This window comes from Magnolia sinica, chromosome 5, assembly GCF_029962835.1.
Source record: "Magnolia sinica isolate HGM2019 chromosome 5, MsV1, whole genome shotgun sequence".
In the NCBI taxonomy this organism is placed as follows: Eukaryota; Viridiplantae; Streptophyta; class Magnoliopsida; order Magnoliales; family Magnoliaceae; genus Magnolia; species Magnolia sinica.
Genome location: NC_080577.1, coordinates 92,418,892 through 92,707,249, shown reverse-complemented (window position 1 = coordinate 92,707,249; position 288,358 = coordinate 92,418,892). Strand labels below are relative to the sequence as shown.

General features: G+C 39.8%; 4 protein-coding genes across 5 annotated transcripts; 2 read left to right on the top strand and 2 right to left on the bottom strand.

Annotated features, from left to right (window-relative positions):
• Positions 1-82,921: 82,921 nt before the first annotated feature.
• LOC131246309 (uncharacterized) lies at positions 82,922-92,018 on the top strand. The gene is made up of 4 exons (XM_058246280.1): positions 82,922-83,353; positions 87,597-87,872; positions 89,086-89,223; positions 90,251-92,018. Exons 1-4 carry the CDS (start codon positions 83,030-83,032, stop codon positions 91,796-91,798), a joined length of 2,286 nt encoding a protein of 761 aa, XP_058102263.1. The 5' UTR covers positions 82,922-83,029; the 3' UTR covers positions 91,799-92,018.
• Positions 92,019-108,091: 16,073 nt separating this feature from the next.
• LOC131246308 (uncharacterized) lies at positions 108,092-131,284 on the bottom strand. Its single transcript, XM_058246279.1, has 8 exons — positions 130,910-131,284; positions 118,251-118,388; positions 118,048-118,163; positions 109,651-109,742; positions 109,140-109,161; positions 108,875-108,943; positions 108,518-108,586; positions 108,092-108,390 (listed from the first exon to the last, which is right to left on the bottom strand). The coding sequence occupies exons 1-8, from the start codon at positions 131,226-131,228 to the stop codon at positions 108,310-108,312; spliced, it is 906 nt and encodes a 301-aa protein (XP_058102262.1). The 5' UTR covers positions 131,229-131,284; the 3' UTR covers positions 108,092-108,309.
• A 24,516-nt stretch (positions 131,285-155,800) lies between these two features.
• Positions 155,801-276,344, top strand: LOC131246305 (probable pre-mRNA-splicing factor ATP-dependent RNA helicase DEAH4). Of its 2 annotated transcripts, XM_058246276.1 has the most exons (16): positions 155,806-156,148; positions 162,974-163,066; positions 163,182-163,286; positions 191,680-191,897; positions 196,581-196,633; positions 196,761-196,877; positions 199,040-199,131; positions 232,625-232,711; positions 234,755-234,969; positions 235,170-235,262; positions 247,346-247,469; positions 253,343-253,490; positions 258,700-258,769; positions 266,312-266,472; positions 275,075-275,250; positions 275,882-276,344. In XM_058246276.1, exons 1-16 carry the CDS (start codon positions 155,949-155,951, stop codon positions 276,036-276,038), a joined length of 2,109 nt encoding a protein of 702 aa, XP_058102259.1. In that variant the 5' UTR covers positions 155,806-155,948; the 3' UTR covers positions 276,039-276,344. The 2 variants fall into 2 exon arrangements, with proteins under 2 accessions (XP_058102260.1, XP_058102259.1); XM_058246277.1 differs by lacking the exons at positions 266,312-266,472; positions 275,882-276,344 and having other exon boundaries at positions 155,801-156,148; positions 275,075-275,239.
• LOC131246307 (uncharacterized) lies at positions 166,656-167,379 on the bottom strand. Its single transcript, XM_058246278.1, has 2 exons — positions 167,281-167,379; positions 166,656-167,164 (listed from the first exon to the last, which is right to left on the bottom strand). The coding sequence occupies exons 1-2, from the start codon at positions 167,344-167,346 to the stop codon at positions 166,757-166,759; spliced, it is 474 nt and encodes a 157-aa protein (XP_058102261.1). The 5' UTR covers positions 167,347-167,379; the 3' UTR covers positions 166,656-166,756.
• Positions 276,345-288,358: the final 12,014 nt, after the last annotated feature.

Sequence of the window (288,358 nt, the reverse complement as noted above, 5' to 3'; positions counted from 1 at the left end):
ACACTACACACTATATTCTCTATTTAAAACATTGGTGTATACCAACCAACCGTGCATCAGGTGCATCTTACGATCAGCCCAATCCAATGGTCTGGTGGGCCCCACCATTTGTAGGTTTTTGGCCCATTTTTGATTGTTTTCCATGGTGCAGCTGAAATTGGATTGCATACTGAGTAACTCGGTGTGCTTTTATGCTACTGAGTAAACTATGTTGGGCCCATTTTAGGGGTTGAACCCAAAATTGAGGCATATCTAAAGCTGTTGAATAATGATTTCTAAAGTGGGCCACGCCACAGGAAACAGTAGGAATAATGATTTCTACTTTTGAAACCTTCCTAGTGCCCACAATGATATTTATTTGTCATCCAACCTGTTTATAAGATCACATAGACATGGATGAAGGGAAAACAAAAATATCAGCTTAATCCAAAACTTCTGAGGCTCCCAAGAATTTTTCAACCGTAGACGTTCATTCAATTCACATAGTTTCCTGTGTTGTGGTCCACTTGAGCTTTGTATATGCTTCCAGTTTTCTATGGTGTGGTCCAGTTGAGCTTTGTATATGTTTTGTTGTTTTTGGGTTCAAGCCATGAAATGATCTGTTAAAATGGATGGACGGAGTGGATAAAATACATAGATTACGGTGGGCCTCAAGAGTTTAGCATGCATCCAATCCGCTTCTGGTGCAGCCCACTTGATAGCATTGACTAATACACAGGGTGTATGCATGAGAAGTAAATGTAATAGCCCCACCACTGGCGACAAAGAGAATAATATATTATTGAGTTGGTTGATTGGACCAGTTTTTATATGTTAATGATATTGACAGATCATTTTATAGGTGGTTGATATGATGTTTAGAATAATCCTATTGTTGTGAATTTTGCATTGTAGGCCCATGAAACGTATGCTAGACTAAATGGAAGGTCTGGATCAATCCGTTGGATGGTTCACCGAAATCCTCCAAATCTATCCGTCTGCTGTTTCTCCTCTTGTTGTCCGTCTATTTGGAGGTCACAAATTGGAAGGGTTTGTGATTATACTGTTGAGGAGATTTCTTGGACATTGTCCATAGACAGATGAATGGTCCATGTTTGCTGAAACGCGGACCCCACCAACTCTTTTTTTTTTTTTTTAAAAGAAAACTAATTAGACTACTCCCTCAGTTGAGAGAGGATCACGTAATTTCTTTTTTATGGCTTTGAGACTGCTATCTTCTTAGTTCCGTCCAGAAAGGATTGAAAAACACAAACACAAGTACTCAAGTTATGGGCCCATCTGGGGTTGACGTTCGAGTCCCTGACAGCAAATGGATATTGGTTTCCCACCATTGTAAGATCAAAGCCGTCCATCAGGTGGCGCCACCTTGCTAAAATAAAAATCAACCATTCCTGTTGATCAGGCGGGCCTTGGTTTATTGAAATTTATGCACAGCTGAGAAAAAATAAGGCCCAGCTTTCCCTAAGTCCTTCATCTGTTTCCAACGCTGTAGATCAGGTGACAAGTGGGCTAGGGACACAGATTGCCTGCAACCAGAAGCTAGGTGGGGTCCACTGTGATGTTTGTGGCATCCATTTTTCTGAGATCATGCTAGGACATGGGCCCAAAAATGAGGCAGATCCAGAACTCAAATGGGCCGCACGACAGGAAACATTGAAGATTGAACATCCACCGTTGAAACATTCATGGGGCCACAGAAGTTTTGGATAGGGTAATATTTTGTGTGTTTTCAGTCCATCCCCGTCTGAATGACCTTATGAACAGTATGGATGGCTGAACAGTATGGATGGCATATAAACATCACGGTGGGCCCAGGAAAGGCTTTTTTCTCAGGCAATCCACGTCCGTAGGCAAGCATGTTGTGTGGGCCAGCGATCTGCACGGACAGCTTGGGTCTTACACACATGTGAAGTTGGCACGTGCAGAGAAATGCCTAAGAATGCCCTAGATATTCCTGATCTTGTTTTAATGATGCCACATCAAATTGCTTGTGGTTGAGACTTGAAAGGACAGGACAGGAGTGTAGAAGAAATTTGGAATCATGGTCCCTTTTGAGAAAGCTAAAATGTGGATGTTTGATTTTGTTTTGCCTTCAAATCTCTACTTAGATGGGACCCATCAATGCATTCTTCATTTGCCCATCAGGTGAGAAATGGATGCCCTGACCCAACAAAAAATTAAAAATAAAAAAAATCAGGATGGTCCATTTATCAGGTGGACCATGTGAAATAAGCAAATGGAAGGATAAAATAGACTTGCCCAAGTTCTTTCAAGTAGTCCATTATTTAATAATTTGTGGCCCACCTGATATGATATTTGGGCCATGGCATTTATGCATTGGATGCTTTCCACAGGGGCAATTACCTAAATGTCATCATTTTAATTTTTTAATTTTTAATTTTTATTTTTCAAGAAGTGAAGTTGAGAATTGTGGGGCCCACTAGGTATATGCATGTAGTATCCAAACCGTCCAACGGATGCACCTCATCATAATAATCAAACCACCCAAAAATCTGAAGGATCCAATAATAAAGTGGGCAAACCACATAATAGATTAATATGGACGAACCCAATGTAGCCTATCTGATGATTTGATATCAAATCCAGATTCACATAAAACATGTTCATGCCACATGGGTCCCACAATTTCAACTTTTAAAAGGACATTTTGGTAATATCCCTCTTCATTAAGTACCTCACTGAATTGATTCCTCGAGGCAGAATTTGATAAAATTGAATTCCCAAAGGAGTTTTGTGGTAAAAATCCTTCCTTGAAAATATAAAGAAAAAAAAAAAAAACTAATCAAAACAGGAAAAATGGGCCCCACATGATGAAATGTACAGTTCTTCCTATCTGCAATATGCAGGAAGGAATGGGGCCATTCATTTGTCCGGTCTTGATGGATGTGTACGGTTTCTCTATTTGTATTTTGGGCCCCAATTCTCCTGTGAAAGCTGTTGTGACTAAGGGTTACAACAGGCATGACTGATTCAATTGTGACAAATATCACCAAAATCTCACAATATTTTCATGGAAATTTGATTAAATGGTTTTTAGAGATTTTTACTGCATGATTCTTTGGAAGTTTTCATTTTACTCTATGGTGTCTTATGGGAAGGAAATTACAAAAATACCCTTGATTAGCTTCCTTTTTTTGTCCTTTTAAAAAGTGTGGTCCGGAATTGTATGATTCACATGCCATGTGTTTGATGTCTAATCTGTCGAATGTATATACCTCACCATAATTATCGAATAAGGCAAAAATCTTGCTAGTTGAATCATTTGATCGTCAAAACATTAAATTGAGATAAATTTTAGGGGCCTACCTTGATTTATGTTTTGACCCATCTTACAACTAGATTGTCCAGATTTTTTGTTCATTTGATCATCATGCTCATTTGCACTTGAGGGATGGATTGGATGTTATACACATACCATGTGAGCCGGCCCACAATTCTTGACTTTGTCACTTTTTAAAGAAAAAAAAATTATAAAAAGTATTTTGATCATTTTACCTCCATAAATGTTGAATTAGTTAAGGCAATATTTAGCAAAATAATTCTACAGTAAAAATATATTTAATTTAATAATATAAATAAGTCATTTTCCATATACTGAGTTGATATAGAATATGTCATAGATATACTCTTAGCATGGTTAGACCAAAAGAAGGTAGACCGTAAATTGATCGTAACTTTTTATCCGGATTTCATTATGATGCACTTGACTGAGTATCAAGAACTGAAGCAGGATGAGTTCTTTTGAAGTGTAAGGGACTGATGTTGAACGGATCATAGACACTTTCATGTCTAACATGGATCAAAGAAGGCTTGATCGGAGGTAGAAGTCATCAAGACCGTTATAACCTTAAAACAGGCATATCTTGTAAACCGGAATGAGTTACTCGACGTACCATATATGATTTTGGGGTAGGACGAACTACTTTAGCCAACCTACCCAGAAATGCCGGGTTATCCATGCTGAATTTGTGAGATTCCATTAGATCGATGGTCAAAAATCAATTTTATTTCCATTTTTACTATTTATAGTAAGTTTTAATTTGATTATAACTCTTCATCCGTTGGGCTTTAGGAGTTGTGTCCAACTTGTGTTTAGAAATATTAAGAGAATAACATGGTTAAGTCACATAGGACCCTTACTATAAATAGTAAATTTACTATTTATAGTAAGTTATGAATTTTAAAGAGTTTTAGTTGTAGTTTAATTCCGAAACTTCTTCTAAAGCTTGATATGCTTATTTAAAGGATTGTAAATTCGTTGTTATTATCTATCAATCTATCAATTATCAACATATTTATTTGTAAAAGTATTTTTAGTTTTTATCTTTCCTCGTATATTGGAGAAGTCTTTATAAGGAATCCAAAGAAGCGTTGTGGATTTGAAGCAGTTATTCTTGAGGTAGATAGTGATCGACCTAATCAGCATCATGCGTCCTCTCAATTATTATTTTTCTTTTAATGGTGCTAGAGTCTATGCATTATGGGCCCACATGGTTTGCATTACATCCAACCTTTCCAAATAGTGCATCTGACAATTACAATCGGACAATAAAAAATAAAGACAATCCAATTATAAGGTGGGCCACATTATAAAGAACAATGTACACCACCCAAAACCTCCAAATTTATAAGCGGCTTGCCTGGTCATTACATAAGTCTGATTATTGGTTTATATTGTGCATCATGGTAGGATGAATTTCAATATCATTAGTTTTTCAAAATATCAGCCATATTATTAATAATATCGTTGATATTATATCACAGATATATCAGTATGTCGACCATATCACTAGTATAAATCTTCCGTGTCGGCACATATGGTCTACCCAAGACATTAAAATTCACATGTAGACCATCTCTAGATTTGATAGGTTAGATTCATGTAAACACGTTCATGTCACATATACTACATTAACCTCACAATTTGAAAATTTGTCACTTTTAAAAGGAAATTTCAATAATTTCCTTTAGAATAGCTCCCCATTCGGTTCCTAGAGGCAGAATTTGATAAAATTGAATTCCCAAGGCATTCTACAGTGAAAATCCTTCCTTGAAAATGTAGAGAGAAAAAGACGAACTCAAATAGGAAAGATGGCCCCAAAATAATGGAATGTATAGTTCCTCCTATCTGCATAATGTAGAAATGGGACCATTTATTTGTCCAGTCTTCATGTATGCATAGTGTTTCTCTATCTGCTTTGGACCCCAACTCTCCCCTAAGAGTTGTTGTGCCTTGAAATTACAACACGTATGGGTGACCCATCATGGTTGATTTCATTGTGACAAATAGAGCTGAACATGAACCGAGCTAGCTCAGTTAACTCGGTTTGACTCAGGTAAGCTTGACTCGAAGATGGGTTCAGGCCCAGCCGAGCTGGTTTATTTATTTATTTATTTATTTTTATTTTTTATCTTGAAAGGATTTTGAGCTGAGCTGGCCTAAGTTTGACTTGACTTGGCTCGGCTCAAGTTATAACTTAATTATATAATATTATATTTATATATATAACTTAATTAATATTTTATATTTTATATTATATATAATATATAAAAAATGGTAAGTTGGAAAGAGAATGCTCGACTCGAAAGCTCAAACTCGAATTCAGCTTGAAAGCTCAAGCTCGAACTTGGCTTGAACTCGAATTGAGCTGACCCGAGTTGTTAACCGAACCAAGTCAAGCCGAACTTAAGCTAGAATAGGCTGCTGGCTGAACCGAGCCGAGATGTGCCAAGCTCAACTCAGTTGGGCTCGTGTACAACTCTAATGACAAATATCACCGAGATCTTTAAAAGCTCATAATATTTTCCTGAAATTTTGATTAAATGGCATTTAGGGCTTGTTTGAATTTGTAGAAAGCATAGAAAAGGAAATAGTATTTCTTAAAAAACCTTATTTCTAGAAAATTATAGGAAAAGAGAGTGTTTTTGTTGTTGGTCTTTCAACAAGTTCTTAAAAAAATTTAGAATTTATTTTTAAATTTGTTGTTTAGTGAAATAAATAAATAAATATCTTAAGAAAAAAATTCTATGCAGTCACTAGCATGTGCTAAATTAGCACGTAGCACATGTGGGCACTCGAAGCTAAATTGTGGCACACGCGGTACACATGAGGTGCTTGAAGTTATACAGTGGCACATGTAGCACAAGTTACACATTCTAACATTGGACATATGAGCCTTGAAGTTAGAAGGCAATACTTGCACACGTTGGCACCATTAGCACACATGGCATATTTGGAACAAGATGGATGATGGCATAGTAGCACGTATGGAGGGATTTTCATATGTGGGACACAAGAGAAGATGAACGGTAGTACATGCGGCACATTATCATATGTGGGATGCTTTACACATGTAGGGTGAAGATGGATAATGGCTCATTTGGCATATTGACTCGTGTGGCACATGTGATGGATGATAGCACATTTGGGCTTAACCCTGAGAAACTCATTTTCCTTTCACCATAGAAAAATATGTTTTTTAAGGATGGAAGTGGGAATATAATTTATTTATTTTCCAACAAAAATAAAAAGTACTAAATGGTATTTTCCATGAATTCTTACAAAGAAAGAATTAACAAACAACAAAAAATGAGTTTCACATGAAAAAATATGTTTCCTTTCCTCTCCATGAATCCAAATAGGCCCTTGGGAATTTTTACTGTCAGACCCGTGTTCTAGTGTCTATTCCATTCCGTAGGATCTCGCGGTCCTCCCAGTTGAATTCCGATGACCCACGACCCATAGATTACATTTGTGCCCGACCCTAAGTCATATCCTGTAAACCCAAGTCGACTCAGCCCGAGACCTGCACCATTGCGACCGCGCCGTGGTCGGAGTTCCGACGCCGCGTCTCATGCGCCAATCCGATGTCTAGATCATGAGATGTGGGCCGCACATGATCATGGCAGTGGCCCGCATATTGTGGGACCCACCTAACCCATAACACATTCCCCTAGGTCATTATGAGGATGATATCACCCCTATGCCTAGCCACCCTACTACCATACTTCATAACCACCCTACCTATAGTCTATTTCTTACAACTAATAATTACGCTAGCCAACTGTCTTCCCTAAACCAATCATACCTACCTATGAGAGAGAACCTACCTAGCTCTCTCTCTCTCTCTCTCTCTCTCTCTCTGTAACGTCCCGAAAAAATCCGTACAAAGACCCGAGTACTACTTCAGGCAGAAATCATCAAGGGTCAAATTATATAGAAATTAGACAAAAATTAATTAAGTACTAAACTAAATAATCAGTAAAATTAGCTTGAACTACTTTCTATACGAACTGCAAGACCCAAAACCATTAGAATCGCTAACTCTACATTAACTAAAAACCTAGGAGAAATCTCAAAACCCAGTTGCTCTCAGGAGCACATTGAAACTCCGTATCAGACCTGGATCGCGCGTCGAAAGTCCGATAACCGCGAAACTATACGGTTATGACCACTTTACTGGGCTTGACGACCATCACAGGAATCGAGCCTAAATGGTATCCAGAAACGCACAACTAGAGTCCTGAGTAAAGTGTGTGAGAAACGCGAATATCTTTAGAAAATAAACTCAAACTTAAGTGATTTGGGCCGTTCGCTTGCAGGCCAAAATTAAGGTTTCAGACCGTCAGATTCTGACTCAACTATACCCTCGGATCAGGGAGATTTCCCAACACATGTCAGTGCACTTGTGGCCCTAATCGAGTACCGGTGACCGTTGAATTGAAATTGGTCCTCTGCGGTCAATCCGTAAATTCGATCGGACCGAAAACTTAACCTGAGCTAAATCCAATGTCAAGGAATTTTCTCTGGACCGTATGCAGAAAATGGGCCTCCAGATGAGCTCCTTTGGACCGAAACAGCTGCCTTTGGCTATAACCTAAGTATACCATGGCCCTAGGGCCATTGAGACCAGTTCTGGGCCTATATAAGGACCTAACCCACCCCTCTCTCATTCCATACGAATTTCAAACCCTAGGAGAGAGAAGAGAGGAAAGAGAAGGAGAAAGTGAGGAGAAGTGTGAGAGATCCTTGGAGTTTGCTGCAGCGATTCTTCCATGTTACTCCACACATCGAATCATCCATAAACCTATCTACACAAGCGATTCTGATTCCGTTCTTGGGTAAGAAATCATAACCCTAATCTGTTTTAGGTATCCAAGTAGGTGAATTGACGAAATAGCTAACCTATTTCGTGATTCAGGTAGCAGGTGTGCCGTAGATGAAGGCATAGTGTTCGTACTGAGTTCAATACGAGTCTACCAGCGAAAGGTGTGGACTATAAATATTTAGGTTATGGTTTTCAAGGCTTTCAATGTCAGTAATGGTTTATAATTGACTTGCTTGCTATCACATGTGCCTAGATACGACGTTTTCAGCGTCTTACACATTAATATGAATTATGTAGAATATAATGCTTTCCATATGTTTGTTAAAATGTCTGAATGAATATGGAATTATGATTTGTGCTTGTCATGCTTGTTATTCAAAAATACATGATCGTTGTATGTGTGGCAACTCTTTTGTGAAAGGATCCGCCATAATATAGGTTATAACCAATATATTACATGTATGTTGTAGTGTGTAGTCTAGGTGTTTGATAAAATGCCTGAATGAGTAATTGTTCGATGAAATGTATTTATTAAATGTGTTGGGATGAGATCCTCAATTACCTTAGTGATTCGAATAGATTTTTCCATGTAATTTACATTAGGCTTAATGATTTATGTATGAAATGTACATGTGTGATATCATGCTCACTATGTGTTTATAGAATGCTCAAATGATTGAAATGCATGAGTTGGTTGCTAAATCCTGTTATGACTACTACATGCGAATTTATTACTTGGAGTATGATTAGGACTACTACGTAGTCCAGGCAATCAGTAACAATTCCTGTTTTGTGGCCGAATTAGTCTCGCCACATTTGATGTGTTCAATGAATCCGAGTCGTACGATAATTGTCGACAGTGGTACCATGTCGATTAATTTAGCGTACGCTCGTACCAGTTGAACCTGTCTAATAAACCGATTGGCATATTATGTGTTTATCATGTATGGCGCTACTGCTTGAATATAAAGTACCACTTACCAATGTAAAACCCGCTTCAACTATAGTACGATGATCCGCTAAGACTCATGAGTCGGGCATAATGGTATGAGACACCGTAGTCGAGCTGTCGGCCTACTCTGGGGCGACGAGCCTCCCTGTAGTGACCAATGAGCAACCCAAACTCGTGAGCCGAATACGGTGGTATGGGACACTGTATTCGAGCTATCGGCCTCCATTGGCGTAGCTTGGTTGTGGTCCCCAGTCGGGTTGATGACAAGCCTTCGAAAATAGACTGTCAGTTGGTAGGGCATTGGTAGAGTAATCTTGAGTACAAAATAGGCCTACCCCAGCGCAGCCTGGCTGTGGTCCCTAGTCGAATTGGTGACAAGCTTTCGAAAATATACCGTCAGTTGGTAAGGCGTTGGTGGTAGTGACCTCGAGTGTGAATTAAGCCTACATTGAGGTGACGAACCTCCCGTAACAACCTATAGTATAAACTTACAAATTTGCCTATCGTATGTGATTAACTAGGACTGACGACCCTAGATGGATAATTGTTTGGGTAAACGATATAAAAGGAGGTACCTTAGCTTTCCAAACCTGCTGTATGAATAAGTCCATTTAAAAACTTGACTAATCACGTACATGCACCACATTTGCATGTGCCTTTGGCGTTGGAGTTGAGCTCAGAGGAAGGGGTGCATGCCGCGATCGTGAGATGATGTTGCAGAGGGAGTGCAGGCGAGGGCATGCATCATTAATACATATCATCCCTGCATTAATAAGAATAGATAGGATTGTTTGATGTATTGTTTATCATTACTGTTTGACTGAATTAATAACATGTTAACATTTGCTTTATAGTTCCAATGAATTAGCTACTCATTCCCACCTGAGACGGTGTTTTAAAACACCACCCAAACTCTTGTTTAGATGCAGGTAATGGTGGAATCTATGCAGCTGAAATGGACTTCATAGGTGAGGAGGAAGAGTTCTCCTACATTCAGCTCTCAAGCGGGCCTATGTAGACCCCGTGCTGATTCGACGGGTTTACAGGGACTTATTATCACGCCCCAAAATTCGGATACAGAGTGTGCACCCTTAGACCCGAGTTTCAGTTTATAACTTGTACACAAAATGTACTAATTTAATTCCTTAATCGGTTTAATCAGAGATGATAACTATATTCAATATAAGGTCCACCATAATCTCAATCACACATACATAATACTTAGCACCAATCAACTTAATATATATAAATCTTGGCGACCCTTAAAATAAAATGAACCTTAAAATCATTCACTTATTATACCATTATACTATAATGATATTTATTCTTTGCTAACATTATTTCAAAGAAATAAATCTAAACAATTGCTTAAAATCTTAAAATAAATACTAGTATGCATTATCAAACTATGCCAACAAAATAAAACATATAATCAAAAATTGTCTAATGCCACCACTTCATCTTCAGATAAGTATGCCCAGGTTTCAGGTGGGTCGTGTTCAGGTACAGTAGATCCTTCCGGTTCTTACATCACATCATCTGCTAATAGCTCCTCTGTACGGTTTTTCCATCAATAAAAATGTAAGCTGTCCAGGCTTAGTGATATAACCCAGCATGGTTCATAATCATAGTAATTAAAATAATACATAAATATATGTACAATGATATGAATGTAAAATGATGTATGATCAATGCATCAAATGGGATGATCGTCCATCTACTTGGGTTAGAGGTCGTCAACCCACATCCACCCGTTGGGTAGGCTTCCACCTTTCGGTAGGCTTGGGCATAGCCCGCATCTGGTAACGCTCTACCAGGATCGACACTTCTTCCAGGAAGGGCCCCTAGGATCGACCATACATTATGCAATGTAATGAATGAGGGATGATATGTAAATGCATATTTTTCATATTTGGCATAGTTGTTTCGATTAAAATATTCACATATAAATTTATCGTACAATTATCATATCAAAATATTCAAATCAGTAAATCAGTCAAACAATCACAATGATTTATTTTAATTTTAATGAATTATGAGACAAGTTGGGTTACTCACCTGAGTTTGGTAGTATTGACTCTGCAATGTAATTAGATTGATTTGAATTCCGGAGTCCTATCAATATATTAACGATATTATTATTCATTTATTTGTATTACATGGTAGGGTCCACCTTTGATTAACATTCTAAGTGGCCAAATCTAAAATAATCAAATAATTAAAATTATATGTTTATGTAAATTTAATTATTAAGATTTAAATTTTCTTTTTAAGATCCTGAAATTGAATGTCAAATAATTAATCGGGATGGCCCACTGGATGATTGGATCATCCAGATTCTTGAGGTATTATCATGCTTTGCCTCTACACATTAAATGGATGGTGTGGATCTAACTACACATACACCGATGACCCATCTCGACCTTCTACGCCAAGTGATACCAACACTTGCGCAAAAATATAAGATTCCTTTATTAAACACTTTTAGATCTGACTAATGTGGCCTCTCTGATTGTTAGATTGATCTAAAAATTATGACCCTTGTATATTTTGGCCTTAAGGATCATATGATCCGTACAGATCTATCTTAGCACAATCAGATTCCATCCATTTAATTTATTCCTAAAATATTACCAATTAGACCAAAATCATAAAAACATCACTTTATTAAAATTGACTCTACACACCTATACAATGATGGTGTGGATGATCTACGCCATCCATTGTATAGATCAAGAAGAAATTAACAACATAATAAAAAGTTAAAAAGATCTAATGATAAGAACTTATCTGATCGAGCCTTCTTAGAATTCCTCTTCCTTTTTACTTTAGGGCTTCTTATCTCCTTTTTTTTAATGCAAAAACCTTTCGTATCCCTTTTTAAAGAAAATTCTCATAAAATAGGATGAGCATATCCTTCCTTAACCTGAATTTGAATTTTTTTATGATATTTAATAAAAAAAATTTATTATTACTACTTTAAGAATCGATCCCTAAACCTCTCTCTCAATTAAGAATTTCACTACCAACTCAACTATTGACTTGTTTTTATTTTTTATTTAAAAATAAAATCTTTAAATATTTAATTTAGTTTTTTAATAATGTACCAAAATTTAGGGTTGTTACACTTATGATTTAGTCAAACACCTTACATTTGATAATTTCTCTATTTTGAACCAATATATATTCAGCCCGGTAACATACTCATACTCTGGAGATTATGAAACACTTATATACTTTATATATCTATCTCAGTCTTCTGCTTGCCAAATTACATTAACTCTGGAGTATGACATGCTGTTTTAGTATAATCTCACTCATGATTAAATGCATTAATATGGACAATATTCAAACATCATTATCTATGTTGCATAAGTGATGTTCTGAACCTCGGGAGTTGAGATTTGCTCGACCCCCGATTTTCAAGACGTAACACTCTCTCTCTCTCTCTCTCTCTCTCTCTCTCTCTCTCTCTCTCTCTCTCTTATCTCTCCCTTTCTCTTTCTCATTCTTCATTTTCTCCATTAGGAACCTCTAACCGTCCCAAGTTCCCCAAAAATTTCAGCCCTTTGCAAACTCTCCACCCCCAAATCTAACCCTCAAAAATCAATCTCAACCCTTTAATCTCACCCCTTAGAGCATTGAAAGCCATTGGTGGAAGAAGGACAAGAAGATTTGAAGGTGGGTGCTTTTTTAGGATTGGATTTGTGTTTTCTTGCATGGATTTTCTAATTTTTCTAGCATGAGGCAACTAGGACCTACCAATCAATGGTGAGGATCTACCTTGACCTCTAGGTGTGGCCAATGGCCCACCTTAGCTTGCATGCATGAATCCATGGTGGGGTCATTTTCCATGGACCCCACCATGATGTTTGATTTGATTTTCTAGTGCATGAAGGCCACCTGGACCTGATTTATGTGGTGGGAATAAGATTTCCCCCACCAGATTTTTTTGATGTATGTCCCACCTATTTTGAGCCCCTCCATCACACCTCTCTCTCTCTCTCTCTCTCTCTCTCTCTCTCTCTCTCTCTCTCTCTCTCTCTTCTTCTTCTTCTTCTTCTTCTTCTTCTTCTTATGTTGATAATGATATGTGTGTGTGGCCCACTTAATATGATCTGCAAATCTGGACTGTCCCGATTTTTTTTTGACATCCAACAAATGAGGCCCACTTGTTGTCTATTTCGAGTCAGCTCGGATTGAGGGAAAATTACAAATATCAAACTGATCAAAGCCTTGGTGGGCCACTCACGTGGGACCCACCTTGTAGTACGTCACCCAGGCCATCCATACAGGGCAAGGAGTGGACCCGCCTTGATGATGTGTTCCATCCAAGTCATCCATCCACTGGACGTCCAAGACGCCTGGATGGGAGAAGGGACAACATAAATATCAGCTTTATTCAAAGATGAGGTGGGCGACACGTGTCGACCCACCTCTGATGTATGCACCCATCCATGTGGGGCCTATGTGATGTGTGGGTTTTATCGTAGCTGTTCATCCAGTAAAGCTGGGATGGTGGGCTCCACTATAATTGACATCAGCAAGTTCCATGAGACCCACCTTGATGTATTCATTCTATATCCACACCGTCCATCTATCCAGGACGATGGGACCCCCTTGAAAGTATGTATTTTATACACACCGTCCAACCATTTTGGATGTGGGTCCACCCCACATGTGTGGCATGTGTGGGGGTGGGACCCACCTTGATGTAAGTGTTTTGTATCCACACCGTCCGTACATGGACGGTGCTGTAGGGACCCACCATGATTTATCTATTATATCAATGCCGTTTATCTGCTGATGTGTGTGGCCAGCCATGATATATGTGTTTTATTCCAAGCCGTCCATCCATTTCTCTTTTTGGACGTGGCCTACCATGATCTAGAGGGTGGGTCCTATCATGATGCATGTGTTCATCCATGTTGTCCACCGTCCAGATATGGAGGGACCCATGCGATGTATATGTTATATTCTTGTCGTCTAGCCCTTTTGACGATAGGGCCCACCTTGAGGTATACGTTATATCCAAACCGTCTAGCCATCTGGGATAGCCAGACCGTCTAGATCATGGGGCCTACCTTGTGTGTGTGTGTGTGTGTGTGTGTGTGACCCTTGTTTGAGGCCCAATGAGATGTAAGTGAGGCCCTTATGTGAGGCCCAATATGATGTATTTAAGGCCCATTGGGTAAGGCCCATTACGATGTTGAGGCCTAGGTATGAGGCCCATTGTGATGAATTTGAGGCCCATGAGATGTGGCCCATTGTGATGTATTAGTGGCCCATTTGATGAGGCCCGATGTGATGTAATTGGGGCCTAGGCATGAGTCCTAATGAGATGTATTTGAGGCTCAGGTGAGAGGCCCATTGTGATGTATTTGAGGCCTAGATATCAGGCCCCAATGTGATGTATATGCGGCCCATTTGATGAGACCCATTACGATGTGTATATGGCCCATGAGTGAGGCCCGATATGGTGTATGTGTGGCCCAATGGGATGCGTATTGAGCCCTTATGTGAGGTCATGGGCCCACTATATGTTAGGTTCTATGTAGGTCACTCCTTGGGAGCAATGTTGGTTAAATGTCCACATTGATGGGCAACGATGGTTAAATGTTCACATTGTGACTTTTTCTTAGGCCTCATTAGGCTCGTTCTCATCGTTCTCTAGTGGGTTAACCCAAATCATTGGTCTCTATTGTTGTTGCATGGTCCATCATCGTCACAGACAGATGGATCCGTGCTATCGGATTTGGTATATCCACAGTCGAGGGTTGATCGGCTGCTCACCTATGGACCCTGCCTTGCATATAGGTTGATTATCGATGCCGATTATGAGTATGCGATAGCTTAGCATCATGATTCATGCCCATACGCATCATTTGTATGACTGTTATGAGATGCGATTAACTATTACATATGCCATGGGGTAGGTTGTTTATGGGACTCCTTGATAAGCGAAGTCGTCCCACATGAGCGCACGATATGCGTAGGATTGATGTATGATTGGACTGTGTGACTCATGCATCTTACATTATGTGTTGTGATTGTTGTATGCCCTAGCGACATCAAGGCCATAGCCTCCACAGGCATATCGTGGATGGCAGGTTTGTACACTGAAAATCTTCTCTTTACATGGGGAGCAAAGGATGTCCCTAAGTGAAAGTCCCTAAACTTGACGGTACTGGAAGATGCTCCAACATCGAGACCGAGTGGATGTATGAGCGCACAAGTGTCGTATATCAGTAGGCCGCGTCTCCCACTGTATCGTGGTCGGTTGGAAAGGGGTGTTGCCTTATTCGCTCGAGTGAGGGGCTTTAAGCTAGGCCAAGTCTGACCAACTCACAAATGGGTCTGCTATTGATGAGCCAAGCCGATATTAGTAGGTAGGTAGTGAGGTCTCCTTCACCTACTTAGTTGCGCGGCTAGGGAGGAACCAATGTGAAGTGCACCATACCCCGGTGATATTTCAGAGATGAGTCGTACTGATATGTGGTCCCTAAGGCGGACTGGTATGCTAGAGTTGCATCTCGCATATGACCTTGGTCATGTAGGTCTTGCATCGCATAGCCTTAGTATGAACGATAACATTTATACCTTGCATCGCATGGCCTTGGTATGGCTGATAGCATTCATGTTTTGTATCGCATAGCCTTGGTATGACTGATTGCATTCATGGACTTATCAGCATGTTTCCGTACTACTCTGATACTATATTCTTACATTGCTACCTTGCGCACACACTTTCACCACCCTCTAAGCTTTCTATAAGCTTATGCACGATTGATGCGTGCAAGTGACACCAGGACGCAGCTGTAGCTTTGCAGGAGCAGGAGCGTGCAGTCGAGCTTCTGGAGAGTTGTTATTATTATCATTGCATTTTCCTTTATGCACATTGTACTTTAAAGTTTTTTATCATAGTGGATTTTGTGATGGAGTTCTGGTTATTTATTCGTGGGTTATGCTTATGGTTATGCTAATTATGAAACCAGTTTATGATCTAAATCCTCCTTGTAGGGTCCCAGAATCGGAATCCAGTGTATGGGTGTTGGGAGCTGAGAATGGGGCACTACGGGGGTTGTCGGCGCTGGGAGCCGAGAATGGGCACTACGGAGGTTGTCGGCGCCGGACTCAGCAATCGGGTTGTGAGCCCGGTTTTCGAGTTTGGGGCGTGACAGCTACATACTTCTTTCTTCGAGAGTTTTCATTTTATCAAGTATTGCCTCATAATTATTTCGCAATGCTTCAAGTCGAAAGAAATGATCAAAATACACTTGATTAGTTTTTTCCTTTAAAAAAAAGTGTAATCCAAAATTATAGGATCAACATGCCATGTGTTTTGATGTCTAACCCGTCCAACATATGCACCTTACCATGATGATCAAATAAGCCAAACATTTAGCTGATCAAATCATCCGATGGGCAAAACATTTAATGGATATTTTTGGGGAGTTCATCTTATGAATAGATTGTACATATTTTTGAAAAATCTGATTATCATGGTAGTTTGCATCTGGGGGTTGGGTAGATGTTATACACATATCATATGAGCCTCACAATTCACGACTTCGCCACTTCTTAAATGCATTTTGATTATTTTATCCCTAGAAAAGCCCCTTTTTCATAAATTTCATATAAGTCAAGGCACTGTTTGGTAAAATTCAAAATTTTTAGGAATTTTGTAGTAAAAATCTCATTAACTTAATCATATAAATAGGTCATCTTACATCTAGAATTTATAAATGAATTTTTACTGAAGTATTCTTCACAAACTATGATTTACCAAATGACACCTCCACTTTCAAAATTAAGAGCACTCTAGTGAGTAGAAATGACTAGAGTGCTCTCAATTATTATTTTTCTTTGAAAGGTGCTAGTGTCTATGCATTATGGGCCCTGTTGTTGCAAGAATCTGGATCACCTTCCATTGCACCCTGGTCCTGCACAAAGTGGTTAACAAAGGAGACCCTAGCTCAACCAGGGGACCCTCCGAGGCCCTACTGATCAATTCGGTTTGCTTGAGTCGGTCCTTATCAAGTCTGCTCACATTTTCCCATAACAGTTCCCATTATATAGAACAATATACACCAGTCCCCTCCAAATTTACGTGTGAGTTACCTGATGATTAAACTACCCTTATTATTAATTAATTTGTATGTGCATCATGGTGCGATGAACCTATTGGATGAGTTAAATATCGTCATTATTCAAAATATCGACAATAATATTAATAATAATGCCGATATTATTGGTATCTCTAGGATGGCGATGCAAAAAATGGGGAAAATGCGAGAATTTTCTTATATTGGCAATATTATTGTTTGTGTCGTTGATATATCGATAAATCAATATTATTAACCACATCACCAGCATAAATCTTTCATATGTCGACTGTTGGAAAAATTCGGGATATGAACTTGAATAAACAAAAAAAATAAAAATAAAAAATCTCGCACCTTAATATTAAAACTTAAGGAAGAAGAATTATTGAAATTTCTTGTTGAGGCGATGCATGGATTAGTCTTTTTCTTTTCTTTTTTTTCTTTTTTTTTGAAATAATTCACACCTCTCAGTTAGTGCGATTAGTGCAATAGGCTCAACGAAGCAGACATACTTAGTTAAAGGTATTCAGGCTAGATTTCCCCATCAGGCCAAGACTGAGCATGCATACGAGCCTGAACATAACTTAGCACATTCATAATGGCTATGGAGATTAGACACAAAAACCCTACAAGCCAAAATTATAAAAGGCAAAGGTTTCTTTTTTTACTATTTTTATTTGAAATATTTTAACATCATTGATACATATGATACTATCACTAACACTAAGAATGTTTAAGAAAAAAGTGAGAAATTAGGAAAAAATAGAAAAAGATTTTTTTATATATAAATATACCTATTTTTTAGAGTTCTTTTTTATAAATTAAAAGTATGAATTTTTACTACAAAATTCCTCGGTACATAACATATTACCACATAATGCCCTGGCAATTAAAAATTCTAAAGATATGCATTTTTAGGAAGGAATTTACAAAAAATGCAAAAGTCGAGACTTATGGGATGCACATGGAATGTGCATAACATCCAAGCCATCTAACACATGCACCCCACCATGGTGATCACATAAACTAAAAAAACAGGCCAATTAAATAATCAAATGGGCCGCACTTAAATTTCGATATTTTAAGTGGTGTATATTATTTTTTATAGATTGGCCCACCTTGTGATTGGATCTTCAATTCTTCTAGTTCACCTAATAATCATGTTGGTGTGCACTTGTTGTATGGGATAAATGTCAGACATATAACACATGGGCTAAAAAAATTCGGATTCTGCACTTTTTAAAGCAAATAAAAAAGAGAGCAATAATGTAATTTCACCTTTGAAAAAGCATTACCGGTGAATATAGGCTCCCGAAGGCACTATTTGGTAAAGTTTGGATCATGAAGGCATTTTATAGTCAAATCCCTTAGAAGTAAGGTAGATATGAGCTTTTGAGTTCTTTTTTAAACTTGGATCGGGAGAAATTTTGATATAACAAGCGCAAAAGTAGGTCAAAACCTCAAAAGTGAGAAATTTTGTTTAAATACTCATTTTTTCTTCAAAATTTACCATAGATTTCAACTCAATTCATATCAATGCATGACTCTCATATATTGACATAAATTTGAGTTTAAAACATCAACATTTGGTTGTATAAATAGAAAAAAATATATTAAAAAGCTATATTATTCCATTTTTTTTTCTAAAATTAGTAATTGAATATTGAAATTTTAATATATTGATGAGAGTTAGCCGATTTATTTCTTCAATCAAATTTTTTGGTTCTTCAGAAAAATATAATTTTTAAAAATAATGAAAATAAATTAAAAATATATATTTTATTTCAATACAAATTACTTATTAACTATTTTTATTTATAGATGGACATTGGTGACTGATATCTTTCATTTTTTAAAGAAAAATATGACTTTTTCAATCATATAGAAATTATAAAAAATTGTTATTCATACATACAAAATTTTGATGTATAAATGGATGTATATTTAGATCATTGGTTTATATATATATATATATATATATATATATATATATATATATATATATATATATATATATATATAATAGATTTGTTTTTGAAATGGAGAAGAAGGCAACCCTTGATTTTCGGTGGGCACCATCATAATATGCCTCATAGTTGCGAGATGGGTTTAAGGTATAGTTGGATACGTATATTTGCGTTTCATTCCGGTGATGCAACACCCCTTGAAACTTTATGGGCTCAATTTTTAGGTTAATCCAAAACTCTAGTGGGCCATAGCAATGAAAAATGCATATCAAGGGAGGAAATTGTTTCCTTTTGCCATCGCCAACTAGAGTTTTGTATTGAGCTGAAAGTCAAGCTTGTGAGGTAACAAGGGGTGTCACATCACCTGAATTGTTCAAATTCTGTGCCTAAGACACTCATGTGAGCATGCCTCTCTCTCTCTCTCTCTCTATATATATAAAAGAATGCGCACCTACGTACACATGTCATGGGCGTCTAATCCGAACAATCCATGTGATGCGGCATCCCATGAAACCCAAAGAGACCAACTTTCACCGTGATCTAAAACTCTTATGGGCCATAGTAAAGAGAGATCCAAATCAAGGGAGGAAATTGTTTTCTGTTTTCATGGCCCACCAAAGTTTTGAATCGAAGCAAAAAATTCCGCTTTGGGGTTTCACGGGGTGTTACATCTCATGGACTGACATCACTGATGATGAGTCTTTCTTGCATGGCTGTCTAATTTTCCTGTTATTGGTGCATATATATATATATATATATATATATATATATATATATATATATATATATATATATATATATATATATATATATGATTCCTTGATAGGTATAAACATGTCTCTTTTAACATCCGTGAAGTTTTATCAATGATATTTCTCCGTGCAGTGATATCAATGCATGTTCATGCATTCCCGCATCAATACATGTAAGGTTACAGATGCAATGAACAATACTAGATGTCATAAATACATCAAGCCATCTTCATCACTTTTTAATAAATTAGGGCATTTTGTTGTTTTTTTCACACACCCAAAAGTACACTTGGGTACTTTAAAAGGACAAAGGACTTCTTCAGTAAAGTTAAAAAGAAAAGAGGGACTTTGTAGTAAAAATCCTGTTATATTTTTTAAATTATTTATTAATTTATAATAAGTATTTTTCAAGTATTTTATTTCCGAAAAGATTTTCCGCATGGTTTTTAGACTTAATACTCCAATTAGAGCTGTACACGAGAACTCCGGCTCAAACTCGACTTGGCTCGGTCCTCGAGCCTATCTTGCTAACTTGGATTGGTTCGGTCAATAGCTCGGACAGTTCGAGTCAAGTTCGAGCTTGTTTGGCATTTTCTGAAACAGGTAGAATGCATCTTTAATTTTTCACAAAATGTAAAACAATAATAATATTTTACAGGTATTTTATCAAACACCTTGAGAGCAGCATCAAAATTAAACACCCAGGCGAGTAGCATTAAAATCAAATAACCAACTTATCCATTCCCTCCTCACCAACACTTGATTGATTCATTTCATCGAGCAATCGGCGAGCATCATTCATATCAAAATAACCAAGTTACTGGGCTGATTCGATCCAAGTTGATTCGAGTTCAGGTTCAATTCAAGTTGAGTCGAGCTCGGGCAAGCCCAAACTCGGCTTGTAATTTTTTCGAGCTCCAAAGATCAGCTCGACTTGGTCCAATATTTTTCCGAGTTGATCGAGATAACTCAACTTGTGTACAGCTTTGACTCCAAACCACTCATTCGGTCTTGAGTTGACTCGTAACTCAGCTGAGTCAGGGTGCACCAGCATGACTCACCCGAGTTGGCGGTGACTCACGGTCGACTCATGGTATCCAACCGGATCAGGTAGTGCCAAATCTGAGTCGAGTCGTCCGGGTCACACCCAACTCGGTTGAGTCTTAAAACCATGTATTGGGCTCGGGCCCCCCCCGTTTAATACAAATGTTACTATTTATGTGTCAACCGGGCCCATTTACTCTTGGCCCCAGATCAGGCCCGAACCAGACCCAAAGGCAGCACCGGATTTCCGTGCCTCCATATCATGTACCACACATGTGGAGGATGATCCGAACCGTATATCCAGTGGACCCCACCATTGATTGACCACTGACAAAGAAATCCCTTGATTAGGCTACTCTAACCCAATCCGTAAATGGATCCTTTTTACTAATGATGAGCTGTTGCTGGGTTTTTTCCCTTTAGTGTATATTTCTATGCCTAGGAATGCCGGCCCGTGGGTACCTTTGCACACGTGTCATGGGAACAAAATCTGAACGGTCCACGTGATGTGGAACCCCTTGAAAATATATTTAACCAATTTTCATCCTGATCCAAGACTCTAGTGGGCCATAAAAAAGATAAATGAAAATCAAGGGAGGAAAATGTTTCCTTTTCTATGGCCTATAGGAGTCTTGTATTGGGCTGAAAGTTGGAGTATTGAGGTTTCATGGGGTTCTACATCACGTGGACGGTTCAGATTTTTAGCCTAAGACACGTATGAAAAGGTGCACACGGGTTCTTACGTAAGAAGGTACGCATGTGAGAATTCCTCTTTCTATGTCACCTATTAACGGGTTAGGATCATCCAAAACAGTGCAATTTTTGGACCGTGGGCCATTCACCACTGGACCTATGAATGAACAGTTCTGATGTGGACCACGTATGCCACACGTGTGACAATAGCATACTCCGGCAGTGTAAGACGGTCCACACGGACGTCACAGCCGTTCCTTTTCTTTGTAACATTTATTTGATACTCCGGCAGTTCATGATGATTCATACACCTAAGTTGCACACAAATTGAACCCTCCAAATCATGGGATCTGTTATGATAGGTCATAATCGAACGGCTCTAACGTCTGATTAGTGGACCGTTGTCCATCAATGTACTAATTAAGGATATCAGAGTAGGTCCCACGATTTGGACGGTTGAGTTATCCATACACGTGTGAGCTTAGCAAACCTCATGCATGCATGCGAATGTTTCCTTCAATAATCCCATTCCACAATAATATATGTGTCTGTAAATAAACAAACACACCAAACCTGCTTCAAATCCAGATTTTCATTCTCTAGTAATCTTCGTGTCTTCATGTTTTCTTGCAGGTTTGGTCAATTTTGAAGGATAAGATGCATCTATTTGCACACGTAGGCACCGTATTCAATGATCCAGACCGTTCATATCATTAGACCCACCATGGATGGATCATGCCCAAAAAACTACCAGATTGATAATCCCATCCATCCTCGCTAAGGGTATCATTTCAAACAGTTATTTTCCTTTTGCACTAATGCAAGTGTCATAATAATCTAATCTGGGATATCTATTGGACACTAGCCATCCACCGTGGGCTCCTTCAAATCAACGGTTTGGATCGATGAACTATGGATCCTATAATGTACAATCTAATTCATCATGTTATGATAAATGAGGACCGTACATTTCCTCTTCTTTAGAAAGAAAAAAAAAAATAGTGGCCCACTTTCCCTCATTTAAGGAAATAATGGTACCAGTTTGGGCCATCCATTCAACACATTGCTTTCAGTAGCTTCAAAAGGGAGAGGCAAGGAGGTCCACTAATCTCAAAAAGATGGAGGCAATAAAGGGCTGGTTTTGTTTGAAATGATGGACCATGTTAGACTAAGGGCAGTAGCTTACTTGGAATGATATTTGCTTGATCTGAGGAACTCTTGAAACACAAGCAACATAAGTGGGGTAGTTGCTGTCCATCATTCAAATGCCCATGGCCCACCTCTACCTAGCCCTCTTTTGAATTTTAAAAGGAGAAGAAAAAACTTTGATACTCTGTCAGAGTGAGATGGATTATACACAGGAACTTAGAAATTGCACACGTGGCATAAGTGAGTTGAATTAAACTGTCCAAATCATGTTTTCTTATTTAGATGCATTATGTACCAAACATTAAGCTTATTTGATTATCTGATAATTAGATTGGTGAACTTTTATTGGACGGTTAAAAATGAAGAATATCTAATGGTCTTATTTCTACAAACAAATATATGCGAATCAGCGGTTAGGATCTTTTAAAGAATCTTGCTTTCGGGTTGTGACTTCAAAACGTAGATTTTTACAATTTAGTCGGTTTAATTTGAGTTAATATATGCCACGTTTATCATTTTTGAGTGCCTGTGTATCAAGTGACATACTTTACCTGAGTATCATATGTAACAACTACCATATTTCCAAGTCGAAGATTCGGGAGTTATTACATTTCCCATGACCAGAGGACTTGCACACTATCCTTGGCTCTTTAGTTTCTACAAGTGGAGGACATATCTCATTCATCCAGACCGTTGATCTCGTTATCCAGATTTACCACTAACGATGCTCAAAATCTTATATATATTCACCATTTATAAAAACCAAGATCGGAGGATAACATGCATGTCGTCCTCGGGTTGAGGATCATATAACACCTGGAGGACGGAGTAAGGTAATTACGAAGGCAAGGCTCCAAACGTGTCATTTTCAAGCGTGTGCACGGGTATGTAACCAAACAAGACAATACAAGTAGGTGTATGCTCTTGCTGAGAGGGATCGAAAGGTACAAATGGCGGCAGCCAGATTTAAAATGAGGCTAACGTCGCCATTTGGATTGATGAGATTTGTGCCGACAATGATTCTGATTTGTCCACTAACAATTTCCGTGATTGGAAGTGGGCCCCGAGAGTGGGGCCCACTGGTTGGTGTCGGGTCTGTTTGTGGGAAACGGATCGGCTACTCCAGTGGTCAGTGCTATGTGGGCCCCACCATGATGTATGTGTTTCATCCATGCCGTTCATCCATTTTTACAGATCATTTTAGGTGTGGATTCCAAAACTTAGAGGGATATAAATGTCAGGTGGAACACACCACAGGAAAACAATAGTGATTGGATATCCACCATTAAAATCCTCCCAAGGCCCATTGTACTGTTTATTTGACATCCAATCTGTTGATTAGCTCATACAAACTCATATGAAGGGAAAAAAAAATATATCAGATTGATCCAAAACTTTTATGGGCCTCAAAAAGTTTTTAACGATGTTCATTCAACACTGTTTCCTGTAATGTGGTCCACTTGAGATTAGGATATATCTAATTTTTGGCCTCATACACTAAAATGATATAGAAATATAGATGGACGGAATGGATGAAAAACATACATCATGGTAGGGCCCACAGAGTGCCGACCATCAGCCATTGGCTGGTGGCAGGGGAAGTATCCAATCCGTTTCCCTGTTTGTGGGGGGTCTTGTGTCGCTGGAAATAATGGATACACTGTAATGGTGGTGGCCCACTTGTGGGAAGAATAATGGAATCCTTGAACTGATGATGAGGAGAGTTTACTCGGGTTTTCAGTAGGTGGGTGTGGGGCCCATGGTCTGGTGAACCCTGACCCATTCTTCCGGACCATGAGTTGACCAGGCCCCAAATATCTTATAGATTGGAATCTCCTAAACAATTATCTGGGGGGTGAATCTGGGTCGTTGCTGCATTCTCGTTTTAACCGTCCATTTGCAGGATAGAAATGGAAAGGTTGAGATTGTACTATTGTGAAGATTTTGCAGATGTGGCCCATCTACAGTGGGGTCCAACGAACTAAAGAAGTGGATCTCTGAATCTATGCTGCTTCATCCTCATTTCAAGGATCATATAATGCTCTGCTGAATGTTTGTACATTACAGGTAAGGCTTTATTTTGTAGTAGATGGGGCCATGGTTCATTAATCCTACCGATTGATATGATGGGTTTTACCATGCATGGTGCATTCAGGAGTGAAAATCCTAATCAATCAATAGCTGGCCCAATGATAGACAGTTAAGAACACATAAAAGTTAAGAAATTATATATATAAACCTAAAAACACTGAACATTATACTGCCAGGATCTATTAACCAGTCCGTTATATCACCAGTCACTGAACCATGGCCCCACTTATCCACTGAAAACCCAACTGAACTAATTAACATCATGAAATAAAATATGAAAAACGTCATTGCACTTACAAAATCTTGAGAGTTGCTTAAAGATACATACTATTGTATAGTCATTGAAGATAATCAAAGTTTCCAAATGTGAAAGGGATTCAGCCACATTGCGTCCACTACCCAATGAGCTTGTACTACTCGGTGTAGACATAATAAGTGACTTCTAATCTTGATGTCCAAAATATGTGGATAAGAAATAAATAAAAGTTGAAGTGGTTCCTACACTCGTCTCTATATTATTTTATAGAAGTATTGGCTTCAATTCGGACACACGGCGGTTGCCCATATAGTATTTGGCCTAGATTCGATCGCACGTGCTGCTTATATTTATATGTCAAAAGTGTTAGAGTTGAATATGACTCAAATTAAACCAAACACCTTTTAACCCTAGGCATCAAAATAGGCCGATTAGGACGGGATATAAGAGGATAGGTGGTCTATCCATTCACGAATTATAAGGAATGATGCAATTTGCAAAAGAAGATGGGGTATTAATATCTTTTTGCCTTAGAAGTAAGGAATTTTTATTGCAACAATGATACCTTATATTGTTTAACAACTACACAATACTCGAAAGCAAAAAATAACGCCAAGTGCCGATTTTATTAAATTGATGAGAAATATGGTACAATCGGCATGTAAAATAAATAAAGAAGAGAAGAAAAATTACCAACAACAATCCAAGTGGGTGAAGTGGCTGTGAATGATTGATGGTTGTCCGAACCTTAACAATTGTGACACAATCATAGTTTTGCCAACAGATCGTGCCTTTGTGAAATTGTTAAATAAGAACTTAGAAATTTGAGATCCGATGACACGGTTGTCAATGAAGAGTTAAACTAATTCAAACTTCCTACAACGATGCACTAGACAAGTTGATGAAAACTAACTAAAACTATAATAATTAATCCAGACTTGCTACAACATCATGCTAGATAGAAGTGGAGAGGAGAAACTAAGTTAGACTAAAGTAAGTGTCCATGTGAGACAAACTAAGTTAGACTAAGGTAAGATTGAAAGTGTTGTGTTGAATAAGAGATTTGTGTATTTAGATTGATGAGGGCCTTGAGCTCTTCATTCTTCTCTCAATTTATAGTCTTGAGAAGCAGTTGTTGGAGAGCTATCTTTGACATCACGAGAGATTGAATTAGTTGGCCGTGTGATCTCATGTAAATCTTCATGGGCCTCCATATAGTTATAATCTTTCACATTAAGCCACAACTACAAGAAAGAATAATCTTCAGTTACAAAGATTATGCATACTATTTCAAGCTACAAAGAATGTATTTTCTAACAAGTAATTGTGCACTCTCCTAGATCATTATTTTAATTATGGCTATTCACAATTTGCCATGTGTGGATAGTAATCTCTTTGCCCTTAATGGTTTGCTCGACTTGCTTTTAGGGCTTGTTTGATTATTATTTTTTTAATTATCTGTAAATGCAATGTAAATGGGTCATTTTTACATTTTACTGTCGTTTGTTTTTTGAGAAATTATTTCCTTAAAATTGTGATAATTTAAATTAAATTTATGTATTTGTAAATGTGGGGCCCACCGTGATGAATATGTTATATCCACATCATTCAACGCTCCACAAGCCCATTTTGGAGCATGTGTTAAAACATGAGACACATCTACAACTCAAATGAACCACAACACATGAAACATTGGTTATAACAGACCTCAACCGTTGAAATTTAATGCCTTCCTAGGGCCCACACTAATGTTTATTTGTCATCCAACTTGTTGATAAAATTATATAAACATGGATAAAGGGAAAACGGAAAGGTCAGCTAGATCCAAAATTTCTGTACCCCCAACAATTATTAATGATAAGAGTTCAATTTCCACTTTTTAGTCTGGTGTGGTTCACTTGAGCTTTAGATTTGCCTCATTTTTGGGCTTATGCCCTAAAATGAGCTAGCAGAATAGATGGATAACATGGATATGATCTATATATCATGGTGGCCCATACTTTTTGCGCCAAAAATTTTCCTGCCTTTGTTTTGCATCAAAACTTTTAACTAGTCATTGTCAACTTTAGGATAAGAGAAGGAAATAGTAGTGTAAATAATGATGACTATTTACAATGCATTTACATAGTAAAATAGAAATCAAACAGGCCCTTAATGCATCCTAATATGGATACGTCTCTGGCTTCTTTTTCGAGGGACGATCGAAGCACACAGAGATGAATCTAAAGAAGTAATCCAATCGCACCAAGCAAGCAGAAAGAGAACATAGTGATTTAACGTGGAAAAACCCTTTTAGGAAAAAAACCACGGTATAAAGCAACAGATGATCCCTATGAAAAACAAAAATTACAAGAGACGAGATCTTATCCGATTCGAATATCCTCGAATCAAACCTTTGTTACACCCTTGAAACCCCTTGGACGAATTTGAAACCCTAGTAATTACCTCCCAATCCCGTTTACACCCACATATATAACCCTGGGAAGAATCTCAAATGAAATCAGAAACAAATTCCATAGATTTGGCGGATCTGCGTAATTCTACGCGAAACCATTCGATGTCATCGAACACCCCTCGATGTCATCGATACTTGACCTTTGATGACATCGAAGCCACTTCAATGGCATCAAACTAATGCCAAAATATTCTAGAGAGAACAAATGGAATTATGAAATCCTTCGATTGCATCGACCCAACTTCAATGGCATCGAACTTGACTTCAATGTCATCGAACACTCCTCGATGTCATCGAAAAATGACACCAATATGTTCAGCAACCAACAAAGGTAATCAAAAAATTCTCGATGGGATCGAGCACTGTTCAATGTCATTGAACAGTTTGTCGATGTCATCGACAGGCCCTGTTTCTCAATGATTTAAGACGTAAAAAAATAATAATCTCCACCATGTCTTCAATCATCAAACGCATAGCTTCTTGTCCTCTTCTCTTATCTCTGCATTGCATCATGGCTCCATCAATGCTTCTCATGCCCACTCCGTCTTGCTTTTATGTCATCGCCAAGCCTAAAGAAGTCACATAGAACTTAAACTTCACTATAAGAACTACCTTGGTCAGCATGTCCACCGGATTCATGCTGGTGTGAATCTTCTTAAGATTTATACCTCCTTCCTTAAGCACCTATCGGATAAAATGGTGACGAACATCAATCTGTTTTGTACATGAACGATGAACAGAGTTTTTAGCTAAATTAATAGCGCTCTCATTGTCACAATTAACCGACACGACTTCCTGTTGAAGCCCCAACTGATTTATTATGCCTCTCTACCAAACACCTTCTTTTAAAGCTTCTGTCAGTGCCATATACTCATCTTCGGTTGTGGAAAGAGCTACCATAGACTGAAGCTTAGACATCCAACTGATTGCTCCACCAGCTAACACAAATGATTAACCTGAAGTTGACTTTCTGGAATCATCAATGCCCGCGTAGTCTGAATCCACATACCCTACCAATTTTGTCCATGTCTTTTTAAAAGTTAAGACATAGTCTTTTGCACCTCGAATGTATCGAAGTCACCATTTCACCTTCTTAATGTTGCTTGTCAGGGTTTGACATGTATCTACTCATAACACCAACTACATGTGAAATATCTGGTCTCGTACAGACCATGGCATACATTAAACTGTCCTCTAGGTTCGAATAAGGCACACGAGACATATCTTGCTTCCCTCATTAGATTTAGAACATTGCTCTCAGGAAAGCTTGAAGTGAGCTGCTTGAGAAACTCTAACCAGCTTTGCTTTGTCTATCATATGCTTAATCAGCACTTCTTAAGGTACTCTACCCGAGATAACCAAAGCTTACTCCTCTTCCTGTCTCTGTGTATATCTGTGCCGAGAACCCTCTTTACAGGCCCCAGATCTTTCATTTCGAATGTCCCTAATAACTGAATCTTCAGCATGTCAATTTTAGACATATCATGACTGACGATTAACATGTCATCAACATATAATACTAGGATAATGAACTTGACATCACTCAGTGTCTTGTAATAAATACGGTAATCGTATTCACTCATAGTAAATTTTTTATTCAGCATGAAAGAATTAAATTTTTTATACCACTGCCTAGGTGACTGTTTTATGCCATACAATGACCTCATTAACCTGCAAACCTTGTTCTCTGCCCCCTTAATTTCATATCCATCTGGTTGCTTCATATAGATCTTCTCTTCCAACTCCCCATGCAGGAATGCAGTCTTCACGTCCATATGTTCCAGCTCGAGATCGTATTGGGCAATCAGTGGCAACATGAATCTGATAGACACATGCTTAACCACCGGAGCGAATATCTCTGTGAAGTCAATTCATTCTCTCTCAGCGTAACCCTTCGCTACCAGCCTCGCTTTGTATCTATCATGTTTCCGTTTGAATAACCACTTGCATATGATAGCTTTTCAGCCCAGTGGAAGCTCCACCAGCTCCCATGCGTTGTTCTTGTACAAAGAGTCTATCTCATCGTCCATTGTCGCCTTCCACTTTTCAGCATCAGGCTCTTCAAGAGCCTTCTGAATAGTATATGGGTCCCCCTCATCTGTAATAAGGGCATATGCGATATTAGAGTTGTCCCTGTACCTTGTCAATAACCTACGATCTCGCAGTAGATTTTTTTCTCACAGGTGGTTGTTCCACCTGCTCCCGTACCTCTGTCTACGGATCTGTCACAGCGTAAGTAACATCTGTGTCAACCTGAACATCTACAATCAACTTTTCTAGTTCCTCCTGCTCATTCTGCTCATTCTTGCTGAATAAGGACCCTTTGTCGAATTTAACGTCCATGCTAATGATGATCTTCCATGCGACCCGGTAATATAGCCTGTATCCCTTCACACCGCCACCATAACCAACAAAGATATACTTTTTGGATCTTTGGTCTAGCTTATCTCTCTCAACTGACATTACACAAGAGTAAGCCTTACAAGTAAATATACGCAAATATGAGTAGTCAACCTTATGGCTACTCTATACTTCCTCTGGAATCTTGCAGTCAATTGTTGTAAAAGGAGAACAATTCACCAAATAGTAGGTCATGTTAACGGCCTCAGTCCATAGGTCTTTGCCTAATGCGGCATTATTAATCATGCATCGGGCCCTCTCTAGAAGATTTTAATTTATTCGCTCAGCCACACTGTTTTGCTCGGGTGTGTGGTGCACCGTGTTGTGCTTAATGATCTTTTCATCTTTGCAATACTCATTAAATTCATTGAAAGTAAATTCACAATCATTATCAGTCCTTAAAACTTTCACATTTCGCCCTATCTGTTTTTCAATCATGGCCTTCCATTGTTTGAAATTGGTGAAAACCTCATATTTATGTTTCATTAAATAAACCCAAACTTTCTGGGAGTAGTCTTCAATGAATGTGACAAACCATGACGACTCTCCAGCAAAAACCATGAGCAATGGCCCCCATACAACAGAATGCACATAGTCAAGCACAGCCTTACATACATGTTTTTCAGATTTAAAAGATAACTTAGATTGTTTACCATATATACAATGCTCACATATATTTAAATCATAACTTTTAAATTTTAAAATTAAATAACGATCAGAGAGTACCTTCATGCCCCTCTCACTCATGTGGCCCAGACATAGACGTCACATACGTGCAAACATGGAATACACTATAACTCATGCAGCTCCACCTATTGAAGTGCTCCCAATCAACATGTAAAGATTATCATGCCTCTGCGCTCTCATAACCACGAGTGCCCCCTTTAAAACTTTAAGGACAATTAAAACAGGTGAACTTGCACCCTATTGCTTCGAGTGCACCGAGAAAAATCAAACTCTTCTTTATATAAAAAAATGTGCCTAACCTCAGTTAAGGTACTCTCCATCCCATCAAACATCTTAATGTGCATCGTACCAACAACCACAACATTATAGGCATTGTCATTGCCCATAAATACTTATCCACCATCACACTTTATGTAACTGGCAAACCAACTCCGATGAGGAGTCATGTGATATGAAGCCCCTGTGTCAAGGATCCACTCGTCTCTGCGATCTTCGTACAAGTGTTTGATCATAGACATTGACAACACATCACCTCCACTTGTCTCTTCATCAGACGTGGCAGTGTTGACCTCCCTGTAAGAAGCCTCTGAGTTTTCTTTCTTCAATTTAAAATTTGTACAATCCTTCTTCATGTGTCGAGTCATCCCATAGTTCTAACACTCTAACTTGTCATTGCCCTTAGATTTGGATGTCGACCGAGTGGATCTTGCATCTCGCTCAGTATTCCTGCCCCTTGTAAGAAGTGCATCAGCAGGTGCCCCCCATGCTACCTTTTTTTTTCTCATGGTCTTTCCTTGAAGGGATGAGATAACGGTATCCACACTCAGGGATATATTACTGGTGCACAAAGAATCCCTGAAAGACTCATACGATGCCGGAAGAGAATTAAGCAAAATACATTCCTGATCTTTATCTTTGACCACCTCCTTCATGTTCAACAACTTGCAAATCAACTTGTTAAAATTACTGATATTGGCCCCCACATCTCTACCCTCTGTCATCCTGAAGTTGAATGACTGCAACTTCAAGTGGAGGCAACTTTTAAGAGACTTTTTCGCATAAACATCCTTTAATTTTCTCCACAACTTTACTGCAGTTTTCTCCCTCATGACATTGTAAAGAACCTCATCCATTAGACACAATCGGATTGAGGATTTGACTTTCTTATTTAGAATCGTTCATTCATCGTCATCCATAGATGCACGTCGCTCCTCAAAAGCCTCATCTAACCCTTGCTGAGTTAATTGACTAATCATCTTAACCTTCCATAACTCAAAGTTTTTTTTGCCTGAGTACTTCTCAATATCATACTTAGGATTTCTATTCATTGTTACTCACTCTTATATCTAAGCCTGTGCCCCAACGTTAGCTCTAATACCACTTGTTGGAAGACCACGGAAGCACACAAAAATGAATCTAAAGAAGTAATCCAATCGCACCAAGCAAACACAAAGAGAACACAACGATTTAACGTGGAAAAACCCCTTTGAAAAAAAACCATGGCAAAAAGTGATAAATGATCGTTATGAAAAATAAAAATTACAAGAGATGAGAGCTTACCCGATTCGAACAACCTAGAATCAAACCTTTGCTATACCCTTGAAACCCCTTGGACGAATTTGAAACCCTAGTAATTACCACCCAATCTTGTTTACACCCATATATATAGCCCTGGGAAGAATCTCAAACGAAATCGGAAACAAATTCCACAAATCCAACAAATCTGCGTAATTCTGTGTGAAATCGTTCGATGTCATCGACACTTAACCTTCGATGACATCAAAGTCACTTCAATGGTATCGAACGAATGCCAAAACTGTTCAGAGACAACACATGGAATTTCGGATTCCTTTGATTGCATCAACCCAGATTCGATGGCATCGAACTTAACTTCTATGTCATCGAACACTCCTCCATGTCATCGAAAAATGACACCAATATGTCCAGCAACCAACAGAGGAGATTCAAAAATTCTCGATGGGATCAAGCACTGTTCGATGTCATTGACAATGGCATCGAATAGTCTGTCGATGTCATCAAACAGTCTATCGATATCATCGACAGGCCCTATTTCTGAATGATTTAAGACTTCAAAAAACAACATTCTTGGCCCAGAGTTTTATCTTCATCACATGCAGTATATTATTGTGACGTGGTGTCTTTTAAGCCGTTTGGCCTATTTGTGTCAGGCCCAATATAAACAAGAAGGATATTAACTCTAAAGTTAATGAAATGCAAAGTTTACTATGATATAAATGTCACACCCCGAAATACAGGTACACAAGTAGAGTGACTCGAGACCTGAATTCCAAGCTGGTGAACTAAAGTAATCAGATATTAACTCAATAAACACAATTATCCCAATCCAAAAGCAAATAAGAATAAAATAAAGAGAACTTCTAATGAATTAAATCACAATCCAAAATAATATTCGCTAATCAAGTATCATGATTTCTAATACATTAAGAGTTGAAAATTAAACTATCATAATACACTGGATGGATTAATAACTTTTCTATTACATTGGTAACTGAAAATTAAACTAGGCCTGATGCATCCAAAGTGTCAATGGAAGATATCTACACGCTCAAAGTGCACTAACTCGACACCTGAAACTTAGAATATATATATATATATATATATATCATGCATGTAGTGCTCAATATATTTTTTATACAAAAAAAAAGTGTATCGTGGCTTATAAGGAATCCATAGTAGCGTACCATATTCATTTTTGGATCCTCCAAGGTAGAGCACTCATGCATATACTTTTAAAAAGTCTAAGGTAGAGCACCATGTTTATTTTTTTATCCTAGGGTAGCACAACACATGCTATTTCCAATTGTCATGAATGATCAATTCAACTAAAATAAACTTTCTTCCTTTTCAACACAACGTAATCACGTAACTAATTCATCATCTTATCTAATTCATCATTTTACCCAATTCATCATCAATCCACACTTAAACCATAAACATTTGAAATTTAAAAAAGTACAAAAGATTCATATGGGATATCCATTACTAATATATAATTCGTAAACCATTCATATTAACATTACATATAATGGAAAATAAATTCAACTTAATAATGTAAACAAAAAATAACAAGTATAGGGATGATTACCTACCTGAATATGTACGAGATGGTACATGCATGAAATCATGTTTCAAATCTACTTAAACTCAATTGAACTCAATTATACTTAATGTGATCCAGTGTGACTCAGTAGGTTTGAAAGTGAATCGGCGAGGTTTCTATGTGAAATCACATCCATAAATTCATTAAATCTTATTCTAGGGTTTTTCATCTCTTGGACCCAAAATCTTAACTAATTAACACCTTAACTCAGTGAATCGACTTAGTGAGTTGTAATGTAAAAAATGGCAACTAGGGTTCTATTTTATATTAAAAGTGTTGGAAGGAAGACTTGATTAATAATGAATGCAGGGGCTTGACTCAAGCCCGAAATCACTTCGGATTTCTAACACTTAATGGATTGACTCAGTCAATGATTCCTTCTCTTCTTCTCTTCTTCTTTCTCCTCCCTCTTTCTTCTTCTTCTTCTTCTTCTTCTTCTTCTTCTTCTCTCTCTCTCTCTCTCTCTCTCTCTCTCCCCTCTTATTTCTTCCCTTCAAGAACGTCTAATAATGGACGCTAGACCTGACCACTTACAATGTACTCGACAAGCCACGATTCGCACTCTCTCTCTTGATCTCTTTCAATTTCTTCCTCTTCTTTTCTCACTTCTAATCTCTCTCTCTCTCTCTCTCTCTCTCTCTCTCTCTCTCTCTCTCTCTCTCGTTAAAGGCACTCAGGGTTGGTTCTCGAGCATCAAAGGATTCTTATAACTCTTATAATATCACTCTCTCACTATCACATAGTTTCGAATTTCAAAACTCTGTTTGTGGAAGGCTTACGATTGAAAAGGGCAATGAGATTGTTTATCTTGTGAACTGATTATTGGTTAAAGTTTTACTAATGATGGCATTTAATCATAGTCATAAATAATACTTCGGTGCTATTAGATGGCCTTTCATTGACAATTTTGTTGGAGGGTTCCTGGCAAGAATGAAGGAGGTGAGAATGGCGGAATTACATCCATTGAGTCCTTTCACCATTCACAAGGCTTTAAATGATCTAGATTAATTCTATATGGCTTAGTGTCATAAAGATTCGAAGTTCTGAGGAACTTAACTTGGTGGGTTCACGTTTGTAAGATTTTGGCCGCCGCTTATGATATTCTAAGAATTCAGAAAAACAACACACTCAAACTAGTTCTTTAGGTCGAGGTTTCATGTGCAAGGATGATAATGGGTTTCACAGATCTCAACAGTCTGGATTGAAGGTTGCAGTGAGTGTTCTCTTGTTGTTTTAAAAGGAAATGGAAGGATGCTTCGTGGAGAAGATTATGAAAGGATTTTCTTGGCCAGAGAATGATGAGGAGCTCTCAGGCATTCAAGGATGGACGACTGAGATTACTACGATGAAGAGTTCAAATCACATAAGAAGACCCCATGGATCATGCTTGCATGGATTTTACTTGTAGAAGAAATGGACATGTTTATGTTCAGTGGTGGTTACAAAATGTGCATGGTTTTCAAGCCTTAACATGCACCACATGTGGTGTAATTCGGGGATACTTCCCACATGTAGAAAGCTTGGAACTAGTTAGAAAATCGATCTCGAGTCAAGGTGCCTAATAGGCCACCCGATGTGCGGTTTAAATCATTAAAAACAATTATAATCAGTTGTTTTTCAATCAGACGATGATACAGGGTTGATTTCAAAAGTAATGGTTATATCTCTTCTAAAATCTCAGTTCAAGGTTGCCACAATGTCCTTTGAAGTCTCAAGACATATATTTATGCTTAGTTTTTACCAATTGGTTGTTGGATTGAGAATTACAAAAGGAAGGTGCGCAATATTAAGGGTATGTACAATTATCATGTCTTTTGTGTGTTGGGAATTGTAGATTATGGGGGATTCTTTTCGAAGGATCTGAGAATTCTAAATCTGGCTCTATACATGATCAGCTATGAAATGTAAGTTGATAGATTTTTTGGGGATCGATTGTAGATTAAGATTATAGTCTTTACCTAATTTTCGGGAGGGTCATCCAGCAGATATGATGTAAATTCCGATGGACGGTAGATGACGTGAATTGGATGTCAAGATTGATGATGTATTGTTCAATTGGATTGATCAATCATTAGTTAAATTTTCATGACAGTTGGACTTAAATAAATGGGATTTCTAATGAAAGGTGCAGGGTAGGATCATGTTCACCAATAGAAAACTTTAGATGATCATAAATGTATTTGCAACCATTGAAATTAAATTTTGACGGTGTAGAATGTTCGTCGATGTATTAGGATCATGATAAAAGGTTTAGACTCGAAAATTATCATATATATATATATATATATATAGTTCAGATGAGTTTTTATGATGACGTGATAATTCAGATTGAAATTAAACATTTGGATAGCCTACTTGAGCCATGAAAAGTAATCTCATTTATTTAGATTGATAAAAGATCAAGTGTGTTATGAATGGTAGGCTCGAGAAGCATAGAAGGGTGGATGTGTTTGTGTACTTGTAAGTGAGATCATTAGATCGTGATCTCAATGGTAGGTTAAGCTTAAACTTGAGTAACAGATAAGATGAATGGGTCATAATCTTGGTTGAGTATGTACATGAATGGATGTGATGGTCCTGAAGTTGATTTATAATGATCGGGCGATCCAAACGCAAGGTGGATGGGCGGATGACTTTCCCTAGTAATGAGTAACTATTTTAATGGTTGGTTAATTGACTGATCGACTATACGAAGGTACATTAGGTTTCAAAGATCATCACGAGTTGTACGAGGGTCTAAATGTGTGTACATGAGTACAAGCCTAAGTGCATTTTCTTAAATGTATGGATTCAAGTTGGGATGCAAATTACGATAAGTACTTGTATACCGATATAAGTGCAAACAAATTCAGGGTGTTACAATAGGAATTGCAGGATGCTTCGAAGTCAAGAGACCTTTTAGCTCTCTAAGTGGACTTTGAAACTTTATGACCTATCATCCACATTGTTAGGCTTAAGGCTCAAAGGATATGTGACATCCCGAATTTCGAGGGTCGAGCAAAGCTCGACTCCCGAGATTCCGGACATCTCTTATGCTTTGCAGAAGCTAGTTTCTCGGTTACTTCTACATTAAGCAATTAAGCATGTATAGGATTATACTAAACAATGTATCATACTCCGGAATAAGCACGATTAAAGTAGAAGATTAAATTGAAATGCATGTAATATGATTATCTAGAGTATAGGTCCAATTGAGTCCAATATACAATTCCAAAATCAACAAAAATATGGAAAGGTGCCGTTTAGCTAAGTTCAATCGCTCGACTCTCCCCGTCGAGAAGTGCGCAGCCTACGTCAGCCCATCAGAAAGCTGAAAGTAAGAGAACTCCTCCTCATCCATGCCCGCTTGGTCCAATGTATCAGTCTTAGTGATCCTTGCATCTATATCAGCGTCTGGTTGGTGTTTTAAAATACTGTCCCAGAGTGGGAGTGAGTGATCAACTCAGTGGTTCCATAAAGCATGGGTTACATATGTTATCAAGTCTATCAGCACAAGAATGATAAAGCAATGTATAATAATCACTTCCTAATTATTCTTATTAATGCAAATAATGGGGTTTATGAAATGATGCATGCCCTCACCATACAACACTCTCTCAATACGCGACTCCAACCACCTAGTTCACAAATGACAACATTTCCTCAACACGCGACTCCAACGCCTGTTTTGTCATATTCTAAGCTAATGCAATGCGACGAATGATTATGTTAGCCGAGTGATTAATTATACTTATTCATTCAGCAGTTTAGGGATGCTAGGATACCTCCCTTTTAGTCATTAGTCTCAACTGAATTACTAGACGTGGGATGACCACAACGGTCCTACGCCTAAATCCCTGATCCGTCTGGGTTCGTCACTCCCAGCTGAATACATACGAAAGGTAAGTTGTAAAAGTAATGCTCGCTGTCACTACGGGGAGGCTCGTCACCCCAGCATAGGCCAACAGCACGGACACGGTGTCCCATACCACCATGCCCGGCTAACGAGTCTTAAGGATCGCGATGGTAATAGTTAATAGTAGACCTTTGCAATTGGTAAGGGGGGTGTCCCAAATTCAAACAGTTGTTATCATACATAGTGAACATACATAGGGTTAGTCAATTCTTTAGACAATTTCGGTTGATACGAGCAAACATCGATATAACCGGCATGGAGTGTGTAAGTACCCTGCGTGGCCCAGCTGGATCAATCGAACATGTTTGGGGTGGCCAACCTAATTTGGTCAACCCATATCCAGAAATTTTTTGACTAACCAGACTACTTTTGTAGTCCTCACTACCAAAAAAAGAGGTAAAGGCTACGGATAAAATCCGTAGCCATAGACCTATGGCTACGGTTTTAGTCCATAGCTAGTCTGTATCACGACCGTCGTCGTAGGTGCTGTAACAATAGGTCTGGAACCTATGGCTACGAATTTAATCCGTAGTTATAGGTTAAACAGCTACAGATATAATCCATAGCAATTATATCTGTAGCGAAAACTTCAAACAGCTACGGATATTATTTGTAGCTAAAAGTCCGTAGCAATATGCCAAAATTGAAAAGGCTACACCTGTCTGATTAGTGGTTACGGTCAATATCCGTAGCTATATTGTACACTGAAAAATTAAATCCTTTGTTCATTCAATTACCACCTAGACAATCATTAATTCATTCAATTACAATCATTCATTCATTCAATTACAATCCTTCATTCAATCAATTACATCATTCATTCATTCAATTACAATCCTTCATTCAATCAATTACAATTACAATCAATTACAGTTACAATTACAATAATGCTAAAAATACAAATCTTTGGCTTCATTAGAGAAATGTGCTCGACTTCACCCTTAAATTTCAACAGCTTCGTATATTCCATCATCTTACAAACAGTCATGTCATTCATAAATTAGAATGCCCATTGGGAAAAAGAAAGACAGTGAAAGAAGTGCATCACGTATAACCACTTTTTTTTCTTAATGAATTAAAAAAAAAAACTCAAAGAGGAATGAAATTGACACAAAAGAAATGGTCTCACCATATGATTATAGGTTTTGGTTTAGGTTTAGGTTATAGGTTTAGGTTATAGGTTATAATTAAGTTTAGGTTATAGGTTAAGGTTTAGGTTATAGGTTTTGGTTTAGGTTTAGGTTAAGGTTTAGGCTTAGGTTATAGGTTTAGGTTTAGGTTATAGGTTATAGTTTTTGGAAACTTAATTATAGGTTAAGGTTTAAGTTTAGGAAATCCGGTTCGGGTTCGAGATCGGGTTTAGGTTTGTGTTTTCAAGTTTAGGTTTAGGTTAAGGAGTTGAGATTAGGATTAGGTGTAGGTTTGGGTTTAAGGATTTGAGAATACATTTAGGTTTTAAGTTTAAGTTTAAGTTAAAGGTTTAGGGAAAGGTTATAAGTTTAGATTAGGTTTAGGTTTAGGTTTAAGTTTATGTTATAGGTTATAGCTTTAGGGAATTGAGAATGGGTTATGGTTTAGGTTTAGGAAATCGGGTTCAGGTTCAGGATTGGGTTTAAGTTTGGGTTTTCAAGTTTAGGTTTAGGTTTAGGTTAGGGAGTTGAGATTAGGATTAGGTGTAAGTTTAGGTTTAGGGAATTGAGTTTAGGTTATAGGTTTAGGGAGAGGTTAGGTTTAGGTTATAGGTTTTGGGATTTGGGAATAGTTTTAGGTTATAAGTATAGGTTTAGGTTAGGTTATAGGTTAAGGCTTATGGATTTGAGTTTAGGTTATAGGATTAGGTTATGGTTTAGGTTTAGGTTATAGGTTTTGGGATTTGAGAATGGGTTCGAGTTTAGATTATAGGTTTTGGTTTTGGTTTTGGTTATAGGTTTTGGTTTAAGTTATAGGTTTTTGGATTTGAGAATGGGTTCGGGTTTAGGTTATAGGTTTTGGTTTTGGCTTAGGTTATGGGTTTTGATTTAGGTTATAGATTATAGGTTTATATTAAGGTTTAGGTTTAGGTTATTGGTTTTGAGATTTGAGAATGAGTTCAAGTTTAGGTTATAGGTTTTGGTTTTGGTTTAGGTTATAAGTTTTAGTTTAGGTTATAGGTTTTGGGATTTGAGAATGGGTTCGGGCTTAGGTTATAGGTTTTGGTTTTGGTTTAGGTTATAGGTTTTGATTTAGGTGATAGGTTATAGGTTTAGGTTAAGGTTTAGGTTTAGGTTATAGTTTTTGGGATTTGAAAATGGGTTCAGGTTTAGGTTATAGGTTTTGGTTTTGGTTTTGGTTATAGGTTTTGGGATTTGAGAATGGGTTTGGGTTTAGGTTATAAGTTTTGATTTTGTTTTAGGTTTAGGTTATAGGTTTTTGGATTTGAGAATGGGTTATGGTTTAGGTTTAGAAAATCGGGTTCAGGTTCGGGATTGGGTTTAAGTTTGAGTTTTCAAGTTTAGGTTTATGTTTAGGTTAAGGAGTTGAGATTAGGATTAGGTGTAGGTTTAGCTTTAGGGAATTAAGTTTAGCTTATAGGTTTAGGGAAAGGTTAGGTTTAGGTTATAGGTTTTGGGATTTGAAAATAGTTTTAGGTTATAAGTATAGGTTTAGGTTAGGTTATAGGTTAAGGTTTAGGGATTTGAGTTTAGGCTATAGGTTTAGGTTTAGGTCTAGGTTTAGGTTTAGGGAATTAAGTTTAAGTTTTAGGTTTAGAGAAAGGTTAGGTTTAAGTTATAGGTTTTGGGATTTGGGAATAGTTTTAGGTTATAAGTATAGGTTTAGGTTAGGTTATAGGTTAAGGTTTAGGGATGTGAGTTTAGGCTATAGGTTTAGGTTTAGGTCTAGGTTTAGGGATTTGAGTTTAGGTTATAAGTTTAGGTTTAGGTTTTAGGTTTAGGTTTAGGTTTGGGTTTTAGGATTTGAGAATGGGTTCGTGTTTAGATTATAGGTTTTGGTTTCGGTTTAGGTTATAGGTTTTGGGATTTGATAATGGGTTCAGTTTATGTTATAGGTTATAGGTTTTGGTTTTAGTTTAGGTTATAAGTTTTGATTTAGGTTATAGGTTAACGGTTTAGGTTAAGGTTTAAGTTTAGGTTATAGATTTTTTGGATTTGAGAATGGATTCGGGTTTAGGCTATAAGTTTTGGTTTAGGTTATAGGTTTTAGGTTTAGGTTATAGGTTATAGGATTTGAGACTGTGTTCGGGTTTAGGATATAGATTTTGGTTTTGGTTTTGGTTATATATTTTGATTTAGGTTATAGGTTATAAGTTTAGGTTTTAGGTTTTGGTTTTGGTTTTGATTTAGGTTATAGGTTATAAGTTTAGGTTAAGGTTTAGGGAAAGGTAATAGGTTTTGATTTATGCTATAGGTTTAGGTTTAGGTTTTAGTTTTGATTTAGGTTATAGGTTATAGGTTTAGGTTAATGTTTAGGTTATAGGTTTTGGGATTTGAGAATGGGTTCGGGTTTAGGTTATAGGTTTTGGTTATAGGTTATAGGTTTAGGTTTAGGTTATAGGTTTTGGGATTTGAGATTGGGTTCGGGTTTAGGTTATAGGTTTTGGTTTTGGATTAGCTTATAGGTTTTGGGATTTGAGAATGGGTTTGGGTTTAGGTTATAAGTTTTGGTTTTGGTTTAGGTTTAGGTTATAGGTTTTTGGATTTGAGAATGGGTTATGGTTTAGGTTTAGGAAATCGGGTTCAGGTTCAAGATTGGATTTAAGTTTGGGTTTTTAAGTTTATGTTTAGGTTTAAGTTAGGGAGTTGAGATTAGGATTAGGTGTAGGTTTAGCTTTAGGAAATTGAGTTTAGCTTATAAGTTTAGGAAAATGTTAGGTTTAGGTTATAGGTTTTGAGATTTGAGAATAGTTTTAGGTTATAAGTATGGGTTTAGGTTAGGTTATAGGTTAAGGTTTAGGGATTTGAGTTTAGGCTATAAGTTTAGGTTTAGGTCTAGGTTTAGGTTTAGGGAATTGAGTTTAGGTTATAGGTTTAGGGAAAGGTTAGGTTTAGGTTATAGGTTTTGGGATTTGAGAATAGTTTTAGGTTATAAGTATAGGTTTAGGTTAGGTTATAAGTTAAGGTTTAGGGATTTGAGTTTAGGTTATAGGATTAGGTTTAGGTTTAGGTTTAGGGATTTGAGTTTAGGTTATAGGTTTAGGTTTAGGTTTTAGGTTTAGGGACTTGTGAATGGGTTCGGGTTTAGGTTATAGGTTTTGGTTTTGGTTTTGGTTATAGGTTTTGGGATTTGATAATGGGTTCGGGTTTAGGTTATAGGTTTTGGTTTTGGTTTAGGTTATAGGTTTTGATTTAGGTTATAGGTTAACGGTTTAGGTTAAGGTTTAGGTTTAGGTTATAGGTTTTTGGATTTGAGAATGGATTCGGGTTTAGGCTATAGGTTTTGGCTTTGGTTTAGGTTATAGGTTTTGGTTAAGGTTATAGGTTTTAGGTTTAGGTTTAAGTTTAGGTTTAGGTTATAGGATTTGAGAATGGGTTCGGGTTTAGGATATAGGTTTTGGTTTTGGTTTAGGTTATATGTTTTAATTTAGGTTATAGGTTATAGGTTTAGGTTTTAGGTTTTGGTTTTGGTTTTGATATAGGTTATAGGTTATAGGTTTAGGTTAAGGTTTAGGGAAAGGTAATAGGTTTTGATTTTGGTTTTAGGCTATAGGTTTAGGTTTTAGGTTTTGGTTTTGGTTTTGATTTAGGTTATAGGTTATAGGTTTAGGTTTAAGTTTAGGTTTAGGTTATAGGTTTTGGGATTTGAGAATGGGTTCGGGTTTAGGTTATAGGTTTTGGTTATAGGTTATAGGTTATAGGTTTTAGTGATAGGTTATAGGTTTAGGTTAAGGTTTAGGTTTAGGTTATAGGTTTTGGGATTTGAGAATGGGTTCGAGTTTAGGTTATAGGTTTTGGTTTTGGTTTTGGTTATAGGTTTTAGGATTTGAGAATGGGTTTGGGTTTAGGTTATAAGTTTTGGTTTTGGTTTTGGTTTAGGTTATAGGTTTTTGGATTTGAGAATGGGTTATAGTTTAGGTTTAGGAAATCGAGTTCAGGTTCGGGATTGGGTTTAAGTTTGGGTTTTCAAGTTTAGGTTTAGGTTTAGGTTAGGGAGTTGAGATTAGGATTAGGTGTAGGTTTATCTTTAGGGAATTGAGTTTAGCTTATAGGTTTAGGGAAAGGTTAGGTTTAGGTTATAGGTTTTGGGATTTGGGAATAGTTTTAGGTTATAAGTATAGGTTTAGATTAGGTTATAGGTTAAGGTTTAGGGATTTGAGTTTAGGCTATAGGTTTAGGTTTAGGTCTATGGTTTAGGTTTAGGGAATTGAGTTTAGATTATAGGTTTAGGGTAAGGTTAGGTTTAGATTATAGGTTATAGGATTTGAGAATGTGTTGGGGTTTAGGATATAGGTTTTGGTTTTAGTTTTGGTTATATGTTTTGATTTAGGTTATAGGTTATCGGTTTAGATTTTAGGTTTTGGTTTTGGTTTTGATTTAGGTTATAGGTTCTAAGTTTAGGTTTTAGGTTTAGGTTTTGGTTTTGACTTAGGTTATAGGTTATAGGTTTAGGTTAAGGTTTAGGTTTAGGTTTAGGTTTAGGTTAAAGGTTTTGGGATTTTAGAATGGGTTCGGGTTTAGGTTATAGGTTTTGGTTATGGTTTAGGTTATAGGTTTTGGGATTTGAGAATGGGTTCGGGTTTAGGTTATAAGTTTTGGTTTTATTTTAGGTTTAGGTTATAGGTTTTTGGATTTGAGAATGGGTTATGGTTTAGGTTTAGGAAATCGGGTTCAGGTTCGGGATTGGATTTAAGTTTGGGTTTTTAAGTTTATGTTTAGGTTTAGGTTAGGGAGTTGAGATTAGGATTAGGTGTAGGTTTAGCTTTAGGGAATTGAGTTTAGCTTATAGGTTTAGGGAAAGGTTAGGTTTAGGTTATAGGTTTTGGGATTTGGGAATAGTTTTAGGTTATAAGTATAAGTTTAGGTTAGGTTATAGGTTAAGGTTTAGGGATTTGAGAAAGGGTTCAGGTTTAGGTTATAGGTTTTGGTTTTGGTTTTGGTTATAGGTTTTGGGATTTGATAATGGGTTCGAGTTTAGGTTATAGGTTTTGGTTTTGGTTTTGGTTTAGGTTATAGGTTAACGGTTTAGGTTAAGGTTTAGGTTTAGGTTTTAGGTTTTTGGATTTGAGAATGGGTTCAGGTTTAGGCTATAGGTTTTGGTTTTGGTTTAGGTTATAGGTTTTGGTTTAGGTTATAGGTTTTACGTTTAGGTTATAGGTTATAGGATTTGAGAATGTGTTCGGGTTTAGGATTTAAGATATAGGTTTTGGTTTAGGTTAAGGGTATGGTCCCTGCAAATACAGATATAAACACGGCCATCCGGCATAAATGGTCAGGCCCTTCCAATGATGTCCATAAAAAATGGATAGCTTCATCATGGTCATAACAACAGTTCCCTCCTTCCAGGGACCCCTGCTCATCCAAATAGCTCCGACGCAGATCCGGGTCTGCTCCATTGATTTCGAGCAAATACATAAACTCGACCTGTCCAAATGGTCAGGCCCCTCCAATGCTGTCCATAGGAAATGGACAGCTTCATCATGGTCATAACAGTGGTTCCCACCTTCCAGGGACCCCCGCTTATCCGGATAGCTCCGACGGACATCCGGGTCTGCTTCATTAATTTTGAGCAAATTTAATAGAGCAAATACATAACCACTTGGCCCCAAATACTTACTTTATAAAAGAAAATTTCTCTTATTTTCTCAAATTTTTCATTTTGATCTTTTTTTGCCCAAATCCATGTCAATGCATGAGAATCATGCATAAACATGGATTTTAAGCAAAATACATGAGGGAAATTACAATATAAATATCATGCACACGATATCATATAATGTATTGTTTGATGAACCACACATGTGCATTCTTGACAAGAGACGTACCAGATGCTTGAATCTGAAATATGCAGCTCCAACCCTCCCACATGCAACATCCACCTGAAAGAATGCACATAACCGTCATGCTTGAGTAATCAATACAGGAATGTACAAGTAAAACCATAAAACTAAAGATATTCACTGCATTTTCAGAATCTCCTCCATAGTTGACGATTTATTCTAAAGCCCTTCTCCCTCCTCCTTTACCCGGGCTTGGGACCGGCAATGCAAAGAGTTGCATTGGCGAAGTTAAAAAATGGCTTAAGCTCCATTTAGTTTTTTAAAAAAAATATATATTTTCATAAATACTAATATGATGACCAAATGAAGCCTAAGACTATAAATATGTTCAAATATAGAGTACAAAATTCATTCAATATTAAAAAAATAAAAAAATAAGTGTCAAATTAGTTCAAAATTAGTTCAAAATGCACGCAACAAGTTCAAAATTAGTTCAAAATGCACACAACACATGTTCAATTAACATTATAACGACAACTACATTAGCTTTAGCTACCCAGATACAGATTATGGGCAAGTAGAAACCTAGTTATCCTTTAGCTAATGACAACCAACCTGAATTCACACGTTCACTGCAAGGCCCACCTGATGGACAAGACCTATATTTAAAACAAGTATAAATCAACTACATAGCACGAGAAGACTTGTTTCCGCAAGCACAGGGTATTTTCCTCCTATTATTGTAAGCCTAAAACAAGTGGAGAAATTTTCAAAAGCAAATAACAAAAGCAACATTTCATAAGCAGGATTTATAAAAACAACATTCCTTCCTAAAAAGCATAAATCCCATAAAAAGTTTGTTCAAAACAAAACAGAATCACAAATTTTAAAAAAAAAAGTTAAGTAAAACAGAGTATATATCCTCATCCCCTTAGAACATGTAGACATATGAAACTCTGGATAAAAAACAGCCACTTAGCCAACAGAGACTGGCAGCATCTAAACCAAACAAGAACATATATCATGTACCTCATCATCATCACCTTTGAATTCTCCTGTTATTGTTCTTTGGGAGTTAGTAGTGAAGAGTCATCATCATCATCACAACCACCACCTTGTCCCAACAATTTTTGTTGGCTTTTGGAGTCCTATTTCACCAATCATTCCTATCTAAGGCCCAGATCAAAAACAGGAACTCTCATGATTGCTTGGTGAAATTTTGAAACAGTACAGGATGATATGAATTGGATAAAGTCTTCAGAAACTAGCTGTTCAGACCATATGGAGATGAATACCTATACTTTAAAGCAAATAACACCCTGCCAAATTAAATGCTTCTTGGAAGTTGAAGTTATTAGAGATCCATATACTTTAAAGGTATTAATAGATAACACTAAATCTGGCCACTGTTGACATTTTTAGAAGAATTAGATTCATTAAGCACCTCAAGAATCGAAACTACAAACTGAACCTGAACTGAACTGAACCATGACTATGAAAACTATGTGACATGACATCCTAGCCATCTTTCATATGGGCTCACCACATAGATGACTTGGTCCTAGAGTCAGGTCATTCTACTCATCGAAAGATTAATTCATCCAGTGGCATCAAATTGATAAGATAATTGGAATAGTCCAATCGTAGTCAACTACTAAACAGAGGCAGGTGAATGCCAGTTAATTATCATATAATTGAATGATACATGTGCCAATGCTTACATGTTAAGGCAATGTAACTGTCTCCCTTTCACCAGGAAGCACCAACAAGCATGCATGTATTTTATCCATATGTTCACAAATTTCAACTAACTGATTTAATCCTTTCTCACTTTTCTTTTCCTTTTTTCCCAGAAGAACAAGGAAAAGATCAAAGGCAATCTCAAATAGCTGGTGGAAAGTTATGACAATGGCAATGATGGTGGCCAACAAGGAAAATGCTTGGGCCAAGAGCTTGTCTAGTGAGCTTGGGTTTTCAGCATGAATAGGTGAGGCCCATGCATTGGTGATCCAATTATACAATGTTGGGTCTCAACATGGATGGTCCATGCGCTGAAAATCCTGAATGTGCAGCTGCCCATGCATATACTCAGGTGGGCCCCACATTTTCAACATATTGGTTGGCTCCACTATGAGCATGACTTGGGCCAAAGCTTAGGCCAGATGTGCCTGAGAGAAATGGATGATAGGACAAATATGACCAATGTTCTGCAGTCAACATACATGAAGAACAAGGGGTGAACCTCATAATTATCATGCTGAAGCTGATTTACTAGTTTATATAACATCATTTCCACTTATAATAGAAAAATAACAAAGTACATTATTTTGAAGTATTTTATTTATTCATTGATCCACAAAAGCATAACTTATCAATAAAAATATAGTTACCATTCAAATATGTACTGAAAAATTAAGTATTGCACAAACAGTCTTTAATAGAATAGTACATGTACCTTCTTTTGGATCCTCATGTCTGTTGTATCAACATCAACATAATAACCCGCTTGATGAATCTAATCCCATACCTGTGGAAATGTAGGAATAACATCAAAATCCATTCAACTTCTACATCATGCAGATAGAAAGAGGTAAAACTCTTAGTTGATATTAAAGTTCTCAAAAGCATTGTGTCCTAGATCCTTGACTCTTTTTTTTAAAAAAGAAATTACTATCTCAACTCCAAGGAGCATTTTCTGGAAGGCTGCTCAACTTATATTATTATTATTTTTTGAAAGATCTCATATTAAAGAAAAAGAAGAAGAAGAATAGAAGATGATGAGAAGGCCTCCATTGCAAGTACAAGAAAAAATCCAAAACATGACCAAAAAGCCAGGCAAAAAGGAAGGGGGGAAAAAAGATCAACCTGCATAAAAGGACTCCAAGGTGGAATAGATTCAAGGAAAGAGACATCCTAGAAGTAAGGGAAGACATTGCCCATCCTGTAGCCATGAAAAGGATTCTCCAACACAGCATGTCAATCTGCCAAGACTTGCTTGCAAAGATTCTACAACATCTTTCATTCCAGATTCACCAAAATACAATAAAAGAAAGCATCTTCCAAGACCACATCTCCATGATAATAAAAAAAAAAAGCGCTGCACGTCCATACCACATGCAATTCAGCAATCAAGTGACAAGAGAACCAAACAAAATAGAAGAGCCTTAAAAAAGAAATTTCCACACACCTTCAAATGCCACACAATGGATATTTGTCAATTCTTCTGCCTCCCATAAAGCACATGTCAATTCTTTTGCCTCTCATAATTGAAAATTTTTAATATACATATTAGGTTGGGCCCCTCCGTGATGCATGCCAAAGCTCAGCGTATAGATCATCATTTTCATATGAAATCAGAGAACTATAATAATTTCATACATCTATAAATCTTGTGAAATATAAGAAGATGAAATTGGTGTTGAAAAAAGAGGCCCCTCCAAAAGAAGATCCATGATTCTTCAGACTGATCTAAATTAAGGGCAACCCTCTGTGAAAGAGCATACAAAATGCCTTTCCCAAGGTAGAAATAACCCAAAAATATTCTAGATTAGAACACCATTGTATGAAAAAGCAAAAGATACCAATACAAACATACATACATACAGGTTGGCTAAATGCATTTACTTCAGTCATTCAAGGGAGAAATAACCCAAAATATCCTACATTAGGACATCACTATATGAAAAGGAAAAAGAATACAATGCCACAACAATACATGCATACATGACACATGCATGCATGTATGCAACAAAAAGGGATTGTTTGAGTCTTTGAAGGGAGAAATAACCCAAATGTGTCTAACACCACCTAAAGTGCCAAATCCACATATTCATACATACATACATTCATGCAATGGATGTAAGCAAATGGATATTTTAGTTCAGTCTTTGAAGAGGAAAATAACCCAAATGTGTCCTACATTAAGACACCATTTCATGAAAAAACAAGGAGGAAAATGGGTATTCTTGTTTATTTTTCAAAGAAATGAAAAATCCCATTATATATATATATATATATATATATATATATATTTAAAAAAAGCCAAAAATGTCTAATCCCCAATTGATCTTTTAATGTGGTAGATAAAATTCCATAAATTTCAAAAAAAAAAAAATCATATATAAATGTAACCTTCCTTACTAAACAAATAGAGGAAAATAAAAATTCATAAAAAAGCAAACAGAACTCAAAATATAAAATAATAAAAAAGCCCCTATGACCACAAACACTAGTTTTTTTTTTAAGAGAGAGATAACTCAAAAACCAAATGGTATAGTTCATAACTAGCAATAACAAAATCCCAGTAAACGCACTAATCATATATAATAATAATAAAAAGGGCAAAATGGGAAACAGCAATGGGCAATCCAATATTTTCAAGCATGAAGGAAACTGAATACAACTCACACTGTCAAAGACAAAAATTCAACTAAAAGCACGAATCATGCATTCAAGTAGCAAAATTAAATCACTAACCCACTTGTCATCACGATCTCAGCTAAATTTTTTTATTTTTTTATTTTTTAAAAGGTTGAAAGTGGAGATGATACCTCGTTTCTGCAGTGGAGCTGGATACGTAATAGGAAAGGAGGGATGGGGAAACTCCTCGTATATTGGCCGGAACAACCTCTGTAGTGGTTGATGCATCAGAGATCGACGCCGAGAGGGATGGCTGGAAAAATCTGGCGACCGTCTGCGTATTCCAGCGAGAGACAGATATGGAGGGATGACCCGTCTGTGTATTCCGGTGAGAGACAGATACGGAGGGATGACTGGAAAATCCTAACGGCGACATGAGAGAGAGAGAGAGGGAGAGGGTTTGGGTTTGGGTTTTGGGAGAGGGGCGGGCGCGCGAGAGAGATTTGAGAGGGATTTGGGGATTGTGTTTTGGGGGCGGTGACGGACGGCACTTTTAAGTGCTTAGTTTTAGGTCATGTGGGGCCCACCATGATGTATGTTATTTATCTAATCCGTCCATTCATTTTAAAAAATCATTTTAAGGGTTGATCCAAAAAATGAGTTATATCGAAGCTGTAAGCAGACCACATAAAAAATTAACAATAGAAATTTATTTATTTTTTATTTCTTATGATGTGGTCCAATTAGACCTTCAATCTACCTACTTTTTGGGCTCATCCACTGAAATTATATATTAAAATTTATGAGCGGCTTAGATAAAATACATATATTCCAATGAGCCCCTTAAGCACCATCCATCTCTAATAATATCCCAGTGGTAGCTAGGCTTTAGCTACAGAATAAGGAGGTTTTAGCTACGGATTAAATTCGTAGCATTTTAGCTACGGTTTTTATCCGTAGTTAAAAACTTCCAAAGTTCATAGCCTTTACTCGATTTTTTAGTAGTGCCTACTTCTTAATCTAATCAAGTTAACAAGTGTTGAGGGTCAAATATGGCATATTATCCCCCATTTATATCTTGATTTTATGAACATAATAATGCTTAATGTTCTATTTTACTCATGTTTGTGTTGCAAGGTGAATTTTTAAGAGCTCGATTTAAAAAAGGTGTTAAAAGCATAGATTTGATGCTCAAGAATCACCAAGGCAAGGGATGAATCTTAGGAGACCAAGATTGAAAAATTTACATGCCAAAGATCTAAGAAAATCAAGCAATGAAGAGAATTAAAGATTTGAAGTAAAGAAAATGAATCCTAAAATCATCCTGAAAAAGCATATTCTGAAACTCTGGGTCATTCTGTGAAATTGCGCAGAGTGAAGTTTATTTTGGAAAACTACGCAAAGCGAAGTTTATTTTAGCAAACTGCATAAATTTGAAGCGTTTCTAGAGTTTTCTAACTAGGTGTGAAAGTTGGAGTTCCACAACTATAAATAGGACTACCTAGGATGTTCCTAGGCATCTTCTAAGGTTTAATGAGTGGAGCAAAGGGGTGGAGAAGCTGTCGCCAAGAGTTTTTCTTCTTCTTCCTTAGTTGTTTTTATGTTTTTCTTAAGATACTTTGGTCCAATCATGTTTTTGATTGGCTAAACCTCTTAGATAGGGCTAAGAGGTGAAGCTTGTAGTGTGATGGGATGTTTTTATTGTTTTAATTCATGTTTATGTTGAACTTACTTTGATTCTAATTTGATATTTAAGGAATACTTTCAGTTTTTAATGATTTATTGTGACTTAAATTACAGTAAATCTACAATAGCTTTGAGTATCTTCTTTTCTTGTTTTGAGATTATGGTATTAGTAAATCCCATTGTTTGTCATCGTCTCACGGGCATGGTTTAGTCTCTTTTGAGAATTAGGTCAAAGGAAGTTCAAATTTAATCTTAATTGTTATATATTCTAATTGGATAGGATAGGACTCCAATTCCAATTATGTTATTTGAATCAAGTAAGGAATCACCCTAATTGCTACAAGTGGATGCTTGGAAACCTTAGTTCCCACCTTTGAATTCTTAAGTTTTTAATTACACACTTCACAATTACTCTCTTTAATTTCAGATTTAGATTCATATCAATTTCTAATTCTAGTTCTAGTTGCTTTCAGAATATACATGAGATTAGTCCTTATAGATTTGACCTCGATCTCACCGAGATTATTACTGCATCGCGGCTCTACACTTGGGGTTGTGAACAACGAGCATTAAAGATGATTGGATTCACATTCAATCATCAAAATTAATAATCAACTCATTCAGGCATTTCATCGAACACGTAGGTGTCACTATCTTAAGATTTGTAAATCATGGACTAAAATGAAAATACACATAGGTTATCATGCAAATTCCAAGTAGGTAATCATAAATCATTCACTGAATAGTAGAATTAATAAACGGTAACCTAAACATTTATGGTCCGCATCTTCTGATGTTTCGCCTAATTCACGGCTCTCCTAGGGTTAGAGTTTTGAGAAAATTATTGAAAGACCTAAACAAGCATACAAGCTTGTAAGATTAGGGACAAATAACTATTGAAACCCTAGATTACAAGTGGGATTCAACACTTACCCCCAATCGTTAGCAGGAAAGCTCCGACAATGGCTCCGGTTACGATGAGGCGACTAGAGAGAGGATGAGAGGGTGGATGTTCACCGACACTCCTGCAGCGAAAGAGTTAAATAGAGGGTTGCAAGAGGCTTCTGTGGGCCACCTTCTCCTCTTGGAAGCTCAATCTGAACCGTCCATTTGAATGGACAAAGGGTTCGATCAAGACCCATGCAAGCTTGGTCAGGGATGCGCCAGAGATCACCCTCTACCTTGCTGGACTCCTGAACCATCACCGTGTGATCAACCAGGTGGGCTGCACCGACTGTAAACCAAAATATCCCATCCCAAACCTAGATCTCGCCACAAAGCTGATGGAAGGAGTGCATTCCTTAAGCACCAGAGAATACAGACCCCACTGATAACGCAAAACTGGATTGTCCGCATCAATACGCAAGAAACGGTAGTTCGAGTAACCCAGACACTCCAGCATGATGGACGAACCACCCATGGATCAAAATACTGATCAAGACCATCCAAACCCTTGCAAAGTAAAATTTAACCATTCCCAATAAGTCAGATTGGTGGGACTGAACAGTCATCCACTCCAAACCTAGATCGAACGCAAGCTTTCTCCGCACTTTCACCGCCCAAGAACAGGGCTGCGTAAAAGAAATCAAGCCTGGGAAAGACGGTCTGGAAGATGCACATCACCCTACTGTAAGACCCGTATCCTAGCCCATACTATTCCGTCAACTCCCGCGAATCCTTCCCGGCGAATTCTGGCAATCCGCGACCGGTAATCGACATTTACACACGACCCTAAGTCGTATCCTATAAAATTGAGTTGGCTTAATCCGAGACTTGTACTATCGCGACCGCACCGTCGCCACATCTTACGCACTGATCCGATACCCTAATAGGAAGATGTGCGCCGACGTTTATTTTGAAGAAACACCACACGTTTGCAATCCCAAGAGAATCTCTACAACATGTCCCATCAATCAATCAATCAATGCTTTCTTTCTCCTCAAGTGAAGCAACCCTAAAGTCAACTCTTTCTCACCCTATCCCTTACACACCCATACATGTCAAGTACAACATCACCTCACCCATCACTCACATCCATCACTCTCTCTCCTTACAACCTCTTCTCTCTCTTTCTCAACACTCTATCCCAAGCAAGCAAGAGAACTCACGTCCAAGCATTCCATGTGAAGGAGAAAGTGACTTCGTATGGCCCACCTTTCCCACCCCAAAAACCATCATCTTAGCCATTCGAACCTCATCACCCTCCATCAAAGTGAAGCATAAGGAGATTGCCTTTCCAATGGACCGAGAAGACCAAACGGTGGGTGCTTCCATAGGTTAGATTTCATTATTTTGATGATGGGCCAAGTGAGGCCTACCGATTGATGGTATGGATCTCACTTTAGACCCTAGATGTGGCCGATGGCTCACTTTAAATTCCATAATCATTCTATGATGGGGCCATCCTCCATGGACCCCATCATGATGTTTATTTTTCTTACAAAAATAGGGTCATCTAGACCTTTCATTTTGGTGGAGAAGTGATCTTCACCGTTGATCCTTGATTTGGTGGGCCCATATGTATTAGGACCCACTTGATGTATGTTTTAAATTATGCAAGGGAGGGCCCATAGTGCCGAGGTCCCTCCATCACACGTGTCCCTCTCTCCTTCTCTCTCTCTCTCTCTTTCCCTCTCTTTCTTTTATTCTTATATGTAATGATGTAGTGGTGTGGCCCACTTGGATAGATCCCACCTTAATGTATGTTTTACCCATACCATTCATCCATTTGGTGGCCCACCGGAGCAAGGCCCACCTTATGCATGTGTTACACCAAGACCGTCCAGCGTTCAGGGACACTGGATGTGGAAATAAAATACAAATATTAGCTTGGTTCAACAAGCCTTTGGGGCGAACCACTTGTGTAGGCCCCACCTTGATGTATCAATCTCATCCAAGCCGTCCATCCCCTTTCCTACCTCATTTTAGGCGTTGAACCGGAAAATGGAGTCAATCCGAGGTTCTGGCGGGCCATAGCATAGCAAATGGTGGTTTTCACCGTTGAAATCTTCCCTGATATTTCTATACATCAAAAAATACTCAATATTGGGCTCGTTGGATCTGTTATGAGCTGTAGAACCAATGGCTGGAGTGGATTCACTTGGAGCGGGCCCCATGTACAAAAAACCTCAAAAAATGAATTTCAAAAAAAAAACTTACTAGTAGCAGTTGACGCTGCTGCTGTCAAAGGCGCAGGCAGCACTAGTGTTGGCGGGCGAGCAGACAACAGGAACCCACGGTCCCAGCCGTGGGCCCCACCATGATGTTTGTTGTATATCCACTCCGTCCATTCTATGGGACCTTTAAGGCTGTGGGCCATCCCCAAAAATTAGCCCTATCTGAGGCTCAGGTGGCCCACATCATAGGAAACAGTGAGATTGAATGGCTACCTTTGAAACCCTTTTCTGGGCCACAAAAGTTTTGGATCAAGATGAAATTTATTTTTCCCTTTCAGCCAGGTACGTGTGACCTTATCAACGGATTGGATGGCATATAGACATGATGGTGGGCCCCACCTGGGACCCACAATGATGTATGTGTTTCATTCACACCGTCCACTGACCGTGGACGGTGGCACCCACCCTAATTTATGTGTTCTATCTGCACCGTCCACACTGGACGATGGGACCCACCCCACGGGTGGGACTGCAGTGTGTGCGCGGGCGCGCGCGTGTGTGTGTGTGTGTATTATATAATATTGTATATATTATATATAGATTATATATTATATTATATATAATATATTCATGATGGTGGGCCTTTATGTGGACCCCCACCCTAATGCATGTGTTGCCTCCAATCTGTTCAACCATTTTGAAAACTTGTTTTAGGGCTTGAGGCTAAAAATAAGACAGATCTATAGTTCAAGTGGACCCTACCTTGGTATATATATAAGGCCCAAGTGATCAGGCCCATCTTGTCATATTTATGGCCCGTTGTTGAGGCCCACCTTAATGTGTATGAGGCCGTTGTTGAGGCCCACCTTAATATGAATGTAAGGCCCATGTTATAAGGCTCATTGTGATATATTCAAGGCCCATGGGTTATGGCCCATTGCAATGTATATATGGCCCATTGGTGCAGCCCATTGATGTGGCCCACTTGATGAATATAAGGCCCATGTGATATGGCCCATTTTATGTATTTAAGGCCCGATGGGATGTCCTTAAGGTCCATTGCAATGTGTGATTCCTCCATGGTTTGTGTAATGATGTTTTATGGCAGGCCATGCCTTGGGAGCAATGTCGGTTTGACGTCCACATTATAATAATGTTGGTTAAATGTCTGCATTATGACTCTCCCTTGGGCCCATTAATAGGCCTATACTGGTTATGTGTAGGCCATCTAGGTCCATCTTCGGTGTAAGGATAGTTCATTACTTTATAACATGCTTAGTAAACTCCCATGATTCATGCGCATACACATCATATGTATGCTTGATATGAGGAATGTTTGATCATAGCATTAGCCGTTAGGCTGAGACATTTACGAGCTCCTTATGAGACGGAGTGCCCCATATGAGCGCGTGGTACGCGCGAGATTGCTGCATGACTGACGCTTTGACTCATGCATTTTGCATTGTGTGTCATGATTCACTGTACACCCTAGCAACATCAAGTCGTGGCCTCCACAGGCACATCGTGGATGGTTGTCTTGGATACCGAAAATATTGGCTCTAGCATTGTGGGCACTTAGGATGTCCTTGGGTGAAAATCTCAGAACCTTTTTGGTACCAGGAGTTGCTCCAACGTCTAAACCGAGTGGATACACGAGCACCCGGGTGCCGAATACCTGTAAGCCGTGTCTCCCACTGTGTCATGGTAGGTTGGAAGAGGGTGTGGCCTTATCTGCCCGAGTGAGGGGGCTATAAACTAAGTTGAGTTTGACCAGCTCGTAAATGAGTCCGCTATCGATGAGCCGGGTATGTATTGCAGACTATTGGTCAGGCGGATAGTGTGGTCTCTTCCACTTGCTTGGCTGTGCAGTTAGGGAGGAGGTGGTCAGTGTGAGTGTACTAGACCCCGGTGATATCCAGAGAGGAACTATACTGATATGTGTACTTGATGAGTACTGACACGCTTGCTTTGCATCTCGCATATGACATTTGGCTACATAGGCCTCGCATCGCATGGCCTTAGTATGGCCGATAGCATTCATGCCTTGCATTACATAGTTTTAGTATAGCTGATGGCATTCATGGACTTACCCGCATATTTTCGTATTACTCTGATACTGTATATTTGGCACTCACCTTACACACACTTTCACCACCCTCTAAGCTTTCTATAAGCCTATGCACGATAGATGCATGCAGGTGGCGTTAGGTTGCAGCAGCGTTGAGCTTGGAGCGTGCGGCCGAGCTTCTGGAGTTTCTTTTACTTTCATTATATTGTATTTCTCTTTCATACGCATTGTACTTAAAGTTTTTGATATAGTGGATATGTGGTGATGTTGTTTTGTGACTTGGTTATGCTTGTGGTTATGCTCCATTATATATATATTTTTTTAAATCATACTGAAAATCCTCCTTGTAGGATCCCAAGATCAGAACCTGGCGTATGAGCACTAGGAGCCGAGAATGGGGTACTACGGAGGCTGTCGGCACTGGATTCGGCGATCGGGGATTTTGTAAGCCCGGTTTCCGAGTTTGGGGCGTGACACCCTATAAATAGGCGCTCTGTTCAGCGTCTAGAGGAGATACTGCAAGAAGAAAGGAGAGAGAGAGAGAGAGAGAGAGAGAGAGAGAGAGAAAGAAGGAATGAGAGAAAGATCCGTAAAGTAGGGGAAGAACGGTCGGCCCTGCTGAAGTTCTGCTGAATCCAGGTTCAGCGATTCCAGCTGCCACCGACAACAAGGAAGAAGGAGGTTCACGTCAGGTTCAAATCCAATCTTCCCTTCGAAACTTTCTGATTTTTGTTTTATTTCCTTGCAATGGTGATGAAGATTTTCCACAAAGACAACAAGGCCGAGTCAAGTATAACACAAGTCAAACCTCAACCAAGAATTCCACTCGATTTAATTAGGAATAATATTAGTATGAGTAGGAACTTAGCCTAACACTGACGACGTTATAAATAATGGAATTAGGATAAGGTGGTGTTGGGTTCAACACTATTGACAGACAAAACAGAATAACAACACTTAAGGTGAGGGTTTTATCCTTTAAGCTTACACTAATTTAAATTGTTATATTTATCCTGCCTTTTTATATGCCTTCCTGTTATTTCATCTTGCCTTTTTCCTGTCTTCGTGATTATTTTAACTTGCCCTTTTACATGTCTCCATATTACTTTGAATTCCTTCTGCAATTACATGTTTTGCTATCAATTATTTGCCTTGAGATTATAATATAATATTGCTTACAAGTGATCTTTCTGAATTTATGTGGGGCCATAGATGCATGCCTTGCCCTTGCCTCTCCTTATTAAAGAATCGACTGTTGCCGCTCTTCTATTTAATGAGTTGGCCATTGCCACTCTCCTTATTATGGAATCGGCCGTTGCCGCTCTCCTATTTGTTATGTTGGTCATTGCCACTATTTGAGTTAACTGTTGTCACTCTCCTCTATGTTGGCCTTGTGTTATCTATCTTTAAAGAGCTTGGACATGTGTCTTAATACTCCAGAACCTCCATGATTTAGTTTTTATCCTCTATAAGTGTAAGGGAATCCCTCTTCTAGTGATCGAATATATATTGTGGACATATTGCGTTTTCGCTAGCAGCCCCTGGGGCGACTCGTAATTCCATGTTTCATGGGTAGTGGTGTACAAATCAATGTAAGTAATTCACAATGCGTGTTACAGTACTTCCAGGATTGGATGTCACAAATAGTTGCTCCATGAACAAATCATGTCACGTAATTCATCCAGTCATGTGTTGTGTTTGTCTTGGGGTAACTGCATAAAATCATGTTAAACGTAGGACAAGCTGGCAAATTTCCATAGTATGAGATGCAGGGCAAGTCGGATAACTCTAATCATATTTCACATTGTGGCGATCATTAAGTGTGATAAACCACGTATACTTTGCTAGGCATGCATCTCATGTAGATTGTTTGTGTATATTGACACCTTTTGTAATTGTGGAGTATGGGATGTATCAGAACCCTTACCTTGCTTTTATGAATCTCTTTAATTACTGTTAATCTTAAAAGATAATCATCACTATGAGTAGGACATTGACCCTCTCCAACCGTATAGATGATGTAGGTGATGAACAGAGTGAAGACCCAGAGAATCACCCTTCTGAGGAAGACTATGCCGAATAAAAGAATATGATTTAGTTCCATCTATGCTTCCGCTGCAACTAGATTTTGTTATAAGCTCCCATTGTGTGAGCATTGACTATTTATTTAATTTATGGAAGAAGAAAGACAAGTTAATTTTATTCTTGTGAATGGATGCCATTGCGTGTGTAATTGGATATGATTTAGATGGGAGGAAACCCCAGGGTAGTCCTCGTGACGCCCACTTCCTATGTTGATAACACCCGATTCCCTTAAGCATGAGTACGAACTCGGGCTGTGGAAATCTGGGATGTTACACCCCAAGCTCTTTCTCTTCTCCTTTCTCCTCTTTCTCTTATCCCTTTTTCCATTTTTCTCTTGTTTTAGGGCATAAAATTCGTATGGGAGGAGGGGGTGCCCAAACGAAGGCTTTATATAGTGCCAGATTTGGTGTAAATGGCCCTAAGGGCTGGGTTTTTACTATACTAGCCCTAGGGGAGTGTTTTTCTACCCTTTAGGGGCCACTATGGGGTGTAGGAGTCGACACCCACTGTTGGATAGTTGGCCCTAATGTTAATCTACCCATAAACACAATCAACCTGCCATTTGGATGCGTCGATCAATGGGTATGATCAGAAGTCTGTTCGATGGTCACCGACTATCGATCGAGCCCTCGACTATACGGATCTGTGTAGGACATTACTCTAGGTTGTTACCCCAAATTTGGTCGTGATCTAAAGGGCCGAATGTCACAACTTGGGCAAAGACCGAACACAGATAAGTGACTAAAGTTCTTGGTTAATTTTAAGAATATTTGCACAACTCATGCACCGACCTTGTAAGTTCAAGTTGAGCGATTCGAGTCACGATCTCGACTGGATGACTTGCGATGGACGTCAAGCCCACTAAGACGAACGTATTTCTATAGCATCAAGTTTAGTGGATCACTAACGAGCGGTCTAAAGCTTGTTTGGATAATCAAGGCATTTTTGGAATGAATTGGGTATCTAGATTTTTTATGCTCAATGATTAGGGTTTGGATATGCTAAGTTTATAATGTAGCTTATTCGCAATTAACAAAATGGTGATTCGATTAAAGTCAATCTAAGCAGTTGATTCTGAGGCTAAAAGTGTAACTGGATTGATTTGGTTTGTTAATTAATATCTGAGTTGTAGTTGTCTCAACTTTTGGCATGTCTTTATTTAGCTATGATTGTCTCGATTAGTCAATAATAAGTCGGCTAGATTTGGGCCCTACATGAACAAATTACGAGATTATACTCGATGCTTAAGTGATCAGACAAATTCGTTGGCTTTCTACAGTTGATTAATCAAATTTGTGTGGTTTTTTATTGGTACCATTTGCGTATAAGCTCATTTCGAGCGTCAAGGGTCAATAAGCGATAACGTAGGCTAGTCATATTGAAGGTTTTCAAGGATTTTTTTGAAAATCCAAAACAGTGAAAATCCGAGACGTTACAGGATAGGTCCATGTAATAATAATAATAATAATAATAATAATTTGAAAAAAAAAAGTCGAGTCACGATAGAGGCCGAGTAGCCTGGCCCATCCCACCACGTCGTGCACCACAATGGTTCCAAGCAACACTGCCCACACTACTTCACTTCCAATGTAGGACTAAAACAAATTTCAAAAAAAAAAAAAAAACGTTAAAAAAATTAATTAAGAAATAACTTAACACATACTTTAGCGGATTGCGAAGGTGGCAAGATTCCAAACATATGGGGGCCATGATCCATGGATCCATATTGTAGATCTAATCCGCCCACCATAAAAAGGAAATGCCCCCAATATCATCCAAATTGTGATATCCTAATCCTAGATCTGGCCCACCATTAGGATCCAGACCTTTGAACTAATCAATGAATGTAATTCTCTACTCACCCGTTGTAAAAAGAGCATGCATCATGTGAGCTTTGTGGGCCTGTTGTGATGTCTATATGACAACCACTCCATTCATCTATTGTGAAACCTCATCTTAGTAATGGAGTTAAAAAAAAAAAAAAAAATCAGGCTTGTCTAAAGATCATATAGGCCACACCACATGGAACAATGTGGATGGGATGCCCACCATTGAAAACTTCCACAGGCCACCATCATTTTGTTATATGACATCCAACCCATTCATCAGGCGAGTCTCACCAGAGTAAAGACACAACCCAAAAATCAGCCCGATCCAAAACGGGCTGCACCAAGTGAACTCAAAGGATTAAGTCATGATTTTACATTGTTACTATATATGGCATACCTGAGTTTTAGCTCGAGCAAATCAATTTTTATTTATAGCAAACATGTGGTGGTTTAACAGATGGATGTAATGGATTTCACACACATGAAGGAGGGCCTCACAACTCTTGGGTATTAGACACTCCCTCGTACAACAAATGTCATAGCTAATTATGGTCCCCATATCTACCATTAGCCATAGTCATCACAAGTACAAACTTGGTCTTGAGATTGGGTACTGCCCCGCTTGGACTGACCTTCCCCCACCCTCACGTGGAGGGATTTGATTAGATGGCAGGCCGTTGTTAGAAATGGCTAGGTCAAGTAGCATGTTTGAAATGTGAGTAGATTTGGAGAATCCCTAACATGGCCAAATTTGATTGGTCTTGTCATGTGACATAACCACTTTCATACATATTTTGTGTTGCCCAATCTTTGATTGTGTCTTGTGTCCCAATCAAATCTCATCATATCAGTTCAACAAGGGGGGCTCATGAATCCACTCTAATTTCAAACATGTTTTGTGTTGCCCTCATCTTTGATCATGGCTCGTGGCTCAATCAAATCTTGTCAAATCAACTCAATGAGGGGGTTCGTGAATCTACTCTAATTTCAAACATGCTTTGGATGACCTTCTCTCAAGTAGCTATCTATCATCCAATCACATTATGCCATGTTAGGGACTTGGGAGCAGGAAATGCTACCACTAGTGTGAAATTAGTGATCCCTCATCTCACCTTAATGTTGAAAAGCTTCATGGCCCCACCAAGATGTATATGTTTTATCTAGGGATGTACATCAAGTCAAACTGAGTCGAGCTGGCCTCAGCTTGACTTGGCTCGGCCACTAGCTGACCTCAACTTGAACTCGGCTCGGCTCGGTCCTCGAGCCTGACTGGCTAGCTCGGCTCGATTTGGTTAGTAGCTCGGTCCAATTCAAGCTGAGTGCAACATTTCCACAAACACTTGGACTGCACCTTCAAAATCCCACTATTTGTAAAACAGCAGTAATGAGTTTATAGGTATTTTATCAAACACCTTCTGAACAACATAAAAATCAAGAAAAATGGGTATTTGTTTGATGTACATACCTTCCTTGCCACCAGCCACACTTCATTGGGTCATTTCATCAAACACTTGGTGAGCAACGTCAATATCAAAGGGAGGAAGACCGAGGTGAACGCCTGAGAGAGGAGGGAGTGACTAGAGAGAGGGAGGGAGGAAGATCGGAAGAGGGGAGCTCGAGCTCGGGTTAGGGTTTACGGGGGCCCAATAAGGGAAAGGGCCAAAGGGGTTAGGGTTCGTGCGGCCCGGTGAGGAAAAATGAGTAAAGGTAAGTAGGTTTTTTTTTTCTTTTTTTTTTAAGGGTATATATACCCCTGCACCGAATTGAGCCGAGTCAAACCGAGTCAAGCCGAGTTCGAGCTGGATTCGATCCAAGTCGAGTCGAGCAGGGGTAAGCTCAAACTCTGCCTCGAACTCGTTTTCAAGCTCCAAAAACCAGCTCGACTCGGTTCGAACTCAGCTTTGAACCAAGTCGAGTTGAGCTTTTTCGAGTCGAGTCGTGCGAGCCAACCGAGGTAGCTCGGTTCGTGTACACCCCTAGTTTTATCTGCATAGTTTATCAATTTTATTAGAATATTTTAGAACATGAGGTAAAAAATACGGCAAATTGAAGACACGGGTGGACCACACCACAGGAAGCTGTGGGGATAATTGTGCTCAAACACAAGTAGACCACACTACAGGAAGCTGTGATGATAATGATGCCCACCATCGAGACCTCGGGGCTACCACGATGTTTATTTCTATCTAATCAAACACAAATATCAGCTGGCCCAAAACTTTTGCATCTTTCAAGAAGTTTTCAAGGGTGAGCATCCTATCCTAACCCTGTGCTTCACTTGAGATTTAGATGTCTGAATTATAGGCTATCATACCTCCAAGATAATATGCCAAAATAAATAAACTGCAAACATCATCTTGGTGGGCCTCTAGCACGGACGTTGGTACTGAAATGATCATTGCCGAATCCGAGCAGGCTCGGTCAACGCAGGTGCAGCACCCAATCCGCGTCCTGCAAACATAGGCTCACGTGCCATAACACATGGCAGCACTCAAAGGACGGAGACCACCAATGGCACGTGGCACGAGTGGACCACCAATGGCACTTGGCACCAACTGAAGGAGTACAAGGGATGCGGATTTCAGCCTTCTGTGCTCAGAAGCTACGTGGCCCACTGTATGTTTATGAGAAACCAATCCTGTCCATCCATTTTAATAGCTCATTTTAAGACAGGACAAGCATAGAAAAGGATTCAAAACTCAAGTAGGTCATCCAAACGGTTTATAAGTTCATTCCCACTTGGATGAACTGAAAACACAGAAAGCTTGGCTGTGATACAAAACCCTCGTGGCTCCATATGAATATTTCAACGGTGGTAGTAGTTCAATTCATTTTTTTTCACTCACGTGACATACTTGAGTTTTTTATCCTCTTCATTTTAAAGGACCATGCAAAATGGATACGTGGTCAGATGTGTATGGGTGGGCCGTGCACATGCAAACATACTGCCACCTGTCAGAGGACAACCCCCACCAAGATCGTCCATTTAAAGGCCACATCTTGAAATAGGCCCCACCAAGATGAAGAACCTGGGCAGGGTAGGGCCCTATAAAGGCCAAGTCAACCACAGATTCAGAGGTTTTGGGTGGGCCCCACAACAGGAAGGAGTAGATCCCTAAGTAAGAAGAGGGGATGTACTTTCTTTCGAGGTGGAGATTTTAGATAAGAATTAAGAAGCAACAAGGAAGAGGGAATGGGAGGAATGGGGTCACGTGACTGGTGCCGCATGCTTCTATCGGATTTTTATTCTAATCAATGGTCAATTGTAGGATCCTCGACTCGACGATGGGCGGTGTGTTTTGCTCGGGTGTTGAGTTTCTACAGGTGGGGTCCATGATTTTGTGATCGAGACCGTTGATCTGATGCCATCCACCATGGATGGGCCACTCGAGTTTTTATAACTGGCGCCCATGTCAGACAGTTGAAGTGATAGGCAATAACCCGGACGCGTCGATGGGCCATGCACTAAAATCTTAACCTTCCAATATTTGGCCTTTCCTTCAGTTGAATGAAGGCATTACCGTACTTCTTACCTTAACCGTGTATTTGTGGGCCTCCCAATCAAACGACCAAGATGGTCCCATTGAGGAGATTTTCTTCGCACTAGCCATCCACTAGTTGGTCCATCAGATCAACCGTTTGGATCACCCAACCGTGGGTCCCTCTTTTACAAATTGAGGGGACTAGAATTCCCATGCAAATGAGAAAATCGATGGGCCACGCATTAATCTCAACGCCCTACCCTCTTCAGGAGTTGTACACCGATTGAGTTAACTCGGCCAGCTTGCTTTGACTCGACTTGGAAAAGCTCGACCCACCTTGGCTTGAAACTGAATTCGATCTATGCCGAGCTGATTTTTGGAGTTTGAGAATATTTCAAGTAGAATTCGAACTTTGCTCAAGATCAATTCAAGTGGAATAGGACTTCAACGCAAGTTGACTTAAGATCGAATCAATTCAGTACTCCGTTATGTTAATATTGATGTTGCTCATTGAGTATTTTTTGAAATGACTCGACGATGTATGATTGCCCTTGTATCTTTATTATTATACTGCTTGATGAGAATTTAATGAAATATCTGTAAAGTATTATTATCATTTTGCATTTTATGAAAAATTAAAAATGTATTTTACATGTTCGATGAAATGCTGTGAAAACTCAAACATGACTCAAATTAGCCCAAGTTGAATTGAGCTGAGGAGCCAAGCTAAGTTGTGTTCGAACTGGGGTTAGCCACTGGCCGAGACAAGCCGGGTTGTGCCATGTTCGGCCAGATTCGACTCATGTACCGCTCTACCTACTTCTTTCTTGACCATGTATTTGTGGGCCACCCAATCAAAGGGCTAAAGTGGTCTCATTGAGGAGATTTTTGTCGCAATAGCTATATACTAGTTGGTCCATCAAATCAACAGTTTGGATCACCCAAACGTGGGTCCCACTTGGACAAATCGAGGAGTGTAGAATTCCAGTGCAAACGAGAAACCTACACGGAGGATCACGTGCGGGGCACATCCCACCTGGGCTCGGGATGTGCGTATCGCACTCCCTCAATTAATGTCTTCCTACTTGATATATAATAATCATCTATGAGAAATGGTCCAGTGAGCTAACGGTACAAAATCCTTCCCATCCACCTAGTTGCATTTGGACTTCTTGGCATCCATATTACCAATCTAGACCGTCCATCATGTTCAGACCACCTTCCTCCGCTATCATGCAAAAATGCACGAAACTGATGGTCCTGAATGTCCATAGCTGGACATATCATCCAATTTTCAATTCCAATGTATAGACGGTTTAGATCACCCAATCAATATGATTTTTTAGATGCAGCCTGTGGCAAGTGAACTAGACATAATACACGGTCCAGATCAAAGATGCGGACACTGATAAGTCCAAAATGCAACTAGGTGGATGGAAAGGTTTCCATGTACTTTAGTTCAATGGATCATTTCTCACCGTCTATTATTATAAGATTGTAAGACATGAAATGGGCCTTAAAATCATAAGTTAATGATCTACGTGCCGACCCAGTCGTAGCACACGTGCAAGTCTACATGTGTCAGGACTCGGTCGTTAGGATGCAACGGTTACAATGCCGAGGTTGTGGTCTCAACTAGCCTGCCTGGCATCATAGCATGTAATATGGAAAACAAAATAATTACATGGAATTCAAGTAATGTTTCTTCTTGTCGAACATGATATGGTTTGCATTTCAGTGCCATGGCCAAATGTCTAATATGTTGTCTCTTTCGCGAAGCATGTGGAAAGGTAATTTATCATTTTGTGACCGTCCATCTTATTGCCTTTTTTGGATGGAAAATGATGCAAAATACATATTGATCGGATAATCTTATCCGTTTGACCAGTGGCCTTTAAAGTTAGGAAAAAAAAAAAGGAAAAAAGAAGAAAGAAGTGTTTTTTTTTAGTCATAGGTAGTAGGATAAATTAAAAAGGAAAAGGAAAAGCTTTGTGGACCCCACCATGATATATGCATTTTATCCCATCCATTTATCCTTTTTTCTTTCAGCTCATTTTTGGGAATGAACCCAAACCTAACGTAGATTCAAATCTTAGGTGGACTACATCACAGGAAACATTGGGGATTGAATGCTTCTTGTTGAAAACTTTTTTAGGGCTATAAAAGTTGTATTTGTGTTTTCGTTTTATTTAGGTTTGTAAGCTAGTTAATAAGAAGTTGGATGGCAAATAAACATTACACTGAGCAGTAGGAAGTTTTTAATGCTGGACATTCAATTCTCCCTATTATTTTTTTTATAGGGTGGTCCACTTAGGATCCGGATCTTCCTCCTTTTCTTTTTGGCTCATTCCCTGCAATGAGGATAGAAAATGGATGAGCGCCAGATAAAACACATACATCTTGGCAGGCAGATAAAACACATACATCATGGCAGGCTGCAGAGCTTGACGATAGCTGGCTGACCGGCTGGTGGTCACTAGTTAACTGTCCAAATGGCGTGCTTCTTGATGGTTAAAATTATCAAAATGCTCTCCCCTTTTTAAAATAAAAATAAAAATTGAGTGAGACGGGGAGTTCATCTTGATGATGTGTTGTATATCCACACCGTCCAAATGTTTTTCCAGACCATTTTAGGACTCAATGAAAAATTTTAAGTAGATCCAAACCACAGGTGGATCACACCATAGGAAACAATAGTTATTGAGCGCCTCACCAATGAATATTCCAATGGGCCCATCATAATATTTTCGTAATGTTTATTTTCCATCCACGATAAGAAGACTTATACGAAGCAAAAATACTAAGATCATTCTAATGGTATGATCCACGTGAGATTGGAATCTTCTTAAGGTTTGAGATGGCATTTTAAAATAAGATGAAAAAACAGATGATCTACCTCTATATATATATACATCTCAACGTGGGCCCCACATGGCCAGGGTAACACCGGCTAACAGGTAATCGGCTCCGTGTATGACATCCAACCCGTCTAATGTGGTGTGTTTTACTATAATGATCAGATCAATACGGTCAGTTGTGTGGTGAATATAAAAGGTGGGCCACACCATAGAGATCTAGTGGGGCGAAAATTGGACTGGGTGGATCAGCAAGACCATGCATTTTAGTTAAACTATTGGGTTGATGCAACTTGCCTGATGTGGCCAAATGAAAGTACGTCTTGTGCATGTGTCGCGGGCCCGCAAATCACTTTGCAGATTCCCTACGTGATTGGACGATTTTTCCCATTTCCCTCCTGAGTTCTGCATGTGGAATTTTCAGTGGGCCACGTCAGGGCGAAGGGCATCCTATGCGAACGGGATTTTGTGAGGGCGAGGGAAATTTTATAGTCCCACGCAGATGTATCCCTGACCGTGTGGCCCACCGTAATGTATTTGTCTTAAATCCATGCCATTCATCTATTTACCCATATCGTTTTAGGGCTGACCCGAGAATGAAGCCTATCCAAATTTCAGATGGGACACATCACAAGAAACAGTGGTGTTTGAACGCCCACCATCAAAAACTTCCTAGGGCCGACAGTAATAAGGTCACACAGAAAGGAAAACAGTATCAGCCTAATCCAAAACTTTTTTAACGGTGATTATTCAGTCACCACTGTTCCTCTGGTGTGGTCCACTTGAGATTTGGATTAGCTTCCTTTTTTTGACCCATATCCTAAAATGAGCTGGAAAAACGGATGAACCGGGTGGATATACAACACATGCATCAAGGTGGGCCACACAGTCACAGCCTCACCAAATCCGTTCATCCTATATTCCATTCACGATCAATTTCAATGGTGCAGCCTACGTGATGAGTGGACCAATCTGGCCTCCTTCTCAAGTGATATCATTTTCACTAATCAGACTCTCTTCACGTGACACGTCGTTGGAAATAAAGTAGCATTGTATGTGACTCGATCTCACTCTCACACACCAAACCTCAACTTGTAAACAGTCTCGACCGTCCAACAGTGATCAGCCATGGCTTTAAAAAATGCACGATTTGGATGTGCCCAAAACCCAATATCATCTTATTGGTGGGCCATAGGCACCTATTGAACGATCATGACCCTTGATTATTATCATAATAATAACACAATATTACTAATTGGACTGGCAAATCTCCGCGTTTGTTTGTGAGGGACGGGTTTGTCTTTTTATTACGGTATATCCTTTCATTATTTTTATTAAATAAAAAAATCAATGGTTGAGATCTTTGGAAGTATGTGTGGATGGATCTCTTTGTCTCAAGGCAATTAAAATAATAAAGAAGGCTGGCGAGCGAAGTCTCCGATGCCTTTTCTTTGGGTTTTCTCCTTTTATGCTTTGTTGAATGGGGGATCTACGATAAGTTGACGGACACGTCGGATATTTGCTATTTTTTATTAAATATAAAAGATGGATATTTACACCCATTATTCTTGATAGTGCACCCTTTTTTCTACTTTTGGTAATGCCTGAATACAAATTGGTACTATCTTACTATCAAAAGTAGTCCCTGTTTTTGCTTTGTGCGGACTTAGACCTACGAGCGTATGTGGCGCGCACATGGGTCCCAAGAACAGAGATACGGTGAGATGGTCAGAACTGGAGTGGACCACGATTGGATAATCGTGCAGCAAAAGTCATCTGAGCCACTGATTTGTGAAGTCGAACATGATTTTTTTCTCGGTGATAATGTAGATGAGCCGCAATCGGATAATCAGGAAGAAAGGCTTATCTCAGCGTTACGATCAGAACATCCCATAGAAACAATGATCTCGGCCGTCAATATGGGATATCTATTGAGTGCTACCAATATTTAGAAACAATGATCTCGGCCGTCAATATGAGATATCTATTCAGTGCTAACAATATGGACGGTTCGGTTCATCCGTCCACCTCTGCTTGTGGACCACATTGAGCGACGAATGCTGGATGAGATTGACCGCGGAAAACGAAACATGGGGAAGTAGACACTAGACAGCGAGGGGCGCGGATTAGGTGTTACCCGTGCCTGTTCCGAGCTCGGGACAGGCTGGGCTCCGAGGGTCCGGCCTGATGTATGGATTTCATCCACACCGTCCATCCATTTTTCCAAATGACTATAGAATATTATACGGCAAAAAAAAAAAACATCTAACGATCCAGGTGGACCACACATAAGGGATTAAATTTCTACCGTTGAAAAATTATTAAGGACCACAAAAGTTTCGAATTAAGATGATAATTGTTTTTTTGACTTCATTCATGTGTACAAGACTACTTCAACATGCTGGATGGAAAATATATAACATGGTGGGCCCTGAGAAGTTTTCAATGGTAGGCGTCCTTAGAACCGCTTCTTCCTGTAGTGTGGTCCACTTGAACAATAGATATCCCTTAATATTTTGGGTATTGATATAAATTGATATGGAAGAATGGATGGACAGTGTAGATAAAATTCAAACTTCATTGGGATTAAATTTCTACCGTTGAAAAATTATTAAGGACTCCAAAAGTTTTGAATTAAGATGATATTTGTTTTTTGACTTCATTCATGTGTATAAGACTACTTCAACATGTTGGATGGCAAATATATAACATGGTGGGCCCTGAGAAGTTTTCAATGGTAGGCATCCTTAGAACTGCTTCTTCCTGTGGTGTGGTCCACTTGAACATTAGATATCCCTTATTTTTTGCGTATTGATCTAAATTGATATGAAAAAATGGATGGACAGTGTAGATGAAATTCAAACTTCATGGTGGAACCTCGGTGGCCCCTCGAACCCTATACCTGTCCGGGAAGGCGGGGTTAGTACTTAGTACTTAATGCGCGCCCGACAGGGAGGACGCGGCTTAGGTGGATCCGCCAACCTCAGTGGTGGATCCGGGCCCACCTTAATATATTTTTATTATATCCAGGCCGTCCATCCATTTCGGCAGATCACTTTAGTTCATGATCCCAAAATTGAACAAGGTACAAGTCTCAGGTGGACCACACTAAAGGAAAAAATGATGATTAAATGCCCATCATTTTAAAAACTTCTTGGAGGCCACAAAAGCTTTGAATCATGCGGGACCTTAATTCCGATAGGTTTGACTTTCTCAACAGGTTGGATGGCAAACAAGCATTATGGTGGTCCCGAGATGTTTTTAATGGTGGGATTCAATCACCACTCTTTCTGTGGTGTGGTCCACATGATATCTTCTTCATTTTTTGGATCATGCCTTGAAATGAGCTTTCAAAACGGATGGACGGCATGGATATAAGTAACATAAATCACAGTGGCCCCATCCCTAACCCGGATACCGCGGAGCTGCATCCCCTGGCCACTCGGAAGTTCATGCAGGCGGAAGCCATGTTGGGATCGCAATGCCTATGGTAAATCATTCCGTCCTTCATTTTTCCAAGCTCACATTGATATAGGATTCCAAGAATTAGGTAGATCCAAAAGTCAAAGTGGGCCATGCCACTCAAACGGTGGGAATTGAATGCCCACCACTGGAAACTTCACTGGAGCCATAGAAGTTTTGGATCAGGATAGGATTTTTACGAGCAGTTCATCCCGGTAGGAATAACCTTATGAACGGTTTGGATTGCATATAAACATCTCAGAAGGTTTCAGCGGTGAGTATTTCCATTCTTACTCTTTCCTTTCGCGTTGCCTGCATGAGTTTTGGATATACCTCATTTTGGGAGTCCTTTATTATTGTGAGCTTTTGGAACTGATGAACCGAGTAGATTTCTCACGGACACCTTGATGGATCCCACATAGCTTCTGCCTGTAGGTGGGCATAGCCAATTCACGTCCAGCGTCTATTGACTACGGTAAATCCCACCTTTTACCCACCGTCTTTTTCCACACGCTTCCAACCTTTACTTCTTCAAACTAAACCAGTTTGTACGGACATATATCTGCGGACGAAAATACCTCGCAGCGTAGGGGCAGCGTCCGTAGCTATTGGAAAATATGAAATTCAACGAAGCGAATCCGTTGAATATCATGTTTATCTAATCCGTAGCCACTGGTGTATTTTACTCTAAAAAATAATGCGTCCGTACTGAATGGTTAGTCTGGAAAAAAAAAGTTTGGGAGCGATTAGAATAGACGGTGGGTAAAAGGTAGGGTTTACAGTCGTAAATTTCTGGGTGGAAGAGGAAAACTTCGATACTCTGGCAGAATGGTATTGATGATGCGCAGGCACTAAGAAGTCCTACATTTGGCGCACAAGATATTCAAATTGAACTGGTCCAAGTTTAGTTTCGTAGAAACCAAAAGTTACACTTGTTCGATTATAGAAATATGTGAGTGATGGACATTAATTGGACGGTTGAAACGAAGAATATCTAACGGACATATTTCAGCAAACAAGTTTCCACGAATCAGAATTCATAGGTTAGGTTTTTCAGCCATTATATTTGTTTATAACGACTTCTATAATTTAAACGGTTTATTTTGACTTAAGATATGCAGGACATCTAAAATATCTGAGTGCATGTGCATCAAATATCATTTGCTGCTAGAGTATCAAATAGCTCCCTTAAAAATAATTGCATTTCCTTCTTTACTTTTCGAGAAATGCTTACATCCAACCGGTTGGAAGATAAGTTGTTGTCCAACCTGTGGACAGATTATCATAATGAAATCCAACCCGTCCAATGGGTTGGGCCCACTATTTTGATTAGAATATATAATAAAAATTATCATCCAATTATCAAGTGGACCATGGAAGATGAAATAACATACAGTCGCTTATAAGTAATAAAATTCAAGTGGGCTCCTTCAGATGAACGGATGATACTGATTCTCTTAAAATTAATCCTCATAGTCGGGCCAATCTATTGGACGGAGTGGATTTTGCATCAACGTAACAAGTTAGAAGTTATTCACTGGGTGAATTGCGATTTTAGACACGTCTTTTACTTGGGAAGTCTGCGGGCGCAAACCGGCAGTTATCGGTGGCATCGATTACACGTGGCAGTACGGCAGATGCACTCGTGCGATGAGGATAGCTGCTGGTTGTCGGCCACGTGTATATCTGACGTGGCGATGAGTTTGTCGCCGTCGGCTGGACGCGAATTTACTGTCCTTTCGCAGGAAGTTCCTGCGCAAGGATGCTGGTGGGAGCCACTGCCATGTTTGTAGAAAAATCTACCCCGTTCATCCGTTTGGAGAGATCATTTTAGTACAATCGAGCAAAAATCAGTTGGATCCAAGAATAAAGTCGGCCACACGTGAGGGAAAATTGGGGAAAGAAATATCTACCGTTGAAACTTTTCTGGGATCCACCTGGATGTTTATATGCCATCCAAACCGTTTATAAGGTCATTAGCATCAGGATGAATTGAAAATACAAAAAATTTAGCCTGAAACAAAGCTTTTATATCCACCAGAATGTTTCCTCTCGTGTGGTTCAATTGAGTTTTTTATCACATGACTTTTGGTCTAATGTCCTAAAATTACCTCTAAAAATGGATGAACGGGTTAGATTCGCCACGTAGATAGAGATGGCCCCCACCCAGCATCCCTGCCAGGAACTTCCTGCAATCCGCGTCCCCATCGGCTCGGCTATAGCAGCCGTCCCTTGGTCGCGGACAGCGATCGACAGTGGATATCGTCATCCGGATCGCCGATCCCTTGGGCCCCACCACGGACGGATCACAGCTAACGTATCCGGGTGATGGGGAGGCGATCCAAACAAACCCAAGTTGTAACCCGTACAAGAAGTCTTTGGCAGTTTTCAGGCCATCAATCTGACAGTTAAGATTGCCTCGCCTTTCTAGGTTGTTTGGTGATATATGGCAGGTTAAGTGTCACAAAATGAACGGCGTAGATCGTAGCACAGCTTGCACTGTCATCGTGTCAGTGATCGACGTGACACGACATGGATAGGCCAACTAAGCGGTGATCGGAAGATCTTAACCGTCTGATCAGTGTAACTTTTGCCTTCTAAATTATAGGCCTCTCCCCAAGGAACGGATTGGCTACTCCCCCTGCCACTAGCCCGGTGGCTGGTGGTAGTGCTCGGTGGGCCCCACCATGATGTATGTGTTTCATCCATGCACGTTCATCCATTTTTACAGATCATTTTAGGGCTTGATCCCAAAAATAAGAGGGATATAAATCTCAGGTGGACCACACCACAGGAAAACAATAGTGATTGGATATCCACCATTAAAATCCTACTTAAGGCCCACTGTACTGTTTATTTGACATCCAATCTGTTGATTAGGTCCTAAAAACCCAGATGAAAGGAAAAAGCAAAGATCAGCTTGATCCAAAACTTTTATGGCCCCCAAAAAGTTTTTAATGGTCGACGTTCATTCAACACTGTTTCCTGTAATGTGGTCCATTGATATTGGGATATAATGCATTTTTGGTCTCATATACTAAAATGATGTAGAAAAATAGATGCACGGCATGGATGAAACACATACATCATGGTGGGGCCCACAGAGCAGAGACCATCAGCCATTGGCTGGTGGCAGCCTGCCAGGTGAGTAGCCAATCCGTCTCTCTCTCTCTCTCTCTCTCTCTCTCTCCAATCAGCAGGTGTGGGGTCCTTTGTCTTGCTCTGTGGGGTGCTTTGTTGTTCACGTGAATCTACTCCAAGCATCAGGTGTGGGGTCCATGTCTTGCTTTGTGGGGTCCTTTGTTGTTCACGTGAATCTACACCAATCATCAGGTGTGGGAATGCTTCTTTGAATCCTACGTACAAAATATCAGCGTGAGAAAATATTTACATGAACCACACCAATGGAAAAAATATATATATAGAGAAAATAAGAACATATAATCAGTCATAATTGGTGTGAATGGATATTAATTGGTTAGGTCCAAATCATATCAGATACACTAATGCATGTTTGATTTGCAATAATTATAGGAACTTGGTTTGACCAAGTAATAATTATTTATTTTGCTAATTTTTGTGACATGACATGATGTTGATAGGTAAGCTGGGGTGATAATGGTATGGTCTCTACATTGCAAAAATGTATGGGTACCACTATGATATTTGTGACATTGTCACCGTCCATTCAACTTGTTAGATCATTTTAAGTAAAGAGCCCAAAAATAAAGTAGATCCAAAGTTTTAAGCAGACTGCATCAAAATAATACGAGAAAATGAATAGATAATGTGAATATAATACACATATTATGTGGAGCTAATAGAGTAATGACTCCAAAATGAAGAGAAAAATCTCAAATTTTTAGACGAAATATATCACCTTTTTCAATGAATGTAATATATATGATCTTAATTGATTGTTAAAGTTTTGGATCACACTAATTTTGTATCTTTACTTCGTTCTAATAAGTCACGCCTAATAAATAGTTTTCATTAGGGAGACCAATAATTTTGTATCTTCACTTCATTCTAATGAATCATACCTAATAAATAGTTTTCATTAGGGAAATACATGATGATGACCGCACGTGCAAGCCTATGTTTGGTATCTTATATCATTTTTCTTATTAATATGAACATGAAAACAAAGGTATATCCCACCTAAGGTTTTAATCTAGCTGAATTTTATTCCCCACCCTATAATCATGTATGAAAGTTAATGAATGGAGTGAAATTTATACACAACTTGTCAACCTCATGCATTTTACATACTTGTGCCTGACATGTGTTGGGGAGGATGCCAGTCCTCTATTAAACATCTACTTGCAAGCCACTAATTTGAAATGGCCCACTACTCTTGCATTGGACGATATTGGGTACTACCCCACCGAGACCTAGCTATAAATGGACAATCTTAATAAGGGCTTTGTGATGACTAATCTGATCTATGTGTTTTATCTAAACTGTCCATCCATTTTGACTAATCATTTTAGCATATGAGCTTAAAAAAGAAATAAATCTAAGGCTCAAAAAACAATGGGGGTGGAATGCCTACTATTGAAAACCCGGTGATGGTTTATAACTAGTTTATAGTGATGGTTTAAAGTTTAATTTTTTTTAACTGGACTCTCCGTAACCAATGAGAGAAACAACCTACATACTTATTAACGTGATAAGATTAGGTCACTGTAATTCGTCTTTCTCTTTTACAGACGTGCCTCTAAGTTTTTTTAATTACCGTTTCAAAGCTGAATTGAGTTAATACGATATCGACGATCTTTCAGTAATAATAAGCACTATTATCATTCAAGCCATTAGCGGAAGATGATTAACGTTATCAACCGTACATTTACCATCAAAATAAATTGTACCCTGCTTCAAAATGACGACTTGAAATTCAAAGACACGGATGGTAGAAAAGAAAGAAAAAATCCAAATATATTTAATTATAAATTCATCAATCTATAATCCACCTAACACCTAATAAACACATTTTATATAATTTAAAATTATTATAATCCACTATTTTTTCCTTTTTCAAATAAAATAAAATATAATATAATTAAATAATATCAAAGTTATGATAGATTCTTTTTCTTCCAATGACTTACTGATGTAGAGCGGGTCACGGACAGTTACATGGCCAAGATGGATCAGAAAAGGCCCGGTCGACGACAGAAGTGATCCAGACCATCGAACCTTAAATCGGGCGTATCTTGCAATCCGGAATGAGTTATCTGACGTAAAATATATGATTTTGGGGTAGAACGAGCTACTGAAGCCAACCAACCCCGCTATGCCGGGTTGCGCAGCCTGAAATTGGGAAAAACCCCTAGATCGACGGTCGCTTCCCTATTTTAATTTTGTTTTTACTATAAATAGTAAGTTTTAGTTTGATTATAACTCTTCATCCGTCGGGCTTCAAGAGTTGCGCCCAACGTGAAAAGAGCTTAGAATAATTAGGAGAACGGTTTGGTGAAGCCAAATAGGACACTTACTATTTTTGGCCGAAAACCTTGCGCACTAGTAGACATCACAACCGTTTATAAATAGTAAGTTTACTATTTATAGTAAGTCACGGATTCTAAGAGTTTGAGTTGTAGTTTGATTCTAATTTCTTTCTCATTGCTTGGTACCCCTATTTAAAGGGTTGTAAATTCATTTTTATGAAACAATTAATCAATTTCGAATTTATTAGAATTTATTTCTATTTTCTGCTTTCTTTCCTCGTGGATTCGAGAAGTCTCTGTGAGGAGTCCAGAGAAGCTCCGTGGATTCGGAGTAGTTATCCTCATCACGTTCATCCCTGCGTCACTTACAGGCAGTACATGTGCATGGTATTTTTTCGTAACCATCTTCAGTTCATCTATATGGATCAATATTCATTTGTTAAGGTCCAGCGAACTTGAAGATGCCATACATCAATCTTTCAGCGACTAATTGAGTGAAACCAGTTGCAAATGATATACATTGTATTTCGATCTTCTCAACCCTAACAATAAACAACCATATTATGTTGTTAGTGATTTGAATCATCGTAACATGAACCACAAATAAATATAATTTTATGTAAGAAAATTTTAATAAAGTACAAGTGAACAGAAGATAAGGATATTGACTTCTTTGAATTTTTTTTCTTCAACGATACCCTTGCCAAATAATTGTTTGAAACAAAACAAAAATTGTTAGAATCATTTTATGTGGAGGCAATAAGGGAAAGTAGATAAAACAGGTATTCACAACAATAATACTTGAATTAATCCAATCATTCAAGTAGTAATGGTTTATATATATATATATATATATATATATATATATATATATATATATATATATATATATATACTATATATATAATGCATATATGTATGCGTGGGTGTGTGAGTTACCTATGTATTTATCACTGTGATAGGATCAGGTTACTGTAACTCATTTCTATATTTGTATTTATCTTTTGTTTAAATCCTATAACTCATTTAACACAATATATTACATTTCATCATTATTTTTTGTGACATCTTCTCGTAATGATGATGTTAAAGGGTCTTCATTCAACCTTACAGCAAAAATTAACAAATCTTCGTAAGCATCAACATTCCAGTTCAATCTTTTTTGAGCTTTTAAGACCACATACCAACTAGTTATAGACTTACTATGATCCTTGCAGTTAGTCGGTTGTTAAATGAAATTCAATTAACTCGATCAAACATCGGCACAACCGGCATTTGGGTACAAGCATCTCTCGTAGCCTAGCTAATGTCGGTCATCCGTATTTGGCCTGGATCAATTGAAAGAAATTAGGGTGGCCAACTAAACCTGGGCCACCCTCATGTTCTGCGATTTGACGACTAACCTGACTACTCAAGTAGTCCTAATCATTCGATAGAACTAGTTAACCCACAATAGTAATTTACAAGAATGAAACATGAGCAATAAATCTATCAATTTACTCATTCGGGCATTTCATTGAACATGCAAGCCTCACCATATTGACAATAGCAATTTATGAAAAAGAAATCAAAATATACATATACAATCACAAGCATAAATCATTAACTGAAGCATAAGACTCGATAAAACGCAATCTAGAGATAATGATCCGCACCTCTAAGAAGGAATCTCTAATTTTAAGCTTCTAGGGTTAGGGATTTAGGGAAAAATCATCAGTTCCTAAATCAAAATAAAAAAAACACCATTAATTATTAGAAATCTATACTGCGTTGCTTAATTGAAGGGTAATATATAATTCTTACCTCTGATCCTTGGCATGAGTGGATTTGGTAAAGGTTTGGTAGTAGCTAAAGGTTTGGTTGAAGAAATATCAACTTTACAAGCACCAAGATTTTTCTCACACACAAACACTCCCTTCTCTTTTTCTTTCTCTTCTCTTTCACCCAAGCTAAGGCATGAAATTCGTCTAAGAGAAGGGGTGCCCAAATGAAGGTCTCATCTAGTTCCAGAAGTTTTGCAAATGGCCCTAAGGGCTAGGTTTTTATTATACTAGCCCTATAGGAGAGTTTTTTAACCTTTGAGGCCCACTATGGGGTGTAGGAGTTGATATATATCATAGGATAATTAGCCCTAATAATCATCTACGTATGGATATGATCGGCCCGCCATTTGAATGCACCGATCGACGAGTATGATCGAAAGTTTGTTTGACAGTCACCGATGGTCAATCGAGGCCACGGCTATACGGATATGTGTGAGAAAATATCTTTAGTCGGTACTCTGACTTTGGCCATGAATCGACAGTCCGAAAGGTACAACTTATTGAAAGAACAAAGTGACTAGTTTTACTTAAGTTTCATATTTCAGTCCGGTGGATTTGCGCATTTCAAGCACTTAGCTTTTGGCCAAAGTTGAGCAATTCTGAACACTTTCTTGGTTTTTCACCCGTGATGGGCGTCAAGCCCAGTGAGACGAATATTATTCTATAGCTTTGGAACTAGTGGCCCACTAACGAATGATCTAGAGATCATTTAGATAATCAAGGCATTTCTGTAATGAATTAGGCATTAAGATTTCTTGTGCGCAATTATTAATGTTTGGATTAACTATGTTCATAGTGTGGCATATTCACAATTAGCAAAAATAGCAATTTAGTCATGATCGCTCTAGACCATTAGTTCTTAGGTTAAATGAGTAACTGAGTTGATTTGGTTTATTAATTAAGATCTAACCCACAGTTGTCTCGGCTTTAGGTAAGTCTTTATTTAGTTATGATTGTCTCAATTGGTCAGTGATAGGTTGGCTAGATTTGTGCCCTACATGAATAAATCACGAGGCTAGACTTGATATTTAAGTGATTGGGTGAATTCGTTGGCTTCCTATGGTTGATTAATCGAATTCGTGCAGTTCTTTATTGGTATCACCTACGTATAGGTTCACCTCAAGCGTCAAGGGTCAGTAATGACGATGTAAGCTAGTTTATATATATATATATATATATATATATATATATAAAAGGATTTTTAGCAATCCAAAGTAACGAAAATTTAGGACGTTACATTATGTCATTATGTACGCGATCAATCGTGAAGGAAAGATTAGACGATAGATGACAGAGGAAAGCAAGTATTATTGAATTGTTATAGTAACCGTCAAAACATGAGAAGTATTTAGATAAACGGATTAAGGTTATAAATAGCAAAGGAATTCAACATAAAGAATTGATCTTATATCAACCCAATCAAACTAAACATTATCTTTCAATTATTAAGTCTTATTACATTTTCTAATGTAATTATTTAACTTTCCTGCCAAGTAAACTACATTTCTTAGTGTAATCATTTACTTTTTGCATGTTGTTTACATTACGTAGTGTAATCCGTAGCATTAATCAAGTAGCTAGTAATTATACTGTGAGTTGAGTCTATTCTTATAGAAAGATTCAGTTATTCACTCGAAAAGGTGTTTTACAGCTTTTCTTCACGACTGATTATGAGAATTCCCTTCTCATTTCACTTAATCTATACTGAAAAGTCCTTTCATACGGAAGATAAATGTGTAACCCATCATCAGAGAATAAACTATGCCCTCTAAATGTTACCTAATCCTGTTTACACATTGAGTGAGCCACTGAATAGGCGACCGGTATTATCCGATCTTGGTCATAAATTACGTGTCTACCTATTTCGACGCTTGGGGTCATAGTTATTCGTTTGAATTGAGCAGCAAATTGAATTCTGACACGCCCACATTCTAGCTGTCGAAAACCAAGCAGCAATAGTATGCAATCCACACTCCCTTTTAGCTATTGTTGGAAAGTTTTAAAATTAGAGTGGGCCATCGCAAACTTTCAGGTTCACCAAAAACCACCGTGTCTTGTAGTTCACTGAGTTGGTTAAAGTGCACTCGAGTGACTAGAACATTTACATCCGGTTCTCAAACATGTGAAGGTGGCATATGTGGAAATTGCCAAGAGACCCGAGTAGACGATGGGACCCATCATGTAGACTACATGCGTAAAAAAACAGATTGGTCTTTACATGATCCAATACATAGATGTACATCGGTTTTTCTTAATCGTTGATCTGTTGTACATGTGTGATTCATCTAATCATACCCTCAACTCAGCCAGCTTGTTGCTTGGCTCAGATCTTGCAGATGTGTTTCACATTGCCACGTGTGAAAGTTGAGTGCCAAGAAAGCGTAATAAGCTAAAGAAAAAGGAGCAGATTAGTTGGTGTACCACATACCACCAACCTAGCTGGTGTGTTTACGTGACCAAGTTATGTGGGTCCCATCACCAGGTATGTCTTATATCCAAACCATTCATCCATTTTTCGAGCTCATCATAAGTCTTGATAGGAAAAATAAGATAGATCCAAAGATCAAGTGGACCACCTTGTAAAAAGCAATTGGGGATTGAACGTCTACCATTGAAACCCTTTCGAGGGTTACAAAAGGTTTGGATCAACATGATATTTGTTTTTCATCTTCATCTAGCTCTTTGTGACCTTATGAATAGATTGAATGGAAAATAAACATTATGGTGGGTCCTATGAATCTTTTTACGGTGAGAATCATTGTCCCCGTTGCTATTTGTGGTGTGGTCCAGTTGAGATTTGGATATGACTCATTTTTAGGCTTGTCCTCTAAAATGATCCCGTCAAATGGATAAACAATCTGGATATAGTAAATACATCATTGTAGGGTTCTTGTTACTTTAATGTACTTTGAATCGTTGGTACAACTCGGTAGAGCTGTACATAAGTCGAGCTAGCACAACCAACTCGCTCGGCTCAACTTAGAAAAGCTTGACTCGCCTCATCTCGAAATTGGATTCGGATCGAGTCGAGCTGGTTTTTCGAGCTCAAAAAAATTTCGAACCGAGTACGAGCTTGCCTGAGCTCAAGTCGACTCGGATCGAACCTCAACTCAAATCAACTCATATCGAATCAACTCGGTGACTCAATGATTTTGATTTGATGTTGCTCGCCGAGTATCTAATTAAATGAATCAATGAAGTGTTGTTTTGAGGTGCGTACATTCTCCATGGGATCAATGGGTGGCGAGGAAGGAATGGTTACAAAACAAATCACTACCAATATATATAGTATAAAACCGTCCTTATATCTTGATTTTGATTTTGTTCATCAAGTGTCTGATAAAATATCTGTAAAGAGTTGTTACTATTTTATGTGTTTGAGAAAATGTCACATGCACTCAAACTCGTCTCGAATTGACCCAAGCCACTAATCCAATTGAGCGGAGCTGACTAGATAGGCTCAAGGACTGAGACGAGCCAAGTCGAGTTGAGTTTGAGCTAGGGTTAGTTATTAGCCAAGTTGATCTGAAGCTGCGCCAAGCTTGACTTAGGTTCTGCTCGTGTACGACTCTACAACTCAAAGCTTGAGGAGTGCCAACACTCATCGTCTTCGTACATGAAGTGGATTGGCTGGTGTACCACACACCACTTACTTGCTGGTGACAAGCTCTGACACTCTTAAAGCTCTGAGTCGTGGGAAGGGTTTCGAGGATATCAAAGTTAAATGGTCCCACAATAATGTATTTGTTATATCCACTTGGTTCATCCATTTTGCGAGATCATTTTAGTTCATGAGCTCAAAAATGAGTCATATCCAAACCTCGAGTGGACCACACCACAAGTAGAAATGGGAACAATAATTCTCAACATTAAAACATTCAAAGGGCCCACAATAATTTTTATTTTTCATCCAATCTGTTTTAAGGTCACAAGGACCCGGATGAGGAAGAAAAACAAATATCATATTAATCCAAAACTCCAATGACCCCTAAAAGTGTTTCAATGGTAAACCTTCAATTTGAATTGTGGTCCACTTGATCTTTGGATTTATCTTATTTCTCGGATGAGGAATTCCAGCGAGCTCGTCGGATGGAAAAGTGGTATGGACGTAACACATACCTCGTGATGGTACCCACATAACCTGGTGACGTCAACACACCCGCGAGATGGGTGGTATGCGGTGCACCAGCCAATCCACTACCCTTTTTTGAAGTGGATTGTGGGGGTGCGCCACACACTACTGTCCTTGGTGGTGTAATGACATCACCAAGTTCCGTGGACCCAACATAATATATGGGTTATATCCGCACCGTCCATTCATTTTGTGCAATCATTTTATTGTACTTGCAAAAAATAGGCAGATTCAAAGTTCAGGTGGACCGCACCAAAGAAAGTAGTAGAGAATGATCTCACCGTGAAAATCTTTCTATGGCCACCGTTATGTTTATTTGCCATCCATCCTTTCGTAAATTCACACAGACCTGGATGAAAAAAAAAAAAAAAAAAAAACAAACGTAAGATTGATTCAAAACTTCTATCATCCCAGGAAGTTTTCAACGGTAACCGCTCAATCCCTACTGGTTTATGTGGTGTGGTCCACTTGAGCCTTTGATCTGTCTCATTTTTGGCATCAAGTCCTTAAAAGATCTCACCAGATGGACGGATGGTTTGGATATAACACATACATCATGGTGGGGCCTACAGAACTTGGTGACGTCTACACACACACACGCAAGATCCGCACCGTGGGCAGTGGGACCAAGAAATCCACGCATGAGACCTCTTTGTACTACTCGGTCGGACTGCCTAGCGTGTGCAAGATCCGCACCATTCATCAGCCAATCTATGATTTATGACATGGGTAGAATTCGACCATCTTTTCAATAAAATGGCTTATATTAGGCCCAGATCAGAAGAAATGGCCTACTTACTGTATCAACGGACTCGATCGTGCGAGTGTCACGTGTGACAATCGTGTTGTATTCCTCAGATCCGGCCCAACCGTGCCGGGCCAAGCCGATTCTATCCAACCACATCAAGCCAAGCCGATTCCGCGCTCCGGCGTTAACTGCGTAGTCTTCTACAGTATAAGGGACGGCCCCCAAATTTCTAACTTGTAGTGTTTCATCCATCGTACACGTGGGACACGTGTAAGTCAATCCAGACCTTCAAATTGTACGGTCCTTATATAATAGAACATGTCCCAAAAATCAAACTGATCAAACATTCACCTCCATCCATTTTTGAATCAAGTATAATGATTACTGCCCCAAATTCAACAATAAAAATTCAGATCATTACTACCACTGGATCATCAATAATTTTGGAATATTATACATAAGACATGGTCCCAATATCTGGACGGCCGGGATATCTTTAATATGTCTCACATGCGCAGTAGATCAGACACCACAACTTAAACAAAAGTGACTGTGAACTATCACGGTAGTCCAGAAGCTGGGAGAAAGTTAAAAGGGCCGTACTCTATCCTACATTCGACCGGAAGCGTATACAACGCCTGTTTTACGCAGCGCGTGAAACACCCAAGCTCTGTGGGGTCCACCTTAATGTGTGTGTGTGTTTGTATATATATATATATATAATCCACTCCGTTCATCTGGTGAAAAAAATGATTTTTAACGTACATGAAGAATATAATCTTGATTAAACACTCATATGGGCCACACCAACGAGAAACTTTTAGAAAGTGCTCCACGAGAGATAAAGATCACATGATATGGCCCACCTTAGTTTCTTATCTAGATTATTTTTATTTTACGGTCTAAAATCTAGGAAAAAGTCTGATAGACGGATTTGATTTTAGATATACAAAATGATGGGCCCCACGGACTTCGGTTGTTGTACAGACCGCGTGAAGCAGGTGTTGTACGGAGTAGCACAGTCCTCCTCCCGGATGGACGTGGGGCCCACCTTGAACTCCCTTGACTGGAGCAGTAAACCCAGCCCCAGGTTAGTTATCTTTTTTAACCATGGTTAATTCCTTCCCTTTAAATAATACCCGCTTTCCCTCTCTCTCTCTCTGCCGCTCACTATTTTCAAGTTTCTCTCAGACAGAGAGAGAGAGGGATTCATGCGATTTTCCTCCATTTCTAGCGCTTGAGCTTGCTAAAACTCTCGCCGGAAAGCCGATCCACTTTGCCGGGAAATGACGGTCTTCGGGCACTCCGGGGGCGGATTCCTCACCGGGAAGCAAGTTTTTCCGGTGGATTACGAGTCGGATGTCTCGCACCGGCTCGTGGAAGCGTCGCATTGCGGCGATCTGAAGTCGGCTTTGGAATGCATCGCCGATCCGTTCGTGGACGTAAACTGCGTCGGCGCCGTGTGCCTTAGGTCGAGGAAGGCGGAGGTGTTGCTGCACGACGAGTCGGCCGATGAAGTCCGGGTCGTGTATGAGGAGTTCAAGACCGACGTTTCGCCGCTCTTCCTCGCTGTTCACGCCGGAAATCTGACGCTCGTACGGAAACTCCTGGTATTCCTTTCATTCTCATTCCTTCTTTTCTTCGGATCGCTTGCGCTCTCGCTTTCTCTCGATTGTTGAAATTTGCGTTTTTTTTGGGTATTTTTTGGGAGTATGATGTGTTTTTTTCCTTCGGATCGCTTGCTCTCTCTTTCGATTATTTGAAATTTGCGTATTTTTTTAAATTTTTGGGCGTTTGATGTGTTTTTTTTTCTTCTTCGGACTGTCTACTCTCTCTCTCTCTCTGGATTGTTGAAGATTGCCTTTCTTTGTTTTTTTTTGGGAGTCTGATGTATTTTTGTTTGGATTGCTTGATCTCTCCCTCGATCTCTCGATTTCTTGAATTTTACGGGGTTTTTTTTTTTTTTTTTTGGATTTTTGGAGTTTGATGCGTTTTTTTAAAAGAGAGTTTTAGTAGTTCATCGGGCTTCCGATGCCACAAAATGCAATCTGAGCTGTTCATCCAATGGTACGCACTAAGGGAGAGTCATGATGCAACGTTCGCATTGATTTGATTGGATGATCCTAACCGTCGAAGCAATGGACTTTCTGCTGATTGGTTGAACTGTTCTTTTTCCCGTTTTAACCCTCTGATTTCATAGCCATGGTCCTTATGACTGTCCAATCGGTGGGATCTTTGAGTTTGCTGCCTTGCTGGCTATCCAAAATGGGTTCCAGCAAGTCAATCGGGGTGGGTTTTTCATGCATTATGGGCCAGCCATTGCGGGGCCCACATGATTATGTCATTCATCGATAGTGGCTTGCGAACCACCATTTGCGTTACTCCCTCGAGTTACCTGCATTTTCCGTACTCATTCCTTGTCGCGCCCCCCTCTCTCTCTCTCTCTCTCTCTCTCTCTGCACACATCCCTTTTCTAAGCAGACAAGTAGCCGTGCCTGTAGCAAAACCATTTATGTAACTATCGCTAACCAAGATCCATGTGGGTGGAACGTTAATAAGATCCAGACCGTCCATCAGGGACCATGCCTCATGTTCGCCGTGGAACCCAAAAAGTATGATGATCCAACACTCGAGTGGGCCACACCATAGGAAACATTTGGGATAGTACGGTCATCTTTAGCTGTGTATGGCCCACCGTGAATGAAAGAAACAAAAAATCACAGCATTTCAAAACTCAGCTGGGCCATTCTACGTGAATTTTAGAGACTTTAGGGATTATTTTTCAGGGGTGGCCCACCTGAGTTTTGGGATCACGGCCAAACAAGGGATGTTGTGCCTGATGGACGGTGTGGATATCATGCACGTTAGAGAAAGTAGCCCTGCTTGGTACAGAGGGTTTCTGTTGTTTTATGGGGCCTCCTTTTTTATTATATTACACCCATCTATATGATAAATAATCCCTTTTCCTTTCTTGTTTTTGATAGAATAGTACAACGTTTTACTATTGTATTGCCAAAAGTAGAAAGGGTTGGGATTGTAATGAATCAAGGTGGGTTTATAATGTAAATATGGACCACCCCCTTTTTTTTTTTTTGAAATTTCCTTTTTCATGACGAGATTTTATCTGCCTGAAATCTGAAGCTGTCGCTGATAAATTGCCGAGTGAAATCATAGCTATTCCATTTACTTCCACTGTCAGTAGCCTTTAAAATGGGAAATTTGCTGATGTGTTGTGTCATACTGTCTGTCATGTGTGTGAAGATGAGAAATGCTAATAATGCACTTTGAAAGTGCACTCGCCTCACACATAGAAAGGGCTACATGTGTGACACATCGGAGCCGTTCATCAGCTGATTCCCAGTTTGTGGGAGCCCTATCACAAGAATCAAGGCGATCCGATTGTCAGGTGTGAACTACACGTTTAACATCTTCGCAGGCCGGTTTCTCTCCCACCTGATTTTATCATTGACAATGGGGATCGCCTGATGCACGTATGTGTATCGCTTACTCATGTGAGGCGAAGTGCTGCTCGGGCGAGGCCACGCATTTCTCGTGTGAAGATGATAAATGACTGACAGAAACCTGAGAAATGCAGAATGTATTCCAATGGTCCACAAAAAGATCTGTTGATCGGACGTCTTGGATCGTCTTATCAGTGAAATATGTTGGGTAACGTGCAGCAATAGGCGGGTCTAGAAGCCACGGAGTGTAGGCGTGGTTTTCAATAATATTTTATTCACCCGCGTGTGGAAGTTCTTCATCTGTCACCTGAATATATACCATTGCCTGTGTGGTCCACCACCCTATTGTGCAGATACCATCCAACCCACTCATTGAATCCCGCTGCGACTATGGGATTCCACAAAATCTGGACTGTCCAATAATTAAGTGGGTCACTCCATTAGAGAAAAAAAAAAACCCTCCAAATTCACGAAGATGATGGTTGGATTAGTCTGATTTATGTGGAATCCAATTTTCATGGCAGGGTGGGCCCTGCCAGACGGCTTGGATACCATACACACACCCTAAGGTGGGCCCCACATGCAACCCGTGTAGAATAAGGTGACTGGGAAGGATTTGTGTAATATCCGTCCTCATAATAATCATGGTAAATTAAATATGCCTTCATTTTATTTTATTTTTTCTGACTTGACAGGATTCGCTAAAGGGTCGCTGTTTCTCCTGGCCTTTGGCTGTCCTTTTTTTTTAAAAATGTTTTGTCACTATTCTCTGCGCTCTTTGTTGCGTGTTGTTGCTGATTTCTGTGTCGATGGAAGCATGGCCATGTAAAAAGTAAAATCCGTACCTCAGTATAGTTTAAAAAACCTTCTCCATTTTCCAGAAAGTGGGCATGCCCATCGTTGATCAGGACCCTCCAACTGACTAAAAATCCTATGATGCACCAATGATCAGGAGATCACTTTGCCTATGACTTTTGCTCACCGTCCAAAAGGCGGGCCACTTACTGGAGTTTGTTTCCCTTTTATAATCCAAGTATTTTGTAATATTTAATATTGAAAATAATAATATGTAAATGGGGTGAGTCTTGATGAGTGAGTTGAGTTTGTCTGGGCCTTGTCTCCGAGTCTAGGATCGAAAATCAGTTTCACGCGTGCGGCATCAGTTGCACTGAAAGCGGATCGTGTCCCCAAATCAGACCGATGTAGGAACTGCATGTATTAGATTATACTTCAGTGGTTGAAGATCAACCCTCGTTTGACTCTTAAACTAAGTGGTGAAGTCAAAGGTTTATTTTCCGTTTTTTTTTTAGTCTTGGTGAAATTTGATTGAGTGGAGTCTACTTTGCCGAGTCAAATCAAGTTTCTTCTGAATAATACTCACCATTTGGATGGTCTAGATCAGTGATCATGCAAACTGATTGTGGAATGAGGATTTAAAGAGATGTTTTGATCCTGGTTTTCATTTGGGATACTGATTGCATTGATTTATCCGTGCCCATGGGGAGCATGTGGCATGGCACACATGCGCACAAGATCCAGAGACATCAAGCGGTGGGCCATCGAAAAAATAGTCCGGCTGGGAAAATCCTAACCACATGATTTAGTATAGAAAACCATGATTTAGTATAGAAAGTATGAGCACTGCAAATTCTTGGGCCCCATTCCAATCAAGGGATTAGGATTATTTGCTTGGTTTGATTTTTCCGTGTATGGCCTAAATATTAATTGCAAGAATTATATGATGTTAACCTGAGGAAATGCAGCAATAGCATATTTTTGTCTTACAAGTGGGACCCATGGATCAGTGATCCAGAACACTGGTCTGCTCAGCCAATATTGGATGGACCATGCCGTGAAATTTCTTGAATTGAGAGATTCTAGCCACTGCACCTCATGTCTTAACCGTCCATGTGTGGGAACAAATCAAAAGATTAGTGCTGCCCCATTTAGGACATGCCCAGCTCATGGTCCTCTAGGAGGGGCCCACCAGGTCAATGTCCGACCGTTCATGTGCAGGTACCGCTTGGCCAAACAAAAGACCCAAGTGTACTTAGCATGTGCTTGGCTCCATTTCATTTACATGCGAACATACACCTCCCATTTGTCTCTTTTATTGAGCGTATCCTCATATCCTCTTTCTCACACACAAAGCATCTTCTGCCCATGCCCCATTGGTGTTACATCATTTACTATCTACCTTGTCTTTGCATGACCATATCTTATGCATCCCTGAGCATCAGTCCAAACACACCCCCTCTTCCTTGCCACATCAAAACAAAACCCCAAAAGAACAAGAAATGAAAGATGCACCATTAATGTATCTGATGTGCAATAATGTGGATGTATCCAATGCACTCTTTTGGAATGTATCTGATGTCCAATAATGTGACAGAGTGTCGGTGCAGACGTCAATCAGAAGCTTTTCAGAGGATTCGCGACGACGGCAGCGGTGAGGGAGGATCTCCTCGAGATCTTGGAGATCCTCCTCAAGGCAGGTGCATCACAGCCAGCCTGCGAAGAAGCTTTGTTGGAGGCGAGCTGTCATGGCCGTGCGAGGCTTGCCGAGCTGTTGATGGGATCTGACATGATCAGGCACCATGTTGCTGTGCACGCGCTCGTGACGGCTAGCTGTAGAGGGTTCGTCGATGTGGTCCATGCGCTCATTAAGGTAAATGCTTACTCGAAATTCTAACATGTGCATTCATGGAGACTAGTCCTGAGCGTGCCTTGTTTTGATCCTACAATGGGAAGTGGCCTGGTGTTTGGTTCTGATAGTGAAATGCCAAACAATGGGTCATGATTGGGAATGGACCCAGATGGCCCCATCTATCTGATCTCAGTCGAGTGCGACAATGTTCATTGACATTGCAGTTCTGTCATTATCGTCCAAACATATATCAATTCCCACTAACTCTCGTTTAAAGAGAGATGCTGAGGGTAGATCAGTCCTTAAGGAAGAAATATTTTTGCTTTGTTGGATCTAAACCCTTTTCCTTCTCTTTAAATCAAAATAAGGGATTTTTCAGTCATTTATCTGTAATTCAAAGCATAAGACCATGGTAGGAAGGGAAGTGAATCTTTATGCCTGCTAGATTGATACATGCACATCTTTGATCGGGATTCACTGGTTGCACCTACAGCGGAAAATCTCAAACTCGGCTCAGTGTCTGGCTGGGTTGGGTCTACGATTGGATCTTTACTCGACTTAATGAAATTAGAAATCTTTACAGTTGAAATAAATATTAGAAATGGATCTCTTTGGTTAATAAAATGAGGTGCATGTCCAACTAGTCTGACTGATAATATACCGTCCAACCAATGAATAATTTCCATCATATCATGTCCAACATCCCACCCATGATGGATGGACTCCATGAGTATCACCATATCCAAAAACTGACCTGAACATGCACCTCGACAAGTGGGCCACACCTGTATTGTCCATTATATTTGTGGATATGCATTATTTCTATCTTTTGGCCCACTGATGAGTGTAGAAATAATGTTCAATGCAAACAAAAGAGGCTGAGATTCAATCTCACTGAGTTAACCAGGTGAGTTGGATTGCAACTTATCCGCTAACTGATGAAGGCGTATAAAATATTCAACGCAAACAAAAGAGGCTGAGATTCAATCTCACTGAATTAACCAGGTGAGTGATTTGACATGAGCGAGAGCAACCTAGTTGCAATTAGGTTTCCTAGTGATTCAGCATGATCTCACCAAGTTTTAGAGCTTATGCGTTCTCTTTCTACTTGGTTATAGGCAGCGCAACGTACGTTTGTAGGTGGAATGAATCTAGGACAGGTGGTTGTGCTTAATATCAATGTCTTTTTACTTATTTCACCATTCTTCTGCTTTTGTTTTTATTTTTATTGCAGTGTGGGGTGAATGCGGATGCCACGGACCGCATGCTGCTCCGTTCATCAAAGCCGTCCCTACACACGAATACGGACTGCACGGCACTCATCTCAGCAATTGTAAGCAGGCAGGTCTCTGTGGTGCGGCAGTTATTACAGGTGCAGCATAAATGAACTGTCTCCCCCTTCTCATCACGTGATTCTTTAAATCACAATTTATAATGCCTTAAATGCATCTTATGCTCTCTCATAAGCTTCCTTTGTCCTCTGGTGGCAAAGCCTTTCTGTTTTCATAAATGTATTGAAGGAATCTCTTCTTGGCTAGAATACATTCTGACGCATTGTTATCCGACTATAGACTCTGGATTTTGGGGTCATCTTTCAATGATTCAAACCGTTCAATGATGGGCCTTAACCTTGGATGGGGGAATAGATAAGAGTAAAAACTCTTAAATTGAAATATCTCAACCCTTTGATCATTTGACACTTTTCCTGAACATGGATGAACTAGTTAAGGGCTGAATAGTTTTAAAGTCTCCGTGGCATCCTCTATCCACTGTGTGGCCCGTCATACAAACGGTTTGGGTGGCTGAAAAGGACCATATTACTCTTTGGAGTGCATTCTAGCAAACCCTTCTTGTCATTTATGGTCTCCATCAACTAACCCAATCCACATGCAAGATCCAGACTATTCATCTGGTGGGCTCCATGGGGACGAACCACGAGCCCAGAATTTTATATAAATTAGACAATTATCTCTCCCATTATATTCTTTTCACCCTTGTGGGTCATTGCTCCAAATGTTTAAATACCAACTGAAAATCACTCTGGTAGAGCCAGTCCAGTAAAAGATACTACTGTTCGGGTACTGAGCCCCACCATATATCAGCCACAGCTGAATTTTCTCAATATTGTATTACACCAAGGTTTAAAGTATAGTCTAAAACCTGTATGTTTTGCCCGATACGTACTGGTATCCTATATGGAAGATGAAAGTTGTATCAGCCCATATCGCCCAATATAGGGGCAATGTGCAGTGGTATTAGTGGTGAATGATACTGAACTCGTCCCGACCATTGTTTTTCTTTGAACTACTGGATTATTATTTTTCTCCATAGCCTTAAAACTCTAGAATCTAATCGTTTTTTGTTTTTTTTTTTGCATGTTTTCCTTCACATCTGAGAAGGCTGGTGTAAGAACGGACACCAAAGTCAGTCTGGGAGCCTGGTCATGGGACACTGCTTCAGGTGAAGAATTCCGGGTGGGTGCAGGACTTGCAGAGCCCTATAGCGTCACCTGGTGTGCAGTAGAATACTTTGAAGCCTCCGGCTATATCCTGCGCATGCTCCTGCAGCACCATTCACCCAATGCACTGCACTTCGGAAGGACCCTCATCCACCATGCCATCCTCTGTGCTAATGCTGGAGCGCTCGCCGTCCTGTTGGAATGTGGTGCTGATGCCGAGTTCCCAGTTAAGACAACTAGAAAAACTGAGTTCCGGCCGATACACATGGCTGCCCGCCTTGGATTGACCACCATCCTCCAGTCCCTGATCAGTGCTGGCTGCAACCTTGATTCTCGAACTGAATCTGGTGACACAGCCATGATGCTCTGTGCTAGATACAGGCGAGATGACTGCCTCCGTCTTCTCGCCGCAGCTGGTGCTGATTTTGGTCTGGTTAACTTGACCGGCCAGTCTGTTGGGTCGATTGCCGGATCAAACAAATGGGCTCTTGGATTCCAGCAATCGGTTCTTGATGTTGTTCGTGCTGGCAAGATCATCCATTCAAGCAATGAATCTGTCTTCTCGCCGTTGATGTTCGTGTCTCGTTCAGGAAATGTTGAGGCTCTGACAGCGCTTCTTGAGTGGCCAGGGATAAACCTTGATGAGCAAGACGAGAATGGAATCTCGCCAGTCATGGTTGCTGCGATGGAGGGCCATGTCGAAGCCTTCCGCTTGCTGGTTTTTGCAGGTGCCGACGTAAGGCTTTGCAACAGATCTGGTGAGACAGCCATCTCGCTGTCTGAAATGAACAACAACCGTGATCTCTTCGAGAAGGTGATGCTTGAATTTGCCCTTGAAAAGGGCAACCGTGGTGCTGGAGGATTCTATGCATTGCACTGCGCAGCCCGACGGGGAGATGCAGCAGCAGTGCGACTGTTGACGAGCCGGGGCTACGACGTCAACATCCCTGACGGAGATGGGTACACCCCACTCATGTTAGCAGCAAGGGAAGGCCATGGGTCCCTCTGCGAGCTGTTGATTTCATGTGGGGCCCTGTGTGAGATCAAAACTGCAAGAGGTGAGACAGCGCTCTCGCTTGCCAGGAAGAACTGCAGCATCAACAGCGATGCAGAGCGTGTGATATTGGACGAGTTAGCTCGGAAGCTGGTGTTGAGTGGTGGTCGAGTATTGAAGCACACTAAGTGCGGAAAGGGAGCACCGCACAGGAAGGAGATGAGGATGGTGGGGGCTGCAGGGGTGTTGCGGTGGGGGAAATCCAGTAGGAGGAACGTGATGTGCAGGGAGGCGGAGGTGGGACCGAGTTCGGCATTCCAGAAGAACCGATGGAAGAAAGGGGACGCGCACGAGCCGGGGGTGTTCCGGGTTGTGACGACAAAGAACAGGGAGTTTCATTTCGTTTGCGAGGGAGGGGTGGAAATGGCAGAGCTGTGGGTGAGGGGGATTAAGCTGGTCACAAGAGAGATTTTTGGGAAGGGAAAAAAATGTTAAGATATGTTATATGAGCGATGATGGATACATGGAGAAAACTTAGAATGTAAAGAGAAGTTTGGGAGAGAGAGAGAGAGAGTGTGGAGTACTTCATCTCGAAGTCTCGTGTTTTTTTTTTTTTTTTTTTTGGTTTTTATTTTTACCTGGCTATGTGGATGTAAAGCTTGACTGTAGAGAGGTGTAAAACCGTTGTTGGGAAGTGGGGGTGTAGTTTTTTGTTTTTTTCTCTGTTTTTTTTTTTTTTTGGCCTCAAGGCTTGGGTTACTTTGAGAAGCTAAATAGGCACTTGTTCGTTGAGCCACAATCTCGTCATTTGTTGGGAAAACCTCGTTTTGAAAAATTGATTGTTTGGTTCAAATGTCAAAAACGAAAACCCAACCGCGGCAGAGAGATGAGTGAGCTCCATTGGTCTCTAGATGCGGTGGGGTCCACATGGTGTATGCGCAACATCCAGACTGCCATCTGACACGTCACATCATTTTACCCTTGCGATCCAAAAATCAGACTATGGTAAGCCATAACACAACAATTTGAGAGGGGATTGATGGGTCCCTAGCTAACAGATGGATGCAGTGGAATACAATTGCTATGGACATCATTTCATATATCTTCGTTTACAGTAGCATTAAATTTTTACAATAATCTTAACAATATATAAATAATGGATATTTGTAATGCTGATCTGTCAATGTTAATCTCCTGAATCAAGGAGTCTCTCCCTAATCTATTTCAATAATGGAGAATCAAAATAGCTTAATATCCAATTATCTAGTTGGTTTACAAAAAATAAACTATATGTGTGGATGATAGAAGATAATAGAGTGGATCTTCTCTCCCAACTTTTTTTCCTTTTTCCTCACACTTGAGTGTCCCCCTAGGTGAGGGCGTTCGGGGTTGGTTCTTTTCTTCTCTAATATATGATCATGTAAATAAAGAGTTCGGACGTTTGTTCTTCTCTAATATATGATCATGTAAATAAAGAGTTCGGACGTTTGTTCTTAGCAAACATGAATTTTCTGTTCCTTGCAATGTCAGCAATGGTGATGTCATGATGATGGCATTAATGGTGATGTGGCCCAATTAAAATGTAGGGAATAAAAAATTATTGTTTGCCGGGAAGGGTGGAGGTTTGGAGTAGGGTTGTCGATGTACTGGGCTTGGGGTATGTGTTGGCCCATATTTTGAGCTATTTTGGGATGAGCCCAGCCTATTAACACCCCTAGTTTCATGAGTTCACTCAATATAGTAGTCCACCACCTTACGAATTTTAATGTAACATGCAGTGAAGACAGCTCGTCAATCCGTCTCATCCATGCATATACTTCTAATTCAATCTCTCCACTATCATAATATATTCACTAATGATCATATCATATGACAATCATAAGTGAACCATTAAATCTAAGTCATCGTGTTATTATTAAGCCTGATTAAAGCACTTTTAACGGTTAAAACAAAATTTCAACAATTAAAAACCTTTAAATTTTCAATTAAAACATTCAAAGTACATGGCCTAGCGAAAAAATCACTCAATGAGACTTGATCTATATATATTAAAGCTATAAACATGTTAAGAAAACCAATAAATCCCATATTAGCCCATGCGAGAATAAACAGCTCCTGATAGAAGTACCTAGCACATCCACTTTATTGGTCCCTACATAGACCTCGTAGGAAGAGCCAAAACCAACTAGTTAAAATTGTGACCTTTGTAGGTGCTCAGGTTCAAGGATCAAACAATCTTTCATGCATTAACAAGTCCAAGCTAATGAGCCCCTAGACTGTTGATTTAATATCAATTCATTAATGTAGGTGACTCAAGGTCTGAACCTGAATAATTTGTTCATGGAACACTCACAGTCTTGTTCCAGGTGGATGTAAGGCATAAACTGACACTAAGTCAACTTCTAATAGTGAAGACCATCCATTCTAACCCAAGTCAGTCCCCTCGCACAAGATGACTATACATCTCATGAACTGATGTCCACAAGTGTACCCCATGCACCTATGACAATCATTACACCTATGACAATCATTGTCTAACGAGATACTAAGATATATAGACCACGACTCTCTAAGGTCAATGACCATCATGTCTAATCTCAAGTTCTCAAGCACTACCAGAGGAATTACTTTTCAACTAACCCAATGAACATAACATGAGAGCAACACTAAATATTTTTTTAGGCATATCGCATGTCCAATCTAAGACATATGGTCACCATGATCAACATCTAAGATTTACCCAATCACATCCACGTAGTTGGTGGAATAGGGCACGTATGATTTTCTAGGGCACTGAATCCAACAACCATCCACTTTCCCTAAAACTAATACGTGTTTGTACTAAACAAGCATACATGATGAACAAGACTTCTTAATCAGAGGATTAAGGAGTCATACCAATCTTCAATAAAGTCCAATCGGTCTATCTAATGGTAGCTCCTATTATCTGACACTCAACCAAGTGCATCTGATTCCTATGGCTATTTTACCACCTCTTGTGTCATTTACCTTTGTGATCGAAGATTAGATTACCTGACAACCATAGTTCACTTGCGAACTTAATTGATAGTTTAATAGACGCTAGATATTATGCACATCGTACACTAGGATCATCATGGAACTATAAAAATATCACATGCCAAGTTGGCAGTGCAGTGCTACCATAAAAGTGACATAACACACGATATTTGAGATACAATCACAAGAAGCGCATCCATCCACAAGGAAATATATCAACCACCATACAAGAGTCCATCGGTGTGTTCATTTCCTCCTGCTTACTAAGACACTTATCTAAAGTCACAACATGAGCAAGATGGTTAAATAAGTGAATCTAATGAGTAGACGAGAACAACCCCAATGGTCTAGATCTCTTAATTATACGATTGATTAGAATCATTTGAGTAACATCTCAAATTCAATCACATATGCAGAAAATGCACAAGTGATATAGACTCGGGTGATACATATAACTATCTTGTCATATATTGTTCATATTCAGATGAGATAGAACATGTCATATAATTATTACACACATACATGCCAAGAAAACATAGTAACAATTTTTAAACCGAGAATAACTTTGACGTCTTGAACTCTCCAGTACTCGAGTATTGGATGTCCTCGGGCGTCATTGTAAAATTTTCGATTAACCCGTGCAGTCGCACATGCACATACATGTTTAAAACTCGAAGACTTAGGGATTATGAGTCAAAACTTAAATATGGAAACCCACAATTCAATTAAACCTTGTGCGTTAGCAGACCAAATCATGCAATGACCCTAGTGGGACCTGGATCCTCAAATCCCCGGTCTATTAGGATCCAAAGGTTTGATTAGATAGAACTCATGACAAATACCTCAAATCTAACATTCGAACTATAGGTTAACTAATAGCACACATAAATCAAACATTAGAACCCTAAAATAATGAAAAAATCAATTTATGTGAGGTGATAGTGCTCTATCGTTCCGACCGACTGTGCAACCTGAAGACCTGTGGGATTTGGCCTCTGTCAGTTCGACCAACAGCCCCCATTGGTCTAACAGGCAGACTCCAAATTGTTGTGCACTTAAAACCACTAAACCTAGAACTTGGGGCTATAAAAAGACCTTTCGCCATTTTCTCCTTATTTTCAGCCTGAGAGAGAGAGAGAGAGAGAGAGAGAGAGAGAGAGGAGGAGGAGGTGGAGGAGGAGGAGGAGAGGAAGTCGGTTTTGCCACTTCAGGATGTCCCGAGCTGAGTATTGCTAGGTTGGGAGGAGTCTAGATTTTACTATGAGTCAATGAGAAAAAAAAAAAAAAAAAGATAGTGTTAAGCGGGTTGTTGGGTTGAGACAATCAATGTGTGCATGTTGCACTTCCTCTAACTAGCGCATACATGTAGTTCTGCAAGCTCCCAACACCTCGAGGGATTATGCATGTCGGGTTTCGAAATCCTGACTGACAATTGGAGCATTCAACTGCATGCGTGAGCCATATTCGGGAGTGGCTTCATCAGACTGTTCCGATTGTGCCCAAATTTGGGGTCAAATCATCGAGACAAGGTGAGTTAGCAATTAAACCTCCTTTAAGAACCTTAATTTGGGTTGAGTTAGAGTGTTTGATCCGAATCGAAGTCATAACTCGGTTTTTTTTTTTTTTTCCAATTTTCAGCTATCGAAGCACATTCGGGTTGGAGCACTCGAAAACCTATGAATCCCAATTCGAAAAGTGAGGATCTACCCTTCAAGCTTTTCTCGACATTTTGGTTCGATTTTTGTTTCATATATGCATTGTAGTATTATCTTAAAATTTTCTATAACTCTCTAACACATGCTTACATGCGAAATTCATGTATAATCTTCTTGAATGTAAATGCTAGCATGCGTTCTTTTCTGTAACATGTGCTAGGTTATTAATATACTTAGAATCTCTAGACGCTGAAATCTCGGGTTAGAATCAACTCGAGGCCGCTTTCTCCACGAGTTACCTCTTTCGAGAGTTTTATGTTGTGATTGATTGGTTATGTTTGACCAAAGTCGTCACTAGCCAATTTCTTCATCTCTACAATCGGCTAGACCCTATAGAAATGTTAGGGTAGAGATCCAAAGATTTTATGCCCTAAGACGACTCTTTGGTTTTGTGGTCAGATATTTTAAGGGATCGCGGTTACAAAGAGGGAAGGTGTTAGGCATCCACCCTACCCGTACAGATGTATAATCTCTACTTCATAGGATCTGACTGTTTTGAGGGTTATAATTCAGTTCTCGTATATGAATGTGTGTAATACTTGTAACAAAATGTGAAATAATTAGCAGAGTTTCTGTTGGGTAGGATCTGATTAAATTAGCAAGCTTTATAGCAAACTTCTGAGCCAATTTGATGCAGAGTATATTGATTGATAATATGAATGTTGCTCTATGCAAATGTTATGGGTAGATGAAGCTTGGTTAAAAACAATTGGGTGGATGGTAGTCTCGCAAGGATCGTATCAAGTGGCTTGGATCGAACTTAGATCAGGCTCAAAGGCTAGTGTTAGGGTTGGACCTAGGCTAGGCTCTCTTCTTCACTCTCGCTCTCCTCGATGGGAAGGATGCTCGATTCTGGATGGGTAGGGATTATTGTGTATGATTATGGGATTGAGGGTTGCTTGAAATATGAAGGAAATGGGGTATTTATAGCCATCCAGCTCAGTTTTCTGGTAATTTCTGCAAAGCTTGAGGTTTATAAGGGTTTGGATGGTTGAGATTTGAGATTGTCATGTATCAAGATCTAATGTGTTGGTTTGGGTGGCATAAGGTGTAATTTTGGCTCAAAGGATATGCATTAGAGTAATTGTCAAGTTCTGCACATGCGTGAAATGGGCAGAGAGGACAACAACACACAAGTGGGCAGCTGGCCAAAGTACGGCCAGTGTCACGTGATGAGTAACACCCTAGGTGCCACTTGTCCTTTCTACTTCAACTTCGAAGGGAGGTTCCTCTTACACACATGGACAGGTTTGGTCCTTCAAGGCTGCCTTGCTGGCTCTCTTTTCCTCCGAATTGGGTTTTAGAATGGGCTTGGGCAAAATGGGTTTATAAACTTAGTTTGACAATGTGAGTTAACTGGGTAGGCTATGTCAACTGATCGTGTGAGTTAACCTAATGGGTTGACTAAAGGGCTGACTCTATAAGTTAGGCTTTTCTTGGAGTTTGGGTTTGGGACTAGGTTTAGGGTTCTGTCGGGTTATTGTGACTGGGTTAAGTAGGTTTTAGGGTTTGGTTTAGGATATGGATTGGGTTTTAGCTTAGGATTAAGGGTATGGATCAAGGTTAAGGGTATGAATTAGGGTTTCTATTCAATCAAATTATAGGCCCGAGGAGGGGTGTCTACAGATGTCCCTCTTTGGCAAAAGTTGTGTGCAACCGAATGCCAAAGCAAAAGGACACCCCACCCTCCATAGTCAGATTAAAGTACGGTCTAGACTTGTTGCCTGCCTTTGTATCTGAGTAACTTCATTATTCAAAAGTGGATGACTTACACATATCATGGGGGTTCAGGGAAAACATTGCAATTGTCCTACACTTTCTGTTAGGGGTGCACATCAAACCGGTAGAACCGTGGAACCAGATCGGAACCGACCAAACGGTCCGGTTCTAGAGTGCACCGGTTCCGGTTTCAGTTCCAAAAATCAAAGAACCCATTACATCGATTCGATTCTCGGTTTGGGGGTATGTAAAACCGAACCGAACCGTGAACCCAACCATGGATTCGAACCACATAACCGAACCGTGGATCCGAACCTGGAAACGAACTAGGAACCCTTTGATTGTTTCCATATTTGACTCATGATTTATGGTTTACAATGCACCATTTGAGTGCTTCCATAAATGAATTTTTGCACACCTTATACAATATCTAAACCATTCATCAAATGGATCACAACACAAATGTACATGGGCTAGATTATAAAATAAAACATATAATTGGGTTGGATTATAAAAAGCCCAAAACCGTGGAACCGATCCAGAACCAAACTAGTTTTAACAGTCCGGTTCCGATTCGGTTCTAGGGTGCTAATGGTCCGGTTCCGCTTCCGAATATCCTAGGACCGTTAGGAATGGTTCGGTTCCTATTTCACCCCAGAACTGGACCAAACTGACCCGTGTGCACCCTTATTTTCTGCATCTTTTGCGAGCAACCAATCACAACATTTTCGCTCCTGATCAGTACTAACATCAGAAGAACCTATTACAATAGAGCACATGCGCTTTCTACGGCCTTATGAGGATACCATCTGGAACTGGAATGTCCGTTGCTTCCTAGATCACCCCAACAGTACTTGTTTCGTTTGATCATCAAAGTTTTTAGCTTATTATGAGCTTTTTACGGCCTTATGGGGATCTCACTACGCCGACATGGACTCGATCAAGGTATGCAAATATCCAAGACTAAGTATGTGCAGGTAATCTTTTTTCATGTAGTTTGTTCATTTTGATACTTCGTTACAATTTGTCTTTTCTACCTTTTTGAATTGTTTCTTCTTATTAGGACTTAGCCTATCATCCATTTATAACATTAACATTTAGTACGACCATTCTGCCACTCTAAGTTTAGACTGACTGTACTCTATGCGCATGCGGATCCAACAGTTCCAGAAAAACCGAGAATCGTTAGATCTTATTTACTTTTACGCTAGCCTCCACCCGGAGATATAGAAGATCTCTTAATGACTTGGAAGCCTAACGCTATTTTTAAAGTTTTCTGATAAAGTCGCCCCACACTAGGGAGTGATGCTCCGTAGGGTTTTTATTGTAAACATTTTTATTGTAAATATGATCCAGCCCACGTGATTATCTCCATTAATGATGCCTATGGGATTTTCAATGAACTGGTTTTTATTGAAAACATGTAAAGGACCGATCTGTCTTCCCATGGTCAGGTGGTTGAGTTTGGAATTTAGATCTGCTGGGGATGATAAATGACAAATCAATTTACTTTCCTTTTCTCCGACCATGATATTTTATTTTTTATTTTTTTTACACACGCACACACACCCCACACACTCACGCTGGTGGAATTTCACCACCTATGGGTACTCGAACCCTTGACCGAGAGTTGAAACTCCCGAGAGTGTACCACCCGGGCAAGAGTAAGGACCCTCTCCGACCATGATATACATTCAACGACTCCTAATGGAAGTACACAGCCATGTCCACTCTGTTAGTCCTTGTATGGACCTCATAGGTGTTGAGGGTCGAATATTGCATATTAGACCCCAGTTATTACCTGATTTTACGTACATGATAATGCTTAACGTCCTATTTTAATCGTGTTTGTGATGCAAGGTATATTTAGGAGCTTGGACTAAAAAAGGGTACTAAAAGCTTGGATTTGACGCTCATAAATCACCAAGGCAAGAGACAGACTCCACGAGACTGAGATCGAAGAATTTACATGCCAAAGATCCAAGAAAATCAGGCCACGCACGTTAAACGGGCCCAAAAATCATCCAGAATGCAAGATCACAGGGTTTCCGCCATTTGTTCAGTTCGAAACTTAACATCTGGCCTAAGGACCATAAATTAACCGTACACATCGAATTTCGGCCATTGGATCCCTGTGGATATGCCCCAACGGTCATATCAGCCCATGAATCATCATCCTGGGGCCCACTAGATCTCTGGATATGCTTCAAACTTGGGCTCGACCCCTTAAATTAGCTGAAAGAACAGATGGACGGATTAGATTTCTCAAAACGTCACGGTAGGACCCACTTACATGGAGTGAGTGTGCTCAGCACACGTGCACTAGAGGTGCACTGGACGTCAGGTTGGGTCAAACCGACTTTGACCCGACCCTTTTCGCGCTGGAACCAGCGGACGGATAGCATCCGTCCGGTTTTGGCCAGTGGGCCCCACTCATTGCTCAGATCACTGATCGGGACCGTACATTGCGTCTATAGGGGGGCAAGACCTTCGCCTAGGTGTCTGTTTTGTCTCTTGCAAACATACACAGATTCCAGCCGTTCAAACGTACGACAGACGGTGATATGAAGAGTCCATAGGCCACACCAAATTCGAGCCATAACGCGTCATACCTGAACGGTTTTTCGAGGAGAGTGCAATGGACAGTGTGGATTTGTCAACCGACACTAATCATGGGCCCCATCAATGTCATAGCGTAAAGCGTTTCGCGCAGGCCCTATTTCTGCGTCCGGCGCTGACTGTTTTTGGGGTTATTGTACGACCATGGTGATGATCGAACGACCGATCTGGACCGTCCATCGTGTAGGCCTGTCCAAAACGCCCCAGGGGTCGGTGTTCTTTTGGACAGAAGCGAGGAAAAAGGGCGTTTTCTTGGACTGTCTTCTTAACTGTGTAACAGAGCTTTCGCAGGGGAGTTCTCAGCTGCATAAAGGGTGTGCGTAACATTCCACCGACTCCAGTTACGCTCTCCACCGGCCCTGGCATGTTATAAAGAGAGAAGAGAGAAGGGGGATCCATTCTTTGGACGTGAGCCCAAGAGAGGGTAGTTTTGAATTTTCTTTTTCTTTTCTTAATTTTGGAGAGTTCTAGCCTCATTATGTTGGGCTAAACCTCTTAGCTAGGGCTAAGAGGTGAAGCTTGTAGTGTGATGGGATTGGCTTTACTGCTTTGATTCATGTTACTTAAACTTTCTTTGATTATAGTTTGATTAATAGGAATGCTTTCAGTTTTTAATGATTTGTTGTGACTTAAATTATAATGGATTTGCGATAGCTTTGAGCATGTTCTTAGCATTATAGGGTTTGTTAATTTGGGAACCCTGTTGTTCACCATCATCTCCTGGGCATGGTTGGATGATGGAATCCTTACTAACATTCATACATCTGTCTGATCGGCTGTTGATTGGTTTAATTCTGTTGTTTACTTTGTCTCATGGGCATAGTTTTGTGATGGAATCAACTCTAATTCTCATACCTTTCATTTCTTTGAAAACTAAATTGAAGGAAGTTTAGATTGAGTTTTAGTGATATATCTTCCAACTGGATGAAGATGGGACTCGAAGTCCAGTTGAGTTCATGAATAAAGTGTAGATCTCCCTGGTCTCTATAAGTGGATCCTTGGCACCCTAGTTTCCTACCTTTGATTTCTACAAATTTTAGATTAAAATTTTCACCATTCTTTCCTCATATTCACTTGATTTAGATTACATCTTATTCTAGTTCTAGTTCTGGTTATTTTCAGATAACGTACATGTAAGACCCGTGTCCTAATCCGTACTGTTCCGTTAGCTTCCGCGGTCCTTCCGGTCAAATTCCGGCAACCTTCGCACCGTATTCGGTGTTTGCGCACGATCCTAAGCCAGGTCCCGCACACCGACGTCGGCTCGATCCGAAACTTATGTCTTAGTAATCGCGTCGTCGCCGCGGTTCCAACGCCGTGACTTGCGCACCAAACCGATACCCAGGTAAGAAGATGCCGATCAGCGTTTATTCCGAAGAAACACCGCGCGTTGCAGATTTCGAGGGAATCTCTACACAATTAGTCCCACTAATTAACCATAAATGCAACCATACCTCAAAGTACTTCACCCATTCCCTCTTTTTCCAAAAGTCCACCATCTTTCCACCTCACCATTCCTCTTTTTCTCATTTTCAACCTCAACCATCCCTCTTCTCCACCAATTTCAAACTAAACCATACCCCTCATCACTCCTTTCTTACAACCATCACTCCACCCATCCCTCCACCCATTATTTCTATCTCTCCCTCTCATTCTCTAGCAACTTTTCCAAATCCCATGAGAAATTTCACTCATCCAACACTCCCTCTCAACTTCAAGTGTGGCCCACCCTCTCATCTCCAATCTCAACCATTCATCTTTCATCAACCTCCATTAAAAGTGAAGGTAAGGAGCTAAGGAGTCCAAGGGAGCAAGGAGAATGAAGATAAGGTGGGTGATTTTTCCATTAATTTAAATTTTAGGGCCCACTTGTTGGTGGGACCCATTTGGATGTATGTGATTTAATCAAGAGGGCCCATAGTGGCGGGGTTCCTCTATCTCACCGTGTATCTCTCTTTCTATATCTCTCTCATTCTTTCTTTGTAATGGTGTGGATCCCACCGATATGTGTTACATCTCCCCCGTCCATCTACATCAGACGGTGTGGCCCACTTTATTATAGGTGATGATCCGCACCCTCCACTGTTGGGATGGGTCCAATGCATCCTTTTATATGTATACATATATATATGTATGTTATATTTTATATAATATATGTATATAATATATAATATAATATGTATTTATATATATATACAATATAAGATAAATATTAAATGTATATGTATATATATATATTGGTGGGCCACATCCACATGGGACCCACCACAATTTTGTGAATATATAAACCGTCCAGCGTCCCTGGACGCTGGACGTTGCAACAGTGGACTTTATAAAAAAAAAAAAAAAGGAAGGGAGATGTGGGCCACTCATGCAGGCCCCACCTTGATGTTTTTATACAATCCAAACCGTCCATTCTCTTCCTCAGGTCACTTAAGGCGTTGAACCGAAAAATGAGATTGATTTGGTTTTCTGGCGGGCCGTGATATAGGAAACAGTGTTCCTACCTTCGGTTTACTCCCTAAGGCTCCTGCATATCAAAAATAGCCCGATATTGGACTCTATGGGCTTGTATCAAGCCATAGGGACCCATGGCTGGAGTGGATCTTGCGGATGTGGGCCCCGTCTATGAAAATCTGCAGAAAATCAAATTTTCAAAAAAAAAAAAAAAAACAAAAGAGAGACAAGGGAGGCAGCAGCGCTGACGCTGCTGCTGCCATCACGCCAGCCGCGGGCGGACGGACGGACGGTCGGGCTGGGCTCACGGCCCAGCTGTGGGCCCCACTTTGACGCGTTTAGGCCATCCAAACCGTGCATTTGTTGGGTTCCCACAGTTCCGCCGTCCACCCTAAAATTTAGCTGTATATGGAACTCCGGTGGGCCACATCATTTAAAATCATGTGAAGACATGCCAAAACATATAAAATCGTTTGGCGGGGCCTACCTGAGTTTTGGATGGTTCTGAAACTTGAACTGGACCGTTAGCCAGATGGGACCCACATAATGGACGGGCTGGATTCGTGAACCACACTTCGGTGGGCCCCACATCCACCGTCCACATGGCCCTAAAAATATATATATATATATATATATATATATATATATATATATATATAAATATATATATATATATATATTACGAGTGTCCTGCCCACGTAACCTGTCAACAGGTTAGATGACAATAAACATTACGGTGGGCCCCTTCACCACGTGGCCCTGTGGATAGGTTGCATGAAAAATAAACATTTCAGTGGGCCCTTGGTCCACACGACCCCATCAACAGGTTGTATGAAAAATAAATATTACAGTGGGCCTATCCAGGCCCACGTGACCTTATGAATATATTAGATGACAAATAAAAACTACTGTGGGCTCTACCCTGGTCCACATAACCTTATGAACAGTTGGATGGAAAATAAACATTATAATGGGTTCTAAGATGGATGGAAAATAAACATTTGTTGGGCCCTAAGTTGGGTGGAAAATAAACATTATGTTGGGCCCAAAGTTGGGTAGAAAATAAACATGATATTGGGCCTTAGGTTGGGTGGAGAATAAGCGTTATGGTGAGTCCTACTTAGAACCCACCTACGTATGTATTATAAACCACGCCCTCTGTTAGTGTGAGCTCCATCATGATGTATGTGTTTCATCCAACTGTCCAACTGTGTTGGAGATAATTTAAAGCCCATTGTGGAGGCCCACGGGTCAAGGCCCATTTTATGAGGCCCATTGTGATATATGTAAGGCCCATGTGACTAGGCCCACGTGGATGCATTGGTGGCCGTCAATGAAGCCTACCTTGATATATGTTTACGAGACCCATGCATGAGGCCTATTTGATTTAGAGGCCCAATGGGATGTGCATGAGGCCCATACCATGATTTATGTGTCGACTCTTATAGCGGCAGTACCTTGGGAGCAATGATGGTTTGATGTCCACATTGTAAGGTTAATGTTGGTTAAATGTCCGCATTACGATCCTCCCTAAGGCCCATTAATAGGCCCATGTCTATAGTATATCAGCTGTTTGGGCTCATCTTCATGTTGATCAGAGCCCATCACCACATAACATGTTTAGTATAGATGCATGATTCATGATCATTCGCACCATATGTATGCCTGATGTGAGGAATGACCGATCATAGCATATACCTTTGGATAGACTGTTTATGGGCTCCCGGATAGGCGGAGTTGCCTCATATAAGTGCATGGTATATACAGGGCTGTTGCATGGTTGATGGTATGATTCATGCACTTGCATTTGTGTGATTGTAGTTCTTGTATGCCCTAGCGACATCGGGGCCATAGCCTCCACAGATACATCGTGGATGGCGGGATTGGATACCAAAAATTTAGTTCCAGCATACGGGCACCATAGATGTCTCTGGGTGAAAATCCCTAAACCCGATGGTACAGGAGGATTACTCCAACGTCGAGACAGAGTGGATATACGAGCGCATGAGGGCCGAATACCGGGAGGCCGCGTCTCCCACGTGTCGTGGTCGGTTGGAAAGGAGTGTAGCCTTACTCGCCCAGGGTAGGGGGCAATACTAGGTTGAGTTGACCGGCTCGCGAATGGGTCCGCTATCGGCGTATATCGGATAGGTATTAGCGGACTATTGGTCGGCGGATAGTGAGGTTTGTTACGCTCACTTGGACTGTGTGCTAGGAAAGCGGCAGTGCCATTTGGAGTGTATTGAACCCGGTGATTATCCAGAATAGAACTGTGCTGATACATGATGAGGATTAGCATGCTTGAGTTGCATCTCGCATCGCATGGCGTGTTATGGCCGATAAGCATTCATATCTTGCACCGCATAGCCTTGTACGGTGATTGTATTCATGTGCTCATCACCATGATTCCGCATCACTCGACCTTGCATTTTGAGCACGTTTGTATTGCGCACACACTCACACCACCTCTAAGCTTTCTATTAAGCTTATGCACGATTGATGCGTGCAGTGACGCCAAGACACAACCGTAGCTTAGTAGGAGCAGCGTGCCGTAGAGCTTCTGGAGTTTTGTTTCTTTTATTACATTGTATTTTCCCCTTTCAGCCGCATTGTACTAAAAAGTTTTTGATCATAGTGGATTTTGTGGTGGTGTTCTTGTGGTTATTGTTGTGGGTTATGCTTTTTGTTATGCTCATTATGATTCAGACTGATTATTTGAAACCCTCCTTGTAGTTTCCCAGGATCGGAACCTGGTGAATGGGTGCCGGGGTCCGAGAATGGGGTTCTATGGAGGCTGTCGGCGCCGGATTCGGCGATCGGGAATTTTGTGAGCCCGGTTCCCGAGTTCGGGGCGTGACAGTACAGGTTTCAGTCCCTGTGGATTCGACCTCGGTCTTACTGAGTTTATTACTATATCACAACCCTATACTTGGGGTGTGAACAGTAGGAAGAGACAAAATCGACCAATCAAGATCATGATCATTACTCGTCCTCAGATCTAAGGATCAAACTATCTTTCATGTATCATCAAGTCATGATCTCACGATCACAATCTGAGCTAATGAGCCCTCAAACGATTAACTTCATTTCAATCCACCAATGTGAATGACCAAAAGTCCGAACCTAGATCATTTGTTCAAGGAACACTCACACTCTTGTGCAAGGTAGGGGTAAGGCATAAACCAACACTAAGTCAGCTCCCGATGGTGGAGATTGTCCATCCTGACTCAAGCTAATTCTCTCATACAAGATGACCATACATCTCATGAATTGACGTCCACAGGTGTGCCCCATGCATCTGTGACGATCATGATCTAACAAGGTACTGAAATACATGGATCATAACTCTCCCAGGTTAACGACCGTCATGTCCAGTCTTAAGTTCTCAAAGATTATTAAAAGAATCACTCCTCAACAAATTCAACAAACATAAAATGAGAGTAACACTAAATTTGTCCAAGGTATATAGCATGTCCAATTTAGGACCCCATGGTCACCATGATTGTAAGTGAAACTATCGATGTCCTAGAGGGTGGGTGAATAAGACTTAACACAACAATCCCTTCTTTTATCAGATGAAGATAAATCAATGTATACAAAACAAAAAATGATCTAGGAATAGATAATTTTTCAAACAGAAAATCCCTATAAGCTGCAGATTTAATCATCTATTCTCATATTGAGTACATGCCGCTCTATATTTAAATTTAACAAGGCTTGAGAAGAGAATTGAATAAGCTAAAATATAATATATGAAAAACAATGCAAATAGTTTAAAAAGAAGAAGATTTTTCGTTTTTGTTTCCTATATTTTTTCTATTTTTTAAAACTATGATAAATGAGTCATATTTATAGCAAACGGATTAGAGCTCAAGTCAGCCTAAGAATCCCTTGGGCTGGCCAGAGTTTCACGATTTTGTTTCAACGGCTAGCAGATTTCACGAAATATGATTTGAATCAATCTTAGGCTAGCCGGACACAATTCAACTGGCCTGAGATTCATTCAGCTAGCCTGAGACAGGGTTTGGCTGGCCAAACACCCATGAATATTAAAACAACATATTGCTGAAAACTGGACTGAAGACCTTATGTTGTTGTCGGGCTGACCTGAGATGTTTCGGCTAGCTAAAGACAAGATTAAGCTAGCCAAACTACCCTAAAATCTAACACAATAATACAATAAGCTGCAATTTAAAAAATCCACTAAAATGTACCTTAACCTAAAGTCATTCAGTTTGGCATACAATTAATTCTTTTCTTAAAAAATTTCCAAGCCTTCTGATCTTGAGATGTTAAGCCACTCAAGTCTTGAAATGTTGAATTGAGCTGAGGTTACATATAATATATGTTTTGTCTACGAAATTTGACAATTTACTCGTATGCTTGAAACATTGGCACTTACAATGATCAACGACTGAGATCCACCAGTCATATTCACTTGGCAAGTAGATTAGCGCATTGACGGTTTTCTAAGACACCAGGTGCAACAAGAATAGCCAACATTGATTTTTGTAGGACTAGCCACGCTGTCGCGTACATAAAGAGTAGGTTTCATAGCCAATATTGATGCTTGTGGGAAGAACCCCCATCTGTACATAATGCGTAGGTTTCATGCCCATTCGTACCTTTCATTTTGCCTGGACAAAGCGTTAGACAAAAAATCAGGCATTTTCACAACTCAGGTAGGTCTCGGTGAGGTGAAAAGAAGGGTGGGCGTCCCCCTACCAACTTGCTTCCTGTGATATGGCCCACCTGATAAATTGATCGTCCTGATTTTTGGCCCATGGAGGTAAAATTGAGGTGATGCATCTGGACGGTTGGATATCATTCAGACATCAAATAGGCCTCACATCAGCCCAGTACCACCACCATAAGCTTAGGATGGTACAGCACCACGGGAGCCCAACCCGTAGATATTATCCATCCATCGGTGGGAAATCAAATCGATTCTAAATACCTACCCAAGAGAGAGGCCCAAGCGACGGGGTGGAGGCTTCAAATGAAGGTGGGTCCCACAGTGAAAATAAACCCAACTGGGAGGAGATGACGTGGTGTGGAAGCCAAAGCAAATGGTGAGGTGTGACATGGAATACATCCAAGGTAAAGAAAACCAGTCGTCCCATTAAAAATGATGCCAGACCTGCTTCTCTAAGTAACAAGCTTTATTTGAAAAAACAAAAGGATTCAAAACCGTTACCAAACTCAAGAAATTCCAGGGACGCTACCTCTTATCTTCTAGTCAATCCGTGCCATTCCAAAATGCGCCACCTAACTCTATCATGGCTTTTATATCATATACCCAACTCCCATGAAGGATTTCTAAGAAAGCTATCAAAATTCCAACCTCTGATCAAGCAAGGTGGGATCCATCAAAACTCATTCAACCATACAATGATGCAGCATCCTCACAAAAAAACTAAACAACAGCAAACCAATCGGTGGTTGCATGGTTAGAAGAAAAATACCAAAACTGCCACCTCAGCTCCCACTAATCTCCTTCTCTTTCGCCTTGCACATTTCGTCAGCTGATTTCACAAATTTCTTTGTCAGCTCATCGACCTGGAGAAAATTAAAGTAGAAAGCATTAGCTTAGTCATCAAGAATAAAAAACTTTCCAACTTTATTAGTGGCACCATGACCCACTTCCTTTCAAATAAATAAATAAGAAGGAAAAAAGATGACCTACCTCCTTTTCGAGTCTCTTGGCATCATCCTTGCCAATACTCGACGATGCCTTCTTTATCGTGTCCAGTGCCTGAGTGATCCAAATGGCAGTTTCCGTTCATACCCAAAAACAACTTACAATGCAAGGCACACAAATACTTCTTACTGGAATTAGGGCCACCAATGGGCCATGCTTGGGGTTGGCTTCAGCCAGATTTTGAACTGTTCGAGCCAGGCCCATTCAAATTTTTGATATTTCCCATTGATAGCCCTAACAGAAATGGCCCAATGATGTGTTGAGAGTTTGCTCAAGCTAGGGTTGTAAGGTTTTTATTTGAATGACAGTAAAAGGATCAAGGAGTGATTTGGTTTCCCGCACCTTCTGACGTGCTCTTCTGATGCTTTGCTTAACATCTTCGGAAGATTTTGCAACGACTTTGCACATAGCCTTGAAAAAAAGAAGGAAAAAATAAGTTGCAAGATGAACAGGTCATCGGTGCCTGGCAATGGGCCAGGCCCAGGCCTGGATTTTGAATTAATTGGGCCAGCACTATTCAACAATTTCATTCTTCTGGGCCCAGGCCTGGTCCATTCCCAGCCTTGGAGACGATTATAAAAGCCAATAAACTATAGCACAAGCTCACCTGTATATGCTCCTTTGTTAATCTGGCAAAACAGAAAACAATTTGATCAGTGAATAAATCATTCCCGTATTAATATAAGCTTAGTACCAAAGTAAATCCATAAACATATCAAACATGTTGAAGTACACATGAAAACCACGAAAATGAAAACTTTTAAACTGCTCAAAAGTAGTCTCAAAAACTAAAATGTTCACAAAGCTTCCATCACATTTGTCATAACCATTAGAGGCCCCAAATCACATGGGTACCGCCTCACACGGGCCGCCCACCCCGAGTGTCTCCGCATCCCACAGGCTACCCCACTCGAGCCCGGTGTGAAATGCGCATTAATCACCCCCAGTGAGGAGTCTCGAACACGAGACCTCCCCCATGGGCCCTACCCACCGCGATTGTGCCCCTGCATCCCATAGGCAACCCCACTCAAGCCCATTGTGAAAATGCCCCTGCATTATCTTCTCTTGATTTTCACAAATGAATAAGCTAGCAAGCTGGAAAAGTGGCTGATACGTACGGAGGTATAGCTGCAATCAGTCGTTGCCCATCCAATGTTGGATTTAAACCCAATGGTGATGATACAATGGCATGCTCCAACTCCTTCAAGCCCTGCAGGGGGAAAATCATTATTTGGCCATTTACCATTTCACATGAAATAATAATAATAATAACAATCAACCTATTGAAATTTAATAGCTGATGTATTGCAGCAGAACTCTTATGGCACCCTTTCACATAAAACGGATTACTCAGCATTTTAGATCAGGAAAAATAAAACACTTCTTTTCAAAAATTTCAGTAAGAAAATAGTTGATGGCTACCCTTACGACCCTTTTTTTTTACGCAACTAGCTGCTTTATAAAAAGAAGATCAGTTAAAAGTATTAAAGGTAACATGTGTTTATTAATGATGGACAGGAACCTCTGCAATATTGCTACCGCAAAATTGCAGTGCATGAACAGACAATCCACCATTTCTTCATTGTGAAGGCAGAGGATGCAAACAGTTGTGATGATCAGTCTTTCTCCTCAAGTGGTTAATCACAACCAATAAAAGGCAATGACCCAAGCAGGTCACAAATAATTCCATGAGTATGTACTCCCATTCCCCATCATCATGGAGGAAAAAAAAAACTTCACTGAGAAGTTCTCCTGCTCTCATACTTCCATTATCAAGCATTCATCTCCCAGGCTGCAGGTGCCAACTGCTCAAATGGTCCATGAGGCTAATAAACTCCCCAACTTTGACCTCATAGAGGTTCTCCTGAATACAACCATCCACACCACCTAATCTCCAAAAATGTTGTAACATTGGGACACCACAACCTCCTTTGCAAGCTACAAACAGTAAAACAATGGAACACATGGCATGAACTCCATCACCGCACCACATTCTCCCATAAAGGCGTACCCTCTCAATCACCTATCTGTAAACAATTGCCTTGGAGGAATTCTCTTCTACCTTGAATACTGCCTTTCAGAAGCTAGAAGCTCTTGGGGCAAGCAGCATAAACAAATAAATAAATAAAGCTAGAACCACTGTATTGGGATGTTGCTTTGGTGAACCATCGTTGCTCTCATCCGATATTCACTCCCAATCACCCATTTCCACTTGCTATCCTCTTTTGATCCTGAATCTCCAAAGCCACTTTCCTAGCAATGTCATGTTTAACAATTTTTAGCAATCTTTACCACACCCCCACAAAATTGTTCAGTCTGCATACCTCCCTAAATCGTTTATACTTGTAGTCTAACAAATCAATAGAAACTCTAGCAATTAAGGTTGATACGTGAAACCTAGGCCTCAAATGAGTCACATAGTCTTTCCAACTCATTCAAGTGTCCAGAGCTGCATCCAGATGGTAGATGAACCAATCCACAAACGCTACCTTTTGGTGGTACTAATCAGAATCGAAAAAGAAAAAAGAAATAAAAAAGGTGAAGCATGCTTCTAAAACGGTTGAAAATGTAATCATTAAACTACGATTATGTGGACTGTGGGTCACTTTGGTGCGTGGTACAGGAACGGGCACGCTACCTCCTCCAATGTGTGGTGCAGAAGAGGTAGGATATGTGTGTCATTCCAATTTGTACAGTGCACATAATATAGTTTTATATATGAAATAACAAATATTATTATTATTACAGACCTCACATGTTTGGTGTTATATTATAACTATATAAATGAAAGCATAAATATATACATTGTAAAGAAATTTGCATTAACTTAAATCAATAGTAAGAATAAAGAGCCATAATTTCAGGTCGCTCAAAAGAACGATCTGGATCGCAATGACCCATCCAGAACCGAATGTGGGGGGTTTAGGTAACATTGCATTAAACAGTCGAAACACTTAACATGGTATCTAAGCAAGCTTATTTTTGTTGGTCTTTGTCTTAAGTGCATGCTCAAATTGCTCAACAAGCTTGTGAGTTATGGATGAGGGTGGCTCCAATCGAATTGGAAAGGAAGTCCCTGTTAATTTCATTTATGTGACAAACACCCAAAACTAAAGGCTATTTGAAAATGGTACCCATTCCTTCTGTTCCCACTCCAGATATTTGGAGAAACTAGATGCTGGTGACAAACACCCAAAACTAAAGGGTATTTGAAAATGGCACCCTTTCCTTCTGTCCCCACTCTGGATATTTGGAGAAACTGGATGCCGTCCTGCCTTTTCAAATTCAAATGCTTTTGGACAACGAAATTACCTGAAGACTGAAGGTTCATCCCCATACAAACAGACCCTAAATTAGGCTTTTAATGACCAACCTCATTTAAACAGGTCTTGACTCTTGATCCAAAAATTGGGCCTGATTAATTGCCGGGTCAGGTTTGGATCCATTGGTGACCCAATTAAAATTAGATCAAGTCAGATACCCATCAGGTACCTGAGATGATAATATTATATTAGAGAGATACAGCATGGTCATCATTCCAAATTGTAATGATGCCCCCGCATGTGTCAGTAGCAGGTATTGTAGACCACCAACAAGAGGTTCTTACCTCACACTCCCAATCCAGCTGTTATAGATGATATCTGCTTCAATTTCCTGGATGAGCAAAATGTCAATTTCCTTTTTCATCACAAGATTCCAGATTACAAGCCTTTTTCAAGCAATCCCAGACCCTAATGTTCTAAGACATTATCTTCATTTGGATACTTCATGTGTTCACCCGTCTGCCTCTCTTGCTGTCATAATTGAGGAAAATAGACTTCTTACCATGTCTTCCTTTCACTTGTGTAACTTCCTTTGATCAATTTGTACCTCTGTCCTCCAATTCCCCAAATAAAGACCTTAGGGACTTCGGTGACCCTTTGTATGACAGATCCATTTTCAGCCCCAGTTCTATTGGATTGAGCACATTTGCATCCTCTTTACCTCTTTGGTCAAAGATACTTTTAGTGTGATTTCTATTCCCTATATTCTCTGTTGCACCATGTTTCAGCTCAGATTCACATGCTGGCTCTTAGCCTGGACTCAGAGCAGCATGCTCATCTCCTTTAGGGAGAACTGATGTCAAGTCCAAGTTTAGTTGATTTTAGCCTTCAGCAACCTCACCACGCAGAACTCCCAGCCTGGGAACTTAGAATTGACCATCTCTCTGGACTCAGAGCAGCATGCTCATCTACTTTAGGGAGAAATGATGTCAAGTCCAGGTTTAGTTGATTTTAGCCTTCAGCAACCTCACCACGCAGAACTCCCAGCCTGGGAACTTAGATTTGACCATCTCTCAAGCATGGTACGATCGTCAGCCATAGTTCTAGCATTCTTCGCAAACATGCTGCACACCATAAGATTGAAGACCACAGCCGGCTCTCCTAATTGTGCCACGTTGAAGAAGCATTCCAAGTCGTTGAAATTGCAGGGATGTGAATGGGGAGAGGGCTTCCCATCAGGAAAAAAAAAAAAAACTCAGGTCAAAAGGGGGTCCACTTCTTCCTGAGTAGATTCTGTTTTAAGTGTGGGATCTCATCCAGAAGTTACAAAGGAGAACTCGTGATATATTCAAGACTTTCAGGATACAATTCTCTCATATTCAAATTTGGAATCCATACCACCTATCCCATCATCACCTTCTCTTTTAGAACCCTGGCACCACATGCCCTCCTAAACCTTTAGCCCTGATGAGACCATGGTCTGTACCTAAAGCTACAAGAAGGTCCTACCTCTTTGCCATGTCATAGCCTCAACCATTTCTCATGCAACCACACAGATGGCCACCTGTCTAGCCCCTATCAAAGCCATTGCTCAATGGCTGCGAACTTGCAAGACACCCTGCAAGCAGGAATCACCATTGATTCTGACATCTTGAACCCAATCAAGAGCCAATTGATAGGTTTGTAACTCACACTGATTTGGGGGCCAAAAAAAAAAAAAGAAACCATCTTCCTTATGCACTGAAACATTCAAAATTATTTCCCAATACCTACAGGGGGGTGAGCCTCAATATATAATTAGAGCTTCTTCTTTTTTAAGATGCCAACTTTATTCGAAGCGGCAAGAGTCGAAAAGATGCAAAGAAAAGAAAGCAAAAGAAGAAACAAAATGAAAACAGAAAAGATGATTAGAGCTTTCAACAAGCGGAGACATTGAATATCAATTCCCTCAATGGATTGCAGGTCAATTTCAACAACTTGTCCTACCAGGAAAACCACCTCCAAAAGAAATTTGCCAACACCAAGCATGCGTAGGAGCACCTTCCACCCTGGTCCATGCTTCCCTGACTTGCACCTAGCCTCATCCTTCCACCATGATAGAAGAATGTTTCCTTGGCTTTTTTTCTCAATAGATGAATATTTCCTTAGCTTCATCAACAGTAGAGCAAATAAAATTGCAGTCTTACCAGCAGCCCTTTGGACTGATATCGTAGAACTGCCCTTCCATTCAACATTTGCCCATTGCTCAAGATCACTATTTTTTTTTTCAAGGGTTGCTCAAGATCACTAATGATCTTCATTGGTAAATAATCTGATTATATACCACCACCGATAAACACTAAAGCGATATTCGGTGGGCCAAGAGCACCCCCTCGAGTAAAGGCTTCTGCAGCTGATTGACCAAAATGAGGATTAATTAAACGAGCATGAAGCAAAGCAGCAATAGATTTGGGTGCAGAAGTAGGGAAAAGCCTGTTTCAAAATGTTAGCAAGCATGAACAGCTATGAAGTAGGACCATGGGTGTAAGTCAGAGTGTTATTGGAAACAGGAGTGACACCTAGATAGAAGAATCATGCAACGAAAAATGTAAAGGGTTTGTGCCCATGACTCAATCTTGCCAAGCTACATGAAACAGATTTCTAGAATTCCAGAGAACACGGTTTTAAATATCCATATCCTATCAGTAATCCAGGCAGAGAGATTTTTGCTGATTGCTTAAAGTGAGAAGCAAAAATGTTCTAGTAAAGACTGCAGTAGCATCATCATAATTGTTGAAGTCATGTGATGTAGCAATACCAGAACCAAATACAACTAGTGGGGTCCTGAGTTGAGCCTTGGCTAAACCTTCAAAATCCCTCAAAAGTCCTAGGAGAGTTAATGCAAGGCCATTTTCACACCAGGCTCGAGTGAGGTGGCCTGTGGGATGCAGGGGCAGACTCGGGGTGGGCAGCCCGTGTGAGGCAGGTGGCTCATGTGAAGCGGAACCCATTGCATCATCATAATTGTTGAAGTCATGTGATGTAGCAATACCAGAACCAAATACAACTAGTGGGATCTTGAGTTGAGCTTTGGTTAAACCTTCAAAATCCCTCGAAAGTCCTAGGAGAGTTAATGCAAGGCCATTTTCACACCGGGCTCCGAGTGGGGTGGCCTGTGGGATATAGGAATAGACTCGAGTTGAGCGGCCTGTGTAAGGCGGGTGATTTGTGTGAAGCGAAAACCATGTGAGGTGGGGCCCACGAGGTTCGGCCAAGGTCCTAACCCATGGGATGTGGAGCTTGGGCTATGAAATAAAGAGATTAATTTGCCATGCTCTGTCAGTTCAAGTTTTTAGAGCAAGTGGTTAGTTGTCTTGCATCAAAGTGGTATCATAATGGGAGGTCTCGTGTTCAAGACTCCTAACCTGGGGTAGTTAATGCTGGGGCATTTTCACACCTAGCTCGAGTGGGGTGGCCGGTGGGATGCAGGGGCACACCCGGGGTTGGCGGCCCGTGTGAGGCAGGCGAGGTGGGTAGCTCGTGTGAAGCGGAACCAATGTGAAGTGGGGCCCACGAAGGGAGTTCAGTCAAGGTCATAACGCATGGGATGTGGGGCATGGGCTATGAGATAAAGGAATTGATTCACCATGCTCTATCAGTTTGAGCTTTTAGAGCAAGTGGTTAGTTGTCCAGCATCAAGAGTCCAGAGTTAAGCCTTGGCTAAACCTTGGAAATCTCTCAAACAACCACTAATTACTTCATTGTTAGTGGGTCTCTTTATATGTCGGTCATTATTTGTTTATTGGAACCAGAATTAAAGGTGGTGGTGGATAGAGATGTCAACTTTTTTGTAATTGACCTCACACACCAAGACTTTATCCAGCCAAAGCCAATGTTCTAATGCAGCCCTAACATTCTCCCAAGGCATCATTCTATCATTTGGATCCTGAAATTTTTGGGCAAAATCTTCCAAAGCGTGTATCACCCCCATAATTTGTTCTACCACCACTAGGGTGTCCCTGAAGGACCTGGGCCAAGGCACATGCAATCCTGGGTTTAAGTGGGTAGGAGGTCAGGCAATGTTGAGTTAGCACTCCAGTTGGTGTGTCAGTTATTTTTGGCTCCATTGTCAGTTAATTTATTTTTAACATGGGTATGCTAGAGTCTAAAGAAGGGCTAGTACAGGGATAATTTGTAGTTGGGAGGAGCAGGAGAGTTTATGAAGGTAAGTTGCTCAAAATCAGTAGTGATGATGTTGGATAAACCAGAGAAGTCACATAAACAGTTCTACTTTCTACAATGACTTGCTACCATGCGTTAACTAGATCTTCTATGGGAAAAGCATAGGTGGCATGGATCAACCAAGATGTGGAGAAACTAGTTTCATAGTTGTGTTTCGAATGTATCTTAAGTTAACTTTATTGGAGTTTGGCTCATTGTTTTCGTTGACTAATTGTAGAGTACTAAACCAACAAGAAGAAAAAGATCCAACCTCAAAAAGGATTTTTTTTTTTTTTTTTTTTTAAAAGACGGAATCACCAATTGGAGGGCGTGAACAAATTCAGGCTCCACTATTTTGAAGCATCAGAATCTTTGATATGATGGCAAATGGGATGAGGAGTTCATACTTTGAGAGTTAGTAAAGAGATGCTCAAAACTATTGATTGCGGAGTGAAAACGGGTAAAAGGGAGAGGCAGCTAAGTTTGTTTATCTCTCTCTCCTCTTCCATGAATTAACACATGCGAGTTTGGTGTAGCAGGAAGATGCACTCTTCCAATTCAGGGGGCATTTGCAACCAATCAAGAACCTCTTTTCTTTCGGGGCTTTCTTTGCGCATATTATTAAGAGTTAAATGGCACCAGACTGTAGAAAAGGGGTTATGGTAGGTTAGCACTAATTCTCCTTTGCATTGAGTTTTGAATTAGACCAAGCAAGCAATCTAATGAATCAGAGTCAGTCAAGGGGTTATGGGAGGTTAGCACTCATTCTCCTTCACACTGAGTTTTCAATTAGACCAAGCAAGCAATCTAATGAATCTGATGGAGTCCTTCACCAATCACCACTGATTTCTTCTTCTTCTTCTTCTTTTGGAGACTGTGCTTCACAACTGTTGTTGGCTATTGCATTTGTCCATTCAAGGCCCTTTACTTCTTCCACTTCTTTTATTAAAACTATCAACCACAGAAAATTTAAGAGGGGAGGATGTCCCCGGGAAATGCTTTTCATTTACAGACTATAAACATAAAGCACTAATAATGCCTAGAGCAAAAATAGCTGGAAATGTGTATTCGTCCACGTGAAAACATGCATTTGTGTGTGCATCCATACCACTAAAGAAAAAATGCATCCACCTGGAAGTGAATAGAAGTTCAAAATTATGAGATATAATCATATAAGAAGCCAATTAGTTGCAGGTATATGATTCAGAATCTGCGTATCTTCATAGTATAAATAACAATTTCCAATGATGGAAAAAAATTTGAATAGATGTCCTCGCTAATACATGTGTAAAGCATCTAAAAGCAATAGGTACAAAAGAATAAAGGCTCTGACTCCTCCATTTGTATTAATAAGTTCTACGCAGGCACTCTCCATTACAGTATGTGTTTCTTACATAATCAATATATTACGAAGATCCTTTCTACATTTCCTCACATGTCAGATGATAGGCCTTTCTTGATGGCTTGAATAAGTACCCACATTTCAAGCATCAAAGGTAGCTTTCTTACTTAGGTTGCTCACATCAGACATGCCCTCTCAAAACACACCTTTACACGCAATTACTCCAACTGAGCGAGTGTGTAGGACCTTGGAGCAGTGAATAGACGGAACCTGCCATGAAGATGAGCATAACACAAAAATAGGCTGGTCTATACACCAGGTTGATCACCTCTCTATGAAAAGAATATACATTTTAACACACACAAGCCAAAACAAAAGAAAAGAAAAGAAAAGAAAAAACCAATAGTCCACATTGAATGTATGAGTGTGGCCTGCCCGTTTCTTCTGTATGGCCATTTTCACAGTAGAGGCCACCTTATGCTCCACTTGGATGACCTACACACTTGCTAGGTTGGCAGGTGTTCTGCGCATAAATGCAGAGAGGTGCACATGTGTACTAATAGATCTCTCATTTAGTGCAGTTTTAACTACCAAAAGATCTGAGTAGTACACATAGGGATCTTTTGAAAGCAATCCAGATATATTTTCCTGTCAACCTGTACACATCTTAGGCAACAAAATAACTTTAGCAAGACAAGATGTTTTATTACATTTGGATCATAAGGTGTCACGGAGAGGGTCTGTGAGTCTATGACGGAAACAACAGCAACACGACTCAAAGGCATCTTTAAACCATTTGTCTCTACAATGATATGATCAAGCATTCCTGCAGAAACATTCAAAAATGACCATGTCAATGAGTTGGATCACCAAAGTCACAACTGCTTTTATAAGAAAGTGCCCATCAGGATACCTGCCGATGCCCTTCCTGTCCGTAGCTTACTAAGCTCTCGAGATAAAGCAACGATTGCAGCATCCATCTGTGAGACAGCAGCTGCCTTCACAGTTGGACCAATATCTGGCACAACTTCTATTGTATCATTTTCATCCCCTACAAAATTGCAGCTGGAGAACCATAAGATTCAAGCCTTGATAGAGAATGTTGTAGCTATAATGTTTTAAATGGCAAAGAAGGAATCTGTGATTATGAAACATATGCATGCTCAGAAATGCAAAAACTCTAATAGAATAGAAAACAGAAACATTCATATTATAGAAATATAAAATTTCACCTCATGAAAAATTGTTCTCTCCAATTGTTTAGGAAAGATATAGTTGCCCTAACATGCAGCGTGGAGCATGACTAAATTGGCATGTAACTGGTGTTCGGCAAACATGGATTGTTGAGTTCCTAGCTATTCTCTGTAGCCAAACGCTTAAGCATGAATCTCCATATGAGTGGGGAACTTTTGCTCAGTGACATAATGCATGGAAAATACCCCTCCCTGACCCTCATATGCATGTTTGCCCCCTGGGGTGTGCATGCAATAATAGTTGGGTTGGGGGTTAGTCATGGGAGAAACCATGTTAGCATGCAAGTGTTACAAATGTGAGCCTTTGCCATGGCCACTTTGAAAGAGCCAGGGTAAAAGAGGAAGGTTGATGTAATAGTGGGCAGCCAATCGTAAAATTTTTGCCAATTTACCTTTTAAATCCAACACCTAAAGTGCTGGGAGAAGGCTACATTTATATTAAGATGATGAAGACCACAACGAAACAACAATGATAATGACTGGTGAGCAGCCAATCAGAAAACGTTTTCTTTTTCTTTTCTTCAAGAAATGGAAAATGCAACTGCATCAGTCAAAAGTTTGAACCCACATCTTCTACTTGAAAATCAAACATTCTTTTCTTTTCTTTTTGAGAAATAACTGCAATTTATTAGAAACTGAAAAGGAAACAAGGGAGGGATGCCAAGGAGGCGACCCAAAGCTAAGCAAGAAAATCAATACAACAATCGCCCACTAGATTGAAAGAGGAGACCCAATCGATGACAAGCGATCTGGCCCTAGCAGAGACCCCAACTGCCAATCTGGAAGAGTTATCAAAGCATCTAGCATTCCTTTCTTCCCATATGGCCCACCAAACCGCAATCAAAGCCATCCTCCAAATAACAGTCTTGACCTTGCCAATCCGCTCCCCATGCCAAGCCAATAATAGAGATTTGAAGGTACTTGGGAAGGGCCAAGAAATACAAAGGCGAGAAAGGTCATCCCAAATCAATCTCGCAAAAAAACAGTGGAGGAACAAATGATCCACCGTCTCCTCGTCTTGGCTACATAAGATACATACGCAAGGAAAAATATGCTTCTTTTTCGGAGGTTATCAATAGTAAGGAGTTTATTCCTCCCAACAAGCCAACCAAAGGACGCATATTTGGGAGGTGCATTGTAGTGTCATACAGCACCGGTTTGATCCGCGTCGAGAGGGGCCTCCCTGTTGCAAGTAATGTCATAGAAGGATCCCTTGTCCTTAACCAACAAGACCCCTTTCCAAAGAGCGGAAGCTCTATAAGACAGAATCCCTCGTCCACCACTCCCCCCTCCGAATAACCGTATTTGCTTTTAATCACGGTATTCCAAAGCGCATCCCCTTCCTCACCAAAGTGCCACCACCATTTGCCAAGTAAATCAAAAAATTATGCCAATCTACTTTCTTAAAGCCAACCCCAAATTAATGGAGATGGCTAAGGGGCCTGTTGGGCATTGATTTTTTTAAGCGTTCTTGGGCAATTGTAATTCAAAAGATCACTTTTATTTAAGTTAATTGTATTTGGTTAGGTTTCCAAATTAATTGCTTATTAAAAAGCAACTATGAACATAGGGTAAGACACTCCTCAAGCGAGCCCTACATGTACGCTGGATCTAGACCGTTGGACTTTTTCTGGCAGACCACCTTTCTCATACAAGTTTGATATGCTTGAAGCCTTCATCAGCGGCCAACATTATTTTTGGTTCATGCACGTTAACAGTGTACCCTGCCTAATGAATGGCACGAATGTCTAACAAGGCTGTTGTCTGCCCATTCTCTGACACGCCCCATTCCTACATAAAAATATGCCCCCATGCATATTGGTTAATCAATCCTCACCCCCGATTCATGGTCACTTGTTTGTTGAAATAGGACTACTGGATATTTTTCATTTTAAACCATCCAAAAAATGTCAATCAATCCAGTAAAATGATAATGAAATAAGCATAACTTTCAGTTCATGATACATCAAAACTAGACCATAATTTGGACAATTTAATTATGCCCCACATACAATACTATGGGCCCACAAGCTGGGGTGTTTTACCCATTGCATACAGTGGGTTTGAGAGGTTTCAAGTCAACGATGTATAGCTGTACAACACAGCTCTCTTATAACAAGTGTTTGACATCCACCACATCAATTATGCGGACCACCCTATGTTAGGCCTTGGGGCCAAAAATCAGCCTATTGCACAACTCAAGTGGGTCACACCACAAGGAACAATGAATAAGGTGTGCAAACTTTAGGTTTGTGTGCGACCCACCATGATATGTATATTCCATCCAACTGGGTAACGCCAAAAATCAACCTAATCCAAAACTCATGTGGGCCACACTACATGAACTTATAGGTGTTATGCATGATTTTACATTATCCAATTGTGGCTGGGTTATGGATCAATCTGATTCTTGATAATGGGTGAACATGCTGAGTGAAATCTCCCAATCAAGGTGAAACGTTTGCACTAGATAATGGTCAGGACGGTAGCTTGGTAATGGAAGGCATAGGCGACGGGGAAGACGATCTCCCTGGGGCCGATCCCGAGGGTGATGAAGGCATTCTAGGACCTCATCCGGGCTCCGATTCTCAGGTCCATAGCAACAATGATGGAGCTTGGGTCCGTATTCGCCCTAGGAATAGGAAAATGGCAATCGCAAAGAGGAGGAAGGAAATCGCAACTTTGCCCACACTATTTGTTAGAGGCTACCCCCCAGGATGGCTCCCCATTAACGTATCCAGGGTGTTTGGAAGAGCAGGTGCTGTAATGGAGGTTATAATGCCACGAGATCGTCTCAATGGCCACTATAGGGGCTTCGCCCTCGTGAGGATGAGTTTGGAGGAAGAACTATAGAGGGCGGTAGAGATGCTCCATGGCCAGAGTTTCGGAGGGAAGAAGATGATCGTCCAAAGAGCGAGGTTCGATCCGGATCACAAACGTAAATCTAATGCCCAATCAGGTTCCCCTTCTGCAACTGGCAGGGCCCCGTCGACCTCGCAGGCCCGACCACCCCAGAGTAAGGGACCCTCCTTCAAGGAAGTCCTTATCAATTCCAGAGGCCTCCCAGAGATGCAGGACCCTTCTCAAGCCCCTTGCACCAGCCGGAATACTGACAAGATCCGGGACGTAGTGAAGGAAGATGTCCCGGTGGAGCAGCAAGAAGCCGAAATAATTCAGGTTAAACAAGATCTTCTGGAGCGGTCTCGCAACGATTTGAAAGATTCGTTGGTGATATCAACCAGAGAAGGATCCTCTATTTCTCAGGTTCATCAATGAATCCTGGAGTGTTGTGGGATTAGTCCGGCTTTGTATAACATCAAGCCAATCGGATATAACGACCTATGGATCAAGCTAAGTCTGGGTGTTCTTCCGAACATGTTACTTATAGCAGGTGTTCTACACCTAGACGGGACAGTACTCAAAATACAGAAGTGGGAGGATTTCTCCATTTTCGGCAAGGAGAACATCTGGGTCCTTATCTGGGGCATCCCTCTTGACCTATAGTTTGATGAATTCTTCATCAACGTCACAGCAAAACTCGGATCACTAAACGAACTGGATTTAAAGACGAAATTAGGTGTAGAAATGGCTATTATCAGGGCACGAGTGCGAAGATCAAAAGGGGACCCCCTCCCCTCCCAGATCACTGTCTCGGTTGACGGCAAGTTGATCCATCTCCCAGTCCAATTGGAGCCTGCTAGAGATCCGCTCCCCAGATGGGGAGATTACTGGCGAATCAAGGAACCACACCCCTGTCCTACGGCATCGATTTCGACTCCGAATGTGGAAGAAGGTATACCAGGAATATGCTCACGCAGACCACCTTCAGTGGTCTCGCGTCAGCCTAGATCATGCCACGAGATAGACGCCACATCCAAGCCATTTAGAGAGACGCAGGTCGCTATCCCGGCTGTTACGACCCCAATCGCTATTGCCACATCAGGTTCCGCCGCTCAGAACGCAGCTCCAGAGGACACGTCGCCTTTGCTCGAGCCCCGAAATCTCATCGAGTGTTGAGACGCTTCTTGTCTCAAGGCTAGACGGCCATCCTCGACCGTTCTCGGCCCGCTGATGATATCCCTTGCAGACATGTCGACTCTCCTCGAACCCAACGCTCGTCTCGAGTGTCAGTTCTCGACGTGTGTCAACGTGAACCGATCCCTTCCGCTTTCACCCAGTGCGAATGATCCTAGAGGCACCATCTGCGATACATCGCTGCAAGCATGTGGCATGCCCCATTCTGCACGTGTTGGTTCAGACGAGCTGGGTTCGAGTCCTTACTTATCCAAGACACGTGCGGCCGATGTTGTTTTCATCTCTACTGGCGACACGTACGTTGGTTCGGATGTCTTAGGCTCGGACACTTTCACCGAACCGTCTCTTAGTATTTCCATCCCAACTCGATCTTACTGCCTCCCACTCGACAAAGAGATGGCTTCGAGACAGCTCTTTCGCTCCCCTCTCCTTCTGTAGGTTTCTCTGCCTTTGCCATGGAGGACCAGTCCTGGTCTTCGGAGAACCCTCCTTCCCCCACTTCTCCCTCTGCTTCCGTTCTTTCTAACCAGGAATGGCAAGATCTCTCGCTTGTTTCTCTATTTTAGGACGGATCGAGAGAAGAAGTCATAGTAGCAGAGCCATTGCAGATGCAAAGGGGCCATTCTTTGCCGCAGGAGGAAGTCAGCGCTACGGAAGCTAGAGACGATCTGGGCAGGGCTAAACTGATCGACTCCATTTACAATTTTTAAAAAAATGGATTCGTGATGCGCTGGGTCATGTTGGGAGATCGGTGGGCCTATCCTTTAGGGACAACCCATAAGATTTTACCACGTTGTTCCAGTGCGTCGAATCCCGCGGTCGTCTGCTCCCGTTTTCGAGGTCCCCCATCCAGCGGAAAGTCAAGTCTGCAAGCAACAGCGACATCCCCGTAAGGATACAAGATCTTCATCCAATGGTCAGACATCAGGGCAAACGGGGCAGATCGATTTCCCAATGAAGGTTCTTTCCTGAAATGTTAGAGGAGTAGGGTCAAAGCAGAAGAGGAGGATGATTAAATTCTCCTGCGGTAAATGCAACCCAAAAGTTATTTGCTTACAGGAAACCAAAGTCAGCCAATTCTCTGATGCCCTTTTGGGGACTCTATGGAAGGTTAGATATGCAAAATGGGCAGCCCTGGATGCTTTGGGAAGTTCCGGAGGAGTTCTAGTTGCCTGGAATCCGGCCAGATGGTCACTGATTAATAGCAGGGCAGGATCCTTCTCTGCATCTGTCATCCTGCAACAAGCTTCTTCCAATCTCCACTGCCTCATTGAGTCGGTCTACGTCCCCACTGTGGAAGCCAAAAAACAAGACTTCTTAGCCATGCTCAGGGAGATCAGACAGAATTTTTCAGGCCCTCTGTGTTTTGCAGGCGATTTCAATTTGATCAAATCCTGTGAGGAAAAATCTCACAGCAATTCTACAACGGCTTCAATGAAGGTTTTCTCTGCCTGGATAGATGATCAGGAACTTCTCGACCTGCCGCTCCTGGGTGCCCTTTTCACTTGGACCAACAGGAGAGCTTCCCCTTGCTTATCTAGACTAGAAAGATTTTCGTTGTCCCCGGAATGGCTCGAATCATTCCTGTTTGCGTCCCAATCGGCCCTGTCTCGCACGATTTCCGATCATTGCCCCATTCTCCTGTCTGCGGAGGAAACAAACTGGGGTCCGAAACCTTTTCGGTTTGACCTCTTGGCTAAACATTGAAGGGTTTCAGCTCATTGTTACTGAATGGTGGGCCAGCTTCAAAGTCGAAGGATTTGTCGGGTTCAGACTCGGCTCTAAACTCAGGATGCTTAAAGACAAGCTAAAGCAGTGGAAATCAGAGACCCTGAGCAAAAGACAGTTAGAGCTTGAGGGGCTAGTGTCCCAAATTTCAGACATTGACTCAGGCATTGAAGATGGGAGAATCTCTCTGGACATCCTCTCCAAGCGCATCCACCTGATCCAATCTTTATCTTACAGGGTGCTCAAAGACGAGATCTCTTGGAAGCAAAAATCTCGGACTAAATGGCTAAGGGAGGGAGATAAAAATACCAAATTCTTCCATAGCATTGCAAGTATGAATGCCAAAGCCAACAAGATCAGTAGTATAGTGGTGGAAGGAATCAAAATTGAAGACAGGGAAGCAATAGCTGGAGAAGCTGCAGCTCACTTCCAGTCTGTCCTTCAGACAGATGGCTGGATTAGACCGCAACTGGACAATCTTTCGTTTGATTCAATCTCTGAAGAAGAGGCGTTGTTGCTCGAAGCTCCGTTCTCAGTGAAGGAGGTGAAAGAAGCTGTTGCCGGCCTGGGTGGAGATAAAGCTCCCGGGCCGGACGGGTTCCCGATTCTTTTTTTCCGTTCATTCTAGTAGATGCTGTAAGAGGACGTCCTGGCTTTTATAAACGAATTCCACGCGAGGGGTCAGATCTTTAAAGGCCTAGGTTCAGGATTCCTTACCCTTATTCTCAAATTCCCGAGAGCTGCAACATTTAAAGACTTTTGGCCGATATGTCTCCTCGGGACCCCCTATAAAATTCTTGTTAAGATCCTCTCGGCCCGTCTAATCAAGGTGATGGACAAGCTCATTTCAGCCAATCAGAATGCCTTCATTCCTGGAATACAGATCATCGATTGTGCTCTAATCGCCAACTGCATTCTAGCCATCTATCTAGTATGAAACATCTTTTCTGCAAGCTAGATGCGGAAAAAGCTTATGACCATGTGGAATGGGGCTTCCTGCAGTATCTGATGAATAGAATGGGGTTCAGTGCAAAATGGAGACAATGTATATGGAATGCATAGGATCTGCGCGTCTGTCAGTCCTTCTCAATAGCTCGCCGAGGGGGTTTTTCCGTAGTTCTAGAGGGCTAAGGCAAGGGGACCCTCTGTCCCCGTTTCTATTTCTGCTGGTCGAGGAAGCCCTTTCTAGGATGCTTAATCGGGGTCAGCGCTTAGATATCGTTAAAGGCATTAACGTGAATGGCCTCCCTGATCCGATATCGCATATTCAGTACGCGATGATACTCTGGTTTTCAGCGTCACCTCTCAGGAGTATCTGCGCACGACTCTTCGTTGCTTCGAGGCAGTATCAGGCCAATCGATCAATCTATCCAAGTCAAAACTGATAGGGATTAACATCAAGCGTGAAGAATCCGATTGTTGGGCCTCCTCTCTCCAATGTGCGGCAGCTGCTCTCCCCTCCTTCGTCGGCCTCCCGTTATGTATTGGTGTCCCCCCTAAGTTTGCATGGGAGAAGGTTTTGCTCAGAATGGGGGCCTACCTGGCCAAATGGAAGTGTAGATTCCTCTCGCTGGGGGGTCGGCTCACCCTGATAAAAGCAGCCCTCTCCAATCTCCCCCTGTACATGATGTCCCTTTTCCGTTGTCCCTCCTCAATCGTCAAATCTATGGACAAGCTGAGAAGAGATTTTCTCTGGCATGGGAAATCCAAGAGTGTCAAGTTTCATCTGATGGACTGGAAGACTGTCTGCAAACAACTTCGTCACAGTGGTGCGGGGATCAAAAATCTTCACTGATGAATCAGGCGTTGTTGGGGAAATGGTCTTGGAGGTTAGGAGCAGAAGACAGAAGCTTGTGGAACTCCCTGATCAAGGGCAAATACGGCAGGGCTGTCTGCGGTTGGTGGACAAAGGAGTCCTCTCGTTATCGCTCCTCAGCCATGTGGAGAGGGATCCTCTCTATGAAGGAAAAGGTCCTTTCCGCGATCAGGTTTCAGATTGGTAAAGGTGACGAGATCAGATTTTGGGAGGACCAGTGGCTGGAGGATGCTCCCCTGAAGGTTAGTTTCCCGAATATGTTTCTGCTAGCTCCCAACAAAAACGTTCTCATTGTTGATTGTTATTCGATCGCTACTGGTCAAACTATCTGGCACATGGAGTGTAGACGCAATCTGCATGATTGAGAAATTCAGGAATATGCCAATCTCCTGGCCTGCATTCAAAGAGCAACCCCGGATCCCCTAGCCGCAAACTACTTGCTGTGGAATCTGGATAAAACGAGCGTTTTCTCGGTGAAATCCCTTTACATGGCCATGGAGACCCAAGCTCCCGCTCTCGGGTCTTCTTTTAATCACATTTGGAAGTATTCGGCTCCCCCCAAGATCAACGTCTTCGGCTGGCTGGCGGGAAACAAGAAAATTCTGACCGTTAATAATCTGTGCAAAAGAGGGATCTTCCTACCTAATATTTGCCTATGCTGCATGAGTAATGCAAAGTCTGTCGATCATCTTCTCATTCATTGCCCCTTCGTTTTCCCAATTTGTGCCGAGTTTTGTTCTCGCTTTAATGTTAGTTGGTGTTTTCCTTCTTCGGTGGACCTCCTTCTCAAGGCTTGGCATGGAGTTCAGATTGGCAAAGGCGAATCTCGTTTGTGCAGACTGGCGATCCTTGCTGTGTGGTGGGCGGTGTGGAATGAGAGGAATGGCAGATGCTTTCGGGATATTGCTCTCCCCTCCTCCATGGTGGCCTCTAAGGCTAAGGGTTTCATTGTTGACTGGGCGGCCCTGGTGCCTGCTTTGAAGGGTTTTCATTTTCTCTTTCTAGGCGTGTAATTCGATTGCCGCCTTGGCAGTCCATTTTGGCCTTCCCTCCCCCTCTCTCTCTTCCTGTTGTTTCTTCCCCCCCTTTTTTATATTATACAATCACGATTTCTCAAAAAAAAAAAAAAAAAACACCTAATGCATGTGGTGGATGGCAAACACAGCATGGTGGGCCTACAGAGCTCAGTCTTGTACCTCGTACTATACTTGTTGTAGAGCTAGGGTAGTCAGGTGTTGACCACTAATCACTCAAGTGACCGACCAACTAATCACTTACTAATCATATTTTTTTGGGAATCAATTTTACATAGGAAATGCTCAGTAGACAATTCCAGAAATCTTACCCTTGCTAGTAGCAATGCCAAACAATTTCAGGACCTATGACTAATGTTGTTATTATTGTTGCTTCTTCTACGACTTTCACCACACAAACTTCTAAAAGCCAAACCCAAATTGCTAGCAAAAGCTTCAATACTAGGATGACAATGAAGACGATGATGTTGAAGACTCGTCAATAGAACTGTCAATGGATTGGGCCGAGGTCTATTTAAGCTTGGCCTACAAAGTAAAATCTACACCTTAGCCTAATCTGGGCCCAAGACAGGCCAAAGCCATTCTCTTCTTCATGCAAGCTAAAGGTTGTTCATTAGGTGTGCCACATGGACACATGCATCGTGAAGCCGCTCATAGATCTCTTCCGACTAAGTACAACAAGAAAAAAAAAAGACAAAAAGAGCAGATATGTAATCATATTGAAATTATGATCTTGTCCTTTGATTGATGGGCATTTGTTAGTTGAATTTACACCAATGACCATTTTTTGTTATAACTTTCTAGCCGATGCCACACCCATCCATCTCAAGAGACCAAGTACCGTGGTTATAAATATAGGTTTTTGATTGAGACTCCTCCGATTCAGGAACAGTTATGACTCCTAATACAGATACAACTCATCTAATTTAGGACTCACAAGGTCACTACACAAGTTAACTTTTTATTTTTATTTTTTTAAAAAAAAAAAGGAAATTAAAGTCAAAAGATAGACAAAATAATAATACATAGTAAAAATAAAAAAGGGCCCCATCAAGACCATTGAAAATGTGGGGCTGAAAATGAAAAACAAAAAAGGCCCAAAAAATCAAAATCAACATGCCCATGAAACAGAGAGAGAGAGAGAGAGAGAGAGAGAGAGGGTTCCGTACCTCTCTTTCTCGTCCTTCTTTGTCTTCTTGTTCTTCTTCTACTTCTTCATTAGACCAAGAGAGATGAGAGAGACAAAAGAGATCAGAAAGACATGAAGGAGACCAAGAGGTCGAGAAATGTGAGAGAGATCAAGGGTTTTTCTTCACCAATGGAAAGAGAGAGTGCAAGAGGAAGGACGAGGAGAATGAAAATGTTAGGGTTTATAACTTCTATTAGGCCAAGGACATACTTGGCCCTAAACTAAGTTTTATAACTTTTTGTTAGAACCAAGTATGTATTTAGGCAACTCATTCATGAATCCATCCAACTCGTCGTAAGTCAATGTGACTCGTCTCATTATTGGATGAGTCACACTGAGTTGCATGCTTTTGGTAACAAGTTGCATGCACAGGGGGTCCAACTTGGACTGATTCTGACTAAACTGATACCACTCGGACAATAACAAGTCCTATTGGACATTTCAAACCATGCCACCGCTCGACAAGAGGGCATAGAACAAAAAATTAGCAGAGATGACATCGCCTGAAATTCCATAATTCATGGGCCGTGAAGTTACATTAAAAAAAAATGTGGCTCCCAAACCACCCTCACCCTAACATTTTGTACCACTGACTTAGCCTCTCTCAACATGACCAATGAATAATGCAATGTAGACTCCTGACTTAGCAGTCTATTATTACCACACCAGACATCTTCTTGGAAACCACGCAAGTACCATCCCTAACCTTGAAGAACACCCTTTTAAGAAATCCTCCACTCCCTTAAACGCAACTTTCCAAATACTTGAAGCTTTGTGCTACTCCCCGGTGAACCATCCTCCATCACAAACTCTACATTTCTTTCTCATGACCTGCTTCTACAAACTAGCCACACTATCAACCTCCACAACCATTTACCTAACAAAGCTTAATTTTTATGCCTTTTTTCCTCATGCACCCCCAAGCGATTAAGGTAAGAATATCTCCCACTTCCCAAGTGAAATAATACCTGACAAATGCATGATCATTTTATTTTGAGAAGGAAAAAAGGCAACTCAAAGCCTTTTGTAAAAACAATACCTGTGACCTATCTATCACAAGTATAAATTTGAGTATGAAACTAAAAAAACCAATTATCCCTACCAGTTCCAAAATGTAAAGACTAAAGAAACTTTAGAAAGTGAGTATCCTGCAAACAGTGTAGCTAGATTCATGTCTGCAGATTAAAACCTTCACTGAGCATAAGGGTGTGAAAGTTTACCAACTTGAATGGTAAACTAAGTCTTAAACTAAGGATATTACTCAATGGATCTATGATGGAAGCACCTGCACAATATTTCATGCGAGGACCAAAGTATATCCAAGTCAGCCCATGAATTGAGGACCTAAGTGCAAGCCCAGCCGGCCTAGCCTAGCCTGTTTGTTTGGCCAGCCTTTAGGCAAGATGCAACCCTGGTCCTGCAAGCCATTTGCCGCCCTTGTGGTACAACCTTTATTTCTTAGGAAAGTGCTCCACTAAGACCCAATATTGGTTAGTCCACCAAGCTGTCCCAATAACTAGTTCACATCAATCTGCATAAATCTATAAATCCATTAAGCATAACAAGATTCACGACTTTACAGAAGATTACACTGAGTGTCATCCCACAACATTTTCACTCCACTGTGTTTCCATTGAACTTAAATGGATTGAGATTTTCCATCACTTGGATGGGCTCCTGATCGCAAACAATTTATCTGTTTGAACCCCATTTCCCATACTCATCAACATCCATAACATCATCATCTTCTTTTTTTTTGCGGGGGAGGGGAAGGTAAGCAGGGCTCAAACTGGAGACCTCAATGTTGAAACGCAAGCTGATGACCATTGAGCTATAACAATATCATCATCATCATCTAAGCCTTATTTACCAACAAACTGGGCCAGCTACATGATTCCTTTCACACCTATTATAAGCTTAGGACCAGCAATGAGAGCACAGAACTCCATAAGAACTATGTTATTACTATTACATAGGATGATTGCAATCAACCGCTATCTAATGGTCTCTTACATAAGTTGATTACAGTCAACAAGTTATCACCTTCACCATCCATAACATAATAATAAAAGAAGGATTGCATGTACATACCCAAATTTCATTCAGTTTATAGATTGTCTTAGAAACCATATTACCGAATTTCTGAACGCGGGTGTCCCCGTCTGAAATTTTCATCAAATTGCAGAAGTAAAAGAGGGCCACTACTTACGCCCCACCCTTCATACTTTTGGAAATACAAGAGCATACGTTGTACCATTGTATTTCCAAGATTAGAACGAGGAGAATATTTTCCAATCAGCGCAGCTGTAGATATCAGTTCCGCATGAAAATAAATAACTAGAAATAAAAATATTCATGACGATCACACCCAAATTACAGAGAGAATATAAAAGCGAAAATTTTGATTTTCATGATTGTTTCTGAAAGAAGATCCAAAGGGAAAAATAAAAATGAAAAGACTTGAAATGTTGAAGAACTGAATAAGCAAAGAAATGTAAAAAGAGATAGGAGACTTACTTGATTTCCTTCCTTTGGCGAAACCTCTTCGAGCTTCTCTCATGAAATCGGGTCCTGGGCGACTGAAATCGTGTTGGTTTTGGGGAAATGGAGTTTCAGAGAGAGAGCTGCAGGAGCTGAGAGAAGAGAGGTAGGAGAGCTTGGTGCTGGCCTGGCTAGGGTTTCGAAGGAGGGAGAAAAGGTTTCTAGAAGAGAGTGCTCGTCTTAGAGGAATCGCCATTTTTAGGGTTTCTACTCGCTCAGTCTCTCTCACTGCGGATTTTTCATGGAGGGACTGCAAGAGAGTGAGAGTTCGCCGAAAATCCCGGCGCGCGTGCATAGCCACCCGGACGTGACTCGGATTCGGTAGTGACCCCTCCAGTGCGACGTTGGTACTGGTAGTTACTCTGTGGGCCCCACCATGATGTATGTGTTTTATCCACGCCGTCTATCCATTTTTACAGCTCATTTTATTGGATGAAATCTAAAATGATATGGATAAAAATCTCAGGTGGATGGAATACCTACCATTAAAAACTTCCTACAGCCCATTGTACTGTTTATTTGCCATCAAACCTGTTGATTAGGTTTCACGACCTGGATGAAATTAAATAATAAATGTATTTTTCAGCTTGATCGAAAACTTTTGTTGCCCCCTGAAGTTTTTAACGGTGGGGCTCAATCACCACCGTTTTGCGTGGTGTGGTCCACCTGAGATTTAGATCTGCCTTATTGTTGGGATCAAGACCTAAAATGAGCTATAAAAATGGTTGGATGGCGTGGATAAAATACATACATCATTTTGGGGCCCACAGAACACCTTCTTGGTTGCAAATGGCCATCCATGCAATTCGAGCTAGTGGGAAGTTCCGGTAGGTGGAAGCTATGTGGAGCCCAACGCGATGTCTCTTAGAAATCCAGTCCGTCCTTCAGTTTTTCAATCTCACAGTAGTACAGGAGCCCAAAAATGAGTCAGATCCAGACTCAGGTGAGCCACGGAACAGGAAACACTGAGAATGGAAACGCTCACTACTTAAACCTTTGCAGGGGTCATGAGAGATTTCGATCAGTCTAATACTTCTGTTATCAGTTCATCCCAGTGAGATAAACCTTGTGAACGGTTTAGATGACATATAAATGAACTCTGAATGACATACTTGGGTTTCAATTCTCACTGCTTCTTGTTGTGTGGCCCACCTGAGTTTTCGATTTGTCTCATTTTTGGATGGTGTCTCATTGTAATTTTTTGAAACTGATGGACGGAATGGATTTCTCATGGACACAGAAGTGGGCCCCACGTAGCTTAAAACTACAGTAACTTCCTGTTGCGGGGCACAGGACATTCGAGCCACATCTACCTGGGCGGCACGCCCAGTAAACATCAAAGCCGTGCATCAGGTTGGCCTCGTGGTGGGATTGGTATGTTGGAAATGGCGTATGTTGGCAATGGCAACAGCAATCACTACTGAACAAACTCTTCGTGATGCATATAGACGGTTTGGATTTAATTACGAAGGGCACGGTGGAGTGTATACTCAAAATCATCCGAGGCTGGCAATGGGCCAGGCCGAAATAAAATTTTGAATAGGCCTTGCCTGCAAACTCAGACCACTGTTCAAATCCAGGCCGCAGTCGGCCCATTGCGAGGCCTGAGTCCATGCCTGGCATTGGTATGGACCTTTCGTAATTCCCAATAGGAGATTTGGGCCGTTCATTTCAAAGGACAATGAGTTGAGACTACCGTTGTACAATTTCAAGTGGAAAAGGTCACGGATAATCACAGAGTGGGGCCATTCATCACCGGATGGCATGCTTCGGAGTCAAGTAGCACGACTAGAAGAAGCAAATCCAGGACAGTTAAAACGACGGAGCAAAAGAGAGAGGGTTTTTTGCCTTAGTAGTAAATAGTCCCACGGCATGCTCGTTTGGACTTTTTTTTTCATTATAATAGCTTCTTTTTTTTTTTTTTTAGTTTTTTCCTAATGTACTCCTTACTTTTAAGCCATGTACCTTATTAAGTCCTTCCAAACTTACCTTCCCTGACAACTCTCTTATTGTATGAACGCACATTTACTGAACCAAAATGCCCCTGCCTGTTGTTCCCTATGGCGACGGATTATAACCATAGCCATTGAAATTGACGGTGAAGTGAATGAATTAAATGAAATTGATCGCGAAGTGAATGGATTATGGTTGTCATGTTATATAGGTCGTGGTTGTAATGGGATAAGGGTTGTAGTTCTCATAGGTCGTACTTGTCATGTTATATCAGTTGTGGATGTCATGTTATATGGGTCATGGTTGTCATGAGTCGTAGCTATCATGTTATATAAGTAGTGGTTCTCATGTGATATAAGTTGCGGTTATTACATATTCGCTTCCTTTATTGCCAAATGAAATGATAGTCATTGGTACCATAGCCTAAGGCTTACAATTGGGTGATCTAATCCATCCACCTTGTCAGCCAACTCGCCATGAGCCTGACTTAGGCAATGTCCACTTCTAACAAACATCACAGTGAGCTTGAAAATTTTCAAGAGTGAGTGCCACTATCACCATTATTTTCTATTATGTGGCCCACACGAGCAGTAGATCAGGCTAATATTTGATCCCTAACCCTGAAATAACACAGCAAAAAAAAGATGGGCGGCATGGATTATACACATACGTCAATGTGGGCCTCGATGTATGGTCAAATTCCTAAGTCGTGGTTGTAATGCAATACGGGTCGTGGTTGTGATGTGGTAAGGGTCGTAGTTTTCATGAGTCGTGATTGTTATGTTATATGGGTTATGGTTGTCACGTTATATGGATTGTGGTTGTCATGGATTGTAGTTATCATGCTATATGGGTTGTGGTTCTCATATTACATGGGTCCGTGGTTCTCATTTTAGGCCAAGGCCTATAAAATGAAGACCACGACCCATATAGCATGACAACCACAACCCTTACCTCATAATAACCACAACCCATATATCATGACAACCATGACCCATGACAACTACGACCCTTACAACATTACAATCACGAACCTTGCTGTATTATAACCACTTGATGTGACCTATGCTACTATACAGATATCATTTGCACGACTATGACGTGATTTGCACTAACTTGGTGACTACATGGGATAAACATACATAAGTTCCTTACTGTCCATCAGATGAAGTGATCTATTTGCACCGTGGATACTACATTTCACTCAAATATAAATCTTAAGTGGACCATAACGTAGAGAATGAAGTAGAATTCTGAGTAAAATTTACAATCTCAATTGTTTCCCATAGAATAGCCCACCTGACGGTTGAATCATTCTCATATTTGGGTCTCAATCTAAATACAAGGTGGGGCATCTAACAGACGGTGTGGATCTTATCCTCATGAAGTTATATCGTACAAAGTTAGAAAAGTAACATGCCCATCCGTACCAAAGCTAGCCTACCGTTTTTCGAATATAAGATGACTATTGATAGACTACGGGAGCAAAAAATGCAAGCTATATGGTTTGTGATTGTCATGTTATATGGGTCGTGGTTGTAATGTAGTAAGAGTCGTAGTTATTATAGGTCGTGGTTGTTATGTTATATGAGTCGTGGTTGTCATGTTATATGGGTCGTGGTTGTCATGGGTCGTAGTTATCATGTTATATGGGTCATGGTTCTCATATGATATGGGTCGCAGTTTTTACATGTTCACTTAATTTATTATCAGATAAAAGGATAGTCATTGGTACAATAGCCTAAGGCCTACAATGGGGTGATCCGTTCCGTCTACCTTGTCTGCCAGCTCACCGTGGGCCCCAAAAGTCCTGACTTGGGTAGTGTCCATTTCTAACAAACATCACAGTGAGCCTTGAAAGTTTAATAGTGGGTTTCATTATCACCATTATTTTCTATTATGTGGCCCACACGAGCTCTGGATAAGGCTGATATTTGGGCCCTAGCCCTAAAATGACATGGCAAAAAGGATGGGCGGCATAGATAATACACATACATCAATGTGGGCTCCACTAGTTTGGTCCTTGCCCACGCGCCATACACATCACTTTCTTGGCATTAAATATGATGTAACTTCTTATTCCCTAAAAAACCGTACAACTACTAAAACAAGGGAAAGGGCATTTTGGTCCAAGTAATTTACGGAAGCTTGTCAGAAGGTCACCCTCAGAATGTTTGAAAGGCTGAATCTCATTAGGGAATTTGACCATACATCTAGGCTAGTACAATCAATTTCCCTTAAAAAGACGGATAAAAAGAGAAATAGGACTTTTTACCAAAATGGTCGTAAGCATGTTTATTTAGCCATCTTCTAGGCAATTTTTTTTCCCCTGTGATAGTTATTTTAAAAATAATAACAAAGAGATAAAAATGCCCCAACTTCAATCTTTGCACTCGTGCAATTGTGAAGTGTGGGAGAAGCTTCTTAGCCTCCATTCTGACGCATGATGTGGCCATCACATAATGATTGACGCACTGTAAGGTAGATCCAATCCGTTTATTGTCTTCACGCCCTACCATTTCTATGGGACAACACTAACCTCGGGCTGACACAAGCTCTCTGTCACCCACAAAAGCTAATGACCAATAATAGTGGCCATTCACCGCTAATTGTTTCCTTGTAGTGTGGTTCACTTGATTGTTGAATGTGGTTAATTTTTCGACCCATGGCCTTCCATGAAATTCTAACTTAAATAAACAGGGCAGATTCGACACATACCCCACGGTGAGCTCCACAGACGGTACCCGAAGCTCCCGTAGGTAGGGCCTAAAGCCATTTGAAGACCCCATTTTCCTTTCCTTCTTTTTCGTTTTTTTTTTATATATATAAATTCCTTTTTTTTTTCATTTCAAAGCTTCTTCAATAGGACCTACCACCATCCCCGTACGACTCCATTTTATGGCATACAACCAGCAGAACCAACTTATCCAGCGCAAAAAAATAAAATAAAATTGATTGTTATGTTTGCTTAGGACCACACTTCTAACAGATTGAAGCCACTAGTATGTCAAAGATATTTCAAATAATTTTTTTTTGGTTTTTAACAACATAACATCCAATTTGGTCGTGGGTGGAATGAAAGCCTATAATGTAAGAGCACGAATTCGTGTAGCGCAAGTATATATACTTATGGCACACAAACCTATGACTTGTGGAACATAGTATATACTTAAACACATTGTAAAATCGTATCTTTGTTCATTAGCTTAGTATGTGTGGTTAAATTTCAATTACGAAATTCTTATAAGAGTGGTAAAATACAATACATTCTCTTGCAAGGGTGGTAAAATATAATAATTCGAAAATTTGCACACATGAGTGATTTCTCACGTGTGTATATTAGTACTTCAAATTTTCTGTTAGTAAAGATGTATAGATGAACGCATATATGCACACCCTTAGACTTACATAGAAACTATTATGAATATTTAGTCCTTATATATCATAATATACTCAATCATTCTTCAAATTAATTGTTCAAACAACATAACATCTATGGGTTAAGATATCCGACCATCTACTTTAATTTCAAAGCACTCGATCGTAGTGAATCAACTCTGAGATCTTTGTATTCACTGATACACACATCTAATCAAGATTTTGATCTATTCATCTTATTCATCACTTATGCATATATTTAATCTACCGTCGAAATTACAATCTAAAGACCTTACATAATGTACAAATTACATGTACCTAATTGCGTGTAGGAATCACCCAAGCTTTACTGTCCATCACACTTGTATCTTCTAACTGCACAACTTAAACACCAAAGTAAATTACCAATTTCGAAGCTTAAGGGCTATACTTTAAATTCATTGGTTAGTTTTTACATAGGATGTACATATATATTGATTTGGACCACATACTGGTATAAACTATTAAAAATGCATTTTGATCACTGTTACAAGGCCCGAATTAAACTTGTTAGACAAAGTACAATAAATAGTGGGCCACGACAAAATCTCGTTATGAATCGATGATGTAATTAGGCATTACACAATATGGGACCTATTAGACTGGACCACACATAAATCTGAACCGTGCATTCAACATTAACTAAGTAATCACCCATCCAATCATCATTCAACAATCAAGAAATCGTCGGTACTATGGATGGAAACCAACGAAAAATCATAAGCGTCCAACAAAAACATCGTCTATAGGTGCTCTTTTGGGCGATCTAATCAGCCCATCTGTAAGATTACACAACTTACAGAGTAACATATGATGTGTTTTGATGTCTCCTCTTGAATACGCATCTGTAGATGTCGCATACATGTAAGTCCTCTATGCAAGTAATGTGTTGTAACCAAGCCATCTTTCTTCTAGCTTCTTCTATGAGGAACGATGTTTCATCAGGATTAGGAAATTCCATTCCGGGTAGCATCCTACACAACCACATCATTCATTAACCGTGCATCCGATGGACAAGATGCCCCACTCCAAGTCATGTACTTTCAATGTGTTAAGGGTGTAAAACTCATCGCCCAAACAAAATTTGTTTCGTTCAGTGGCGTGAAAGCTTCTAAAACTACTTGCAGCCAATTTGAAACGAGATTCACCCAACCGTTCAACCTTGAATGGGATTTGATTAAATATATCACGACCTTCCACACAACCCTCCATGATTCTAAACCATCCATCTGACTATCCCAACAATCCATGCGATCCAAGCCATTTAACAAATATGGATTATGGAAACCCACTCTTTATCATGTCATGTGGTCCACCTAATATTGGAATCTGCCTCATCATTGGGCCAATGCCCCAACATTATATGGAAAATTAGATGGTTGGAGTGGATTTCCTACGAGCATAAATCTCCCATCATATAGGGATTCTTGCAACTAGTTTTCACAAAAATCTTCATAAAGAGTCACGCTGTTTAACCACCAATCAATAGAGCTGGGCAATCTTGCCCAAACCGGTGGATCCGACCCTATCCGACGGCCTGGATCGGTGCAGATCAAGTAGGGAAGTCCAGATCCGAAAGCTTTTCGGGTCGAGTTCTGATCCATACCTATCCGAACTGATCCGATCCGGAATCCTATCCAATTGGATCCGATCCGATTCGATCTAACCCGATCCAGAGTGGATAAACCACATGCATTTTCACGGTGGGCCCCAGCAAAGTTTACTCGGTGCGATAAAAGAGAGTTAGAAGCAGATTTGCTGGTATACCACACACCAGTTATATAGCTGTTGTGGGCACCTGTCGTGTGCGAAGATGAGTACTGGCGCTGCTCGAGCTCCGAGTTGTACGAACGGTTCAAAGGAGATCAAAGTTATATGGGCCCCATAGTGATGTATTTATTATGTCTACACGGTTCATATATTTTTAGAGATTATTATAAAGCATTATCCAAAAAATGAATAATATCCAAAGATCATCTGGACCACACCACAAATAGCAGCAAAGAATAATTTTCACCATTAAACAATTTGTGTGGTCCACTTGATAGTTAGATCTATCTTATTTTTCGTCTCAAGCCTTAAGACGAGCTCGCCAAATGGATGGGCGGTTTGGATATAACACATACCCCATGATCAGACCCGCAGAACTTGCTAACGTCAATACAACAAGTCGGCAATGTACTGTGCACAGCTGCACTTGCGTGAAAAGCACATCACTGCACTTTGGTGCAGTGCACGTCAATACTACTCATGATGCATGTGCGATAGAAGCGCGGATACGGTAGACGGACAGTTCTTTCATAGCCATGTGAGGCCCACCTTGATGTATATGTAGCCGCTCATCCATTTTGACATCTTATTTTAGGCCTTGAGCACAAAAAGGTGGTATATTGCAGGCTGAAGTGGACCACACCACATGAAACGATTGGATTAAATTCATATATCCGAATCGTACCCAACCCAATCTGACTCGGTTTCCCTAACTAATTCGGACTCGGTTCAAGTGAGCCTAACCATGCATCGAATCGTTTTGAGTCAGGTGACCCGGACTTGGTCCCGGATCGAATCGAGTTCGGGTCAGGCCATTGAGATATTGGATCAGATCGAGTTGAACCCAATCCAATCAGATCCGGACCAATGGGCGGACCAATGCCCATCTCTACCAATCAACCAGCATGCAAAGGCATGCCACTTCATCCAATTCATATGGGTCATGTGATCGACGCACAATGACCATAGATTTAAAACATTTGAGCACTAGCCCTGATCTAATTATGAAATTAATAAACCTTCCATTAAATCCAATGATCTGCACCATGCATTAGGTAGACCCATGGCTCATGCATCTAATCAATGATTATCCCAGCCCCCATGTCAACCTCAGGTGCTTAAAATCCAACAAGAAAGGTGCTAGCATAAAGGGTCGTGAGAACCTTCCAGCTACTCTAGAAAATTCCGTTAAACAACAACGTTTTGAGGGTGGGACACCACATCCACTTTACTTGTGTGAAATACACATGCAATAAATTAGATTCGGCAATGAATTTTCATTTAAAGGGTGAAGGCTTGCGTGAATAGCATTGTAGTTGTGCAGTGGGTGTCGTGGGTAGGCCAGTAGCAATGTAATACTCAACCACACGGTGCGTGTTGATCTTATCGACAATGCTTGAGTAGTCCAGCGCCATAATTAGTAAGTGATTCATTACATGAATTTCTTTTTTGATATTCTTTTCAATTTATTTAAATTATGTAGCGTTGAATTTAGCTTGATTTACAACTTTACATATTTCAAATCCTCCTTTGTTTCGTGATCTAAAGTAAGAGATCCGTCTTCTATTTCTTCTTTAAATTGGATTAGATGTATATTATCACTATATTATATTTCTTATTTAAATTGAGTTAGATATACATTATTGGTTTCCCTTTTAGTCTCGCGTATCAAGATCCTAGGTAAGGGATTTGTCTCTTATTTATTTTTTTAATTGTAATTTAGATGTACATTAATATAGTTTCTATTTGCTCCTAACCCTTTTGTAGAAAAATTATAATTTATACATAACTCATAACTTCTCCACATCATTAAATGATTCCTCCCTTAATTGATATTAAATTTAATGATTGGTTGTTGAACTGTCCAAACTTATATATTGCATCCCTCATGTACATGATGTACTTGGATTTGAATTATAGAATGCATTGTATGCTTAGGATGTGTTTCTATCTCCATAACATTCATATTTTTATTTTATTTGAATTTACATTTATATTGGATGACTGATTGACGATGCATGATAAATTTGCTCACCGGCATACATGATTGATTCGCTGCCTCACTGTATTAGTTAGGTGAGCATCATTGATTTGCGACAGGTTCGTAATATCTAGAGGCATATGAGATTTGGTCGTTAAGCATGATTGATTAGCTCAGTTGGATTGGTGAAACATAGTTAATTTTCTCACCGACATGCATGGTGTATTTTCTCCCTTACTGTACTGATTAGGTAAGCATATTTGATTTGAGACGGATTCTTATAAGTACTATTATGTTAAGCACACATAGATTGTCAAATTTCGTAAGACAAAAATATTTCAAAGATTAGATCACAAGTATGGAATCACAACTACTCTACATGCCTTGAGATCAACTCAAGAAAAGATTATGATCGAGTCAAGATCGGCACATCTTCTCAAAGAAATCACTGCCTGTATTCAAAACAAGGTCAAGTCAATTTTCAAGGCAACGTGACTCATATATTTGCTAAAACACGGGTGATATAACCTTATAAAGACCTTAGGATTAGTTACTTTAAAAAATTCTCTATCTTGGATTTTTATAAGTATTTTTGCTATGGAATTCGGCCAGCCTAACTTCTGGTTTGGCCAGCCCAACTTCAATTCTGTTGAAAATTTGGCTAGCCTAAGCTTGAAATTTGGGTAGCCCAAGAAAGTTCACGTGAAATTCCAGCAATGTAATCTTTTGAAATTTGCGGGATTTTGACTAGTTGAATTGTAATGTTTGGCCAACTAAATTTGTCCTCAGGCCAGCCGAATTTTGGATAAACCTTATCCCACACAATCCGAGAGCCGTTGGACAGAATCCGGTGGACTCCGGCCAACCGAATCCAATCTTATGCTAGCCGAAGTTCTAACATTTTTTTCTATAAATTGAGTCTTTCTCTCATTTTAAATGACAACAAGAAATTACTATAGTTCTTCTGCAAGAGAGAGAAGTTCAAGTCCTCGCAAAGCTATTTATGTGGTATTTATAAATTTTAATTTATAACTTATTCAATTCTTTTTTTCTCAATATCATTTAAGTCTTATTATAAGAGAGCAATCTATACTCTTCTTTGAGATCTAAGAGAATTGAATCAAGTAGCAAATGGGTTTTCCATTTTCTATAATATATAGAACCCTAGACTCTTTTTGTCTGATTGAAAACTGCGCCATCTACGTTTAAGAAAGAAGTCCTTTTGCTACAAGCTTCTTTTGAATCTACATTTGAAGATAAGTATATTTACGATATTTCTTTTTAGGTTTTTCTGAGATAGCCTGTGAAAATCTTAATGGGGTTTCTATTGTGATAACCTGTAAAAATCACCAAAGGGTTTTTATTGTGATAGCCCGTGAAAATCACAAGGAACTGTATCAAGTTGTTAAGGTGACCCTGTGAAAACCTTATTATAGTGAAAGCCAAAATTACGAGGGTAGTAATTTTGGGAGTGGAGTAGGCGTAGCTGTTTTAAGCACTGAACCACTATAACTTTTTGTGTCATATGGTGAATGCTTTATTCTTTTTGGTGATTGGATATATTAATTATTTCATTCTTGTGGTGAATATTGTAATTATTTTATATTCTATTACTAGTTTAAAAGATTGATTTTAAAGACATTCATGAAATAAAGTTATCCTGCCTAATATTTTAGGTGAAGGTTGTCCTACGAATTAATTGAAATTAAGGTTTCAATACTCAAGCAATTGAAATTTTTATAATTTTTACATATTCCGCATTTATTATGATTATTTGGCATTGTCTTATTTACCCCCCTCCAGGACATCGCTAGCTCTCCATTTCAGTTATCAACGTCCAAAGGCATGCAGGTTCCTTTAATGTATATATCTTATTTGGTTCGTTAAGTGAGCATGACTGATTTGACATAGGTTCCTAGTGTCTAGAGCCATCCAAGATCGCAACACATGTGAAATTATGTACGCGCCTCGCTATACAGGCTAAGTGAACATGCTTGATTTGTCATAGATTATTAATGTCTAGAGGCATTAAGTTCATGGACATTTATTAATTTAAAGTTATCATACATTCACCATAGCATACATGATATCATAATCATCACACTTCATCCATGAACTCTTTGCAAGAAATCTAATCCATGACATTATATTTGTTAGTACATTGTCAACTATATTTAATATTAAATAGGATTGTATTGTTTTTCAACTGAAACTTCAATTATGAAGAATAGATCTCCTTGATCTTTTAGCTCACCCAAGTTAAGACAGTTCTTATGGGTTTTCGTTAGACTTTAGTGGTTACTTTATCTGAGAAATTGTAATAAATTTAAACTAAAAATATATGAGAGAGAATTAGTAGTGGTGGATCAATTGAAATTGGATTTAGAAAATTTATTTTAGAATTTCAAGTTTAGTTTATTGTGGTTTGAATGGTTTAAGTATGCTATGGTTTGGATTAATGGTAATTTAAATGCAAAAGTAACTAATGAAGGCAAAAAATAATAAAGTTTATGCCCTATAAATCAGGATCAAAGTCACTGTACTTGGGTTTTGAATTTTGAGGCATGACATGTGTGGATGCATTTTGTATTATTTATGTGGGAAGATTGAGATGTATGTGAAGGATTGATGTGGAGAGGGATAATCGTTATAGTTATGTTGAAGACAATGCTAGAGATAAAAGTGGCTTTTGATGTATTAGCTTGGCTGAACATTTGATGTTAACCTTGACCCTTAGCATATGACAACCCTGACTCTTAATCCCTTGATTAGCCTCGACCCTTAACCCCTATACCAATCTCGACCCTTGACCGCTAACACATGACAACCTCAACTTCTGTACCTCTCATCCAACCTCAACCCTTAACACATGATGACCTCGACACTTAACACATAATGATCATGACCATTACCTTTATTTATTTATTTATTTATTTTTAAATTTTACTTATCAAAATGATAGGGGCTCTCATCATTTTTCGTAAACTCATTTTTATCTGAGTTAGTGTTTTTCTTTGATTCATTTAAATTCAAATTTTTATTTATTTCTTTCTTAAAGTTTTAATTATAGGATGTTATTTGACTAATTATATTACTAGATAGTTTTATAGTTATGTTACAGGAGACCATATTAGAGTTTTACACAATCCCCTTGAATTTTAGAGTCATCCAATCATTATGCGTTAAGTTATGAGTACAATAATGCAAGAATTATTATTTTTATATACAATCGAAAATTTCAACAATATTCAGAAAGTTCTGTATAATATTGTAGACAATTATAGAAAACAAGATAGCCTTGTAGAAATTATAGAGACTAAATTATGACAACATAGTTTTTGCACTGTGTAATATATGCACTATATTGTAAAAAAAATAATTTCTTAAGGGTATTTATGTAAAAAATAATATTTATTTAATTTATTTAAATTAATTATTTTTATAGTTAATCTACTTATTTTAATTATTATTAAATATTTATAACGAAGTTCAGAGTACACACATTCTAAGGTCAACCTAGCATACTTGGCCTTAGGTAGGATGACTGGCCAATGGTTCATTGTACCCTTTAAGCGGGCAATAAATTGTTCGACCGACTCTTCTGATGCCTGCCTCATAAGAGAGAGGTCAGCTATGAAAACCTATAGCTCAACTCGATGGAATTGCATGTGAAACTTTTCTTTAATCTCAGGCCAGGCCTGAACTGAATTCATCGGTAGGGTTGATATACAATGTGAACATGGTCCCGGTTAGTGAATTTTCAAACAAACAGAATTTCAGGAAATTGTTTTGAGATGTTTCTCCATGTTATATGGTGAACCGACTTACGTGTTCGATGATGGATGTTTCATTATCTCCCGAAAATCAGGTGAACTCCGAGAATTTAAAACTTTTGAAAAAATCATAATATAAGTTGACCTAATCAACCAAAAATAAGGTGAACTCCATGAATTTAAAACTTCAGAAAAATTCATAATATAAGTTGACCTAATCAGGATATTATTTTTTATAAGTCAATTGGGGGTAATCTTCAGCTGTTTGGGTTAACACCATATTTATATGAGCCTCCATATAGTCGGGGCATGACTGAATATTGTCCTACAAACCCCTACGCCCTAGTTTGTCCTTAATAAAACACATATGTATTATGAGTTGATCTCGGGGTTGCACAATCCTTTGGGTTCCATTGTAGTATGCTAATCAATACTAAGGTTGTTCCCGAGGTGGGTCAGTCGCCAGGACATTTAACACCGATACTTTTGTTAGTGCATTGATTTATGCATCTTGTTTATATCATGTAAATCATTGTGTCATGTAGTCAGTTGAGTCTTTAAAAGTCGAAGACCGAATGCATAATGGTACAAGATCATCAAGGGGCAATGAATTGGAAAATAAGGTGTCTTTGTGCCATAACCTTTGACCCAAAACAATCTCTGAGCCTCTAGATGACATTGGATTAATAAGTAAACCTTGTTGGTTATCCATTAGCCTTAGAAATCTAATTAGAACATGATAATTAAAACTACAAGAGGTGTGGAGCTATTTGTGATAATATAGTACGAAACTGCTGCGAAAAAATATGCCCAAAACAACAGTTTTCGAGTGGTACTCGATCCCATCAAACTGACCTCGATTAGTCTTTGATGTCATCGAACATGAAGTCAAATATATCTAGTGACAATTGATCATTTGATCTGATTTTCTTGATGGCATCAAAGCTTCACTTCGATGGCATCGAATATCACTCAACAACATCAAAAAGTAATTTAGATATGTCCAGCAAAAAATATATCATATTAACTAATTTTCTTGATGACATGAGAAACTCTTCGATGACATCGAAGGTTACCTCAATGGCATCGACAGACCTGATATACGTCTGTTTTCTGACCATTATAAATCAAACTTCTTATAGAGGACATTCAGTTATTGGGCATTCTAATAGTTTTTTTGTACAATAAAAGCTTAGATGAATCCATGATCATATTCCTTATCCGAAGACTATAAACCAAAGAGTTCTAAGTCAACTTCATTGAGACTAGCACTTTAATGAGGATTACAACATCTACCTTGAAGACGTGCTTGAACTCCTCTACTTTATAGAGATTATACTAAACCTTTACATGCAAACCATTATTTAAATTTTCTAAAAGACCCATCTAGGTGGATCTAGTAGGAAATACAACTTTCTATTAATTGTAGAATATTCAACCAACCCCCCATCACATTAGTCACATCAAATGAGCACTACATGCAAAAATATTTTATCTTAGAGCCAGAGCCTTGGGAAAACATCAACATCATGATCGGGGGAACAAAGGAGAATTGATTGAAGCATAGGAGAGCATCGATCAAGCAACCCGAGATGACGCTACAAAAGGGTCTTAATCCGACAAGTTGTCACGTGTAAGAGTTTCTATATTCTCTTTCCTCGTGTAGGATTGAGGGTAAGAGTTTGTGAGCTAAATTCGACTAGGTTCTTGCGTATAGCCTAAATTTAAGTTCTTGTGTAGGGCCCAATTCCAGGTTCTTGTGTAGGACATTGACTCTTGTGCATGGCCTAAATCAAGTTATTATGTAGGTAAGTCCTTGGACTGGGACTGTGGTAGTTGGTTTGCCTACAGAAAACCAACTAAGGCTATTATGGGAGCTTCCAATAAGAGTGTATATGTCAGTGGATTCTTGTGTAGGCAAATGTTTGTGGTGAGCCTATAGAAAACTACATAAAGTCACTTGCAAATGAATTTCCATATGTATGATTGTAAATGTTAGAGGTTAACCTGATTTAAAACCTATGACAGTGAAGTCCAGTACACTCATGGGTTAGATGCGTCCATCGGGAGTAAAGTAGGGAAATCGAGTCATTACTCATGGTTGTGTTTGTGATTGTCATTTGCGTACTTGTTTGATTATACTTATCTAATTGAATGTTGAATTATTTGTATACTTGATTAGATGAATGCTAGGGATGGATAGTTAACACATGCCACACATACATATACATTGTCGTGTTTATAGACTAGTTGTTTTATTGACATATAATTTGCAGTTTATGTGATTGGACCATTTATTGGCTTTGAAACCCTAAAGTTAATTATTCTGCTTAACTTAATTTGCACATTAGCTTATGTAGGTAATTGTGATTTAAAAGGCGAAAATTTTTAATTAGTCCCAATCAACCCCCTATAGGACATAGCCTTCATTCCTTAGCTTCGTCGGGCTTCCACACGTGCAACTATGGTAATCCCATTACACCACAGGTGAATTTTCTAACATGGGCGTCTGCTCGACAAGCTTACTTGATCCAACAGGGGCGTGACTCTCATAAATGTTGTAATTTTGTTAGTTGGGGCTCTTTGGTTAATTAAGGCCATGGTCGTTTTGCTCTTCATCTACCGCCAAGGAGGGTTTTAGAGGCTAACCTTGTGGCTAATTTTGGTTGGCTTTATTTGAGAACTCAATTGGTGGTTCTAACTCGTATCCACCAGGATAGAGAATTGGAGAACGCCTTTCGAGCGCTTCAAGTCTTCAGACATGACTCTCAGCACTCCTTTCACTTCTTTCTACTCGTGACTTAACATTTCTAGTAATTTGTTACATGCACTTTGTCATTTGTTCGAGGAATGCAGCAAAGTCGCATGATAGTGTGCTGGGAAGATATTCTTGTGTCAACATCAACCACAAACTCATAATGTTAAGCGGGGTCTTATTGTTCCTCTACAATATCGACCGCAGACTTAGTATTTTTAGATTTTGGTGGCATCTCGTCTTAATTGAGAAATACTCACGCCACTAGGTCCCACTGGGTGTGTCGTAAAGGACGTGTTGCCCCCAATTCAACTAGTCAATGCCACTCATACGACCAAGGGCCTGGATTAGAAGTATGCGTGCGTGTATGATTGGGCGGGCGTGCCATAGTTTAGTCAACTCAAATGCATTGACTGAATTGGTCGGTACCCCTGTGTCGAGACGAACATATTGAAAACTAAATCAGAGCCCATAGTCCTCCTGACCACTATCTGATTTATAAGTACATGACATACTCAGCCGATCTGAGCAAGGGAATTGGTTAACCCTTACGAATGAGTTCTTTTTTCCTTGCACTATTGATTGCATAATCAACCGATTTAATGATTTTTTTTCTTTTTTTAAAAAATTTTAAAATAAATAAATTTGCTAGTGCTTTAACACAGTATTTCTCAATCAAAGTAAAAGATTCATGCATAATAGAGTAAAAAACTATCATAAACACAATCAATATTTATTAATATATTGACCATATTACAGTCATCGTGCCTCGCATTCTTAATATTAAAGTAAAAAGAAAAGAAAGATAAATACTTGACGTGCCTATCAGAACAAGCGATCGAGGTAAATGGTCAACAAGATATGACTAGGGTGTGAACAACTGGATTGGAACTTAAACGGACATAGGGATCTGACAACTTAAAGTTGCAGATATTTAATATATTCTCAAGGTAAACGTATTGCGTCAAGAGCTGCTAGGTAGTAGCAAACTAATGTAGGAAAAATAAAACATGTGTGAAAGTAAAATAGGCATGTAAATAAATATGTTTGTCGTGGGGCCTTGAGCTCTTCTTTGGACGTTTCTTTTATAGCTTTATCGAGACAATGGAAGCCCCTTATTGGGCTTTGGGATCCTTCGGGATTCTTCGCGTAGGCTATCCGGATACGCAAGCTCCCTTAGTAGATCATGATCTGCTTAGAAAAGGAAGAGCCATAAATTCGTTGGCTTCTTGGATCTTCTTTTCATACTTTTTTTTTTCCTGAGGTCTTCGTGGCCCACTAAAGATTTGCCTAGGCGCTATCAGGTTCCTATAGCAGAAACAATTAGGCCAAAATCCGAGAACCTCAAGGGCCGATCTCTATCAAACGTAGTCACTAAACACCTCTTGGTGGGCCACTTTGTCCACTTTCAGGTGTTAGACGATCCAGATCGAATCCCTCATTTATCCGATCACATAAAATGTGATGGTTTTGAGTGTTGGAGGGAATTGACCCCGATATTGATCTATCATTTGGATAGATCAGATTTTCCATTATTTTAATTCCAATCATCGTGAAAAATGAGACCCGATGCAAGTTCAGCCATCCCTCTGTGATCTTGGTTTGAAGCCGGGTCCAGGTTGGCTTGCATACCCACTCGACCTTTCGACATTCGAGATTTTTTGGATTGCCGTTGGCTTTCTGAATGTCTCTGGAAAATTTTTTCATTTTGAAAGGACTGTAAGAGACGGCTCTCTATATGATATCATATCTAGTTATGATATATGATACGTTTATTTGACGGGTCTTTTATAGCGGTGACAATCACGTCCCTCATTTAATGGGCACGCTTATCATGGCCATGTGATGTGTGGTGGTTTGTCTCTCCGTCGGTGCCTGATAGGACTTGATAGGATCGTAATGCTAATAGAATACTTAATGCCAAAGGAAAATCAGATGCAAATGTCATCGAGGTGAGAGTACTATTTTGACTGTGCCACTACGTAGCATTTTCACATTGGCTTGTGTCCGGGCGCTAAAAAATGAGTGTAAACACATTGGATGAATGTCTTGATCATTATTAGACCGTGCGACATTGTACAGTGGTGTCACTGGATGTTCCCATTTCAAGTTGAGGGCCCTAGTAGAATGGCCCATGAATCTCCGGTTCCAAATTCCCAATAGCATCATTTATCTGCCACGAAGTGTTACATGTTGGAATATTTGGTTGAATTAAATAGACTATTAAAAATCGAGAACTAAAAAAAAGGAAAATAAATTTTGAGAAAAAAGAACTTATTGAATTGAGTCGAGGCGTGACCGAGTCACTCGACTTGAAATCGAATTTGCTCCCCTTGGACAACGTCCCAAGTGCAACAGGTTTCCAGAGCAATCGACCTCCAGGATACAACGACTATGACCCGGTCCCAGCAGTGCACTCACTGTACACAGGCTCGAACCACTTGCAGTTTAATCCGAAAGTGCTGAGTTGACTCAGAGATGAACTCAATAAAATTCTTAAAATTGTATCAGAGAGAATTTTATAAGAGAGATAATAATTTCGTATATTTAAAACTGGAATCGGTAGTCTTTATATAGACTCCAAAATGGTGCATAAGCACCCTTTATAAAAGGTTAGGTCCGTTGGATTTAAACTCAACAGGTGTGACCAACCGGAAGGGACGCATCTCTCTGGTTTAAAACGAAAAAGCGCAAATGCGAGTACACTCCTACACATATAGTCCTGCCAGTACCCATACACACACCCACGCTGTCACGTTGCGTCGCGTCACGCACGCTCATGTGCACACGCACACACACACGGACACGGACTCGGACTCAGCTCGGCTCGGCTCAGCAGGGCATGGCACGGCACGGCTCGGCTCGGCGGGCGCGTGCGTGTGTGGTCAATGGCATAGATTAGAGCTATTGGCATAGCCCCCCACAGGACCAAATTCACATGCCCCCTGAAAGGGGCTCAAGCCCTATGCAAAAAGACTATCTTATATACAAGATAGTTTACTATGTCAAATCCGATATGGGATAAAACCCACAACTTAAAAGTACTACAACTTTTCAAAAATAAAGAAAAATCACCGAAATCTTGAAAATTCAAATTTAATACTATTTTAAAACAAAATACAACAATCCCCCTACATGTTTTAAAATAAAACCCTTTCGGATTAAAGCGTAATAGTTATGCAATGGTGCCGGTGTCACCATAGACTTGAACCGACATTAGAGTAAGCAAGACAAGTCTACAGGAATCAGGTGACACCATAGTCTTGAACTTGAATCCTTTTAATGTAAATCGCAAGTACATGCCACTCACACAACTCTTCCTCTGCAAGTGATTCTGCGGTTCGGTGTGTTTCGGCCATACACCATTACCTGAATTTCATGAGTGCTCTAGAGAATTCACCTAGATTCTCATAGAAAGCGGCCTCCACCTCCACACCCATATAGGTGAATTCCATCAAATGTATGCAACAACTGTATACACTACCAAATATATGGCTATGAATTCATTAAGAGTTTTAACAACTCATCCTTCTGCGTTGCTGCTCGCACTGTACACCATAGAAGGGACTCATACAACTCAGTGCAATCGTCTACCTCATGTCTTATTGTTTACCCATTGAACCTTTTTCATGGGATCTCCACTTGTATAGGTTGAGTTGTCGACACTGGCAGCTCATATATTAGGCTCAGCCCCATTCCCTTCGATGTATCATTGACTAACCTTTTAGATAGTCATTTGGTCAGAGGATCTGCTAGATTCTTTTTTGACCTCACAAAGTCAATAGATATGACTCCATCACGCAACATATGTTTCACTATATTGTGTTTGAGTCTAATATGCCCACTCTTTCCGTTATATATTTTATTTTTTGCTTTCGCTATAGCTACTTGACAGTCACAATGAATAGATACGGCTGATACAGGCTTTGGCCACAATGGTATATCAGCTACGAGATTTCTAAGCCGCTCGGCTTCTGATCCAGCCTTTTCTAAGGTAATAAACTCGGATTCCATAGTAGACCGAGCGATACATGTCCGTTTGGTAGACTTCCAAAAGACTGTTCCTCCACCTAACGTGAAGACATATCTACTCGTGGATTTTGTCTCATCTGAATCATTAATCCAGTTAGCATCACTGTATCCTTCTAATACAGCAGAAAAACCATTATAATATAAACCATAGGCTATACTGCCTTTTAGGTATCTCAAAATCTTAGACAAAGTATTCCAATGCTCTTTTTCAGGGTTATGTGTATATCTACTTAGCCTTCCGACTGCAAAAGTTATGTCTGGTCTAGTGCAGTTTGTTAGATACATAAGGCTACCAATTATTCTGAAATACTCTAATTGAGACACTATTTTCTGTATTCTTCATGAGAGTTACACTATAATCATAAGGAGTACTGACGGGTAAACAGTCAAAATGGTTAAACTTTCTCAATATCTTCGCAATGTAATGAGATTGAGATAATATAATAACACCATTTTTTTTTGTTACTTCAATACCCAAGATTACACTAACCTCTCTTAAGTCTTTCATGTCAAACTTAGATGACAAGAATTTCTTGGTTGTATTAACTAATTTAATATTAGTTTCAAAAATAAGCATGTCATCAACATAAAGACATATAATAACATATTCATTTCTTGAAATTTTAATATATACACATCTATCTACATCATTTATATGATAAACATTTGATTTTAAAACACCATTAATTTTTCATGCCATTGTTTATGAGCCTGTTTTAAATTATATAATGATTTAATTAATCTACATATTTTATTTTCTTTTCCTGATATCTTATAACCCCTAGGTTGTTCCATATATATTTCTTCTTCCAAGTCTCCATTTAGGAAAACTGTCTTAACGTCCATCTGATGTACCACCAGTTTATATATGGAGGCTATCGCTATTAAGACCCTGATAGTTCTAATTCTAGTTACAGGAGACTATGTATCAAAGTAATTTATTCCTTCTTTTTGTTTAAAGCCTTTCGCTACCAACCTAGCCTTAAACTTATCAATAGTCCCATTTGGTTTTAGTTTCTTTCTAAACACCCATTTACAACCTATTGATTTATTTTCTGGTGGTAGGTTTACAAATTTTCAAGTGTTATTAGATATAATAGATTCTAACTCATTATTTATTGCTTCCTTCCAGAAGGTTGCATCTGGAGAGTTAATTGCTTCTATATAGGTTGTAGGATTATCTTCTACTAAGAAAGTGAAAAAACCATCTCCCAGGTTAGTTTCTCTTCTAACCATAGTACTTTTTCTTAGTTGTATCTCTTCTACTACTTTCTCGTAAGCATTTTTACTAGTAGACGCAATATCTGATTTCTTGACTTCCTCTATTCCTATAGATTTAGATTTCATAGGGAATACGTTCTCAAAGAACTCTGCATCCCTAGCTTCTATAATTGTATTAAGATCTAGAATATTATCTTTAGTTTTTAAAACTAAAAACCTATAGGCCGCACTGTTTTGTGCGTAACTTATAAATACACAGTCGGTCATTTTAGGACCTAACTTTCTTTTCTTAGTTTCAGGTAATCCTACTTTAGTAAGACACCCCCAACTTTAATATATTTGTAACTAGGAACATGATTCTTCCAAAGTTCACATGGTGTTTGTTTAGAAGATTTAGAATGAATCTTATTTAGAATATAATAAGCACATAGAATTGCTTCTCCCCACATATTTGAGGGTAAGCCTGAACTATTTAACACAGTATTCACCATCTATTTTAGAGTTCTATTCTTATGTTCTGCTATTCCATTCTGTTCTGGTGTATAAGGAGCTGTAGTTTCGTGAACTATTCCATTATTTTCACATAATTCTCTAAATTGAGAAAATTCATATTCACCTCCTCTATCTGTTCTGAGTCTTTTAATTTTTGTATTTAACTGATTTTCAACTTCAATTTTGTATTTAGAAAAAATATCTAAAGCTTCATCTTTGTTCCTTAACAGATAGACTCTAGTGAACCTAGAGTGATCATATACAAAAGTTATGTAATATCTTTTTCCACCTCTAGATATATGATTTCTAAAATCACCTAAGTCACTGTGTATTAACTCTAATAGAACAGATGATCTTTCTATTTGTTTAAAGGGTTTTCTAATGAATTTTGATTCGACATATGTTTCACATTTGTCAAATTCTTCATTAGATATATTAGGTAATAAACCTAATCTTTTCATTTTCTTCAAAGATGCTATATTCACATGACCTAATCTACTATGCCATAGATAAAAAGGTTCAACGATACAAACAGAACTGAATGTCTTCTTATTATTATCATTTGATACATTTATAATGAATAAACCATCGCTACAGTACCCCTTACCAACAAAGGTTCCATTCTTAGTCATTACAAGCCTATCTGAATCAAATACTAACTTAACACCAGCCTTATTGAGGAGTGAACCAAAGACCAAGTTTCTTCTAATGTCAGGCACATGTAAGACATCATTCAACATTAGAGTCTTTCCAGAAGTGAGTTTCAGAAGTACTTTCCATTTCTCTACAACTGGAGACGTTCTAGCATTACCCATAAATACATATTTATCATCTTCTGATACTTGGTAGGAGGTAAACATGCTACGATCCTTGCACACGTGCCTAGTTGCACCAGTGTCTACCACCTACTCCAAGTTGTTTATAAGGAAGACTTCTGACACCATAGCTACTATTATGTCAGACTCATTGTCTGTTTCTGTAAGATTAGCTTACAGCTTATCTTTGTTTTTCTTGAGCCTACAGATTTTGACATGATGCCCAGGCTTTCCACAGTTGTAGCAGTTTTCTTTTTTCTTGAATTGATTGTTTGCATTCTTCTTTTTAAGCCTACATTCATTTGCATAATGTCCAGGTTTGCCACAGTTATGATAGTTGCCATTTTTCTTATTATTTGCCCAACTTGATTCCACAAGATTCGCCTTTGAATCTTTCTCATTTTTATTTTCTTTTTGGTCCCTAATTCTATTGGTCTCCTCTATTCGTATGTGTACGATAGTGGTTTTCAAAGAAACACTGTTCTTTTTATGTTTCATTCTATTTTTATATTCTTTTCAGGAGGGCGGTAACTTTTCTATTAGTGCTCCTGAAAGCAATACTTCATCCAACTTAATTCATTTTATTGATAGTTCGTGAATCATTTCATAATGAAGGGAATTAACAATTGCATGTTTCTTAGCTCCTGCATCTTCTAATATGTATTTCTTTTTCAAAGTAGTCCATATGTCTTTAACAGACATGTAAGAAGCATACACGTCATATAGTTCGTTGGATAAAGAGTTTAGAATATAATTTTTACAATTATTTTCATATGTTACTTCAGTTTGATTTGCTGGATTTATAGTAAATGATTCAGATAAAATGTATGAAACTTTCTGGGTGGTAAGAGCGAACATTAGTTTCCGTTTCCACCGTTTAAATGATTGTCCAGCGAATGGTTCGATTTTCGATAACTCAACAGAAGCATTTACTGTTACTGTAGCCATAGTCTATGTAATTCAACAATTCGATTTCAAGATTGTTGGAATATTTGGTTGAATTAAATAGACTATTAAAAATCGAGAACTAAAAAAAAGGAAAATAAATTTTGAGAAAAAAGAACTTATTGAATTGAGTCGAGGCGTGACTGAGTCACTTGGCTTGAAATCGAATTTGCTCTCCTTGAACAGCGTCTCAAGTGCAACAGGTTTCCAGAGCAATCGACCTCCAGGATAAAAACGACTATGGCCCGGTCCCAGCGGTGCACTTACTGTACATGGGCTCAAACCACTTGCTGTTTAATTCGAAAGTGTTGAGTTGACTCAACGATGAACTCAGTAAAATTCTTAAAATTGTATCAGAGAGAGTTTTATAAGAGAGATAATAATTTTGTATATTTAAAACTGGAATCGGTAGTCTTTATATAGACTTTTAAAAAGCACAAATGCGAGTACATTCCCGCACATACAGTCCTGCGAGTACTCATACACATACCCAGGCCGTCACGTCACGTCGCGTCGCGCACGCGCACACGGACTCGGCTCGGCACGGCACTGCACGGCTCGGCTCGGCGCGCGCGTGTGTGGTTAATGGTATAGATTAGAGCTATTGGCATAGCCCCCCCATAGGACCAAATTCACATGCCCCCTGAAAGGGGCTCAAGCCCTAGGCAAAAAAACTATCTTATATACAAGATAGTTTACTATGTCAAATCCTATGTGGAATAAAACCCACAACTCAAAAGTACTATAACTTTTCAAAAATGGAGGAAAATTATCGAAAATTTAAAAATTCAAATTTTAATACTATTTTAAAACAAAATATAACATTTCATGCACCCGAGCCCTAAGAATGATAGTTGCCCATCCACCCAAGATTTGGATCTGCTTCAGTTCTGCGCCCACGTCATAAAATGAGTTGGAAAACGGATGGAGGGCGTGGATATACAACACACATTAAGGTGGCCCTCACTTATCCTGGCCTGACCGAACTTGGTCAGGTCGTGACCTAGCTGAATCCGTGCGCCGATTCACTGGTGCACTAGCTGGACCAAACCGTTATATGCACCCTGGCCAAAAAATCAGGCCTGTCCATCTATTGCTGATGATTGCATGCCATGTGCATAAAGAAAGAAAAAAAAAAAAACTGACCAACCGTTCAAAAATTAGAATAAATAGATGCGCGGCCCATCCGGTGAGCAGTCCGCCTAAATATTCAGGCCTCCAAGTTTAGAGAGCAGAAGCACCGCGCAAACGGCCTTAATCTTTCACGCGTGTGCAACGTCTAACTGTATTTTTACCTGTTTCAAGTTCCATTTGGGGAGTATTTGATACTCTCATAGAGTACGACTCTTCATACACATGCACTCAGAATTGTACACGTCGCATGGGACAACTTCAATTATAGATTGTGAAGCCCATTGGCGCGTGGCATTCCAAAATTAGATTGATCGAACAATCCAACCTCCGAATTGTGGACGTTTTGTGGAAAATGTTGGATATCTTTTATTATTAGCCGTCCAATAAATGTACATAATCCGATAATCAGAAAATCAAATAAGCACAAATTTTGGTTAAACTTACACCTTCAAATGGGATCCACAAATTGGACAGTTTAACTTGAATAATTTATATGCCATGTTTGCAATTTTTAAGTGCCTGCGTATCATAATCACTATTGCAGAGTACTGGAGTGTTTCGCCATTAGGGAGGGAAGGTTTCGAAGGACCTTAAAACCCTTCATTTTCAAAAACCGAAAAAAAAAAACCAATTCAAAACCCTAAACCCATCTCTCTCCTCCTCCAAATTCCCTTGAAATTCTCACCATTTTCTTCTGTAATTCCTTTGACCGCTCCTTCGAGCATCCATGGCTGATCTCCCGATCCTCAAATTCGAAGAGAAAATCGTTGAAACCGTGGAGAAGAACCCTGTCGTCGTCGTAATCGGAGAAACCGGTTCAGGAAAGAGTACCCAGCTGTCTCAGATCCTCCACAGGAGTGGCTACACCAAATCCGGTATCATTGCTGTCACTCAACCCCGCCGAGTTGCCGCTGTCTCCGTTGCAAGGTATTTTTCGATGAAGTTCTCATTTTCTTTCCTTTTGTTTCTTAGATGTCAGATTTTGTATCTGTCATCTGCGATCACGTGTATTTTGATCCTCTCTCGCTCTCCTATAAATCCGATGAATTGAAATGAATTGAAAAACAGCACAATTAATTTCTCTCTCTCTCTCTCTCTCTCTCTCTATAAGACTGTGGTGTGAGTTTGTCACATGTTTATTAAATGATGACAATTCGCCTGTTGTACATGGCGGTACATAAACATCAATCCAGATTGTCCAAATCATGTGCCCTGTTATGGGTGGAGTATAGCTTGAAAATTGCAGTTTTTGTCCCATCTGTAAGTCCAATTTGTGGCCATTAATAAATGGTTAAAAAATTAGTGGTCTATTATTCAAATTCACCTGGTGAAACCAGTAGTCAGATTGATAAGATGTCTCATTAGTTTGATTTTTGGGCTGTGATCCGTTTGCAATGAGGCCATGATTTGAACTCTCTGGACGGAATGGCGTGCATGCCCCGTGTACGTTGGGTGATTTACTGTCATTTAATAAACAGTGACAAACTCAACACATGGTCTCGCAAATTTTTGTTTTTGTTTTGAGGAAGTAGAAGTATTCATTCTGATTCTGACATGTAATTTTGAACTTGCAAGTCGCTATAAGTTAAAAAAAGACTTATATGGATTTCGTTTTTGATGAATGATATAATCCTCAACACGAGGATATGCACAGTAAACTTGAGCTTTCAATTTTTACAAGTGGGGCCCATCAATGTTTTAAAGTCAAGACATGATCCTGACCCAATCTGTGCCCAGTTGTCCAAATTAGTACAACTTCCGGTTCAAGTGATCCACCTTCTAATTTCGACAAGGCATCATAAATTAAAAAAATATATCAAACAAAGGTTTGATCCGTTGACATGGGCTCTTGGATTAGACCACTGCCCAACCCAGGTGATTGGATTGGTTGAACTGGGCGGTTTGAATGGTTTGCTTCCCAAAAAGTGTTTCTAGTGACACAATCCATTTGGTTGGTTGGCTGGTCCAATCTGCCCAGCCTTTCATTTCAGTCCAGGTTTTTAAACACTAGCACCCATCGTTTTACGACCTGGGCTGAACTGTGGCAGGACCATGCCCCAAACATCTCCCAAATTGGAAGATCCTAGCCCTTAAAATTTCTAGTCTGTAAATAGACAAATGAGAAGAGAAATACAACAACGGTCCAATTTCAAATGAGAAAGTCCCTAGGTTGGTGGCTCGGATTAGTCATTTGGATGCCTGTAATTTTTTTTGGTTGTAAACACATTACACCTGAAAAGAATTCCAGGTGTAATCGGTTTACATGCTATTCCGTTTGACTTTTAAGTGGTATCTGTTTATAGGTAAACAGATTGTGTGTTTGGCTAGCTTGTAAAGTGTTTACAATGAATAAAGTAGGTATACATACCAGAGAGCTTGGGCGGTGAACCTTCCAAAATCTGCAAAAATCACTTAAGAAAGACTTGATTTTTTTTAAGGGTCCTAAGAGGACATTAAAGCATGCACACACTAAATGGATTGGATGTCTTCCACCCAGCACAGTGGGCCCCAAATGCAATCTAGAAGTTTTTAATGGTGGACGTCCCATCCTTCCCTTGTGTGGTCCATTTGATAATAGACGAGTTGTTTTTTTAGGGCCACATGGGAGCATCAAGGGAAGTACATGATGTATAGATTGGATGTACCATACACATTATGGTGGGCCCCACATATTCATGAGTGTATATTAACCATTGTGTTCTAACATGTATAATGCCTTTTTAGCTGTAAAGACTTTACCTGTAATCTGAAACATGGTTTTTTACTAGGTTTTAGATTACAGCTAAAAGCTGTAATCTGTTTACAGCCTGTAAAGCCTTTACAGGCAAATACATGCATCCAAACGGCCCCTGTAATCAGATTACTTGTAATCCCTTTACAACTTAAGGACTTTACAGGCATCCAAATGGAAATTTGGGGAATGGTCCATCCATGATGGATTTTATGAGACTACTATCTGGATCTCTTGAGTATGGATTTTACATGCACAAACTAAAAATTTGAGTATGTTGTGCATATCCTCGTGCTGAGGTTCATTTAAGTCTTTACATTTCAATTCACGATGGCTAAGTTTTGATTTCCTTTGACTTTCCTAATCTATGCAGTTACAATTTGTGATGCAACTAATCAAGACTTTAGCATTGGTCATTTGGTCTGATGGTCAATATACTAAAATTCGTGTTAAGGAAATGTACTACGCCAAATAGTTTGAGGAGAGCCCTCCACATCAGCTTGATACAATACCATAGAATCCATAGATCATGCTGTATGTGAACACATCTTCAGTCTTACCCGTCCTTGTCAATGTAATTGAACAAAACGGGAGAGGGAGTGGTTTGGGTGTAGGACAATGAAGCAGCATGGTCCTCATGTTATAAAGGGAGTGTCTAGAAAACAAAAGAGCAAAAACACAAGCAACTAGGAAGGGGGAGAGGATGACCTGACAACCAGCGACCCTCATATCGATCTCTCATTTGCAAGGGAATTGGTATCACATTTGCCTCGAATAGAAAGGATACAATTAGATTTAGGTGATTGGCTAGCTTTCTGACGTTAGAGTAGATATAAGCGAACTTCACAACCTTGATTCTGAAGAAGATGTGCAATTGCAAGGATCACTGGTGGTACCTTTGCTACATAAAGTGCCAAATTATGAGCTATCTAAGATTCTTGACCCCTGGCAAGAGAGAATTTCCCCAGCTATTTTGTACCAGCTTTACAAAATCTTGCGATTGCTTGGCAAGTATTCAATAACCAAGAACATTTGCCTACATGGCATGAAACCTCCTTCACCCAGTCTTGGGACCAGCTCACGCGTCATCATGAGGCAGAGTTTTGAATAATTTGAAATGTGCATTTTTTGTTCGAAGAGTATATATAATGACCTATTACTGACTATTGTTTTGTAGAAATAAAAAATCTCTCGATTTAGAATTGTGATAATTACAGATATTAAAAGGTTTGTTGAAGTATAGTTGTTCTTATTACTAGAGAGGAGCTTTTAGGTCCTAATCCAAAAGTCTCCATGTGACATCAACCCTCCTTTACCTTGTGACTAGCTGGCACATCGCCACTAGGCAGACTTTTTGAATAATTTAAAATGTATATTTGCAATTATGAGAGAAGACATTATAACCTATTTAATGTTTATTTTTTTCCTTTTTGTTTTTGTAAAAATTAAGATTGTCACGAGTTAGAATTTGTGAGTAGAGATATTAAGAGACTTGTTGAATGGAGATGGTCTTATTACTAGAGACGAACTTTTAGGTTTTGAGCCACAACACATGTATATTATGCTAAGCGTCCAAGCTCATACACGTGGGGAGTGGGGACCACGGTTGGATGATTCACACCATTTATTTGGTAGGGCGCAATGGAGATGGCCGATGCCTGAAAAATGTCACAGACCGGAAGATTGTAGCAACACAATCTTTTACCTTTTTCTACTGAATGTGGATCATCAAAAATCTCACAGACCGGAAGGTTGTAGCAATCCAATCTTTTGCCTTTTCCCACTGAATGATGATCAATCCTTTACTTTTTTGTTAACCATCCATATTTAGGAAACCTATAGAAGGGTTGGGCTTTGGACCTTCCAATTTGGGAGGTTTTAAGTTATTCCTCCATCCATGGTGGGATCATCAGATCAATGGTCTAGATATTAGCATGGTCCAAACATACTCCACTTTGGTGTCAAGAGAGAAGTAGCCACAACATCACAACATCCATCCAATTCATTTATAACTAAAACGATTGTACATTTGGGTGGTCCTAAACTTCAAGAAGAGTGCCTCTAATCATGTTTCTAGGTTCCAATGCATTTAGTTCAGAAAAGATTCCATGCCCTTTCTCTTTAAGACCTTCATTTTTTTTTAATTTCCTTCATAGGAAGTATAGATTAATGGACCGTTGATGAATTTTTCTATACCTGATATGATCTGACTCACTTTTCTTAGTGAGTGCGATATTACAAGTTACTGTTTTTGAAATGATTAGTTTGTGTTGGGAAAGCTAGACTTGTTAGTTGGGTATTTTGATTCTTCCTAGTCAATGCTCATTAATTTATTGATGAAATACTTTTCTGATCAATGTTTGTTAGACTAATTATAATAAAGTAGTTAATGGTTACCTCATTTCCAATTAGTGATGCTCCTACTTTGCAACCATGCTTCCACTTTTGCTATTCAAACATTGACAATATGCAGCCTTTTGAAGCATACTCTTTCTTGCTCATATATCAAATCCACTGCTGCTCATGTACAGATTGTATCTAGTCTCTTAGGGGTCCTGATGTAGGACACATGATTTAATGCTAGCATGCAACGTGGAGATTATGAAAGAGTCTATAAAGTAATTCAATTACAAAAGATGCTAACCCACCAAGCAATTAAGAGTAAACAATAAGAAATAAAAATTTGATTTAACCTAAATCACATGCCCGCATGCTAAGAAATCACATAAATCAAATAAAACTAGGCTCGATGGAAGGATAAAACTTTCAATTTAGCATAGACACGTTTTACACTCAAGGGACATATTCGTAGGATTTATGATTAGAGTTAGGAAGGGGAAAATATGAAATTTGAAAAATTAGGGTTCATAGGAATTGATGATTTTGGAATTAGGGTTTTTAGAAATAGAGGAAAATAAGAAATTGCAAATCTAGGGTTTAAAAGGTTGTAATGGAAGGGAAAAGAGGAAGATAAGATAAAAAGAAGAAGAATACCTTTCGAAGAAGAGAAAGATGAATGATGTACCTTGGGTAATCCACCACCAAACAAGCTTCTACCATTCCACAATTTAAGTGGAAGGGATGGTTTCTAAAAAAATCCTAGAAAATAAGGAGGAAAATTCTTTCATACAAGAGAGCTTTTTCTTTCCTTCTTAAATCTCCACTAGGGTTGAAACTCCACCCTCCCTGTGCTTTTATAATTAAAAATTTAGAATAAAAAAATTCATCATAATTACAACTATGCCACTCACTTAAGTAAAGTGGCCTATAATCTAATATAAGAAAACCAAAACATTTATTATCAATCTCAACAATCAAGCAACTCCTAAAAATAACAAAAAACATAAAGAAAGCAAGATCAAATTACAAGGGGCCCATATCTGAAAGATCTGTTGGCCCGATGGCCTGATCGACAAGATCCAATGGTTGGATCGATACGAAATAGAAATCCTATGACTAAAATGATCTCCTAAGCAACCCACATGCATCATCCCGAGGTGGGTTTTCCTGATGCACGTCCAATGCATGTGGGGTTTTCAAAATGCCCCGGTGGGCCCCCATTTGAAACTCGTCTCCCATCCACAAAGAAAGCTGTGCTGATGTGGGTGGTTATCTCCGTCTTTGGTACACTCGAGTAGGTCCTTTGATGTCCCCATTAGGTCTTGTATGAGTTAACAAGTTAATATTTGTTCTTGTGCTTTAGGAATTGAGGCCATCTATGGCATGTGACAATTTAATTGGACTCCATAGAGATCTTGAAAGATAATTAGGGCATGTTTGTATGCAACCTCTGCGAAAGGGCGTCCTTGGTGAAGCAGTTCTCCTGCAATTTTGTCAGTCAACTCTTTGAAAACCAATTTGATTGGTTTGTGGTGAGTGGGCATTTTAGTACTTGTTTTGACCAATAGGGGATCAAAACGCCGTTGTGAATGTGCATCCAAATGCACTTTGTGAAGTGGTGTTTGGCTCAAAACATCATTTAGGCATGAAACACCTGTGTAGAGTGTGCTTCCAAACGGGCCTTTAGACTTGTTTGGTTCTCTTCAACTTTCCCATCTTTATTAGGAGACTGGTGTTTCACTGATTCCTTTGCTTCTTTTGGCACCTTCCTCTAGTCTTTCTGCATTTTTGTGTTATTGTCTTTTCACTTTCTTCTTCTTCTCTATCTTTTGTACTTATTTTGTTTTCCTAAGTTAGTCTATGTACTTTAAAAAACGCTAAAAGATGTTAATCATAATTCTTTTCATTAGATCTCTTTGGGGTTTTAGCATCCAGGGCCTCAAACTGCCTGCTTTTCTCTTCTAAGAACACTGGTTTTGTTCCAAGGAAGACACAAAATGTAATGGTTGACTTTATTGAATTCAGCATCTATTGAAGTCAGTATCTATGCATTCACACATGCCATGGAAACTGCTTGCAGAAAATAAGATCCCTCTTTTCTTGCACGATATGCAGCATATTGAGATTAAACCATAGTTCTAAAACTCGCTGAGTTGACACCAAACTTGACCGAGTCAACTCGAATGCGAGAGATTTTGAGCCAAGTCTTTAGGAAACTCGATCTTGAGACTGACTTGGCCCAGACTCGTGAAGACTTGTTGAGTTGAAAACGGTATTTTAGAAAAAAGTGATAATGTGCAGGGAAGAGGAGTCAAACTCATGACCTCTACAAGAGTGGCAACATCCCCACCACTTGGCTACATAGTAGGTTGTTGTTAATTCTCTTATTTCACAATACTCATGCCAAACTATTTATAAGTACAAGTATAATAATTTATAATTATTAAATATCAAGTCAAGTTGGGTCGAGTCTTCGAGTTGACCCAACCTGAGCAAAAAGTTGAGTTTTCAGGTTTAAACTAATATACATATTTATTTTGTGGTATTATTATTATATTGTTCACATGCTGTGGGAGCATATATTCTACTATGCAGAGTATGTGGTGAAAAAACTGAGGTCTACATGTGGAACTTTTATTATTATTATTATTATAAATTTTCTCTCTTGTTTTTGTGCACAGGCGGGTTGCACATGAACTTGGGGTTCAGCTTGGAGAGGAAGTGGGCTATGCCATTCGATTTGAAGATCGGACTTCAGATAAAACTATTATTAAGTAATGCTATATTTATTAGACTGAGCCATTGAAGCATGTCACCATTTTTTGTCTTTACTTTCTTTTATTTTTAGGAACTTTTTAGGTCTAACCTGCCATTATGAAAAATGCCCAGATACCTTACTGATGGGTGTCTACTTCGTGAGAGCCTCTCTAATCCAGAGCTAAATCAATATTCAGTAATTATATTGGATGAAGCTCATGAGAGAAGTCTAAACACGTAAGATTTTTTTAGCTTGTATCCTTGATATACTACAAATGTCATATTATCATTCCTGTTTACTTCCTCATATTTTTGGGCAATGCATGTCAAAGGCATTCACACTTGCAATTGTGTTCATGCAACATTTTGTTCATCTTTGTTTTCGCAATGCATATCTTATAATGCAATTTTTTTTTTCTTTAACTGATATTCTGATAATATGAAATGCCATTGCCATTATAATTATAGGAAAATATCCTGTCTAATCGTATGTACTGTTGGTGTTCTATCCACAATTTATACAGGTCACTGAGATGATTCATGGCCAGTTTCACATTAGTTTTGAAGGATTTTTAAAAGCCTTCTACTCTCCACCTTTCTTGTCTAGATACCAAGGATTCCATGCCAAACAATGGGAAAAGGAAAACGATGAGCTGATATAAAAAAAGAAAAAAAAAATGGAAAGAGATGAGAAACGAAAAAGAAAAAAAAGAAAAAGGGTTTTCCTTTGGAAAATGCCTAAATCCTCGCTTTCCAGCTTTCATAGGTTGCCCTGTAGTTGCACATCATTCTAGCAATTTGCGCTCAAATTGCGCACCATTTTAGTAGGTCGTGCTCCAATCGTGCACTAGCATAGATTCACAGTAAAAGCTAGGTTGTGCACACTACCCAAGGGTAGCACGATACCACTTTCTATAGAAGACCAACTACGACTCACGAACCCTGCTTGCAGGTAGTGTGAGGGCAGTTCCATGGAGGGCATGAGATGTTTGGCCAAATCGTCATTTGAGCGGGAAATAACTGCCTAACCACCTTTTGATTGGGAAATAACTGCCTAACAACTTTGTTGGCGGGAAATAATTGTTTAACAACCTTTTGGAGGAAAACCAAGACCCCTAAAGGCTATAAATACCCCATTTTGTTATTGTTTGGCCATTCTATGATCCCAACACAAGCTCTCTCCTTTCAAGCATTGTTCAAGAACTTGTCTGAGAACGCTCTTGCATCCTCTTCATCAAGTGTGATTAAGACAAGGTGAGCACGGAGGAGTCTAAGGACTCACCCTCTCAGCAGTGGCGCCTCGCACTCACTGTTTGAGCTTTCCAGATAGGACCTGCACATCTTCTCTGGGGCGCCATCAGTGGCCTTGTGCTCACTGATAGTGTAGTCCCCAAAAGAGTCGTGCATAGTGTTGTCACATGTGATCGCACATGCGCATAGGCATGGCTAGATCGCATATACCATGATGGCATTTGTGATCAGCATGCATATGCGATCACATATGCATGCATGCAAATGTCTATTCTATTGCAAATCTGACCGTTGACACATTATTTTACATTCCTACTTCCTAGTTCCAACGTCATAATCTCCCTCTTACATTCCCACTTCAAAGTTCTAAGTTCCAACTTCCAAGCTTAAATCCTAATCTCTACAAGATTCAAGGAAGATCAATCAAGAAGGGAAGTTTCTCTCTCTTGGAAGATCAATCAAGATTCAAGGAAGATCAACCAAGCACTCTCATTCTACATTTCTCTCTCTTTCTCTTACATCCTATTTCTCTTCTTCATCCATTCATTCTAAATCTCTTCATTCATTCATTCTATTTATCTTTATTCATTCGTTCTGTAGGTTCTAGAATTTATGATTCTACATACACACAATCTTCATTCTACATTCTGTTTGTCTCTCTTACATTCTATTTCTCATCATTGATGCATTTTATTTCCCTTCATTCATTCTAATGTATAGATTGTAGAATCTACATACATACATTCTACATTCATTCTCTCTCACACTCTCTTCAAGACGATAATTTTCTACATACATTCTACATCTCTCTCTCTCTCTCTCTCTCTCTCTCTCTCCCCCTCATTTTTATTTTAAGTGCAGGCTATAGCCTATAAGCTACAACCTAAAAGTTATAACTACAAGACTCAATACTCAAGAGTGAAGAAAGTCTCAAGACAAGAATTTAGATTCAAACTCGTGTTGTGTACTTCTGTAATTGTGTAACTCTCTCCCTCCCTCCCTCTCTCTCTCTTCCACAACTAGAAGTGTAACTCCCTCTTTTTTTTTTTTTTCCCTCTTTTCTTCTCTTCTACAACTGTGAGTGTGTGTAACTCTCTCTCTCTCTCTCTCTCTCTCTCTCTCTCTCTCTCTCTCTCTCTCTGTTCTCTAGTCTACAACTACAACTCTACAATGTAAGTGTGTAAGTAACTTTGTCCCTCCTACTTATTCTCTAATCATTACAACTTACCCGGTTGGAAGTACGGGCATTATTGTAGTGCTACTGAAAAGACCCACATAATGTGCGACGTATGCAAGTTTGCAAGTGCTAGTGGCATTGCATGGCACAAGCAATACCTTGCACATACACCGGGATAAAATGTAAGAGCATATCCCAATATTACTCCAGAAATCCAATTTTTTCAAAGGGAAGTCATGGAGTACATGGATAAACAAACAAGAAAGCGATAGTGCTGTACTTCGAGAGGAATTTATAGAACGAGAAGCATATGAGAATATAGATGTAGTTGATGTAGATGAACCTAGCTCCACCCTCCTACGTCGACAAGGCAGTCTAGACCACCAGCCTTAAAAAGAGCTTGTGGGCATGGGCCCATGGATAGACTCTAGACCACACCTCGAGGATCTACTCGACCAAAAGGGTCGAGGCAAAATGTCCACTTAAACCAACATCAGAAAACTGATACAAACAAAAAGATAAAAAAACACGATTCTATGTATCACTAGGTGGTTGTGCCAAGTCGGTGTTACTTTCAACACTATTAAGTTGAAAAGCTTCAAGGTTATGGTGGAGGCAATATGTCAATTTAGACCTAGCATGTTGTCAAATAGCATATGCGATCCTGTATATGCCATCGCACAATCGCATATGCGGTTGCATATTTTTTTTTATTTTCGCATTTTTTCAAAAAATTAAAAAAATCAGAAAAAATTCAAAAAAAAAAATCAGAAAAATCAAAATAAATTATTATATGTCATTCGGACATGAAATACATTTAATTTAAGTAAAAAAAAATAAAACCAACCAATTACATACATATGAATATGATAATGATACATCATACATATACAATTTACAAATTACAATATAGTTAACTTCTTAAATCTTAACAATTAACATTTTAGTTACATTTAACAATAACAAATATGAAATATCCATATTCAACATTCAACACTACATGTACATGATAGTTGATACAATACATAATATATCAAGTTATCAACAATCAACAACATCAACATCAACACACTTAGACTTATGAGACAAACATTAAACAAAATTAAGAAGTTATGTATTTATTATTTATCTAATCAATAATCATTAATTATATACATTGATCTAGCATCCATTGTGACACATCACCACCAGGTCCACCACCACCACCACCACCATCATTCGAGTCATCTCCTTCTTCCACATACACCTTCTTCTTCCATTTCTTCATCATCAGTACGTACTAATACTTCATCAACATCCAATGGTGGATGATCTTCAATTTGATCATCATTATCACCTTCTCCTTCTTCAATCTCCTCGATCTCATCGAGTTGACGGCTACTATTCTCCCCCCGGCTCCCCCTGTCCTTCGCCTTTGAGTGGTACTACTACTACCTTCACCAGGTGTCGATCCATATGCGGCATCTTCAACTTGTGCCCATGTCAGATCCTCTCCAGCAAATACCGGGTCCTCCGTCTCTACGAGCCACTCGTTATCTGCATCCAACTCATCTAAGCAGACAGGGTCAAAGAAGCCGGGCTTTTCTTTCCTACTTTGGAGTCGTTCTCGCAATTTTTGATTGTATTGAACGAAAACCAAGTCGTTGAGCTTTTTTGGCTCAAGACGATTCCTTTTCTTAGTATGAATCTGTAAGAAAGGAAGTGCATTTGGCGTTAGCTATTTAGGTAATTAATTTAGTTTAGGCCACTAAAAAATTAAAGTTTACAAAAAAACAAAACAATTACTAAACGGTGTAAACTTACTGCCTCGAACGTGCTCCAATTGCGTTCGCAACCACTGGCAGAACACATGAGTCCAAGAATCTTCATAGCCAGCTTCTTTAAAGTTGGATCTTTCCTGTTCGGGTCCACCCATAGGCAGCCCACCAGTCGGCTGAGAAAAACAGTTTAAGTATAGGTTAGAGTCTTAGTCTCTTAGAGACACTTTGTAGAAAAACTTTTTGTAAGAGTTCAGTACATAGTTGACAGTACACTAACATTAATTCATAGAAGTATTTACTGGGTAATTTCATTGTCCAATGTCTTATTACGATATCCCTTGAGAATATCCATTCACTTTTTGTGCAGAAGTCTAGCAAAGTTGAGATCTTGTCCTGTTTTCCTCTATCTGGAATCATTTTTTCCAAGACATCAATAAATCCAACCATATGCATAGTTAGTGCTTCTGCTGGATCAGCAGAAGCGAATAAACAGGCTGGGTTAAGGATGTAAGCAGCCGAATACAATGAAGATGCCATTTGGCTGCCCCATCTTTTATCTATAATATCCAAAATTGGCCTGTAATCACGGTCTTTATAGTTAAAATGGTCCATGATCTTATTTTTCGCCCTCTCCATCGTATCATATATGTAGCCCATTGTGGGCTTCTCATCCCCGTCCACCAATCGCAACACAGTGACTAAGGGCTCGGATGATTTTAGCACCTTTACCACTTGAGTCCAAAAACTTTGAGAAAGAATTGTTTGTTGAACCCGTTTCCCTTCAACCTTCTTTGACTAAGGCCCACTTGTAAAATCAGCCGACACTACAAAGCTTCTAAGTTTTGATTTCTTTGCATGTAGCCTTTGTAGTGTTAAAAAGGCTGTAGCGAAACGGGTGACTGCTGGACGTAGCAAGTTACCCCCAATGTGTTTTCTCATTCGACTGAGAAGAAGGGTGTGTTTGTACATAAAGACCGTGATTCTTCTAGCCCTTGCAATCACATTTATGAATAACCTACTTATATCTTCTAACATAAGATCAATACAATGGGCCGCACAGGGGGTCCAAAATAAATGTCGCCTTTTCTTCATAAGAAGACGACAGGCCATTACATACGATGTTGAGTTATCTGTAATTACTTGTACAACGTAGTCCTCACCTATTTCTTCAACTACACTATCTAATAAGTTAAACAAATATTCTCCTGTGTGTGAATGGCTTGACGCATCCACTGACTTCAACAATATTGCCCCAGTTGGACAATTTACCAAAAAGTTAACGAGAGACCGACCGGATCTATCGGTCCATCCATCGGCCATTAGTGAACAACCATATATTTTCCATGATTTCCTATATTCAGCTATGAAGGATTGTGTATATTCAACTTCAGTTTTTAGGCATGTCTCCCTCATTTCATGATATGAAGGAGGTTTAAGCTCAGGTCCAAATTGACCTATAACCTCAATCATTACTTTGAAGCTTTTCGATTTAACGGCGTTGAAAGCAACGCCGGTTTGGTAAAACCACTTAGCAATATATTGAATTGTGGTTTTTCTATCTTTTTGTTTATACCGGTTCTCTAAAATTGATTGAGCCAACCCTTTCCCTCTACCCCTTTGGTCGACCACATCCTCAGGGTGTGGTCTACACCATCTATCTATGGGTTCATGCCCTCGGGCTCTTTTCGATGGTTGTACTTGTGGTCTAGGCCGGCCTATCGAAGTAGGGGGAGTGGGACTAGCTTCATCTACATTAATAACATTTATATCTTCATATGCATTTTGTTTCATATATTCCTCCTGATGTAAGGCACTATCGCATTTCTTTCTTGATTGCTTTTCCATATACTCCACGATCTCCCTTCGGATTTCTGGAGTAATTTTGTCGCATGCTTTTGCATTTGACCCTGGTAAATGTGCAAGGTGTTGCTTGTGCCTTGCAATGCCACCGGAACTCACAAACCCACATAACTCACATATTATGTGTCTTTTCGGTAGCACTACGGTAGTGCCCATACTTTCAACCCGGGTCATTTGACTTGGACTTCAAAGAGGAAGATTGGGAAGAAGACATTATGATGGGGGATGGTGGTGTGTGTATTAGTACTAAAAAATAACTAGCTAGCTACTAATTAGAAACTAGAAAGTAAACTACAAATAAAAAGAAAACTAAAGTAAGAGACTAAGAAGAAGAACTAAGAAGTAAGAAAGAAGTAGATCTAAGAGAGTAAGTAAGAGTAAAGAGTAAAGAGCCTAAAGAGATGGGACTTGTGGGGAGAGAGAGAGAGAGAGAGAGAGAGAGAGAGAGAGAGAGAGAGAGAGAGATTACACTTACACTTGTAGAAACTAGAAAGGGAGAAGAAGAGTGAGAGAGAGAGTTGAGTTACACACTTAAATTTGTAGAAAGGGAGAAGAAGAGGGAAAAGAAAATGAGAAAGAGAGAGTTGAGTTACACTTGTAGAAAGAGAAGGGAAGAGAGAGAGAGAGAGAGAGAGAGAGAGAGAGAGAGAGAGAGAGAGATTTACACAAATAAAAGTAAAATTACAAATGTAACAAATCTAAAAGAGGTTCCCAACTTCCAACTTTCAACTTCCAAATTCGACTATAAGTTGTCTACTTGTCTTTTCTTCACCTTTGCCCCTTCACTTGAGTATTGATCTTGAAATCTTGTTGTAACTTGTAAGTTGTAACTTGTAAGATGTAACTTGTAAGTTGTAACTTCAAACTTGTAAGTTGTTAGTTGTAAGTTGTAACAACTAACAACTAAGTGACTAACAAGTAACAATTAACAAAGTAACAAATCAATTAACAAACAAAAAATATAAAAAAAAAGGTAGAAAGAAGTTGTTAGAAACTTAGAATTAGAAACTTAGAACTTAGAAAACTTAGTGGATGGAGATTGGAGAGGACTAGAGGAGTGAGGACTCTCTTGACTCTTGAATCTTGATTCTTGAATATGGATGTAATGGTATGATGTATCATGTATCATGGATCTTGGATTCTTGATTCTTGATTCTTGAAAGTTGAAAGAAAAGAAAAGAAATATGGAAATGGAATATGGATGGAGAGGAGTGGATGTAGAATGTAGATTGTAAAGTGCTTAGAAGTTAGAATGGGAAATATGTAAGAGAGGATGTAGTAAGAGAAATAGAGAATAGACAGAGAGTTTGAGCTTTTTTTGCATGTAGGAATGCTTAGAATGTATATTTATAGAATAAAAATCCGGATTAAAAAAAAAGGTCAGAAATCTGACCGTTGGCCATTATACGATCGCATATGTTGGCACATGTGGCATATACGATCGCATATGCCACCGCCGCATATGCGATCAGCCCACATATATGCGCATATGCGATCGCATATTTGCGACCGCACATGACAACACTGGACCTAGGCTTAAACGTCTTTCATATCACGAAGTGAGGGAAACATGCCTCAAAACCGAAGTTGATTATACACAATCTTTCATAGTCGAATGCAAGGAATCGTAGAAAAATTATGGTTGTACGCTCATGACCGACGGATGGACCGATAAATCCGGTTAGACTCTAATAAACTTTTTGGTGAATTGTTCAGCTGAGACAATGTTCTTGAAGTTTGTGTATGCATCGAGGCATCCTTATATGGCAGATTATTTGTTTGAATTACTAAGTGTAGTTGGGGAAGCAGGAGAGGAATACATTGTCTAGGTAATCACAGACAACGCAGTCTCGTATGTAGTCACTGGTTGTCTTCTTATGGCGAAAAGACGCCATTTATTTTAGACCCCTTGTACGGCTCATTGTGTTGATTTTATGCTAGAAGGCATAGTTAGGTTATATTTAAAAGTGATTGCAAACGCTATATTTAAAAGTGATTGTAATTGTAAGGGCTAGAAGAATCACAATCTTTTTGTACAAACATACCATTCTTCTCCATCAAATGAGAAAACACATTGGGTGTAACTTGCTATGTCCAACAGTCACCGTTCCGTTACAACCTTCTTAACACTACAGATTACATTAAAAAAATCTGAACTTAGAAGCTTTGTAGTGTCAGTCGCTAGGAGCCTTGGACAAATGGGCCTTGGTCAAAGAAGACTGAAGGGAAGCGAGTTCAACAAACCATCTTTTTGTAAGTTTTTTTGATAGAAGTGATAAAGGCACTAAAAATGTCTGAATCCTTGGTCACTGTGTTGAAATTGGTGGATGAAGATGAGAAGCTGCCACTAATGGGTTACATATATGATGCAATAGAGATGGCGAGAAATAAAATTATGGATCATTTTAACAATAGGGAGCATGATTATAAGCTCATTTTAGATGTTATAAATAGAAGATGTAGCAACCAAATGTCATCTTCATTGTATTCGACTGCTTATATCCTTAATCTAGCTTGTTTATTCATTTACCCCGATCCGGTAAAATCACAGATGATGCATATTGTTGGATTTCTTGACGTGTTGGAAAGAATGATTTTAGATAAATAATAACAAGACAAGATCTCAACTCTAATGAACATCTATATGAAGAGTGATGGCATATTCTTAAGAGATATAGTCATCAAGCATAGGATAATGAAATTGCAAAGTATGAATGTCTAAGACTCTTACAAATAGTTTTTTTTTATTTTTTTATTTATTATTATTTTTTTTTATAATAATCTAATATTTAAAATTTAACCTACTTAAACTATTTTTCTCAGCTGACTGATGGGTTGCCTATAGAGCGGACCTAAACAGTAAGGATCAAACTGTAAAGAAGCTAGTTATGAGGATTCTTGGACTCAGGTGTTCTGCTAGCAGTTGCGAGCGCAACTGGAGCACATTCGAGGTTGTAGGTTTGGAAAACGTTATAGTTAAGGAGTTAAAAGTTATAAATTATAAATAAGTTCAACTTTAAGTAAGCTAATGCACTTTCTTTCATGCAGATTCACACCAAGGAAAGGAATTATCTTGAACAAAATAAGCTCAATGACTTGGTTTTTGTCCAATACAATCAGAAGTTGCGAGAATGATTCCAGGCTAGGCGAGAAAAGCTTGGTTTCTATAACCCTATTTGCTTAAATGAGCTGGATGCAGATAATGAGTGGCTCGTAGCGGCGGAGGACTCGGTCTTTGCTGGCAAGGAGTTGACATGGGCCTACGTTGAAGATGCTACATTTGGATCGACCCCTAAAGAAGGTACTTGCTTTTTTGGGGGGAGGGGGGACCAATAGCAGTTAGCCGGTGGAAGAGATTGAGGAGATGGAAGAAGGAGATGATTAAGTTTTAAATCAACCATTGAATGTTGATGAACTACTAGTGCGTACATATGATGAATAAACAGAAGAAGATGAAGTATAAGTGGATGAAGGAGATGACTCTGATGATGGCGATGGTGGTGATCAAATGCCACAATGGCAATTGGATCAATGTATATAGTATTAGACATTTAGAGTATTAGTATTATTTTGTTAGTAGTGTATAAACATTAAGATGTAACTTATAAATTGTATTTGTACAATAAATATATTATTGATTGTTTTGTTAACTATATTGTTGAATGTTGATGTACTTCATTCATTGTTTAATTGATTTTATTTCTCACAAACGAATTTTATAATGTAAAATTGCTCAATTGGTTATATATTAACTTAGGCAAGTTTTCTCTTAAGTTCTTATATATATATATATTTCAAAAATTTCCCTTATTTTTTGTTTTGTTTTGTTTTGTTTTTTTTCCCTTCAATTTTTTAAATAAAAATATGCAGTCGCATATGCGATTGTGTGATCGCATATGCCCATCACACACAATCACATAGCGATTGGACAACATTGGTTGTGCACCCTTCTTGGGGCACCGGTAGTGCCTCGTGCTCACTGGTTGTGTTGTCCAAAGGTGGTTTCATGCCAAACCTCTGAGCTTGCTCTTTCTGGTCTTAGATTACATCCTCTGATGCTAAGGCATTGAGGGTTCACACTAGCATTGTTGTCAAATGCGATTGCATATGCACATATATGTGAAGAGATCGCATATGCCATGAGCGATTGCATGCCATTATATGTAAGCATTATGCGAACGCATAATTCCCAATGGTTAGAAATATGACTGTTGAAACTTAGTTTTTTGTATTTTTACAATTTCAGTAACTTTTGCCTATAAATAGGCACTCAAATCCCCCCATTTTCATTGTTCTCTACTCTAAAGCGTACAATCTCTCACTCTCTCTCTTACTCTAATCTCTTTGCAAGACTACTACTCTTTCAAGTTTCAAGACTTCAAGTTTCTCATTCTCTATCATATTTACTTTTCATTTCCCATCCAAGATCAATATTCAAGAATACCATCAAGTTTGAACTTCGAATTTATAGTTGAAAGTTGAAGTGTTCAAAGATTAAGATTCAAGAATACCATCATTCAAGATCATTTCATTTCTTCTTCGGTTCTTCCCATTTCTTTTATAGTTTCATTTCTTGTTCAATCCATTTAGTAATCTTCATTTATTCTTGTTCTTTTCCATTTATTTTTCATTCATTCATTTATTCATTCTCATCTCTCTTACTCTCTCTCTCTCTCTCTCTCTCTCTCTCTCTCTCTCACATTCTCTCATTCATTCTCTATTTTTCTCTCTCACATTTACTCGTTCAATCTTTCTTTTTCTTTCTCTTACATTCTCTCATTCATTCTCTCTTTCTTACATTCTCTCTCACATTCTCATGCTCTTATTCATTCTTTCTTACTTCCTTTTTCAAGTTTGATATATATATATATATATATATTGGTTTCAAGACTCAAGAGAGGAGTCAAGTTACAACTCGCAAGTTATAAGTTAGTTGTAATTAAACATCATTGCTGCAAGCTACAAGTGTACAAGCAAGCCTATAAAGTACAAACTACAAGTTATACGTTAGAACTTACAACTTACAAGTACAAGCGTACAAGACTACAAGAACAATATAGTTTAAGGTTTAAGAACCAAGATTCAAGAAAATTAGAACTCTTCTCTCTCTATCTCTCTCTCTCTCTCTCTCTCTCTCTCTCCCTACAAGTGTAAGTGTATTTTACTCTCTCTCTCTCTCTCTCATCTCTACAAGTGTAAGTGTAACTCTCTCTAGTCTCTACAAGTGTACAAGATTATGTTTTCTTCTTCCTAATATTCTTCTTTGAAATCAAAGTCGAATGACCAAGATTAGAAGTACAAGCACTGTCGTAGTGCTACAAAAAAGACTCACATAGTGTGTGAGCTATTTGGGTTTGTAAGTGCTGGTGGCATTGCACATCATAAGCAATACCTTACACACACGTTGGGATCAAATGCAAGAGCATGTCCTAACATTACTTAGGAAATCTAAAAGGAAATCATGCAGTACATGAACAAACAATCAAGAAAAAAATACGATAGTGTTGTACTTCGAGAAGAGTATATGGAATAAGAAGTAAGAAGCATATGAGAATTTTATATATATATATATATATATATATATATATATATAGTAATGCTCAGACACAACTAGTTGGACATTGCATTTTCGTCCAGCTAGCTATGCATTTAATAAGAAAATTTCCTCTTTTTTATAATACATATGCTTGCATGGAGGGATTTTAGAATGCCTTTCATAGTAATGTAAAGTGACACGTGTCAAAGATCTAGGCCATTCATCAGTTAAGACTTATTAAAGAGAAATTATGTACCAAAAACTAAGAAACTACACTTGTAAGGAAAGTACAAGTGAAAGTACGTATGCACATTAAATCTGGATCGTTGGACTGTTTTATTAACAAGCAACACTTTTTCTAAGTATTTGACATGATTGATGATAATATCATCAAATTCCTTTTTGCCCCTGGCATGTTGACGTGTAATCTATCTAACGCGTGGATCTGATTTTGAGTTGGATGGTCCAAATCTATAATAGCATACAGCCCATCCTACATGTACTCTCCCTTCACACATGTCTCCTCTTCCCAAATATTAGTATAAAGTTTGCATGACCTTCCCAAGGGTAATGGGGCATTGCTCTCGCAGATCGAGAAGGAAAGAATTCATGAGGAGTAGATCTATCCCGTCCATCATGTGGGCCACCTCATGTTTGGACAAGGGCTTAAAACTAAGGTAGATTCAACACTCGATTGGGCTACACCATGGTAAATAGTTAAGATAGAAATTCCCACCATTAAAATCAATAAAATTGTGTTTAGCCTACTGGCTTATATATATGGTTGTTGTGGTGTTTTACAAAAAGTAATGCTTGTAATGGACCAACCTATTAGACAGGTTGGATGTCATATCTACATAAAAGGTTGGATGATGCGTGCTGGCTGGACATTAAACGGTAGTCCAACTTAGACTTTTATAGGGAAAAAGAATTTCAGCGGATGCTCTATCTTAATTTTTTATGGGGCTCACCTTGATGTGAATGTGTGATCCACTCCAACCATTAGATGTGTAATCTTATTTCTGGTACAAAACCTAAAAATCAAGCCCACCTGTGATTCAGGTGGACCGCACCGAGGAAAATAGTTGGAATTGAGACGTCCACCCTTGATTTTTACAGGGCCCACCATAGAGATTTTATGAAATCCACTCCAATCAATAGATGCCACACTAAAACTTAGGTGTAGGGCCCAAAATTCAAGTCCATCTACCTTTCAAATAGGCCACACAACCGTAAAGAGTTTGGAGGGTGAGCTTTTCTTTATCAACTATTTCCAGCTGCGTGGTCCACCTGAAACAAGGATGGACCTGCTTTTTGAACCTTAGGTGTAAGGTGAGGTCACCCACCTGATGTTCGGAGTAGATTTAAAATTAACACCATGGTGGGCTGACCTGAACTGGCCACTCTTTTCCAAAGTTAGTTTAAATCACTTCTCTACCAGCATTACGAGGATTAATTACCAAAATAATGCCACTTCTCTTTTCTGCCAAGCATTATGAGCATTAATTATCATCTTAAATTACGCCAAGCGGTAGTGTGTTGGGAACAGCTGAACATGTACCACATGGACTCTCGTATCTGATTTTCTATGGGCCCACTCTAACATGTATGTGAGATTCGCTTCGACCATTATTTGTATAATCCAGTTATAGACACAGAGCCAAGAAATTAGGCTAACCCGTGATTCAAATGGGCCACACCAATGGAGGAGGGAGACATCCACCCTCGATTTTTATAGGGCCCATCATAACGAAACTGTGAAATCCATTCCATCCATTAGATGTCACACCAAAACTAAGCCAGGGTTCCAAAAATCAGGTCCGTACATGATTCATGTGAGCCACACCAAAGGAAATAGTTTAGTGGGTGAACCTTTCCATGTGCAATGCTTCCAATCGTGTGGTTGACTTGAACTAAGGATGGGGATGAAATTTGAGACCTTGATCTAATATGGGGTGACATAATCAATGGTTGGGGTTGATTTTACATTAACACAATGATGGGGCCCACCCAAGCCGTGGCCCTTATCCATGCCATAATGAAATTAGTATGCGGTGGAAGCTTTTCTCATTAATTAAGAGGGATTGCTTTCATTAAATGCATGGATAGTTGGATGAAAATGTAATGTCCAACTAGTTGTGTGTGAGCATTATATATATATATATATATATATAATGCGGACGAACTTAGTCCTACCTCCCACGTAGATCGGGTGATCTAGACCACCGACCGCCAAAAGAGTTCGTGAGCATGGGCCTATAGATGGGTGGCGTAGACCACTTCTCAATGATGTGGTCGAGCAAAGGAGTAAGGGCAAATGACCTGCACAAATCACTATGGAATACCGTTACAAGTAAAAAGATAGGAAAACCACGATTCAACATATCGCTAAGTGGTTGTACCAAGCCGGTGTTGCTTTTAATACTATTAAGTTAAAACGCTTCAAGGTTATGGTGGAAGCAATAGGTTAATTTAGTCCTGGGCTTAAGGCCCATTCATATCACGAAGTGAGGGAAACATGCCTCAAAACAGATGTTGATTTTACTAGAAGCTTCATGGTCGAATGTAAAGAAGCATGGAAAGCATGTGGTTGTACTCTTATGGCCGACACATGGACTGATTATCCGGTTGGACTCTGGTAAACTTTCTAGCGAATTGTCTAAATGGGACAATGTTGTTGAAGTTAGTGTATGCATCGGCCCATTCCCACACGGTTGACCATTTGTTCAAATTATTAGATCATTTAGTTGGGGAAGTTGGAGAGGAATATGTTGTCCCAGTTAGGCCTCATATATGGTTGTCGATCATCTTCTTAGGAAGAAAATGTGCCGTTTATTTTAGATTCTTTATACGATACATTGGATAGATCTTATGTTTAGGTAAGTTGTACATTAAAGTGAGTGCTAGGGTTAGAAGAATTACGGTCTTTATGTACAAACATATCATTCTTCTCCATCAAATGGGAAAATACATTGGGTGTAACTTGCTTCGTCCACCTGCCACCCATTTTGCAACAGCCTTCTTAACACTACAAATGTTGCATTCAAAGAAAGCCAAGATTAGAAGCTTTGTAGTGTCGACTGATTAGAATAATGGGCCTTGGTGAAAGAAGGCTGAAGTGAAGCTAGTCCAACAAACTTTCATTTCACAATATTTTTGGATACAAGCAGTGTTCGAAATATCGGTATTGCGCAATGTATCGCAACCTTGGGATACAGATACATATCAGTTATCGCGCGGGATATATCGTTTGTATCGTGTAATTTATCTCATTTTTTGGGAAACACGGGAAACATTAGGAAAATGGATGAATTTTTCAATGAAACTTCAGGGATTATTAAAAAAGCCCTTAATACGCACTTTCAAATAAAAAAAATCTCAAAAAAGAGGTGCACATAATAGGTTTCATCTGTATAGGGTCCTAAGCTATGGGTTATTTGATTGAACTAACGCAACTATATTCAAATATGATGCATAACATTTATAAATGTGTGTAATATGTATCCATGTCATCCATTTATTTTTCCAAATCATTTTAGGGCATTATCTAAAAAATGAAGCAGATCCAATTATCAGGTGGACCACACCATAAGAAACAGTGGTGATTGATTGTCCTACCATTAAAAACTTCTTCAGGCGCACCTTAATGTTTCCGTAGTGTTTATTTACCATTCAATTTGTTGATTAGGTCACATGAGCCTAGATGAAGGGAAAAAACAAATTTCAGCTTGATCCAAAACTTTTGTACCCCATTATTAATGGTCAATCACCACTAATTTTTATGGTCCACCTAATAATTGAATCTGATTCATTTTTGGAATAATGCCCTAAAATGATATGGAAAAATGGATGGACAACGTGGATACATAATACATACATGAAGGTAGGCCCCACGGTAACTGCACAATAAGGGCCGCATCGCACCGTCTTGGGTGAGGCCGGAGTCTCATAGACATGGATTTCCTCTAAAGGCATTCACATTAAGTTCCTAGGGATGCTAGGAGGGGCCCAACGTTATGTTTGTGAGAAATCCTCTGTCCATCCGTTTTTTCCTGATAATTTTAGGATATGAGGTAAAAAATCCGGTGGATCCAAAACTCAAGGCGGCCATACAAGAGGAAATAGTGGGGATTAGGTGACCACCATTGAAACATTTGTATGGCCACAAAAATTTTGTATCGGGCTAAGCTTTTGTCGTTTTCACTTCATCCCAGTAGGAATGACCTTATAACAGTTTGGATGGCATATAAATATCAAGGTGGAGCCCAGGAAGGTTTCAACGGTAGGCAATTCTTTCCCTAGTTTTCCCTCTCATATAAATATCATGTCTTAAAATGATTTGGAAAAACGGAAGGACGGAGTGGATTTCTCACAAACATCATGGTGGGCCCCACCTAGCATCCCAACGCTTGAACTTCCTGCGAAAGGCTTTGGTAGGAAATACGCATCCAGGTCTCATGCGACGCAGAACTAGCGAAACGGGTGGGACCTGACAGTAGGGCCCACCTTGATGCATGCACGGTATATCCACATCGTCCATCCGTTTTCTACATAATTTTAGGGGTTTGTCCCAAAAATAAGGCAGATGCAAATTTTAAGTGGTTGTGGCCACTCCACATGAAACAATGGTTATTGACCATTAAAAACCTTTTCTGGGTTATAAAAATTTTGGATCAAGTTAATATTGTTTTTCCTTTCATCCATTTCAGGCCTGTATCCTAGTCCGTACCGTTCCTTAGACTCCCGTGATCCTCCCCGTCGAATTCCGGGGACTTGCGACCTGTAGATAGCATTTGTGCGCGACTCTAAGTTGCATCCCGTAGATCTGAGTCGACTTGACTTTAGACTTGTACCCTAGCGACTGCGCCGTCGCTGCGTCTTGCACATCGATGTGATACCCAGGCCATGAGTTGTGGGCCCACGTATATTTCGAGGAAACGCTGCGCGTTGCGAATCCCGAGAGAATCTCTACCCAACCTATCACATCAATCAATCAAGTACACATCCCATCACTAGCCATGCTTTCTTTCTCCTACACCCATCACTCCACCCATCACTCCATCCCATCTCTCTTACAACTACCCTCTCTCTCCTTTTCGCTACCCATCCCAAGCAACCAAGAGAGGTGAGGACGTCCAAGCATTTCAAGAGAGAAAAATAGCCAAGTGTGTGGCCCATTCCCTACCCCCAAATCTCATAATCCAACCCTTCAACCTTAATTATCCTCCATCAAAGAAGAAACTAAGGAGCTAAGCATTCTAGGGACCAAGAAGAAGATCCAACAGTGGGTGAACCTTAGGTTTAGATATGAATTTTGTTCACGGGGCAAGTGGGGCCTACCGGTTAATGGTAGGGACCACATTTTGGGCCCTAGGTGTGGCTAATGGCCTACCATGATGCATATATGAATTCCATGATGGGGCCATTCTCCATGGACCCCATCATGATGTTTATTTTTATTCTAAGAAGGTCATCTAGACCTTGCAATTTGTTGGTGGGAAAGGGACGTCCACCATTGATTTTGATGATTTAAGGGCCCACGTGGTGGGACCCATTTGATGTATGCTTTGTATCACCTATAGGGAGGGCTCATAGTGGCGGAGCCCCTCCCCTCCACACGTCTCCCTCTCTCTCTCTCTCTCTCTCTCTCTCTCCCTTGTATGATGGCCCACCTTGATGATGTACGTAATTCACCCATGCCGTCCATCTAGTGGGACACCTCCGCTGTCCAAGCGGGGCCCACCTTGCTGTCCATTTCGGACCGACCTGGACGAAGGGGAAAACACCAATACCGGCTTGATCGAAGTGGGGTGGTCCACCCTTCCGTGGACCCCACCATCATGTATATGCATCCACGCCGTCCGTCCAGCGATACGGGCCCACCCTGCTGCTGGACTCATTGTCCAGTAGCCTCCTTGTCCGCCCGCTCACGGACAGACCTGCAAGAAGGGAAAATACAAATATTAGCCTGATCGGTGGGCCACCACGTGGACCCACCTGGATGAATGTGTTGTAATCCACACCGTCCCTAGACGTGGGACCCATCCTGCACGTGTGGTGTCCACACCGTCCAGTTGGGACGGTGGGACCCACCGTGATGTGTTTTATCCTCACCGTCCATCTGGACATGGGACTCGCATTGATGTAAGTGTTTTTAATAGTGGGTCCCACCTGTGATGTATGTGTGATATCCACACGTGTGGACCCACCTGATGTGCGTGCACCGTTCAACACGTGTGATGGTGCTGGACTCGCCTTGATGTACGTGTTTAATCCTCATCGTCCAGCATGCTGGAACGGTGGGATCCACCTTGGTGTGTGTATTTTATCTCCACACCGTCCAGTGTGGACGGTGGGACCCACTGATGTATCTGTTTATTCCACACCGTCCAGCTGGAATGGTGGGATCCTCCGTGATGTATGTATTGTATCTACATTGTCCGTTTGGTGAGGCCCACCTGCTACAGGTGCAGGGCCCACTTGCTGATGTGGGGCCCACTCACTGATGTATGGCCCACTTGATGTATATAAGGTCCATTGTGGCCGTATGTGCGGCCCATGTGATGAGGCCCGTTGTGATGTATATGAGGCCCATGTGATGAGGCCCATTGAGATGTATGTGAGGCCCTTGTGTGAGGCCCATTGTGATGGTATAAGGCCCATTATATGTGTGAGGCCCATTGTATATGTGAGGCTCAATTGTGATGTGTAAAGCCCACCATGATGTATGTGTTATATTCACACCATTTATCCATTTCTCTAAGGCCGTGGGCCCCATTGCCTTGAGAGGCCCACCTTGATTTATGGATTATATGCCCACCATGGGGCTGCCTTATGAGGCCCATCATGATGTATGTGTTACATACACGATGTCCATCCATTTCCTTGATTTGTATAAGGGTCGTGGGCCCCATAGAGTTAGATTCAAATCCCAAGTGGACTGCACACTAGGAGACACTAATGGTTAAATGTCCACCGTTGTAATCCTCCCTAGGGCTCGTTGTTTAGCCCATTACCTTGGGAGTAATGATGGTTAAATGTCCACGTTGTAATCTCCCCAAGGCCCATTGTTAGGCACATTCTCATCTCCTCTTATTGGGCTTACCCCAAACCGTTGGGCCCCCATTGATGATTGTATTACCCACCTTCCCTTATTAGGCTATTCCAATCCATTGGGCCCCCATTGACGATACCCATCTCACCCTACCAGGCTAACCCAAACCGTTGGGCCCCATTAATGTTAGTGATACCCATTTTCTCTTGTTGGGTTATCCCAAACCATTGGGCCCCCATTGATGCTAGTGATACCCATCTTTCTCTTATTGGGCTATCTTAAACGTTGGGCCCACATTGACGTAGCGATTTCCAGCTTACCTTGTTGGGCTATCCCAATCCGTTGGGCCCCCATTTGATAATGATGCTTTCCACAATACCCTGTAGGATTACCCAAGCCTTGGAGCCCATCTTGTGTTCGTACCGGGCCTTCCATAGGGAATGTGGCCCACCTAGATGCATGTGTTTTGCCCAAGTTTAGTAAATATATCCAAGGCTCACTGAGATGATGACCGGGCTACCCTATCCGTTTGTAAGGACACAGTCCTAGGTGTATGGACCCCACCAAAGCCCACTTTGTATACGTATTGGGCCCCATTGGGAGCCCAGTTTACTGCATGATAGAGAGGGTGAGAAAGCCCACTTGTTGTACTTAGATGTATCCTCTAAACTCACCTTGTTGTATACCAATTAGATTCACCCATGAGGCCCATTCTTGATGTAAGTATGCCATCTAGGCCACCCATTGTCTATAGGAGAGTAAATCATCATCCGTTACCGTAGATGGAAGAATATGTGGTATCATATTTGGTATATCCATTCTTGAAGTTTATCATTGATTCGGGGGTTAGATCCACCGTCCTTTCAGTGGACCCCGCCTTAGGATGCACGATCCATGGTACCTTGAGTAGGTTAGGATAGTCTAACATGGGCCGTACCATATAGACTGTTTCATGCCTAGTGGAGTGTATCGTTCCACTCCTACTCTTTGTATAAAATATACCGGGTAAGACTGGTTATTGTCTGTTTACATCTGATAATCATGCTAGTATACTTAGCCTAGTAGGACGCATCAAGAACATGCTGAGTATTACATCATGGCATATGCCCATATGCATCATATGTATGCATGTTGTGAGGAATGGTTGATCATAACATATGCCATTGGGTTGAGATGTTTATGGGACTCCCGGTGAGACGGAGTTGCCCCACTTGATTGCGCAGTACGTGTAGGTTTGATGCATGACTGGATGGTATGACTTATGCATCTCGCATTTTGTGTGACATGATCACTTTATGCCCTAGCGACATTAGGGCTGTGGCCTCTACAAGCATGTCGTGGATGCCTAGATGGGACACCGGAAATATTTGTGACTCAGCATATGGGCACGTTCGATGTCCATAGGTGAAAGCCCCCTAAACCCCCGTGGCCAGGGCATGCTCCAATGTCTAGACCGAGTGGATACATGAGCGCCCGAGTGTCGAATACCAGTAGGCCGCGTCTCCCACTGTGTCGTGGTCGGTTGGAAGGGGGTGTGGCCTTATCCGCCCGAGGCGTAGTGGGCAAAGCTAGGCTGAGTTTGACTAGCTCAGAAATGGGCCCGTTACTGACGAGCCGGGTGGATACTGGCTGACTACTGGTTAGGCGGGTAGTGAGGTCTCTTTCACTCACTTGGTCGCACACCTGGGAGAGGGGTAGCCAATGTGGAGTGCACTATACCCCGGTGATATCCTAGAGATGTGTGGTACTGTCATGTGGACTTACTGAGTAGGAGTTGCGTGCTCAACATTTTACTCATTCATTCATTCGTTCACTATCCACTCGGGCTGGTGGTGCGCAACTAAGTCATTATGTGTACCTTCGCAATGGCCACGATTTCGGTTGGGTACGCGACCAACCTGAGATTAGGAGCTTACCACAATGATCTGGCTATCTAAATTTAGGTATGGGACTGGTTTGGATAGAAGTCCCTTGTGATGGATCCCACAACTTGCGACACCACGTACTATCATCCCGACTACACACTCCAGCTTTGTCGTTTCTTATGCATTGCATCTTCAACATATGACATTTGATTTATTATGTTTTTGCATTACGTGGCCTAGATAAGGTTGTTGGTATTCGTGGACTCGTCAGGATTTGCATATTGCATCCTCAGCATATGACATCTGGCTTATTATGTCTTTGCATCGCATAGTTTGAATAAGGCTGACGGTATTTATGGACTTGCCAGTATTTTCGCTTACTCTGATATTGTACGATTTATGGATTGATGGTATTTTCGCTTACTCTGATATGGTATGCTTGGCACATGCATTGTGCACACACGCACCACCCTCTGAGCTTCTTAGTAAGCTTATGCACGATCGTTGTGTGAAGGTGATGTTAGGTCGCAGCAGCATTGAGGCAGGAGCTTGTGGCAGATTACTTTGGAGATTTTGTTATTTATGTATTTCCCTTTTAGTACTGTAATCTAATGTTTATATTAGTGGATGTGGTGATGATGTTGTTCTTGTGACTTGGGTACTCTTGTGGTTATGCTTCTTTACAAAAAAAAAAAAAAAAATCATACTGAAAATCCTCCTTGTAGGATCCCAAGATCGGAATTTGGCATATGGGGACTGGGAGCCAATAATGGGGTACTACAGAGGCTGTCAGCACTGGATTCGGCGATCAAGAATTTTGTGAGCCTGGTTCCCGAGTTTGAGGTGTGACAATCTAAGTCCGTGCGAACTTATCAACATGTTGGATGGTCAATAATCGTTACGGTGGACCCTAGGAAGTTTTTAATGGTGGGAGATCAATGACCACTGTTTCTTGTAGTGTGGTCCACTTGAAACTTGTATATGCTTCATTTTTTTGGACCAAGCTATAAAATAAGCAATCCAAATAGATAGACGACGTGGATGTATAGTACATATATTGAGGTGGGCTTACGTATGCAATCCGCATCCCTAAACCCACATTGTTGGGCCAACCAGTTTATTGTGGGTGGGACCTTGATCGTGAGGGCACCTCGTTGTGATACGGTGTATCCACACCGTCAACTCGTTTTGACAGATCATTTTAGGGAATGGGTTGAAAAATGAGGCAAATCCAAATATGAGGTGGACCACACCACATGAAACAGTGGTCATTGAATGGCCACCATTAAAAAAATTGGGGACCACAAAAATTTTGGATCAAGCTAATATTTATGTTTTCCCTTCATCCAGGTCTGTTAGACCTTGTAAACAGATTGGATGGCAAATCCACATCACAGTGGGCCCTAGGAAAGCGTCAATGGTGGACATCATTGCCACCACGGCTTCCTGTGGTGTGGTTTATATCTCCCTACTTTTTGGGATCATGCCCTAAAATGACCTATCAAAATGGATGGATGGTGTAGATAAAACACATAAATCATGGTGGACCCTACAGAGCACTTGATATGATGGTTCGTCTCGAGCTAATTTGATCCATGCCCGTAAAAAGGGCTCAAAAGCTTATTTCGAAAGCCAGAGAGGGTTCCAGAAGGCCGGAACCCTAAAACCCCAAAATCCCTCCTAAACCTCGGGATTTTTTCGGATTTCTTTGGATTTTTTCCGAGTGCAATACCGAAATCACTTGCGTTTCGATTGGGTTAGCTCGAGACAGACTCGGAGATTCTGTTTGCACTCACCTACGAACGGCGCAACACTTCGATTCGAATGGCCCACCAAATGAAGCTTGCAATGTCTTCTACAGGTGTCAAATTCACCCTGTTGAAAGTTTGTCTCTCTGATATATATATATATTTTTTTCTTTCGAAATTTTTTGGTTATTTACGCTATCCCGAGTCTCCCGACATCCTAGCCGTGACCAGGTAGGTGTTATATAGCGAAATATCATGAAAAAATCCCGATAAAAGTGATAATTTCATCGATATCGCATGATATTTAGCGATATCGAACAATATTTAGTGATATTGTGCGATATATTGATCGATACCAAGTATTCCATGATTTATTTATTTATTTCTTAGTATCTTCTGAAGAGTTTCGTATCGCTGGAGCGTGATACTGATAATATCGGCCGATAATATCAATATCGGGAACACTGGATACAAGTGCTAAAGGTGCTAAAATCATTGGAACCCTTAGTGACTATGTTGTGATTGGTGAACGAATATGAGAAGCCACCAATGGGTTACATCCATTATGCGATGGAGAGGGCCAGAAGCAAAGTCATGGATTACTTCAACTCAATGTTGTGAAATCGCATATGTGATCCTGAGCATTGGCTATGTGTAATCGCTTAATCGCATAAGCGAATGTGCACGCTTTTTTTTTGAAAATTTGAAAAATAAAAAGGGAAAATTGGGAAAAAATAAGAAAAAATTGGAAAAAATCTACGAAATTGAGATAAACTTTATTTAATTACTAGAAGTAATCCAATTTGTTTGTTTGTTTTTAATTTTTTTTTTTTTTTTTATATTTAATAAATCTATTTCATTGTTTGTGTAATTAGTAGTTAGTACCTAAAGCTATAATACTCAACAAGTAACAAATAACAAGTCAACAACTTATTCAGAATTATTATTATTATTATTATTTTAAATTGAGAAATGAAATCTTGAAGTTTGATGAGTTATAATACAACTTACAATTACAAGTTACAATTTACAAAATACAAACTATAAGCTACAAAATACAAACTTGCAAATTACAATTTACATACTTAACAACTTATACTACCATATACATTGATTCCTCTCTCATTGTGGCACATCACTAGCATCATCACCGCCATCATCCTCGTCGGAGTCATCTCATTCTTCAATGTATACTTCATCTTCTTCTGTTTCTTCATTATTGGTTAGCACAAGTTGCTCATCCACATCCAATGGTCGATCATCTTCTTCTTGTAGATATTAAATCTCATTCTCATATTTTTAGCCTTGAATGTTACTAGGCCTCATGTTATTGCTTATTCCTCATCTCTACCTTTGAGATGAAAAACCTTTGCTAGGTGCCAATCCGAAAGCGGCGTTTTCGACTTGGGCCCATGTTAGGTCTTCACTTGTAAAGGCTGAATCCTCTATCTCCACAAGCCACTCACTATTTGCCTTTAAATCATTTAGGCAAATAGGATCATAGAAACCGAGCTTTTTTTGCCTAGCATGGAATTGTTCCCGCATTTTTAGTTGTACTAGATGAAGACCAAGTCATTGAGCTTCTTTTGTTAAAGACGATACCTTTTTTTTTTTCCTTCACGCGGATCTGTATAACATTCGGAATTTTCAATTGAAAGTGAATTAGCATTGAGCTAATGATGTCGTTTACTATGTCTAGTGAACTGAAAGTGAATTGTAGAACTTACTGACTCGAATGTACTCCAGTTGTGCTCGCAACCACTAATAGAACACGTAAGGCCAAGAAATCTCATGGCCACAATGGCAATTGGATCAATGCATATAGTGTTAATGTTTCTCTCTCTTAAAGTAGCTTGTTGATTATTTTGTTAAAATTTACATAAATATAATATAAGCAATTAAATATATAACTTAAATGAAACACTTGAACTACAATGAAATAAGTATAAGTTATCTAATCACTTAGGCAAGTAGGCAAGTTTTCCCTAATTTTTTAGATTTTTTTTTTTCATTTTTTTTCTTTTGTTAATTTTTTGAAAAAAAAGTGATCGCATATGGAATTATGTGATCACATATGCGAATAACATATGCTGATTGCATGCGGTTGGATGTGTGATTTGACAACATTGCGCACTAGGCTCCATGTTCTGCTAACTATACCTGAAATTATGTGACCCTAGCTTGACCAGGTCCCACCCCTTGCGAATTGGGTTGTGCTTCCCTTGATCAGCCTCACACTTCCCGCCCTGCATGCTGCTCAACACAGACTTTCCATCATATTTGGCATATGAGACCCATGGTAATGCTGCAACCCTAAGTCCCAACCATGACAACGTTGTATGGAATTGTTCGATCGAGTAGTGCACACTACAAGGCTACATGGCTAGAAGCCTATGCCTCTCATGATGCAAGATACACAACCTACACCAGTATCCCAGCGCACGGATGGCTATATGAGATGCTTGAATGCTTGAGGCTATCACACTCAGGAAGCGCCAAGATGCTTCACCTTGATTGATGATCTAGATACTTTGAAGACGAAGGACATAGATTACGATTTTTTGCATCATGTGCATATGCTATTTCGTATCATATAACAATCTTGTTTCCTTGATTTTTACCAGTGTTCGAAATATCGATACTATCGGCCGATATATTGGCCGATATTATCGGTATCGGGCCCTAGCGAGACGAAACTCCTCCGATAACCCCCGGAAGATACCGAAAATCCAAAACTTCAGATATTGGCCGATATTATCGTCGATATCGCACTTGGGAAAGCATCATTATCCGAAAAAAATGAAAAAAAAAAAAGAAAAGAAAAAAGAAAAACTTTCAACGGTAGATTTCGGTACCTGTAAAGAAGATCGCCTGATCGAAAGCTGTGTCTAATGGGCCATTTGAATCGAAGCCTCTGATTTGGAGAGATTTGGCCGCGAAATCCGCTGAAATCGTTGAAATAATCGGCATTTGGGAGAGATTTTAGGGTTCCGGACGCCGGAACCCTCTCTGCTTCGAAAAAAAAGGGCCCCAAGCCCTTATGCAGAAGAAGCGGACGGGCTGGTGCATCGCACGTCATCGACGTGTTGACGTCACCAAGTTATGTGGGTCCCATCATGAGGTATATATTATATCCAAACCGTTCGTCCATTTGGCGAGCTCCTCGTAAGGCTTTATCCGAAAAATAAGACAGATCCAAAGATCAAGTGGACCACACTGGAAAAAAGCAGCGGGATATTGAACGTCCACCATTGAAACCCTTTTGGGGTTGCAAAAGTTTTGGATCGTATGATATTTGTTTTTCCTATTCATCAAGGTCTTTGTGACCTCATGAACAGATTGGATGGAAAACAAACGTTATGGTGGACCCTACGAATGTTATAATGGTGAGAATCATTGTCCTCACTGCTATTTGTGGTGTGGTCCAATTGAGGTTTGGATGTCACTCATTTTTGGGTTCGTGATCTAAAATGATCTCTCCAAATGGATGAACGGTGTGGATATAATAAATACATTATTGGTGGGGCCATGTAACTCTGATCTCCTTTGAACTGTTTGTACAACGTGTACTACGGAAGCGGATTGCGTACTGAGTAACTCAGTACCCCTAGCGTACTGAGTAAACTGTGTGGGGTCCACTGTTATTTTTTTATTTTATCCACTCCGCTAATCCATGTTAAAAGATAATTTTATGGCTTGATCTCAAAAATGAAGCAAATTAAAGTCTCAACTGGACCACACCACAGGAAACATTTTGATTGAACCTCTACCATTGAAAATTTTTTGGAGGCCAAAGAAGTTTTGGATCAAGCTGATGTTTGTGGTTTCTCTTCATCCATGTCTTTATCATCTTATGAACAGGTTGGATGACAAATAAAAATTACTTTGGACCCTAGGAAGGTTTCAACGGTGGAAATCATTATTCCACACTATTTCCTGTGTAATGGTCCACTTGAGCTTTGGATTTACTTCAAGTTTGGTATAAACCCCTAAAATTAGCAGTAAAAGTGGATGGACGGTGTAGATAAACCACATACATTCACAGTGGGTCCAACTGAGTTTACTCAGTACGATAAAAGCGCAGAGTGACTTAGTACGCAATCTGATTTCGTGGACGTCTGGGCTTTGCATGAAGTTCATGCGCTGAAAACTTAGGTAGGGTCCACCGTGATGTTTGTGAGAAATCCACTTCGTCCATCCGTTTTTTGAACACATTTTAAGACATAGTGCCAAAAATGAGCCGGATCCAAGACTCAAGTAGGCCGAAAACATGAGGATTGATGGTCCACAGTTGAAATATTCGTGGGGCCACAGGTTTTGAATCAATCTAATATTTGAGTATTCAATTCATCCCTGTAGTGATGACGTTATGAACGGTATGGATGGAATGTAAACATCACTCTCGACCCAGGAAGGTTTCAACGGTAGGAATTTTCCTACCCACCTTTTTCTTTAGTGCGGCCCACTTGAGTCTTGGATCCTGCTCAATTTTTGCCTCAAGTCTTAAAATAATCTCACAAAATTGATGGATGGAGTTGATTTCTCACAAACATCGCGGTGTGCCCCACTCCTACGAAAGGATTTAGTAGGAAATCCGCGTCCCATCTTGGCACGACACATGCCCATACCTCGTATGGTACACCAGCCAATCCACACCCTCCATCCATTTTCATAAGTAATTTTAAGGCATGAGCCCAAAAAGGAGACGGATGAAAGATCAAGTGTACCATACTACAAGAAAATGTGGTGGCAATGATGTCCACCATTGAAACTTTTTAAGGGTCCACCGTAATGTTTATTTGCCATCCAATCTATCCATGAGGTTTGACAAACCTGGATGGGAAAACATAAATATTAGCTTTATCCAAAAAAAATTATAGGCCCAAAATAGTTCAATGGTAATCATTCAATGAACACTATTTTTTGTGTTGTGGTCCACCTCAGATTTAGATCTGCCTTATTTTTCAGCCCATGCCCTAAAATGACATGTTAAAATGAATTCCAATTGATGTTTGGATGTGACTCATTTTCATACATATCTTTATACATTTATAAATGGTATGCATCATATTTAAATATATTTTCCTTAGTTTAATTAGATAACGCATAACTTAGTACCTTATACAAAGGAAATTTATTATGTGCACTTCTTTTTTGATATTTCATGATTTAAAAGTGTGTATTGAGGTCTTTTTAAATAATCCCCAAAGTTTCATAAAAAATTCAACCATTTTGCTAATGTTTCCCCATGTTTCCCAAAAAGTGCGATAAACTATGCGATACAAACGATATATCCCGTGCGATAACCGATACATATCTGTATCCCAAGGGTGCGATACAATGTGCAATACCGATATTTCGAACACTGATTTTTACCTTTTAATGAAGGGTTTTCTTCTCCTATGAAAAGTAATTAAGGGCTTGTGCCAGCTCATGGCCTGCAATGTATGTTTGTTTTCAGATTAATAAAAACTTTTCAGAAGGAATTTTTGGGTGCAAATATTGTCTTGTTGATATGATAATCTAAACGAGTCGAAATTGCAACAAAAGAGATTTTTTTAAACACTTTGATATGAAAATTTCTGTTGTTTGGATAGCAAAGAAAGAGATAGGTTCCACAAAACAATTGTTATATATCTCCATAATTTGCATTCTTGGCACAATAAACTAGGTGACTGTTGTGAGAGGAATCTGATTTTTTCACTTGCTATCCAAACAAGAACTCTAAAATTGGAATATATGTTTCAGTAGTGACCATGGAAATCATCATTAGTTATTATATTTTCCTTTCTTTTCCTTGGATTCCAAGTATCCAAACACACCCTTAACGTCGACTACATAATAGAACTACAGTTAAGATGGATGAGCTCTCTGCTGGGCACATTAAATTGACTAAATTTCATGTCTATCTACTATGCTGGGCACATTTTAGTACAACTGCATCTTTGCTGTGATTTGAACATGAAACTAATTAGATAATTTCTGTTATATGTGGAGCTGTGGTGTGTTGGTGAAGTGAGTTTGATTATTAGTCTTACTGTTAATCTATTATACTTCTCTTCCTTCTGATCTGCTTGCAGTTCCAAGTTTTATGGGGTGGTGCATTCACCCAGTCCTAGAACACTTCTGTTGGTTTTCCTTTTTAGAGTTCAACTACTTTTAGTGCATCTTTCATTTTTTTTTTTTGTTGTTTCCTGGGCATGAATTCTGGCAAAGAACATCTGACTTCTTCATTTTTGGGATAGGTGCTAATCTTCTAGATGCTTCTCTCTCTCTCTTTCTACACTTGTATTGTTTCTTTCTATATTTGTTCAGTATTTTAACAGTCCATGCCGCTAACATATCAAGTAAACTGATTTCTAACGTTTTCCGTTGGCAGTGACATATTGTTGGGGCTGATGAAACGCTTGGTTAGGATGGATTCCTCAAGTTTAAAGGTTCTGATCACTTCTGCAACTTTGGATGGTGGCAAGGTATCAAGATTTTTCTCCAATTGTCCTGTACTGACCGTCCCTGGGAAGTTATTCCCTGTGGAAGTATTGTACAGCAGAGAGCGCCCTAAAAGCTATATTGAATCTTCTTTGAAAACAGCTCTTGGTATGGCCACAACTTTGATTCCCAAATTGATGATATATGAACCTTTTGACGTGGTGCTTCTTTGCTTGTTGCTGAATTCAGTGTCATTCTTGATTCTGCATTGCTTTCTCATAGGAAAAAGGATAATGACCTATATATTTCTATTGTTTTACTGCCATCTTACTGTCTTTTAAGATGCATCAAAATTATTTAACATGGATATTTTGCGAGAGTATGCAAGTGAGTTAGTCTTGTCAAGCACCATGTTGTTCTTGGCTGTTTATTATGTACCGAATCATGGTAGAAGGAACTTTTAATGGATGTAGTCAAATATATGGCTTGCCATGCATTACATGGATTGTATCTCTTAAAATGGGAGGAGGTGGATGGGGGAAGGGGATTGTGTATTGTCACCACCTGCCTGTGGATGAGGGGAGAACCACCTCGAGTCACCTTTTTGTAATTTTGGGTATTTGCAAAGGCACATATGATGTCCATTTAGGGAATGCAGTGATTAACTTTGTGATTGAAAATGATGAAATTCCCTAGTGCCTCTCTCTCTCTCTCTCTCTCTCTCTCCCCCATAAGAGATTCTACGTTCGACTTAAGGCTTGCCATCTAACAAGCGCTATTATGGGTGGACTGTGTTTCAAATCACATCTATTAGAAACTTTATGCTATAATCTTTCTCCATTTTCCTGCACTCAATGTTCACCATTAATGATTTAGTTTTCTACTCTTTTTAAAGACCATTGATCAATGGCTAGGACATCCGATCTTTGTATATCTTGAAGCACTTTCACCCACAATCGGTACCGCTAGCTAAACCACCCCCATCGATGTGTCACTCTACTGTGCATATTGTGGAGGCATGGCACTACATTCTGTCTCTAATAATTCTATCCTACAATATCCCTTTTAATAAAGAGGAATTGTACAATGGTTAGGAAAAGGGTTTCTACAATGCACTTGGTTTTAGTTTCTACAAGTGTGGATCTGATGAGGACGTAAACTACCTAATGTTGATGGATTGGGCTGATGTACTTGTCGGGGAGTTTTGGGATGGATTAGAGAGATTAATCTTAAGAGTTAAGACGAGATAGGCAAGCATGGAACAATTTTTCGAAGATTTTTGACAACCTCCTCAACATCATGAAAGAGGTGCGTGTCGTTCGTGAATTGAATGTGGGAAACTGATGTGCTCGAATCTATCTCGGACCCACTAAAGTGATTAGCCGACTTGCCTTTCCCCAACATCCTGCTTAGGCCTTCAGCAACAATGGCAAAGAGAAAAGAGGAAAGCTGCTCACCCTGCCTCACGCCTTCAAAAGAATTAAAAAAATCTTTTGGGGAACCATTAACCAGGGTAGAATTTAGTTGACGAGATGCAGACCCTGATCCAACTGCACCATCTAGACCCAAAGCCAAGTTGGCCTCGCATATAGTGTAGATAATCCCAATCGAGAGTACTTCCCATACCACGTGCCGCCAGAGGAGGGAGGGGCCTGATCTTGTTAGAATTTGGATGGTCGATGATCGCGCCACGTGTATAGATCACTTGAGTAGGAGATCTGCCATCTACTTTCGTTCATTGCGTTATCTGCGCGACCAAAGGAGAGGCCAGGTGGGTGGATGGCAACAACGAAGATCGAAGTATGATCAATTGAGCAAGGGCCATGTGGCCCCCACCAACCTCATGTGGAAAGAACGATACTCTGTGGGAGCATCAATGCGATGATGGTCCATCGTCTCCCATGATCACCAAACCACCGAAACCAGACAAGCTGGTGCCTCTCCAATTACCGATGAAGGATTGACCATAGAATCTTCCTCTCCTGGAACCTTTGACCACACTTTAATCTTTAGATGGTACTCCTCCACCGAGTTGGGGATCTTGGATGAAGCGAAAAGAGCCTCTTCTTTCTAATGAGGAGGTGAGCTGTGTAGAGGTCCCACCCATTCTCCATTGCAGGATCAAATGATAGAACTTCGCCAATACAGGATCCAATGGCTAGCAGAAACTCCTGGCTCCACAACTCTAAAGGAATGCCACCAAGGGGAAACTAGGCATCAACTAAACCGAAAATGGAGTTGTTTGCCTGTCTATAGAGGGAGGTCACTGGGCCATTGTTGAATAGGGCTCCTGCCAGGATGATGTGGTCGATATTCTCGTATGGCTTGAGGTTGAGGAGTAGCTCGTCCTCTCCTAGCGGCTTGAGACCGAAAGCTTCCAGCCAAACCTTGATGTTGGCCATTAAGGCACCTTTCCAACATTTGACTGCCAAACTCCATTGAAACGCCGCCGCTGCTTCTGTGGAAATATATGTGTGTGTATATATACACACACACACACACACACACACACACACACACACACACACTTCCACACTCCCCCTCAAGTTGAAGCATGTATATTGATTGTGCTCGGCTTGGAATACATACAAAGTATATGGTAATAATGAGTATGGAACATTGCTCCCCCCAAATACATCATGGCAAGATATAGACTTAAGCTTGCACTTCCTTCATCCGTAAAATTTTCTCTTCAAGTACATGGCCATAAGAAAACTCGACAACAATCGAGCCAATAACATTCTCTCACAAATATGAGTGTGCATCACATGCAACATTCGAGAGAACAAATACAAGGTGAGAGTGCATCACGTGCAACTATACTCACAACAAACAACAAGGTAGAGGGACACTCACACCATAAACATGCCTAAGAAAGGAAGCGAAGATGAACTGTGAAGGTAAGAGCCACCATTTGTAAACAATCCCCATGCAAAGTTGGGTGAAGCATTTCATCAAACACCTTGTGTGTGCTGAATCTTCTAAGCATCGTGACGAAAATATCAACATTGCAATCACTACCCACATGATTTTACAAGTCATGGTGGAGGGACACACCATAAACATGCCTAAGAAAGGAAGAGAAGATGAACTGTGAAGGTAAGAGCCACCATTTGTAAACAACCCCCATGCAAAGTTGGGTAAAGCATTTCATCAAACACCTTGTGTGCGCTGAATCTTCTAAGCACCGTGATGAAAAGATCAACATTGCAATCACCACCCACATGATTTTACAAGTCATTTGCAACCCCACAACATCAGATCACGAAGAAGAAAGAAGAATCTAGCAACAAAACCCACAAAATAAGAGATTACGGCACCTATCTCTCACAAAGGGTGTCATAGTACTCCCAAACCTTGACGAAACTTTATGAATATTTTTTCTGGTGATTGCTCTTGATCAATCGAACCTATCCCTTGGAGAAAAACTGCTAAAAAACCCTTTAGAAAAACACTACAACAGAAGAAAAGAAATATAAACTTTTCCCTCTTCATTTCTTGCAGAAACACCACAAAAATCACCCCAAGCTATGCAAAAAACTCTTCATCATTCCTCTAAAATCCAAATCTAACAAATCCCAAACTTCTGCTTCAAAAAGACTTCATGGCTGTACACTGTTGACATCATCTGTGCGTACACACAACGTCAGCAATGGGCCCCACTACCGCAAGTTGCGGTCAGGTCCCAGATCGGACGCTTTGATACTAAGTAGAAATATAAAATAAAGAAATCTGAATGAGGGAGAGAAGGAGAAAAGGGGAGAAGAGGAGAGACGACTGCTAGGGCAACTGGCTGTGTTATGGTTGGTCTTAAGACCAACACAAACACCTATATATATATATATATATATTACTTGAAGGGAAAAATTATAGTAATCTGCTGGGTATATAATAAACACACACAGACACATACTTCCACAGCTTCATTTATGGTTGAGCAATCAACAATGACACTAGAGTCCGAGCTAGTAATGACTTTACAAAAACCATTCAGGCCCTTAGTCTCACTGGTTGGATCAGTAGTCGTGGCGGAATGGGTACCCGAAGGAGCCCTTGCAACTGTATCATTGAACGAACAGCCATAAATTGTTAGAACCCAACCACCCCCCCTCCCTAGCCCCAATGTTTGAGCTTCCCTTAACATGATAGTCAAATGAAACAAGTAAACCTTATAGCATTGAAAGATTGGGAAGTCTTTTAATGCTGTTGATTGCCCTTGGCTTGCCTCAATACTTATCTTTAGCTTTCTATGTGCTTTTGACCTGTTTAGGTGTAGTGGGAAAACAATACCATTCTTTTGACCTGTTTGGGTGTAGCAGGAAAACAATACCATGCTTTTGACCTGTTTGGGTGTAGCAGGAAAACAATACCATGACAAGAGATGTATGCTGACTTGATGGAATCATTACAATAATGTTGGATGTCTCTTCGGCATTTAGCATTGAAACATTGACTTCCTGAACAAAAGAAAATCTTTTCGTTGAATACTCTAATGGTTTTATAGGTAGAGGACAAAGGGAAGGCTGATTTGGCTAAGTATGACATGGCAGCATGTCTATATCGGGGCATTATTTTCCTGCCACCGCTAAATGGCCCTGTGAGTCGATCTTTTGTATGCTTAATGATACTTGTTTACAATCTGTACTCCCATATGCTGTGTCAACGTAAGATGGCTCCAATGTGACCATAGAATAAACAAATCACCTTTAATTTTTTGTACTTTGGACCTCAAACTGTTTCCAATTTGAAATTCAGAAATTCTCTTCCATAGTTATGTTCATGAGGTCCTCTTTGAGTTTTGGAATTCATATGTTTATAGGTTGTGTTTACTAATGCAATTTCTCTTAATAGATATACACATCAGGGAACCACGAGGAGATGTCCTGATATTTATGACAGGACAGGTGGGTGATTTGCTCATGAGTTGCAACTTTTAGGAATTCCACATTTTGTTATTGATCTTTTTCATTGAAAATTGACAGTCTAGTTTTTATTTTTGCTTACGAAATTCATGGGCATGATATATTTTAGGATGATATAGAAAAAATGGTGTCAAAGTTGGAGGAGAAAGTTCAAAGCCTAGAGGAAGGATCTTGTATGGATGCCTTAATCCTTCCGCTTCATGGTTCTTTACCTCCTGAAATGCAGGCAAGATTTGCTCACTTTTGTTTCTGGCCTTTTGAGTGCTGGATGAAACTGTTCTTAGGATTGTGTATTCTACTTTTCATAATTAAAGCTTCATGCACTGTGGGCCCCACATGGTTCTTCCACCATGTAAAATTAGAGTTTTTAGGTTTGATTTCACATTGTTCCCTATGGTTTGGTGGTGGCTCACCAAAGTTTTGGATGATGCTGTTTTTTGGGATCTACAGGAAAAATGAGGTACACTTGATGCACAGTTTTGATTCCACATGCACTTCATGGTGGGCCCCATAGAACCTCGGCTATGTGGCAACTTCCCATAGAACATGTGTATGAAATCTTCTTGGTAATAGTTACCATGGTGGTGATCCATGTGGGGCCCACTGTGATTTGTGTATGACATTTACATCGATCATTAGGTTTGCTTCCTTGTTTGGCCTTGAGTCCAAAAACTAATCCGATTCAAAAATCAGTTGGGCCACACTACAATAACAATTGGGAGGGGGATGCCCACAATAAAACCTTCTGTTTTTCTCATGGGGCCCATTATTGTGTGTATACCATTGAATCCATTCGTCAAGTGTGCCCCACCAAGATGAAGGGGCACCCACAAAGTTAGGCCGATCCAAAACATAGGTGGGACCAGTCCACATTTATTTGGAGGTTTTACGTGTGATTTTATATTGTTTACTTCGGTGTGGCCCTCCAAAGTTTCAGATTGGCTTGGTTTTTGTTCTCCATGATGAAGATGAGGGGGCACATTTGATGGGAAGAGTGGATGCCATGCACAATATGGTGGCCCCACACGGTTCGGGTCCATGGTAACTCACACTGTAGCTGATTCCATATGATAACTGCCCACATGCACAGACACACACACACACACACAAGGGTGCTGGGTGCAGTCACATGGTACTACCACCATCACTAGGGCCCATCTGGCATGCATCATTCCATTGTTTGCACAAACTTGTTGTGCTAACAAGCTATGTTCATAGCAGATGAAAATAGTACTATAATGCTATTACATATTATCCAAATATCTGGATTCCAAGAAAAAGGTGAAATTCAGCTATTTTGATAACTGTGCTAGTGTGACCCATTTAGCCATGTAGGGGGAAGGGACCTGCATGAAATCCATATTGTTCATTAGGTTCACTGCTTATATTCACTCTGGAGCCCAAAAATTAGGTTGATCCAAACCTCAAGTGGGCCATAACATAGGAGAGCAGTTGGTTGGGAATGCTTGTTATTAGTAGTTGTGTGTGGCCCACCGTTGCTGTCCAATCCATTCATCTGAGGCGTCCTACCAGGATGAAGAGATGTCCCCAAAATGAGGCAATTCCAAAAATAAAGCAGGCCCTGCCATGTGAATTTAGAGGTTTTAGGCATGATTTTACACTGTTCGCTATTGTTTGGCCCACTTGATTTTATGATTGGTCTGATATTTGGGATCAGGGCCAAACCTGGGCAACAAACCTTATAGATAGGATGGATCTCATGCATATATGTCGTTTCCCCTATTTCAGTGGTAAGCATGCCCCAGTATGCCTATGCATGTGTCCTTGGAGGTTTTTGTTGTGATAAGGGAAGGGGACTCTGGCGATCTAGTGGAGTGTGATAGTTGATGCACGTCATCATCAAGATTCGTGAGTTGATAAATGTGCTCATGAAATTTCACACGTGTCATTGTTGTACAACAATCTAACTGTCCAAATCACTGACTCAACAATAGATCGAGCATAATTGAAAATTGCACTCGCCTCGCACACACAGTGATGTCATAAAGTATCCATTGTTAAACGCATTGCACTACCCACATAGGCTTATACCAACAATTGATGTCACTGCTAAAAACCATCCATTATTGTCACAACTGTAATAAGATTATATTGCATTATCATCATCATACGTTGTCACATCAATTGGATAAGATTTTCAGTTTCTTTGCATTCTGTGAATTTTTCCTCATATTTTTTGATTTCATCTATGTTCAACCAGACCAAAGTCAATATGTCTTGGTCTAGTTACTGAGTAGCTTTGTGTTTTGAATTGACAGTTTTTGAGTTCTGATAGCTTATTCATCATACTATTTGCTCCTTCAAAGACAATATTCTGGTTGGTGGATTTTTTATGGTTGATGCCTCATGTTTTGTCCTGCCTAACAGGTACGTGTATTCAGTCCAGCTCCTTCAAATTGTAGGCGGTTTATTGTTGCCACAAATATTGCTGAAACTTCTTTGACTGTTGATGGTGTTGTGTAAGGAAACTTCATTTTCAATTTCCGAATGCAAACTGTTTGTCTTTTAGAGATATATGTATATATTGTTAACTTCACTTTGTTTGTTCATCTGTTATCATTTCTTTTTTCTTTTTAACTATCTGCTGTTGTGAAAGTTATTTCCTTGTTTTATCTACATGTTGAGATGCTGAAATGAGGAAGTTGAGATGGATGAGTGGCAAGATGAGGAAGGATAGAATTATAAATGAATGTTTTCACGGGAATTTAGGAGACTAGGAGTAGAGCCAATGAATAATGAGATGAGGGAAAGTAGACATTATTTTGGCCATGTGCAATGGGGACCAAGAACTGCAAGGGTTAGGAGTGAGTTGGTTCAAGTCCAAGGCACTAAAAGGGCAAGGAGAAGCCCAAAAGGATGTGGGTGGAGGTCGTAAGAAAAGACTTGACGACCTATGGTATAGTTGAGTATATGGTCCCTGATAGTGGAATGGCAAAATAGGATAATGTAGTCGACCCTAATTAGTTGGGAAATGGCTTAAATGATGATGATGATATCTGCATGTCCAACTACATCTGGGACATATTTGCCGGGAAAATGGACAAGAAAAAACTTTAATGCCAAACATTGACAGAAAATTGTTGTCAAGAATCAATATAACGAATTCTTATCAAGAAATTTGTATTCACCAGCTATTTTGATACTGTTATCAAGCTCTGACTTTGTAGAAGTTCGTTGTGATGACAGTGGTATTCCTTTGTAAAAAAGTATTAATTTTTAGCAGAGTTCATTTTTAATTTTTAATTTATATATATATATATATATTTTTTTTTCTGATAATCCTTGGAGAATCTTGCCCTCTTGCAGTTGCATGAAGTGAACTTTCTGTACAAAGTGCTTTGACTTTTTTTTTTTTCCTTCATCTTTTAATGGCAATAATTTTTTTATATTAAGAATCCATAGCAAAAAGTAAGATACAAAACAGAAGGAAAAAAAGGATGATGAGGAATCAGACCTCAAGCCTGCGATGCATCCAGTGTTGCATCCTCCATGACACCCAAATTTCCTCCATATTACACCCCTGAACCCCTGAGGCCCAGAAGAATACTATCCTTTTTCCCCTGTGGAAGATAACATTTGTGCTTTCCATCTTGTTTTTGATGATTCTGTTGTTGCGTTCTTTTCAAAAGGCTTGAAAGGCTGGATAAGATAAGAGACAACCCCAATAATGCTTTTCTCCTTTTTGTGAAGGATCCTCTTTCCAAGCACGGATAAAGCTTCAGTTGATCCTCTCGTGACCCATTTGACATTGAACATGGCTGGCAGAATTCCCATAGAAGGAATGCAACATCTCAATGGATGAAAATGTGATTCATTGACTCTGCATGTTTTAGGCAAAGGGGCAGCCATTTATGATGACTTTGTTTCCTTTCCTAAAGTTGTCTATTGTTAGGATATTATCATCTACAACAAGCCACAGCCAATTGCTTTGGGCAGCCTTGGAAAGCACCACACATGGGCCAATGGTGCAGTCTGGCTTGACCTTCTCTCGTGCTCGAGCATAAGATAGACTTTATTGTAAAGGTGCCTGAGCTGTCCTCTTTCCACCACCAAACATCTGCCTCTCCTGGGCATAGGGGCAGTGTTGTGTATTCCATCTTGGAGCCTTATGAAATCGGATGTTTCTTTGTTGATATTTCTGCAGAAAATAAGGGACGATATGATCTCATTCCTCACACCACCGAAAACGTTAGCTATGAAATTCTCTTTATTTTGGTAAATGCTTTGTGAGGTTGGAAAATGCTGCTGTAGAAGAGATTTGCCAATCCATACATCCTCCAAAAATCTAATTTGAGAGCTGTCGCTCACCACATAAGTGATTCCTTCCATAATCTCTTTAGATAACCCCCACAGTGTTCGAATTATCTCTGATATTATCGAAATATCTCCGATATTATCTTTATCTCCAACTCAGCAATACCGATAACATTGGTAGCAATACCAATAACGCTTGTAGTATCGGAAATTCCAGGTATTAACAATGTATCGCTAAGTATTGCCAATGTATCAATATCGCTAATGCAATCGCCAATATTTTCAACTATGTAAATTATAGGTGTCACTTGTATTGCCAATGCATTAAAATTGCCAATGTATTGTCAATATTTTTGACTATGTAAATTCTAGGTAATGCTTGTATCATAAGTGTATCGACGATATTCCAATAATATTGTCAACGTTTTGATATCATCAAAATTTTGTTTATTACAAAAAAAATTATTTCAAATTTTTTTCATGGGCACATGGTTGTATGTAATGTTCAATTTGTCATTGATAATATTGATAATATCTTGATATTATTGATATCACAGCATGTGTTATATTGAGACGACAATCTTTTGTTTCCTTTCCAATTGTTGATGATTTCTTGGTGAAATATCATGTATTGTTGATATTTTGCAACATCGATGGATGTTTGGATGGTTAAATAGGCCGAATGGGATGGTTGGACCAATTTCTTACAACAACACATGCTTTTAAGGCCCCATTAAATGGAAACTTGTTATGCATGCATTCATTTTGCTCTTCTTTTTTTTTAAAAAAAAAAAAAAATAATTCTAAATATACAAATATGTACATTTAACATCTCCTGAAGTTTCACTGAAATTTCCACTGTTTTTTCCATGTTTCCCCTCATTTTCAGTTATCAATGATATTATCGGTGATATCGATATTGTTTCTATATCCCTGGCCAGTGAAACTTGTAGAGATATTGATACTTCGAACACCGAACCCCCATTATCACCTTCCATGTGCATGATGATTTGTATAAGAAAGAGTTGGGGTCACACCATCTGCCCTGTGACATACCATATTTGGATTAAACGGGCTTCTAGAAATGCCCGTCTTTGACTTTAAATCTCCACAACCACATTTCCAGAAGTGCTCAATCATCGTGACGAGGTCCTTAATTCCCATATCTTTCCTATCCTATGGTGAGCACATTGTGTTCCACCCTACCAAATGAATCTTCCTTTTCTCCTCCATTCCCCTCCGTAATAAGTCTCTTCGAATTTTTTCAAATCACACTTTTTGGGCATTGAGCAAGGACATGAAATACATCAGCATGTTTGATAATGCAACTTTCATAAGAATGATGCAATTGCCTTGTGATAGATATTTCTCTTCAAGGCCAACAATTTCTTCTTGATCCTCTTGATCATCGAGTCCCACCAATGTTTCGCAGGTTTACTAATACAGAGTTGCAAACCAAGGTAGGTCGTAGGAAAACTACTCTCTTGCATTCGAACTCCAAAGTGTGATTTTCGATCCCCTCATCTAAGAAATGGATGCCCAACATTTCACTTTTTGTGCATTAACATTTTGACCTGATATAAATTTGAAACATCTAAGGACATGATGGAGAATTGGAGATCCGCCGCCTGCTATTTATCCCCCACATAACAACTATACGTATCGTTTGCATAATGAAGGTGTGGAATCTGCAGACTCTCTCTCCCTAGCGAAAAACCACTGATCAATCCAGCACTTACTGCTTTAGTGATCATCCCGCTAAGGTTACCACAACAACTACAAATTTACAGATCCCCATGCCTGATACATCTAGATCCCCTAAAGATGAGGCGCCCCATTCCCAATGATAGGCGCATTGCCATCCACTGTTTCCACTTTGTGATGGAGTTCAATGGTTGCAACATGTACCATACAAAATCCCACAATCCACAAAATCACATACCTTCTCCATATATAAATTGCATTCCAACCTGGGACCCTTTCTCTAGGTCTTGAATTGATGCATTCATTCATGGTTTCAAATGTTGGTATCAGTCGACGTATTGGCCTAGTGGGAAAATGATACGATACAATATGTCGTTGTGTATCAGTATCGGGGCCTTATTGGTCAGAATTTTTTTAAAAGAAAAAAGGAAAAATATTATAAAAATAGGAAAAAATGAGATATCCAAGAATCTATCATTTTTTAAAATGTGTTTTGATCATGTATTCAATGATGTATAGGACCATTCTTTGATGAGAATGCTGTTTGTCAATATGATTCGTTGAAGGTCAACTGAATGGGCTCTAATTGAACAGAAATCAAACATGATTTGGTAAACAATGGCCCCTTACATTGGAAATACAACAAAAAGAAGATGAAAATATAAAAAAGAAAGGGTTTACCTTTCTTTCCGATTTTTCCCATAATGGTCTACTTCTCTTCGATTTGTCGAATCCCATTCAAATCACTTGTTTTTATCCCAAAATAGGTCTAGATCTAGCCTAAATTGAGTTTTTAAATTCTTCCATGGTATAAATGAAAAGAAGAAGCGGAGACGTGTGAATTAAAAAAAGGAAAAAAAATAAAAATTGGGATTTTTTGGGCATATCGGCCTCTATCAGCCATATTGGCCCTGTATTGGTATTGATACGCATTGGCCGATATGGACCGATACAATTCAAATTTTTTTATTGGGCCAATATGACCTTGTATTGCGTATTGAATTATGCCAATATGGATACGATACAGCCGTATCGGTCGATACGATACCGATATTCATATCCATGCATTCATTGGCCATCGATACCCCAACTATAATATTTCTCCAGAATATGGAAGCACCCTGTGCCATGGAAATGACTCCAAACACCGTTCTAAGCCTTTTTGCTATCATCTTGGCTAAAATCTCGTATGGGCTTCTGATTAGGCTAATCATCCAGTAATCGTTTAAGCATGAGGCACCCTTCTTTGGGGATAATGACTATGAGTGAAACACCCATCTCTTTTGATACTCTTACCCTGTTATGGATTTCGGTGATGAACTCTTTCTTATCTTTTCCTTTCTACATCCCAAAAGACATCATAAAATGCTATGGGAAAAACTGTCTAGCCATGGTGCCTTATCTTTGCCTAGCATATCCACCACCTCTTTTGTTTGCTATTATGTAAATTGGTGTTTCACGCACATCACATCCTCGTCATTAATGGTATCAAAATCTAAATTACTAATTTTGGCTGGTCCCACCCTTCTGCCCATAGGAGATACGAGTAGAAGTTAACTTTTTGCAATACAAAAACTTCGTTACCATCCAATCTTTTTCCATTCACGTCCAGTCTTTGGATTCTATTCTGTCCCTTCTTGGTGTTTGTGGTTATGTGGAAATACTTTTCCTATCACCTTCTTTTAACCACACTGCTGGCAATAGTTGCTTTCACATAATCTTTTCTTCAAGGACTTTCCTCTTGTAATAATTTTTGAGTGTTAAGTGGATGATTCCCCTTTTATCTTCAACATTGTAATATCTTGTAAAATATCAGCTTTTGTCTTCTCCAGGGAACCGGAATGTTCCTGTTTCCATCTCCTAATAGATTCATTCAGTTATTTTTATAATAATAATAATAATAATTATTATTATTATTAAAAAATAAAATAAAATAATAATAATAATAATAATTATTATTTTAAAGTTTCAAGATGTGTTTGAAGCCAACACATCCTCCACTGCGGCTGCATTCTACTATTCCCTCACCTTTTCTGCAAATCCTTCTTCTTTAAGCCCAGCTAGTTGATATTTGAAAAGTTATGGTCCCTAGGTGATACAGGGACATGTGATGACCTAATCCTAGATGCATGTATAATCAAATTAAAGAATGTTCAAATAAATACAGGAATCAACTAACCGTTTCCAATCAAAGGGATTAGCTAAATTTCAACACAAAGATGAGGTCATTTCGTCAGGATCATGCCCCTTAGCATAAATCGCGGAAACAGTAAAAATGGAGGACCTAGGGATATGAGGATATCCCAGATCTAGCATAAGGCAGTCCATGGTCAAGTGTGGATCTTATTCTACTATCTCTCTTTTCCGTTCAAACTAGAAAGGGAATATCCAGAGAGGAACGAAAAGGGTGAAGAATGAAGGGTTCGAGATGAAGAAAGTACAGGTCCTTTTGTCGTCAAAAGAAAAGGAGGATGATTTTTACTTTTTCCTGCACCTCGAAGATCTAGAAAGAAGGAAACCTGAAATCGGGGCGGAATCCTCAACACCTAAGGGCCAATCCTGAAACCCTAATTTCTTGAATAAAGAGAAAGAAAAGATACAAATTTATATTCATTTAATAATAATGAAAATAGGGTTTCTCACAACGTATATATAAGCTATGGAAAAAGTAAAAGTACACTAAAGGCACTAAAAACAAGAAAAATAATAAAAAGATGAAAAAATAAAGAAAGTGCAATAAAACCCCTGAAACAAGGAAAAACAACAAAAGCGCGTAAAACTAAAACACCCGTGTGGTAGGGTGTGAAATTCGACCTATGGATCTATGGTCAGGGTGCGGTCATGCCGCTCCAGCACTCGTAGCGCGTCAGAAAATGGGTTCGATGGACTCAATGTCCATCCTCATCAACTCCTCCGCTCCGATACTCTGTTGGAGACGCATCCTCCTCTGGTACACTTTAAAGGGTGCACCACTAATGTCCGCATCACTAGGGATTCTCATTTGACTCGATCTTTATTGGACAATGATCAGACATTGGTCTTAAAATACTGTATTGTGAAACCTCCAGAAAATGTTCTTCTCACTCTCATGAGATGAGGAATCTGTCTATTCTCGACATGGATTGAGGCTTGGTGTTTCGACCATGTGTACCACCATCCCCCAAGTGGGATATCAACAAGCTTGTCACTGTCTCAAGGTGTCCCGTATCCGTTACGATGCAGCCGTATTGGCCGACACCGTTACGCGATACGGGGTCGAAACGGGCGCCCCCCTGATTCTGTGACCGTAACAATCGTTACGCCCGTTACGGCTGTTACGGGCCTAGAAAATAGGGTAAAAAATAGAAAAAAAAGCGTACCTATTTTTTCTCTTCTTCTTCTTCTTCTCTCCTTCTCCTTCTTCTTCTTCTCGCCCTACTGCGGCTGCGGCCCGGGCCAACTCCTCCTTGCCCCCCCCCCTCTTTCCCTCTTTTTTTTTTTTTCGGTTTCCCTCTCTCCCGTCGTTTTCTTTTGAAATCGGAAGCAAATTGACTGGTGTACCACACACCAGTATAGCTGCTGTAGGTACGTGTCATGCTAAGATGAGCGCTGACACTCCTCGAGCTCTGAGTTGCAGGAATGGTTCAAAGGAGATCAAAGTTACATGGGCTCCACAGTGATGTATTTATTATATCTACACCGTTCATCTATTTTTAAATATCATTTTAGAGCATTAGCCAAAAAATGAATCATATCCAAAGATCGTTTGGACCACACCGGAAATAGCAGCGGAGTTGATGATTTTCACCGTTAAACAATTCGTAGGCCCACCATAACGTTTATTTTCCATCCAATCTGTTCAAAAGGTCAAAAAGACTTGAATGAAGAGGAAAGACAAATTTCATATTGATCCAAAAGTTCTGTGATCCCAAAAAGGGTTTCAATGGTAGACGTTCAATCCCCCACTGCTTTTTGCAGTGTGGTCCACTTGATAATTAGATTTGCATTATTTTTTGTGTCAAGCCTTAAGACGAGCTCGTTAAATGAATGAACGGTTTAGATATAACACATACCTCATGATCAGACCCACAAGACTTGCTTACGTCAAATGAATGGACTGTGTATGAGTTAACGCAGCACGTCGCACAAGTTAATAAAATATACACGTGCCACGTGGGCCCCACCATGATGTATGTATTTTATCCATGCCGTCCATCCATTTTGCCAAATCATTTTAGGTTGTGATTAAAAAAATTAGTAAGATCCAAATCTCAGGTGGACCACAGCATAGGAAACAGTGGTTATGGAATGCTCACCATTAAAAATTTCTTAGGGTCCACTGTAATGTTTATTTTCCATCTAACCTGTTAATAGGGTCACACTGACGTGGATGAAGGGAAAACACACATGTCAGCTTGATCTAAAACTTTTGTAGCTCCAATAAATTTTTAATGGTAGTCGTTTAATTATTGTTGTTTCTTATGGTGCGGTCCACCTGAGCTTTGGATCTGCCTCATTTTTGGGCTCATGCCCTAAAATTATTTGGCAAAATGGATGGACGGTGTGGATATAACACATTCATCACGAGTGGGGTCCAAAAAACTTTGACACTCGTGTGCTACACTTCACAATCCGAGTCCTACCTAATTCGGGCCCTTAAAAAATTGTACACGAGACATGTATTAACTTAAAATTTACCAATTAAATTATGGACTGTAATTGCTAACTCAAAATGCCAAAATCAAATTGTTTGAATAGTTTTTATTGTTAATTTGTGGACGCTTATTTTTTAAAATAGGGCCTTTTGATTTTTTTTTCATGATTCACTATCCAATAAATGTCCACCAATTCACTAGTGGGATAATGCCAATAAATTGCATGAATTTGAGGCTGATTTGGGGCATGGATTGGTCCTCCAAGTCAGCCCCGAATTGGCAACGCGATCTACTTGAATTTAATTTCATTTAAAAAAGAACTATTGGGAGAAATGATATCAAATTGTTGATTATATAAATTAGATATTTAGAAAATTAAATATATGAATTTTGTAGTCAAATTCAGGTTATCTGGTTCATAAATTCATTAGACAATCCGATACAACTTCTCACCAAAGAGTGGACCGTTACACCACCATAAACATGTTCCAATTTATAAATGAATGCATATTTGAAATGCTTAGAATGTTCTGGATTTAATCCATATTTTTTCATATTTTTTTGGCAGAAAAAAAAATTGCACCGTTATGGGCCGTTACGTCCCCGTATCGCCGTTACATCCCCGTATCTGTATCGGTATCGGAGGGCACCGTTACGCCAATCGATATTGATACGGGATACCTTGCACTGTCTATCCAATATGAGAACGCCCTCTTGCTTGAAGTTATATTACTGCCACCCACCTTTTGCATGGAAACGAATAACATTGATACCCCTGCAAACAACCCGTGGATTTGAGCACCTCAATTCGTTTAATTCCTCCTAGAAACCATTCCTTTGACTTTGCAAGCATGGCCCATAGATGACAGTTAGAACCTAGGTGAACCCCCTGTAATTTCTTGTAGGAATAAGGATATAAAGAAATTGTAAATGTCCTTGTTCAATTTGGAGAAAATATTGGACCTCTATCCCATGGAAATTCCCACGGATTACAAGAGAGTGGGAATATCGATTCTTTGACCTCTTACTATGCATCAAAAGTGTTGAATATCTCTGTCTTTTTGTTTCATTTTCTTGTCTTCTTCTTCTTCATTTTATTTCATTTTATTATTTTTCTTTCAATTCTTGTAAGGGAGTCATGTTGTTTTTGTGAGGTCCTTTAAATGCCAACACAAATTGGGATATAGTCTTGTAGGAAATCAATTTGGCCTTTCGTACTTTTATTTTTGAAGGAAAAAAATTTGAATGAAAGAACTTTTTATTAAAGAGAAGAAGCTAGAAAATGTGGTTGAGAAGAGACGATGAGAAATCATTGTAGCATAAACCCAAAAAACAAGACTGGATACATGAACAAAGGCAAACCCAATACAAAAAGCCACTACGCAGGCAAGGCTGATTAAGGTAAAAAAGAAGCCAATAACTCGAGATTGTGGAAGTGGGATTCCTTTGAAATCTAGGTTAATCATGGCTCACTCGTTGGCGAAGTGATGCAGGATTGATGCATGAACCAAATAATATGAGAGAACAAGTAGGAGAATTAACATATTTAACAAAAAATGTAAACATTGCCATAAACACCGTAAATATCATGAAGAAAACTAAAAGAACATCATGCATGATCCTAGCCTAAGTTACCAACATTGTAACACAAGATTGTTAAATAAAAGGAAACTAGGATCTAGAGGATGTAGGGATATCTAATTAGCATAGGGTGTCGTCTAGTTCAAAGTAGAGGGCCTAAAACAACCTAGGGTGAATTAGGGTTAAAGAGATTGAGATATATAGGAAGTAGGGTTAGGATTTGAATTGTTGATGGGTATGGGAAAGTTAGGTTTAGAAGAAGACGAAGATCTATGATGAGAGAATGAAGAACTTAAAGAAAATACTTGGATGGAGGGGAAAAGAGATGATTACGTGGGGATATATGGAGACCTTGCACCTTCATTGATGAAGATTAGCTTCACACTAATCTCCCTTCCAAATCACATGAAGTATCTTCAAATTTCTTGAAGATGGAAGAAGAAAGCAAGAGCTTTTCTCTATTTTTTTTTTTTTTTAAATTATAAAACTTAATGAGGGAGAGGGTTAGACGCCCACCCCTTTTTTTTTTTTTTTTTTTATAGCTCTAACAAAGTTGAAAAATTACAATAAACACCTCGTTTTGTGAAATTTGACGAAAATAACCCTAGTCTAACTAAAATCAAGTAAAACACTTATAATGATGTCCAAACATAACATAAACAAAACTAAATCTTATAATGTTGATAAAATCTAAGAAAACTAGTGTGGACGATCTACGATCAATGACCCGATCATGTGATCCAATAGCCTGATCGTCACGTTCCTCCAATCCAATGGTCTGGATCACTCCATAAAGCAACCCATGTGAATCTTCCCAGCATGGGTTCTTCCAGATGCTCGCACATGTACATGGGGTCTTCAGCAGGATCACGGGTACTTGCCTAAACACAGGAAAATCGGTGCGGCCCGCCTCTGATATGTACGCAAAGGCGTATATAAGGTGATATCCTCATCCCGAAGGATTGAATCTTACGAGCTGCTGCCTCTGACAGAATCTCACAATCTTCAGAAATTCTACTGTTTCGTTCCTTTCCACATGCCCCCACAAGACGACAGAGTATTACTTTCTACAAGATATTCCTGCGCTGATTGAAGGGATCTTCCTCGATTCCCCTCAATTCTTAATCATATGGTCCCATAGAGCCTTGGTGTAATTGTAATGATGGAAAAAATGGCTCAACTCGCTCTTCTTGCACATGGCACACATATTGGGCATGGCCAAATTCCTTTTGTTTTATAAGTTTCTCAACAGTAAAGTTCTTATTTGACATAGCTAATCTCACGAATTTGGGCTATGGAGGGCACCTGAGCTTTCGACACCTTGGTTGATGATTAAGGAAACCCCTTGTTAGCTAATAATGTATGAAAAGAAGATTGAGAGGAGTAGCTCCCGTCTTTAGACCCTTTCCAAGCTTTTACATCCTCAGCCTAGACGTCAATGGGCAACTCATACAACTTTCCTAGGGTAGAAGCAAAGGAAATTAGCTCATCATTTTTTTTTTTTTTTGAAGACACAGGGTGTCCCCACCTCTTTTTTGAAGTGAGACTAATCCCCGCGGATACACGCAATCACCCACAATCACGTGTATCGGGTAAAGCAAGGAGGGGAATCGAACCCTCACCTATAGGGGAAATTAGCTCATCATTATCTAACAAAGCTTCACATTCCATTCCATTCAGTTGCTATTGACTGTGAAATAATCCCTTTAGTTTCTTTTTTGACAAGTAAAATAAAGAAAGAGGGAAAGGAGGATGATAAAGGAACCTCATCCATCCACACATTCCAAAAGGTCACCCTATCTCAATAGCCGACTTTAAACTTGATACCATCTTTAAATACCTTGTCAACGTTAAAAACAAGAATTTTATTTTCTATGATGGAGCTTCTGGCCAATGTTCAAAGTATTGGTATTGTTTCATTTATCGATGACTGGGGATACAAAAACACGTATGCATAACGCCATATTATTGCTAAGATTTGAACCGAGAGAAACATTGGGAAAAGGTGGAATTTTTCAGTGAAACTTCAGGAGATGTTAAAAGACATGTTTATACGTTTAGGAATCAAAATATTGCAAAAAGCAACTATACATAATTACTTTCCATTTTATAGGGGCCTAAACCATGTGGTGTCGAAAAAAAGCAGCACAATTATATCCAAAATGAGTTCATATCATTCACATACTGTACAATGCAAATAATAAGCCACCCATTCTCAATTTGAGGGGTAAAAATGGAGGAAATTAGGATATCCCTAATTTTCCCCATTCACCCACTCAAATGTTTATTTATTTGCCACAAATCCATGTTAATGCATTAGAACAATTCATAAATATTGTCTCCAATTTGAGTCGGGATTTCTCCTCCAGTTCCAAGCGTTGATTAAAAAAAAATAAATCAAAAGTAGTAGTGAAGTCACTTGTGGAACAAAGCCCTCCCCAAAAATCCCATAAAAAACGATGTTTTGTTTGATTTCTGGGTTTTTTCCTGATTTCTCAAGAATTTCGGACATTTTATAGAAGTATCCCTGGTATCGGCGATGTCATCGCTGATATCACCGATACCAGGTGTTAGAGTTTAAGATACTATAGATAACTATTTACATGGATTCATGTCTATCTGTTAGGATCTCTATAAATCTCTCACCTCCCATATATGTTCTTGTTATTGTCAATGAAATAAGTTACAGTTTCCACAATGTAATCTCGTGGTTTAACATGGTATCATAGCCATGATACCTTTGTTTTTTCCAATTTGTATTGCTTTTCCTCTTCCCCTTTTCTTCGTCATGCAACCTTGTCATGAAGTTTTAAAGGCTTCCCCTCAATGGCAGGTTTTTAATGGCCTCTTTAGATCTTCTCGGAGATAAAAAGAAAGGGTCTCGTCATGTTGCTAGCCACAGAAAATTATTCAGGAACATTATCCAACCATCGGAAGTATTCCTAGAATGTCATCCAACCATGGGAATTGCTGTCAGAATGTCCTCAAGCGACTAGAAATTCATTCGATTCGAATTCCATCCATCACGGTCATTGGAATTGCAGTCAGCCTCTCCCGTAGTCTCCAGAATCATTGATGATCTTGGCATGTATGTTATACATGCTCCAACATGTCGGGGAGTGTTAGAGTACACAGACTTGTGAGGGTGCACATGTGAGGGTGCACAATGTCTTCATGCTCTGTAATGCACCATGTGTTGGTGTACATCTTTTAAGATTTGGTAGTATTTATGATTGGTAATATCTTTGATTGGGTTTATCAACTGTGAAAAATGGTTTGTGAATAAGAGCTAGTAGAGGGAGGGAGGGATGTAAGCTACAGTTTCCGCAATGTAGTCTCTTGTGGTTTAACGCCCAGGAACTGCTATACTGTCTAGGGACCGAAATATCGTTGGTATTGGCAAATACCAACAATAATATTGAAATTAGTTGTGATATTCAACATTTTCTATATTACTTAAGGTTTCGGTATTGCTGACCCAGTGATACTAATGATATCCCTGATATTTGGAACACTATTTTTGCCAACAATACTAATGACAATCTAAATAACAAAGCTGCTTTTCCTTAGGGGGTTGCCTAGGAACCACTGTTGGTTACTTGTATTTCCTTTGGGTGATGGATATCCACAAAGCATTTGGCTCTTCATCGAATCTCCACCACCACTTCACTAGGTAAGCTCAATTTTACTCTCGTACCCTACCCATACCAATTCCACCATTCTTAGATTTTTGCATTCGTTTTGGTTCACCTTGGGTTTGTTTGGACTCATGGAAAGGAAAAGAAAGGAAATATCATGGCTTTTCTTTGTAGGAATTTGTGGGAAACACCATTTTATACTTCCTCTTTTTGTTGGAAAAAAAAATTATTTTCCCATCTCCACCTGTAAGGAATGCATTTCCTTACAATTGAAGGAAAGTGGGTTTCCTAAGAGTAAACCAAATGCACCACCATCCATCTTTAATTGCCTCACATATGCCACATGAGCCATCATCTATCCTCTGTTATGCCCCACATGTGTCAATGTGCCAATGTCCATCTTCTCATGTACAAAGCATCCCAAAGTTTCCACCATCCATCTTCTCTTACGCCCCTCGTGATAATGTGCCACATGTACCGCCAGTAGAGAATGATTTGATGATAATAATAGAGGAGAATATTGAGAGAGAAGGAGAGCTTGGGAGAGATGTTGTGTTAGGCTTGCTTGCCTAACACATAATATTTTATTATAATAAAGCATATAGTACACCGCAGGAGAAGAGGGAAGTGTGCACATGCACTTACACTAAATGGAGCCACTAACCACATACACAATACACTAACATTCTCTATACTCCCCCTCAAGTTGGAGCACAGATACATGCCCAACTTGTCACGAACACGATGAAGAGCATCTTGACTCAAGGACTTTGTAAGAACATAAGCAAGTTGATCCCCAGATCAAACAAAAGGAGTGACGATTTCCTTAGAAGCTACTTTCTCTCGAATAAAGTGACAGTCGACCTCAATATGCTTGGTTTGCTCGTGGAAAACTGGGTTACGAGCAATATGGATGGTTGTTTGGTTGTCACAGTGAAGAGGAACAGGATTCGAAGGAGGAGAGGCAAGCTCTTCAAGAAGGTTGCGAAGCCACACGAGTTCACATGTTGCATGAGCTATAGCATGATATTCTGCTTCAGCCGGGGACCGGGCAACAACTGGCCGCCTTTTGCTCTTCCAGGTTATAAGATTGCCACCTAGGAAGGTACAGAAGCCAGATGTAGAGCGGCAATCAAAAGTTTTACTGGCACAATCAGCATCGGAATAGCCAGAAAGATGAAGATGACCATGCAACTGAAAGAGGAGTTAATGCAGGACATGAATTTAAATATGATATGCAAGATTTCAGGCTTAGATCATACCAATTTAGAAACAATCACACAAATTCCACATCCCACATGAAAATCCAAACATTCAATTAAAGGGGAATCTATGCGGGTCCAGGCCCACACACGTTAGGGCTAGATCAATGAAAATTATGAACCAAACAATACTCAAAAGGGAAATAGAAATCAACCACACATGTATAAGAATCAGTCCCTAATCCAAGGGATTCTCCAATCTCAATTCAAGGAGCCCTAGGGTGAGAAAATTGGCAAATGACTTAAGGAAAACGTAATCTAGGGCTAGGATTCATGAAAAACGGCTATGAGAGGATAAAAGAGAATAAAAACCTGAGCTAAAAGACGATCTCGCATGTGGACAGTGGGCCCGGGGCGCTCGCACATGCGCAGGTACCTAGCCGCACGTGCGAGGGGGCATTGATTGCGGAAAAGCTCTCCTTGGCCCTGGTCGGCCAGAGGTATGTTCCAAAACCCTGAAGTTTCGGGTCGATCCGAGCTATGGCTTGTGCGTGGTGCTCCGCCGAAGTATCAGCCCTCTTGCAAGCCGAAATCTGGAAACCTGCTGTAATGAAGAAAACTGATGCAACAAAGGACGAATTCGAAGCACGGATGGTGGTAGAAGATGGAAAAAAAGAGATGATGGAAGATGGGGTGAATCGGGATTGATGTGGTTTCCCATCACGGTAGTTAGCCCTTCAAAAAGGGAGGGCTTCGCACCCACTTTTGAATTCTTCCACAACTCACGAAGAGAGCAGAAAAATAAAGTAGGAATTTTTTTATTAAATTTAAATGAATCAAAAGAACTACAAGGGGTGCCTATTTATAGGAAAAATCCTATACCCCAAAACTCGCATCATGTGCGCAACTTATTACTTGGCGGTGAAGTAAACTAAATAAAAATCAAACATAGAAATCCAAAGCGTTCACGATGTTCTAAATAATAACAATAAGCAACACCTAAAATATGACATCAATTCGACGAGTGGGCCACGATCATGAGGTCCCATGATGGGCTTTTCTTGACTATTAGGCCCACCCTTTTGAACCAAAACTTCGTCTTCTAGCTAGAAGGCCTTCCCTGGACGTTGTCATCGAACCAGATCGATGGTGGGGCCCTCCTGCGTACGTACGTGCGTAGGAGGGGTGGCGTGGGTGCGTGTGTGGGCGGCGTGCGCACGATGTCCTCATCAACTCTCCTCGGTTGCGAAGATTTCGCTACTGGCGAAATAAAACTCCTGAACTGCTCCAGGATGTCAGTATCAAGTCTCTTAAGCTCCTCCTCAGTGAGCCACGTGTTGTCTAAAGCTGGGCGTGACTTCCATTTGATTAGGTACTTCTGAAACACGACATCTGACGTGGAAACTATCTCATGGTCCAGGATATCCTCTATTTCCTCTCTGGGTGTGAAAAGGCCAGGTATGGGAGGCAGAGGCTGGGATAAAAGGTCGGGAAGAGGCCATGAATCAAAAGGTAAGTCTGGGGAATCAGGATGGGTGGGCGAAGGGCCGGACAAAGTATCAGTGGGTCCCTTAAAAGCAACTAGATCCTCTACATTGAATGTGGAACTAATTCCAATGGAAGGTGGAAGATCTACCTCATACGTATTGAGATTGTTTCGCTTTATAATTTTGAAGGGCCCAGCGCTAAGCGCGTGTAACTTACGAACGACCCCTAGAGGGTACCACTCGGGCCTGATGCGGACCATCACAGAGTCCCCAATATTGAAATCTTTGAAACGTCTATGTCAGTCTGTAGAAAATTTGTAATGTTCATTACTAGTAGTGATTTTTCGCCTGATTTCTTGATGCAATGAATGTATGTGATGCGCAAAAGACTCTACAGACTCTGATGGCCTATGGGACAATGACATGGGGATAAGATCAATATGCTTCCTAGGCTTGTAACCAGTAACGACTTTAAAAGGACTTAGACCTGTGGACCTATTGACAAAACTATTGTATGCAAACTCAGCTATGGGTAGTACGGTGTCCCATGCCTTGGTATGCTCCCCCACTAAACATCGAAGTAAACTCCTTAGGCTCCTATTAACCACCTCAGTCTGGCCATCGGTCTGAGGGTGGTAGGCAGAAGAAAATTGGAGCGTAGTATTCATCATGTGCCTTAGTGTCTTCCAAAAGTAACTCATGAATCTTACGTCACGGTCAGACACTGGTTTTTGGCAACCCATGCAGTTTGACGACCTCACTAAAGAACAGCTTGACAACATGAGATGCGTTGGAGGTCTTAGAACAAGGAATGAAGTGGGCCATTTTAGAGAAACGGTTCACGACAACAAATATGGAGTCATGCTTTCGAATAGTCTTGGGAAGTCCAAGCACGAAGTCCATACTAATGTCCTGCCAAGGGATGAATGGGATTGACAAAGGTGTATATAATCCTGTGTTCTATTTCCTTTGCTTTGCCTGTTGACAAGTATGACATTGCCCTATAATTTTGGCCACGTCCCGCTTGAGGCTTGGCCAATGAAATTTATCCTCCACTAGGGCAATGGTCTTGTCACAACCGAAATGACCCGCAACCCCCCCTGAATGTAACTCCCAAACAAGAACATTGCTAAGGGAGGTGCGTGGTATGCACAAGCGGTTACTCCTAAACAAATATCCGTCCAAAATCAAATATTCACTGTTAGCTCCTGACGGACTCTCTAATAAAGACGTATATATAACCCCAAAATCTGGACACTCAGAATACTCTTTTTTGATGCGCTCAAGGCCCCTAACTTCAACACTCATGGAGTTGAGTAATGCGACTTGATGACTCAACGTCCCGGCAGGCTTATTCTCTACACTGGCCTTGTGCTTAAGCACAAAAGTGTACTCTTAAAGGAATTGAACCCACTTAGGGTGCTTGGGGTTTAATTTCTTCTGAGAGTTCAAGTATCTTAGGGCCTCGTGGTCTGAGAACAAGACGAATTCTTGCGGTAACAGGTAATGTCGCTAATGGCGTAGTGATTGCACTACCGTGTAGAATTCCTTATCATAGGTGGAATATCTTTGCTTCGCCTCATTCAATTTCTCACTAAAAAAGACGACAGGGTGCCCTTCCTGGCTAAGTACTCCTATGCCGACTCCTGACGCGTCACATGTGACTTCAAAAGCTTTTGAAAAATCTGAAAGTCGCGTGACTGGAGCTTTGGTTATCTTGACCTTTATCTCCTTGAAGACCTTCGAGGCGGCCTTTGTCCATTGAAAATCTCCTTTTTTTATGCAGTCCGTGATGGGAGCCACAATGGAATTGAAGCCTCGAATAAACCGCCTATAAAAAGTGGCTAAGCTATGAAAGCTGCGCACCTCATGAATATTGTGGGGTTCAGGCCAATTAACGATGGCCTTGACCTTCTCGGGATCCGCCGATACGCCCTCAGCTGACACAATAAAACCTAAGAAGATCACACTACTAGACAAGAACCCGCACTTCTTTAGGTTGGTGTACAACTTCTCAGCCCTAAGGATCCCACAAACCTGCCTCAAATGGTTGAGGTGTTGCTCCTTAGTCATGCTATAAATCAAGATATCATCAAAGTATACGACCAGGAACTTCCCCATGAAGGGTCTTAACACTTGGGTCATCACATGCATGAAAGTGCTTGGGGCATTAGTTAACCCAAAAGGCATAACTAGCTACTCATATAACCCATCCTTCGTCTTGAAGGCCGTCTTCCACTCATCACAAGGGCGTATACGGATTTGGTAATACCCACTTTTGAGGTCAATTTTTGAGAAGATAGTAGCATTGGCCATCATATCTAGCATGTCATCAAGACGCGGTATTGGAAACCGATACTTGACTGTGATTTTGTTAATGGCCCTAGTATCAACACACATCCTCCATGTGCCATCCTTCTTATGTGTAAGAAGGGCGGGCACGGCACGCGGACTCATGCTCTCTCGAATGAAACCCTTCTCTAGGAGTTCATCAATCTGCTTCTTCAACTCAGCGTGCTCCTTTGGGTTCATTTTATAATGTGGGAGGTTTGGTAGAGTTGCCCCAGGGATTAAATCAATGACATGCTGTATATCCCTCATAGGGGGAAGCTTATTTGGTAAATCATCAGGAAAGACATCACGAAACTCATGTACTACCTGAATGGCCTCAGTGGGTAACTCTATGCTAGTCTTTGGTACAATCTCCCTAGCCACAAGGGCGTGTACCGTCGAGTCCGCCTCCGTCTCTCGCTCAAAGTCTTTAGCATTCAAAATATGGAGTGGTTTGGACTTGGGACTTTGACTCCTTCACTTCTTTTGGGCCGTTCACACCACTGTGTGGTGAACTCTTTTCCAGTTGTATTCTTGGGTGGCAGAGGATTTAGCTTGACCTTGCCCTCAAACCAGAATGTACACACATTTGAATGACTAAATATGGTAACATCCCTGTCATAGAGCCACGGCTTATCCAGAATGATTTGGCCCATATCCATAGGAACAACATCACACCAAATTGTGTCTTTATATGATCCGAACTGAATAGGGACAAGACAGCGGTGTGAGACTGGAGTAGATGTTTCATCAACCCAGGAGACCCTATAGGGCTGAGGATGGGCTTCCAGCTTCAAGCCCAAGCGACTCACAGTGCTAGTCGATGCCACGTTGGCACAACTACCACTATTCACGATCATCTTACAGCTCTTTTCCCCACATTTTGCATAAGTGTAGAAGATCGTATTGTTGTGCCAATCATCAGTGTTCTTGGCTTGAGCCAGGGTGCAATGCACAATTGCGAGGGTCACAGACTCTTGTGCTCCCTCTTCCTCATCACTAGGGGTTTCGACTGGCTCATATTCCTCCTCACTATCACTCTCTGGGGGCACTACTTCTACTTGCCTATCAATAAGGAGTACTTTGGTGCCCTCTCTCGTGCCGCACTGATGAGCAAAATGACCAAACCCCTTATACCTAAAACACCTAGTGGCCCCACTTCCACGTGAGCTAGACCCGACAATCTCTTTACCCTTATCATCCCTAGGTCTGGGCTGAACATTAGGGGAAGGTTTGTTTTGGAATCCCGTGTTAGGTCTAGCCCTAAAGGGGTTGGCCTTAGCACCGGATTCGCGAAAGTCAAACCGCCTTCCCACAGATGCTTTAAGGTATTGCTCGACATCTAACACTACTTGGTACAATTGTTCAATAGTGTCTATCTCTTTGGCGAGCAATTCTCTGCTGATGTCAGGACGGAGACCCGTTTTAAAACGAGCAAGGGTAAGTACTGGGTCCTCATCAACCTCACAGCGGGTCGAGTATTCTTCTAACTTCTCGATATAGTCCGCAACACTCATGGAACCCTGTTGAAGAGACTGCCACTCCTCAATCAATCGTAAGCAATAAGAGAAAGGGAGGTACTTTTCTTTAAGCGTTTCTTTCATCTCTACCCAATGAACTATTGGGAGTTCCCTCGCTCTTTCTTTCTTTCGCTCAACTGTCGCCCAAAACTTCTTTGCTTGACCCACAAGCTTCATCTTGGCGAATCGGACTCATCGAGCATCCGACATATCATACCACTCAAAATAGTGGTCCATATCCGCCAGCCAATCTAGAAAGGCTTCAGGGTCCAAGTGGCCATCAAATGCAGGGGCATCTACCTTAACTCCCTTGAGGAGTTGTGTATTTAGGTCATATTGATCATTATGTCCCTTATGGGGTGGGTGCACAGGTACGCGCCCATGACCAACTCCTTGGCCGCCTCCATTCCTTGGTCTAACCTCCTGACCAACTGCCTGAGATTGGGCATCCTCCCCAGTGGTGGGGTTTGCCCTGAAGGAGGCCTCTATTTCTTCCAGGCGTTTATCTGTGCGTTGTTCCAAGTGCTTATTTAAGGACTCAACCTGTTGGGCTAACTTGGCCACTGTTTCTTGCAGTTGCTCCATATTTAGTGTGGGGTGCAAGCCGAAACCACGACCCGTACGTGTGGGCATATACTGACTTGCTCACCCTAAGGACCTGCTACGACAACTATATGCGTTTAAAAACTAAATGACCTTACGAGACTATATGGAGGAGACTACACACCGTTACTAAAATTCAGCTATATATGATGGACTGAATGCATGAAGGACTCAAACAAACTAAACCCTAAATACGTGGTGAATTCCCCTACAAGAACCCTAGGCTTTGATACCAAATTTGATGTAGGAGATGAATTTAAATATGATATGCAAGATTTCAGGCTTAGATCATACCAATTCAGAAACAATCACACAAATTCCACATCCCGCATGAAAATCCGAACATTCAATTAAAGGGGAATCTATGCGGGCTCAGGCTTACACACGTTAGGCCTGGATCAATGAAAATTATGAACCAAACAATACTCAAAGGGAAATAGAAATCAACCACACATGTATAAGAATCAGTCTCTAATCCAAGGGATTCCCTAATCTCAATTCAAGGAGCCCTAGGGTGAGAAAATTGGCAAATGACTTAGGGAAAATGTAATCTAGGGCTAGGATTCATGAAAAACGGTTATGAGAGGATAAAAGAGAATAAAAACCTGAGCCAAAAGATGATCCTGTGTGTGGACAGCGGGCTTGGGGCTCTCGCACGTGCCCAGGTACCTGACCGCACGTGCGAGGGGGTGTCGATTGCGGAAAAGCTCTCCTTGGCCCTGGTCAGCCAGGGGTATGCTCCAAAACCCCGAAGTTTTGGGCGATCCGAGCTACGGCTTGTGCGTGGTGCTCCGCCGAAGTTTCAGCCCTTCTGCGAGCCAAAATCTGGAAACTTGCTGTAATGAAGAAAACTGATGCAACAAAGGACAAATTCGAAGCACGGATGGTGGTAGAAGATGGAAAAAAAGAGATGATGGAAGATGAGGTGAATCAAGATCGATGTGGCTCCCACCACGGTAGTTAGACCTTCGAAAGGGAGGGCTTCGTACCCACTTTTGAATTCTTTCATAACTCATGAAGAACAGAAAAATAAAGTAGGAATTTTTTATAAAACTTGAATGAATCAAAAGAACTACAAGGGGTGCCTATTTATAGGGAAAATCCTATACCCCAAAACTCGCACCATGCGCGCAACCTATTACTTGGCAAGGAAGTAAACTTAAATAAAAATCAAACAAAGAAATCCAAAGCATTCACGATGTTCTAAATAATAACAATAAGCAAAACCTTAAATATGACATCAATTCGACGAGTGGGCCATGATCATGAGGTCTTATTATGGGCTTTTCTTGAGTATCGGGCCCACCTTTTTGAACCAAAACTTCGTCTTCTAGCTAGGAGGCCTTCCCTGGACGCCGTCATCGAACCAGATCGATGGTGGGGCCCTCCTGCATACGTACGTGCGTAGGGGGGGTGGCGTGCATGCGTGTGTAGGCGGCGTGCACGATGTCCTCATCAAGAGGCCAAGACCCGGGGTTGATTTTAAATACCGAAGTATGCGGTAGACAGCCGTGAGATGGAAAGTACGGGGAGCTTGCATGAATTGGCTAACAACCCCCACCGTAAATGAGAGATCCGGGCGAGTAATAGTCAGGTAAATAAGTCGGCCTACAAGTCGTCGATATATCTTTGGATCAGTAAGGAGAGCACCATCATTTGATCGAAGCTTCTGTGAAGTATTCATGGGAGTGGGAGCATGCTTGCACCCTAACATGCCGGTCTCCATGAGAAGATCGAGCGCATATTTTCGTTGTGACAAGACCAATCTGGATGATGAGCGAGCAACTTCAATTCCGAGGAAGTAGCGAAGAGGACCAAGATCCATGATATCAAACTTGGTCTTCAAAAAATCTTTGACCTTCCTAATTCCAACAAAATCACTACCAGACAGAATAATATCATCCACATAGACAGTGAGAACCATGATCCCCGTCGATCGATGACATATAAAGAGACAATGATTGACATAACTACAAACAAAGCCAAACTCCAAGAGAGACTGACTAAATTTTTCGAACCATGCACGTGGGGATTGTTTGAGTACATAAAGAGCCTTCTTCAACCGGCATACAAGTGCAAGGTTGTGTGAAGCAACAAAGCCAGGAGGTTGATGGATGTAAACTTCTTCTGCAAGATTCCCATGGAGAAATGCATTCTTAACATCAAGCTGAAACAAGGGCCATGATAAATTAATGGCCAAGGAGAGCACAACGCGAATCGAATTAAGCTTAGCCACCGGAGAGAATGTCTCGAAGTAATCCACATCATGAGTCTGTGTGTAATCCTTAGCAACAAGATAGGCTTTATAGCGATTAATTGAGCCGTCGGGAAGAAACTTGATCGTATAAACCCATCGATAGCCAATAGGTTTATAGCCTAAAGGAAGTGGCATAAGGTCCCAAGTATGATTCTTCTCAAGAGCAGATATTTCTTCTATCATCGCCTTCGTCCAATCAGGACTCTGAAGAGCATGTGAGAGAGATTTAGGAATAGTCTGTGATGAAAGGGAAGCTGCAAACGATTGAAAAGACGGTGAAAGATAATCATATGAAACGAAATTACTAATGGGGTGTTGAGTACAAGATCGTGACCCTTTGCGCAAGGCAATGGGAAGATCTAAACTCGAGCTAAGAGAGTCACCTGAGCCAACATCCAAAGTGAGCGGAAGGGTGGATGGCTAAACATGTGAAGATTTATCTCGACGATGATACACCTGCAAAGGCTTTGGCTCACCCATATCACCAACAGGATGCTGAATAGAGGGGAGATGAGTTTTCCCATGATCACTATTAGAAAGAGGAAGAGTTATACTCCCCCCGACTCGCAAGAGGATCACAGAGGGATTGGCCTAGAGCGGAGAAAAAAGAAATATCCTCAAAGAAGGTTACATCAGCAGAGACATATTTCTTGCGAGTCAATGGGTCAAAGCATTTATACCCTTTTTGACTCCGAGGATACCCTAGAAAGACACATTTAATTGCCATGGGGCTAAGTTTATCATTACTCTCATCTAAAATTTGAACAAAGCATGCATAGCCAAAAACTTTAGGTGGTAGAGGAAATGGATTATCATGAGGATACAATATAGTAAATGAAGATTTGTAAGACAGGATACGTGAGGGTATACGATTAATAAGAAAAGTAGCAGTTAGAAGAGCATCACCCCAAAAATGTTTAGGTAGATGCATACCAAGCAAAAGGCTGCGAGCAACTTCAAGAAGATGACGATTCTTGCATTCTACAATACCATTTTGTTGAGGTGTGCGAGCACATGACGTCCTAGACAAAATACCATGTTCCTGCAAGAAGGACAGAAAGGCAGTTGATATGTATTCCCCCCATTATCAGAATGGAGGGATTTGATGGAATAATGAAATTGAGTGCACACTTCATGATAAAACACTTTAAACACATCAAACACTTCACTTTTAGATTTCAAAAGATAAATCCAAGTCATGCGTAAATAATCATCAATAAAGGTAACAAAATATCTAAATTCAAAAGTGGATGTAACCAGAGCTGGTCCCCAGACATCCGAGTGAACCAGAAGAAAATGTTGAGATTTCCTCCCAGAAGAGCTAGGAGGAAACGTAGCACGATGATGTTTAGACAATTTACAAATATCACAACATAATGGTTTAGTGACAAATAAGGAGGGAAACAAAAGTCTCAATCTAGCTATGGATGGGTGGCCTAAGCGGCAATGCCAGCGAGTCATGGACTCTCGATCTAGAGAAAGGGCACTAGAAGTGGCAACAGGTGTATCATTGAGAAGATAAACGCCTCCCCGCTCATGTCCCCCACTAATCACTATCTTCGTCTGTAGGTCCTGAGACAAACAATAAGAAGGGAAGAAGGTAATGGAACAATTGAATGATTTAGTGGGAGAGCTAACAGACAATAAGTTTAATGGAAAACGAGGCACATGCAAGATTGAGGACAAAGATAAGGAAGAAGAAAGAGGGATGGAACCAATCCCAGAGATGGGAGATTGGGTTCCATCTGCGACTGTGACATACTGAGCGTGAGGAGAAGGAGAATAAGAAGAAAAGAATTGAAACTTACCAGTCATATGGGAGGAAGCTCCAGAGTCGATGACCTAGGAGGTAGGAGAGGATGACGCAAGAAGGGTAGTACCCAACTGGGCTGAAGCTGCGTGAGAAGGCTCAGGAATATCACGAATGTGAAGCCGCATAAAGGCATCATATGCAGCCTGAGAAATGATAAGAGACTCCCTTGAAGTAGATTGCTCAACTGTTGGGGTGGAAGACTGTCTTAGAAGCAACTGTGGATGCAACAGAAGCAGCGACATACGTAGGACGACCATGTATCTACTAGCAATAATCAACAGTGTGATTAGTTCTACCGCAATGTGAACAAATGCGGGAACCATCACGTCCTCGTCCACGTCCACCACGACCACGAAGACTATGGCCGCCACGACTGCGATCTCCCTCGCGGCCTCTACCACGACCACCAAAACCAGAAATGCGCCCTGAAGTCAAGGATGGTATCTGAAGAACAAGAGGACTGATCGCCAGCAAGATGTGCCGAAGGCTCGGGTGGCACAAATGAATGAGAAGGAAGAGTAGAGACAATAGCACACTGACACATGGCATAGACTGTCGTCAATGGGGGAAGATGATACTGCATAACCTGATCTCGAACATGAAGATAATCAGAATTCAACCTAGTTAGGAATTGCATGATACGAGTATCATCCCGCTGCTTATGAGCATGTTCATGATCCTCACTTTTGGAAGGAAGAGGCTGATACATATCCAACTCATCCCACATACCTCGAAGCGTCGAATAGTAATCTTTTAAGGATCTGGAGTTTTGTTGGAACTGACCAATTTCTTGAATAAGCTGGAATACTCGTGAAAAATTTCTGAGATTCCGAGAACATATCATGAAGCATATCCCAAATGCCTTTAGCCGAGGATAAAAACATCACTGAGTGGCTAATCGAGGAATCCATACTATTCAACAACCATGCAATAACTTGATAATTCTCCTTTGTCCAAGACTTGTAAGTAACATCTGTAGAGCTTGGGGGATTATCCAAAATATACAACTTGTCACGAGCTCCTAAAAATACTTTTACAGATTGTGCCCATTGAAGATAGTTGTCACCATTCAACTTAGTGGAGGTAATCTACAAGGGGTTGGATTCAAGAGACCCTATGCCAAGAGATGAGGGCCCTTTGTTAGCCATAGGGGAGTCCAAGAGAAATAAACTTATGCCAAGAGAGGCCCTATGCCGAGAAGGATTGATTCAAACAACTCTTATCTCACTCAATCCTTCAAGATAATAAGAGATAAACCTCAAACAAATATCAATCATCCAAAATACCATGAAACATAGTAAAAAAAGGCCTAATCGAGTGAAAAACGGCCCAGCCGCACGTCCGTTTGAGGTTAAAAACCTCTTAAACATTAATCTTAAGTAAATAACCCTCCATGGGTAGCTTGGGAGGAAGATTTTGGTCCATCTTGAGCAAAGAAACCAAAGAAAAGTTTACCGATTTGAGGTAGATCGAAGAAAAATGGAAGATAGGCTCGATTTTCGAATTTCTCTATTTCACCCAAAATACCATGAAAAGAGGTCCAATAAATTCTGAAAAAATTATGACAAATCTTCTAAAATCAAGATCCATCAAACCCCTAAAATTTTAGCTCAAATGGAATCCATGTGTTCGTACAATGCTGACGTCAGCCGTACGACTGTTGACGTCAACAAGGTGACGTGTCGCCTCTCAATCTGTTGGATGCGGAATGCCTGGATGTAGGCTCTGATACCAAGTAGAGAATGATTTGATGATAATAATGGAGGAGAATATTGAGAGAGAAGAAGGAGAGCTTGGGAGAGATGTTGTGTTAGGCTTGCTTGCCCTAACACACAATATTTTATTATAATAAAGTATATAGTACACCGCAGGAGAAGAGGGAAGTGTGCACATGCACTTACACTAAAAGGGGCCACTAACCACATACATAATACACTAGCATTCTCTATACCACCATCCATATCCTCTTATTCCCCATGCATGCAAAGTGCCTCACATGCGCCAATGTGCTATGTGTGCCATTGTCCATCGTCAATTGCTCCACATCTACGACACGTGCTTGTGGTAATGTGCACAAGTGTTACCATCTAGCTTTGAGTGCCCACGTGTCAAATGTGCCAATGTGTCTATTGTGCCACATGTGTGACTCTATAACTTCAAGCGCCTCACATGTGACATGTGCCACAATTCAGCTTCAGTCGTCCCTCATATGTTGCATGTGACACATGCCACTGTCCTTCCTCAAGCTTCCTGTATGTGCTACATGTGCTAATCTAGTAGATTCTAGTAACTAGGGATTGGTCTTGCTAAACAACACATTTCGAAATACGTCCCAAAATTCTAGAAAATCTTGTTATAAAACAAATGAAGGAAAACAATGTTTCCTTTCCTATAGTTTCCTGGAAATAAGGTTCCCTAAGAAGCACTACTTCCTTTCCCATGCTTTTCATGAATCTAAACAGGCTTAGTGGAATGTATGGTCCTCTTTACTCCCTTACCACATGAAATCCCTTTGCAATTTGTCAAATTTCCTTGCTGAGGTGAGAAAGAGGAAGATCCTTTACCCTCGAGCCTTGTCCAAGCTTGCCTTTAGAGGAACTTCCTTTTCTAATGTCTCTAAGGATTAGAATTCTCTTAATATGGGAATCTCGTAATTGTTTTTGGTTGGGGGCTGCCAGAGTTCTCTGTCGGGTGCGTCTTTGTGGGTTTTTTTGAGGGGCGTCGTGGCCTTGCTTTATTCTCTCTCAGTCTCTACTCCATCTTCTACCTAAGAACTCCTATGGGCCATAAACAAAAACAGTTGCAGAAAGGAAAGGACAATCAAAAAGAAAAGGGGAGGAGAATAATAAAAGAATTCTTTGTATTACAGAACTTTTGAATCTTCCAAGTGATAATGTTGTTTTCAACCATTGGCTCTGGTTACGGTCACGATGTGACGATTCTTTTGTCTCCTTTCCTACTCATGGCTCCCAACTTTGATTTGACAGAGAGAGCTCAAATGTAGAGCTGTACATGAGTCGAACCGAGTCGAGCTTGGGACAGCTCGACTCGACATGGCTACTAGCTGACCCCAGCTCGAACTCGGACCGAGCCTGACTGGCTAGCTCGGTTCGGTTCGGTCAGTAGCTTGGGTCAGTTCGATCCAAGTTCGAGCCTATGTGGCATTTTCTCAAACACATGGAGTGCACCTTCAGTTTCTCACAGTATGCAAAACAATACCAGCAATTTACTGGTATTTCATCAAACAATCAGTAGGCAGCATCAAAATCAAGATACAATGGTAATTTTATAATGTAATGTTTTTTTAGTGATTTGTTCCATTTCCATACCTTCCTCGCCACCTGTCGATCCCGCAGAGAATGTATGCACCTGAAACAACACTTCGTTGAGTCATTTCATCGAACAGTTGGTGAGCAACATCAATATCAAAATAATTGAGTCACCGAATTGGTTCGATTCGACTTTGATTCGAGTTGAGGTTTGATCGGAGTCGATTCGAGCTCGGACGAGCTTGAACTCGGCTCAAAATTTTTTCGAGCTCCAAAAGCAGCTCGACTTGGCTCGAAGTCAGTTTCAAACTGAGTTGAATTGAGCTTTTTCGAGTCGAGTCGAGCGAGTTAACCGAGCTAACTCGGTTCCTGTACAACTCTACTCAAATGTGCCAAGACATTCATGCTCTAGTTTGAAGGGGTGTGTTGTGTGTGTGTTATTCGTGTACTCCTATTGGCATAATATGTCTCTCATGTAATACATGTACGCCTTAGACTTTTGTACTCCCTACCCTTTTTAGCCGCACCCACAGATGCAGACTCTGCTTGTAAGGCAACCCCAACGTTTACAATGCTCTTCATTGCAGAATTCACGCTAAAGGCAACTGACGTCGCAGGGACATGACACCAGAGGGCGAGGTCCTAATCCTAATCCTTCCCTTAGGTGAGGGTGGCAAGGTGTTGACTGTTATTGTTGTGGATAGGTAAGACACTTTTCTAATGAGTGTCTACAAGCCAAGAACCTCCATTACTGCAGTGATGATGACCTTCACTACTTAGATAGCCATGAGTATTATGATGAGCACATCGAGATGGATTAACACTATATAGAGTCTACATGATAGCTAAAGGACTCCCTTGTTGAAGCCACGGTCAAAGTTGATGTTGAAGGCCCCACTCTTATCATACACCGCCTCCTTTCCACAACCAGGAAGAAGAGGAAGACTAGTAACGGACCACTATTTTTCGTATGTGGGTAAAATGCCCGAGTGGGTTATGAAACATGATCATCAATGGTGGAAATGCAATAACATCGTCTCACAAGAGGTAATCGATAAGTCCAAATTGTTGACTGAAAGGCATCCAAAACCATATTAGGTTGTGTGGGTCAATGACATTGCCATCCTCGTGACTCGACTCGGTGTTTAATGTCCTTCAAAATTGGCATTTATGGGGATGGCATTTGGTGTGAAATTATTTCAATGAATGTCATCCACATTCTTCTTGGTTGACATTGGCTCTTTGATCGAAAGGTACAAAGGACGATAGGCTAACGCGCATGCTTTCCGATGGTGAGTTCATCGGCTCCACCTTTACTCATTGTAGTTTATGCCACCTCCTTATCTATCTCCCATCGTCGAGATTGGCTGTTCCCCCTAACTCTCGTGTTTTCACCATGCGGAAATTTGAAGTAGAGAACAAGGAGAAAGGCATAATGTTCACTCTAGTCACAAAATAGGTGCAGGAGACCTATTATAGCCTATGTCACCTCCTTCATCTACTCCCCCATTGTTAACATTGGTTGCTCTCCTAAGGGCCTGTGTGGCCGGACGGATCCCATGGGATTAGGAGGGATGGGATGGATTTTAAGGTAATGATGGTGGTGTCAGTGGATTGGTTTAAGATCCATGGGTTGCTATATCCCGGGACAAGTTAACCGAGTCTGTTTGGCACGCCCGGCATATCTCGGGATTTTACCTTCCAATCCGTCCAACCAAACACGCCCTAGGCACGATTGAACGGGATTAGGAGGGATGAGATCAATTTTAAGGTAATGATGGTGATGTCAGTGGATTGGTTTAAGATCTATGGGTTTGCTATCTTGGGACAAGTTCATCGGGTCTGTTTGGCTCGTTTGGCATGTCCCGGGATTTTACCATCCCATCCCTCCTAATCCCACGGGATTCGTCCGGCCAAACATGCCCTAAACTCCTATGTTCTCACCATGCGGAAGTTCGAGGAAGAGAGCAAGGAGAAATGTATAATGTTCACTCTAATCACAAAACAGGTGCTGGAGCCTATTATTATTATTCAGGATGAGCCTATTCTTAATGAAGTTCAATCCATGCTTGATGACTTCTAAGATTTGGTCCCTGATGATCTGCCTGAGGAGTTGCCTCCGCTGAGGGTTATCCAACATGTCATAGATTTGGTTCAAGTAGCATCCATACCTAATTTACCAGCATACTGAATGAGTCCAACTGAGCGCGATGAGTTGAAGCGTCAAGTTGATGAGTTGCTAAAAAAGGGCTACATTCATAGATTTGGTTATTGTAGCATCCATACCTAATTTACCAGCATACCGAATGAGTCCAACTGAGCGCGATGAGTTGAAGCGTCAAGTTGATGAGTTGATAAAAAAGGGCTACATTCGAGAGAGCCTAAGCCCATGTATTGTGCCGGCCCTCCTTACCTCTAAGAAGGATGGAAGTTGTCATATATGTGTGGACAAATGGGCTATTAATAAAATCATGTTGAAGTACTGTTTTTTCATTCCCCGGCTTGATGATATGCTAGACTTGACGCCAAGTGATGACGTTTTCTCCAAGATCGATCTTTGCAACGGATAGCACCAAATATGCATCCAACTTGGTGACAAATGAAAAACAACATTTAAGATGAAGGACGGTCTCGACGAGTGGTTGGTTATGCTATTTGGTCTCACAAACATGCTTGGCACTTTCATGTGTGTCATAACTTGGTTGTTGTGCCCTTTTATTGGCAAGTTTGTTGTTGCCTACTTTGACGACGTTCTTATCTACAGTAAGTCAAGGAACGAGCACCTCAATCACTTGGGTCTTTTCTTTGGAGTACTTTGTTGCAAGCGCTTCTACATCAACCATGAAAAGTGTACCTTTATGAGTACATCCGTGGTCTTCTTAGGGTACATTGTCTCATCACGAGATGTAGAAGTGGACCGTAACAAGGTGAAAGCCATTGTTGATTAGCTGACACCTACTAATATCTTGAAGTTTGTAGTTTCCATGACTTGCCACATTTTTTAGACGTTTGTGCAGAACTTTAGCAGCTTCATGGCTTCAATCACCGATTACATGAGCCAACATGTTTTGATGGACAAGTGTAGCAACAAAAGTGTTTGATATGGTCAGATGTAAGATAATCGATGCTCCAGTTTTATGCCTTTTAGACTTTGAGAAGGTATTTGGGGTAAGTTGCGATGCTTTGCACATCGCATTGTTGGGGTTCTTAGTCAGGGGGGCCATCCAATAACATTCTTTAGTGAGAACCTCTTTGATGCGAAGCAATTGTACTCCACTTATGACTTAGAGTTTTATGTCGTTGTTCAGACTCTACGACGTTGGTGTCACGATGTGGTTGGCACGAAATTTGTCCTATACTCTAATCATGAAGCACTCAAGCTATCTAAACTCTTAGTAGAAGATGAGCTCTCGCCGTTTCAAGCGGTGCGCTTACCTTCTAGAGTTCTCCTTTGTCATATGTCACATGGTTGGTATTGTTTTGGGATTCGAAGAGTTACAACGTGAGTATGCTATTGACAAGGATTCAGACATATTTATGCAGACGCTCTTAGTGGTGAGTATGCGAGGCACCTACATTTCAACAGTCAAGATGGCTACTTGTTTTGAGGGATGCAAATTTGCCCACCCGGTACGTTTATCCATGAGTATGTTGTGAGAGTGTTACATGTTGGTGGGTGTAGTGATCTCTTGGGCTGTAATAAGACCCCGACCCTTGTTGGAGATAGATACTTTTGGCTACATCTAAAGTCAGATGTTACAAAGATTTGCCAGTTATATAGGGTTTTCCAACTCACCAAGGGTCAAAAGAAAAACAATGGATTGTATCAATCAATCACTGCCGATCCCACATGCTTTGTGGGTAGATCTTAGCAAGGGCTTTGTCTTGGGATTACCAAAGACCGTTTGGAAAGTTGACTCAGGATTTGCGGTGGTTCAACGATTTTCAAAGATGGCTCATTTCATACTATGTTTGAATACAACAAACGCCCTCATGATTGATCAATTCTTTTTTTTTTCGATGGGTTGTTTGTCTTCATGGCCTTTCGAAGACGATTGTATCAAATCGTGATACCAAGTTCATGGGCTATTTTTGGAAGACTCTTTGAAAGACAAAGAAGAAAAACTTTAGTACACTAGTGCCTACCACCCCAGTGCGATGGTTAGGTGGAAGTTGTCAACCGTAGCTTGGGCAAGTTATTTCGATGTCTTACATGTGATCATATAGCTACGAGGAGCCTAGTAATCCCATGGCTGAACTTTCCTATAATAACTCCGCCAATAGGTCCACAGTGATGCCACCTTTTGAAGCGGTGAGTGGTATGTGATTGCTTCTTTTAGTCGATTTGGTTTCTTTACTCATAGAGTTGAGACCAAGCATAGAAGCTAATGAGTTCATCCGCCATATGTAGCAGGTACATGACAAAGTTCGATGCAATATTGCTACAAAGTAATGAAAGTTATAAGGAACATGTAGAAGCAAGATGCCATTTTGCTGATTGTGGAAGGTGACATAATTATGGCCCGTATTCGTTCTGAATGGTTACCCTCCGTATCTCGAAGAAGCTCCATTCCCTTAATGTGGGACTGTTCAAAATTATAACAAAAATTAGTGCCAATGCTTATGTTTTAGATCTCCCTTCTAGATTTACCTATCAGTCCTACTTTGAATGTGGAAGATCTTTCCATCTATCGTTGGCACAATACTGATAATGGTATCGAGGAACAAGCTATCACACTTTTGACCATTTTGGCACCTACAAACATGATCATTGATGTTCTTGATGACCATGTTGTCTTTACGTGCCAAGGTGGTTGCCAGATGTTTCTTGTTTGTTGGCAAGGATGACCTCTCTCCGATGCTGCACGGATCATTGTTACAGACTTCCAACGCCTGAATCCTAACCTTTATGAGCAATATCAGGTCATTAACTCACTGAAGTCGAGTTCTTTCAAGCTGAGGAGGACCAATGCAGGTTGAATTGGGCCTAAGACTCATGGGCCAAGCCTAGGCCCAAGCCTCATAGCTGGCCCATCAATAAGGAGGCCCAGGCTTCCTAATTAGGCAACTAACTATGCAAAATCAATTAGCCAAAATTTCCTATATTTATTCTTATCCCTTGAGCATGTTTTTAATCACTTTTTCATTTTTGTAGCAATTCATTAGTTGTCAATGGCATTATGAACCTTCCTTATTTGTACATCTAAGGGTCCTATTTAAGGACCTTACATGAGGCCTCTGAACAATTTTAATTCGGACTTTTCTTTTTGATTTTTGACAAATTATCTAGGTTGGAGTTTTTGGGTTCCATCTTATATAAATCATGAAGGGTTTTCATCTAATTGATTTGGAGATTAAAAAAAGAAAAATACGTTGTGTTGAAAAACCTTAAAAATCTGAGGCAATTTCCTATTAATGGTGTCACCATGCGTGAGAAAATTGACGTGATATGGTTTCATATTTAAATAACACCGTTATGTAATTTTAAGATTCTTGCAAACCTTTTTCATCTTTGGTGGGATTTATGAAATTAAGGTTCCTTGTGACGTGATATATATATTTGCAATTACACCTCATGGGTTTTATGTGTCAGTCCTTATCTCAGGTTCATTTTTGAGTTTGTGACTATAAGCTTGCTTATTTTGTCTACTTATGGCAGGTATGTTATTGATTCTGGATATGTGAAGCAACGACAATACAACCCATCAACTGGCATGTATTCACTTGATGTTGTCCAGATCAGTAGGTAAATAATATAAGCTTTTCTGGTGCTACTCCAAAATTTGCACATGTGCTTGTTATTTTGCTTTTTGTGTATGCATTTTCTGATGATTATGTTTCAACTTGGCTGGCGAATCTATTTGGCCTTTTGCTATAATATGTCTTTCTTATTGCTTATTTATTATTTGGGGCTCTCTTTGGTGTCTCTTTAGTGTTGGGCAGTTCACTTGAACACAGCCGCATCTAATGATTGATAAAAGTGATACGAGGTGCAAACTGACTTTGGCTGGCCCAATCCAATTCATACTTCTTTTCTTTTTTGTTTTGTTTTAAATTTGTTGTTTTTTCTTTTGGAACAACCGAGGAAAATGTTACTAAACTAATAGCGAATATAGAAAGAATGCGCCGCTCATAAATTTCAACTATGCCACCCCAGCTGCTGCATCCGTGTGTATGTGGTGTACGTTAAATACACACACACACATTACGTGCATAGTATAATCTAAGAAGAATCTAATAGATGTAATGCATGCAGTAAATACAGAAACATGAACTGACTCACACTGCTATATATGCATGTGGATGAATGTATCTGAGCACCAGAACCCACTACAGAATGATAAAGACAGTTAAAAGTTTTTTCTCTCAGTGGCATGGTTCACTTGTCTGATGTGCGTCTCCAACAAGACAATTTTTTCCTCAAATAAATTGCTCTTATTATGTAGCTTGAAGTAAAAATTCTCATAAATTTTGGTGCTTCTTCATTAAGGTGTTCAAAAAATCTGGGTTCAATAATGAGTTGAGTGGGAGTGGATCTGGGCTTTTGGTTGCATTTGTATTGGTGATTTTGGAGAAGCATTTAGGATTGGGTCTGGCCCCAATTAATTGTGATAAGGCTTAGATGCTGCTGATGATTTAGCATTGGGTCTGCAATTACATTAGAATGGATCTAATGTCAGGTTGGTCCTAGGTTGAATATGGGGATTTTGAAGGATTTTCATGAAGAGGGATAAATTTTTTTGCAATGGTTTTAGAGGCAAAAAAAATAAAAAAAATGATGAAAGGGGAACACCTTAAAATGATGAAACAGGAAATGTTCTCTTTGGCTTTTACAGCTTTATTTGACTAAATGGACCCTTGGATCCCTTGATGATCAAGAAAATATGATCACTGCCTCCAGATGAACTGCTTCAGCACAATGGGGAACATTAAAAGCTCAAATCCTCTCATTCATTGTATAGGCATGAGGTTTTGCGTTCAGTATAAGAATTCCGCTGATGTAGAAATTATGGAGTGCACTTTCAAACATGAAATGCCCATCATATGCTTAATATTTCTAACAAAGAGGAGCTCCCATAAGTTGGTTGTGGACTCAAATTTATGAATAAACCATAGGGTGATTCATAAAGAATTGGCTAGGTTTAAGTAAGAGTCACGAAACAACATGAGGCTACTACTTAAAAGTAAAACATCAATAGTCGTTTTCAAATATGCAGTGTTAACTGGGAATATAATCACGGAGTAGAAAACTCTCTTATAATTGAATTTTCTACCTTACTGTTCTTTCATAATTTGTTATTCAGATTCCATTCTTATTGTCATCATAGCCTTGTTCCAGCTATTTGTGGTATTCTGCTTTACATTCTATTTTTCCAATCATGTTCAAAACATGAATTCTCATGATTGTTTTGCAGAAGTTCTATTAACACTTGATCACTTAACATTAACCTGAGTCCTTTATCCAAGCTTGGGATTGGCTGGTAGGGATGCCAATGGGTACCCAGACCCACGGGTGGTACCTAATGGACCCAATCCAATTTTACTGGGTCCTTATCCAATTTTTTGGACCAGTTGAGATATGGGTTGAGGTTGTTATAATATCCGCCTTTCATTTTTTTTATTGTTGCATATTTCTGATTTCTTATTATTATCCTTGATCACAAACTGCTGACATCCAAATGTCTAAATTTTACATGATCTACATTTTTTTCCTTTAAAAGATTACTTTACCTGCTGTGTTTCCAGTAAGCTGTAGTTTTTTGTTCTTTATTGGTTTACACAACTGCAGAGTCCAAGCTGATCAGCGTGCGGGACGAGCTGGACGAACTTGTCCTGGAAAGTGCTACCGACTTTACCCCTCTGCTGTCTACCACGAGGAATTTCTTGATGCGACAATCCCTGAGATACAGCGGTCTTCTCTTGCTGGAACTGTTCTCTATCTGAAATCACTAGACCTCCCAGATATCAATATTCTCAAATTTGATTTTCTTGATCAACCTTCAAGTAAGAGAATGTTTCAGCCTTCTTGTTCTTAATTTATCTGAGATGGTCTTTTGTGCTTCACATGCTGCATACATCTAATCCACTTGGATATTTTCTAGCTGGTGTAGTGTACTCCCTCACTTCTAAATTTTCTAGTTCTTATGGTTTTGTTTTCTGTTAGACTTCTATATGGTGATTAAAGCAGCGCATTGTTACTGCAGGTGAGTCACTAGAAGATGCTTTAAAGCAGTTGTACCTCATTGATGCAATTGATGAAAATGGATTGATAACACACATTGGACGGACAATGTCTGGTACTGGATTTGTTCCATTTTTAGCCCTTTGGATTTATAACTATTTTTACATCTAAAAGGGAAAGGATTTGGTTGTTTTGAAGATTTCATGCATTACAGATAGAGGGGAAGCCTCATATTTGTTTTAGAGGTACAATTGTTGACGTGTCTCTGTCAATCACATAATTAAAGGAATGTGCTTTATTGGTCTGCAATTGATGACGAAAGAAATATCAAATGCTGAACCAAGAATACAAATGGATAGACATATGGATATATTACTCCAATGGAAGGCCAGGCCACTGTTTAGTTATTGTTAACCCATCAACAAAATGGTAGAAGTTTTGACAGCATTCAAAGCATGGGTATCACACCCTTGGATACAGAAATATTGTGGGGAACATCGGGAAATATCCAATGTATCGTGTAATGTATCACAATATGAGGGAAGCATGGGGAAACTTTAGAAAGATGGTGGAACTTTTTAGTGAAAGTTTTGATGAGAGACACATGATTACACATTTAGAAGTCAAAACATTAGAAAAAAAATGTGCATAATACTTTTCCATTATGTAGGGGACAAAACTATGCAGCATTGTCCATAATTGATGCAATTATAGCTAGAATCAGTTCATATCATTCCAATATCATAAGTACAAACAATGAATCACAGGCAATTAACATAAATTCTTTCCACACATTTAGGGGTGTCAATGGGTCGGGTAGGCCCAATGCGTAGCTAAATGGGTGCGGGTAAAATCCTGCCCATACCTGAACCTGGCCTGAAGATGGTTATATTTGTATAATACATGGTCATGCATATCCAGCACTCTAATTAATTTATAGTCTGCAATCATGAACCATTAATAGTAATTAGCACTTTTTTTAATTGATAAAACTATAAAAGGAGGTTGTTTGTTCTACAATGTTGTAGGATAAACTTATTCTACAACACTTTACATGTGGGATTGACCGTGGTGTGTGCAATGTCTATGCCATTGAATCTGACCAGTTGGGTTGTATCATCATTAATCTGGGGCACCCCAAAGTTCAGGCCAATCCAACCATTAAGCAGGCCACATGAATTTGGCAGTTTTGGGTAGTTATACATTGTTTTCTATAGTGTGGCTCACCTAGTTATTGAATAGTCCTGATTTTTGGGGCATCTGATCTTCAAGGTGGGGCTTGGTTGATGCATGGGTTGGATGGCATACACACATCCCAGGGACTCCACACTCAAGTGCCTCAAAAAGAAAATTGGAAAATAGAAGAGAAAAACTATGTTACTATGGCAAAATTTGATGGACCAAGGGTTGATTCACAACACTTCGTTCATAGGGGTTGTACACATGGCATACAGTAGCTAAAATTACACCATCCAAATTGTGGGCCATAATTTAGATAGTGAATAATTATTTTAATGGATTAATTACTTTAATTTCAGATTGGTGGACATTTAATGGATGGTTGAAAGAAAAAGTATCCAATTGCACAAATATAGAAAATATGAATTCAAAATTTAGGGTTGTTAAACTAGTTCGGTTTTTGGGTGATGACCTATTTACAGTGGTGCACCTAATTTGCATGGTTTAGTTTGAGTTAGTGCATGCGAAAGTACAATTCCTAGTACCTGCATTTCAAGATTGCACAAGTATCAAATAAATCATAGTAGAAACCTTTTGAGTCCTAATGTGTATGGAGGGATCATCATTCCAATGCCCCTCAAATCTCCGTTCCTCACCTTGAATTGTATCACTTATTGGTCGTGCATGATACAAACGATGAATTTTGGGGTCTAATCCATTTTCACATAAGAGTTAATGTGGCTTGAAGAGGAAGGATTCGTCAAAATGGACATAAATTAGTGGTTGTGCACAATAATGAAGGGCAAATCTTTGCTTGATGATGAAGCTAAAGTAAATTGAGAGTCTAATTAAAAAAATGGAAAAAAGGAGCAATTTCAAAGCTATTGGAAATAGGTAGTTCTTTAGGAAACCCAAGCCATCTATTGGAAGGAAGAAAGTTTCAGCCTTTTGAAGGAGCAAAGACAAAATTAGGAAGCTCTCAAGTTCGAATACAGAAGGAAGTTACAAGAGGAGATTCTGTGGCATCAACATTCTCATGGCTTATGGCTAAAGTAATGTGACAAGAGCATGATTTTTTTCATAGTATTGCCAAGGATGGGGGATGATGAAACATAATCTCAACTATCCAGATGAATGGAGACAACATAGATGAGAAACAAAAAATATACAAAGCCATTGTGGATTTCTATTCCATTCTTGTGAGTTAGTTCAAAGTTGGACAATCTGGTCTTTGATTGGATCAGAGATGAGGAGGCAAATTTGGTGTGTTATGGTATATATGACCTGCTGTGGGCCTTTGGGCCTATTAATTTTATGTTATTTAAAAAAAAAAGGTTTTTTCCTGTTCTCTATTTTGCCCTTTAGGGGTGTTTTATGTAATTTGGCATATTTTGTCTTATAAATGTTGGTAATAAAAAGGGGAGGATTTGAGAGAAAAGAGTTATGGTTGGGATGCCTATCTTTCTTTTGTTTGTAATAATGGAATAAAAGGTAAAATTACATATATACCCTTATATGAAGGAAAAACTAAAGGAAGGCTAAGCATGGTTCTGAATATGGGTATCGGGGGGCATATCTGCCTGACAAAAAACAATACGATATGGGCGTCGTGTATTGATATTGGTTCGTATCGGACCATATCGGAAAAAAAATTAAGCCAAAGAATTAAGGAAAAACAAGAATAATAAGATATTTAAGAATCTATAATTTCTTTGTATTTTGGACATGTATATGATGGTGTACGTGTATTGGACCATTCTTTGATTAGAATGTTGTATGTCGGTTTGACTTGTTGAAGGTCAATTAAATAGGCCCTAATTGAACACAAATCAAGCATGATTTTGTGAATTGGGTCCCATTACATTGAAATGCAACAAAAAGAAGATGAAAATATTAAAAAGAAAGTGTGGAGGTTTATTATTCTTTCCGATTTTCCCATAATGGTCCACTTCTCTTGAATTTGTTGAATCCCATTTGAATAATTTGTTTTGATCCCAAAATAGGTCTAGATCTAGCCTAAAATGAGTTTTTAAGCTTCCTCCATAGTTTAAATGAAAAAAGAAGTGGAGATACGAGTGAAATTTTGAAAAAAAATATAAAAAAATACTTTTACGGGCATATCGGTCCGTATCAGTGTTGATACGTCCTGTATCATTGGATACAACTCAATTTTTTTGTATAAGGCCGCTACGGCCTCAGATTGCGTAGTCTTGTTCCGATATGAATACGATACGGCTGCATCGGCTGATTACAATACTGGTATTTAGATCTATTGAGGCTAATGGTCAAATAAAGAAGTCATGAAACAAAGATAAAAGGATAAAAAATTAAGGACAAAGGCTCATAACATATAAGACCTAGGTGTATGTGCCTGTCCGCCCAGTCATAGGTTCACATGCACATACACCTACACTCCCCCTCAAGCTGAGGCGTAGATATTAATCATCCCAGCTTGCCAAGAGCATGTCGTCTAGCTTGCTGATCCTCTACCATGACTAGTACTTAGCATTATCAATGTTTTGAAAACATGTCACTAGAGCCCATTTTGCAACCATAGTCAATCTTGTAATAGCGCAACGCTTTTCATCATGCAACAATAGTGCATATACGCTATTAAGATACGTAAAGATGGTGATCCAAGAATCTGGGTGGAAACTAGTCCAAACTTTGTATAAGGTCTGCCAATAATTAAAAAGTATTATCTTCTCAATGCTCTTTTTATATGCCTCTGCATATGTGGTACACACAAAATGAAGATCATCTAGAAAGGATAGTTCCTGCCACAAACCACGCATCTTGGCATAATATTTAGACACTGATTGCTCCCTCTGTCATAGATTTCCATTTCTTTGATAAATATTATAAATCCGAGCCATATAATTCTGATCTGCATACAATTCATGGGCAGTATGCTAGATCTCACAAGTAGTAGATAACAAAAACTGGCCTTCGCCAACTTATGGTTCCATCGAATTTAGAAGCCAGTTCATGACAAGCAAGCAATGTTGTCATGTACGATCGCAGAAGTGATTATGTGATCGCTTAATCACATACATTGGCTTATATCGCATATGCCATGGTCACTTATGCCATGCAGAAATATGCGATGGCATACTAAAGTATGTGATGGCATAATTGCATAATCATGGCATACAATAGGATGCCATGGCGTAATGGCCAATGGTCAAGTTTCTTGTAGATTACAATAAGTTGTAAGTTGTATTGTATGCATCAACTCATCAAGATTCAAGTAATCAATAAAATTTCTATGTTTGTAGTTTTCAATAATTAATTCTTACTAGTGTAACTTGATAATTATTTAAATTTGTTTTGTTATATATAATATTATATAATATAACTAAACATATAAATGGCCTAATAGTAAAACTAAAATGAAATAGTTAAATATGCCCAATCCAATCACATGTAGTAATTAAACATAGTTTTTCTTAAAATTTTAGAATTTTTAATGATTTTTTTTTTTTTTTTTTTGATTTCTTAATTAAAAAAAAGCTTTGACAACATTGCAAGCAAGCTATTTGATTTCTAGTCTGCATATGAAGGATCAGACGGTTGCCTTTCAAAAAATAAAAAAAATGAAGGATTAGATGGTTGAGATTTTGTGATACTGCCATTTTTTACATACCCCAACTTTTGTTTTCCTCTAATAAACATTGTAACGGCTTTTTATCATTGAAGGTAATTGCTGGACTTAAGTTTATATATTGTAATTTGTAAACTAGGATTTTCAGAATGAACAATCAACCATTTCATTTAGTGGTAACAGGGCCAACAACTTCAAAAGTTGACTTAAAGGCCATTATGATCCCCAAAAAAAGGAGAGCTGAAGAGGTGAGGAAGGGATTTATGGCTGGACAAATAAACCAGAAAAGAAGCCCAATATTTTGCGAAAGGACAGTAACCAGCAAATTCTTACGATTGCAAACCAGATGTTGAAAATCTGGAGAAACAAATTGAAAAAATTTGTCAAACATTTATGTTTGACAATACCCACAACCATTCAACAAAAATCAGCTAGTGCTTTAGATAAAATCTTCAAAAAGGAATCAAAGAAGAATTTCCAGCAACATCTTCACTTAGATAGCAGAAAAATAAGTCAGGGCTTCAAATCCAACAACACATCATTTAAAACCCCAAAAAATTTCAGTGCAAGCTACCCTCTTCTCATGAATCACAACAAGTTAGAGAGGAAAAGGCCTCACGACTCTCAAAAAGGAAAAAAAGAATGAAGAAGAAGAAGAAAACAAGTGAAGGAGAAAGAAGAAAAGAGGGGGAAGAAGAAGAGGAAGAAACCTTGGAAGAAGAAGAAGAAGAAATAGAAACCCTAGAAGAAGAAAAGAAGGAAAAGAAGAAGAAACCCATAAGAAGAAGAGGAAACCCTAGAAGAAGAAGAAGTAGAAGTAGAAGAAGAAGAGGAAAATGAAGAAGAAGAAACCCTAGGAGCACTTGGGCTCTAATACCATGTTAAGAAGTAGAAGAGAATTTAAGAGAAGGAGAGTATATAGGGTTGGGATGTCCAACCCTCTCTTATTGATAATAATAGAAGAAAATGTAAAATTATACACAAGCCCTTATATGAAGGAAAAAGTAAAGGAAGGCTAAGTGTCAAATAAGATAAAAGGTTGAAAAATTAAGGACAAAGGGCTCGTAACATATAAGACCTAAGTGTATGTACTTGTGGGGCCAATAATAGGCCCACATGCACATACACCAACGAATACAATAGGGGTTGGATGTCCAATTTTATTGGTCTTTCCTTCAAACCTTTCCTTCTTTACATGTTATCAGAGCTTAGGGATTGTTCTTTGGGTTTCTTTCTTTGTTCCTTCCTCTCTCGATCTTTCTTCAAAGCATATTTCTTTTTACTCTTTGCTTATTTTCTGTTCTTATTTTTTATATGCATATATTTCATCTTGTTTTGAGGGTTTTGGATCTTTTTTTACTCACTAATCTGATTTGATTCGAGAGGGGGAGATCTGCGGTTGGAGATTGTTAAAGGTTTTTGGGATTTGTGGTCAAGGTGTTCCATAACAGTAATGGTGACCATAGCGGCCACCACCGTTACCGTTATGATATGGGATGCAACGGCTGTTACGACCCCCGTATCGGCTGTTACGAACCTTTTTTATTTTTGAAAAAATTGTTATAGGGCCGTTACAAGGCCTTTATGGCCTTTTTTTTTTCTTCGTATAATGGTCGTTATGCTCGTTTTGGCCCCATAACACGTGACGGTTATGCCCGTTTCCATTACGTAACGACCGTTATATAACCAATTTTGAATACCTCGTTTGTGGTGGAGTTCGAATTGCGGTTGAAGTTCTCTTTGATGCTTGAGATCTGTGACTCTTTTGTTTTTTAAGATCTGAGAAAAGATTTTGCTGGACAATCTTCTCCAATCAAGGTGCTGAATTTTTCGAGCAAAACCTCTATAGGTTGATCTTTCCTTTCATAATTTGAGGGAAGATTTTGCTGAATAATCTTCTCCAATCAAGGTTTCGAAAATTTTTCAGCAGAATCTCTGCAGGTTGATTGAGCCTTTTGTGAATTGAGAACCCCATACCTGCGTGTGGTAATCCTTATCTTTCATATTTGTTAATCCAGCCGTAAGATCGTCTCTCTCTTCTCTCTCTCTTTTGAATTGAGATTTGACTATTATTTTGACCTTTATTTTGATCCATATTGTGTGGATTCAATATGGCATCTTTGTCAAAATCTGAGACAGTTGATTCAATCAACTCTAAGATGGAGAGATTTATTGCTCATTATGAAAATCTTGGGTTGCAGATTATAACCCATAAACTTAAGTCCAGTAATCATCTTTAATGGTTGAAAGCAGTTGATATATTTATTGGAAGAAAATAGAAGTTAGGTTATATAAATGGGTGGATACTAGAACCTACTCGTCATGTCTTCACTTTTGACTTCTATGGAACTAGAAGTTAGTGAAGGCCTTTTCGTATTATCTACTTCCCATGAGATTTGGTTAACTGCTTATGAATTGTATCCTAATCAGAATAATAAGGCTTGGATTTACGATATTTATTAGGAGATGACTTCCAATTTGTGGCAGGAATTATCTTTCCTGGATGATTTCCAATTTGTACCACTGATGTACAGGCATATAAACAAAGTACTAAGAAAAAGAGGATATTTGAGTTATTAGTGGGTCTTACTTCTGATTTTGAATTTGTGTGGGCTCAGATTCTTAGTTCACCTACTTTGTCTTAAATAGTATTTATGTTTTGCTCTTAAGAGTTGAGAGACATCGTGCAACTATGGGACCTGTTGTGGTTGAGAAATCTACTTAGAAAATTTTACAATATTGATATTGGAGGAGGTGGAGCTATAGGATGAGGAGGTCGAGATGTAAGTCGTGGGCATGGTTGTGGCCGTGGTGCAGACCGTTTGTGTACTCAATGTGGTCGATATGGCCGTACTGTTAATTATTGCTAGGTAGTTTATGGTAGACCAACTTAAGGCCGTTTTGCTAATTCAACAACTACAGGTGATAAAGACTTTCCAAGTATTGTTGGGGAAATGGCTCTATTGGCAGTGTCGCCCATGGTTCAACCAATTAGGGATGTGGTCCATCTCTTAAAAAAATGCGTGTGATGCTTTAAGGAAAGCCAACAGAGTAAGACCTCTCCTCTACATCTTTGCTAAAAAAGGTATCACCTTCACTTTCGTTCACACTGCTTCTTAGTCCAATCCTTGAATAATTGATTGGAGGGCTATTTTTCGTATGACATTTATAGTTATTACTTTTTCTTCATATACCTCAGATACTCATTTAGATCGTGTGAAATTAGCAAATGGTACCTTGACACCTACCAAGGAAAATGGTTAATATTTTAGCTTCACCATTGTTCTCCTTGTCTTGTGTTGCCCCTAATATTGCTTTTAATCAATGTTCGAATTATCTCTGATATTATCTTTATCTCCAGCTCAGCAATACCGATAACGTTGGTAGTATTGGAAATTCCAGGTATTAGCAATGTATAGCTAAGTATCGCCAACATATCAATATCGCTAATGTAATCACCAATATTTTCAACTTTGTAAATTCTAGGTGTCGCTTGTATTGCCAATGCATCAATATCACCAATATTTTTTACTATGTAAATTCTAGGTAATGCTCGTATTGTAAGTGTATTGACGATATTTTAAGAATATCGCCAATGTATTGATATCATCAAAATTTTGTTTATTAGAAAAAAAATTATTTTAATTTTTTTATGGGTGCATGGTTATATGTAGTGTTCAATTTGTCATTGATAATATTGATAATATCTCGATATTATTGATATCGCAACATGCGCGATATTGAGATCACAATCTTTCATTTCCTTTCCAATTGTTGATGATTTCTTGGTGAAATATCATGTGTTGTTGATATTTTGCAATATCGATAGATGTTTGGATGAAATGTTGGATGGTTAAATAGGCCGAATGGGATGGTTGGACTGATTTTTTACAACATCACATGCTTTTAAGGCCCCATTAAATGAAAATTATTATGTATGCATTCTTTTTGCAAATTTTTTTTTTTTAAATATCTAAATATGCAAATACGTACATTTTAACATCCCTTGAAGTTTCATTAGAAATTCCACCATTTTCCCCATGTTTCTCCACATTTCCGGTTATCAGCAATATTATCAGCGATATTGATATTGTTTCCGTATCCCTGGCCAGCGAAACTTTTAGCGATACCGATACTTCGAACACTGCTTTTAATATATTGTCTGTGAGTTAGATTACAAAGGATTCAAATTGCAGCGTGGCATTTTTTCTTGATCACTGTGTCTTTAAGGATCTAATGATGAAAAAGCTTCATGGTGGTGAACTTGAGAAGGATCAGTTATATATTTTTCATTTGAATTCTTTAGGTCAGTTTAGTGAGTGTCTTACTGTTAAAAAGGAGGATCTTTATATTTGGCATTGTTATTTTGTTCGTCCTTTTAATTCAGTTCTACCGTCTTTGTTGCGACAATCAGTTGAGTCTAATGTTTTCTAGAATTTTCAATGTGAGGCTTGTGATTTGGCTAAACTTGATTGGTCTGTTTATGCATCTACGAAAAAAAAAAGTCAAATAATTTTTTTTTGTTGGTTCATTTTGATGTATGGGGGAGAGTGTTGTCAAATTGCATAAGTGATCCTGAGCCATGGGGCTAGGCTGATCACTTATGCGATTACATAATTGCATAAGCAATTGCTAAACCCTTCCCTTTGTTTTGAAAAAAAAAAATAAAAAAAGAAATGGCAAAAAAAAATGTGATTTTGTTTTTCTAAAAAACTATGAAAAACTATCTAATTATTACGAGTGATTGGATTTTTATTTTTTATTTTTATTTTTGGCTTATTTCATTATAGTTTGTTACATTTCACGATTATATTTATATTTAAATGAACATTAGACCATCTATAACAATCAACAAATTAACTAACAAATAAAAACTCATTAAGAACTACAAACATAAACATGTTATTGATAACTTGATGAGTTGATGTATAAATAGTACAAACTACAAACTAAAACAAGAAAAAACTACAAAGTTACAAATACAATTACAAATTAAAATATACAAACTACAAATTTTTTACTGGTTACAACTTAGTGACCTATAAATTCAATTTTTAAAAATTGAAAATAGGTTACTATACTAATCCTATTGTGGCATGACCTCATCACCACCATCATTGTCATTGGACTCATCTCCTTATTTGATTTATACTTCATTATTTTCTTTTTCTTCATCATCGGTTCACACTAGTTTCATCTACATCCAATGGTTGATCATCTCGATCATCTTCTTCATTTATCTCTACAATCTCGTCTACTTCTTGCCCTTGGTTGCTATTAGGCTTCGTGCTACTGCTCACCCCTCTTCTCTGCTTTTGAGTTGAAGAACTTTCTCCAGATGCTGATCCAAATGTGACATCTTTTACTTAGGCCTATGTTAGGTCCTCGCCTGTAAAGACAGGGTCCTCTGTCTCTACAAGCCACTTACCACCTGCCTTCAACTTATCTTGGCAAATGGGATCACAGAAACCAGGCTATTTTTGCCTAACTTGGAATCGTTCTCACAACTTTTGGTTGTATTGGACGAAGATCAAGTTATTTTCCTTTTGTTCAAGATGATTCATTTTTTGGTGTGAATCTGTATAACATTCCAACTGAAAGTGAATTAGGGATGGCCAATTACTTTATAGTTTTAATATTCACTTCTTACGTCTAAATTCAATATTTGAGGAGTGAATTGAGAAGCTCACCGACTCGAATGTACTCGCAATCGCTAGCAAAACTTATAAGGCTGTGTGTTTTCATGGCCAGTTTAGTGTTGGATCCTTTCTGTTTGGGTCCACTCCATACATTGACCACCAGCCAACTGTACAAATAACAGTTAAAGTAAGTTAGATTTTATAGATTATAAGAAGTTATTTCTTAGAGCAACTCGCTGTGATGTTCATACTTGGCCATTTCATAGTTCCTAAGAAAATCCCCACACCTTTCATGTAGAAGTGTAGTAGAGCGGAGCGGGAATTCTGTTTTGTTCATCTTTATTTGGAACCATTCTTTCCAAAACATCAAGAACGCATACCATATGCATCTTTTCTGCCTTACTCCAATCCGCGGAAGCGAAGAATACGACCATATTAAAGATGTAGGCAACTGAATACGATGAAGATGACATTTGGCTGCTCCATTTCTTATCTATAACATCTAATATAGGCATATAATTACATTCTCTATAATTAAAGTGATCCATAATTTTGTTGCTAGCCCCCTCCATCACATCATAGATGTAGCCCATTGGTGGCTTTTCTTCGCAACCCATCAATCTTAACACACTTACAAAGGGTTCCAATGATTTTAATGCCTTTAGCATTTGTCTCCAAAGCGATTGCGAAGGGATGGTTTGTTAGACTAACTTTCCTTTGGTCTTCTTTGACTAAGGCCCATCATTCCAATCGGCTGACACTAAAAAGCTTCTAAGCTCAGATTTTTTTTTTTTTGCATACATCCTTTGTAGTATTAAAAAGGCTGTTGCGAATCTGGTGACAGACGAAGCAAATTACAAATAATGTGTTTTCTCATGTGATGGAGAAGAAGGGCATATTTATACATGGAGACAATTATTCTTCTAGCCCTAGCAATCACTTTAATATATAACCTATCTACATCTTCTAACATTAAATCTAAACAATGTGTCGCGCATGGAGTCCAAAATAAACGACATCTATTCTTCATAAGAAGGCGACCGGCGGCTACATAGGAGGTTGCATTGTCCGTGATAAACTTGGACAACACATTTTTCTCTTATTTCTTCAACTACACCATCTAATAATTTAAATAAATGTTTGGCTGTGTGGGAATGGGCCAATCCATTCACAGATTTCAAAAACATAGTCCTAGTTGGACAGTTACCGAGGAAGTTAATAAATGTTTGACTGGATCTATTGGACACTTAAGGCGTAGAGGAGCTGATATTGATATGTATAGTTTGATTCCTTATTGAAACTAAAAGACAATTTTCAGTTTTAACTTCCTGTCACTTTTGCAAGTTATCTATGGTGTATTCCTGAATGTATTGTTTGTTTTTTAAACAATGGTTTCAACATTTAATATATCTTCTTAAAAGTGGTTAGAACTTCTGTTGAAAGTAACAACTGGTGTTAAATGTTGGAAACATTTCTAGAAATGTAGAACAAACTTCATTTCTTGTTCTTGAACCAATACTAGAATCCTGAGAAAATTCCTCACTAGCTGTTGGAATTCTTCATGGCTGTAACCTTAGTCTGTTTATTTATAAGCAACTATTTCAGATTCTCTAATCATAAAGTGTCCTACTTCAAATTAGATTGGTTTGTGGTTAATGTATGAAAGTATATCATATGCTGTTTGCTCTTTTTCATCATTTTTTTATATAGCATGTATGCTGTTTATTGTTTTGGATACTCATCATAAAATCTGGTACCCTTTCGAATTCTATACAGAGCTTCCGTTGGAGCCTTCACTTTCTAGGACATTAATCGAGGCAAATGAGCTTGGATGTTTATCCCAAGCTTTGACTGTTACTGCAATGTTATCCGCAGAAACCACTCTAATTTCTACTCGGAGGTAATTCTATTTTTATTGTTTTTTAACCTAATGAACATACAACACCTATTAATTTTCTACTATAAATGAATTCCACAGGAGTGGAATGTATTGCTAGGTGGTCATAAAAAATACATTTGAATTCAATTTGCGACATATCAACTTTTGAACTTGTTTCGTAGAGGATATGCAGAATGAACCCTACAAAAACCAAGCAAATGATATATCGTAGTCCCACATGTTGGAATGCAAGCACAAAAAGTGGCTGACCCTTATTCTTCACTCATGTTATTCATTTTAGTGAGTGTCCTCCACTCTAGTGTTCGAAATATCCATACTATCGGCCGATATATCGGCTGATATTATCGTTATCGGCCCCCAGCGAGATGAAACCCGTCCGATAACGCTAGGAAGATACAAAAAATCTCAAAATCCAGATATTGCACGATATATCGTCGATATCGCCGATACATCGTGCGATATCGCACGATTCCTCCTCCATTATTGTTGGAAATCAACAAACAGACTCATTATTCGGGAAAAAAAAAAACTTTCAACAAGTAGATTTCGGTACCTGTAGAGGAGATCGCCCTAATCAGAAGCTGTATTTGAAGGGCCATTCGAATCGTAGCAACAAAATCTCTGATTTGGGAGAGATTTGGGCGAAATCCGTCGAAATCCAGAGAAATTCTCGACGAAATCCGGAGATATTCTCGGCGAAATGACAGATTTGGTAGAGATTTTAGGGTTTCGGAATGCCGGAACCCTCTCTCCTTCGAAAAAAAAGGGCTCCGAGCCCTTTTTACGGGATGCGGATGGGTTGGCCTACTGCACACCACCGACGTGGATGATGTGTTGACGTCACCAAGTTCTGTGGGTCCCATCATGAGGTATATGTCATATCCAAACCGTTCGTCCATTTGGCGAGCTCGTCGTAAGGGTTGAGCCAAAAAATAAGACAGATCCAAAGATCAGGTGGCCCAAACTGGAAAAAGTAGCGGGATATTGAACGTCTACCAGTGAAACCCTTTTGGGGGTCACAAAAGTTTTGGATTGTATGATATTTGTTTTTCCTCTTCATCAAGGTCTTTGTGACCTCATGAACAGATTGGATGGAAAAAAAATGTTATGGTGGACTGTATGAATGTTATAACAGTGAGAATCATTGTCCTCACTGCTATTTGTGGTGTGGTCCAATTGAGGTTTGGATGTGACTCATTTTTGGGCTCATGATCTAGAACGATCTCTCCAAATGGATGAACGGTGTGGATATAATAAATACATTATTGTGGGGCCTATGTAACTCTGATCTCCTTTGAACTGTTTGTACAACTGGAGGTGGATGATCGTCTGCGCTACTTCGCATGAAGTTCATGCGCTGGAAACTTAGGTGGGGTCCACCGCGATGTTTGTGAGAAATCCACTCTGTCCATCTGTTTTTTGAGCACATTTTAAGACATGGCCGAAAAATGAGCTGGATCCAAGACTCAAGTGGGCCGAAAACGTGAGGACTGAAGGTCCATAGTTGAAATATTCATGGGGCCACAAGTTTTGAATCAGTCTAATATTTGGGTTTTCAATTCATCCCAGTAGTAATGACGTTATGAACGGTATGGATGGAATGTAGACATCACTGTCGACTCAGGAAGGTTTCAACTGTAGGAATTTACCTACCCACCTTTTTCTTTATTGCGGCTCGCTTGAGTCTTGCATCCTGCTCAATTTTTGCCTTAAGTCTTAAAATAAGCTCACAAAACTGATGGATGGAGTAGATTTCTCACAAACATCACGGTGTGCCCCACTCCCGTGAAAGGATTTTGTAGGAAATCCGTGTCCCATCTTCACACGACACATACCCATACCTCATTGATGTGTGGTACACCAGCCAATCCACACCCTCCATCCAATTTCATAAGTAATTTTAAGGCATGAGCCCAAAAAGGAGACAGATGTAAGATCAAGTGTACCACACCACAAGAAAATGTGATGGCAATGATGTCCACCATTGAAGCTTTTTAGGGCCCACTGTAATGTTTATTTGTCATCCAATTTGTTCATGAGGTTTGACAAACCTAGATGGGAAAACATAAATATTAGCTTTATCCAAAAAAATTATAGCCCCAAAAAAGTTTAATGGCGATCATTCAATGACCACTATTTTGTGTGGTGTGGTCCTCCTCAGATTTGGATCTGCCTTATTTTTCAAACCATGCCCTAAAATGATATGTTAAAATGAATTTCAATTGAGGTTTGGATATGACTCATTTTCATACATATCTTTATACATTTATAAATGGTATGCATTATATTTAAATATATTTACCTTAGCTTAAACAGATAACGCATAACTTAGTACCTTATACAATGGAAATTTATTATGTGCACTTCTTTTTGATATTTTATGATTTAAAAGTGTGTATTAAGGTCTTTTTAAATAATCTCTGAAGTTGCATAAAAAAATTCAACCATTTTGCTAATGTTTCCCTATGTTTCCCAAAAAGTGCGATAAATTATGCGATATCCCGTGTGATAATCGATACGTATCTATATCCCAAGGTTGCGATACATTGCGCGATACCGATACTTCGAACACTGCTCCACTCCCTATCATTGATGGAGGCATGTAGGTTTTAGACCCGATTCCATAAGGAGATAACATAGACTCAGTGGATTCTCATTGGTCCATTCGGTTCAACGTATGCAGTTCGAATTGTGCTTCATTTTGGAACTTTGCAGCTGCAATCGATGTTAGAAGCATGGTTTCGCATGTCCATCTGTGTATATGCTCTTTAAATGGTCAGAGGTGTACATACGATGTTTGTAGGAGTTATTTTAGTCATTTCTCTTTTATTTCATGACCTCCTTTTAGCTAATTGTGGAATGTAGATGAATGGCGAAATCATTCCCAAATTATCTTGATTATTAGTCTCAGAGCCCCAAGAGGCTGTCACTTCTGTTCTTGAGTTTCACTGCACATTAGGACTAAGAAGGTTGAATCTGACTGAGAGAGACTTGGACTACAAATGGGAAAATCCCAAGGCAAGCAGACTCAAAATTTCGAATAAGGCCAGCAAGACAGTTCCAGCCTGATTAGTGCAAAACAGGCAGAAGACAACACTGGGTCTGGCCCATTGACAGCCTTAACAGGCACGTTCTTAAGACATGTCTGCGGCTGGACTGCATACCAATCAGTTCTTCTGTTTTGGGACCAATTCATACACGCGTGATTGTATGGTGGGCCTCGATAGGTGAAGGTGAAAATCTATCACAGGAAGTCAAATCCTAAAAGATCTCGATTTTCAGAAATATTTGGTTATTTTTTGAAGATTTTTCATGGTGATTTTAGGTGAAAATCTATCACAGGAAGTCAAATCCTAAAAGATCTCGATTTTCAGAAATATTTCGTTATTTTTTGAAGATTTTTCATGGTGATTTTAGGAATGTTTGGAAGGTCTAAGAAAAAAGAACAAAAAAAGAAAACAAAGTTCCTATGGGAGGGAGGGAGATCATCAAGTTCACAAACTGAATTTAAAGACATAGGGAGGGAGATCATCCATTTCACAAACTGAATTTAAAGATGTAGAAGCATACTTGTTACATACCTGGGTGAGAATACCAGGTTGAGCATACTTGGTGAGAGTACTAATGCTGTGGGAGCGTTGTCCTCCTAGCTCATTCCTTGAAGAATGTAGGTGGTGGAAAGCCTAAGTGGAAGCCTGTGGGTGTGATGATGTCACAATTTACCGGGCAATGGACATATGATGAATAGATCTTCTATCATAGTCAAACTGCTCTACCATTTCCAATGTCCTTATTGTTCCTAAACCTTCTATAAATCTAATTTCCATTGGTCACCTTGTGTTTCATTAATACATCAAACATATTGAGTTGGATTGTTACTTCATTTAAGAACAGTATCAAAACAGAATCTTCTTGCTTTCCCATGTATCAACCACGATACAAGGTACTGATATATTCACCAAAGTGTTGACTGCAAACCGACATGTCTTCTTGGTGGATAAACTGAAACTTATTAACCCACCAGCTTAATGGGGAAGCATTTAAGTGTATCCCGTGTGCATGTGTATATATGCCATAAAGTGTAATGGTACAAGGTTTATATACAGTGTAAAGGGAGAGTGTTGTCATTTCTGTTCGTAATCTCTCGGGCTAATTATGGATTATGGAAGAATATAAGTGATTATTCCCATGTTTGGGCCTCCCTCCCTCCCTCTCTCTCTCTCTCTCTCTGATATTGAGCTAGAGACCTGCCTTTGGTTTACTGGCTGATAAAGGCTGTATTGGTACCAATACAATCACGTCTGTTATGACTCATGAGATTCAACAAAATGCATAAATGCATCATTTTTTTGCTTTTTTATTATTATCTCATTTTTCATGGCCTTAAGCTTGGAGAAACAATAGATTGGGGTTCTCGATTAAATATATTATGAACATGAAAGACAACACTCAAGCATGAGTCAACAAACACAGGTGAGTGGGCCATTTTTGGGGAAAATATGAAAAACAGGTAATGATCAGTTTTTCTTTTTTCTTTTTCCCTTCTTTTTGTTATTTTCCAACGTGTGTCCTAATCCACCAAGTCATGCTTGATTTGTGTTTGATTAGGATCTACTTGGTTGAATATCCCAATTTTTCACGTCTTAACCATTGTGCTGTTTTCTATCAGTTTTTTTTTTTTTTTTGAAATAATGCATGAATTAGTTGTTTGTACTCAAGATCTATAGACTAAACAAAAAACAAAGTAGTTGATTTTTTTTGGCCCTTCGCAGATTTTTTTTTTTTGGTTGGCCATGTATCTGATTTTTTCTATTTTCTTAAATTTCTTTCAAGAAATGGATGATTTGATCATTTAAGCTAGATCTCTGCATGTGTGAGATCAATACTATTTTTTTTACCTCTTGTATAAATTCTTGTTCTACTGTTCTTGTTTTCCCTATTATTTATTCTTTTTTCTGTAGACAATTTGCATAGAGATCCACCTGATGAACGGGGTGGATCGCACAAACATTCCTCCCCCCTTGTGACCACTCTTTTCCCTACATGCAAAAACTACATAGATCAAAGAACAAGCTATTCCCTTTTATTTTGAAATTATGGCATGTCCCTAGGTACAATGATGTTCTTTCTTTTGCCCCTTACAGTGTAGGTCGAGGTTAATGTTTGAGTGTTGCTTGTCTTCTAGGCCATAATTAATAATGAGGTTTTAACTTTAAATCTATAGGCTGTATTGCAATGGTAAAAAATCTGAATATATTTTGTGGCAAATTGCAACCTTAATGATTTGATAGATTCATATGATATTTTCAGCAGCTTTTGAGTACTTTCACAAATTCTAGTTATTTGTTTTTGATTAATTGCTTTGTATTGACTGCTGAGGAACCTTTTGAGAGGTTACCAATATGCCTGGTTTGTTGTAATCGATATAAGGTGCCGCTTTAAATGGCATTCTATGTTACTTTGGAACATTCTCTTTTACCATACTTGAAGTGCTTGATTTGTTTGTTGGGCCTTTTGTGCTTACTGAATGGATTTGATTATTATCCCTCTGACAACTGTTTCTTATGGTAAGTTCAGTAGTTATGACTTATGAATGTTATGATATTATCATTATTCTCCAATTTTTAGTCTAATGACTCTATTCTCATAATATAGTACCATAGCTAGGCATTGCTGTTTGTGTTTCAACCTTCAACTGATACCTGGAAGTAATAAATATGTATCTTTAGTGACTGATGTTTAGGTAACAATGTTATCGTACATTTGCATATATTCTTTGAACTGGAGTGGTTTAGATTCAACCCGTATATGTCCATGGTGTGGATTATATTCCTTTCTGTAATTTTCGGTCTTCTTAAATGTGCCACTTGCAGTAAGAACAGTGAGAAGAAGAGGAAACGTTCTTCGTCGGACCTTCCAGATGGTTCTGGCTGGGGTGATCACATCCAATTGCTCCAAATATATGAGAAATGGGATCGAGCTAATTATGATCCACAATGGTGCATTGATAACAACTTGCAGGTATCTTTTCCAAGATTATGTCTTAAGCACAAGCATGAGAAGGAAAGTTATCTTGGAAGAAAAGAATAATCTATCATATAATTGAAAGTCGGTCCGTAATATCAAATCACCCAAACTTCCTTGAAAAAAAATAAAATAAAATCACCCAACCTTTCCCCACATCGTTTTACCACTAGGTAATTGTACCTTAGTTAAAATGGTATCTTAGCTAACTGTTGAATTTTGTTAGGTAAGCATACACATCATATAATTTCTAGGCTAAATGGGTAAGTAGCTCATTCTAACCCACAACTGGAAAATATCAAATGATAGTTAGCTAACGAAGGACTTTAGACTTAATTTTACATCAGTTCTTGCAAAGGAGATACTATTCGTCATCCCTTGTTACTTTTAGCACCCTCTTCAAATATGTTTTGATCTTTTATATTTGCTGAAAAATAAATGTAGTAACAATGACACACACACGTGTATATGTTAGCTAGGATGTTCTAAGATGCCATGACAAATCAACCATGAGAGTCCATTACATTAATCCTACATTGTGAACCCTTCTATTGATCAATTTGTCCACTTCAAGCCGTCTAGATGATAAATGTAACCAACAGTGAAGGATGACAATATACGCAATTGAGTCCACTATTGTAAAAGAGGTGGAACTTTGTGGCTTGAACATGGGGGACAACTTGGAGGCAAAAAGAGAGAGTGTGTGTATTTCAGCATTGTATCATGCACAAGTGCCTTTCAAATGCAGATGCCTTCACCATTAACTGCCATCAAAGAGAAAGAAGCGATACAAACAAGGATCTTTGTAGAAGATGCTGCTGCTGACTTTTAACTCTAGGACAAGTTGTTTTGAAGCTGAGTGGAATGTATGCAACCAAATGGGCAAATGAGCTAGTTGATCAAAGATCTAACCAATCCAATCGTTTGAATGTCTTGATTGATTATCTAGACCAAATCCATGGTCTGATGATAAATCTGTTGAGATCAATTGCCATCTGGTACTATGGGGCCCATGGGATCAATCGAATGGTCATAATTTTCATTGGATTTATTTACTTTAATTGGTCTTTACGGTTAGATTGAGTCATGATTTATTTAATAGGTTTCCATTTTCTATTCTCATCACTTTTTGTGGGCCACTTTTTCGGCTCAAATAATGTTAGCATGACGAGAAAGTCCCATTTTGGTAACCTATTGAGTTTTCTTTTAAACAAGCTCAACATCATGCAATTCTGATGTCCTTTCAGTGAGCTATGACCGATTTTCTCAACGGCTGTTTGGATTGGTGGAAATGGAAAGGTAAATGAGAAAAGGAAATTGATTTCTTCTTATGTGACCGTTTTGCTCATTTGTGAAAGACGAGAACTGAGGAAATCGATTTCCTTTTACTCAAATTTCCGCACAAAAGGGCCATTTCCTCTTCGTCTCTAAAATCTAAGAAATGGAGCTTTCTGCCCTTTTTGGGTGATGACTCTCACTTTTTAACCATTGACCATTCTAAATTTTCATTAAAATCATTTATGGTAAAACAATGAGGTTATTTAAGGATTATTTTCCCCATATTTCCTTTTCTATAGTACTTTTTTTCTTAGATGTGACGTTTTCCATTCCTCATCTACCTTTTGGTTTCCTCCTATCGAAACAGGCCCAATTTAGGCCCATATGGTTATGATAGGATTCAAGGGCATTTCAGTCCTTTTTATTATATTACAGTTGGCTGTCATATTTATATAAAAGACCTCCTTGCTTGTAATTGACGATTATGATTATATTATGAATAAAAAATTAGATTTGGGGTTTTTTTCTTCGGTTCCATTGGATAGAGGGGGTTGTGATCACTGGCACGTGGCCAATGGATTGCTAGGGTTCTCCCACAATCTTTATTTCTTTTGTTCTTTGATCTAGTTTCATCCTATGGGGTTACATTATAATGTCCTCTTAAAGGTCTGAGTTTAGGCCTTTAGGTCATTCACTAACCCATCTAACAACTTTACAAAAGTTTTATGGGAAGTGGGCACCTTAATCCCCTTCCCACCCCTCTGTATGGCCTCCACTATATTAGAGTATGCCCCATAAATGCAACAAGTGGCAGCATCCAAGTATAATGAAAGAGCTATGCCATTGCACGATAGATAATTTCCTTTACTTTTTATGCTAAGATCCTTTATTGTATTGTCTTGCACTCTGTCTTCCGAAAAAAGGATCCAATTGACCTCTTGATCCTCTTCTCTTCAGCCTCACTACTACCAGCCAGTGTTTTGAATAGCGTACATACCGTAGCATAGTGTAGCTATGACGCTACGTAGCTTTAGCAAATAGCATAAATCGCTAGAGGGAATGGAGCGTATGTAGTATACGCTATGTTTTTTATTTTTTATTTTTTATTTTTATTTTTAAAATTAAATTCTTATAAATGATAATTGTATTTTGCATTTGGTTCTTAATACTCTCAACCAGTGGCATTTTAATTTCTTTTCATTCTTGTGACTTTTGGTTTGTGGTTTTCTAAGAAAGATGCTGGTGATAATAATTTGATTTATAGATGTGGATTGGCTTTTGATAAATAATAATTAATAACTTGTTTGAACATGCTTATACATGAAAAAATGAATATTCATTTAGGCATTTTTATATATTTTCTTTTTCCATACAATTTATAATAATTTTCTAATTTTAAATTAAAAACTAGAATTATCATGTAGCTTACGCTACTTACGCTACATGCTACAAAGGGCTGAACGCTATGCAACATGCTATCGCTATTTAAAACACTGCCACCAACCCCCTCATCCTCTTCTACATTAACCTATATGTTTACTCCCCAAGTATAGGGTTGTGATGTAGTAATAAACTCGGTGAGACCGAGGTCGAATCCCAAGGGACTGATACCTGTACGTAATCTGAAACTAAGTAGAACTAGAATTAGACTGAGATGAAATCTAAATCGATTGTAATTTGAGGAATAATGGTGAAATAATTATCTAAAACTTAAAGAATTCAGGGAAATGAAACTAGGGATTCAGAGGATCCACTTATAGAGATCAGGGAGATCTTATGCCTGTTTTAGGAACTTAACTGGACTTAGAGTCCCCTCTTCATCCAGTTAAAGGGTGTAACCATGAATATCAAACTGAACTTCCTTTGATATAGTTTTCAAGAGATGAAAGGTATATGAATTAGAATGGATTCCATCACCAAACCATGCCCAGGAGACAAAGTAAACAACAGAATTAAACTAATTACCAACCACTCAACAATGTATGAAGGTTAGGAAGGGTACTGTCATCCGACCATGCCCAGGAGACGATGGTGAACAATAAGGCTTCCTGACGTCATAAGCATAAAAAGGAAAGGAACATGCTCAAAGCTATCGCAGACCCATTGTAATTTTAGTCACAACAGACCATTAAAATCTAAAAACATTCCCATGATCAAACTAATATCAAGTTCAATTTAGTGTAAATAAAAAGCACAAGCAAAGAGTTCTCCCATCACGTTACAAGCTTCACCTCTTAGCCCTAGCTAAGTTGTTTAGCCTGACCTAAACATAATTAGGCTAATCTCTAAAAAAAACATAAAACAAAAGCAAAGGAAAAAAACTCTGTTAAGAAAGCTGCTCCCCGTTCCAGATTAATCATCCTCTCTTTCTCTCTCCCTTTTTATAGACAGCCTGAGTGGTGTAGAGTCCGTGCTGGAGTCGGCGTAGGGAGAGGCGGTAGGCCACTTACGTAGTTACCCTGCGTATAGCTTTTAAGCCGATGTTTGGTGACCCTCACAGACGAGTTCTGATAGAAAATCCACTCCGTTCATTGAGATCAGCACGGAAAACCGGTCGGACATGACCGTTTTTCTTCTATTTTGGTGTGGCCCACATAACTTTTTGTTCCACCATTCGTCCTCCGTTTAGACGGTTGAAAACCAATCTTCATTGTTTCTTCAAATTTTGTCATTTAGGCTAGGATTATAGGGAGCGTGGGCTTTTGATGGACGGTCCAGATCCGACCAATGAAGCACGGTGGTGGCCCACAAGATTCATCCGCAGGCTCTGTTTGCGAAACAGAGTTTACGGACCGCTGCTATGACGATCGGTGGGCCCCACCTTGATGTCTATGGAGAAATCCACCCCATCCATTGAAATTCTGGCGAAAAACCAGTGGAGAAAGAGTAGTTTTGGTAGGTTCTTGTGTGGCCCACTATATGAACTCAATTCGCCGTTCATCTTACGATTTCTAACAATACACGTGTGTACGTGCGCAAGGGGTCAAAATATCAACATGACTGGAGTAGTGACCACCCCTTGGAGTGAGTGGATGGTTCAGATCATTGATTTGGATGATGGGTGGGCCCCACTACCCAAAAACGGTCGGACGCTGCAAAGACGTTGCGTCTTGAAGTTTTTTTAAGAAATAGTTGGTCAGCCCAAACAGATTCCATGTCTGGTGTGGCTGGCGTGCGCATGTGCTATGTACACGCACGTGAGCATTTGGGGTCCGTTGTGATGCGTGTGTGAAATCCTTGCCGTCCATCCGTTTTGTCGCCTCATTTAAGGCGTTGAGACCAAAAGTGAAGCATATCCAGATATTAGGTGGGCCCCAGTTTGATAATTCATGGGCTGATCTATCCGTTGGGATACTTCCACAGGGATCCAAGAGCTAAAATTCGTTGTGTACGGTTAATTTATGGTGCTCAGTCCATGTAAGAAGTTTCATACTGAACAGATGGTGGAAACCCTGTGATCTTGCATTCTAGACCAATTTTGGGCCACTTGAGCTTCAGTTCCTCGATTTTCTCGGATCTCTGGCTTGTAAATTCGTCGATCTTGATCCCATGGAGTCCGTCCCTTGCCTTGGTGATTCCTGAACGTTAAATCCACGCTTTTAGCACTCTGTTTTAGTCCAAGCTTATAAATACACCTTGCATCACAAACACGATTAAATCGTGCCATTAAACAGTATCATGTTCGTAAATCCAGACAATAACTGAGGTTTGATATGCAATATTTGACCCTCAACAATATACTATAATTTGAACCTTGATTTTTGTGATTTTTGTATTTTTTGACATTCCTCCTATGCTGTATTGTTCCCTTGATTTTTGCTGCCAAGATTTATGCATAGTGTACTGTTTCATTGCACTCGCATTAGTATGACCTTACTGGTAAAAAGATTTTAGGTTCTACAAAATGTGTGGGCCTTTGTGGTTGTAGGTGCGAGGTATGATGTTTACAAAGGACGTCAGAAAACAGTTATGTCAGATACTGCAGAAAATAGCGAAAGGTCAGGATTCTTTATGTTCCATGTGCTTTTATATTTGCGAACAAGTATGTTCACTTCAAAATTTTCTCTCAAAAAATACCTCACAACTTATTTTATACGATCATTTATTGCCTTGTGTTGTTGGCTTATGGATGGCATTTCTTATTAAACATTCTTATGTAATTATACTTGGTATCATCGATCATGTAATATTTATCAAGTTTTGATTGTTGACAGGTATCTCATTTTAAGTAAACACATATTTCTTCATTTCTATATGGATCTTTACTTTTCAAACCCATCAAGAAGATTAGCTCCTATGGCTATGATTATGAAATGGTTATAGGCAGTATATATGTTACGCTTAGCCTTGGACAATTGGGGCCCATGCATCGCACATGGTACCTCGACCAGGAGGTGGGTTACCATTGGATCAGAGTGATCTTCATTTTCCCTATTGTTAAAAATAAATTCCATAGAAAACAGTGATCACCTTGATCCAGTAGCGGCGCACCTTGTGATCAGGGTGACCTTTGGGCCAGGTGCAATGCATGGCAGCCTCTGTGGATCCAATGGTCAGCCTTGGCCAGAGTTGCACCCCACATTCCTTTTTTATATGGAATACAGTGAGGGGGCCTCTCACCAGATGATTACTTCACATTGGGATCATTTTGGTGAGAGTGCCTAGTGTTCCACAAATGTTATTCATAATGGAAATGCTCTACAAAATCTTTTTTTATTTTATTTGTTTGCATGAAATGTGTTACTGAAAAAGTATAGGAACCTAATAATCACATGAATTTAAAGTACTTTAGAAAAATGAAGTTCATTATATTTTTGGCAAAAAGACAACAATTGTAAATCCTAAAATTAAGGGGAATATTGCTATTTGAAATCTCTTATTCCTGGTAACACTGAAGATTAATCCAAGGACTCCACGGATTCATGTTCTGGTATTTGCACCTTGATCAACAATGTAACTTCCCGTACTTACGCCAGAAGCTTAACTCCATAACATAACGTGAGAACTTGAGCTTAGATTGATTAGTGATGCAGACCATGTGGGTGCCACTTTTCTTTAGGGCCAAGATTGAGAAAAAGGGTGATACACAATCATCTCTATTTTGGAAATTTGAAATGAAATTACACTCTAGGGGCTTTTGGGTTGCGGGCAGAGATGGAGAAGGTGGATTCAAGAGTGTATTCAGTTGTCCAAGTTTTCCATGTTGGTCAATGGGTCTCTTGAAGTTTTCTTTAAGGCTTTGAGAGGTCTTTGGCAGGGGGATTGGCTCTCTCCTTTATTGTTCATGGTGGTAGCAGAAGTAAGATGTTGGAAAGAGGATTATCTATGAGTCCCATTAGGGGGTATAGGGTGGAGAATACGAGGTTTCGAATCTCTCAACTCTAGTTTGCCGATGGCACCATTTTATTTTGCAACGCGAAAGAAGATAAGATGTTGGAAAGCGAGTTATTTGTGAGTCCCATTAGCAGGTTCATGGTGGAGAATGCAGAGTTTCACATTTCTCATCTCTAGCTTGCCGATGGCACCATTTTTTTTTGTGATGCAAAAGAAGATAAGGTGGATGACTTGAGAAAAATTGTTAGATTATCGAAGTGTTGGAATTGAAGGTAAACATTCTAAAAGTGAGATGCTCCGCCTTGGCATCTAAGGAGGTGGTGAGGTTCGCCAAGGTGTTTGAGCATCATGCTCGGGAATTTCCCTCTTGGTATCTTGGTTTTCCTTTATGTGTCGGCAAACCCACAAATCATCTTTGGGATAAGGTAATTAAAAAGGTACAAGGAAATTGTCAAGGCGGAAAAGTTAGCACCTTTCATTAGGTGGTAGATTAATGTTAATAAAAGCAGCCATGTCGAATTTACCAATATACTTTATGCCTCTTTTAGGTGTCCAAAGGCTATTCGGATAGGATTAAAGAGATTAAGATGACCTTTTGTGGCATGGTGCGGAAGAAAAACAAAAAATTCACCTGGTGGAGTGGGAAGAGGTGTGTAAGCTATATGAGGAAGGGGGAGTAGGTATAAGAAAACTGGAGTTTATGAATTCCGCATTGTTAGGCAAGTGCCGTGGAGGCTCAAAATGGAAGAAAGTAGCTTAGGGAGATGAGTGATGGCTAGAAAGTACATTGTTGGGGGGTAGTGGACAAAAGATTCAACCTTCTATAGGGCAACTTGTGGATGGTGATTAGTAGGATGGTGGCCAAGTTTGAGGGGATCGACTTCTCATTAGAGGATGTTTGGATTAGAAAGGGGGCGCTTCGTGATAAGTTTTCAAGGTTAGCAATATTCTCTCTGGAAGCGAATGTTTCTGTAAAAAAGTGGAAAGAGAGATGGAATAGAGAAGAAGAGAGAGAGAGAAGAGAATAGGTTGAAGTTAGGGTTCAACCTCCCCCCCTATATTATGAAAGTTTCATAATTACAGAAATGCCATTAGTAACAAAAGCGAAAGTTCCCTCTCTATCTTAGACTAAAATATCCCATCTAAGTGGGTCTAGTAGGGTCATATTACATTCATTAACACTCCCTCTCAAGCTGGAGAATATATATTATTTATGCTAATCTTGGAATATATGTGTAGCCTGAGTGTAACGACGAGCCTTGGTTAACACATTCACAAGGCAGCCTAATTGTCACAAAATAATTGCATAGGTATGTGCACTATAAATCGCATTTCTTACAACAATTTCTAGATCCACATCGACTCATAGGAGCTATGAGCCATTGCTGTATACTCTGCTCTAACACTCAATTGTGCCACCACACTCTGCTTCTTACTCTTCCATGTGACTAGATTTCCTCCCACAAATGTACAATATTCAGTAGTGGATCGTCTTTCGGAACTTACTCAGTTTGTATCTAATATCCTATGACCTGAAGATGACTATTTCATTTATACAAAATTCATTGACTTGGTGCTTCTTTGAGGTACGCAAAATTTGAATTACTGCTTCTGTGTGAGGTACTCTTGGAGAAGTTATGAATTGACTTACCACGTTCCCTGTTTAGATATGTTTGGTCGAGTAATAGTTAAATAAATAAGTTTTGCAATATCTTCTATACCTGCCCTAATCTTCCACTGCATCTCCATGATTACCCACAAGCTTGTAATTAAGATCCATTAGAGTGTAAACTGGTTCAGTTCCAAGAAGACCCGTCTTCATGAGTAAATTGAAAACATATTTCCATAAAGATAGATTAACTCCTTTGAATCTGGCTACTTTATACCAAGGAATCGAAGATGACCCATATCTTTTATGAGAAAATGTTGTTGAAGATACTTCTTTAGTTCTTCAATCCTCTTGTTGTCGCTTCCAATAACAATTATATCATTATCCACATATACTACAAACACAATAAGACCTGAGCTACCTTTCCATGCAAAAACGGAATGATCAGCATAACTTCAAACAAAGCCATAGTTTAATACAACCTTGCTGAACTTACCAAACCATGCACATGGAGACTGTTTTAACCTATAAATTGCCTTTCGCAGTATACACACTTTGTCAAACTCCCCTTGAGCAACAAATCCGGGAGATTGCTCCATATAAACTTCCTCTATAAGATTCACCATGAAAGAGTGCATTTTTTTACATCAAGTTGGAAGATGGGCCAACTGCGATCAACTACTAATAACAGTATAACCGAAATGGAATTCAACTTAGCCACATGAGATAAGGTTTCATTGTAATGAACACTTAAGTGTTTGTGTATATCCCTTGGTGGCTAGGTGAGCCTTCAACCGTTCAATCATACCATCGGGATGAAAGTTGATTGTGTAGACTCATTTGCAACCCACAACACATTTATTAGTTAGAATAGTAAGTTACCAAGTGTCATTTTGATGAAGTGCATCTATCTCTTCTTGCATAGCCTACTTCCACCCCTTATGTAATAGAGCTTCTTCATATGACTTGGGAACAAAGTTGTGAAAATTTGGAAATAAGCAATGAAGTATCACAATCGACGTAGATATGATACCATGCCAAATAGTGGAAAGAGAGACGGAATACGGAAGACGAAAGATTGGAGAGGAATATTAATTGTTTTTTCTTGTCCTTCTAGGGTGGTGGATTTGATCCTTTGTGATGTAGCGAACTAGTCGCTTTGTTGTCATATTTCTAATCGTTGTATTATTTCTTCTCTCCTTGGTTTGTAATGGTCTAGCTTGTTGGAGTCAACCAAGGGTGGTTTTTCTATCTCGAGTTGTCTAGTTTGTTAGGTCTTGGTTTGTTTTGTTTTTCCTTATTTTGTTTTGCTTCTTTGTAGTTTTGGTTTCTTTTTTTACCTTTTCATTTTGGTTCCATTTGTTTCATGCATGCCTTTGGATCCCTTTAATAAAGTTTAATCTTAAAAAAAAAAAAAAAATACAGGAGAAGAAAGAGAGAAGAGAATGGGCTGAAGTTAGGTTAGGTGTGTCCCCCCCCCAAAAAAAATAAATAAATTATGGAAGTTTAATAATTAGAGAAATGTCATGAATAAGAAAAGCAAAAAATCCCATCTATGTTCTAGACCAAAATAACCTAAGGGGGCCTATGTAGGCCCATATTACATTCATTGATAGTTCTTCATTGCTCGATGCTTTTGTCTTGGGTGAAGTGATGGTCTGGTTTCCTCCATGCTGGCGAAGCTTGATGGGTAGGAAAGTAGACAACTTCATTTTGCTATTGGTGTAGCTTCGATACCATCATCCTTCTTTGGGAGATAGGGAAGTGATGGTGTGGTGGAACTAGGAAAAATCGGGTTATTTCTCAGTTCATTTTCTCTATAAGTTGATACGTGGGTCATTCTCTAGGGAGCAAAAAGGTCACACTTGTTTTATTTGGTATTATAGTGCCCCACCTAAGCTAGTGGCATTTGCTTGGTTGGTGGGAAGAAACAAAGTGTCCATAATTGATTATCTTCAAAAGAGGAAGATGGTGATGCGCAATACGTGTGTGATGTGTGTGCAGAATGCGAAGTTGGTTGATCACCTATTTGTCCATCACTCTTTTGCTAGAGGCGTGTGAGGGATTCTTTCATACCTTTAAAGTGTCATGGGTCTTAATGTCGGGATCCATTGAAGACCTCTTCTTATGTCATGTTGAAGTTAGTGCCCTATAAAACCATTCGTGCCCTTATCCCATAGCCATGTGGATGTGACTGGGCGTATCTTAGCCGTTGATCGTGGTGACCATGGGTCCTAGATTGGACATGTGATATGCCTTAGACAGATTTAATGTTGCTATCATTCATTGGGTTTGTTAAGGAGTGATTCCTTAGGTAGTCTTTGGGAACTTGAGATTGGACATGACGATCATTGACTTGGGAGAGTTGTGGTCTATGGATCTCAGTACCTTGTTAGACCATGATTGTCATAGGTGCATGGGACACACCTATGGACATCAGTTCATGAGATATACAATCATCTTGTATGAGGGGATTGACTTGGCTCAAAATGGACACTTTCCATCATCGGGAGTCGACTTGGTGTCGGTTTAAGCCTTGCCCTTACCCTGCGCAAGAGTGTGAGCGTGTCACGTACAAAGGATTCATGTTTGGACCTTCAGCTACTCACGTTAGTGGATCGAGATCAAGTCAACAGTCTGGGGGCTCATTAGCTTGAACCATGATCGTGAGATAAGGACTTGATGATGCATGAAAGATGGTTTGATCCTTAGACCTGAGGATGTTTAAGGGTCACAATTTGATTGGTCGGCTTTGGCTCTTCTTATGAGGTCCATGTAGGAGCTAATAAAGTGGACGTAGCTAGGTACTTCTATTCAGAGCTGTTGATTTTTGCACGGGCCAACAAGGGATCCACTGGTTTTCCTATGAACATGTTTATGGCTTTGATCTGGATAGATTAGGGACTCATCAAGTAAGTTTTCCATTGAGCCCAACACTCTGAATGCTTTGTTAGTTTTTCAAAGGTTTTTAATTGTTGAAGTTTTGTTTTAACTATTAAAACTGCTTTGAACGCACTTGATGATAACCTGATGGCCCATATTTGATGGTCCACTTCTAATTGGCATGGGATATGATCATTAGTGGATACTTCATGACGGTAGAGGGATTGAATCATGAGTATATGCATGGATGAGGTGGATTGACGGGCTTCCTTCACAGTAGGTTACATTGAAGTCCATAGTGTGGTGGAGCACCATACTGGATGCATCCTTGAAACCTTAACCCTTATTTATATGATCCTACCCCAGAGGAGAGGAAGCTCTAGTTGTGGACGTCCCCACCCCATGGGACATGTGAGTGTGAGGAAAAAGAGAGAGTCTGAGAGAGTGGAAATCCACTCCATCCTCTTCTATTGCCCTTGTGTGTGGTCCGCTTGTGTGGATGGTATATGTCTTCCTTGGCACCTACCAAAGGATTAGACGTTGGGCTATCTCGATTCTCCGATACTAGGATAGATAAGGGTGAGACTCCTTGGTTTATGAGATCAGCATCGATAGATCGACGTCATAGGCATCTTCATTGTGCACATTGATTGTAAGTATGATTTCCATAGTTTATATATATTGTTATATTGTAGAGATTTGATGTTATTGCAAATGGGGATTCTTGGGATGGGTCTTATGATCAAATTGTATTCTAATATATTCCACTGCGTTTGTACGCTAGGGACCCAACATGGCATGGGGTGGAGTTGGGAAGTAAGGGAGGGTGATTTTCCTTTTTGGCAGTTATTTGCGCTTGATGGGGGAAAAGGAATGATCAATGTTTCTGTAATTGAAGTGGGCTGGCGTTAGAGGTCTTTAGAAGGGCAAAGTTGGATGTATTGGGTTAGGCCTCAAGTATAAAGGCTCTTGACGAGTGTAACTCTTCTTCTTCTTTTTTTTATTTTTTATTTTTTTTATTTTTTTTATTTGGGTCTTCTCTATTGTAATTTGCCTTAGATTTCCATCTTTGGTTGTTCTTTCTAAAAAAAATGTTACCTTTCAAATAAAAAAAATTACATTCTCTCTCAAGAAGAGAGAGAGAGAGAAGAAGAAGAAGGAGAAGAAGAGAGGAAGGACATTCCTCTTTCTCTTTTTGAGATTGGGTTTGACAATGCTCGAGATCATTGCAGATTACCTGATCTTGGAGGATTCTGATTTTGCGTGCTAGAGCTGCTTGCTAGATTTGGATTCATCACTGCGGGAGGCTGCACCATGGATTCGGCATGTCCAGCTCCTGTTTCAGTTTGTTAGGTCATATGCAAAGGAAAAGTATGTGGGAGTTTATTCCCTTGATACCAGGGATGAATATGATTCTTCCAAGCACAACACATAATCGCCATTTCAAATAACTTTGAAGATAATTTCTGTATCCACAAGACTTAAGTCCTATTGTTGACCATTGAACTTTTTTCCTTCATTGTAAGACGTAAGGTGGGGAAATTGGATATGCTTATAAAATGACTTTCTGAGATCTGTTTTCTAGTCCAAAGAGCCAGCTAAGAATGTTAATTTCATATCATATTCCTAAATAGGGAATCCAACATTCTGATTGTAGTTTTTTTCCTTTTTATATTTATCATTGTTTCTTTTAATATTATTCGGTTGAAACCAGGACCATTAGATGTACAATCAAATCGAAGGTCAAAAGAAAAGACAGATGACTACAAAAGCTTGAGGAGGGCCCTGTGTGCTGGCTACGGAAATCAGCTTGCGGAGCGGAAAATCCATCACAATGGCTACCGAACTCTAGGCTACAAATCACAACTCGTTCAGGCAACCACTCCCTCCACTCTCTCTCCCCAGCCTGCACCAACATCATCCACTAATCTGCATGTTGCATCGATGTCTTGTGCATGTGTGCATGAGCATGTATTTGCATTAACTTGAAGCACATGGACGTGTGTATATGCACAGGAATTCGTAAAAGCTTATTTTCATGTATACTTACTACTCTTCTCTTTTATCTCCCCAGCCCGCATCATTATCATCATCAACTAACATGCATGTATCAGGGTCTTGCACGTGTGGCTGTAAGCACATACTTCCATTCACCAAAACACAAGTGCACGTGTGTGTGCATGTGTAAACAGTCATTCATAATATACATCTCTACTCATCGGTCATTGCATACATCATACATGCTGGCATGCACATACATGCACATGTCATCGTAAACTGCATGTACACTAGACAACCTCTCTAAGAGTCATGCTTGCCGAAACACAGATACATGTTGAGTGCACATTTATATTGTTTACGTCTGTGGGTTACAATATGTGCGTTGAGCACTAGGGATGTCTGCACATGTTGCTCATGCACAACAATTGCACATGATTTGGCATTTATACCTTCTTCCACCGTTAAATCTTATCAATTTAAATTTAAATTAGTTGATAACTTTATTTTGTCACCATTGTTTACTTTACATTTTTTTCTTTTTCTTTCTTTTCTTTTTTCCTCGTTTACTTTTTTTCTCCCTTTCTTTCTTTTTCTTTCTTCTCTCTTTTTTCTTTTTTCTTTTTTAAATTTTTTTGGGAAAATGAATGAAGTTGATTTCTCCTTTAGTCATAGTTTAAAATTGATGAGTAATGGTCAAAACAGAGAAATATATTGCTCAAGTCTCAGTCATGCTGAACTGACCCTTGTATTCAAAGGCTATTATAGTTGGTTGTAGAAAGTGTGTTCACGTCATTGGTGTGAACCCAGTGTTTTAAATATCGACGATATCGGCCGATATATCACGCGATATATCTTGTATACCACTAGTGCGATACGAAACGCACAAGTAGTGCGATATATCCCACATGTTCGATCTGGTGAGCATTTTCGAATTTCGGTCCTTTTATTTTCTGTAAATCATGCTAAATTAGTGTCAAATTGTTACAAATCTATGATTTTTTATGTTTTGCATGAAAAATCATGGATTGGGAGCTTCGATTTCGAGATTTGGTGGAAAATTGAAAAAAAAAAATTCCTAATTTCTTGCAAATTGTTTGCAATCTGTGTCCAAACATCAAATCAAACATGTATGTAACCTAATCCAGTGATTCTTCTTTTGCTTTTGAGTGTATTGCTTGTGTTTCCACACGTTTTCTTGCATTTATAAATTATATGAATGGACATTGAATATACTTGCATCAATTTAGTTAGACAACACATTAATAAGTCCCCAATACAAAGAAAACCTATTATGTGTACTTGTTTTTTTTTTTTTTTTAATTTATAATTTTTTAATTTATAAATGTGTATTGATGTCTTTTTTAATAATCACCGAAGTTTCATTGAAAAATTCAACCAATTTCCTAGTGTTTCCCCATGTTTCCAACAATAGTGATACGTTACACGATACAACCGATATATACCATGCGATAACTAATACGTATCCGTATCCCAAGAATGTGATACGTAATGCGATACCAATATTTCGAAAACTGTGTGAACCTAAGGTTTTCTAACTTATCCATTAGTATCTTATCATCATCAAAAAACTCAAGTTTCATTCTATTTGGAGAAGCTTGGGGTTTTTTAATGGATTTTACTGTTTTACTTGGTTGCCATGGTTTGCAGTACCAACACTTCTGCTCAAGTCACCAACTAACTTGAACCTGTATTTTTGAGGGCTTTTGCTAACCCTGCTCATGTTTCACACAGCCCATCAACACTGGCACATGCAATAAAAATGCAAGCTGTCCATCAGATGTGCGATGCATTCGCTCAAATAATTGCAGCGTTCCACTCATCAGGTGTGCCATTGTATGGAACTGATGGACAGTTGAAACAAGTTCTTGTAGCTGTCATTTGTCTGTACACTAGCTGACCTGATGAATGGACTGACCTGACTTTTTGACTAGTGTATCTACACATTAGGGTCCACCTAATGGATGGTTTGGATCGCACATAGGCATGTGGATGTGCTGGATTATGCACTTGGAACTAAGCAAACTTCAATGTGTGGTATTAACTTTACATGGGGATCAACTCAAGCTTGACCCTACCCGGTCTGAATTCCATCTGGAGGTTCCCGACCTGACATCCTCCGTACTCAACCCTCAACCAACCTGGCCCAAATAACAACCCAATGTTCCTAACTTGAATTTCTCTATACTCGACATTCGACTGACCCAACCTAACCTAACCCAAGTACATGTGATTATTCCCAACCCTTTCTAACTTCACCTGAATTTGCTTAGCCAGTTGTTGAAGTTGTGCTCTTAAAAACTAATATGAGCCCAATCCATTGGCCATGTGCATGCGACGGTGATGATATTAGCCATAGATCATGATGACCAAGCATCCTACATGGACAGTTTTTTATGCCTTAGTTAATATGTGGTGTTATCTTAAATATACATGAACATGGGTTAAGTGGAGGAGTGATTCCTCTATTTGTTCTTGAAAACTTGAGATTGGACACAACAGTTGTTGACTAAAGGAGTGTTGTGCTCCATGGATCTCATTACCTTACATACCATGACCATCATAGGTTTTAGGGTAGGCATGTGGTTATCATATGATGAAAGGTACGGTCATCCTATATGAGAGGACTAACTTGGATTAGGATGGAAAGGCTCCACCATCGGGCCTGACTTGGTGTTGGTATGCCTTTGCCCTACCCTGCAAAGGAGTGTGAGTGTACCATGGATATAGGATTTTGTTGGACCTTTTGATCACATGCATTGGTGGATTGAGATCAAGTGGCTAGTCTAGGGGTCTTATTTGCCTGGACTATCATCAAACTTCATGATGCATTGGAACTTGATTAATCTTTACACTTGAGGACGTGTGAAGGTCAAGATCTTAATTATATGTGCTTAGGCTCTCTCTATGAGGTTACCATGTGGCCAATGAAAAGGGTCACACACACACACACACAAAGGTATGTTAAATTATGTTGGTGCATTTCAAATTTCAATTGGGTTGGTTTGAATGCTTTCTGAGCTACGGGGGAATTATCGTTGCTTGGAAAATAGATGTTTGGAAACTGGTCGACAACTTTGTTGGTTCTTACTCCGTGTCGGTGGTCCTCCATAACTACTCTTCCGATTTTTCTTGGGCTTATACTGTTGTATATGGTCCATGCTCTCTTTATTTGCATGATGAGATTGGACAAAGCTCTCTTTAGTTAGGCAGAGAAGGGATTTCCCATGGTGTATTGGAGGCAACTTCAATGTAGTGCGTTTTTCTCAGGAAAAGTCTAGAGGGGGTCGAGTGACCAACAACATATAGAAATTCTTTGATTGGTCACGCATCATGATCTTATAGATCTCCCTCTTGTCGGTGCTAAATTCACTTGTTCTAACAACCAATCAAGAGCTGCTCTCTCATGGCTGGATAGATTTCTCGTATCTCAAAATTGAATCAACAAATTCCCTTTAGTCTCTCAACGTGGCTTACCAAGAAGTATCTTTGATCACAGACTGATTATTTTGGAAGTAAAGAATGAAAATTGGGGGCTTCACCCATTCAGATTCAAGGCAACATGGCTGGAAATAGATAGTTTCAAAGAGTTGATCTTGGGATGGTGGTCATCATTTGAAGTTGATGGTTATGCAGGTTTCAGATTGGGTCGATGATGCAGGATATGAAATTAAATATGGAGTGCAAGAGATCAAGCTTGTGATTATACCAATATTAAACAGTCACAAAATTTCACATCCTACATACTATCAAACATTCAAAAAGGGGAATCTATGGGGGTCCAAGCCTACACAACTTTAGGGTTGGATCAAATAAAATTATAAGCCAAACAAGCCCAAAGGAGTGTCAGAATCATCTATTCTTGCAAAGGATTATTCCCAACTCAAGAGATTTACTAAGTTTCAATTTGGGAGAAAATCTAAGGTTTGCAAATTGAGAATAATTGACATTTGGGACTCTTTAGGGTTAGGGATTTGGGTTGGGAGGTTTGTTTAGACAAAAAGGAAGGAAATAGAGGAAAAAGAGAACCTGGGATGAGCCACGCGCGCTGGACAACAGATTGGCCTGGACGCATGTGCGTGACAGGTCGTCCGCACGTACGTGGGACGCACAAAGTCGAAAACTGCCTTCTAGGCTGGGATTGGCCAGGGAAGGGGTGCTTCCATACCAAATTTCACGTCGATCGATGCAAGGTTCGTGCGTAGTACTCCGCCGAAGTTTCAGTCCATTAGATGGGCCAGAATCTGAAAATCTATTTGTGCACTGCTGTAGGAGAAAACTTGAATACGAAAGTGGGTGAATCTGAAGGTGGAAGGGGTGTAGAGGGTGATGGATGTAGTGCGTAAGAAGATGGAGATGATTTGGAGCAGATGTGGCTTCGCACTTCGGTAGTTAGCCCTTCGAGGAAGGGAGGGCTTCGCACCCAATTCGATTCTTCAAACCAGAGAGAGAGAGAGAGAGAGAGAGAGAGAGAGAGAATGCATGATTTTTTATTTATAAAATATCATTGCAATACTTACATGGGATTGTTATATTTATAAGAAAACCCTAAACCCAAAAAAGACAAAATTACCCTTGTGCAATGTGCGCGCACTAATATCAAAGCTAAAGCAAATAAAATAACTAATTTAAACAATTAAAGCCGTTCATGATGTTTCTAATAACAAAAATAGTTAAAACTCAAAATCGTAGATCATCTAAAGTAGTGGGCCACGATCATGAGATCCAATGGAAGAATCTATGTGATGATCGAGTCGACTCCAATGCTCCATAATGCAGCCTCCTAATTATGAGGCCCTCCAAAGATGTCGTCGTCGATTCAAATTGAAAGTAGGGCCCGCCTCTTCGAATACATACGTAGAGGGGGCGTGTGCATGATGTCCGCATAAGTCGAAAGTCAAGTTGTTAAAAGATAAAATTAAATTATGGAAAAAGGAGGTTTTGGGCGCAACAGAAGTAGAGTTTGAATCCATTTTAGCAAAAATTCATGCCGAGCCTTCTGTCGAAAGAGGAAAGAACCGATGGAACAACTCTGAATGCAAAGTATAAATCTTTTTCCGAGGGGAAAATTAGATGGCTTAAATGATCTAGAGCATTGTGATTAAAGGACGACAATAAAAACACACGATTCTTTCATAGCATGGCTAGTGCTCGAGCCCGGGTAAACAAAATCAACACCCTACTACCCTAGTGGTAAATGGTTCCAGACCACGAAAAGGGATCAAATCTGTGATGCCATTATTTGTTTTTATTGGAATTTGCTATCTTGCGAGCATTGGAGGAGGCCAAGGTTGGACAATCTTCATTTCTCTCACCTTTCAGTTGATGAATTTGATTCTCTTGAAAAGGCTTTCACAGAGGATGAGGTTAAGATTGCCCTAGACTCAATGTGCGACAATAAGGCTCCTGGCCTCGATGGTTTTCCGATATTGCTTTTTCAGAAATTTTGGTCTACATTTTTTAGTGATGTCATGGCCTTCCTAACATAATTTCATGCTCGAGGTTGCCTTTCGAAGGATCTTGGAACCTCCTTTGTAGGCCTTATTCCAAAACTTGAAGGTACGGAATCGTTGAAAGGTTTTAGACCAATTAGTCTAATTGGGAGCCCTAACAAAATCCTTACCAAAGTTTTGGCCCTAAGATTTTGTGGAGTTTTATCCTCGGTCATTTCAGAAAATCATGGTGCTTTCATAACAGGTAGGCAAATACTTGAATCGGCTCTCATAGCCCATGAATGCATTGACTCTAGACATAGAGAAAGGGAAGAGCGGATTAGTTTGCAAGTTAGATATCGAGAAGGCCTATGAATTGACCAAGTAGATTGGGGTTTCCTGGACTATATGCTCAAAAGACTTGGTTGTAGCTCCAAATTTAGAGGTTGGATCCAATCTTGCATTCAATCTCTGTCTTTTTCTATCCTCATTACTGGCTCGACTTTTGGTTACTTCAAAGCCTCTCGTGGTATAAGACAGGGCCATCCTTTATCTTCATATCTCTTCATAGTTATTAGGGAAGTTTTCAGTATAATGCTTCTTAAGGCAGAGGAGAACGGCCTGATACACGGCTTCAAGGTGGCAAAGGAAGGGAACTTGGTTAGTCATCTCCAATATGCGGATGACACGATCATCTTTTGCAACGCAGATTTCTCTTCGGTTGATAACCTTCAGAAAATTGTTGTTTGCTTTGAAGAATTTCGGGCCTTAGTGTCAATGTTTTCAAAAGAGAAATGCTAGGAATTCATATTTCTCGTGGTGATCTACAACAGTTGGCAAATGTCTTTGGTTGTAAGAGTGGATCGTTCCCATCTTCTTAACTTGGCCTCCCTCGTTGTTTTGATAAACCGGCGAAACATTTGTGGGACAAGGTTATTGAGAGTTGAAAGAAAGTTGTTGTCTTGGAAGCATTGCAATGTTTCCTTGGGAGGTCAGTTGACTCTTATCAAATCGGCATTTTCTAATATGCCAGTCTATTTTTTCTCTTCAAATGCCCAAAATCGGTTATGGTTAGGCTTGATAAAATGAGGAGAGACTTTTTATATAAAGGGTCCAAAGATAAAATGAAATTTCATTTGCTTAAATGGGATGATTTGTGCAAGCCTGTTTTCGAGGTGAGGATCAGGTTTGAAAAGTTTGGCTCTTATGAACGACTCTCTTCTTGGAAAATGGCATTGGAGGTTTGGCTTTGAAGCAGGTAAGTTGTGAACTTCTTGCCTCCAAATATGGTCCCTTTACTGGCATCCAATGTTTGGAAGGCTATTGCCGCCACTAAGCACTTATTCCGCATGCGAATTTCCTTTTCTTCGGGAAGGGGAAATCGTATTCACTTCTGGCTCGATAGTTAGTGTGAAGATAACCGTTAAAAGATCTCTATCCGCGGTTGGCTCGTATTGCCACTGACCAATTCATCACAGTCGACCGATGTTATTCATTTATTGGTGGATCTACTATTTGATCTTCTCCTTGCTGGCAAAATCTTTCAGACGATGAATCTGAAGAATTCCTTTCTATGCTTGACTTTTTGAAGCTTTACTCGCCTTTGCCTCCGAACGAAGACTTGTTGGTTTGGAAAGTGCATAGTTCTAATCTTTTTTCGGTGCACTCCTCCTATGAGCTGACCTCTAAGCCATCTTGGCCCCATCCTTATCCTTTCCATCAATGGTTCCATGGAGAGCCTCCAAGGATGGCAGCTTTGGTGTGGCTTGTAGGAAGAAAAAGGGTCCTAACCATTGAAAACCTTAAAGAAGATATCTTATTCTCCCAGACACCTATTTGATGTGCATGAGAGATGAGGAGTCTATTGACCAACTCTTTATCCATTGTCCCTTTGCTCGCCACGTGTGGGAACACTTCATTAATATTTTTCATATTTCTTGGGTAATGCCCAAGTCGGTTGATCAACTTTTGTGGGCCTGGCATGGAGGTGTATGGGGGTAAATCCAGGAAAGCTATTTGGAGACTGGTGGCGATGTAGGTCCCGTGGTATATTTGGAGAGCTCAAAATAGCCCTGTTTCCAAAACTAGGACTGGTCTGTGGTATATATGATCAAATCAGCAATTTCGGAATGGGCTTTATATGTTAAATCTGGGTTGCACGCTGACCTTTCTTCTTGTTTTTGTTCTTAATTTTTGTATTCTTTCCCTCTTTGGCGGCTTCTCAATAAATTTTCAGTTCTCTCTCTCTCTCTCTCCAAAAATAAATAAATAAATAGATAAATAATAAAAGGCAGGGATGGTAGGGCTAATTAAAATCTGAATTTTTGAAAAGCATTTTTAAATTCCGCTGCATTTCATAAAAATCCAACACCCAAACCCGACCTGATTTGAAATCAGGTTGAGTTTTCCAACCCTAAGGACCCTGACAGCCAGACTCAACTCGACCTTAACTTGGGTTGGGGTTGACCAAACCCAAGTTGCAGCCCTACTTTACATGTAGATTCCACCTGCCAGTGATGCACAAGCCAACCCCATGCCTGGGTAATGGAGGAAGGTTGATGTCCGGTGGGCAGCCGATTGTCGAAGTTTTGCCAAGCAATCATGAGGGATTGTTGCAAATCTTTGACAAAAAATGATTAGAAAGGTGGCCCCAAATAGATGGGACCGGGCTATCTATGATGATTATGGCGGCAGTGGTATTGGCTTCACATTTATCTTTAATGATGAGCTTGTGGACATTCTGTTCCACAAAGGTGAAGTTTAACTAAATTATCTACTGCCGTCTCCTCCTGTCTGATTTTTTATTTTTATTTTTCATTTGGAAGATTACAACACTTCAGTATGATCTCTCAAAGGATGATAGCTTTGCTATTATTTTCCATTCATTATCTTGAAATGTGGTTTCTACTTACTATCTGTTTGTGTGTGTGTGTGCGCGTGTGCGTGCATGCGTGCGTGCGTGTGTTTGTGTGCGTGTGTGTGTTTATTATATTGAAATTACAATTCATTTTCTTTTATGATTACAGGTGCATCCATCCTCAGTGCTTGAAATGGATGAAGATGGAAACATGCCCAACTATGTTGTGTACCATGAATTGATTGCTACCTCTCGCCCTTTTATGCGAAACGTGTGTGCGGTCGAGATGTCATGGGCCATCCCAATCTCAAGGAAACTAGAAAAAATGGATGTCAACAAGCTCAGGTATTTGATTGTATAGAAAATGGTTTGCCAATATGGTTTCAGCATCCCCAATTTTAGAGCGTATCCCATCTTTGTGAATTTGGTCTTATTTGAATATTCCAGCAGAAGTTTTAAGCATTTCAGAGATGAACCTTTTTTCTTTTTCATGTTTTTGGTAAGGCAGGATCTTTTTTTTTGCATGGAGATTGAGAATGCACATTTCAGCACACATGCAAGCATGGCAAATGTGCTAGATCCAAGCCCTTTCATCAAGCAGGCCACCCCATGAACATGCCCGTGTCTAAAATTGTTGATGGCCTGCTAATCATGTTAGTCCACGCGTCGAACGTTGACTGGGTTCTAAAAAATGGTGTTATGATCTAATAACAGCCAATTGGTGTTTCCATCATGTCACGGTAAAAAAAAAGGGCTACAGTCAGGCCTGCGAGAACAGTTAGTTTAATCCTCTATTTCCTATCATGCACATGTGGTCCACCTGATGAGCAGACCGGAGATTGTTTTCATGCTAGCACATGTTCTTTGAAGAGGATGGATGCTAATATCCTTGCTAAAGCTCTCTTCTTTATGTTCTCTCATAATGGAGTTCCAGTTTGATTAATGTAAATTGATGTTGTTTTGCACTATTATGCAGTGGCGGTTCCAGTGCTTCTGGGGAATATGGACCTAAGGGGGACGAACAGTTAGGCTCGCCAAAGAAAGAAGTCGATATCAGTAAATCTCCTGATGATCATGACAGCAGAATACAAGCTGCTCGGGAACGCTTTCTTGCTCGGAAATCAAAGAAGTAGCAGAATCCTATTGAATATCAATCAGATTACCCATCAAAATGAGAGATGGAAATTCACGAAGGAGAAGCGTGCTGTTCAGCTCTGGAATGTGGCAAGCAAATGTGGGTTTGATTCTCTGCCATGATGGTTTTTATTATTGCTTGAAACCGATCGGCAACAGGTCAGCATGTCTGTATCCAACAGAGCTGGGTGCTGCGATATGAGGGATTTGTAACAGATTCTGGTATCCCTTGTCTGCATATATGAATAAATTGTTACCAACGAAAAAGGCAAATTGAAATGAAATATTTTATGTTTGACCATCTATTTTTGGGGTGTTTAAAAATTAAACCAGGCTTCAGATGAGTCCCACTGTATATTCCTTTTTCTTAAAATTCATGCTGATCTGATCATGAGGTGGGCCGCACATATACATGTCAAGTGGTTAATTTTCTCTCCTGCCCGTTTCTTTTGTACACACGCGCCCATCTGATAACCCGATCAGGCTATTTTTTTGGAGAAGCATTTATGTGGTGCAGCCCGCATTATACGAGGATTGATCTGGCACAGGTGGGCGGCATTAGGCGGGTGGCCATTTCCGCAGAACTGGGTGCATATTTCAACCCAGAAATTCAATCCTATGAAATATTGGCTCCTTTCAAATAGGAATGGAGTGCTGATCGGCTTTTACATTGACGATTTGAGCACTGTTAAAAGGAATTGGACTGTTGCATGCGGAATTTGCAAGCGGCCAACGTCAAGACGAGGCATGTGTGGGTGATCTAACAGGTGGGAGCCCCTTCATGGATGTGGCAATCGTCTGGAAGCCAGCCAAGTAAGCAATCCTAGCTGCCGAATTGGAGATTTGGACGTTGACTGCCGGTGGCTTTTCGTCAAATCCAGCATTTGGGATTTGTTCGACCCATGCTTGGGCTTGACTAGGTCCACCTATCAAATGTGAATAAAGCATTCACACTTTGGCATGTCATATTCATACTTAAGCATTCACACTCATTTTCAACCGATCACGACATAGTAGGAGACGCAGCCTATCGGTATTTGGCACTCGGATATCCATTCAGTCTCGACGTTGAAGCATCCTACTAGTACTACAAGGGTTTAGTTCTCTAAGTATCTCAAGTTAAAAGGCATATGATATGATCAATTTTCATCCACAATTGATGCGTATGAGCATATAAATGGGCATGATATCTATTATACTAGACATGTTATCAGTGTGTCCTATCGAGTTAAATACATCAGCTGGTTATCATACTTTTTTTTTTTTTTAACACACGCACACACACCCTCATACACGCAATGGTGGGATTTCACCTCCTATGAGTACTTGAACCATTGACTAGGTGTTAAAACTCCTTAGAGTCTACCACCGAAGCAAGGATCGGCTTTAATTGGCACATCATAGAAAGTGCACCATAAACACAAAAGTCTATGTGGTGTGACCCATGTTAGATTAATATTGGCTCTTCATGTAGTCTGTAAGGCATGAATAAAATACATTTAACGAGGTGGGGTCCACTAGGAGTGACTCGGATAGATGCCTACATGTACAACATATGTCCCACTAGGCTACTAGTCTATTTGGGCACATAGCTCAATGATGATGTCCCAAAACAATTAGATTATCAAGGACATTACTTAATTACATTAATAGGGTGATCTGCACCGTTTGATTATTGCTAATGTAAATCGATGGTTACATATCATTGATTAGTTACTAGGATATGATCCTATGCTCATGGCCCATCCGAGTCTTGAGATTTCATCATTCGAGCAAGGTATATGCTTCAATGGGTGTATTATAACCATAGTCTTAATGTCACATACACGGATCCTTACTCTTGCTCCGGTGGTAGACTCTTGGGAGTTTCAACACCCGGTCAAGGGTTCGAGTATCCATAGGTGGTGAAATTCCACCAGCATGAGTGTGTGGGGGGTGTGTGTGTGTGTGTAATTAAAAAAAAAAAAAGAAGGTCACATACACTATTTAAGGATTATATAATTGATTTAGTAATTAATTCTAAATCCTACAATTCCACCTCACTTTAAAATCCAAGATTATATGGATTTTGAATCTTATGTGCCAAACATAGCCAAGACATTCTATAAATCTAGGAATCCCAAGTCCAAGAGAGCCCCAGATCCAAGGGATCCCGAATCTAAGGAGTCCCAAATCCACCCCCCACAGTTTCCTATGGTGTGGCCCAACCGAGATCTGGATTTGCCTGAGTTTTGGGCCTATGGCCTAACATGATATGAAAAAACAGATGAACGTAGTGGATATGATACATACATCATGTAGGGTCCCACGTGTGGGCCCACTTCTACACCCCAAGGTGGGCGTCCGCTTGCTCATTGGGCACCAGTGGCGAGTGTGTGTGTGTGTGTGTGTGTGTGTGTGTGTGTGTGTGTATTGTTTTGTTTGATTTGGTCACACTATCAAAGAGGACCCCACTTTGATAATATACTCTGTTCACCGTGTATGACAATTGTTAATATGATGCATAAATCATTTTCACGCATCACATAACTGTGTTGTATACTTGGGGGCACTTCCTGGATGACCTGTAGGTGGTTATAGTATCGGGTGAGCTAGACCATTCTTGGATGCCAAAAATATGTGGAAGCCTGACTACCAAGATGGTGGAAGCCTACCCCAAAAGGGGAAGATGTGGGTTGATGGGATCTAACTCAAGCAAGTAGACTCATCAACCCACTTGATGCATTCACGCATACATGCATCTCATGGAATTCATGCATTTCTATTTTAATTATGATGTGCATGAACCATGATGTGTTCACTCACTAGGCTTGGCTAACTCACGTTTTATTGATGGAAAATCGTACAGATTTAGTGAACGATGAAAAAATTGCTTAAGTTTCAGGGTAGGAAGGTGAAGCAGTAGACGATTCACAAGGGCTATGACCCTATCTTGATGAAGACAAGTTGAATATGTTAAATCACTAACATAGCTAATTGAACTGTTGTTATTCTTTTAATTGTCTTTAAATACATTTTAAGTTAAGTAACTGAAAGTTACGAATATTTAAAGCTTTTGTTAGTAAATAGTTTAATAGAGCCCCAAATAGGTGTGTTGTGGTATCATGCTTAACTTTTGTGAATGTTATCAATATATGGATTGAATACCCATAAATGATCGTGATGGTGGATATATGTGTATAAGATTGAAATAAATGAATGTGAGATGTTTTGTTAAATGTTTGAGTTAGAAAACTTAGTATATATTTTAACAAGCCACTAGAAAATGGTATGAAGGAATGGTTTTAGTACACATGGTGTACAAGTCACGTGCCGTAACTTGGGTCTGAGGGTGCACACTCTGTATCCAAATTTCGGGGTGTGACACCATCTATCTATTTTGCAATATCATTTTATGGTAAAAGCCCAAAAAGAGGCAGAGATTCAAGGCTTAAGTGGACCACACCATAGGAAGTAGCAATGATAATGACACCCACTGTTGAAACTTTCTTAAGGTTCACCATGATGGTTAATTCCCATCTAACTTGTTTATAAGGTCTCATGACCTGGACAAAGGGAAAACAAAAATATTAGCTCGATAAAAAACTTATGTGGCTCTTAAAAAAAGTTTCTATTGTATCTATTTTATCCCCACTTGTGTGGTCCATATGAACCTTAGATCTTCCTCACTTTAGGCTTGTACCATAAAAGGATATGGCAAAATGAATGGATGGCATGGATAAAAACCATACATCACGGTGACCCCTCGAATCCCCTATCAGTTCCCATTTAGGGTAGGTGGGGCAGTTTACATGGATTCTGATAATGACCCCTCCAGTACCCAGATCGGTGCTGGTCTGATCAAAGCTCCATGGTCCCACCATAGTATATGTGTTTTATCCACTTTGTGTATTCATTTTGACATCTTATTTTAGGGCATCATTCATTTTGACATCTTATTTTAGGGCATCATTCAAAAATGAGGTAGATTCAATTTTCAAGTGAACCATGTCACAAGAAGTAGTGGTGATTGAATGCTTACCATTGAAAACTTCTAGTAGGCAACACACATTTGGATTAAGCTGAATTTCATGGGAAAAAGATTCTCTGATCTTCGTGGTGTGTTGATGCCACCAAGTTTTGTGGTCCCCACCATGATGTATGTGTTATATCACACTGCTCATCCATTTTATGATATAGTTTTAGGAAATGGGCCCAAAAATGAGGTAGATCTGAAGGTCAAGTGAACCAAGATAGAACATTTACCATTGAAAACTTTGTGGGGATCAGTTGATATTTTGTTTTTCCATTCATCTAAGTCTATGTGATCTCATCAACTGGTAGGGTGACTGATAAACATCATGGTTGACCCTAGAAAGGTTAGAAAGGTTTCAACTGTGGGAATCATTGTCTCCACTGTTTCCTTTGGTGTAGTCCATTGAGCTACGGATCTGTCTCATTTTTATGCTCATGACCTAAAATTATCTAGTCAAATGGATGGACAGTGTGGATATACAACATAGATCATGGTAGTGCCACCGAACTTGACATCAACATGGCACAACATGTAATTAGCTTTCATTTTTATATTTTCTTTTCATTAAGGTTTTGGTGACTTTATAAACAGGTTGCATGACAAATAATGTTGTTTATTATTATTATTTTTATTTTTATTTTATACAGAATAAAAATATTTCTGTAAAATATGGAAACCGAAAATGAAGGTGATCTGAACTAAGGACATGCTGAAGCACGTCTGGGACGCTGTCCTTAAAGTGTTATTCGCCCCTACTCAAGTGAGTTGAGTATGCTGATAGGTTACAGGCAAACCACTTTTAGGATACGACGAGCTTAATGTGGGTCTGCGTTCAACAAACACGAAGGCCTACCAACTGGAACTCTGTTACACTCAGTCTGGCAGAAATACAATAAAAGAGAAAAAATCCCAAAAGGAAAAAGAGAGAAGAAGATGTATGTAAACACTACACTGGTCTATTCTTCTGGTTCTTCAGTTATTGGTTCAATTAACCATTCTAGATCACACCGCTGGTCTGTTCTTCAAGCAAAGGTTCAACCCTTGCTGTCTTGCTGGAATCACTGGAGTATAGGAGAGGAGTGGTTGGTTGTCTCAGTTTGTATGGGTCTGCTGGAGTGATTAGCTGTCTCAGTTCGTATGGGTCTGTTGGAGTGGGTTGAGAGATGGATTGGAAACTCATCCAGGCCTTGTTTATATAGGTTGTGGTGGCTGGGGGTTATGGTCCAGGGAAATAAATCTCATGACTGTTTCTAGCTATTGGAGAAAACTAGCCGTTTTATGGCCGTTTTCTAACTGTTGTGCATGGGCCATTAAGCTGCTGCATGTTGACTCTTGTGAGACAGCAGCTAGCCGTTTTCTATCTGTTGGGCTAGTGCGTCACTAGCGTGTAACGTATCAAAAAATTTGTACAAAAACCCGAGTACCATCTCAGGCAGAAATCACTAAGGACCAAATCCTTTAGAAATTAGATGAGAAATAGCTAAGTGCTAAACTAGATTTCTTTTAAATACGATCGGTAAGACTCAAAACTTGTAAAATCATGAACGCTACTTTACCTTGAAATCTAGAATCAATCTCTAAACCCGTTTGCTCTCAGGAGCACCTTGAAACTCTTTATCGGACTTGAACCGCGCTTCGTCAGTCCGATTACTGCGAAACTATACGGCTAGGACCGCATTCCTGGACTTGACAACCACCTCGAAAATCAAGTCCTAATAGTATCCAGAAATGCACAACTTGAGCCCAGAGTGAAGTGTGTGAGAAACGTGAATATCTTTAGAAAATAAACTGGGACTTAAGTGAATTGAGTTGTTTCGCTTGCAGGCCAAATCTAAGGATTCAGATCATCAGAATCTGACCCAATTACACTCTCGGATTAGAAAAAATTTTCAACACATGTCAGTGCACTTGTGGCCCTGATCGAGTACCGGTGACCGTTGAACTAAAACTGATCCTCTGCGGTCGATTTGTAAATCCAATCGGACCGAAGTCTTAGCCTGACCTAGATTCAATGTCAGGAAGCTTAAGTCTGATCGCAAGTGGAGAAGGGGCCTCCAGAATAGCTCCGTTGGATCGGAACAGTCTACTTTTGGCTATAACCTAAGTATACCATGGCCCTGGGGCCATTCCCATCAGTTCTGGGCCTATATAAAGGCCTAAACCCACCACTCTCTCATTCCATACGAATTTCTAAACCTAAGAGAAGGAAAGAGAGAGAAAGTGAGAGAGAAAGCTGGAGTTTGTTTCTGGGACTTATTCCCCTCGCTCCACGTGCTTAACCACTACATCTGTATTGCTATACCGGTGATTTTGAAGCCATTTTTGGGTAAGAAAACCTAACCCTAATCTGTTTTAGGGTTTCAAATAGAGTGAATGATGAATTAGCTAACCTATTTCATACTTTAGGATGCTGTTGTGCTGTAGATGACAAATTAGAGAACGAACTGAGTTCGTTGCGAGTTTACCGGTGAAAGGTGCAGACTATAAATGTTTAGGTTAGGTTTTCAAGGCTTTCAATGTCAGCTAATGATTTATGACTGACTTGAATGCTATCACATGCTTAAATACGATATTTCCTGTACTTTACATATATATATATGAACTATGTTGAATATAGTGTATTCTACGTGTTTATTGATATGTCTGAATGAATATGGAATTTGAATTTGTGCTTGCCATGATTATTAGCTATGGATATATGCTTGTTGTGCATGTGGCAACTCTTTTGTAAAAGGGGCTTGCCGGGATGTATGTTGTAACTACTCTATTACATGTGTGTAATATGTGTAGGCTAAGTGTTTAATAAAATGCCTGAATGAGGAAATGTTTGTTTAAATGTATGTAATAAGGGTGTTGAGATAGGATTCTCAATTCCCTTAACTACGGTTATAGTATCCTTTATATAACCTATCTTACAACTATGTGCTGTATCTGTGTATGATAATATGTATAGTATGTGTTTGTTAAATTGCTCAAGTAAGATTTATATCTGAGTTCACTTGTCACATGCTGTTTGGCTTAATGTGAATGCTATTGTTGAGAATGTGATTAGGGTTACGACGTAGCCCAGGTAATCGGTAATGGTTTATGATAGGTGGCCGTACTAATTAGCCACGACAGACACGCCCGATGAATCCGAGTCGTACGCTGCTTGTCGGTAGTAGTTACGCCACGCGGAGTGCTTATGCGCTCCATGTCGACCGGCTTGACGTATGCTCGTACAGTCGAGCTTGTCAAGTAACCCGGTTGACTCGATGTATGTTCACCATGTATGGACGCTACTGTTTGAATCTAAGGTACTAACTTACCAGTGTAAAACCCGTTTAACCTTAGTACCTCGATCCACTAAGACTCATGAGCTGGTCATGGTAGTATGGGACACCGTGGTCGTGCTGTTGGCCTATACTGGAGCGACGACCCTTCCCGTAGTGACCAGTGAGCAACCTAAACTCGTGAGTCGAATACGGTGGTATGAGTCATTGTATTCGAGTTGTCGGCCTACACTGGCGCAACCTGGCTATGGTCCCTAGTCGGGTTGGTGACGAGCCTTCGAAAATAGACTGCCAGTTAGTAGGGTGTTAGTGGAGTGACCTCGAGTATGAAATAGGCCTACCCCGGTGCAGCCTGGCTGTGGTCCCCAATCGAGTTGATGATGAGCCTTCGAAAATAGATTGCCAGTTAGTAGGGCGTTGGTGGTAGTGACCTGAACTTGCCTATTGTAGTGACTGCTAGGATTGACGACCCTAGATGGATCAATGTTTGGGTATATAATATAAAGGGTGGTACTTTAGCTTCCCAACCCTGCTGTATGAAAAAGGACTAATAAGAACTCAGTAATCATACTCATAACATCGCACTGCATGTGCCTTTGGCGTTGGTGTTGAGCACAGAGGAAGGGGTGCATGCCGCGACCGTTAGACGAAGTTCGCAGAGGGAGTGCAGGCAAGGGCATGCATCATTAATACATATCATGATTGCATTAACCAGAGTACTTAGGGATGCTTGTTTGTTTTGCTTTATCATTACTGCGTGATTGAACTGATATCATGTTAACCTTTGCCTTATAACTCCACTGAGTTGATTACTCACTCCCACGTTCTGGGACGGTGTTTTAAACACCAACCTGACTCTGTTTTAGTTGCAGGTGATGGCGATGCTTATGAAGTAGAGCCGGACTATTTCAATGACGAGGAGGAGTTCTCCTATATGCAACTCTCCAGCAGGTCTCTGTAGACCTGGAGTTGCGCTGGCGGGGCTACGACGTTTTGGACTAGATAACATTACACATTACTATCTTATATATTTTGAGAATTTACATGTAATTATTGACCTAGTAAAATGATCATATTCTGGAGACCTACGATTACTTATACATTTTATATACCTATTACAGTCTTCCACTTGCCTAAATTAATCGTCTCTGGAGTATGATATGCTGTTTTGAATTAATCTCATTCATGTTTAATGTGATAATACAGATAACATTTAACCATCATTATCCATGTTGCATAAGTGACGCGTTGGAACTCGGGAGTTGAGCTTCTGCTCGACCCCCAATTTTCAGGGCGTTACAAGTTGGTATCAGAGCATTATTTGGATTAAACTGGACCTGGGTTAAGGTCACATGACGCACGTTGACGCATTTCGATGTAGAAGGGTGATAGAAAATGCAGAAACAGACTTAGGATCCCTAATTTCGTCGAACGGCGAAATCGACTGAAATTGACCATAGAAATTGGACCCTTAGTTTTTGTGATCACGTGAACTGATCCCAACATCCTTCTAGACCATCAATTGACGGGCTTAGATGGAGATTTAACCCATTCCAACCTCAAACAACCTGGAAAACACGACTGTACATGAAATAGGGCCCGAAATGACTCAAAACGGAGTCGGGGCCAAATCGGTACTATTCGGGGGGACCCACAGTGGACCCCGCATATTTTCAGCACCCCCCGGGGGGGGGGGGGGGATGGATGCCATTGCCCAGGAGGCGAGGCCAGTGATGGCATCGCCGGTTCGGCGAGGCCCCGCCGCCCGGACAGTCTGGGCCTGTTGGGACGCACCGGGCCGGTCGGGCCGACGCCCATACAAGGCTGTGGGGCCCACCAAAATGTGTGGGGACCCTCTTTTTTGTCCCATTTTCTCCCCTCTCCCTCTTTCACACTCCCAAGCTTTCCTTTTTCCCTAAAAACTCTTTTTTCCCCTCTTTAATCTCCCCTCCATCCTCATATTTTTCCTCTTTCCTTCATTTCATACACCCTTCCACCGTTTTCATCAACACCACCTCCTATCTCTCTCACTTTCTTCGATTTGAGTGCATAAACCTTCCATTTGTGACTCATATACCTTCAAGTCCTACAACCCATTCTCTCCTCTACATTATTTCGCTCCCATGGCTCTTTTCGAGCTTGTAACGGCTATTTTCTCCATCTCCATGCTTCTTTCTCTCATGGGGAAGAAGAGATCTCCCACGGATGAAGCCAGGCCTAGTCGCCCTACCCGTTCAAGGAAGCAAAGGGGCACCACCGCAAGCACGAGCATTGATCGAGAGATACGGATGAAGTGAGATCTCGATCCCTAGGCTCCCCTCGAAAGGGCTCTGCTGGCGGAGTTGTCTCATGGAAGATTCTAGGGCCGTAGGGTCCTTTTTAAAGCACACATGGACGAGAAGTTCTTTGGAGAATATCTATTGATGGACCGCCTGGTCAGGTCGGGTGGGGTCCCGTATTTGAGGGTAAGACAAAGGCCAATGTAAACACTGTTCGAGCCTTCTACGCGCACATTCGGGAGCCAACGCTAGAGCCTTTGCAGTTCAAATTTCCCGTGAAAAGGTGAGATCTCACAGTCAATGCTGGCTTGATAGCCCGACTTATGGGAGTGCCGCTTGGCGAGGTCCATACTAGCGAGAAGAATCTTCGGAGTGCATGTGAAAGAGATCGCTGCACGCGATTTCTTTGTGGCCAACAAGCCCACTGAAATTCAAACAATAGTCTCCTGACATCCAATATGACCACCGACTTCCGCCTACTCCACCACATCTTCATGTACAACGTGCACCCCAGGTGGAGCAATCGGAGCAAGTGCGAGCGGCACCTTCGAGCGATTCCAGTGCTTGCGGCCTCCCACCTTCGCGGGTACTCACCAACCCGAGGAGGCCGAGTATTGGCTTGACCGCATCTCTAAGATGCTAAAGCCCCTGCACTGCACTGAGGCAGAGCAGGTGGAGTTAGTCACTTTCATGTTCGAAAAGGAGGCCAGCTTTTGGTGGGACAGTGTCCTTCAGATGATTGTCGATGGATACGTATGGACATGGGAAGCCTTTGAGACGCGCTTCCACGAGAAGTATTTTCCTCTCACGTACCGACATGAGAAGGAGAGTGAGTTTCTTCACCTCCATCAGGGAGGGATGACAGTGGTAGGATATGAGAACAAGTTTACGGAGCTGGCCAGGTATGTTCCATTGATTTTAGGTGATCAGCCAATGCAGATGCAGTGCTTTTCTGAGGGTCTACAGCCCGAAATACGCTCGAAGATATACTCCATTAGCATACCCACTTAGGCTGAGCTAGTGAACATGTCTTTGCAAGCGGAACAGGACGGGGACAGATTATCCTGCACTCGTGGGCCTATGGTTCCTAGGCCACGACCCGAGTTGACGAGCAGGTCGTTCCTCAGCAAGAGGCCTCGCACAGACTCGCCTCCCAGGAACGCGGCTCCACCAGCCCCTATGAGGCTACTAGACTTGTGGTGCATGTACTGCAAGCGTGCGGGCCATGTAGATACCTACTGCTTCACCAAGATGAGGGACAACGACTTCTCGCCACCTCGGAGGATCAACCACAGCTTTCTTAGGCCATTACAGCCCCACCTATATGGTCAGCACCAGCACATCCATCATTTCGGCCGCCTGCAACTCATTTCAGGCTGCCTCAGCGACCCATGGTACCTCAGCTGAACTGTCCTCAGCAGGCACAAGTACACACGCTTGCAGCTGAAGCGCCTGAGGCATTAATTACAGCACCATTGGCTTTTGAAGTCATGACTCATATCCAAGGTACCACCGTTTTCTTATTGGTGGACACTGGGTCCACTATCTCCATCATTTCACGCGCGGCAGTCAAGCGACTAGCGCTGGATACTGCTCCTACGAAGGGAGTGAGAAGCACTACTGTTACAAGGACCTTTTCAGATGTTACCCGGATTTGTGAGGCTTACTCAATAGATTTGGGTAGTAGGACGGTGCTCGTTGACCTGATGGCACTACGACGTTGTCCTTGGTATAGATTGGCTCACCGAGATGAAGGCGGAGATTGATTGCGATACTTGAGTAGTGACAGCCTATGGACTTGAGGGCATGGTCTTTACTTTTCCAGTTCAGGTTAGTTGGCCCTGCTGCGAGAGTTGTTATGCTACCTTGTTAGAGCAGGGTGAGGGCCCTATGTTAGGGAATACACCAGTAGTTTGGGATTTTGAGGATGTGTTCATGACAATTCCTTGATTGCCTCCTCAGTGCGAGATCAATTTTACGATTAATCTTGTGCCTGGTGCGGCACCCATCTCATCACCCACGTATCACATGCCTCCATGTGAGATGGAGAAATTGAGGAGACAGATTGACATTTTGTTGGATGTGGGTTTTATACGACCTAGCGTGTGTTGTTTGTGAAGAAGGATGGATATCTGTGATTGTGTATTGATTATCGTAGGTTGAACCAAGTGACGGTGAAGAACAAGTACCCTTTGCCTAGGATAAATGATCCGTTTGATTAGTTGAAGGGGGCACAGTATTTCTCGAAGGTTGACTTACAGTTGGGGTATCATCAGTTGCGCGTCAGGGAGGAAGACGTGCAGAAGATGACTTTCAAGACCAATTTTGGGCACTATGAGTTTCTCGTTATGTCATTCAGCCTTACGAATGCACCGGCCGTGTTCATGGACTTGATGAACAGGGTGTTTTGGTCGTATCTATTTCGATTCGTCATCGTGTTTATAGATGACATTCTAATATACTCTAAGAGTAGGGAAGAACACGAGGAACACCTGCGAGAAGTCTTGGATACTCTGAAGAAGAACCAGTTGTTCGCGCAGTACAAGAAGTGTGATTTCTGGAAAGAGAAAGTCAAGTTCCTGGGACATGTGGTGTCCAAGGAAGGGATAGCAGTTGACCTCGCTAAGGTAGCCGCGGTTCAGGACTGGGAGCAGCCCGGTTCGGTTACTGAGGTGAGGAGCTTTCTTAGTCTGGCAGGGTACTACCATCAATTTATTTGAGACTTCTCCAAGATCCCCAAACCGTTATCTCAG

What these genes read in the sequence shown, in the direction of transcription:
- LOC131246309 (XM_058246280.1), top strand. Translation starts at nt 83,030, where the DNA reads ATGACGGTCTTCGGGCACTCCGGGGGCGGATTCCTCACCGGGAAGCAA. An exon ending in TGGTCCATGCGCTCATTAAG is followed by an intron (nt 87,873 to 89,085) that starts GTAAATGCTTAC and finishes TTTTTATTGCAG; the next exon opens with TGTGGGGTGAATGCGGATGC. An exon ending in TGGTGCGGCAGTTATTACAG is followed by an intron (nt 89,224 to 90,250) that starts GTGCAGCATAAA and finishes ACATCTGAGAAG; the next exon opens with GCTGGTGTAAGAACGGACAC.
- LOC131246308 (XM_058246279.1), bottom strand. Translation starts at nt 131,228, where the DNA reads ATGCACGCGCGCCGGGATTTTCGGCGAACTCTCACTCTCTTGCAGTCC. An exon ending in TCAGAAGAGCACGTCAGAAG is followed by an intron (nt 108,587 to 108,874) that starts GTGCGGGAAACC and finishes TGGATCACTCAG; the next exon opens with GCACTGGACACGATAAAGAA. An exon ending in CCAAGAGACTCGAAAAGGAG is followed by an intron (nt 108,391 to 108,517) that starts GTAGGTCATCTT and finishes AATTTTCTCCAG; the next exon opens with GTCGATGAGCTGACAAAGAA.
- LOC131246305 (XM_058246276.1), top strand. Translation starts at nt 155,949, where the DNA reads ATGGCTGATCTCCCGATCCTCAAATTCGAAGAGAAAATCGTTGAAACC. An exon ending in ACAAATCACAACTCGTTCAG is followed by an intron (nt 266,473 to 275,074) that starts GCAACCACTCCC and finishes TTATGATTACAG; the next exon opens with GTGCATCCATCCTCAGTGCT. An exon ending in ATGGATGTCAACAAGCTCAG is followed by an intron (nt 275,251 to 275,881) that starts GTATTTGATTGT and finishes ACTATTATGCAG; the next exon opens with TGGCGGTTCCAGTGCTTCTG.
- LOC131246307 (XM_058246278.1), bottom strand. Translation starts at nt 167,346, where the DNA reads ATGAAGATTCTTGGACTCATGTGTTCTGCCAGTGGTTGCGAACGCAAT. An exon ending in ATTGGAGCACGTTCGAGGCA is followed by an intron (nt 167,165 to 167,280) that starts GTAAGTTTACAC and finishes CCTTTCTTACAG; the next exon opens with ATTCATACTAAGAAAAGGAA.